The sequence below is a fragment of the Rhinolophus hipposideros genome (genome assembly GCF_964194185.1).
Source record: "Rhinolophus hipposideros genome assembly, chromosome: 7".
NCBI lineage: Eukaryota > Metazoa > Chordata > Mammalia > Chiroptera > Rhinolophidae > Rhinolophus > Rhinolophus hipposideros.
In genome coordinates this window covers 33,437,654-33,665,132 of record NC_138053.1, presented here as the reverse complement: position 1 = coordinate 33,665,132, position 227,479 = coordinate 33,437,654, and the positions used below count along the sequence as shown (strand labels likewise).

General features: G+C 34.4%; 1 protein-coding gene and 1 long non-coding RNA gene across 3 annotated transcripts; one reads left to right on the top strand and one right to left on the bottom strand.

Annotated features, from left to right (window-relative positions):
- Window positions 1-33,155: 33,155 nt before the first annotated feature.
- LOC308499803 lies at window positions 33,156-137,042 on the bottom strand. The gene is made up of 3 exons (XR_013993639.1): window positions 136,979-137,042; window positions 98,253-98,332; window positions 33,156-33,173 (listed from the first exon to the last, which is right to left on the bottom strand). It is a non-coding gene; the product is annotated as an uncharacterized lncRNA (long non-coding RNA).
- Window positions 137,043-137,148: 106 nt separating this feature from the next.
- On the top strand, window positions 137,149-169,209 carry FAM174A (family with sequence similarity 174 member A; the record flags this gene model as incomplete). Of its 2 annotated transcripts, XM_081054476.1 has the most annotated exons (3): window positions 137,149-137,835; window positions 152,536-152,670; window positions 167,157-169,209. In XM_081054476.1, exons 1-3 carry the CDS (start codon window positions 137,396-137,398, stop codon window positions 167,158-167,160), a joined length of 579 nt encoding a protein of 192 aa, XP_080910602.1. In that variant the 5' UTR covers window positions 137,149-137,395. The 2 variants fall into 2 exon arrangements, with proteins under 2 accessions (XP_080910602.1, XP_080910603.1); XM_081054477.1 differs by lacking the exon at window positions 167,157-169,209 and having other exon boundaries at window positions 137,250-137,835; window positions 152,536-152,674.
- Window positions 169,210-227,479: the final 58,270 nt, after the last annotated feature.

The window sequence follows — 227,479 nt, the reverse complement described above, 5'->3', positions numbered from 1 at the left end:
TAACAAATACCTGAGAGAAAAATACTTTGAAAAAATCTACATTCATGGGTGAGATAAAGGTCTTTCTCTAAGTTGTAGATTCCTGACTCAATTCTCCTTAAATTTTAAACTACTATAGAAAAGTATGTAATAACAATTGTATCTTATATATCTATGATATTTTGTACACTGAAAATTATGTGAACATGCATTGCCTAAATTAGTTTTGATAACAAGTATATGACAAATTAAAGTCTAACATAACTCTCCTTATTTTTATTTTTTATTTTGAGATAATTGTAGATGCACATGCAATTATAAGAAATAGCAGAGAGATAACATGTACCCTTGACCCAGCTCCCACCAATAGTAACATCTGGCAAAACTATAATATGCTATTACAACCAGGTACTATTTTTATTGCACAGTAGAAATATACTTAAAACTCTCTAATAATCATAATCAATAATCTTCAAATAGACACATAGTTAATTAGATAAATGCTAGAAACACTTTTTGCAATGGGAATAAAAAACTAGGCATGAACTTAAGAAATTAGTATATAAGGAAATGTTTACATAAAGAATACTATTACATAATGCTAAAAGACATAAATGGAGATTTCAACAAATTAAAACAAAAACATGCTATTTTCTTAATACAAAGATTCATCATCATAAGATGATTATTTATCAATTTAATATAATACCAACAAATGTAATGTCAGGTGTTTTGAAATTTCTTCATATAACTGGTTATCATTATATTTATATGAAAAATTGGTAGCAAGAATAGTCAACTCTTTAAAATAAATCAATGAGAAAGACTAGTCTTCCCTCTAACAAAGGAAATGTTAGTTGTTGGAATATGGATGGATAGCATGAAGCATAATATAAGCATCCAAAAGCAAATCTAAGGAAAGAAGGAAATTTAGAATATAGTAAAGATGACATTTCAAACCAATTAGACTTTTATGTGAATAATATTGCAACACTTTATATTTTCATGGAAACAGCTAAAATTAGATCCATTTCTTACAGCAAAAATCAGACAAACTAAAAATGTATTTTTAATTCAAAATAAACAGAGTAAAACCAGAAAAAAGACTGGAAAAAAATAACAGGTAATTCCTTTTAACCTAGAATTAGAGAAAAATCATCTTAACTTTGTCTCATAACTCAAAAGAAATAAAATGATTGGTGATAGGGCCAGAGAAATCAAAATGACTAAGAAAATAAAACTTAAGCTTGACAAGGCAGATGACAGAAAGAGAAAAAATATTCATAACTTATCTCAGAGACATAATGTCGGTGTCCCTAATACATAAAGAGGTCACAGAAACTGTTAAGTCGAAGACCAAAAACTTGATAAGAATATGGACAAAACATATGTACAAATAAATCACAGAACAACAAATGTAAATGAATTTTTAAATCATATATTTAAATGCTCAATCTTGCTCATAATAAGAAACAAATTAAAAAGAAAGAAAATAAAAGACACTCACCATATTTAGAAATATTTAAAATTTTGAAAATATGTTTTTTGGCAAAGCTACAGAGAAACAAGAATTATCATATTTTTCTGCTAGGGATTCAAAATGGCATGTCTCAGAAGAAGACTATACAGAGATGTCAGAGTAAGGAAACACTGTGCTACCTTCTCTGATGACAATATCAAAATTATAACTAAATCACAAAACAACCATCACTGAAAATCGCCTGACATCTTGATGAACTGAAGCCCCACAACAAAGGACATACAGTATGGGAGGAGGGACAGAGATGTGGAATGGGCTGGTCCCACACCTGCATTTAGGTTCCCCCCCAAAGCACCAAGGTATCCCACCCCCTCGTTAGTCCAGGGTTCCAGTGCAGGTGAGGGAAGTTCCCATCATTCCTGGTTGTGGAGATTGTGGCTGAGTGGGACAGAGAGTGGCTGTGTTCCCAGTCACTCCTATTAAAGGGACCATGCACAGACTTACTCACCAATGGAATTGTCTTAAAGTAAATAGCAGGCCCTTATATTAGAATGATAGTTCAATATATTTTAATCATACCAAATAAAACCTATATATGGCTAAAGCTCAAAGTTGGAGGAAATCTTGTTATTCCCATGTCTTTTAAAATTCACAACATATCATTTATTACTGGGTCATAGTTTTCCATCATTTGTTTTTTCATGCTTCAGCCACATTGCATCAAGACTTTGACATTATTAATGCATTTAAATCATCGATTCATCTTTTCATAGTATTATATCCCAAAATAGTTTTATCATTCCAATGCATTTTTCATTAGTCTAGCCTCCTTAAAACTGAAGTTGTTAAGTATACAGCTAGGTGATAGATGGGATGACCCTCATTTACTCACTTTATTATTTCCAAAATTATGTAACACTTACAAAAGTCACATAAGGCTCAATATAAATTCAATTATACTGTTAGGATAGAGGAATTGGGCAGAGAAATGTGTATTTTGGGGCTTGTTATAAATAATTGTTTCAATTTTTGATATCCTTTGTAGAATTTTTTGCGGTTATTTTTAAATGTTTAATATTTTCACAACATTATAACACAAAGACAATATTTACATATTATGCTGGATACAAAAGCCTTAATTTCATAACATAGATTGTAAACAACAGCAAAAGAGCTAAGGTCTAAATGCTAGAAAGAACCCTTAGAAATACCAGCATGGTAAATAATTCATATCATCGCACAATATATTAACAACATTCTTCTAAATTTAATTTTATTTTTTACTTGTTTTACAGTGAAAGTTTTTTTTATATTTAGAATTAGCCAGCTGGACTCAGTTTACATGATTCTAATTTTGTTGGCAACATCCAAAGCATCATAGTCAGGTGCCAGTCAAACATATGCCTTTTTCTCTACATCAGGTCTGATCAGAGTGTTGACCTTGGCCACGTCAATGTCACAGAGCTTGTTCACAGGCTATTTGATGTGGTGCTTGTTGACCTTGACAATGAACACAGTGTATGTTGCCTTCTATCTTCTTCATGGCTGACTTGGTAGTTAGGGGGACTTGACCATGGCACAGTGGTCAGGCTTGTTACTCCAGAGGGCGCTCTTCCGAGGGTGTTTGGCCCTTTGAAGCCCCAGTGAGTTGGGTGTTCCGAAAGTGGGTAACGTGCAGATCTTCTCTTTTTGTGGCTGTGGATGCCTTTCAGCACTGTTTTCTTTTGTGTTTTTGTAATATATATATATTTTTATTAGTTTCAAGTGCACAAGACAAAGTAATACTTAGAGGTTTATCATTTATATCCCTCACACTGTGTGAGCCCCCCTCCCCCATCCACTATCCCTCTGACATGGCACACAGCCATTACATTTCCACTATCTCTATTCTTAATGCTGTACTCCGCTTCTTGTAAGTATATACCTACATATATATACATATATATATACACACACACACACACACACACACACACACACACACACACACACATATATATATATATATATATAATTATAGTTGGTATTCATTATTGTTTAGCTTCAGGTGTACAGTGCAGTGATCAGGCATCTACATCATCCCTGAGGTGGTCTCCCAAACGGGACACGTGTCCATCAGATACCCTACAAAATCTTTACATTATTGATTACATTCCCCAAATTAATTTTCAAAACCCCATGGCCATCTTGTGGTTACTGACTATTTTCTAATCCCCTCACCTTCCCCCTTATCCCCACCCCCCTCCCATCTAGCAAACATCAGTTTTTCCTCTTTGTCTCCAAAACTGTTTCTGATTAGTTCATTCACTTATTCTTTTCTTTAGATTTCGCATATAAGTGAGATCATATGGTATTCGTCTTTCTCTGTCTGACTTATTTCACTTAACATAATGTTCCCTAGGGCATCCATGTTGTTGCAAATGGTAAGATTTCTTTCTTCTTTGTTGCTGCGTAATACTCCTTTGTATAAATATACCACAGTTTCTTAATCCAGTCATCTACCGATGGGCATTTCGGTTGTTACCATGTTTTGGCTATTGTGTATAGTGCTGCAATAAACATAGGAGTGCATAAAGATTTTTGAATTGGAGTTTTGGATTTCTCAGGATAGATACCTAGGAGTGGAATTGCTGGGTCATAAAGTAGTTCCATTTTCAGGTTTTTGAGATACTTTCATACTGTTTTCCATAGTGGCTGCATCAATCTGCAATCCCACCAACAGTGCACAAGCGTTCCCTTTTCTCCACATCCGCACCAGCACTTGTTGTTTGTTGATTTATTGATGATAGCCATTTTGACTGGGGTGAGGTGGTATCTCATTGTGGTTTTTATTTGCATTTCTCCGATGGTTAGTGAGGTTGAGCATTTCTTCATATGTCTGTTTGACATCTGTATGTCCTTTTTAGAAAAAAATGTCTCTTCATGTCTTCCCATTTTTAAATTGGGTTGTTTGTTTTTTTGAAGTTGAGTTGAGTGCGTTTTTCATAGATTTGTGATATTAACCCCTTATCAGATATATCATTGGCAAATATCTTTTCCCATTCAGTAGGGTCCATTTTTGTTTTATTGATGGTTTCCTTTGTTGTAAAAAAAACTTTTTAATTTGATGTAATCCCACATGTTTATTTTTTCTCTTACTTCCCTCGCGCAAGGGAATATATCAGTAAAAATCTTAATCTGGGTAATGTATGTGAAGTTTCTTCTTATATTTTCTTCTAGGTATTTTATGGTTTCAGATCTTACATTTAAGTCTTTAAGCCATTTTGAATTTATTTTTGTATATGGTGTAAGGAGGTGGTCCAGCTTCATTTTCTTGCATGTGTCTGTCCAGGTTTCCCAGCACCATTTATTGAATAGACTGTCTTTACCCCATCGTACATTCTTGCTTCCATTGCCGTAGATTAAATGGCCATATAAACATGGATTTATTTCTGGACTCTCTATTCTTTTCCACCGATCTATGTGTCTGTTTTTATGCCAGTACCATGCTGTTTTGATTTCTGTAGCCTTGTAGTATAATTTGAGTCAGGTATTGTTATACCTCCCACTTTGTTCTTATTTCTCAAGATTGCTGAGGCTATCCAGGGTCTTTTATGGTGTCATATAAATTTTAGGATTATATGTTCTATTTCTGTAAAAAAGCGTCATTGGTAGTTTGATAGAAATTGCGCTGAATATGTATATCACCTTAGGTAGTATGGACATTTTAACTACATTACTTCTTCCTATCCATGAACATGGTATGTGTTTCCATCTATCTTCTTTCTTCTTTCATTTCTTCTTCAATGTCTTATAATTTTCTGAGTACAGATCTTTTACTTCTTTGGTTAAATTTATTCCCAGGTATTTTACAGTCTTTGGAGCAATTGTAAATGGGATTGCTTTTTAAGTTTATCCTTCTGATGTTTTATTATTGGTATATACAAATGCAACTGATTTCTGAATATTAATTTTGTATCCTGCTACTTTACTAAATTCATCTATGAGCTCTAATAGTGTCTTGGTGGATTATTTAGGGTTCTCTATATATAGTATCATAACATCTGTCTATAACGACAATTTTACTTCCTCCTTACCAATTTGGATGCCTTTTATTTCTTTTTCTTGTCTGATTGCTGTGGCTAGAACTTCCAGCACTATGTTGAATAGAAGTGGAGAAAGTGGACAAACTTGCCTTGTTTCTGATCTTAGTTTTAGCTTTCCCCCATTGAGCATGATGTTAGCTGTGGGTTTATCATATATGGCCTTTATTATGTTGAGATATGATCCCTCTATTCCCACTTTCTTGAGGGTTTTTATCATAAAAGGTTGCTGTATTTTATCAAATGCTTTTTCTGCATCTATTGATATGATCATGTGATTTTTATTTTTCATTTTGTTAATGTGGTGCATCACATTAATTGACTTGTGGATGTTGAACCACCCTTGCATACCAGGGATGCAGGGATTTTGTGGGTAGATACCCAGAAGAGGGATTGATGGGTCGTATGGTAATTCTATTCCTAATTTTTTGAGGAACCTCTATACTGTTGTTCATAGTGGCTGTATCAATTTACATCCTGACCAGCAGTGTATGAGGGTTCCTTTTTCTCCACAGCCTCTCCAACATTGGTTATTATTTCTCTTGTTGATAATTGCCATTTTAACAGGTGTGAGGTGGTATCTCCTTGTGGTTTTGATTTATATTTTCCTAATAGCTAGTGAAGTTGACCATCTTTTCATCTATCTGTTGACTCTTTGTATGTCTTCCTAAGAGAAGTGACTGTTCAGGTTCTCTGCCCATGTTAAAATTGGATTGTTAGTTTTTTGTTAATGAGTTGTATGGGTTGTTTATATATTTGGATAGTAGCCCCTTATCAGTGGTGTTGTTTGCAAATAAATTCTCCCATTGGGGATGTTGCCTCATTGTTTTGTGGATGGTTTCTTTTGCTGTGCAGAGCTTTTTAGTTTGATACAGTCCCATTCTTTTATTTTTACTTCCCTTGACTTTAAGATAAAATTTATCTGAACCCAAGGTCCATAGTCTAGTACCTATGTTTTCTTCTATGCAATTTATTGTTTCAGGTCTCATGTTTAGGTCTTTGATCCACTTTGAGTTAATTTTGGTGTATGGTGCAGTCTAGTTTCATTCTTTTGCATGTAGCTTTCCAATTTACCCAGCACCATTTATTAAAGAGGCTTCTTTTTTCTCCATTGTATATTTTTGGCTCCTTTGTCAAAAATTATCTGCCCATATACCAGGGATGCCAAAAAATGTATACAAGTGGACACTTCTGTCAACGTTGCTACAGCAGTAGTTTGCCATGATCAGATGTGTCTGGACACTGATGGTAACCACTTTGAGTACCACCTGTAATTGCAGAAATAAAATGTGACTTGTATTCATCTTTTATTATTGGTATATATTAAGTATTACAATTTCATACAGCTTTCCTTTCTTAAAACATATATATATTTGGCACCCTCTGTATATGTGGGTTTGTTTCTGGGTTTTCAGTTCTATTCCATTGGTCTTTTTGTCTGTTTTATGCCAATACAATGCTGTTTTGATCATTGTCACTTTGTAGCATAAATTGAAGTCAGCCATGTTCTGTTTTCTTAGGAATGCTTTGGTCATTTGGGGTCTTTTGAGATTCCATTTAAATCTAATGATTTTTGTTACATTTCTTTAAAAAAATGCCACTGGGAATTCAATAGGGATCGTATTAAAACTGTATATTGCTTTGGATGCCAATCCATGAACACAGATTATCTTTTACTTTTTAACATTAAAATGTTCTTTTAATTAGCTTAAATTCCTACTGATTTTTACTAGAATATGTCCAAAGAAAAATGGTATAGATAAAATCACTTTCAAGAAGAAGAAAAACTGATATGATAACTGGTTTGCAACAATATAATAAGGTGCATATTTTGTATTGCATTTGACTTTTCCTTTTCACTACATGGCCTTAGAATCTGCTCTTCCTTCTGTCTGGAACAGTCAATCAGCTTTGACTATTTTTTTTACTCTCATCTTGTTTAACTCCTTCATATCTTTTTTATTTTTTCCAAATGTCAAATTTTATTTATTTTTTTCTATTAGTTTCAGATACACAAAACACCATAATGATTAGACATTTACACTCCTCACCAAGTGATAACCCCCGCAAGTCTACCGCCCTTCTGACGTTATATAAAGCTGTTATAATACCATTGACTATATTCCCTATGTTGTACTTTACATCCCGTGACTACACACACACACACACACACACACACACACACACACAGATATATACATCCATATACTTACACACATATGCTTTATTATCATTGACACTCAATGCTAATCTACTTCAGCTTCAGGTGCACAGCACAGTAGTCAGTCATCTACACAATCTATGAAATGATCTCCCTGATATGTCCATCATTCATCTAGCACCCTACATACTCTTTGCAACATTATTGATTACATTCCCCATACTATATTCCACATCCCGTGATTATTTTGTGATGACAAATTTATACTTTCAAATCCCTTCACCTTTCCCCCCATCCTCCCAACACCTCCCCATCTAGCAACAATCAGTTGTGACTCTGTATCTCTGAGTTTGTTTGTTTATTTATTCTGTTCTGTAGATTCCACATATGAGTGAGATAATATGGTATTTGACTTTCTCAGTCTGACTTATTTCACTTAGCATAATATTCTCTAGGTTCATCCATGTTGTTGCAAATGGTAAGATTTCATTTTTTTTATACCCCAGTAATACTCCATTGAATAAATGTACCGCAATTTCTTTATACAATCATCTATTGATGGACATTTCGGTTGTTTCCATATAGCACTGAAATAAATATAGGGGTGCATATATTTTTTCTACTTAGTATTTTGATTTCTTTGGATAAATACCCAGGAGTGGAATTGCTGGGTCATAAGGTCGTTCTGTTTTATTTTTTATTTTTTTTATTTTTTTGAGGAACCTCCATACTGTTTTCCATAGTGGCTGCACCAATTTGCAATCCCACCAACAATGCACAAGTGTTCCCTTTTCTCCACATCCTCTCCAACTCTTGTTGTTTGTTGATTTATTGATGATGGCCATTCTGACAGGAGTGAAGTGATATCTCATTGTGGTTTGTATTTGCATTTCTCTAATGATTAGTGACCTTGAGCATCTTTTCATATGTTTATTGGCCATCTGTATGTCCTCTTTAGAGAAATGTTTCTTCATGTCCTCTGTCCATTTTTTAGTGTTAAGTTGTATGAGTTTTTTAATATACATTTTGGATGTAACTCCTTTTCAGATGTACCGTTGGCAAATATCTTCTCCCATTCAGCAGGATGCCATTTGTTTTGTTGATAGTTTCCTTTGCTGTGAAAACAGTTTTTAGTTTGATGTAGTCCCATATGTTTGTTCATTATTTTGCTTCCCTTGCCCGAAAGGATATATCAGTAAAAATATTACTAAGGGTAATGTCTGTGAGTTTACTTCCTACATTTTCTTCTAGGAGTTTTATGGTTTCTTACATTTAAGTCTTTAATCCATTTAATCCATTTTGAATTTATTCTTGTATATGGAGTAAGAAAGTGGTCCAGTTTAATTTTTCTGCATGTATTTGTCCAGTTTATGGAATATTTTTCCATGTCTTTTTTTCAGTTTTTTTTAATAATGTCTTATAATTTTCAGTGTATAGGTCCTTCATGTCCTTTGTTACTTTATTTTTTTGTTGTTGCAATTACAAAACTGAATTGTTTCTTGTTGTTTTGTTTGTTTTGTTTTTTTTTTTCTTTTTTCATTTATTTTTCTGAAATGTCTTTGTCAGTATATAGGAACACATATTTTTTTGCACATTGATTTTGTATTTGTTTACTGTTTCTAACAGTTTTTTTTTTTGTGTGTGTGTGTGGGTTATTTAGGGTTTTCTATATAAAAAATCATGCCATCTGCAAAAAATGACAAACTTCTTCATTAACAATTTGGGTGACTTTTATTTCTTTCTCTTGCTTGATTGCTCTGGCGAGGACTTCCAATAGTATGTTGAATAACAGTGGTGAAAGGCCGCATCCCTGTCTTGTTCCTGATCATCTTTTTCTATATCTCAATTATAAGACAGAGGAAGGTATAGAAAAGGAAAACAAAACAAAACAAAACACCCTGGATGTCTGTATCTTTAATGTGAAAACCTGAAACTTTGGAAGATGATCTAGCTGCAGAGTTTCCCAATAGACACAAAGCTGCAGTGGACATTGCATAAGTATCTGAAAAGCAGAAGATTGGAATTAGGTGAATCATTGTGAATATATGGTGATCATAAATGATATTTCAAAATATCTGTCACAATTTTCTGATATAAAAGACACAAGTACTACTAACTTCACCATGGTTTATTGTCTAGATTTAGCAATAAATGAAATGCTAAATTTCAATTAGAAGTTAGCAAAAATAAAGACTTCTCATCCAAGTTTAACAACCTGTTCATTCTATCCATAACAACCATGTTAAGAAACCCTGGTGTGTTTAAGAGAATATCTGAAATAGTCCACTGATATGCATAATATAATTTATAGAAAAGATAATAAATATTGCAATATTTTCTAGTTTCTCTTTACTTATAACTTACTGATACAAAATGTGCTTAAAATGGGAAAAGATAATTTCTGCCTACAAAAGTTGAGAAAAGTAATACAACTCTATACAGCATTAATATATAATAGTTAACAAAAAGAAGATGGGCTGAACTACAAGATAACACAGATCTTAATGGTTTCTTGTAATAGTTGGGACTAGATTACTAAAAAGGCACTTTCTTAAGTCAAAATATTTTCACATTATTTGTTAGTTAAAGTAAAAGAATATAAAGAAGATCATCAAAAAGATTTCTTTAAATTTATGTTCAAGCCTCTTTAATATATTCTCAGTTTTGTTTCATCATATGAAAAACAATATGTTAAAATGAATTTGAGTTATTGGACATCTTATATTAAAATGTGATAGAAATTAATTGAAATACCAAAATAAGAATAACCAAACATACATAGACAACATCTCAAAATAAATTCAGAAAGTACATAGATATTTTAGAAAGGGTTAATTTAGATAAACTCAAGGGATACTTTTTACATAATAATTACACTGTTTAACCACAGGGTTTTAAAAAAGGATTATCATAACTGAGAAAAAACTAATCTGTTCTGTAACTTATTCTATTACATTTAAAAATTTTAAAGATGTCCTCAATACTCTAATCTGGGGCTTATTGGTAAAGATATTCTATAGTCTACAGTGTTTTTCTACTGTTTCAGGAAGATGATGAATTTTTTTCCTGTCATTAAAAGAAATGCTTCAGTTCAACTCAACTTTGCCCTCCTTTATTAGAAATTTACCCTATTTATACAATAAATTCAATTTTATTTTATTTTTAAATCAGTTGAAGATTTCATGCTAAGAAAACTGATAAAACAGTTTATTGATTAAATGATACTATCTACAGCCCATAATGCTAAAAGATAAAGTTCCTTAGAATGTTTTCACTAATAATTGAAATGTCTTTCATCTCTCACCCTCTCTTTGCCCACCTAAACTTGGGAAGGATCAGTAATGAGAAAACTTTTGGTTTTTCATCTACTTCCCACTCATCATATTCTCTCCACAGATTTTCATGTATCTGCACGTTTTTCTCATCAATTCTATTCACTTGCTTTCTGTCAATTCTCTGTATCTACAATTAAGTATATTTTTAATGCAAAAATTCCTGAGGGCCACTTAATTACATACTTTTTAAACAGAAAGCACTTAAAAACATCTGTTATTTTAATGTTTATCTGAATATTAATAAGATAATTAAACATTTACCCAGAATTATTTCTATCATTAAATCAAAATATTTAATTAAAGTATTGATTAAATATTCATGATGAAGAATTAGGTTACACAAATCATCCTTAACTATTATTACAAATTGTCTTTGTTACTAAAGCCAATTATGATAGCCTAATGAAACCTCAATAAAGAGCAATTTATTTAAATTCAATTACACACAACACTTAATGGTGTGTTTATTATGCTGAGTAATAAGCTATATCGTGTCTAGTGTAAAAGAATCACTATTATAAAAAGGCAGTCATTGTTTAGTCAGAAATTTCCAATGAGCCACAATATACTTGAATAAGCATGGCTACATATTGTTTGGGAATGATCAACTTATGCACCTGGATTAAAAAATTATAAATATATTTTTATAATATTTTTAAGTAGAGATATGGTTCTTCTCCCTTTTTAATTCTAAAATTGTGTGCTAGATATATGTTTTTAAAAATAACATAAATCTTTCTGTATTTATATTTCCATTATCTTATCAAAACCTGAATTATAATTTTAATATCTCCAATTAAATTTAACCAATTTAAAAACTACATTTTTTTGAAATCACTGTAGTAAAATACTAGCAAAATATTCCAAAGATCCAGTTAGTTTTATTTGTTTATCTGATAATTATGAATTCAGAAGGAGCTGCAAATTTACATAAATGCCATAGAACATTCTGATTGAGAAATTTATGAGTCAAACTGAGTGTTGGTATATTTCATGTTCTGTGGGTTATCAATCAAAAGTATTTTGTCCTCCAATTACAGAGATTATTATCATTTGGGGAACTTACTTATTTTATGCTTCAAATATATATATATATATATATATATATATAAATATATATATATATATATATATATACACATATATATGTGAAAATATTATATATAACTTCTTATAGTTTGAATTATTACAAATGAGTTACTTGTAGCAATACTATATTATTGAAGATAAATATCTCATATATTTATAATTTAAGTGAGCTAAAAATGTGAATACTTTTATATGCTTATTCCTGGAGATAAATAACCATTGTCACTGCAAATAAATACACTCTAAGTAATTCTATAATCAGTAGAGTTTATGAATATATGATATAGAGACATACTTATTATTTATAACATTTTTGGCCAAAACAGCTTAAGTAAGATTAACTATATGCATTTGTTTTTTAACACTCTGGTTACCAAGTGAAATTATCCAGTCTATATGAATTCTGTATATAAATGTAACTTATACTTCCATAACTAGTATAGTATAGTGAACTGATTATGAATTATCATTATTATATGACAAAATGTGGATATAATCCTAACGTCATAATTTAAAAGCTCTGTTGTTTTAGATTTATTTATCTGTCTATCTTAACATCAATTGACCGATCATTTAGTCAACAGTTTCATTGGGAAAATTAGGGAAAAGATATGTTTAAATTTCAGTGATGGATAGAAACTTGAAAGAAACTTAACTGACTTTCATGTTACTTTGTTTTGCTTTTCTATATAAAGCACATTCTTGTTTTCTTTCTTCACTTTGTCTATACAGATGCTATTATCCATCATTTTTAGAGCAAATCAAGTTCTCTTCTTTGCATAAATAATAAATTTTCATGATTAAAGCTTTCATAAAACAAAATTAAATTTTTCAGATTTATGTCGTTTAATTTTCATGTTTCCTAAACCTGAAAGAATGCAATTGTAGTATCATGATTAAAAGTAAGGACTCTAATGTCATCCTGCTTGGATTCAAATGCCATCTCTAACACAGTTTAGTTATGACCTTGAGCTTCATGCATTGTCTAAATTTCCCTCTACCTAAAATGGAGATGATAATATTAAGTGATTCATAGGGTTATTGCCAGAAATAAATGTGATAATCCACATAAAAAAATATTAGCACATTGCCTGCAAAATTATATTCAATTAGAATAAGACCAATTCTTATCATATTATGTACCAGTCTTCGTGCTACTACATTATCAAAATAAAGGCTCTGCCCTCAAGAAATCAGTATATTTTAAGGCATACAGATAAAGAAAGAAGCAAGTAAAACATTTTTTTTTTATGTTTACCATGATTGGGGTAAGTACAGGAACAATAGAAGAGACATGTATTCTAGTCTTGATGGTCAAGAGAGAGATAATATGTCTCAGCAAACATATGAAGAATGAAAAATAGTTTTCCTAACCTTTCACAGCTGAAGTATCCTTCACCAAAAATACCATTTACATGGGCATTTGTGACTCACATCTTAATCTGTGTGACCATGCATGTCGGATGGTCACATTCGGTGGCACCAAACCTAACCTGGGATGAGTTCCCTTCACACAAATTTTGCGATTTGCCATCGAAAAACAGTGAAAGGAACTATCTTTGTAGTAGTTGGAACTGGATGGGAATATAATATAATATGGCTGTTGGCCATATTTCCTGCCAAGTTAAGAAAGTCAGTCTGCATAACAGAGAACAGCAGCAGTAAAAAATGAAGCTAAATCTTGGCAGTGTCTGATTCCTAGCCTAAGACTTAACTGCTTTCATGCCTTCTTGGTGTCTTTGCTTTATAATTACTCCTTGAATTCCATTTTCCAATAACTTCACTATTTCCCCCTCAATTAAAAAAATACAAAAAAAAACCCACATTATTTTGTTTTATTAGCAACCAAAATTCAGAGGAGAAGATGGTTTAAAATAACTCTAATTGAAGACATAATTTCTGCCAAGAACTATTGATTGTCTCACAAAAGTCAAATTAGGGTAGCCTTGAATCCTAATTTAACATTTGAGGTCCGATTCAAACAACCAGTGAATACTTCTTTCTGTGAAGAAGGAGAATGTCTCCATTTTTAGCTAAAAGTTTGACTCTAGTTCCTCCCTGACAAATTTTTATTATTTGTGCTTTTCTTAGAAAACTTCATCCCTGCTTTGGTCAAAGTTTTTTGGTTAAATCTAATCTCACTATTTTCTTTCCCTCATTGCCCTGTTTACAATTCTAGGATAGCAGCACTATGTTTAATGTGAAATCCTTCCTGGTAATTGTCTCTGTGACAAAATGGACCTCACACATATCGGTTTCTGATCGACAAGTGTCTGCATAATTTTTCATCTGCCTTCCATGTTGTGATATTATACTTTCAGTATGCTACACTCTTCCCCAACACTCATACCCACACAATGATTTCTCCTAATACACTTAATATTCTGGATAAAGGTACTTTCACCAAATCTAATACATGTAAACAGGGCAAGTAAAAAAAATCATTATTTAAAAAAAAATCATATTAAAATACATGAAATGCACGTCTAAGATGGTGGCATTTTCAACTCAAAGTTCATCAGTGGATTTCTGTTACTCTTAAAATAGAGACCAAAATCCCTTATTTGCCCGAGAAGCTCGAGTAAGATGATATGGACCCTGCCTTGTTTCTAGCTTCATCTCTTGTTATCCCCACTATTTTTAAATACCATTCGTGTAGGCCTTTATTTAGTATCTAAAATTCATCAATTCTTCCTGTTCCCAAACCTTTGCAAGTGCTGTTTTCCCTAGTAAAAATACTCTTCTCCAGACCTTCTTTACTTAATAAACTTACCATTTAACTCTCAGCTCAAACTCTACTTTCACAGAGAAACCCTTAATGACATTAATTTTTAAGTCCTGTCTGTTCTGTTTTTATAGTCTTAGATACTCTATTTTTTTCCTTCAAAGCACAGTTAGTAATTATATGAATTCTGTGATTCTGCAGTATATAGGTGTGTGCATGTGTGTCTATGTATAAATACACACACACACACACACACACACACACAACCTCTCTTCCTGGACTAGTTCTATGAGGGCACAGATCATGTTTATTTGCCCAGCATTTTATCCTCAGAACCTAGACCTAGAACAATACCTGGCACAATGAAAAGCAGTAGTGCATAGCTGTTAAGACTATGAGTGAGTTTAGAAGCAAGACATGTAGGGTTCAAATATAAGCATTTACACAGACTTGGGTGATTTTAGGCAAGTTGCTTAATTTTTCTGTCTCAGTTTTATTATCTCTAAACTTGAGATTGATAGTAATACCTACCTTAAAAGTTGTTTTGACAATTAATTACATGAAAAGTGCTTAGAATGGCCCTGCTAGTCACTGCTCAGTTCATCAAAGGCAATGTTCCAGATCCATAGGGAAATATAAATCCTCAGAAGATGATCACCTTCATTTCTCTCAATTCAACTCAGCTTGAATCAGGTCTTAGACCACCTGATTGTCCCAAGAGAGTCTTCTTATAAGAAAAGAGTTGGCCCCAGGAGAAAGGAAGTCAGCTGCTGGGAGCACCTTACTGCAAAAGTTTGATCCCAGAATGGAATCACCAATAGCAATATGGGTCTCTCTCCATGAAGCTAGGACTTTCACTTACCTGGATTTTTTTCACTGTGGCTTTACGGGATAAGAAAAGTCTTTCAGTAAATAAGAGCATAGCGTTTAGAGTCAGATAGATCTGCCATGAGAGACTACCTTGTTCACAAATATTTTGTTCCCCTTACTGAAGGAGGTACACCCCTAACCCTACGCTAGTGAACTGAGATGTGGCCTTGGGATTTTCTTTAATCAATGAAATATGAGAGATAATAATGTGTGTTACTTCTGGAAGAAGCTTAAGAGACAACATTGTGTTCATCATATTCTTTTTTTTTTTTTCTATCACTGTGACCTAAATATTTCAGGCTATGGCCATTCCAGAATGAGGAAGACAATTTTCACTGTTAATATAAGCCTTTGAAATTTTGAAATGTTCATGTTGTTTTTTCCATAGCTTATACTAGCACATGCTGCCTAATATACCTGGATTTGAATCCTTGCTTCGCTGCATGCTAACTCTAGAATCCTGAGCAAGTTACCTAAACTATCTGAATCATCCTTTCCACATCTGGAGATGACAATAATAAAGTCTGTGATAAATACAGCTTATTGCACTCAGAATCTTTTCCTAACTACTTCCCTCATTCCTTCCTATACAAAAGAAGCCAAAAAGCTAAAAACAGTATTTCTTCATTGCAGCTGAAGTTCTGGATGAAAAAAAATACTATTAATTCAATATACTTCTCTGAAAGTTGGAAAGCATAAATGTAGCTGAGGCTATCTTCCAGCTGCTTTGGCTGTGTTCTGCTGGCAAGTAAAGATGTGGAAATGTCTGTGTTAAGTCGCCAGCTTTGAGGCTTTTGAAGGCAGAGTTCTAAGTGCTTTGGTGGTCAGATTCTGTTACAAGCTTGGCATCATTCCCCGAGGCCATCTGGAGTCCACATCACAACACTTACAATGTTTTGAATAAACTGATTCCTTATATTTAACACATTTTTTACTTCAAATATCTAGAATGGTTTCTGGTTTCTATCCAAAATCCTGGCTGATTCAATTGTCAGTTATTATAATCATCAAAGTATGCTGCATGGGAAACAGTCTTTTCCCAGTCCTCAGAACATAATTAGATCAATAGATTTTTAGATGTTATTATTTTTATTGACAACCCTCTATTTAGATGCTCAAACACAGAAAATGATATTGTCAGAGCTATTTCTGTGGTTCATTCATTCATTCATTCAACACACCTCTGCTATGTGTTTGACAGTATTCAAGGTTCTGAGGATCAGCAAGAAATAATGAAAGGCCAGATGGCTGCCCAAATTGTTTTGATACCTCATGGGGAAAAATAATTTCTCCAGGATCAGCTTCCAGTCAAATTCCTGATACTCATATTGTTCTAGATACTCAGATTAAGTATTCAGTATCTCCCTTTGGCATTCCATAACTTCAATTCAGTGGCTATGCTAACACACCCTCCTAGAAAACATTTGTGATCACTGCTAAATGTAATAAACTTATTTTATATGAGCCTAGTATCAGTTTCTCTAGCAATATTCATCACATGGATATTCCCAACTGCAACAAAGGTGAGGGATAAAAAGGAAAGGAGAACTGAGTCTGGGTGGTGAACACACAATGTGATACATAGATGATGTGTTACAGAATTGTACACCTGAAACCTATGTAATTTTACTAACCATTGTTGCCCGAATAAATTTTAATTAAAAAAAGAAAGGAAAAGGAATACCTTCATAATCAAATGATTTCTCACTAAACTATTAAGTCATTTAAATGGCCAACTTGGCACCATTAAAATTTACTCATGATGGCACTTCCCAATTAGAAAATGTGTTTACAGTTTGGTAAGAGACATACTTAGGATTTAATTGGAATTGATGATAGCACAGTAGTTGGTAAACTTAATGATGCCAACTGGTCATTTAGGTGATTCTGCCATCAGTTATGTAGGCTGATAAAATCCTTATTTAAAAGGAGTATATTGCATCATTAATTATGCAACAGAGCTGCTCATTGATATGGATAGTCATGAAACATAAGGAAGAAACTCAGGAATCCATTACACCAAATGTCAACTTGGAGTACATTGGTAGAGATGAAGATTTAAATGTGCTACCACATATATAAAATATATTAAAATAATAGTAGTTACTCCATAGATGGCCAGAGTGACTGTCTGATCATTTTAGTGAATGAAAAATAAATACACTGGAAAATATAAATAGTAGAAAGTTATATTCATAAATGATTAATGTAGGACATTTTGTATGATTACTGTATGACTTCTCAATTATCATGAGTATAACTCTCTTTACTATTACAGTTAATAACCCCAGAGGGGGGGATCTACTTAGAGCATAGTATAAATAACTAAATGTATATAATGTTGTACATTTCAGAAAGCACTTTCCTGTGTTTCATCTCATTCAACTGTTATAAAACTTCTGAAATTATACCAATAAGATTTCTCTAAATAATTTAAATGACTTGCCCAGACCAAAGATAATACATTACCAACTCTAAATATGAACAACATGAACTAACACTGTCTGATTTTGTATCCAGAGCTCTGAGTTAATTTTTGTAACAGTGCTGACACATGGTACTTATTATATGAGTAGTATCCATAGTAGTAGCTGTAGTTTTGGTGGTGTGGTAATGGTGGTGATAGTAGTATGGTGGTGGCGGTAGTTATAATAGTTTTAACAGTAGTAGTAGTAATAGTGATAGTAGTATACAATAGGTAGTCATGGTATTGTTTCAACTGTACCACTTTCTCCCATATGTATTATGAGTATATATCTGCAATAGAACTTCAATGTAAAAGCTCTTTTGGTGCACTAAATTTTATAGCCAGTAGAAATAGATAGCTATTTACTCCTTTCCAAATATATCTTTCTTAATAGATCTTTTAGCTACTAATTTCTAATAGACCTGTAGGTTCAGCATTATAAAAATTTTTGTATTTCACAAGAGAATGGGTAAATTACACATATGATAGAGTTGAATCAAAGGTGATATAATATTAAAGTTATGTGCTAGAAGAAGGATCCAAATTTCAAATATAATGATTTACCTGGTATCCATGAAAGCCGTCATCTTTTTGTATTATTAATTTCAGGTGTACAAAGCAACATAATAGACATTTACACCCTTCACAAAGTGATAACACCCCCCCAATCTACTAACTCTCTGACACTGTATATACTCGTAGTTGTTACAATACCATTGACTATATTCCCTATGGTGTACTTAAAAAAAAAAAATATATATATATATATAATATAACATAACATAACATAATATATAAATATATATATATATTTATATACATAAAGTTAAAGTTGACGTTCTATATATATATGTGTGTGTATATATATATATATATATATATATATATATATATATAGACTACTTCCTTACTCATAACAGATATGAGTTACACTTGCCATGTTTATAATGTGTGGTATATATATATATATATATATATATATATATATATATATATATATATAAAGTTATAGTTGACATTCAATATTATTCTACTTCAGCTTCAGGTGTGTAATGCATTCGTCATGCATCTACACAATCTATGAAGTGATCTCCCTGACTTGTCCAGTACCCATCTAGCACCCTACATAATCTTTACATTATTGATTATATTCCCCATACTGTATTTCATATCCCCGTGACTATATTGTGACTAATTTGTACTTTCTAATCCCTTCACCGTCTCCCCCATCTCCACCATGAAAGCCTTCTTATGGTAAATTAAAAAAAAAAAAACAACTAGCAACCATGATGAATATGTATCAACATAGAGAAAAATGAGTAGCCATACTAAATGAATTAATTTCTTATTAAAATGATCAGTAATTAGATATACAAGCAATAGCACATTAGACTGGGAATTTGGTTGTATACCAGCAAATTTCTACCACATGGTTGTAGAATATATTTTTTTAAATGCACAATAGTTTTCTTCCATTTTTCTAAAGGTAAGAAAGTACTCAAGTAATCGAACATACCTTACCTTGACCAAAGGAAATTAAGATACTCTGAAAAGGTAGTTCACCTTTCCTTTTCTTTACATGCTTGGTTTATTCATCTCCTTACATATTTGTGCTTTCTTCTTCTCCTTGTAGATGAAATCAGATACTGACTGTATTTCAGGTGAGTTGAAGTATTCTGAGCAAATGAACCGGAATCTCTCAATCCCAACTTCAAATTCCTAAGAGAGTATTAATAGCTGGATTTTAGTGTCTCTTCTTGATCCAACAAATTGTAGCTGAGAAAAGACCACACATTATAAACATGGCAAGTGTAACTCATATCTGTTATGAGTAAGGAAGTAGTTTTCAAATAAGCACGTATTTCAAGAGGGGACTAATATCAGGTGATTTTTAAATAAATTACTTAACCTCTCTGAATCTCAGCTTTTTCTTTTGTAAGATGATGATTGCAATTCATTGTTTAAAAGAGATATTTCAAGAAGGTAATTATGTGTAAAAATAGCATGCCTCATATAGTGTCTAGTATACAGAGGCGCTCAATAAATGCAACTGTTGTGGATGGTGGTGATGGTGATATCATTGGGAAGAAACCATATTGTGCTCACCTTTGTATTCCACCATTTCCCATCATATTTTCTATATAGTTTGTTCTTAATAATTTTTGACTAACCTATTCAAATTATGTGCTCTAGCAAGGAGGGATGACCAGGTAGTATCCTTTTATATACATTTATAAAGTCAGTATGTGATCCTGACTTCAACAAACTCATGATAACTTTTTATTCTGTCAGCAAAGAAAGAGTATCTGAGAATCAACTAACTTAATAGTTTAATTTGAAAAGGCTCAAGATTCTGACAAAGGACAACATTCCTGATGTCTGGCATGTCATTCATTCTGCATACACATTCTTTATCTGCAAGATGCAAACAGTACATCAGGGAAAATTGTTTTATTTTCATAGACTGAAATAGAAACAAAATTAATTTTTGAAAACTCAGATATATACAACAATTATTCCTATAATTATAAATATACCAACTGCCTCATTTTTTTCTTGTATTGTTTCAAAGACTACTTTTCAACTGTTCTCATAGAGCACTCTTTAAACTTTGTCATGTGTCCTAAAAATAGTTGTTATTTACATAAACAGACAGCATTCCTTATGATGTTTGGAAGTTTTTGGTTTTCTAAATCTCTTTTTCCCTTCTTTAAAAGGCAGTTAGGGGACTATACAAAAGTAGGAGACTGTGACTTTTTCTATGTTATGTATGTATATTTATATATTAGCATGCACATATACACGTTGTGAATAAATTAATGAATAAAACTATACATATTCATTCATTAAGAATCCACCTATTGCATATCAGTGTTTTGGTGTCAGAGATTCAGGAGTAAACAAAGAGATAAAAATGTCTATCTCATGAAGCTATATTCATAATGAGAAACTATATAATAAACATGATAAAAAGACAAAACATATAGTATTTTAGGTAGTACACGATGCTAAGGAGAAAAATACGAAGCAAGGAAGGAGGGATATATAAAGGGGGTTTGTAAATCTTAAAGAAGGTAAATTGGAAAGCTCGCTGAGAAGCAGTGAATTTTAGTATTTACAATTATACAGAGCTTTGTTGTGTTTTTTTTTTTTTTAAATGGGCTTTTCCTAATTTCAGAAGTAATTTAGGTTGATCCTCTAAAAAAAAAGATTCACACACCATGGATATGTGCAACATACAACATGAAAGTGTCCTTTAATTCAGATTATGTTTATATGTGCACCAACTCCCTCCACATAGGAGCACCCTGCATATTAAGGGTGCTCAGTAACCTTCTTTTTCCCTTCATCAAAACCATTTATGTTGATTCCCACCAATTTTATTTAACTGGTCAGGTGATTTTAGTGGAAACCAGGGTAAGCCTTGGCAGCAGAGCAGAGTTTGAGAATATAAAGTCACTTTGGTAGTACTAAACAGGAAGCACAAGCCCGCATATACATCTCTAAAAAAACATTGTTGATTATATTCCCCACACTATATTTAGTATCCCCATGACTATATTGTGTCTACTAATTTGATCCTTCTAATCCTTTTACCTGCTTGTTGATTATATTCCTCACACTATATTTCGTATCCCCATGACTATATTGTGTCTACTAATTTGATCCTTCTAATCCTTTTACCTGCTCCCTCATCCCATCTAGCAACCAGCAGCTTTTTTTTCTATATCTCTGAGTCTATTTTTGTTTTGTTGGCTCATTTATCCTGTTCTTTAGATTCCACATATAAGCGAGATCACATGGTATTTGTCTTTCTCAGTCTTACTTATTTCACTTAGCATAATATTTTTAAGGTCCATCCATGTTGTTGCAAACGATAAGATTTCATTCTTTTTTATGTTTGAGTGATAAATGTACCACAGTTTCTTTATGCAATCATCTATTGATGGGAATTTTGACTGTGCAGATGCATGACCAATGCACTGCACAACTGAAGCTGAAGTAGAATAATGTTGTATGTTAACTACAATTAATATGTATATATGAAGTCACAGGAGGGGGAGTATAGCATAAGAAGATAGTCAAGGGTATTGTAACAATTTATAAGAAGTCAGAGGGATAGTAGCTTGGAGGAGGGGGGTTATCACTTTCTGAGGGGTGCAAATGTCTAAGTACATTTATGTCTTATGTACACCTGAAACAATAAGAACAAACAAACAAACAAACAAACAAACAAATAAATAAATAAAATTAAATAAAAAATATTTTGAATTCTTGACAGATTAACACTTTAGTGTAACCCTTTCATTTATGAAACATGATTTTAGCTTGTTTGCCATCACAAAGTTGCTAAATAATGTAGTTTATTTGGGATAATGGATTATGGGAAGCTTGTTTATACATCTAAAGCCTGACATTTTAAATCACATGGTTTCATTTTAAGAAATGAAATAGGTTTGAAATCTTTCCGTGGTATGTAGCATAATGTTTTATTTTTTTAATATTTTTAGAATTTTTTTAATTACAGTTGACATAGAATATTTTATTAGCTTCAGATGTATGATATAGTGGTTAGATACTTATATAACTTACAGAGTGGTCACCCCAATAAATCTAATACCCATCTGACATTATATAATATTATTGACTATATTCTTCATGCTATACTTTACATCCTCACGATTATTTTGTAAGTACAAATTTGTATTTCCTAATGCCTTCCCCTTTTTCTTCCATCCTCCCAGCGCCCCTCACATTTGGCAATCATCAAAATGTTCTTTGTATCTATGAGGTTTTTTTTTTTTTTCTGTTGTTCATTTATCTTGTTATTTTAAAATTTTATTTTATTTTTTAATTTCATATATAAGTAAAATCATATGGTATTTGTCTTTCTCTATTTGACTTATTTCACTTAGCATAATACAGTCTGGGTCCATCCACGTTGTTGCAGACGGCAAAATTTCAATCTTTTCATGGCCAAGTATACACAATATTGCATTGTGTATATGTACCACTTTTTCTTTATCCATTCATCTACTGATAGACACTTGAGTCACTTCCATATCTTGGCTATTGTAAATAATACTGCAATGAACATATGGATACATATGTCTTTTTTAAATAGTGTTTTGGGTTTCCTTGGATAAATACCTAGAAAAGGGATTCCTGGGTCTTTATTTGTCTCTTGTTGTAGACGTTTTAAATTCTATTTTGTCTGTTATAAATATTGCTACCCAGCTTTGTTGTTGCTGTTGTTTGCATTTTCATGAAATATCTACTTCCACCCCTTTACTTTCAGTCTGCGTGTGTCTTTCGATCTGAAGTGAGTATCTTATAGGCAGCATATGTAAGAGTTTTGTTTTCTTATCCATTTAGACACTGTATCTTTTGATTGGAACATTTAATCCATTTACATTTAAAGTGATTGCTGATAAATATGTAGTTATTGCTATTTTATTTTTCATCTTTTTCATCTTTTTTCTTCTTCCTCTTAAAGAATTTCCTTTAACAATTCTTGTAATACTGGTTTGGTGATGATGAACTCCTTTAGCTTTTTCTTATCTGGGAAGCTCTTTATCTGTCCTTCGATTCTAAATAAAGCACTTTGTTGGGTAAAGTTCGTTGTAGGTCCTAGATTTTCATCATTGAATATTTCATGGCTATCACTTCAGGCCTGCAAAATTTCTGTTGAGAAATCAGGTGACAGTATTATGGGAGGTCCCTTTGTAGGTAAATAACTTTTTTTCTCTTGCTGCTTCTAAGATTCTCTCTTTGTCTTTAATCGTTGGCATTTTAAGTATGATGTGTCTTGGTCTCTTTGGGTTCAACTTGTTTGTGATTCTCCACACTTCCTGAGCTTGTATATCTACTTCCTTTGCCAGATTAGGGGAGTTTACAGTCACTATTTCTTCAAATAGGTTTTCAATTCCTTGCTTTTTCTCTTTTCCTTCTGGTACTCCTATGATGAGAATATTTGTATACTTGATATTGTCCCAGAGGTCTCCTAAACTGTCCTCATTTTTTTGGATTCCTTTTTCTTTTTACCTGCCTGATTGGATGTTTTCTTCTACCTTATCTCTCCAATTGCTAATTTGATCTACTGCTTCATCTAATCACCTGTTTATTCCCTCTAATGTATTCTTTATTTCTAACTGGCTATTTTTTTATCATAATTTTTATGTCTCCTATCTCTTTGTTGAAGTTCTCCTTGAGATTATTGAGCATCCTTATAACTAGCATTTGGAACTTTGCATCTGGTAGATTACTTGTCTCCATTTTGTTCCGTTCTTTTTCTGGATCTTTGTTCTTTTATTTGCGACATGTTTCTTTGTCTCCCTATGTTAACCTGCCTCCCTGTGTTTGTTTCTATGTATTAGGAAGGTCTGCTATCTCCCAGCCTCAGTTGAGTAGGCTTATGTAATAAATGTACTGTGGGGCTCCATGGTGCAGTCTTACTGGTCACCTGAACGATGTAATCCAGGTGTGGGTTGTGTGTGCCCTCCTGTTGTAGTTGAGTCTTGATTGCTGTTGGCACACGAATAGGTAAGATTGAACATCAGACTGATTGGTTGTATGGGCTGTTCCTGACTATAGTGGAGGACTGTTGTGCAGGGTTGACCCTATGGAGTAGGATTTGCATTAGTGTGATTCTGGTGCCTACAGAGTCTGCCCTTTGGTATGTCATTTGTAGAGGAGTTTGGCTAGTGCTCTGGTGTGGTCTGAAGCTGGCCACTGGGTGTGTTGGTCTCTTGGCAGGGGGCTGTGTTGCAGGCAAAGATTAGCTATTGCCTATGCCATGCTTGGGGCCACTTGGTATGAGGTACAAAGTGATCTGCAGATGGTTGCCACTTTTGTGGGGCTTGGAGGTGCCTGGGAGAGGGTAAGTTGTGAACTGTGGTTGGGTTCTGTTACTGCTGCACTTGGAGCTGCTTAGCAAGAGGTTTAGGGTATGCCAAGGCCACATACTGCTTGTTTGGGTTGTGAACCTTTGAGAGATTTTAGGAAAGTCTGCAGTATGAGCCAAGACAAGTCATTTGTAGGAAAAAGTCACTGGAAGAAGCTTAGTTGGGCCCTTAAGTTGGGTGAGGTGGGGTCTCAGGGAATCACCAGGCAGGTAAATGTTGTTAGCTAGCCTGATGGAGACTCATATATGGAGCCCACCTGTATGTGCAGGCTGGGCTGGGCGAAGTCTGAATAAAGAACAATGGCTCCTGCCAGCAGTTCTGTCTAAGACAAAGATGGCTCTCCAGCTCTTGCCCTGAAACCAGACAATTCAGTTCCTCCTCTATGTCCCTGGTGCCTTTTAAGCTGCTGTCCCTGTTGTGGAGCTCAGATGTAGTGATTCCATCAGCAAGTAATTCCATGTGAGGGCTTTTAAGAAAAATGCTTGGGACTCCAGCAGCCCTCCCTCTTACTCAACCAGAATCTCTGCTGGTTTTGACATCCAGATGTTATGGGTGGAACTTCTCTTCCTGGAATAGGGATCCCTTGCTCCTCAGGGAGGACCTCTGCAGCTGAGTATTCCTCTCTATTTTTAATGGCCACATGTGGGTGTAGGACCAGCCTATTGGTATTTCCACCCCTCCTGTCAGTCTCGATGTGGCTTCCCTTGTACATCCATAGTTATAGGACTTCTGTTCAGCTAGAATTCAGGCAATTCCTAATGTTTGTAGTTTAGTTGTAATTTTATATGGTTGTGGGAGGAGGCTAGTACAGAATTTACCTACACTGCCATCTTGGAAGCCTAATGTCTTGTTTTTAACACATGTTCTCATCCACATTTTAAATATAAGCCTAGATTTAAAACAAACAAAAAACAGCTATTGATGAATGTTATATCTTAAAGTTTAACTAGGAACTAATATTTTCAGTGAAAACAATGATCAACATTATCTACATAAATACTTTATGATTTTTATGATCAAGTCTAATGATTTGTTTGTTGAAATCAAATAAGTGTGCCTTCAATAGAGTCATCAATATCAATAAATAAATGGTCATTTGTTTCAGCACCACTAGGATTGTCTTCCTCGGTGACAATTCAGATATATTAACATGTTCATCTTAAAAGTGAGGTAAAAAAGGTATGCTGCCTCACTGTAGCTAACAAATTGTTCTTTACAACCGAGATAAGTACTATAGGACCACAAAAGTTACTTCCTCTTTTGTTCTTTTCTGCTGTTAAAACTATTCTGTTCCTTTATTCCAAGTAATTGGTTTGGCAACTCTATTTGACATCTTCTCATAATTGGACTCTTGAGTTGCATGAATCACAGCCTTTGTTGAGACCTGTCCTTCTGCTAAGAGTTATCTCCTTCACAATAGATGACGATGAGCTCAATGTAAGTTGTGAATCCATTTAGCGCTATTTAAATAATTGCAGCTGGCTTTCTAAAAGTACGTTTACTTATCAGAGTAAATAACCCATTGGAAAGTATTAAGGCTTTGAAAAATTTTTGATGAGTCATTAAAAAGCAACTAAAAAAAAAAGAATAGAGATTATTTTTATTCTCTTGTTTACACTCTGTCATATCAAACCAAAATAGATTTTGATTGAAATATTACAAATGTAACATTTTATTTAAGATTATAACAACAAATGCTTATTCATTTTTTTCTAGAATAAAGTGTAATGCACAAAATATAAACAAAATAAATGGCAAGGTTAACAGAAAGTAATTTAAGCTTAGAGTTGTAAAGCTGTTAAGTTACTTATTTTTTTTCATTGGTCTTACTGTCTTTTCTATAAATGATAGAACATTTTGATGTTGATAGAGCATTATTTAAATAATTATGAGAGGAAATATCTTTAGGAATAAGTTGTCTGAAATAGTTAAATGCTGTGAGTGGAAAAATTTCTCACTAGCTTTATACTGTCTATTCCTTCCCTTCAAAAGTTTTTGATTAAAAATAATTTATGATTTGAAACAATTGTAAGTCTCAGTATAATAATTATAATTTAAAAAAGGCTAACCTTTTTTTTAAAGCAACTAAAGTATTTTGGTTTTATGTTAAGTAATTATCATAGTTACTATTCAGTGATTTCTGCACAATTTCTATTTCAAAAAGTCATGGGTGACATTCTGTTTGGAAGTTGAAGGCTAAAGGATTTATCTATAATCTACTATTGTCTAGTAAACAACTGTTTCTACTCAGCTGATGTATTTATTGGGGGTGATTTCTTAGAGGAATTAATGGAGACAGAGTTGGATAAGGCCACTCACCCCAGCCACTTCTCACTCTATTATTTCTTAGATGCTCATTCTACCAATTACTGAGCACCCTAAGTGCTACCAATTACCTTTGGGTAATTACCTAGATGCTGAGTAGACATAAAATAAAAGAGAAAGAAAAATCCCCTTCATATACCATATTTACCTTGTGAGGGGTTGAATGAGAGTAAATGTATAAGCAAATATTTTCATTAAAATGCAACATGTGCTAAAACGAGGAGCACTAAACTCAACTTGGAGATTCAATGAAGGCTTTCTGAATGAGAATATGCTTTAATTGAATCCCAAAGTGTTAGTCAAAGAATCCTGGAAAGGATATCCCAAGTAGAAGAAAAAACACTGATACATGTATAGGTATGAATCAATAAGGCTTATAATTAGAAACAAAGTAATTCTATAAAATTTATGTTACTAGATTGCAGAAGAGAGAATGACTAAGGATATTGACAGAAGTAGGAACCAGATCACATAAGTCTTTATATGCGAAACTAAGTAACAACACATGTATCCTGGGAAGCAGGACATGCTAAAAGTTATAACCTGGAGTGTGACAGTCTGATTTCTAGTATACATGGGTGACTGTACTGATGGATGGCATTTACACATTCCATCAATGTAAGGTGAATGAGGAGAGTAATGGAGCCTTTGGGGGTACTGGAACTGTCAGGGATATAATTTGATTTGGGGAGATATTCCGGGTAAAGTGATGATGGAGGTGTTGATAGTATGGAGAAAAAAGTTTAGGAGTGAAGCTTAGTAGTGATGAGAAACTGAATTATGCAAATTCAGTGTGATGTTTCTGAGGGATCAATCAAGTGAATATATCCAGTGGGAAAGAAATTTCAAACTCAGTGAGACATCCAGCCTGGTGGCTTCACCTTGGAATTCATCAGGGAATACAGAGTAATAAAAAAATTTGTGAGTGAATCAAATCAGCCAGCACAAATGTGAAGAGAAAGAAAACAATGGACCAAGAATAGAAATTTAAGGAACAAACCTCTTATTTGGATTATAGGGAAAATCCTAAAAAATATGCTGAGAAGAAATACAACAGTCCTGAAGGGTAGGTAGGTGAAGATCTTTTTAGGTGAAGACTCTGAACCTCAGAAAAATGCAACTTGCCCAAAATATTATAGCTAGGAATTTTCTGAGCCAAGATTCAACCCTAGTATTTTTGACCCTAAAGGTATGCTCTTTTCAGTATATTGTGAAGTCCCCATGCCAAACTATAATATTCTTACAGGTAAAGATTATGTTTTCTACTTCCAAAAATACCCCCATAATGTGAATACATATATATGCTTTAAGGAATAGTTGATTTTGTTCCATAAAAGCCATAATGAATTAAGATAAATTGTCCTTTCCTATAATTTTAACCAGACATATTTTTCAGTTATGTTGTTTTTTTAAATAATTTTTTGTATTACCATTTTGATATTGATAGTGCAATTTAAAAATATATGTCTTATAGAAGCACATTTAACTAAATGATTAAATATAAATTTTGATACAGTGACTTTCATTCTTCCAAAACAAGGATTTTTGTTGCAAAAATTACAAAATTCTAATGTAAGAGAAATTTAACTACTCACTCATGAAATCAAACAAAGCACTCTTCTCTTTTTTAAACACAACAGGATATTTCAGTAATGGGTATTTCTTGCACTTGCTCAGATAGATAGATAGATAGATAGATAGATAGATAGATAGATAGATAGATAGATAGATTTTTTTTTTTAAGAAATTGTGTTGGGGAAATATGTGAGCCACTAGTCTTACCAGAAATTTTTCATAAGTTATCAAGGCATCATCATACCTACCTTTCCCTACAATTAAGAGATTTTACGATAGTAAGCTATACGTGCAACATTACATTAAAAATAAATTCAAATCTAATGCAGAAATTCATGTTTGCTGACAGCAATAGAAGATGCTGGAATTTTTGTATGTTTTTTTTTTGCTATATAATGCACCCCAAATTTAAGTATTCGAAAACAAGAAAACTTAACAAGAATTTAAAACAGAACCTTAAAATGATCTTATCACAACCTTTTCCATTTGTGGATTCATTTTAGACACTCCCTCACCCTAATTACTTAGAGATACAAATGATCTTAAGGCAAACAGCAGAGTTATCACTGAAGCATTATTAAATTTTAGAGAGATCTATTGTTTATCCAATTACAGTATAGAATCAAGAAAATTATAGAGTAACCTACATCTACATATACATTAAGCTATGTAATAAATCATGTCATTTTAAAACTTATTTTCTATTTGGACCAATATAACATAATTTTCTTAGAATTTTAATTTAAGTATTTCTCTGTAGCATGTACATTTTTCCTAACTTTCATTCACGTTTTAAATTTGTTCATTCTCTTCCATATTTCCTGAGAAGATACGATGTACCAAACATTGTGATAGTTTATGTAGATAAAATGGTAAAGAAGACACACTAGAGTTTTACAACTGCACATCCTCTACAAAAGGTAAAACGCTACTATGATATTGTTACAAATTGGGTGCACATGTCAAGATAGAATTTTGAGTAGAAGATGTTTATTAAGGATGAACATCTGTGAAATGAAGGGGCAGGGGTAATGGGATTTAGAAGTGGAGGAAGTTGAACTACCATACAGGACCCTCAAAGCCTGGGCCCACTCAGTAGAGAACTTTGGAGCGAGTACTGACCCTCAAAGTTTTCTGCTTGGTGGTGACATGTCCAGGCATTTACACTTCTTCCTCAGCCAGTCACCAGATGTAGGCTGAACGAGGAAGCATATACATTTGGCAAGGGTGCTCTCTGTAGTCAGGCACCTCCTGAGGATCTGACACATGGAAACTGTATCTGAAGGTCCTTCTGGTTTCTGGACAGCAAATCTTTGCTTAAATGGGAGTGTGGGTTGCAAATCTCCATACGTATCACACTCTATTATAAAAACACTCGGTGAATTACTGGGAATGAAGGTAAGGGCCAATTGCTATGTTCGTCTGTAGTTCCTAAAGTCATGTATTCTTCCTACTGCAAGAATTGAATTAAATTCAATGCATATACTGCACACTAAAATATGATACCTTGTCATTGAAGCTTATGGCCACCAGGCTGCTCCTCCAAGTGGGCCTTCATAAGCTTTGTCAAAGCTCTGTCGTTCTGCCAGTTTAGGTGGTATGAAAATGATGAGCCTGTTTTTGCACTTCTTTGCATAAAGTGGGTCACTCGATTGAAATAACATTACATGAGATTTGGTGCCACTCACTAAAACACTTTGTAAGTCCACAAATAATAGTGCTGGCCGAGAACTTGTGGACAAGAAAGGCAAGCCTGTACCCAGAATATATGTCTATTATTCTGATGACCCACTGGCCCTTCCAGGATGTAAGGGGAACAGGTAGTTAATTTGACACCAAGTGGCCAGTTTGTCTCCTCAAGAAATGGTCCCTGCCAAGGACTCAGCATTGGTATCTTATGCTGACGTCTGGTAGATCAAACTTAGTGGAGTCGATGCTGTTTGTTTTCTGCATGGCTTTTACTCACCACCATACCACTTCATGCGTGTGTTCATTGTGCTGGCCCTGGAAGATCAGATGATAGACACAAACTGAATTCATCTGACTTGTCCATTTTGCCCACTTGGATGTTTAGAGCTTCTTCTGTGGTGGATGTTTCTGGTGTTCATAAACATGTGGCACAAAGATTTCACATTGTGCCCACTCTCATATGTCCATTCATATGCACCTACTCCAGATCGTCTTGTCCTCAGGATCCTAATTTGATTGTCCAACTTTGTTGGTGCAAAGTTAACTGAATAAATGGTTGGGCCTATATAGTCATTCGTCAATCAATTCACCAGAGAAACTGCCCCTGGGAAACGTACAACCTCAGGCAAGGAACTGTCTGCAACTAAGTCACATCTTGAAGAGGCTCACAAATGGCGGCTGTGTGCTAAATACACCCCCTGAAGCCTGATGGCAAGTCCTACTGTAAAGGAGATGTGGTATATCTACCAAAACTATGATGTGACAACAGCTTTCCTAACAGGAAGCATGAACTGTTTGAGGAGATAAAAGGAAGATAGATATCCCATGATCAAATTGTTTGGCAGGCATCATAGATTATCTAAATACTATAATGATAGATTTTTTTATTTTATAATTTGATGAAAATTACTTTTCCTTTTTTCTCTACCCATTCCATGTTCATGAGGGGGCAATTCTAGTTATTTAGTTATAATACACAGGAGAGGGTGGGCAGAGAGTTCCTCACCAATGAAGAATAAAGGCTGAACAGATATTTGAAAAGAAAAAGAAACTAGGTATGTGCCTAGGCATGGATAGAGGACGTGGTGGGTGAGTTGTTAAGGTAATGGGAAAAGCATACATGTAAAGGCCTAAGAAGGAATGAGAGTGGTTATTTGGAGAACTGCTACTTGTTTACTATGAAATGAGCAGCATGGAGGCAAGGAGTAGTATGAGATACAGTTGGAAAATACCTAGAGAACACATTTGAAACTTGTAAACCATGCTGTGGAATTTGGACTTTAAGCAGGGGGTGCTAGGGATCTATGGAAGTTTGTAAGTGGAATAGTGATATGCTCACATTTTATTTGTGTTTCAGAAAGAATATTGAAACTACAGTTTTAAAATAGATTCAAAGAGGTACTTTGCTCTCATCAAATACTGACAACTTCATAGGATCCCTCTACAGTACAAAGGCCTACTATATTTCTAAAAGGCAACAGTTCACCACCCAACTGTCCAATTACCTGGGCTTCCAAATTTGCTGTAATAAAAACTGACCTTGAAAAATTTTTGATGATGCCATTATGCAGAAGAAATCTGTTATAGCCAAAGTTGTTTTATGGTAGAGTCATTCCATCTATGTTCAAAATAAGATTTGATAGCTAAAACCGATTCATATTTTATGACATCTATGATAAATGCAGAATTTGATTCTGTCTACCGCCATAAGTAGAAAGGAACCAAATCAGAATTCCAGATCGAATTCCAAAATTCTGGGCCTAACAATAGAATATATTATACAAGTAATCACACAAATTGCCTAAAACTAATGACCAAATTATATATCTTAATTATACTTAGACACATTTAAAAAGTTAACATATAGAATAAAGTTTTAACGTATAATAATCTTGCTGCAAAGAATGGGAAAAACAAAACAAAACAAACAAACAAACAAAAAAAAACTCTTGCTTTTATTCCCATTATGCATATTGTTTTACCCAAACAATAAGACTCAAATTTTGTGTTAGGTTAAGCTACAACGAATGCATTTATTTTTCCGACTGGAAGTTGTTGAGATTATTATTTCAGTACCCAAATACTCATATAAGATCAATTTAGCAAGGAAAAAGAAAATTTCAATATAGCTAAAGACCACTTTGTAGCTCACAGGGGGGAGTGGGGAAGAGCCTAAAGTTTACAGGGGTAGATATGAAGGAACAGTAAATAAGGAGGCAGGCAATGAAATGTGAAGTTAAAAGACAGTAAGTATTATGAATAATAAGGTAAAATAAAATTCTGATACATGAATTTCAGTGAAGTGTTAAGCAAAAATAATAAACTCTGTTTGCATAATTATTACAATTAGGGACAGTTGATTTGTATATATTTAACCAGGAGTATGCTCCCTTCAGTCTGTTTATAAAAGAATATCAGAGATGAGAAATTATGCAATATAGGAAGCAGTATATGGGAAAAATGAAAAACTTACCATGTCATATGTGGCAACCTATAATGAAAAAAAATATGACAAGTAAATCCTCACATATCTGAGACCATTTTGAGATATGGTCTTATATTTTATTCCACAATGAATTAAATTTGCCCATCCAATTAGGAATTTTCTTTTTCAGTCAATATTTAATTTTTGTTCTCTCATATTTTCCAAAGCAAAGGGGTTTTCTCTCCCCTTTTCATTTAGAATTCAGGTTCTGGGAAGCTTTGCCAGCTGACTAAGCAATGTGAATAAATCTGAACAGTCACTGAGCAGAAGCAAAGGTTCCACTGTGGACTATAAGCACATTCCTTCAACTATTTTATCATTACTGTCTTATTTATGTGGGTCACTAAAAAGGACAACTTATAAGATAATTTCTATAATTTTCCAAACAGCTAAAAATGAAAACATTAGAAAATTCTTTCACCTTCATTGCTGATTCTTACATGTTTAATATGCCTTAGATCTCTTTGTGTTTGAAAAGCACTTTTGTAACCCTGAGCACAGTTTTCATTATATCACTGTCTCTCTGATTACTTCTTTAAAGTATTCTATACTTTAAGCTAAGTCTTATAATAGATTTAAGTAAATATCAAGTCATCTTTTGGTGTGACTTAAATTCAGGTTCGGCATGATAATTTATACAGATCCACCCTCTTACACACTCCATTTTCCTTAGTAGCGGTCCTCAATTTGGGCCATTAAAGTGTTCAAGAGTTTATCTTAGTGGCTATTCCAATCAGACTGTCCAAATAATTTTTAGGACAAGTAGCTACATGTAGTCGTTAACCATTTATTATGAATTAAAATGCTTCTATGTAGTATAATCAGGTTTTAATTTATATTTCATGAACAGGTACCAATGAAATGACAAGAAAACTGAAGCATAATATATATGTATAATGTCTATGTATATTTTCGCAATTTCCTACATGTAGCCAAATGACTATAATACTGTTGAGTCAGAGACGTATTTCCTTCATTACATAAAAATTCTGAAAATTCTTGAGCAACGCTGTGCTGTAGAATTGGTTTGAAATAGGCATGTTCTATATCTATGCCTTCCAACGCAGTAGCCACTAGCCATACATGGCTATTGTCCACTGAAAATATAGCTAAATTCTATGTAAGCTTAAAATTTTATACTTACATTTAAAAAATAACCAGTTGTGGCTTATGACTATCATATTGGACAGTAGATCTATTACATTAAAAAAAATAGTTACTGTACTCACATTTTCACAATACTGTCAGAAAATAATGAAGTGTAAAATTTTTAAATACAGTGTGAAAAGTGTAATATTAGTGTAATATTATGCATAGGGTGGCTAAAGGAACATAGAAAATCTAACTCAGATGAGGAGAAATGGCAGATATCAAAGAAAGTGTCTAAAAGGAGAAAAAAGCAGTTGTCTTGAAGGATGAGGAGTTAGAGCCAAGCAGATCCTTAGCTGCACTTGAAAAGGAGATGTTATAATAATCATGGCCATACCTATTTTCAAAAATAGATTGTTGTATTCACCGTGACTGGCGCTTGTGTTTCTTGTTTCCAGTTTTATACTGGTGTGTGCAAGAAAATAATCATCAAGAGATTCCACAAGCAAAGATTAGAGAGGTTCCACCAGAATATCAAATCAGTTCTCCATTGGCTACCAAAAGGTATAGGTAAATATTTTGGAGTTTGGTAATCTACCTTTCGCACATGATATTTGAAGAAATGTTTTACTACAAGCAATACATAATTATCTATTTTTAATGTCCAGAAGAAAATCATTTATGATTTCTTTCTGCCCTATGTATTTTTAGAGCGGTCTAACTAACCATTCATAGTGGAACCAGAAGGCAATAGTAGAAAGCTGGTACCACAATTCTACTTATGACAATAAACAAGAGTTCCCTTCCTTCCTTCCTCCTCTTGTTCTCTTTTCCTGTTGTGTCCCAGTTAAATCTGACTTCCAACCTCCAATTTTTAGCTCACTTTGTGACCTACTCTTCACCCTTCATCCAATGGATTTTAAGCTGTCTCCTCTAATTTCAGCTCTCAGTTCAGCACTGAATCCTTATTCACTCTGTTGCTCCTCCTGCTCCTGCTTACTTGGAGTTAATACACTTGCCCTTCTCTTTTTGTGCTCTGGAAGCAAGACCTCTGTGCCCATTAGCTTGGATGACATTCAGATTGATTCATTATAGTCCTAAAGTGATTTTATAGCTTCCAGAGATATCTGTTTAGTATGTGCTCAAAGATATCACTTAGAGTACTCTGTACATTTTCTAAATTCTTAAAAGGATTTGATTTGAAATTAGATGCACACAGAGGACAGCTTGGGATATCGCCTAAATCTTCATCTATGCCCTGTGAAAGCACTTCATGTGCAAATTAAACGAAGCCGCAAATTCCTTGATTCCCCTCCCATCAAGTGGGTGGGCTCTGTGACTGCTTTGACTAACAGAATATATGGGAAGTTTCGCTGTGCCTGTTTCTGGCTCCAGGCCTTTAGAGACTGGCAGCTTCTACTTAATGTTTCTTGGAACTCACTCTTGGTAGTCAGCTATGCTGTCAGGAAGCCAAAGCTGCCTCACGGGGAGGACTAACCTGGCTGAGTTCCCAGCCAGCAGTCAGCATCAACTTGTTATTCCATGTGATGAGCCTCCTCAACACCTAAACCTTACTTAGGTGATGAAATCCTAGATCCTTATCTTGAAACTGATGTTGTATTGGGATGAAACTTTTGGGGTTTAAGGAGGGAGGGTGAATGTATTTTGCATGTGGGGATGACACATATAATTTTTGGACAGAAGGCTAACTGTAGCAGTTTAAAGATGGTTAGAAATTCTTTACACTTCTCTTACTAACAGCTATAGTCTGTATCCAATTTCCCTGCGTCTAAAGCCCTGTAACTCCTTTGAGTACAGCAGAAGTGACACATTAAAAGACTGGAACTTCCACTTCCTACCTCTTGGAAAACTCACTATTTTTTTTAATTTTTATTAAATTTATTGCAGTGAATTGCTTAGTACATTTATGTAGGTTTCAAGTGTATAATTCTGTAATACATCATCTGTATATTGCATTGTGTGTTCAACACCCAAAGTCAGTTCCCCTTCCATCACCATATATTTGGACCCCTTTACCATCTTCTACCACCCTACTCTTTTTCCTTAACCTCTGGTAAGCACTAAACTGTTGTCTGTGTCTATGAGATTTTGTTTGTTGCTTTCAGTTTATATCCTGTAAGACTCACTCTTAGGTACCAGTCATCATTCTGTGAGGAAGCTGAAGCCAGCCCTTAGAAAGGTCACATGAGGAAGAACTGAAGCCCCAAGCCAATAGCCCCAACTGGACTCCTAGCTTTCAGCCAGCACAGACTTATCAGATATGTGAGTACATTTTCTGGCCCTATTGACATAATAGGTCACAGATGATAGCACACAGAGTCAAGATATGCACACTACAGAGCCCATCTTATACTGGAACCCCAGAGCATTCTCATAGCATTTAGTACTCACTTAAATATAATATCATAAGAAATACATTCCCAGTATCAGTTATCCTTATGCTCTCAAAACCATTATTTTATCCTTTCACTTGTTATTTCTTTGTTTTTATCATTTGTATATATCTACTTACACACAAATTAGAATACAAGTTACATAAAATAAGATAATTTATTTGCCTTGTTCTTTGCCATATATCTTTCACCTAAAACAATACCTCAGTATATGTGTGCTTAATATGTATTTATTGAATAAATTAATTACTAGTTCTGTTCTACTAATTTCACTACCAAAAAAAATCTGATTACGCAGTAATAGATGTGAATGCTAGAAGCTTGAAAATTCATCTTCTGTCTTCCCAAATACTTTTCCCATTATTTCTCAGATACTGAACCACCAAATTAAGAAACTAGGTTCTAATAGTCATATTTCACTAACCAATCAATCACCATGATAGTTTACACTTATAAGTCAAATATCCATATAAGCTGTAAAGTTGGTTTAGTTCATAATAACAATTGCAATTTGCATTGGCCTGTTTAAACGTGTAGTAGTTAATGGAAACAACATCAAAATCCCTAATTCAATCAAAAGAAAGTGATATGTAACCACAGGTGTTTTGTTGTTGTTGTTGTTGTTGTTGTTGTTATTGTTGTTGTTTTTTGTGTGTGTAAGGTTCTTATAATTCTCCCAAGGAGATCAACTTTCAGAATTTAGGTAAGGTGACGGAACGGAACATGAGTTAACATCCCTATACCGCCCAAGTGATAGTAAGACCTGTTGAATTAACATGGATAATCCGTGACTCAGTTGAGTTTTTTTCCTAAAATATGTTAATGTTTTTTTCTTCCAAAATACATGTTTTTTTTTCCTCATAAAGGATGTGTGTGTGTGTGTATGTGTGTGTGTGTGTGTGTGTATTCCTCAAGAAATCTTTCACTAAAATTTGAGTTGCAAAATACTACTGAGTCAGATCTTATATCCTCCATTGCAGAAATAAAAGGAGGGAGACCTTTTATCATTGAAATAATAGAATACATTTCAAAACTGTTAATCGTGAAGAAATATGACACTAATAATTAGATCATGAGTGGCAGGATAGTCCCTGTGACTACTTGACATGCATTTTAAACTTCCCTGAGCACTGCTTTCCAAACACATGTGTTTTCTAGTATCTGTTAAAACACTTATTAGTAACTATTTATAATTTGCTTGTTTGGAATTTCCTCTATTATCTGTGAGTTCATTTCTTTCCCTTTGACATGAAAATGCCCTATGTAAAATGTCAAGGAACTGCATTATAATCTACCAGGGCCCTTGATAGAACCAAAGCAATCACACTAGTATTCCCTCAGCTTCTCGGAAACTTTTGAATCCTGACATGCAAATCAACATGGTGTTAATACATTCCCAATCATTGAGGACTCAGAGGAGCAAGATACATCAATGTGTTTATAGAATACATTTCATATAGACAGGCATGGAAGGAACAGTTTGCATAATCACCTGCCAATAAAGAATCCATCTGTCAGAAGAGTGCAAAATGGTATCAAAGAAGTTTACATTAAAAAACAAAATCTCAATTTCCATTCTGTGCATTCTGTGCTCATTTCCTTGAGCCTAATTATCAGTGTGCATATAAATGGCGGAAATACTTCTTCCTGGTTACAGTTCAAAATTCTGGTCTTGGCAAGAGATAACGATAGTTGCTCATTTCTTTTGGGGCGATACCATGCAGCTGAGAGCATCAGGGCTGGAAATGCCAGGTCAAATTCTGTTGTTGCCAATGTGAAGCTTTATTGCTTGTGGCAAATGTGGTATGTGTGAACAACAGAAATATTGTCTCATTTCCTACTGTTAACTAATGCTGGCTGGGCTCCAAAGAAGAAACACAGCCCAGCTTCTCCGAAAAGCATTCAATTTTGTACTTATTTTCAGATAAACTTCTTAAATTTCTGCCCAGTTAAGTATGACAGAAACATTAGTCTTCAGAGAGAAAAAGAAGATTGCGAAGACTCATTTAATGACTATAATAAAATCCAAATGTTAGACAAAAATGCAAAAAAGAGAACTGAATTATTTGTTTCACAAAATATTCTGTACTTAAAAATTACTTGTACATACTCTGCAAAAACTGAACTCTCAGTTTTTAATATTTTAATCACCTGCAGTTTTAAAAAAGTACGGACTTACTCAAAGAGGTTAATTTGTACTTTCTGAAATAGAAACTGAAAAATCATCATGCCAAAAAATATTTGAAAAATACAATATTTGAAAAATATTGAAGTGCTGCAGCATAAATCCCTATTAAGTTATCAAAGACATCCTAAAAATTATAAAGAGAATGTTGTTACTTGTAGATTAGAAATTATCCATTAATTCATTCATTTACAGATATCATTGAGTACCTGCTTTGTGCCAGGCAATGATCTAAGATTAGGGTTGTAGTAGTAAACAAAACTGAGAAAACCTGCTTTCATGGTGCTTCATTTAATAAAATAGATTTTTTAAAAATTAAATTTATTGGGGTGACATTGGTTAATAAAGTTATAGAGATTTCAAGCGTACAATTCCATAATATACTATCTGTATATTGTATTGTGTGTTCACCAGCCAGAGTCATTTCTCCTTCCATTACCATATATTTGACCCCCTTTACTCTCTTTTACCACCTCCCTAACCCCTTTTCCTCTGGTAACCATTAAACTGTTGTCTGTGTCTATGAGTTTTTGATGGTTTGTTTTTTAAATATGGCATTGGAAGTAGTTTGCTTTATAGAAAACATGGCATTTTTTGAAGAATTTTTACATCCTGTAAGACCTTGCATGTCCTTTACGTCCATAATGAATTTCTTCTTTATTAACAACATAAAAGACTTGAGTCTTCAGCAGACTCCTAAATATGTCTCTTGATTTCCAGGTAGAATCTGTTATTAAAGCAGGTAGTTGGAAAACCCATCTTATTTCATTTTTGCCACAACACAGTTACAATAAATGTCCTTGTAGCTATAAGAATGAGGCTTGCATTTCCATAGGATATATTCACAGAACAAATATTGAATATGTACATTTTTATTTTAATGAGTTTTGCCATAAATATTTTGAAGTACTGTAAAATTTATATTTCTACAAACAATATATTATAGCACTTTCCTTTTTTCTGTTGACAATAGGTGTTGCTAATGAGAGAAACACACTGAATGTACTTTCAATAAGCCAATTATTATGAATATTTACCTGTTGCCAGAATTTGAGACCACAATACATTATAAATGTTAACTCAGTTGCAAATATTAATCCTAATCAATATTTGGTATATTAACTTTGTTTATGGTGCATTTTTTGATGCACCATATATTTTTAAACTATATAGTCAAGTATGTCCATTTTTATTTTTTCATAGCTTCTAGTTTTTTTGACACGGTTAAAAGTCTTCCTGACCAATAAAATGTTCATATAATCTCTTGTAGTTTATTATAACATGCTTAATTTTAACATTTACATTATGTTTCGTTTAAAATTCATTTTTGTGAGTAGTATGAGATAATAATCTTTATTTTCTCCTATTTTGAATGTCAGTTGGGTTAACACATTTGTCAAATCAACTATTATATTCCCCCCAAATTAAAATACACCTGTGCTGAATATAACATTTAATTATGTATACATTAGAATCTATTTGTTCTTCACTTTGTCCCACTCTTTGATTTTCTATTCTTATATCAATGTCATCTTTTTTTTAATTCTGATGATTTTTATATTGTTTCATTATCTTATAAAGCTAGACTTCTATAACTACCTTTCTTTGTTATAATTGTGTTGGCTATTCTCAAGCATTTATTTTTCAAAGAAAATCTGAGATCATTTTATACAATTAAAAAAAATAACTCTATTGTGATTCCATCAAAAATTACATTAAATTTATAATTCAGACAGAATTGACAATTTCATGTATTAATCTCCCTAACAAAATTATGGGATGCTATTCTACTATTCGGATTTTATTTTACATTACTGAGTAAGATTGAGTAGTTTTCTGTATACAATGTAACACTTGCTATACTTGATTGTAGTTCTACTTCCTAATTCAATGTTTGCTTTTACGTCATTTTATTATCACAGTTTTCCACTTCTGTATTTTGGTGATTTATTCAAATGCCTGGAAATTGCTGTTTTATTTTCCCTTTGGGCACTTCCGCTTCCTGCTATGATAGATTAGCTTGTACTAGGCTAACTTGTCCTTTCAAGAATAAGTATAAAAGCTGTAAGAAATACCAAAAAGTGCTCTTTCAAGGTAATAGAGTACAATTAAGAAAGCCAGAATTTTATGGGACAGAAATCTCAGAGAGAACACAAAAATGTTGACAATATGCAGATATGTTTCTGTCACTTTTGTTTCCATGTATTTGTTGATTAATTAACAGTAGAAAAATTTAGCAAACAAGCATAAACAAGCTCAGAACTTATGATGGTCTCATGGGGTAAGGGAGGGCAATTCAAAGCTACAAATTATTCTAATTATGGAGGTAATCAAGACTGTAGAAAAGGGAACTGCAAAGAAAAAAATAAAAAATGAACCTGCCATCCTGTGCTCTTTTTCTCCTTGAAGCATATTAATATCTTAAAGTCATGAGACAAAGGCTAAGAAATTGAGGGAACATATATTTGCAGTCTAAACTAGGTATCAGCAATCTATGATCCACAGATTAAATTCAACCCAGCATTTGTTAATGTAAATAAAGTTTTAATCGAACACAGACACAGTCATTGATGTCCCTCTATGGATGTTTTTGTCTCTCAAAGGCAGAATTGAGTAGTTATTACAGAGACCGTATGACTGGAAAAGCCTAAAATATTTACTATTTGTTGTCCCTAGAAAAAGTTTGCTGACCCTGGTATCAACAATTTTAATTGTAAATGGGAGTTGCTTGATACTTATGCTAGGAAAAGAGGTGTAAATGAGGATTGTCCTAAACAAAAGCCAATAGGAAATTGTCTAACCTTCATAAAACTAAAATATCCCACCCTCATTTTGACCAAGAAAAGTTGCTACTACTTCTAGCTGCATACTAGAAGTAGACTTTAGGGGAAGATCGTATCTTGCATGGTCTCTACAATGCTGGCATTAAATAAATGGTTTCCAGGATTAACAGGAGATTGGATAGAAATAACAAATTCAAGAGAAAAAAATCAGACAAAAGAAACAAATCCAGAAATAATAGAGATATTAGAGTTTCAGACAAACATTTTGAAGTTACTGTGATTGGTATGCTCAAGAGAAGATGGGTAAAAATATAGAGATTTATATCAGAAAATTGGAATCCATAAAAATGGAAAATCTTGGGAAATTCTAAAATCTCTGAGAAATACAGTAACTGAAACTAAACATTTAATGAATTAGTTCAAAAGCAGAATAGTGAACAGAAGACCAGTGAAGTAAAAGACGGTATAGAAATAATTAGTCAGAAAAGAGAACAGGCGAGAACAAAAGAGCTAATGGTCTGTCATTCATAGAATTGGATTTACATTAGAGGAGGAGAGAAATAATAAGGCAGAATAATAATTGAAGAAATATTGTCCATGAACTTTTCAAATCTGATCAAAATCATCAAGTCACAGATTTCAAATGTTAGTTTAAATTAAAATTGTGTTCAGGTTAAATTAAAACTGTTGCTTTTGCTTAAAGTATATTTCTCCTAAGAGCAGTCTTATTTAATTAAACAACCTCTTTTTTTTCTATTCTCACTATCTGTCGGGGCCCCTTAGCAACAACATAATTGTATCTTGCCTGCTTATTAACACTCAATCCAAATACTGGAGTGAGGTAGCAGCAATCTGGAAAAAAGTGCAACGCACTGTATTCCTGGTCTAAAAAGAGGCAACAGTCAAGCTTTCAGCTCCATGTCCCTCCAATTTTCAGGGGCACAGAGAATTCAACATGCCAGGGTTGTGGTCCCACAGCTCCTCCAGCTGGTACTCCATGAAGCACTTGAGGAAGAAATGTGAAGCCTCTCCCCTTGTAGGAGATGAAATTCATGGATATCTGTAGGGCAGGTTTTCTCAGGTAGCCATCTAAACTTCCTCACCTTAAACTTCCCCCCATTTGGCCCAAAGTGATATCAACCCAGTAGGGAAAATACCCGTAGTAAATCTCTCCTCTAGGACTCCAATTAAGGCCGAGGCCTTGCGACCAGCCTCTAAGACTCATTTCAACGTGTGTGTGTGTGTGTGTGTGTGTGTGTGTGTGTGTGTGTGTCACACGAGGAACAAAGTTGTTGGGTGGCAATTAGTATAATGACAGCAGGGCAGTAAGTGTTCAAGTTGCCATCTTTTCCTATTTTCCTAATCGTGCCTGTTTCAAAACGTATTTCCTCAAAAAGGCTTATTATTTCAGAAACTTCTTTTAAACAAACATAACTCTGAAGGAAATTCATGCAACTGAAATAAAAGCTCGAAATAGATTCGTATTCTTATATGGCAGTAAAGCAAACTGATCATTAGTGGGAACACCAGTATAATAACTTTTCTTTCCACATACCAAATAGTTTTGTGCAGAACATAATTTTACTAATAGTATCTCCTTTTATATGTACTCTATAAAAATCTATTGTATAATCCATGCCTAAATAATTATGTGTTTATGCATTCTAAATTCAATAGAAAGTTATAAAAATAGATTTTTTTCTGTTCAGGCATATATTTGTTGATAGATTTTTCATATTTTAGAAACTTCACGTAAGAAAGTAAAACACATGGCTATGAATTTCTGAGCCAAATAATCTGGTCAAATAGGTATAACATTTAACATCATGGGGAAGATTTTACAGAGAAATGTTCAATATTCTGTAAGTAACAAAAAAAAATTCTTTTTCCCAATAATTATATCATAAATTTAAAAATTAAACCTTCTGGAATCTAGAATTCTCCAAATGCTAAATATATTGAATTACTAGGATACAATTACTTTTCTTGTTTTCTGGATTTCAAATGACACTGCACAGGCAACAAACAGAACTGAACCTAATTAACATTGAACAATGAAGAAAAATAAAGCTGGCATCTTAGCCCAAGGGATCTTGTGAAAGGATCACAGTTTCTTTCCCCATTTCTAAACTTATTCTATTTTCAGAGGATAAAATGGATCTCCTATTCTACACTAGTAAAAAGGAGATTGGATTCAGAAAAATTCAAATGCTGGTGAAGAGAAATGTTAATAATGATTATCCATATTTATATAATAAATGTCATAAGGAGGCCTCAGAGTACTATGATTAAAAGCTGTTATTCTTTTAATTTAGCAATACAAAATTTATATGCAAGGTGGCAGGTGATTATCTGAGACAAATACACATTTGTGGGCAGTATCGTTGGTGGAATTTCAGTACTGCTTATCGATGATTGCTCAGTCATGAGGAAGCACCTTAAAGACTTGCCAACACCTATTGCATTAATTATGATCAGTTTCAATGTTAAAAGGAGCTCCGAGAAATATTTTAATAACCTAATTATACAGATGAAGGAATGGAGGACCAAAGAGATGAAACTACTTCTTTCCAGTCACCACTGGGTAGTGTTGAAGGAGATCCCAGGCTTTCAGATTTCTACTGACACAAAGTCTTATGCCCATTCAGTGGCTGGTCATCAACTAGTTAATCTAATAGAAACTGCTGGAGTTTTCCCTTGTCTGATATGTATATATATATGTGTGTGTGTATGTGTGTATATATATATATATATATAAAATCTCATTCACGATTAAGATATTTAGAGAAGACAAATTAGACAAATTGATTAGCTAACACATTATCTGAAGGAGACGGGAAAGCTTCATTGAACTTTGGGATATTTGAGAAATAAGAAATTTTCTGGGTGAAAATAATGAATTCTGTCTTTGATATAATAAGTATTAGGTGTCAACAGGACAGCATTTACTTGAGTACACTGTGAGGAAGAAACACAAATAGATCTCAATGTATTAAAAAGGAATGGATTTAACATGCTCTGAGGTCTCTTGAATGAATTAACTCATTCCTTTGCACAAGACAAAATGAAAGCTGTAAATCTCTAACTAAACCTCAAAAATAGTGACAGTATTGTGACATTGAGAGATGAAATGCAAGGTAATTTTAGGTGAGCACAAGTTCCTATTCATTTTCCTATTCAGAAAAAAACATGTATTTAAAAAAATAGATTGAAGATTTGTTATAAATAATCAAAACAACAGTAATACAATTTGAATTCTATAAATTTCTAAGTGGGTTCAACTTTGTCAGGGAGTTTGACAAGTGCAGCAACAATACAGCAGGCAATTGTCAAAGAATTATAAGCTGTGCACTGAAATTTCCATAACTATTGTGAAACAGGAAACAATTTCCTATTAAATGATAGAGTATATAGAGCTTGGAAAAGTCTCTAAACAATTTATGATTTAAAAGCATTTGTCTTTCAGAAAACATGGTTAGGTAAGTTTCTCATTTTGGGGCAAAGAATGGTAAAATATGACTGACATAATAACTTCATCCTTGAGTCATACAGATTCTTTGCTTTAAAGTTTTATGTTTTGACTTCACATGATTTTATATGATTTGAAATAGATTTCAGTGACATTCAGAAATTTTCTTTATTTTTTCCAAAGTTAATTTACAAATCTATAAGTGATTATTTAAAAAATGTGATTCTATATTACTTCATAGGTTTTGTGAAAGGTAAAGAAAAGTATTTGACATTATCCTGTTCCTCGTAAAGTTTCCATTCTCATTGGAAAAGTGGGATTTACCAAATTAGTAGTATATATTTACTAAGTCATGAAAAGTGTTCCTACATGATGGACTAAATTGAAACAAAATAATCTCGAACCAGCTTATTTAAAAAATCACATAAACCAGACAACAATTTAAAGTTAATACAAAAGCAACATAAAGATATTATAACCAGAGGGTAAGGGGCGTTTGGGGTAGGAGATGAGGGGAAGGGGGATCAAATATATGGTGATGGTAGGAGAACTGACTCTGGGTGGTGAACACACAATGGGATTTATAGATGATGTAATACAGAATTGTACACTTGAAATCTATGTAATTTCACTAACAATTGTCACCCCAATAAATTAAAAAAAGACATTATAAACTTTTGAATATAGAATTGAAATATTTTTCTACTGTTATATATCAACATAAATTTATGTTGGAGAAGATTAAGCTAGTAGTAATATATAGAAAGAATTAAAGAAGGAAAAAAAATAGAGGTAAAGAGACTGTTAAGAACTGTTACTATAATCCAGGACTAAAACCAATTAATCCTTTAATTAATGTTCTGGTTGTGAGAGCTAAGAGATTTGTGTGTTAGTGATTTTTTGATGTTCCAATTTACCGAATTTCATACATGTGAGCTATAGAGTCACAATAATATGCAGTCCAAGATGACTTTAATTATTTTGCCTAGAATACTGAAAGGATGACAGTCACAAATAGACTTCGGAAAATTAAACTGAAACATCTATGTCATTGAAAGCAATTTTAGATTTAGATTATGAGGAAATGGCTAATACTAACCATTAAAGCATGAAGCAAAGATCACCTATTATGAAGCATTTGGATGAATAAATTAGCAACTTTAGACCCTTGTTTGCATCTTCCTGGAGAAATGACATCCTGCTGAGTCTCCATTTACCATCACAGCAAGAAAAGCAAGGACAGATCTTGAGATTATTATGCTACGAGAAATAAGTCAGACAGAAAAAGTTGAGAACTATATGATTTCACTAATATGTAGGATATAAAACTGAAGGCAACAAAGGAACAAGACAAAGACACATAAACTCATAGACACAGACAATGAGTTTAGTGGTGACCAGAGGGTAAGAGAAGAGGGGAGTGGTAGATGAGGGTAAATGGGATCAAATATAATATATGGTAATGGAAGGAGAACTGACCCTGGGTGGTGAAAACTCAATGTGATATGTAGATGATGTATTATGGAATTGTACACTTGAAACCTATATAACTTTACTAACCATTGTCACCCTAATAAAGTTTAATTAAAAAAAAAAATCAAGGACAGACTGTAAGTATAAGAATCATGTGTGCCTTGCATCTCACAAGGCACACCAGATAAGAAGTAAATGTGGAGCCACAATAAATGTTACAATAGAGTAGCATTTTCACTCCATCGCTGCATATTTTACAGGAACTCCAACCAGGCCTATCAAACCTCATCATTTTTCAAGTTCCTAGAAGTCCTTTTACTTGTGTTCTTAAATCTAGTGCTCTCAAGTGTAAGTCATATGACATCTATCATTTTCTCTAGTTATTTCCAGCTCTTAAAACTTTCAAGCTCTCTGAAGTGAATTATTGAAATTCTTGTCAGTGCCCACTAAAGGGGTAAGTTTTTGACAATAGGTTCTGACAGTATTAAGAGGACTGCTAATGCTGTAATGACCATGCCAAGTGATGCTAACAAGTGATGTCTGAAAACAGACACCATTATAGATGGCCCCGGCTCCTGCTGCATCTGAGGGAGTTGGCAATGACACCATTGATGCTTTGTCCTCTCTGTGTACCCTCCAGTTAGAATAACTTCCTTTCTTACTTTTAGTTTATTACTTTTTTTCTAGTATGTGAATAATAATCCTTAGAAACTAGACTGGGGAATTATCTTAGTGTTTTTGACTTGACACCTCTCTCATTCAGACACGATGTCCTTGGACCACATAAGTGGGCTTTAGCATTGTTTCTTCAAAGATTCACAAGTTACATTTGTGGTTGGAAGTAGATTATTCACGCAGAAATAATGAAGCATAAATAAGAGAGATCAGAACTAGACATGTGGATTTTGGAGTCAAATTCTGAGGGGTGAAAAGCAGATGCTCTTTCCAAAGGATTACATATGAAACTGGGGAGGAGAATGTTTCAAGAAATAAATGCGGGGGAACATGGTGTCAGCAGTGGATGCAATGAGGACCCAGTTGAGCTCCCGGGCATCTGGAAAATTGTCAGATGTATATAAAACTGTAAATTTTAAATGGTACCCAAATGCCAAATCCCAGAAAAAAAGAAAAACAAAAACAAAAAAGTTAACATTGTAGAGGAAGAAATCTATTGACAATTAAAAAAAAAAAAAAAAAAGCTCTTCTTCTAACCACATAATTTCGTGTCCAGCTACCAGTAATATCCTAAATGTCTAGTAAAAGTGGATCCTGGTAAGAAGGAGGAAGTATAGTATAGGATAAATGAGCCAGACAGAGGGATTGCTAAAACATTATAGAGAAAATATTTTTATGGTGAGAAAGAGCTTGTTGGTACATGACTGGTTTTAAGACAGTATGTCCAAGTAATTGTTTTAAAAGCAATCTGTTTAAACAAGACTAAAGAATGAACAATTTTAATGTATTGTGTTGAGCCTAATATATATTTTGAAATATAATTATGAATATTTATTAGATATGCAGTGTTCCAAAGAATTTCAAAAGAAGCTTAGTCTATGTTTTTCAGACTACAGTAAAGTCTTTGACTGCATGGAACATGGAAAACTATGGGTCGCTCTGAAAGAAAGGGGTGTGCCTCAGCATTTGATTGTACTGATGTGTATATTGTATTGTGGAGAGGGAGCTGCTGTCACGACAGCATACAGAGACACAGAATGGTTTTCTACAAGCACAGGTGTCAGACATGGTGCATTTTATCTCCCTATTTCTTTAATCTATGCAGAACATATTATGAAAAACTGGGCTAGGCTTATAGGAAGGATTGAAAATTTGTGGAAGAAATATCAATAACAAGATAGGCAAATGACACCATCTCACTGGCAGAAAATAGCAATGATTTGAAACAACTTCTGATGAAAGCAAAAGAAAAATGTGCTAAAGCAGGACTTCATTTGAACATCAAGAAGACAAAAATTAGGACTATGGAAGAAATAGATAACTATAACACAGACAAAGAAGATGTTGAAATGTTAAAGATTTTGCTTCCCTTGGTTCAGTTATCAATTCAAATAGCAAGTGCAGCCAAAAAGTCAAGAGAAGGTTGAGATTCAAAAAGGCAGCAATGGAAGAATCAGGAAAGATCACCAAGAGCAAAGATGTGTCACTAGATTCCAAGGCTAAGATCAACCACGCCCTTGTATTTCCAAGTACTACCATATGTACAGATGTGAAAGTTGGACAGTGAAGAAGGCTGATAGGAAAAAGCAAATGATTCACTTGAAATATGATGTTGGAGGAGAGCTCTATGGATACCCTGGACCACCAGAAAGACAAGCAAGTGGGTCCTACAGCAAATTAAGCCTGAAACATTGCTAGAGGCAAATATGACTAAACTGAATTTGTCCTGCTTCAGGCACATAGTGACAAGGCAGGGTTCTTTGGAAAATATAATAATGCTGAGAAATACAGAAGGCGGCAGAAAAAGAGGAAGACCAAATATGGGATGGGTTGATTCCATAAAAGAAGTCATAGGCATGAGTCTATAGGAGTTGAGCAGGGCTGTTGAAGATAGGACATTATGGGCATGACTCATTCATAGTATCACCGAGTGAGAGCTGACTCAGTGGAATGTAACACACACAGTATATTTCTCACTCAGTTTTTATTGTCAATACCCTAAGGCACATTCCAGAAGAAATGATATTCCAGTGGAAATCTTGGTCAATGATGAGCATAACGAATGCGGTTCATCTGCTCTTATGTGTTCATGTTTAATAGATATCCTTTATCTTTCAGCTAAAAAGCAGTAGAAAAACTTCTTCCTGCTTATAATAGTCTCTGATGATACCTACCCCATGTCATTATCAACTAACTGTAAACTAGTATAAATATGAGTTCAAAGAACCCCTCAAAGTGATATTTGTGAAAGGGAGATCTGTCAAGAAAACAAAGGAAAAGTTTAAAAATCCACAAGCCCAAAACAATATCAGATCAAAATTATTAGAATAATTAAGTTCTCAAAAATGTAGCCTTTGGTACAATGGTTGTACAATGGAGTATTACTCAGCTAAAAAGAAGAAGGAAATCGTACCGTTTGCAATGACATGGAAGGACCTAGAGAATATTATGCGAAGTAAAATAAGTCAGACGGAGAAAGACAAATACCATATGATTTTACTTATATGTGGAAGATAAAAAAACAGAATAAATACACAAGAAAAACGGAAATAGACTCAGAGATACAAGGAAAAAAAACTGCGGTGGTTTCTAGATGGGAGGGGGTAGGGATGGGGAGAAGGTAGAGGGATTAGAAAGTATAAATTAGTAGACACAATATTGTCACGAGGATGTGAAAGACATTTTGAGGAATATAATCAATAATGTTGTCAAGATTTTGTAGAGGGTCAGATGGGCACTTTTCTTATTAGGGAGACCCCTTCATGGACTGTGTAAATGCCTGACCACTGCACTCTTCACTAGCTAAAGCGGAATAATATTGAATGTCAACTGTAATTATATATATTACTGTAATTATAACTGTAATTATATATATATATATATATATATATATATATTCACAGGATGTAAAGTACCGCATAGGGGATATAGCTATGGTACTGTAATAGCTATATACAATGTCAGAGGGATAGCTGACAGGAAGGGGTTATCACTTTGTAAGGGTATAAATGTCTATTACATTGTTTGGTACACCTGAAACTGATAAGAAAAAATAAACAAAACCTTCATAATTTTAGCAAGTGTATGTATAATATACCTAAAAATATAAACTACTTCACTTTATGATCTTGTGATTTTCAACATTTACATGTACATAAACACTGTTTAAATTTAAAATTTCCCTGTTTTTAAGGAGCTATTGCAAAATTTGTGTTGGTGGACATAGAACCTGAACCCAATCTTCATTATGTACCCATTCTTTCTTCACTTCCCCAAGGACCATATTTCAGAAAGAAGAGAGACTTGTATGATGGATTTCTTCTGTATATTCCTGGGTCTTTCTTTAAGTCTTCAGTATCCCTAGAACTCATACCACTATAAATTTAAAGATTTAATAAAAACATATTGGACTTTAAAGGATCAGTTTTCATTCAAATAGTATGTATAAAATGCCTACTGTACTACAGGTAGTCGCTATAGCTAGGTGCTGTATTTTGCTTTTATTTTTGATCATTTGCATTCATCTGGTATTACCTTCTCTAAACAAGAAAGCTGACAGATTCCCATAAAAATAGTAAAATGTTACCTATGTTACTTGGTGAGGAAAGCTTTCCCTGAATCCAGTAAATAAACTCAGATTTATTTTCCGCCTTAAAGGCTTACGATCTTTTCCTTTATGAACCCATGAGATGCCTACATCCAGGTGCAGTAACTTAGCCTGCTGCTTAGCTCAGGAGCTGTGGTGATGCTAGGATTTTTACCTTTCATTGCACCTCTGGCGTTGGTTCATTGCTCATCTTCCTACATGCCTCTTAATGCTGATCTGAGTACAGAAAACCCTTTGAAGTCACTTGGAACTTTGTGCTCTGATGATGCCTGAAGGACATGCAAAGTAAGAAACATGGCCATGCTTGCAAAAAAGGTGAAAATTCATTCAGCTTTACTAATGTGTTTCTTATACCTTCAGGGATGTGTGTGTGTGTGTGTGTATGTGTGTGTGTGTGTAACAAAAACCAGAGCAAAACAAATTGTAATTTTGCAAAAACATAATGCCGATATGGATATGCCTACTACACTTAAGACAAATTATTTCACATATGGAAAAACAGATTAAGTAAATTAGTGAAAGAAATCCCTTCAGAAAGCATAGAAAGCATTTACTAGCACCACAACATCTAAGCCAATATTTAATATCTATATTCCTTTTTAAATAATACACTTTAAGACAGATTTTGAAGCAAAAAACATGGTTAATAGTTCTGATACTTTGATGTCCTCAATTACATAGGCCCAAATCTTAAAAATACGTAAAATATAATGCCCAGTTTTCAATGTAAGCATTCTTCAGTGGGCCAGTAAATGAGCAATATATGAGTGTGCAGTTTGAGGGTTGGGGTGCAAACCACATTTCTGCTTTGTGGGCTATCCTTGCCAGTTGGCCTCTGCCCATTGGGGAGCAAGGCTAGAGACTGTTTGCTTCATTTGAGCTTTCCACTTACTTCCTGTTCCTGTCAGCTTCATCCCAGGCTATTTCTTTTACATTTGGCACACAGTTTGTTCTAGTAGCTCCAGCAATTGAATCTACTTTGCATTTGTCTCACTATTTGAAGAATCAATCACATCACAGGCCCTCAGAAACAAGAGCATCTACTGGTCAGTGCCCCTCCTACGATGCATGATTTTCAACTTTATGGGGTCCCTTTCCCAAGCTACTAAAGTGATAATTTAAACTGCCTTCCTTTTGTTACCCAGCTCTAAGGATGGTAGTCGCTACCTGCAATTGCTACCTCTATGGAATCTTAATTAAAATAGTTTTGTACTAAATTATTTCATGTTAAGATTCCTGTTTTAGTTTTTGTCTTCTGACTTGATGCAGAATGGTACACATATTTAGTTTAATCCACAGTTATTTGGGATTTTATAAAGGTGACCACATATTTGGAGTTTAAAGAACATTTTTTGACTGCAAACATCTGTTCCAGACCATATGGTTATCCTAGATATGCCACTAAATGTGATCTTAATTGAAATTCTGTGTAGCAATGTTAACAGTTAGAACCAGAATTCTTGTAGTACTGACCTCACATACCTGGAAGCCAAGAATGACTGCTCTTCTCACCCCTCTCCCAATACCACCATTGCTGATCAAGTTACAATACAGGGAATTAAACTTTTATCATAGCTGTGAACAGAGGTACTAACGTTGCAAGAACTGACATGCTACTGACCTTTGTAAGTGCACATCTGATTATAGCTCCCCTCTGCTTAAAACCATTCAATGGTTGTCCAATTATGTCAAATGAATTATAGACTTAGAAATAGGTTTCTCTGAGAAACCCCAAAGAATGCAAAGATGCTTCTTGAATGAATACTTTTAGAACCTTTACTAACATACTGATATGATAATACTCAAAATAGCATATACTTGTACACTTGTATTGATTTTCTATTAGATTATAAATTCTATGAATGAGAGACTATTTTGAGTTCACCGTTGCTAGTGATGAATACATTGTCTAGCACACAGGATAATCTCAATAAATGTATACTTAATTACTACTATGTGTACACAAAAAGAAATGAGTGTAGCAGTACTAGAAAGAGTTCCCATTGTACTGATTCAGCAGATCAGTGTTTCGGATGGTTCACCCTGCATCTTAAAGTAAGAATTGGGAAAGGAGAAGGTATTATTTTATCATCAGGGAAAGCAAGTTTACTCTCACACAACCATCAGCGATAAGATAAGAGCAATGTGTGATTCCTGAATAAATAATTTAGAGCCATTGTCCCACAGGCATCTCCCTGTGGTACCCATAACACAGGTGGTAGTTTGACATGTTGGTAGGCTACTTTTGGAAAAGTTCAATTATAATAGTTTTTTAAATACTTATTAAAAAGACCTTTTATGTCATAATAAGGGAGTTATTTTTTTCTAGCCTAGAGTGTCTTGTTCGAAAATGTTTATAAACTATATAAAGTAGGGGTACTTTCTAAAATTGTCTCTAGTATCTGTTAGGTCAAAGATATTTAAAATATTTGGATCAGAATAGAATCAAAGGCATCTTAAATATGTGCCCCTCGATTAAACCAGATTTTGCTCATAAATTCAATGGCTTCATAAAATGTCATTCAATGTGGAGAAAACATTCGTTCAAAAACATAAAATAGACACTCCTCTATATTTATCTATAAAGTTTTCTTAAATTATAATGCTTTCTTTCCTTTGCAAGATTTTATATTCATTTATGTTTTTTAAGTTGATTGGTTAGTTTCAGGGGTACATAAAGCACTAATTAGAAAATCCTTTGAGAATCTGATGAAAATTAACTAGCTCTCTCCTGGAAATTTGCATACACATATACATCATTTGTTGTTTACCATTTCAAGTTGCTCAGGGATCACATAAAAACAATCCATGGGATCAAAGACTTTAGAGTTATATGTGACTGGCTGAATTTCTATATTTTTTCTCAAACTAATGCCTATGTAGATAACCTACAGCCATTTCATTCTGGCATGTCCAGAATGTAATTCTTTATCTTCTGTTTACACCTACATATACCAGTTAAATTCTAGTCTCAGTGAATTAACACTACTATGCACCTAGTTTTATAATCTAGAAACATGGGAATTATACTTTACTGGTTTTCTTTTAGTTCCCTCACCCAATCAATTAACAAGTCATGCTGATTCTATGCATTTAATTACTCTCAAATATGACTTGTTCTTTTATGCTCTCATCAACAGCATAAATACTCTTTTTCTGCTATTTGAACTCCTGACCTCCAGCCTTGTCCTCTCAAATCGACTCTTCATACAACAGTCAAACAGCATTCTAAAGTGCAAAGCTGATCATGATCACACAATTTTGAACTCATCCTAGGCTAATCGCTGCTTTTAGAATAAGACTAGACACTTTATTGTGGTTTAAAGACCTGTTATATTCTTGTTTCTTAAAAAATTTCCACATGTATTGTAAGTCTTGCCACAGTACTTTAATCTCAGATATCCCTCCAACCCTGTGGGCTCTTGTTTAGAATTATTTATGTGGAGCCAATTAGGAAATGCTCTTTACATAGGAAAAATATCTTGGGTTTAAGACAAAGGAACAGAACAACTATCAAGAGATCTGGGTTCTAATCTTAAATTTGACACTGGGGCAAGTTACATAACTTGTCTGGGTCTCAGTGTCCTCATTAGTACAAACAAGTGGGGTTGCTCCTTCATCTTTAGCTGTTTTTATTTTATATCACTATGAGTTTTTATTTATACCCTGCATATTTTTAGGTGGCACTTACATCTTTTCAATTCAATGCAACATAAAAATGGTAAATCTGAAGGAAAAAGAAACAATAAATTAAGAAGAATCTATGTCAGGGAAAAACTGAGATAACCTAATTATCATAGTTGGATTAAGAATTTTATCTATAAGTTTTTTACTAGCTAAGGCAAACAGGAAAATATTTTTAGACATGTCTTTGACATCAATTTTAGAGTTTGGATAGATTATTTTTCATTTGATGACCCCTGAATTCCATACACTGTGCCTCAATCTGTTCTTCACCCATTTTTCCCCGAACCAAAACAGAATTACGTGAAATATTAAACAATATGAGTATTTCAAAAGGACCAATTGAAACTAGAAATTTTTCATTACCAAAATTTAAAATAGCTAGAACCTGCTTAAAGAGAATAATATTCCCTGCAACCAAATCAGGACATAGGAGGAACAAAGAATTTAAATAGTAGGTGTTAATTATCCAATGAGTGTCAAATCTCTGGACCAGTGTCAGAGGTCAGAGTCTAACAGAGTGATCACAGGCAATCACATTGTTACATTTCCTAATCCATCCATGACCTCCCACTGTCACAGGATATTCTTAGCATGACTAATAATGCTTGTCACCATCTAACTTCTCTCTTGGATTGGTGTTACTTTCACTGGGAATCATTAGTTGACTATCAGTTACTTGAGAAATACATATATTCCTCAATGCAGTGAACTTATCTACTAAAATGAAAATAAAGCACCAGTAGACAAGCTTGTGAAAAGAAACAAAATAGTTGCGTTTTACAGTACTGCATTCAGTTACCAAAAACAAACTAAAAACATTTATAAAAAGATGAAGAACTGATGATAAATTGCATTATATCCATTCCATGCAAAATCAGCTGCCATTAACAAAACATTTTTAAGAATTACTGTAGTTTACTTGGAAGTATTTCACAAAGTATTCTTGCATAAACAAAAACAAGATTCAGAGAAATGTCCATTAACTCGTATTTGTAAAACAATGACCAAAACCAATGTGTGTGTGTAAAATAAATAAGTACGGATATCTATTAAAATTACATAACTTATGTTATTAGATAAACGTATATAGTATGTATGAATGTCGAGTGGAGGAATTGGTTGTCTTTATTAAATAGGAATAGTGAAAAATAGGAAGCACATTTTCTAGGTTGGCAACTTGAGTTAAATGGTTAAGTGAAACACATAGGTGAAGATAGAGATTGGAAGGAAAGGAGCCAAGCAATAAAAATAAACATAAACAGACTGTCCCCAAAGAGTATGTATAATATAATCATATTTAATCCTTATTCATAAATACTTTTTGTGCATTCTTATATGTATTTAAAAACAACAACACCTCTTTAAAAATAAATACACCAGACTTCTGTTAGCCATATGCACCGATATCTAAATACGTTACCATAGAGTTAGTAACATATTTGGTGCTGACTGATCCAAGTCCGTCTAAGCAATGACCACTGACTTTTGTCTTCCAAAATCCTCAGGGACAGGGGAAAAAAAAATCTCATTTCTACCTGTCTCCCTTAATAGTGTACAGTAAATTCAAACATTGCTGAGGATATACAGGGTGTGCAGATAACTGGATGACATTCATAGACTTGATTTTGAGACTGCATTGAAAAGGAAAAAAATGTGAGGAAGGAGACCTGGAGGGCTAAGTAAATGCATCTGTGTTGAGCACTAGACCTGGTGCCTAAGTAAACATGAAAAAGGTAGCTTTACAGAATTAGGGACTCTTAAAGATCAAATAAAAGCAGCAAAAGAATATTGGCATGGAACCTATTTTGTATTGTGGTTTTTTGCATTAAGCTGTTTGTTTAAATTTGTGATACTAATTTAGTACTCATATTCACTATATTGTTTGTAAAATTTCAACACAGAATCGTATAAAAGGTATATAATAAAGGAGGAATAAATTTGATTATTATCCATCTATTTTATTAGCGGGTTACTTTGAAATGTTACCAAGACATCCAGGTGTATGTGATTAATAAACAAATGGAAATACAGCCCTAGATATTATAGGCAAGAGGTATGAGCTAGAGAGATAGATTTGAAGTTATAAAGAATATAGGCGATGGTTTCGATTATGGAAGAGAAGAAGATCACCCATGGAGAACAGCTTAGTGTACATCAGTCTAGAAACAAAGTAATCTGAACTCCCTGACGGGACTCCTTAGAAATTTTCACTTTGTACTTCATCTGGGTTCTAATATGTTGTTTTATTTATTTTACTCTTAGAAAAGCAATACATTAGTATCACTGTAAAATTAATAGAGAGGAACTTCATTTAAAATGGAGTCAGGAGACTAGAAGAGAGAACTCTCACCCGTGTGCCACTCAGTGCAAACTACTGACCCCAGCAGGAAGAGAGGTACTTTGCATCTCAGACAGGAAGTGATACTACTTCAGCAGAAGGAAGTACCGGTTCCTCCTTGCCCAGTAACAGCTCAGCCAATAGGAGACTGCCATACCTTAGCCAATGAAAAGTCACTGTACTTCGAGCTTTCATTTTCCGCCAATGGACTCTTCCTTTACAACAACCCTTCCGAAGTCCATAAAAGAGCATTCTTCTCCTTTGTATCTCTGGATTTGACCATGGTTCCCTATTAGCCTATGTCCTGAACTGTAATTCTTTGTTGTTCCCAAATAAACCCATTTTGCTGAAGAAATATCTAGCTATTTGTTAAGGTTAAGTCTATCTATCTATCTATCTATCTATCTATCTATCTATCTATCTATCTATCTATCTATCTACCTATCTATCTATCATCATCTATCTTATGTCACTTAATATGCCAGTATATTTGGTAAAAAAAAAAAAAAGAAAAGAAAAAGAAAAGAAAAAAAAAAAAAAGCTAGTCTATTCATGATATAGAAAAAATAAGTTCCCTAATAGGCAACAATTATTACCCCTTGCTCTGCTATGTCCTTGCTGTTTTGTAATTTGATTACGTTTAACTAAATTTTAACTACAAATTTCCACAATTTACAACCCTACAAAAGTGCAGACTGAAATAAAAAGAATGAAGTATATGTTTCACTATCAAGCATATTGAGATATAGATTGTCATATAAGGTTATCCACATTTTTATAACCTTAAGATTGTATTATAAGACATTTTAAATTTCTTTTGAGGCATTTGCAAGATATAGTGCATAAAAATTTTTATAATCATTTAACCTACCTTCGGGAAAATGCCTCATTAAGAAGTTTTATAGATAGGGAATAAAGAATATAAGTCCTATGCTCTCACTATCATTTCAGCCTCCTGTAGGTTTTTGTTCTGATCAAGTACAAGGTGGGCAGTGAGGAGGAAATAGCCTGTACTCTAAAGAATTAATTTCAATATAGCTGACAAAAAAAGGAATCAGAAAAGATGTCATTACTCTTGGAGAATTGGCCCTTGGCCTAAATATAAAGAGGGATGATATATCAACCACTGGTTTAAATATCCTTGCTAGTTACCTCTCTTTTTACAGGCATTTCAAGAGGTTAATTAAATTGAATTCTACATATTCTTACATCTTATAGATTTCTTTTTTCTTTCTTTAAGAGTTATCCCATCTGTTAGGAGTTCAGCTGAGCTGAGAGAGAGAGAGAGAGAGAGAGAGAGAGAGAGAGAGAGAGAGAGAGAGAGAGAGAGAAAACTGAAATGCCAGGTGTCAGAGTAACCACCAATTAAATCAACAAGTCAAAAAAGTAAGGAGTTATGCCTTTAATCACTTATTGTGATAGTATAAGCCAGAGTCTAAAACCAGAGAAAACGTCGACTCCCTGGTCCCATTTCCCCCATGGAATAGTGCACCTGACAAGGGTGAGGTACAAGAGTATCAGACACGAGGGTTGTCTCACTGTTGAGGGAGGAGCCCTATCAAAAGACTCTGGTAGTTTTATGGACTGAGGGCGGATGACACGAGGAGAAAGGCTAGGAGTGGGAAAGTACTAGGTATTGAATAAGAGTGGGGGAAAGGGGAAAAGTGTCTTCAAGTTTCTCCCCATACCCTCCCCATAAGGAGTACTAGGCAGAGGCACCTGAAGAATACCCCTGCCAAGGGGCCTCAGAAAAAGAGAGGGGCTCTGCACCCGGGCTGCTATAGGGAGGGCAGCTTCCCAGTGAGCCCTGCCAGGTAGAGCCTTTGCAATGCCTATGATGAAAAATCACACGTAGGTTTCTAACCAGAAGGCAGACTCTTCACCATCTCTGTATTTTCTAGAAGAATAATAATAAATAAATAAATAAATGAATGAATGAATGAATGAATGAATGAATGAATAATTCTTTGATTTCTTTGGTGTGAAACCAAGAAACTATCATTAGGCCAGCCAGAGTTCTAATATGTAACTGAGTCTAACATGTTGATTATTAGGTTGCAACTTTCCTTGAACACTAAAGATTATACATTTTGTAAGTAGTTTATTAAAGTTTCAGGTATGGTATGCATATGCCAACGTCACTTTTTATATCAATCAATGAATGGTTAATCAATAAACAATTACAGATCAGCCACCTTATCCATATGCACCCGTTTTAAAAAGCATTTTATGTTTCCCATTTCTTTTCAAGGTAAAAGTCAAATTCAAACAGATCTTAAATACTCCTATTTTAGTGTCCACTTAAGGCATGAACTTTACATAGCATGATTAGTAGTCTACTATTCAATTAAAGAAGCCTGAGGCAAGACAAGAGAGATTGCAAAAAAACTTAGAATGCAGATGTGTGCTGGCACATTGCTATGTCTAATCTCTGTGATCTTTCCCATCACGGTATTTACAATATGGCTTCAAGTTTTAAGTAGGAGAACTGCACAAGAACATCACAAACTGTAGCAAATATAGTATACAAATTTCTGCATCCTTGTTGTTGGATGGTATTTTATTTTGTCCTGTTATAAGATAAACTGACTCATAATCCAAATCTTAAATGTCTATTTCAGCAAAAATCAACTTAAATTGGGCAGTGCCAAACTGGAAGTGGTTAGGAGCGCCCCACCAACAGGAGCTAGGGAAAACAAAACAAAATGAAACAAAACAAACAACAAAAAATTATAGAGAAGAGGCAGAAACAAAGCAAGGGAATTGTTTGATGAGCCACTGCTTAAGTGATCGCATTATTTGGGAAAGTCTAGTTGGCTGTTTGTCATTGGTTGTCCTTAGGTCTCCTTTCTTAACCTTGAGGTATTTACAAGGCTTAGGTTTTGATTTGCTAACCTAGGTTAAGCTATTACAACCCCCAGACTAATTAATTAACAGATACAATTAATGTTTTTAATTTTAAATTTTACTTAATTTTTAATTGATTCATGCTTTTTGTCAGTTTGCAATTACCTCAATCACCTTGATCTATCTCTTTATTTAGACCCTGTTACTAAGGTTTGGATGTTTCTACTGGAACCTCTGTAGCTGGATTTTTTGTAACTAGCACAATATTAAAGTCTGATTCTTTTAACAGAAGAATTAATACCTTTAAAAATATCATTAATTGATAATGTTGTTTTGCATACTTCTATATTATTATGCTTATCTACTTATTTTATTTTTTTGTCATCACATCTTTATATTTTTTAGGATTGTACCTGATTCTCTCCATTCCCTTTTCCTGCCTGACCCATTAATTTGGAAGTTTCACAATTCTTTTCAGTGTCACCAGTGTTTATGTTGTGATTTAATCTGAATGCTTTAGAAGGCAGCATTTAAGGCAAAGGTTCATATGCTAACACCACTGGTGAGTACAAACCCAGAGATAGAGGATTAAGAAAAAAGGAATGATACATGGAAGGAAAGAAGGTATGGCTGAGCTGGCCACAGCTTCTTGACAAGCGATGGAAGGGAGGATATGTATTCTCTCAAATTTTATTGTCAGAGTTTGCTCAGCAGTTCTGAGATGTCCATATTTGATGCTGCAAAAGACTCAAGATGGGGGCTAAAGCCAGGCAGCCTGGATGCAAGGCAAGACACTGTGATGAGATTTAGGAGTTATCCAGAGCTGCTAGTGCAGCGGCCCTTCTTCCCCTATCCCTATGCCCCAATTCTCCCTCCTACCCCATCAGAACGTGGCAGCAGCTGCAGCAAACTGGCTCTACCATCCTAAGCCATTGTCGAGGCTGGTTTGGCAGGAAAACAAGGCAGGTGCACCGACCTGGAGGGGTACTAAAACAAACTGTTACATCTTCCCATCCTAAACAGTCCTACCCCACCAATTTCATATTTAAATAATAACTGTGAACCTGACACCAAAATGTTTAACTTCCTCAATACCCTTTTCCATGTTATTAAAATCTCTAGAATGTTTTTATTTTTCTTTCCCCCTACACTCTCCCTCCAATTCGAGTAATTTTAGAGGAGCAAGACTTTCCCAATGTCTCTTTTGTTTGCCTAATCTCTGTATTACAAAGTTCAAGCACAGAATTATCCTAATATTAATGTATGCAATCCTAATATTAATCCTCACATTGATATTAATTAAAAATATAATTTCATTGTTGCCTTAATATTAATTTCTCAGTTTCCTTCCTACTTCTACGTCTACATTGTTCCGTTTCAGATTTCACTTGTTGGGAGCACAAAAAAACCCCACTTTACTCAAATCGGGTATATGAAAGTCAACTGTCTATGCCTGTGTTGTCTCCTTTATACTGTCTATATCTCTGAGATTTTTCAAACGAAGAGTCCATTTTGATGGATTTAAAAAAAAATTATTATTGACCCTCTATCTTTCTTACTCTCCTTTTAGAACTTCAACTATTATCACACAAGCTCTCTGGATCTAGAGCTCCCAACCTCTTTCATTTCTTTTTCATAGCCTCAGTAGCAAAAACAGTAGGCTGCTCATGATAGCAATCTGAACACCCTGGGCACCAGACGTCCTTCACAGCGGACCCAGTGCTTGTGGGAAATCAGTATTTCGGCATACGTGTACCCCATCAGCTGCTCGACAATCTGACAAAGCCCAACAATTGGGAAATTCTGCTCTAAAGTTCTTTACTAAGGATTTTCATAGTTCACATTGGTGACATTTCATTTCATCCTCAACAGCGATCACAGTCTGTTTTTGTTTGTATAGTGATTTCTTTTAATTTGGAAATCCTATTTTCTGATTTCTGAAGGATTTTGGAGGAGGCACTGGCTATATATGCCTCTTTTTGAATGTATTAATATTTTTCTGGGACTTACCCTCTACTTCCTTCACTTCTGCCTCAGCAGATTCCACTGGCATAGGTTTTGGGTTTGTTCTTCATCACTCAAGTTATTTTGATTATGACTGGTACTTTTTTTTTGAGTATTCACAATTGGTGTTCCCACAGCACTCATTCAAGACTGTTAGCTTCTCTGAATCAATGGCAAACCAAAAAGGGGAGGGAGCCACATGCTTTTTCTGTCGTTGGTCAAGCAAGCTCTGAGCTCTCTGCTAAAGCAGAGAGTAGACCCCTCCCACCTCACAGGCCTTGCCTTTGCAGTCAACACACAGACTGCTCTTTGCCAGTGGACTGGGCCAATCCACCCCAGACTATATTATCACTGCACATCTGCTAGGCCTAGACAGCTAGGCAGGCCTCTTTTATGATTCTGTTGAGCAAGGTCCATGCAAATATCTGCAGTCCCTTGAAAGAAGCCTAAAACACACATATTTTACCTCAACTTTTATCTCTGATTCCAGAGATCAGTTTAAGTTTTGCCATCTTACTAGTGTTTTATTTTAAGAAGTCTTGTCCTTAATAAACAATAGTTTCTTCCCCACATGAGGATGATTGACAGACTCTCTCCATAAATTCAAGATCTCAAAAGGGAGTCTACATGTAAATAAATGTTTGCATTATGTTGGGAAATGTGTGATAGAAACTTTCATAAGAAACAGAGAAGTAACTATTATTTTTCTGAGGATGGGCCAGATAAAACTCTATTAATATAATGGCATCTAAACTGGGTTCTAAAAAAAACTGGGATTTTTTTGGAATACAATTAAATGATATCAATATTATTAATATTAGTGGTAATATAAATTATGTATTTTAGATGATAGGAAACCATCAAAGATATAATTGATGTAGCAAATAATGTGGCAAATAATATTATCTGTCTCAGTTAAGGTGTTGTCTGTTAAAGTACTTCAAAAAGTTATTATGTTTCTATTCATCAACTAATATTCATCAACTAATATTCTACCATACATTGCCAATCACTATAAAGTTGACTTACTTTCTCTAGCTCTATGGAAACTTTTATAGTAGTCTGAAATACCCTAAATTGCCTCCCCTACATTTCTATATAATTCATACAATGATAATTATATGAATTATAATAATAAATGTACCGCTAGATATCCTTCCATTCCAATACCCTGACTGATAAGAATTATGGGTTGTTCCCATTTTTGAAAGGTTTTTGATAGTTCCTTCAATGTTTTACTATTTGTAATTGTTTGGCCTTGAGTACTACATTAACTTGGCAAACTTATTCTTACAGAGAATACATCAATGGATAAATTGTAGATTAAATTCACATAGCATATTTAATCAGTAGTTTTTCCTCTCATCATTTTGTGCTTGATACTTTGCTCCTTCCGGAAATGAGAAAGTACGCCTGCAAACTTAACAGCTGATCCTATTCACTCTTTAATGCAAGTTCTGGACAGAGGGACTACCCATAGTAAATATGAATGAGGAGTGACAATGATGGCATAAGGTGACCTGATTTTGTATATGTTTATGGACCTATACAGTCTAGGATGTAGTTTCCTGGCTATTTTCTTTATTACAGACTAGACAGGGAAGAAATGATCTTTACTGTGCTGTTTCAGAGCATGAATCATACTTTAAAGCCATTCTTGTCAGCCTATAATGTAAACTAATCTTCTAATAAGACCCCGTGTCCTTCTATATACTCCAGCGAGGTGCACAATGCTTTGAGCATTAATAGAAAATGATTATATTTTCCTGAGGTGACCTCTTAACACAAACAACAGCCCAAGTTCATCTGTATGTTTTAGTGGTATGTCTATTAACGTTGTTTTCAAGAAGCAGAGCATATTACACAAAGCATTTTTGAGCCAGATTTCCATTATAAAACAACAACAAACAATCTTCATGGTATAGTCTCTGACTGCCTAGGGAGCTAATGTGAATGATTGGGAGTGAGGAAGCATCTATCTAACCCAGAACACCTGCCTATGCTGCATAAATACAATAAATGAGACTGTATATTCCCCTTGGTTTCCTAGTTTTAAAAAGTGAACCCTTTGTGGTTTCTTGAAAATGACTACCCCTTCAACGTGTTTGGAAAGAGAAATAAACTGTACTAATATATTTTAATGTTGTCCTTTATGCTTTCATTAATCCAATTTGCTATAGGTCATAGAGCTTTTACTTACAGGAAATGTAGTTTGTGTCCACACACACACACACACACACACACACACACACACACACACACACCACTCAAATTCAGCTATATACAAAGACAGGAAACAGGATATCCAACTAGCACTTAGGAATCATAAAAATTAATTCCTAAAGAACACTGGAATTAAATGTAAATGAGTTTTCTAGTGTGCTTGATATAGTTTATTTTCTTCAATATTTTAACACATCCTTTAAGATTTTATGTGAACTATTACTGTTATTTAAAACCAATTTTCTTATGTACAGGAACTCGTGCCCAGACCCTTTCTGTTTTACTACAAATTCCTAAGTCAGAGTGCCTAAATGATCTTCACTGACTTCTTGTGGGCTGATATGTCACAGTATGAATTAGATGACTTCTTTATCTGTTTACATTTCAATTGCCACTATCAGGAACACAGAGAGCAGTGAGAGGGGAAGAAAATGGCAATAAAATGTTGTTAAATAACTACATAAAACACTCATAAAAAATTAATAGTGACCTAGTGATGGTTTACAGCTCTTTACATTTAGAGAGCTTTCCCCCGTAGGCTTTCGTATTTGATTAAAAAGAGTTCTCATTCTTGCCTATTGACCTCCTTCTGCATGCCTCACAGTAATGTGACTGGACTCCTGAATAAATTGCTGTTTGCCTAATAATGATAAACTGACTTCAACCCCACCTAATTGGCAGAGGTTTTAGTATATCTAACTGATTATAAATAATACATAAATTAGATCGTTTCACTAAAATAACACAGACATTTTTTTCTTATAAAAATGCTGATACATTCATACGTTATGAAATAACTTTGGCTGGTTTAGACCATTCAAACTGAAAATATTTGTTCATTTTAGGCAACACTGAGGCCCTATTATGGCTTCTCAATGTATGTCCCAAATCATGCTATAGTTGTTTGAGAAACTCATGCCAAAAGAAAAAATACACTCTCTGTACAATCTATGCCAATGAAGCTTTGATAATCAGGCCAATCACCTAATTACAAGTTTGTATTTCTATTCCCACTGAGATGTGCCAATTAAAAGGATTCAACTTTAATTCCAAACAACATATTAGTCCTAATTGCCTTATGCATGCACTGTCTGCTTTGAATTTTTTAACCATTTGTGTATTTCTCTCTCTCTCTCTCCCTCCACTCCATATATACCAGGGGTGCCAAAAAACGTGCACAAGTGGATACTTTGGTCAATGTTGCTCAAACAGTGGTTTGCCTTAATCAGAAGTGTCTGGACATTGATGGTAACCACTTTGAGCATCTCTTGTAATTGCAGAAGTGAAACATGACTTGCATTCATCTTTTGTTATCAGTTTATATTGAGTATTAACATTTTAATACAATTTTCCTATTTTTAAAAGTGTATACATTTTTTGGCACCATTTGTGTGTGTGTGTGTGTGTGTGTATGCCATGTTTTTTTTAAAAAAAGAAACTGGTTCTACCTTTTCAAAACAAGCTTGTGTCATTATCCAGATAAATTAAATTACAAAAATAATAACTATGGATCATCAATCTTGATAGAATTACTCATTCTCCGGTGTTAAAAAAAAAAAAAAAGAAAGAAAACTCTGTTTCAGTTCATGATTGACATCATTGCCTGAAGTAAATTAAGTCATTTGAAATACTAACAAGGTGACTCATGTGCATATTGACTACATTCAATTCTCAGCATATTGCAAATTAATTTAATCACTGCAGAAACAATTAGTGTGCTTTATTTGCACAGTAAGAACTCATTGGCAAGTCAAAGTCTAATGGACAACTATAAGAAATCTAAGTATTATATTGCTAAGGTACTGCTTAAAGCAGAACTCCTAGCTTTTCAATTCTCCATTGAATTCAGGTTTGGTGACTTTTCCCCTTGGTTTAGAGATCAAAAAATGACAATGTTGAAGAAGTGAAAGCAGAGGCCAAGTTTCAAGCAAATACATTAATGTCTCTTGGAACCTAGAGTCGAAGTGTAGAAAGACTTTGACTATGGGGCAGAGAAGAATAAAACCCCTAACGAAATGGAATAATGGCTTTGGGATGTGTAAGCTCATGAAAATTGTAGAAATCAGAGCTGATATTCAGAAGCTAGTTTAAAAGAAATAAAAGAAAAAAGAAAAACCACATCCCACTTTTTTTACAGCTTCAAACTTCAAAAAAGGAATTTTAAAATTGAAGAGACTGCCCTCAAATGTGTTTAATATCCAAGCATAATTAAATTTTACTCCTTTAAAACACCTGTCTTTCCTATTCTAAATCTAAACCTCCTCATTTTCCATACTGTATTACATAGAGTTGGGTATCATCTCATCAAATGGTTGAATCCAAGTTAAAATTTAAAATAAATATTGATAAATAACAGGAAAAGGGGAACTAGAAAAATGAATAAATATAAACACTGGTCATCAAATTAGAACCAAAAAGCATGAATAATACTTTGACACAAAAAAAAAATGCAACAGAGGGAACCGAATTCAGATAAAAACAAAATGAAATCTGCCTCTTACCACTGCAGATTCTCCTTCTAAGAGGTTTTGAAGAAATTCAAGTCCTTTTATGCTCTATAAAATAGTATAGCAGCTAAAACGGTAACCTTTCATTTCCCAATGTAGAGAGACTCAAGATCACGTTTGTTATACTTACTCATTTTTTACTTATTATTAAAGACTTGGTTTTAGACATCTCAGTACCAGAGCACTATAGATAAAAGACATATAAAGGAAGTTCAGAGAAGCGTAACAGAAATGATTAAGGGAAATAGGTCTTGACTTATAAAAGAAGATTAAAGAATCAAAGTCTCTATAACTGTGCAAAAGGATGACTAAAAGGTAAGATGATAAAAGCCTACAAATATTTGAAAGGTATAAGAACAGGGAGGACAAAGAATTATTGCACATTTCACTAAGGAGATTATTAAGGTACAGAATGAACAAATGGATTGAGTTAAAATGAGAAAATCTGGGCCACATAGCATAAGGAAATAACTCTTCAAATGGGTAATACTTCCTAGACTCCAGAAAGAATGAGTTTAGTATTTATTAGGTGTTATGCTGCTCACCTTTTCCCTGTTCTACATAGTATGAACACTAATATCAACACATACATCAACACATAAAAAGAAACAGAAGAAAGGCTTATTCACAATTGGAAAAAACAGCGCAAGATTTTTCATTTAAAACTTTTCATGTTGCTTTTACCGAATTTCACAGAGAGCTATATTTATCTCTTAACACCTAAGAACTATAATTATGTGTCAACTAAATTCTGTTTCAGCCTATGACTCTGGGCAAACAGCAGTACTAAGAAGCACACAGAATCATCGAATTTGGGAGCTTAAAGGAAAGGCACATCAATTGCTAAAGAATCAGCATCCTAACAAATAACTACCAAGCCTCTGAAAAAACCTTTTCCATAATCAGAAATTTTCAATCCCTGAGACTACCCATGTCATATACACAGGAGCATATGGGTATGCCCTGTTACACAGGTTCTTCATTTTATGGAGCTGTTGCTGTTTCCCTATACTTTTCTAATTCCACTAATTCTACTCTTAAAGTTGTACAAAAATGCAGTTGAAGGCAGCTACCGTAACACGCAGACACTCAGATAAAACGTTCCTATATTCTTCAATTATCTTTCACATCACATTACTTTGACTCCTACTTCTATCTCAGCATTATCACCTCCATGTATTTTTCTACTTATTAAGGTGTCTCCTTAAATTTAATACCTAGAGCTAACCAAAATATTGTGAACTTGTATACAAAAACAAGGATGAGGGTCTCCATAAGTTCATATAAATTGTTTCTGTTTACAGTAATAGAAGAAGATGGCAATATGAGGCTTAGGCTGGCCACTTTCAGTGAGATAATTAGTATAAATTACAAAGAGATGGAACAAAGTATGAGGTGCTCTTTGACTTTTAAATATAGTTATACAAAAGAACAGTGTTGTATTTTTCTTTTTTCTTTTTAATTAGAGTTTACTGGGGTGGAAATTGTAATAAAGTTACATAGGTTTCAGGTGCACAATTCTGTGATACACAATCTATATATCACGTTGTGTGTTCACCATCCAGAGTCAGTTCTCCTTCCATCACCATATATTTGAGCAGAATAGGAAGTTCAGCAATAATTTGACAGACATCCATGGACAAAATTGACATTCTTTTCACAGTAAAATCTATAAAGCAAGAAAGAAATAGGGTCATTATTATTTTCTAGGAAAAAACCTTAAGATTAAGGCCAGCCAAGTTGCTGAGTTACGAGGACAGCTATCCTGGAGGATAGACCAAGCCTACAGCTAAATTTTCATAATGGAGAAATAAACATTTATTGCATTAGTCATTGAGACTGAAAATGTTTGTTACCTCAGAGTATCCTATATTGCCCTGATTAAAATATTTAGCCTATCATATCACTACCAATGTGTTAACAAGTAAAATCATCTGTTTACCTGAGAGGTTTCACCATTTCGGCATAAGCCCTTCACAGTTGTCAGAGCTTGGTAAGAGAGACATGAAACTTATATAATGTTATTAACTAATGTCACCTTAATAAATTTAATATTTTTTAAAAAGAGTACACAGGGCCTTTTGACTGCTTCAGCCTCAAAATAAGTCTAATTGTATGAAGACGTGTAAGTGCGTGTGTGTGTGTGTGTGTGTGTGTGTGAGCGCGCGCATGTGTGTGTGTTTCGATTTGGCAAGCACTAGTAATGTCTGCCATATGAGGTGATAACTCCAAAGGCCATGTAACTGGAAAATGCCCAAGATCCTGCAGAACCCAGAGTTTGAATTCTACTTTTGGTATTCCCTCTATACTTCTCAGTGAGTTCCTGAAGTGAGTTATTGAGTATATTTTATACTCTGTCATTGGATGAATTTGCATTATACAAAATAATAAAATCAAATTTGTATTGATACCGAAAATAATAAGCAATTAAATAATGCTTTTGCACTTAGTTTGGTCTGTGCTATTTCCCCATGCTTCCTTATAGGGCATACATTATAATGGATGCACAGTGATACCCACTGCAAACTATCCCAACTCTTGAAAATGCAATGTTGCTATATGAAATTAACAAAATTTATCTATTCTTTAATTGTCCATTATTTTTTCTTACTTTTAACTGGCTCACTTATTCACTATGTATCTTTTTCTACTTCATAACTTCAAGCTTATGCATTTTACTTTCTTGTAATTTAGATCTACTATGACCCATTATTCCTGTTACTGTGCCTTGTAGTAACTCCATGAATCCTTTGATCTCTCACCCCTTCAAAGTGCCTTGTGTTCCTGTTTGCATATATGTGCATGTGCTTTCTCCCACAAGGACCTCCCAAAGCAAATATTCTGATTGGCTTCTTTTAGCTTTATAGGCTGGGCCACAATATAGGTCACAATTCAATCTAGAGATTGACAGCTCTGGTTTAGAAAAGGTGCCCATCCTAGGATCACATTAGTTGTAGCTAACAGTAGGGGATTTTGCATGGTAGAAAACATGATTAGCCATCATTGCCCATTAAGAAGCGCTTACAGGCAGAGTAATTTTTGTTTGTTTGTTTTAAAGTTTATTAGAGTGACAATTATTAGTAAAGTTACATAGATTTTAGGAGTACAATTCTGTAATACATCATCTATATATCACATTGTGTGTTCTTCACCCAGAATCAGTTCTCTTTCCATCACCATATATTTCATCCCCATTAACCTCATCTACCACATTCTCCTCCCTACCCTCTGGTAACCACTAAACTATTGTTTTTGTCTATGAGTTTTTGTGTCTTCATTTGTTTTTCTTGTCCTTTTTTGTTTTCAGTTTTATATACCACATATCAGTGAAATCATATGGTTCTTGACTTTTTCTGTCTGACTTATTTCGCTTAGCATTATAATCTCAAGATCGATCCATGTTGTCGCAAATGGTACTATTTCATCTTTTCTTACGGCAGAATAGTATTCCATTAAGTATATGTAGCACAACTTCTTTATCCATTCATCTATCGAAGGCCATTTTGGTTGTTTCCATGTCTTGGCCACGGAAAATACAGCTCCGATGAATACTGGAGCACATGTGTCTTTATAGATAAATGTTTTCAGATTTTTTGGGTAGATACCCAGGAGAGGGATTGCTGGGTCATATGGTAATTCTATTCTTAATTTTTTGAGGAACCTCCATACTGCCTTACATAGAGGCTGCACCAATCTGTATTCCTACCAATGGTTTATGAGGGTATCTTCTTCTCCACAGCCTCTCCAACACTTGTTACTATTTGTCTTGTTGATGATAGCCATTCTAACTTGTGTGAGGTGATATCTCATTGTGATTTTATTTGCATGATTAGTGAGCCGTTTTTTAATATGTCTATTGACCATTTGTATGTTCTCTTTGGAGAAATGTCTCTTCAGGTCCTCTGCCCATTTTTTAATTGGGATTGTTTGTTTTTTGTTGAGTTGTATGAGTTCCTTATATATTTTGGATATTAGCCCCTTATCTGAGGTGTTGTTTCAAAAATCTTCTCCCATTCGGTTGGTTGCCTCTTTATTTTGTTGATGGTTTCTTTTGCTGTGAAGAAGGTTTTTAGTTTGATATTGTCCCATTTTAGCTTTTATTTCCTTTGCCTTTCTACTCTATAAACCTCTGCAAATGATAGAGTATATTTACCTCTCAAATGGGAGAAGTTGCAATTGCAGACCATTTCTGTTTATTATCTCAGGAAGGCAGACAACTAGTGAGGGATTTGGGGAAGGATAGAGAAATGGTTTCTGAACTAATTGCTTTTTTCTATAATTCTTAAGATGGTGGGCTGGAAGAGGTACTCTCTCAATGTTTGGGAATGTACACATGAAACAGTTTAAAGAAATTGAGCTGAAAGCTAATAAAAAACAGTAAATGATATTGTATGTAATTTTTCTTAAATTTCAATAATTTTGTTGAAAATTTTTTATTGGTACATATTTCTGAGTATTCTGCAATATTAATTTACTGCTTTGTTAATTAATTGAGGACTTAGCAAAAACCTGAACCAGTAATTCACTGAAATTACCTCACATGTAGGTAATTAATGGATGACTAAAATATCTATATTTTTGCATAAATTCTGGCACTGATATTTGTTCAATATTTTCAATAAAAGTAGAAGGTCTTATTTCAGTTAAATTTTATTTGATCCAATTTAGATTATTCCTTCTCTGTACAGTATTTCAGGATTCTGTCTCTAATACCAACAAAACACTATCATCTTGAAATATATTCTAACAAAATTGAGTAAACATATTTTATAAATCCTCATTCAAATTATTGAGAAGAAAAATAATGAGTAAGGGAGTCATACATGAAGCTTTATACAATTAGAAACTTTTTTTCAGGTAAAATATTAGTTAAGAAAATTTGGATATCACTACCAGTAACTGATTATTATTAATCAGTTATTAATCCATCCAGTTGCCCTAATATATATCATATATGAGGATATCTACCTAATAATATATAGAATCTCATGAGATAACTTGTGAAATGAATAGAATAGCCATACAATGTCATTCATCTGTTAGACAGACATTTATATTTAAATATTAAAACTAGTAACCTTATGTAGTAAATTAAGAGATTTTATCAACTTAGAGGTACATAATTTATACAATGTATATAGGTCTGTATTTATAGTAAACATATACAGATCCATTGATAGAATAACTTCTAAAAGCTCACAAAATACTTCAACTCTATCCTGATATAAGTATTAAATGTACAGCCATAAAAATACTCAATTTTCACATGAGAGGATGCATTAAATAATTACCGCTGCACGGGATAGATAAACGGGATAGAGTACAGATTGGGTGTTTGCAGTTCTTGTTCTGATGGTCATAATTAGTTTAGAATGAGTCATTGATTATCTTTGGCCTCAGTTTGTTCATGTAAGAAAAGGTAGGATTTCTAAAGGTAGGATTTCACTTCTAAATTCTCTTCCTTTTCACATATTCTATTCAATCTAACGTTAATTAAATTATTAATATGTTAATTACCAGTCCTCTGTAAAAGATTGTTTTAAAAAACATTATTATAGCATCATTGATACTGAATACTTACTTTAATGTAAATACTTCCATTTTAAAATAAGTTATTGTTTGTTCTTTTCAAATACATTACCATTTGTTGTAATTTTTAATTCAATTTGATGCATTTTAAGTGGTACAATTCATTACCATTCCTTAACCTTGAATGCATTCTTTTTATAATCACCATGGTTTCCTTTCTTTTTTTTCCTTTATTTTCTTTGTTTTCTTTCTTTTCTTTCTTTCTTTCTTTCTTTCTTTCTTTCTTTCTTTCTTTCTTTCTTTCTTTCTTTCTTTCTTTCTTTCTTTCTTTCTTTCTTGTTTTTTCTTGCAATGGACTTTATAATACTCAAACTTTAAATCTCTTTGGCTTGAAAAAAAAATCAAGTATTGAATTGTGTTTTCTACCTATATACTATCTCAGTTGCAAAAATGTCACATCATTTTGGCATTCTAAATTAAATGAGATATATTTGCTTGAGCTGAAATCTCTCTTCAAGTAAATGACCTAGAAAAATGCATGAAAGTGGAATGGTATATGTAATGTAATCATGAATTCCCCTCTGTCTAATCAGCTCTGTAGGCTTTGGAGAAATGCAAACTGACACTTGCTGATTCTTACTCACCCCCAGAAAGATTCCTTCCTGCCACAATATTTTATTTTATTCATCACCATGGTGCTTTGTTTGTAAGCAGCTTAGTTTCTAAGTAACATCATAAAGTCCTTTGAAAACAATACCGTTTCAATCTAATCATTTTGCTTACATTCTCCTTGTTCTGCTCTACCTGAACAACATAACCTTTAAATAGTACCCTTAAACAATACTAAGGACACCACTGCAGTTGCCACTGACATTCGGAGCAACTATCATCCCTAACGAAAAACCAGTTTGTTGAGTGACAAGGAAAAAAGCAGAATAGGAAAACAGCAGAATAGGAAGTTCAGCAGTAATTTGACAGACATCCATGGACAAAAGTGACTTTGTGATACCTTTAGATCCCAATAGGAGATTGTGGAACTCTACTGGAGCTTAAGACAAAGGTCGGCCAATTTGAGAGGGCAGGCCCATGCTCAGGTGATAGCATCACTGACTGTGACCGCAGCTACAAACCCAGAAACAGCCTTGACCCCCTGTGGACTTAGCTATAGCCTGGTTTGGCCTTGATCCTGCCACCAGCACCATCTGCCAAGGGACTCAAAACGAGTCACGCCCACCACGCCCCAGGTAACAGACCCTAGGTCTCAACTGTACGTAGATCCTGAAGTAGACAGAGGCCTACTCCAGCCACTCTTTGATGCCAGTCATGCCGTCCTAGGGACCTGCTTGGAGACATGCCCATCCATACCCTGAAGCAGACCCTCTGACCACAATCCAACTGCAGATCCTGAAACAGCCCTGTACTTTGGCTCCAGCCCCTCTCATCCATGGGCCCAAAACACTCCCAGTCACCCAAGGCCCTTCCAGGAGACACAGCCACCTTAACCCTGGAGGTAGGCCCACCAGTCTCTCAAACTGCAGAACTTCAAGCAGCCCTGTAACCTGGCATTATGAAGATTACTCAAAAAAATTAAAAATAAAAGTACCACATGATCCAGTAATTCCACTCCTGAAAATTCCACTCCGGAAAAAAATGGAATCAATTTCTCAAAGAGATATCTGCACTCCCATGTTCGTTGCAGAATTATTCACAATAGCTAATATACGGCGACATCATTAAGTGTTCACTTACAGATGAACAGATAAATATAAAATATAATATATATATATATGTATATATATATATATATAATATAATGAAATAGTATATAGCATATAATGATATGTTACTCAGCCATGAATAAGAATAACATCATTCCATTTGTGACAACATGGTTGAAACTGGAGGACATAATGCTAAGTAAAGTAAGCCAGACAAAGAAAGACAAATACTGTATGATCTCACTTATGTGTGAAATATTAAAAAAATGAACTCTTAGAACCAGAGATTAGAGAGGTGAATCCTGGGCCTAGGGAGTGGAGAAATGGGAAGATGTTGGTCAAATATAAACTTTCAGTTATAAAATGAATAAATTTAGGTATATAATGTATAACATGGTGATTCTAGTTAATAATACTGTATTGCATCCTTGAAATTTGCAGAATAAGTATATCTGAAGTGCTCTCACCACTCAAAGTGATAACTATGTAAGGTGAGGGATACATTAATTAACTTGATGATCAATAATCACTTTATAATGTATACATATATATATATATATAATCATCACTTTGTACATCTTTAAAAGAAAAATATCACATTGTACAACCTAAAAAATAAATAAATAACTGCTGAATATAAATAAATAAATAGATAGATAGACAGAGAGGCAGACAGACAGAGAGGCAGACAGATAGATCGATGATAAGTAATTGCATGGTATTCTTATAGTTCTAAAGCTGTCATCACCTGCCCTTGTCTCTTACTGTTCATTCATTCATGTTTTATGTTTCCTCAGAATAACTCTGGAAGACACAGATTTTTTTGTTTGTTTGTTTTAAAAAGATATACCTTTGTTAAGCTCTGCATACCTCTCTTCTAGTCTACTTTGTAAGATTATATGACTTGATATTGAAATTTTCATTTCAAATACACATTAATTTGGGAAAGAATTAAAAAGAAGTTTTAAAAGGAAGAATAACTGAAAGGTACTTGCAATATCAAAAGTAATAATACTGTTGCCTTTTCCTTTGAAATTCCACGTGGGCTTCTAACTCATTACAATTACCACCATAGCACTATTTTTAGGAGTACAGAGTGCTTTAATGTCAAACTCACAGCCAAATGATCTCCACCAGCTTATATTCATTTCACACAACATAAAAATGAGCATAGTGCCAAGATTTATAGAAGAAGAAAATAAGTAAAATATGTTGAGAACAGCTTTCTGTTAAAATAATTTTGTACCAGGAAAAAAAAGAAAGAAAGAAAAGAAAAAGCTTGTTACATATAATCAACATATTTTTGAAAAGCTATAATGGTAAAATATTCTTCTATAAAGAACCTCAATATATGAGCATTTAGTATTAAAGGTTTATTTTTCTATGGCCCACAAACAGCAAAATTTGGCTCTAGTTCTTTGTTTCACTGAATTCATCCTTGGGTAGTTGAATAGAACACATATCCTTGACATAACACATGAAGAACTTTGCATATATTTAAAATGGTTTCAGGTTAAAGAAATAATTAATTTGCAAAGATTAGTCATTGTAAATTAACAGTACTTCATATGATGAAAATGAAGGTAATTATTTCCTACTATTTTGGGAGAAATAGGTTGTAACCATATATGTCATGTCAGGGTTAAATGCTGAACAGAAAGGAAATAATTTTCAATTTTTTAATTAACTCTTCTATTCTTAAAATTAATTAAACAGGACTTCTGCCCCCATCAGAACTATAATATATGAAAATACATTGACAGACTTTAGAGAAAGTGTAATCCAAGAAAACTATGTATTTCAATTTACTCACAGAACATATTGCTTTTTTTATAGACTTTGTATAAAAAATAGCCATAAACAAAACAATCAAGGCCAAATTTAAATATCTTTCAGTGTTTAAATTGAATATTTTTCAATTTAAATTGAAACTGAAGCGAATATTTGCTGGTATATTAGTTTTCTATCGATGCATAACAAATTACCAAAAACTTAGGGGTGTAAAACAACGTACTTTTATTATCTCACAGTTTCTTTGTCTAGGCACAGCTTAACCTGCTCTTCTGACAGGGTCTCATAAGGCTACATTCAAAGCGTGCACTAGGGCTTCATTTTCATCTGGAGACTTCAATGGGGGTGAATCAATTTCCAAGCTATAACTGATGGCCCTAGATTATCGCTGGTGGTCATCCATAGGCCACCCGCAGCTCTTAGAGGTCATCCACAGTTCGCTGCCACATTGGCCCTGTCCATGGGCAGTTTACAAATGGCAGTTTACTTATTCAAGGTTATCAATAAAGTGGGAGCAAGACTGCTAGCAAGACAATCTTATAAAATATAATGTAATCATGGGAATAACACCATTTTTCTCATAGTCTATATGCTAGAAGCATTGTATTACACAAGGTATAAATACTAGAAAGCAGGAATCTTTGGGGCGGGGGGGGTCACCTCAGGGTCTGTTTGCAACTGCACTTAGAAAAATCATATATACATTTCCATATTAAACACAATTGGGTAAATTAGTAATTAAGAAGAAAGCGTTCACAAAATACAAAATGCTAGCTAAAGATGCCATACAACATAATGCTCTTCTGTCCACATCATTTCTTCTAAATCATGCCATTATCTTTGGTGAAATGGCCAATTATCAGTCTGTGGCTGTATTGTTAAATGTAGGAACTAAGCTTAGTCATTTACTCTATTGATTTATAGATAGACAGACAGACAGATAGGTAGACAGACATATAGGCATATCGTCAGGATAATGTTTTAGTAAGCTAGTGCAATAATTACCACTAATTTGTTCATATCACCACGTCTCCCTGTGTCCTTACCCCTTGGAAAGCTTGATCCTACATTGACTTTCTACTTGGCCATGTGCCTTGCTTTGACCAATAAAACAGTAGCGACTGTGTCACAATCAGAGCCTTGAAATGTAATTAATTATTGGGTCTTTCTTTATTCCATTCTTAAAATATATCACCATCATGAAAATAAACTTGGACAAGCCCACTGGATGATGAGAGATTCATAACCTCCTTGCCCATTACTCCAACCAATACTCAATCAACACTTAAAAGCAGAGCTGCCCACCTGCTAAGTAGCTGACTGCAGATTCATGAACAGACCCAGGTTATGTCATCATGAGAACTTCCCTGTTGAGCCAGAGCCAAATCGATATTGCACAGAATTAGGAATTAAAAACATGCTATTTAAACCCACTAGGTTTTGTAGTTCTTGGTTAAGCAATAAAATATAGGCAATGAATATATTTATAAATTATATGCAATAATTATACATATGTATACATATATACACACACATACACACACACACATCAGTGTGTAAAATCCCACAACCATAGATATTATTTGATGTTATTTATATTTTAGAAGGAAGATAATTAAAGTGAATTATCTTCTTATAAATATTCCTTACAATAATAAACCATAATTTCCTTTGTTTTCCTTTGTTTAGCAACACAATGACAGGACTATGCCCAGCAAGGATCATTACTAAACAATAAAACATTTTGAAATGGGTTTTGATAAATTAAGATACTTCCTCTTTTTCTCAAAAAGGAATTGCTGCTGCCTGATTGCAGTGAGCAAGTCTGTAATCAAACGAGTTCTAACAGGAATTACACTACTTCAGCCATTTTTAGTAACCAGGATATTACAGCTGCATTTATAGTGTGTAAGAAAACAAAAATTTAATTACCTATATTGTGGAAGGGGACCCAGATGGAGATATTTAAAAAGATGCATACATCAAAGAAAGAAAAGTTGCTGTGGTTTTGTTTTTATGAGAAAACAGTCTAAAATATCTCTCTACTCTGCCAAAAATTGCTACACTATTCTTTTATATTGATTAAATAAAAGTAAGATGTTTGTGGGAATTTTTGAAATAAGTTCTTAAAATAGTGAGGAGAATTTAGAAAATTTTGCAAATCATAAGATCATTGTTCTATGCCATGTAACTGACTTTAGGATTTAAGTAAATCCACAGTGATTAATTTCTCTTTTCTTATTATTAAAAAAAAGCAAAAAACTTTTATATCACACTGAAATCTAAACTACTTCCCTTGGTCTATTCATCAATAAAATATTTGGGTGAAAAGTGAAAATTTTAATTAGCTATCTTGGTGTTTAAATGTAATAACTATAAATGTTATTACATTTATAAATTTAACATACAGCATGTAAACACTTAAAGGAATTTTTTGTCCTAATAATTCCTGTCATACTTATTTAAGGATCAATGACGCACAGTGCAATATATAGATTATGTATTATAGAAATGTACACTTGAAACCTATATAATTTTACTAAACAATGTCACCCCAATACATTTAGTAAAGATAAAAAAATAAAGAACTTAAAACATCAAGTGTTTAAAATATACCCTACTTTCCAATAATCACCAAATCCCAAAAATTCTGTTTCCTAAGTACCCCTTGAATCTATTTTTTTCCTTCCCAATTCTCTACCACTAACTTATATCTGGCCCTCTTCACTTTTTGCCCAGATTATTGCATTGGCTTCTTAAATCATCTCCTTTCCTCATTTCTTGCTGTTTTCTGATCTTTGCATCACATTCCAGCAATATAAAATTACAAGTAGTTAGCTGAATACACTATTTTGTCTCTTAACTTCATGTCTAATTATGTACAAAAATGTCTTATTATTATTCACTATATGAGTACCTATCCATCTTTAAAAACTTGGCCTAGGAATTTCCTCCAATCATATTAAATAGTCCCAATGATTTAATAAATTCTGTTAGGTTCTGCATTTATATAACCTTCTGTTTATATATTATACATATTTTTATTATAATTAGGAGATTACTTTATTGATGATGACAAAAATCTTTCAAAAATCACAGGCAAGCCTCAAGAGATTTTAGGAAATGGATAAAAATAAATTAATAAATTTATCTTTCCAATGATCTTCACATTTCCAGCATTCTGTCAATAAAATGAATTGTTGATAAAATCATATATTTGGCATTTCCAATGAATGAATGAATGACAGGAACAATTTTCCTCAGTATCTTCTCCATCTTACGTTATGTATTTTCATTCTTCTTGCTCTCTAACCTTAGTTATTCTAACATATTCTCCTTTAGAACCCCCCCCCCATTAAAAGCTAAAAACACCCAGTGAATTTCTCTTTTCCATGGCTTTTCTTTCATCATGACCATAAACACTAGACCTCTAGTGTTTAACCAAGTGACAGTATAGTTCTTTAGATTTTTAATTCAATAAATATTTCTAAAACACCAACAATGCATGCTAAGATAAGACCCTAAACTTTCTGTACCTTAAGAAGTTGCTTTTTAATTTCTTATTGAACAAATACTTGAAGAATGACTTTTTTTTTTACTTTGATACAAGGAGTTCATTGTCAAGATCAAAACGCATTAATAAGAATTTTAAAATTTCAATAATGTTCCAGGTGTTATACAGCTACTTTCTGCTCTGCACCCTAATTCATTTCTACCAGTTTTAATAGCTCTATCTGCTCTTCATTGCTGATCTCTCCGTAACACAAAGAATGAACCAATTGCTTTGGTACTTCACAATTCTTCTTTTAAGAAACAAAATTTGTGTTTTGATGGCCAAATAATATGTGGTACAAATAAGGAAGAAGAACACTATTTTTAGGAGCATGATGTGGATACTTAAAAATAGTCTATCTTTATCTTAGTTTAACTCCATGGAATAATAAGGATTTATAATTTAATTCCTCTCTCAATTATGATTACCAATTTGAAGTTAAGGTATGAGATATAAGTCAACAGAGAATCACAGAACCTTAAAGTTGAAAGAGATCTCTATGTCCAAATCCTTCATCTTATAGATAAAAATCTTAGGTCTAAAAAGAATAACTGATTATCCAAAAACCAAATATCCTTGGAAAGCCAGACTGTGGGCTCTTCTTACTTCAGATTCAATTTACTACATGACTTGCCTATTTATATATATATATATATATATATATATATATATATATATATATATGTACACACATATATGTATATATACACATATATATGTATATATACATATATATGCACACACATATGCATATATACACATATTTGCATTTTAATGTCATATATATCATATGACATTTCTTAATTACCTTGACTAGTGTTATTTAGAAGTAACTTTGCTTCCAATGAACTAAATAATGAAACCCAGCCATAGTGTTCAAACCTTGGGAGATCCTTCTCTGCTTTTAAAGCCTGTGTGCAAAATACTTACATCACTGGGGTTATCTCTTTGCTCTACTTTCTGCACATTGAGAGATCCTTCTCTTCTCCATCATTCTGTCACAGCCTTCAGAGAACAGTTGCATTACATTTCATGAACACTCACGGTGCTTTGCAGGGATTTTTCTCATCTCATACTTATTCTACAACATGAGGTTTCAATAATTAAAATTAAATAATTAAATTAAACAAAATTAAATAATTAAATTGAACAAGTTAAGTATTTTGGCAAGTAATTTTTTCTTCCTTATTTGATTTGTCAGATACATCAAAAGATGATTGACTATCATGCCAGCAATGAATGAATAAAATGCCACACCCAAAAGTCTGAGGCAGAACCTTCTTACCACATGAATATATTACTCAACAAATGCAAATGAATGGTTCCCTTCCTTCCTCACTCCCATCCTTCCTTTCTTCTTTCTCTTTCTTTCACCTTCATCTACTCACTCAGTATTCATGGTTTTAGTTTGTGGCTTTCAGAGTCACCTGGATGCATTTGTTTCACTTATTATATAACTTTCAGATTCTATCCTTATTTATATTAATGTGAATAAACTGACATTATAACTTAGAATTGAAATGGATAACTTGTCATAAAAGTTCTTTCAATCATCTTAAAACATTTTCCAGTAAAACATTCAGGGCAATATTTTCAGTAAACTGCTCATAGTTTACTTTCAGCTACATATTATGCTAAATAAAGGAAATGAAATCCTTGCAATAAATTTCAAGAAACTTATTGTACTATAATAGAGAAACAGAAAAATAAACAACAACTGTATATGCTTACAAACTTGGGAATTATTGTCTTAAAAGTCTTTTTTAACCAAAACAGAGACCTAGAGATATGAAATCATTCGACAAAAATCGCCTCACTAGTAAATTCTTCTCAACTTGTTGCTTTAAATTGATTATTTTATCTCCAAATCTTGCATTCTTTCTTCTAGAAAATTTAGTTGATGCCTAAGTTGAATAATGTTTAAATATGCCTTTCCACACAAAGGAGTAAACATTGCTAATATTTTTACTAATTTCAACTACTCTAGAAAATCTTACACAATATTGCATTCATCAAACCACGTAGTTGTAGATATGACACATGTAATTTTTTAATTAAATTATTAGGGTGACAATGGTTAGTAAAATTAAATAGGTTTCAAGTGTACGATTCTGTAACATCATCTATATATCACATTGTGTGCTCACCACCCAGAGTCATTTCTCCTTTCATCACCATATATTTGATCCCATTTACCCTCATCTACCACCCCACTCACTCCCCCTTTACCCTCTGGTAACCACTAAACTATTGTCTGTGTCTATGAATTTTTGTTCTCTATTTGCTTGTCCTGTTTCTTTGTTTTTTTCAGTTTTATATCCTACATATGAGTGAAGTCATATGGTTCTCAACTTTTTCTGACTTATTTCACTTAGCATAATAATCTCAAGATCCATCCATATTGTTGCAAATGACAGTATTTCATCTTTTCTTACGGCAGAGTAGTATTCCATTGCATATCTATAGTACCTCTTCTTTATCCAATCATCTATTGAAGGGCACTAGATGTTTCCATGTCTTGGCCACCATAAATAATGCTGCAATGAACACTGAAGTATGTGTATCTTCACATATAAATGTTTTCAGAATTTTGGGGTAGAAACCCAGGAGGAAGATTGCTGAGTCATATGGTAATTCTATTCTTAATTTTTTGAGGAACCTCCACACTGCTTTCCACACAGGCTGCACCAATCTACATTCCCACCAACAGTATATGAGGGTTTCTTTTTCTCAACAGCCTCACCAACACTTGTTATTATTTTTCTGTTGATGACAGCCATTCTAACAAGTTTGAGGTGATGTCTCATTGTGGTTTTGATTTGCATTTCCCTAATAGCTAGTGAAGAAATTGAGCATTTTTCATACATCTATTGGCCATTTGTATGTCTACTTGGGAGAAGTTTCTGTTCATGTCCTCTTTGGAAAGATTAATAAACTTGACAAACCCCTGGCTAGACTCACTACGATAAAAAGGGAAAAGACACAAGTAAATAAAATCAGAAACGAAAGAGGAGAAGTTACCATTGATACCACAGAAATACAAAGGCTCATACACGGATACTATGGGGGACTATATGCTACCAAAGAAACATGTAAATTTGAACACCAAAGAAGCCTGATTTGCTCAGTGAGTCACTTATATATTGCTGTGTAAGAAGATACCCTGTGCTGTTTTCACCTGTGCTGCTTCACCCAGCTAAGAATTTGGCTGGGGTTGGTTCAGCTGTAACATCTAGAATGTCTGGGCCTCTCTCCATGTATCTTTCACCTGCAAGGAGACTAGAACAGGCTGGGCTTCCTCACATGTGATACCTGCATTACAAGAGAGTGCAAGATCTTTGACTGGCTCAGTAGTTGCACAGCATTATTTCTGCCACATTCCATCCGTCAAAGCAAGACACAATAGTGGAAGAGAAATAAGAATCCACCTCTCAACTGGAAGACCTGCAATGTCACATTGCAGTAGGGCTTTCAAACCAGGCCGTAACTGGAACACCACATTTACTGTACAACATGAATGCAAATGTATTAATAAAACTCTGTATTTCAAATTGGTTTTTATATTTATTTCAATCATGAGATGCCTTCAAGACTTAAACTTAGCTCTTTGTATTATTCTTCCATTTTTACTTCTTTGCAACCCCTTTCCACATTTTATTTTCTTGGAAATCTATAATGATAACTTACAAATGCATTCTACAATGTAAGTTAATGTCACTACATCAGACTCTAGATGTCTAAAAATTAGACTTATCTTCACAGAATTCTGAACTGTCAATGCTACCTTTTCCATATTCCATTTCAATTAGTAACACAGAAAAGGGGTTTTAAATGTTGTTAGCAAATGACCACTTTTTCCAAATAAAATCTTACATAGACTGTCAGTAAGTAAAAATATAAACACAGTAATTAGTATAACTTTACTTTTATATATTTATAACATTTATTTATTATCATTTCAATCAATGAGAAGAAGATTGAAGGTGTTCAGATTTTAAAAGTTGAAAACAAAGATTATTAAATTATGATTGTTATTGTACCTTAGTCTATCATCTAATGTCTTTCTTTTTGTTTGTGTGTTTTGATTGCATAATATAAGCAAAATCTTGATTTACACAGATCAGCAGCTACTATAGCTAACTTAAAAATAATCTCAAGATGTTCTTTAACTAACCTGAAATAAATGCTCACAAAAGGTATAATAGAAAAATAAGTGCTTTGAAGTTGAATTATTATCAATATTAAAATTGCTGGCACTCCTTATAGTAAATTTGAAAGATGAGCCATACCCTAAAATTATAATAATAAAAAAATATCAATAAGACACTCTTTTCATGTCAGGCCTCGTATTCATTTCTTGTAGATAACGATTATTCCCTGACATAGATGATCCTGAGCCTTAACTAGATGTAATAATCATAAGATATAACTGAGAAAATAATCCTTTTTTTCTCTGTATTGTGCTCAGAGTGCATCTCATGACAAATTTATTTAGCTGTACAGTTCTTTCACTTTAATCATGTGGACACAGATGGGTCTATATGCACACACAGCAAGGACACTTTCCTACCTGCAGCAATTGCAACAGATCCTCAACTATCCACTAGAACATTTTTCGAACTTATCACATAACAAACTGGATAGAGCAAGGTATTTCCTACTATGGTTGGAGCCAATTCAAACCCAACAATCTGGTTTCAAATTCTGTATCAACTGGCTCAATTCTTTAACATCTTCTACTGTTTCAAACACACTATATTCCTGTATAACCAATCTTACAGAACAGGTCAATTTCCTTTCTATCCCCTATTCTGATGTTTCTCCTACCTACAATATTCTCATGTTCTCCTCTCAGCCCACAATATATATTTTATATGTATGTATTTATGCATGTATTTTATGTATGCATGTATTATTTATATGTATGTATGTATATATGCATGTGTTCTTTGTTTGTACTTATTATGTACTTATTTAACGTGAGGTTTGCACCTTATATGCAGGATAGCTTATAAATTCAAAATTGCCCTTTACAATTGCTTCTAAAACTTGAACTAATTTTTAATAGCTACTATAAAGCCATCTGCTAATTCAGACACCTCATTTTCATTATTGATTGCTATTTCTCCTGGTGATGGGTCACATTAATTGCTTTTTTTACATGTCTATTTTTTACTGTATATTGGACATTATGAATATTACATTATTGATATTTAGATATTATTGTTTCCCTTAAAAAGTGTTTATTTTATGGTTAATTTATCTACAGATGTCTTTCATCTTTCCAAGGCTTTAAAAACCTCTTTGTTATTTATAACAGACAGCAGCCTTTACTTGAGGGCTAGAATAGCCCTACTACTAAAGTGTGTCCTCTCTGCTACCTGTCATGTTAAATGAAGTCTCTCCACACCTGCTAATTGGAAACAGAACTCTATCCCATGCAAACAGCAGCTGTGTTCAGCTCCTGCTTCCTTAGTAGTGGTGTGTCTTTTGGTAGTCATTATATTTCCTCTTGGAGTGTCAACTTGTACACGTTTAGCTTGGCTCAGCCAAAGACCCAAGGCAAATCATATATAGGTTTCCGAAACTCCTTCTCTAGGTAGGGATCTTTTCTCTGGTACCCTGCCTTAAACATTCCAGCCACCTCAATAGCCTCAAGTTCTGCTCTTTGTCTCCTTAGCTTGGTGGAACGACTTTTGGGCTTCCTCTTCCTGAACTATAGTCAAGAACGTGCATTCAGGCAGCAAACCAGAGTGATCATGTGGCTAATTTCACTTGTTTCCTTTCTCTCAACGATTGCAGTCCCATGACACCTGTTTTCTTATGTCTGAAAATAGCTCATCTATTTGCTGCAGTTTTGCAGTTATTTATGGTGACAGAACAGATCGAGTTGCCATTACTTTGTGATGGTAGAAAGTAGAATCACACAACTCTACTATCTAGTAGTTGGAAACACTGTAGGGCAAATGTCTCTGTATGTGAGATGCATCACAATAGTGCAGAGCAGGGGGACACATCTTTAAACATTATCTTACAGAACCTTGCCAAAATGAAGCAAACTCCTTTCGTAAACATTAAATTAGTATTTCTAGTAAGTATGTGGTCACAGGCATCAAAGTATGTAAAAAATGAAGTAGCAATATCACTCTTGAATAATATTAATATCCTTTTGTCAATTGATGGCAATCAGAATGGGGTACAAAAATCTGGAATGGAGTAACCAGGTTCAAGTCCTCAAGCCTTGTAGTTACTACAGTCAAGCAGCAGGTCCAGTCAAGGAGGTCAGCAGGTAAGTGTATGCAAAAATAATCTCAATTGAGATTTTCCAAGGACAGGAAGGACCCACACAAGATGCACCATGTGATGCTGAACTCTCCGTGACCCTCTATTCCAGTTTTTGAAAATGGATCCATGATTTTTTGCCTCTAAATGATAGTCAGAGTGCTGCAGGGGAATATGTAAAGTGGGGGATTAAGTTTCTCTCCCTAATTGGTGCAAGCAAAAGAAACCACATAGTTATCATAGTAACAGGTAGAAAGGTTCACCTATGTCACTGCAGAGCAAAGTAGCATTTTACTATAAAAAGCCTGTGAGGCTGACTATCAAGAAGCTTTAAAAGGCAAATTAAATAAGGTCCTGTACCTTACTGTCAACATTCAGAGTAACTGACAATTAAGATTTGAATTGATATTTAAATAAAGAAGATTCATGAATGTCTAATAAACACATGAAAAGATGCTCATCCTCATTAGTCATTTAAGAAATGCAAATTTAAACCACAGTGAGTTGTCATTTCACACCTATTAGAATGGCTATAATCAAAAAGACATGGGTACAATAACATTGTTGGCAAGAATGTGCAAAACTAGAGACTTCATACATTCTTAGTGGTAACATAAAATGGTGGAGTTACTTTGGAAAACCTCTTGCCAGTTTCTTAAAAAGTTAAACATAAATTTATCATACAATCCAGCAGCTCCATTTCTAGATATCTGACCAAAAAAATTAAACTACATTGTCCACACAATGACTTGCATATTCATAGTAGCATTATTCATAGTAGCCAAAATGTGGAAATAATTCAAGTGCCCATCAACTGATGAATGTCTAAACAAATGTGGCATATCCATATGAAGGAATGCTATTCAACAATAAAAAAAGGAACAACTTGATATGTGCTGCAACATAGATGGACCTCCAAAACATTATGTTAAGCTAAACAGGTAAGATGCATTACTACACAGTATATTACTCCGTGCATATGAATGGTCCTGAAAGACAGATCTTTAGGGACAAAACGTAGATTAGGGGTTGCCTGGGGATGAGAGTGGGAATGAGGTTTGTCTAAAAATGGGAACAGGGAATTTTTTTGGGTTTATGAAAATGTTCTAAAACTGGATTATGATGATTGCTTTACAACTCTTTACCTTTACCAAAAATTATTGAGTAATACACTAAAAATGGGTGCATTTTATGATTTATAATATATATCTCTACATGAGGTTGTTTAAAAAAAATTAAACAATCTGACATCTAAAAAGAACCTTAATGTAAATTAGAACTGTATTATAGCAGTTAATCATGTGTTTACAGCATCATACATTTTAAGACTAACTTTTTAGTATCTGTTCTTTTTGTTGCTGTTGTTGTTTTTTCTTGATCATTGACATCTGATAAAATAAAAAATATGAAAATTCCCTGTACCATGGGTGGGAAGCAGGGGCACTTTTTATTCTAGTAAGTCAGTAAATGATCACATTTTTTTATGGAATATCTGTTCTAACTTATCTATATAGGCTGTAAGTCCATTCTGTACAATAGCAGCACTAATGACAAAAACATCTTGCAGAAGTAATAGATCATTACTCCTATCATAATATAAGAATCTGTTTTATCTTACATATTTTAGGGTTTTTCTTTTCTCAATATATCATATCCTGAAAGAATGAAGTAAGAATAAGGATGCTTTGTGAGTTTCACATTAAATATCATCAGTCCTCCAAAGAAGATGAAAACAGAAGGAAAAGGTTACATTTTGTGTGAGGTCAATCCCTTTCAGACACTCCCAGATTTACATATGAATTCTTTAAACACTTTTTTCATGTCTGAACGACAACCTACAAAAGACTTATACTCTTTGGAGGGATTCACCATTTTTTCTTCTGATACTTGTTTTTTTCCCCTCTCAGATTCCATACTTCATTTTCCAGTCACTACATTCTAGAAACCATGTACTGTGTAATGAGACTGACAGGGCAGAGGATACAGGAAAGGAAATACAAGAAAGGAAACACAGGAAAGGAGACTAAATACGATTTCGTGTGCTGCTTATGCTTGCCACATCGTGTCTTTTCTGAAGCTGAAATTTTTAAAAGTTAAAATTTAGTCTTACACAACGACAGTTTCAATTAAATCATGAAATCTTGTAAGTAGATATCTGAATCTCTAAAGAAATATTTATGTCTTAAAAACATTATTTATTGTTTCTTAGTACAAAATGCATCTGTTCTTTTCATACACTGCATTCACCATATTTTACTTAGGACCGATTGTCTAAATGTATTAGTACTCTCTACCAATTCTTACATGAAAGAAAAACCATTCTGTGACTGGTCGGTAGGAGGAGTTCACGTCCCATGGGTTAATTTTCCTGAGGATTCCTTGTAGTATTAGCTCATATTTTCATTGGGATAAATCAATTATCCCAAAATATCATTGCTTATTTCAATTTCGGGGGTCACATACTGTGAGAGACATGCATTAGACTCTTTGTGCCGTTTAAAATTACCATCAGAGGAAAAATTGGGATAAAATGAAAATTTGATCAGACTAGCATATAAGCAGTCACTGGTAGACCTCTATAATTACTTATTTATATAATACTATGTTTCAAAAATAACTTAAAATTGTTTATAGGGATCAGTAAAGTACAATCATAGCAACAAATAATGGTAGATGAGAAAAAACGTGAAAGATGGAAATATAAAAATACAATAAACACTAAAACCAGTGTAAAAATTAATACCTCATTATTATTAGGAGTATAAAGGTTGGATATATCAGTAAAGAATATCATGCTTTAGATAAAAAGGCATTCTCTAAACTCTAGAAAGTAAATCTTACATTTATTTGCCATACTATGCAGAGTTCTTAGAGGTTTGTGTAAGATTTTTTTTTTAACTTGGGATAAAAAAACAAAAACAAATGTCAATGGTTCATGAACTAAAAGTACTGTGATAAATACATAAAAGTAATAACTCTGTTCCAGTAAGTAACTGCTGACCACAAAACTGTTTTAGTTTTAGGTGTTACTGAACTTTACCTCAATAAGCAAGATAAAATAGTTGAGTCAACAAGAATTGTTCCCTGACTCTGTAAAGCAGATGTTAGAAGTAAATAATTAAAAAAATTAAGCCTACCTGCTTCTAATGTAACAGTCAGTCTTTGGGGAGAAGGAAAAATATGCAGCAGACCCCTATATTTGATGACAGAAAAGGAACATTGACGTAGAAGAAAAGAGGAACTCCTGGTAACAACATGAATCTGCTGCAGTAAACACTTGGCCTGGATGACTGGAAAAAAACCAACACTCCTTGGTTTCTCTCTTCAACTATAGCAGGAGACTCATATATCATGAATCAATAAAGATTTACAATCATCACACACATTCTAACTACATCTGTCCAAATGGAAGATGGCTAGATTACAATATCTACCACTGGGAACAAGAACTGGGGATTATTGGGGTGGATGGTCGATGAACCAAGATAAATAGCCCTCTCTTTTGATGGGTTTGATGTGAGGTCTTCATTCTACTAGCATATGTCAGTACGTTAGGGAAGTTTGCGATACACTGATACATTTCCCTCCTACCTACTTTTTCCCTAACTCAATTTTTCTCAAAGTATGGTCTGTGGAGCCAAAAAAACGAAACCAAACCAAACAAACAAAAAAAAAAAACACAAACAAACAAACAAAAAAAACACACCCAAAAACGAACAAACAAAAAAACAGCTTGTGAGATCTTTTCAGAGATCAATGAAGTCAAAACTATTTCATAATAATACTAAGACATAATTTGTCTTTTTTACTGGGTTTACATGTACATTGATGGTGCAAAAATAATGATGGTAAAACTACTGTCACTGTAACATGAATTAAGGTGGCAGCACTAAGTTATATCAGCAGTATACTTACTAGTCATTGTTCTTCACTGCCACAGACTCATCATTGTTTAGAATAGCAAAAAGTTGAATTTCACATAACAGTGTTCTTGATAAAGCAGTAAATTATTAATTTAATTAAACTCAACCTTAGCATAAATACCTTTTTAATAGTCTACATGAGAAAGTAGGAGATAGAGATATAACACTTTCTCTATATTCTGAAGTATGATGGCTATCTCCAGTATCTCCAGTAAAAGTACTTGTGCAATTTTTTAGATGCATGCTCAATTAACAGCATTTTTGGTGGGCAGTTACTGCCTTTTTACTTGAAAACAGAACTGACAGATATACTATAATTATTAAGACATGTTTTGACAGACATTTTATTTTATATTTTTAATTAATGAAATGAATCTGTCATTTCAAGGAAAACAACTGACAATATTTGTTCAATGATAAATTTCAAGCTTTCAGGGAAAACTTAGAATTTTGGAAAATGTAGGTCAGCCGCCATGAATCTGACAGTTTCTCAATACTTAAATAATATTCTGATGAGGATAGCAGTGATGTTAACAAATGTGATAATAAATTTGTCAATTTTTGGAAGATATACATATCTCAGTTAAGCAATATTTTCCAAAATACCTACTGCATGGTGATACAAAATTATGCATGGGTAAAAGATAATTAAGATGTAAGTTAGATCAAAGTATTTCATATTTGTTGGTATGAAATATTTTGTTGCTGTGGATTAAGATTCTACATTACAGTCAACTTTAAAGAAACTATCAATTGACAAGTTTTGGTGTAGTTACCCCCAAAAATAGTCACAATTACCTTAAAGATTGTTACAATACTTCTCCCTTTTCTAAATGCATATCTGTGTCAAACCAAAAATTCTTCACTATACTTCAGTGAAACATACTAGAACAATTTCAGTGCAGAATCAGATGTAAGAAGCCAGACGTTAAAGTGATTTGCAAAAAAATTAAACAATGGAATTTTTCTCATTATTTTGAAAAAATCAATTGTATATAAAATATGTTTTTAAATAAGGTATAGTAAAGTTAAAATGAAATAATCAATAAATATTTTTAAATTTCTCAGTTTTAAATTTAATACAGTAAATGTTGATATAGGCAACTCAGATAAACAAAGTTTTTGAAGTTCTAAATAATTGTTGAGTATAAAGGGCTCCCATTCAGAACAATTGCTCTAATTAAATTTTTACCCATTTTGTCTTTCACCCTAATGTTCCTGCCATTGACCAATATGTCCTGTCATTTCTGTCCCTGTGCTTCAACTACCCTCCTTCACAAACCCTCCCACAATTAGGTTTCTGACCTATGATGTAGACACTTACCCAACAGAACATCAGATCCTTGCATCCGGGATAGTCCCAATTAGCAGCAGTAGCAGTCCCATTTTTATTGTTAAAGCTTTCTCTTCTGGTTTCTATACTAGTTACTTTATCTCTCATTTCATCTTCATAATACTTTGAGGTAGATTTGTGTATTACTTATAATTATTTTAGATCTAAACACATGAAAACAAGAGTTTTTTTTGAATTGTAGGGAGCAGTTATTGTATATTTAACAACAACAAAAATATAGAAGAATGAGTTCAGGGTTGATTTGGCAGGTTAAAGAGGTCATCCACAACATTCTTTTGCTCATTCTTTTGACGTTTTTCTGCGCTGCCATCCTCAGTCTGTTGGTTTCCTTCTTCAAACTTCCTTTCACAGTCACAACATGTCTGCTGCATCTCTATGCATCATATCCTCATATGCCAACGTCCAAAATATAATATAATTGGGAGAGAAAAGGGATTCTCTTATTCTTAATATGGCACTTTTTCTCAGGAGGAAAATCTTTCAGAGAACTATCACCGACTTGGCTGATGTCTCCTTTACTCCGTTTGGCCATAGTTAACATATTTCCAAATTAACTGGATGAAAAGGGGACTGGTCTGTCTAACCCAATGCTAGCAATAGAAATATGCATCATCCTCTGGGCCTGAACACATTGCTGCTCAACAAATTCTAGGTTCTCTTAAGGTAGGAAATGGCGAAAAACTGTGATATATATGATATAATATACACGGTGCCAAAAATGTATATACATTTTAAGAGATCTTATCTTAAAATGTGTATACATTTTTTTGGCACCCCCGATATATATACTGTTTCCCCGAAAATAAGACCTAGACGGACAATCAGCTCTAATGCATATTTTGGAGCAAAAGTTAATATAAGACCCGGTATTATATCACATTATATCACATTATATCACATTATATCATAGTATAGTATAGTATAGTATAGTATAGTATAGTATAGTATAGTATAGTACAGTATAATATATTATGACCCAGCCTTATATTATAGTAAAATAAGACCAGGTCTTATATTAATTTTTGCTTCAAAAAATGCGTTAGAGTTGATGATCCGGCTAGATCTTATTTTCAGGGAAACACGGTATATATGTATACCAGGGGTGCCAAAAAATGTATACAAGTGGACACTTTGGTCATTGTCGCTCAAACAATAGTTTGCTGTAATCAGAAGGGTCTGGATGCTGATGGTAATTACTTTGAGCACCTCTTGTAATTGCAGAAATCAAATATGACTTGTATCCATCTTTTGTTATTGGTATGTATTATTACAATTTTAATACAGTGTTCCTTTCTTAAAATGTGTATATGTTTTGTTTTTGTTTTTTGGGGGGCACTCTGTGTGTGTATGTGTGTTTAATATCATATATGACTATATATTTATATTTATGCTCGGATAGGATAAATATGGTCACTAGATCAGAGAACATATCATTACTAAGCACAGAACATCTTAACGCAGGTTCCCCAGTTTCTAATCTCTGCTGGGCAACATGCTAACATGCCGATAGCCTGATATTACCTTGTGGTTACAGTGGGGTTGCATGACAGAAGACGAACCCCGAGTTTATGAGACTCAGAAGTTGTATAGGACAGTCGACACATCTGTCCCTCTTTCCTTTGGGGAGTGGGGGGAGAGAGAGAGAGACAGAGAGACAGAGAGAGAGAGAGAGAGAGAGAGAGGCAGAGAGAGAGAGAGAGAGAGAGAGAGAGAGAGAGACAGAGAGACAGAGAGACAGAGAGACAGAGAGATAGAGAGACAGAGAGACAGAGAGACAGAGACAGAGACAGAGACAGAGAGAAATCTTCTAGCTGGAAATGTAAACAAATCTTTTCCTTGAAAGGAGAGGGAAGTCCCCAGTCTCCCAAAGTTGGAAGGATAGCCAGTAGCGCCAGGGGAGATAAGCGTCTAAATACCTTTGGAACAATACATCATCCAAGATTTTAAAACATGTTTGCTATGAAGGATGATTAAATCCTTTAACAAAGTTTTCCACTGAGTTTTGTTCAGAAAGCCCAGACCACGCTCAAATGTGAAAAAAAAAAATACAAAATACTGTCTCTCAACAATGGCACAGCATCATTATCCCCGCTTTACAGAAAGGATAAATACAGCTCGGTGATAGCAAGAAACTTGCCAAAAATAAACCCAGCTCAAATCTAGATGTTTTGGATCCAAAACCCTTATTCTTTCATGGATGCTATGCTACTTTTTGTAACATGTGGTAAAAGAGAGGAAAGGAAATAGATAAATGGATTCTGGAATCCTAAATTATAATTCCAAAATATTTACCATTGAACATATATTTCAACTTATTATTTGATATCTTTAGTTCTGTTTTAGACTCTACTTGGAACCATATCATGATTCCTAATACTGAATACATGTAAAAATGTATTCCTGATAGCAAGAAACCAAACTGTAAGTGAAATTTGAAAAATATCCATTTTAAAGCTGAGTGTTGTAGCCAAAATATTGGCTTCCTTAAATATGACTGAGAGAAACATTTGATTGTGAAACAAATAGCTCCCATTTATAAAATATAAGTACAAAAGGAATTTTTGTTGAAAAAAATTGTCACAACATATCAAATACAGACATACAACATCATTTTTCTCCTTTTAAATATGGCTTCTATTGATAATTTAATACAGCAAGTCCTATAGATTTTGGTCATCATGAAATAACGGATTGCTATTCTTCTGTTTTTAAGTTTCAAAAGAAACTTTGAGCAATTCAAAGTAACATGATACCAAACAGAATGCCACAACTGAGATATTTTTTAATCTTTCATAGCTTCTGGGAAATTTTGCCCTTTGTAATTCAGTCTGCACTCCACTGACACTGTTTTTCTGTAAGAGAGGGTTGTTGTTCTCCAATTTAATGTCAAATGTTGTATGAAAGTAGTTCCCACAATTACTATGCTGAAAAGTTTATAAATAAAAGTTACTATGCTTTGCATTTAAGTTATATGTATGACAAAGTATGCAATAATAAAACTACAAATTTGGAAGAAGGAAAAAGAAAACTGCAAATGAAATGGCACAAAATTTTATACAAATTTCTCACCTGTTTGTTTGTCTTTTTTTAATATATCCAGAATGAATCAAACAAGCTCCACGTACAGTTGGTCAAAAGAAATTGTCTTGCTAATTCATATATTTTTCAGTAGTCCTCTTTTAGGAAATTGTTCTATGTAATTTTAATCCTCAGGTTTGGTGATAAATTGTGGCTGTCAATGGATGGATCTTTTGATCATTTACATAGAAGAAAATCTTCCCTGTTTATTATTTTTACATAACATTTTCCATCCATTGTGCCACACTGGTATGCAGAGTACATTTATTGTCGCTTACAAGTGTATGATATAAACCACAGAGTAAATTTATTCTGACTTACCTGAAAGCCTAGTTTATTTGAAGGATTTTATGGCCAGAAAACTTTTGCATAAATGCATATGGAAATTCTAAGACATATTGATAATTTTCTTTTTGATTTTTCCTGGTACTGTTTGTCTCAGTTGGTGAAGTAGCTGATTAAAACCTAATCAGTTCACATTATGTACACAATCCCTAACATATTGAAATTGCAATATAGCTTGCAGAACAAAGATTTCAAAATATAAATATTTTAGTGTAGAGAGAAAAATGAAACTTTAAAAAATAAGTAAGAAAACACAAATACAGCTCAACTTACTATGTGGTATTTTTAGTTCTATTTTAGACTATATTGGAAACCAAACTATGATTTCTAACATTGAATACATATCTCTGATAGCAACCAACCAAACGATTATATACCGTAAGTAAACTTTGAAAAATATCCGCTCTCTGTTGTCGATTTTGTTTATTAGAATATAGTTGACATACAACATTGTATTATTTTCAGGTATTTAAAACAGTGATTCAACATTTATATATCTTACAATGTGCTCACCCCACTAAAGTCCAGTGACCATCTGTCACTGTGTGGTTATCACACTGTTATTAACTATATTACCCTTCACCTTTTTAACCCATCCCTTCACCTTTTTCGCTCTAGCAACCATCGGTTTGTTCTTTGTTTCTGAGTCGGCTTAGTTGTTCATTTGTTTTGATATTTTTAAATTCCACATATAAGTGAAATCATGTGGTATTTGTCTTCTTTATTGCTGCCATATATATATATATATATATATATATATATATATATATATATATATATATGTATGTATATTTAAACAGAATGGGCAATGCATACATATATAATATATAAAATTGTATATGATATATAGCAGATTAAATTGTACTTGATTTTAAATTATAAAATCTCAGAGAGTCTAATTTAGGACCATTCTCAATTTTTAAGAAGGTACTTTCTACCTTGATAAGTTTAGAAATGATGTTTTATTAAAACCCAGAGTTTCATATGTCTTAGACTGCAAAGTACAAAAAATGGAAAATTTTTTCAACTGTGAGAACAAAAGAAGTGGGAAATTCAAAGTTTTATTTTGCCATCGCCATGTTTTCAAAGCTGTATGTGTTGTATTTCAGAGCTCTTAAGCTGTGTATTTTACTAAGACAATTCAAACATTGCCGGACGTGACCTTTAAATTTCAGTTTTTCCTAAAACTAAAGAATATGTTTTAAGTTTTCCATTTGTTTTTTGATCAGACTCAATTTAAGCATCTAATAGTCCTCTTATGACCACAATCTTCTTAGAATCTTGTCTTTTCCCTATACAGAAATAACATGAGATTCCTACAAAGCAAGATAGTTGCTTGATATGCTTGCCGATATTCTCGGGCAGGAAGTAAGTGGCAGGATATATAAATCACACATATATACATTCAAATTTAAATCTAGAAATACAGAATTCTTGACATTTCATTGAAGGAGTTGCTCATGGTTTCATAAAATTCACGATTTTATTATGGTATTCTCAGCTTTTCTAAAGTCTCGCTACTGAATTTAACTGTGGTGGTTCCTTATAGACTACTCGGTATAATATTCTGAGAGAAGATATTGTGATTTTAGTTTTTCATCCCGCTCAAACTTTCCTAACTCTCTACTTTCTTTACCAATGTTAGTTCACAAAGTTTCTCTAAGTTAAATACTTCAAAGCAATTTCATCAATATTTTTTTTTATCTTGAACTTTCTTACAAATTGTCTTTACTAAAGTATTACATACAACAGACCTACCTTCATTGAGAAGTATCAGCTATTTTGAATTCAACTGTTTAGTGATGCTTTGAAATTGGTATTTTCTTTTCCCCTATTTGGGTGGGACACAGCAAAAACATACAAATATTACTGAGTTTCTGTTTGGCAGCCCTACAAATGACTCCTATAATTTGCTATGCCTTTGGGGCTACAGCTAAAGGAGCTGGGCAGCCAGAGGCAAATCAACCTAACCTTAAAGGCTTAACTAATTTCAATTTACTGGCCTAAGTTTCTACTAGGATTTGCCCTGCATGAGCTGTTGTCTTACTCAGAGAACACATATTCAGCATATCCTACTGTAGGTCAGGTGGGAACTGTTCCTTGGGAAAAGATGTGAATAATTTGGATGAGAGATATGCTGGATTATATGGAATCGTGTTGGCCACTCTACCCCATTTTCCCCCTTCTACGTTCTCCTTTTATCATAGAAACTGGAATTCCTGCCAGTATGGACCTAGGTTAGATTCTGCCAAGGAAAAGAACTAGTGTATATTTGGAAGGCATAGGAAAAACAAACAATTATTATTCTCATGGCTGTGGCTGACAATTACCAATGCTTCAGCATCAAGTTTTTTCCAGCAGCTTCCTGGTGTCCTCTAAAGAATCACATGCTTTATATTGGTATAGCCACTGTGGAAATCAGTATGGAGGTATCTCAAAAAACTGGAAATGGAACTACCTATGACCCAGAAATTCGACTCTTAGGTATCTATCCAGAGAAATCCAAAACACTAATTGGGGAAAAATAATGCACCCCTATGTTTATTGCAGCACTATTTACAATAGCCAAGACATAGAAACAACTGAAATGCCCATTGATAGATGACTGGATTAAGAAACTGTGATACATTTATACAGCGGAGTACTACTCGACCATAAAAAAGAATGAAATCCTACCATTTGCAATGATATGGATGGATCTAGAGAACATTATGCTAAGTGAAATAAGTCACGCAAAAAAACAACAAATACCATATGAGCTCACTGTGTTTCCCCGAAAATAAGATCGAGCCAGACCATAAGCTCTAATGCGTCTTTTGGAACAAAAATTAATATAAGACCTGGTATTGTATTATATTTATTATTATACCATATTATACTATATCATATCATATCGTATCATATCATATTATACCGTTTTGTATTATAGTAAAATAAGACCAACCAAGTTTTATATTAATTTTTGCTCCAAAAGCCTCATTAGAGCTGATGGTCCAGCTAGGCCTTATTTTTGGGGAAACAGGGTACATGTGGAATCTAAAGAATAGAATAAATGAATAAACTATTCAGAAACAGCCTCAGAGATATAGAGAAGAACTGAGGGTTGCTAGATGGGTGGGGATGAGGGAGAATGTGAGGCGATTAGAAAGCACAATCGGTAACCACACAATTGCCATGGGGATACAAAAGACAGTTTGGGGAATATAATCAATAATGTTGTAAAGATTTTGTAGGGTATTTGATGGATACTTGTCTTATTTAGGAGACCACTTCATGAAGTGTGTAGATGCCTGACCACTGCAGTGTCACTTAAAGCTGAAGCTGAATAATACTGAATGTCAACTATAATTTAATATATATATAGTCACAGGATGTGGAGTACAGCATAAGGAATAGAGTCAGTGACATTGTAACAACTACATAGGATGCCAGAGCCGTAGTAGATTCGGGGAGGGGGGCTATCACTTTGCGAGTGGTATACATGTCTAACTATCACATTGTTTTGCACACCTGAAACTAATAATAAGAAAAGAAGGAAGATGAGGAGGAGGAGGAGGAGGAGGAAGAGGAGGGGGAAGAGGAGGAGGAGGAGGAGGAGGAGGAGGAGGAGGAGGAGGAAGAAGAAGAAGAAGAAGAAGAAGAAGAAGAAGAAGAAGAAGAAGAAGAAGAAGAAGAAGAAGAAGAAGAAGAAGAAGAACTGATCACCTGCTTTAATGCAGTGGGCAGTAAAAGTAATGGCAGTGATGTCCTGTAAATTGAGCATTTCCTGATTTCCTAAATGGTGGTGTGGCCTCCCTACTATTTTCTTTCCCAGGTTTTCAAATCCCCTCTAGTAAGCTCTCTGTTGTTTGAAATACCTGAAGTTATTTCCAGTTTCCTGACTGAATTTCAACTGATATAGAACATCTGGAGGAAAAGGGATCCAGACAGAATCCATCTCCTTTTTAAAGCCCTTTGGTGGTCCAAACTGAGGAAAGAAACCAAGGACCCCAAATAGAATGTTACCAAGAGGAAGACAAGAGAACGTGCTGTTTCTCTGTGATCAACTCTAGGGTTGTCCGTATGGGGAGAGTTTACTTGGCAATGTGTAAGGAAAGATGAAAAACCATTTGTCCTAGGCAACTGGGTACAATGAACTTACTTCAGAAATAGTAGCTGGGCATGCAAATGACAAGACAAAATGATAACTCTGAAAGCACGTAAGGCCCCACCTCTGCTTGTGCAGACATGCAATCGGCTCAGCAACAGCATTGCAGCGTTTAAGACAGATGCATCAATCTCATCTTCATGCCTTAGAAATAAAAAAAAGTCATCATCAGCCAAGATCCTCCCAACCTTCCAATAGATCTACAAATAGATTTTCATCCTTTCTCTATTATAATAGAGGAACTTGTGAACCAAAACAAGACCAGTACCTTCCCCTGCTTTCTCAGTCACCTCCAGCTTTTAATTTTGCTGTTGCTTCTTTTCTATCTCCAGCTTCTTTGCCACCAACAATGATATTAATAAGCATGCAAATGTGTTCCAGGAACTCACAACTACAGAAGGATCTCTTTTAACCAATATTAAAGTCTATCTTGCCTATTATTGGTCAAGCTTTTCAAAAAAGATATTAATATTTATATTGACTCTATATTTTTGTTACCCCCCCCACACACACACAGACACCTATCACCTCATTTCAGTTTAGTTTCTTTAAATCTTTACTGGTCCTCAAAAACATTCTCTGGCTATGGTCATTCATTCATTCATCTTTTTTTTTCCATTTTTTCCTTTAACAAATATTTATATAACACTATGAAATCACCTCTTTTCAACTAATTAGTTATTGTTAAATTTGATGTAGATTCTTCCACACATTTCTCTATACTCATATAATTAGTAATGTGTGCTCAATAAATTTGTAATACATGAAAATACTGATAATCTGTTTTTCACTTACAAAACAACAGTATCAAAAGATTCAACCTAATATATGTACATGTATAGAAATTTTTATTTACTTTTAAATCATTTCTGAGCAATGTTCAAACATTTTAAAAATATAAATGGTTTAATGAATCAATGATATCTATGTTCACCTTTGTTTAGGACGTATAACTAAAAACAAAATCCGCCAACGCAGAAAAACCTCTCCACAAAGGTAGGAAAAAAAAAACAGTTTTATTATTGCATAAGGATCCAACCGTTACATGATGAGCATTATAGGCAACCCACTAAGATATTGCAAAGGCATTCACCACCCAGAGTCAGTTCTCCTTCCATCACCATATATTTGATCCTCCTTACCCTCATCTCCCACCCCCACCCCCCTTACCCTCTGGTAACCACTAAACTATTGTCTGTGTCTCTGAGTTTTTCTTTCTCATTTGTTTGTCTTGTTCTTTTGTTGTTTTTGGTTTATATACCACATATCAGTGAAATCATATGGTTCTCTGCTTTTTCTGTCTGACTTATTTCGCTTAGCATTATACTCTCAAGATCCATCCATGTTGTCACAAACGGTCCTAAATCATCTTTTCTTACTGCTGAATAGTATTCCATGGTGTATATATAGCACAACTTCTTTATCCATTCATCTATTGAAGGACATTTTGGTTGTTTCCATGTCTTGGCCACTGTAAACAAAGCTGCAATGAACATTGGAGTACACATGTTTTTATACGTAAATGTTTTCGGATTTTTTGGGTAGATACCCAGGAGAGCGATTGCTGGGTCATACGGTAATTCTATTCGTAATTTTTTGAGGAACCTCCACACTGCCTTCCATAAGGGCTACACCAGTCTGCATTCCCACCAACAGTGTCTGAAGGTTCCTTTTTCTCCACAGCCTCTCCAACACTTGTTAATATTTGTCTTGTTGATGAAAGCCATTCTGACTGGGGTGAGGTGATATCTCATTGTGGTTTTCATTTGCATTTCTGATGATTATGTCAGAGAATATGTCTATTGCCATTTGTACATCTTTGGAGAAATGTCTCTTCAGGTTGACTCTGGGTGGTGAACACACAATGGGATTTATAGATGATGTAATACAGAATTGTACACCTGAAATCTATGTAAATTTACTAACAATTGTCACCCCAATAAATTGAATTTAAAAAAAAAGAAAAAAAATACGATATTGCAAAGACAAGAAGAAATTTCACTTTTTTATATATGGCCAAGCAGATACAACCAATTCTACCTATGCATGTTGTCAAGGTAAACGATAACTATTATTCAAGTAAGAGGACTTGACAGCACCATTTGTCACACACAGTGTATTCTAAAGTCACCTGGTAATTGAGGTGACCCATTGTCTTAGTTAATTGGATTTATCCTAAGGCAAATTAAATTCTTGCCTTTACATAGATAAGGTAAGAAATGACAGGAGATACTGGAGTTGGATTCCTACTTGAGTACAAAAACTGGGAGGTAAGGATGCTGCCTTTCTTGATGATTACATTTCAAAGAGATGGTTCTCAAGTCCTAGAGAAAAATATTTCTGGATTGTAAAACTTACAAGAGGCTTATTTAGCCTTTAAAATGATTTACATACATTTCAAAGAGACATAAATAAAATTTACAATTGCAAGGTTTCTAAAGTAAATATCTAAAAAAAGGAATGGTAGTCCATCTCTTCCCTTATTTTTTACAGGGAAAATTAAACCTCTTATTTCAGATTTTTATTTGCTCTTACATTTTACATATCAAGAATCAAAACATTTACTTAAAATTAGCTGCCTTTGTCTTCATCACAAAATGCAATCTCCCAATATTTGAATAGTTGGGTTCTCCAAGGTAGTAAGGAAGGCAGAAAGGAGACTATGGGAAGGTTAGAAAAATATATAAATTTATAGAATGAGAGATTTCCTTAGAAAGCAAGTTCCATAATCCAGATTACATGTAGATATTATTTTTAGACAACTGAGCCAGTAAAATTACGTACACACAAGTGAATTTCTGTCAATTTGTATTTTGGATAAACAATTATGATCAACAAATTCTACATATTATTTTTCTCAACAGTTTAACAGTAAGAGCATGATTGTTGCACTGAAAAATACATATACTAGATCTTGATGATAATTAAAATGTTTGTGCTTTCCTATTGTATAAATGTAATTATATGTTGAAAAACCACAACTAGTAAAACATGAAGGCAGAAATGAACTAAATCACAGTTATGCAGACAAGGAAAGAACACACATTTATCTCATCATTTCTTGTCTGAAAAACTATGTTTTACTTTTGCATTCAGGCTATCAAATGTACATTCTCAATTAGTGTGCTCATCTCACTAAATTATTCTTAATGTTGTATTGCTGGTGCTTGTGTATTTCGTGGCACAATGATGAAACCTAATAACTGTTTATTGGATTAAATTTTAGAATAACTTTAGCTTAAAATTATCCAAAATTAATGTCTACATTGTCTTTCTGTTTTTTTTTTGTTTGTTTGTTTGTTTGTTTTTAGAGCTACAGTGTTCAGGTCAGGCTGCTCCAGAATGTGCCACTGGCAAGTGAATTATCTTCCACTGAAAATAATCAAGGCAAAATAGACTCAAGAAGAGCTTTAACTGCCTTAACTGCCTAAAAGAGTTTAGATAGGGGGTCTACACCAGGAAGAACACTATTACCAGAGACAAAGTTTCACATCAGAAGACTTATCTGCATGGCAGTGCAAACATTTATTTACCAAACATTTGCTCTTCCTATTTTCCAGTGAATTGTCTTACTTCCCTTTGATGGTCTAGATTCCTACCCCCTTCTCCCTATGGCATATAAGCTCAAATTGTCTGATGTCTGAAAGCTTTCCCTGTCATTGTGGGGTTTCTGTACTACAAAATCAAATTTGTGTTTCTCCTGTTAATTTGTTTTATGCCTATTTAATTATCAGGCCAGCCAAAGATCTAGAAGAAAGGAAAATTTTTTTTTCTGCCCTATAGAGGAACACTACACTTTCAAACTAAGCCCCCACAAGGGTTACTTTAATTTGCTGAATATTTTTTACAGTATAAAAAGGAGCATGGTATATTATTTATACATTCACTTGAAATTTATTCATGTTTAATAGAATCTCTATATAGCTAACAGTTACTTTTATTGAGTACTCATTATACACTTGGTAAAACATTTTATGAAAGTTATACTTCTTAAGTTTTACAATTCTATCAGGTACTTTTTGCTAGTCTTACCCTTATAAATGGTGAAATTGAAGGAAATTAGAGAAAGTAACTTAGCCAAGGTGATACAGCTGGAAAACGAGAGATCCGAGTTTAAACCTAGGTCAGTCTTAGTACACAGTTTCTGCTCCACCGTCTCTGCTTTTTGCCAACACATAATTCTGCCTCTCTAACCAGGTAATGTGTGTGTTAGTATCTACTAAGGAAGTGGCAATTTCTGCCTTGTTCCCATCACCGCTAATAATATTCAAGATGGCTTAAACCCCTGGGTTAGGAACGAATCAGGTGATCCTGGTGATAAACATTCTCAGTCAAAAAGGTGATAATGCCATGCTTTTGGATGACCAGTTACTTATAACAAAACAAAAGAAATGGGTGTTACAGATGTGACCCTTGAGGGAAACTGTGTGAGCAGTTGACATACAGGAAACAAAATTCAGAACTTGTGGAAGGGCTTCCAGCATGTATGCAAAATAAGTGTATTGTGGTTCAGGAATATCTCTCCAGTATTCCCAGTAAGGCCTGGAGTGATAAATACAAACTGCATCCAAGGAGTTAGAGAAAATGTGAGACTTAATTATATTTCACTGAACACTATGCAACAGTTAACTCAGTAAGCTTCTGAGGATGAACATACTGCTACACCCTGCTGAGCCAGTGTGTGGGACTTGCATGGCATGTCTGGAGTAGTCTGTACAGAGCTAGGAAAGGCAGGCTATTCAGGGAGGGAGGGGTCCTTGGGGGAGGGTGCAATGGGAAGAGGAGAAGAGCCTTTGCAGGCTTCATAGATCTGCAGATTCTATGGTTTGGCTGAGGAGACCTGGTTCTCTTTTACTTTTTTCAAGCTGCAGAGAAAGGGAAGGCATGTCTGCAGGTACTATCTCATAGAAGTTTTAAACAAAACTTCTGCTAACGATTTAGCATATGCCTTGCTTTGCTTATTGCCCTGGTCCTCAAGTTCCATAGGTAATTTTGATACTACTGTACTTTTTTTTCATATTATTATTATTATTATTATTATTATTGCTTTTCTTAGTTAAAGCTTGTATTATTTAACTATTTATTTGTTAGTTGTTCCTATCATTTCTCCTCAACCCAGTGGCAAATACCTTGAGGGTAGGAATGTGTCCTAGAGATCAATTTTCTTATTTTAAGGCACAGCATTTGCCAATTTGATCTGGCAGAGAATTTGGACATATTGATCTTCTTTGTTCCAACAATAGACCATGGGAGACAGAGGGCTTTGAAGCAAAGAGTCTTCTTATTTAAGGATTACTTTCACAGCAAGTGAAAGAAACCCACATTAGTTCACCTTAATTGAGGAGAATTTTTTTGATTCATGGACACAAGTCACAGGGAAAGCTAGGATGATATTGCCTTACATATTTAGAACAAATAAGTGCAATATTACCACAACTCTTCCTATGTGGCAATAGGTAGAGCTGCAGAAAACTTCAGTTTTCACATTTATAAAACATTGGAACCAGAGGGAAAAGACTACCTCTCTTTCATTAATATTTTAGAAATCCCACGGAAAAATTTGCAAGCCCATTAAAGAACTGTCAATAAAGAGGCAAGATCCCAACAGTTCCTTTCAGACCACATAGTTAGAATGTGGGGAGAAGGTGCAATTCCTCAAAAGAATGGGGAGGCCAGTCGGTTAGTATTTGTGACCTAGAAAGCCATTATATTTTATATCTAATGTAGAATGTGATAAAAGGAGAGAAAGTGTATTTCAATATGTGTTGAGCAACTACCATATGCCCTATAAATTTTATATACATTATAAACTCATCCAAATATCCATAAAAGATAATAAACATGAAGATAAATGGAATGACACTAGGCATTATATTTGGCCTACAAGTTCAAAACAGAGTGAGACATTAGTTATTTAAAAATAATAATATATTTTAAACTATTAATAAAAAAAGTTTTTTTCTGTTGATTTTAGGATTACTTCTTTGCCCAAACAAAACTAGATAATTCAAAACTTCAGTCTGAAAGAAGATATCATTTGCAGAATATCACATGCATTTTACATGCACTATATCATTTAACTCTCATGAGAATACTAGAATGTAGGTATTTATATTTGTTAGAATATTGGCTGAGCCACTTTAGGAAAGAAATCCAAATATACATTGACTTAAAAAAATGACAGGTTTCTTTCTTTCTTAAAGAACACTTAGTTTATTTTGGGTGATCCAGAATGAGTTAACCCTAGAGGGTTCTGCCACACTCAAGGTAGAGCTTCCATATCAGAGTCCAAAATGGTGCCATTTCACAAGTCCCGCTATTTTCATTTCCCAGCCAGTGGAAAAATGGAAATGGAGGACAAGCAGAGTTTTTTAAGGATATGATCTGAAAATTGCATTTATAATTTGTGTTCTCCTGTTAGCCAGAACTGTGTCAGGTGGTCACACTTAGTAACAGGCAGGATAGAAATGTAGTCTCTAGCTGAAAGAGCAGAAGCCCTACTAAAATATGTGTGTATGGGGTGGAGTAGAGCGCAGTAACATTACTGGCATTTACTGTGAAGTTACTGTGAAATAACCTTTAGAGTCCCTCACTTTAACAGGCTCCTTTCAAGGTCTTGGGGGAGAGGCAGTCAGCAAATTATTTATTTATTGTATGTCTTTTTTTTCTTAACACTTCCAAACAATAGCTCTGCCCCAAACAGGTAGGTCCTATCTACTAAAATATACATATATATATACATATATATATATATATGTATATATATATATATATATGTATATATATGTGTGTGTGTGTATGTATATGTATATATACACACATACATACACACACACACACACACACACACACACACACACACATATATATAAACTACTTCTGGAGGAAAATTCACTGTCTCTACCCCAAAATAATTTCCTTTACTTTACCAATGAGGCCCAGAAGTTAAAGCATCTTACAAAAAGTCACATAGAGTTGGAGCCAAAATTAGAACCTGGGTCCCTATGGCTCAGACTTTTCACTTTTCTATTTCTAGTGCATGACATACTCACACCTTTTAGAACTTTATTTCCTCCTGACACTATCTCAGGAGAAAAGTTGGGTTATTTAGAAATTACAAGGTAATTGGCTACATTGCTTTGTCCCTATCTGTTCAGATGATCTTGGAGACAAAGTGAAAGTGAAAGAGAACATGTAAAGCCGAGCTGCCAGGCTGACATGACAGCCATTTAGTTGGGGTGATGCCACTTTCAGATCAACCCAAAGGTTAATAACACAGATGCAGTCAAAGATCTGATGGATAGAGGCTGTGAACTCCCTATCAATAACTTACAGTGAATGCGTGGAGGGGGCAGATGAAGGGGCCCATCATCAATTAAGCATGGCAGCCCATTTTTATAAAATTGTCAGAAGGGATTATTAAATTTCACATCTTAGTTTGCTTGGGGGGAAAAAAATCAAATAACACTAAAGGTTGCATTTTAAAAACAACATTTAGTGTAAACTATTGCTTCTGGCCTCAAGTCAAACTGTCAGAGAGGTGCTATCCAATTTGATCCATGCTTTTCTTTTTTTTTTTTTTTTCATTTATGTGCCGGGCAAGTATTTCTTCATACTTAGTATTAGTCTCACAAGTTTTCAAAAAATATCTGATTGATAATTTTTAGTTTAAGAATTTCATAAGTTAGGGAAATATTTAATTATCAAGGAAACCTCAAAGTCTGAATATTAATATGAGTGCAAGGGGAATAGTAACTCAGCATATCAGTTTGAAGTGCACATTCCTCAAAAGGAAGTACCAAAGTAAAATACAGAACAAGTTTTGCTTTTTACAAATCTCCTTATTTATAGTAAATTCAGAAAAACATGCTGCACTAAGTCGTAGAGAACTTGAAATGGTCTGTCTCTAGGTATGATTTTTTTTTTTTTTCATTTCAAGACTTGATTCAGAGGGTTTCATCGAAGTTGTATTTACTGTGGATCAGTTTGATTATTCAACCTTCTATAGTAAATCTTAACTTTCTTGTATTTGTAAAACCCCTATAAAAACCAGAATTATTTGGTAGCACACTGGAAAAAATTTAAAAACCCAATATGACACTTTTTAAAGGGCAATTATTATTATTATAATGCAATCACTATTGAAGTATAACAAATTGTCATAATATCCAGAAAACCATTCCGTTATCCCACCACTCATACTTTCACACTTAGCAACATCATGCTGTTTCAATAATTGTTTACTATTGTAATATCATTGGCCTAATACTTTCTTAAGAAAATTATATGTTTTTTAGTACTGGATTAATATTGTCCTATACTTCTTACTTTTTATTTGTAGCAAGTTGTACGCGATTCTATACCACAATCCCCTTAATGTAATGATTTATTTGGTGGACATCATTAAAACTGTAAACTTGATTGTAACAAAACAAAATGTTTACACAGTGATCAACCAGAGGTAGTTCACTGAAAAGTGCTCATAACACACCAGAAAGCTGTAGGAAATCATTGAGAATTATTATTCTATATATTAATAAAGATGGAGAAAAAAATCATAGAATCCTAGAATTATTAGGCATAGGAATTATTTAGGCCACATTTTAATTAAATAGGCCATGGACCAAAAACTAGATTTGATAAAAATATTAAAATATATTGGCAGCTGAACCAAGATTTGGACTTACTGTTGTGTATACCATAGCTTACTACTGCCTTCCCTAAAATCATGTAGTCCCCAAAATGGCATGGATATAATGACAAGATCAGTACTTGATTTTCCGTACCTGAATCAAGCAAATTATGGATCAGCATTTTCTCTCCAAATTAAAATTTCCCAGTGATTTTTTTGTCTCTCCCCACCGTCCCCATATATCACCCTACATGGATGACTGAATCATGTGGTTGTAGCGCTGAGAAAGTTTGCACTCTCCTCTAAGTTCCAAAATGTTCCACCTTGTAGCAACTAAATGGAAAGAAATTGGTTGACTGGCTGGCTGATTGATTGACTTCCAGACTAAATGTTGACTGTCTAACAAATTACAGCTTCACAGGGAGGGCCAAGGTCACCATTCTCTGCAGGCTCCTCAAGTAAACTTCCAATGTCCAACAATTGACAAACCTGGTATCTGGAATACCAAGTTAAGAAAAATTCTAATTGTAACTGAAATCTCTTCAAATCTTTCATAAATACCCCCCCATATTTTTTTTCTGTTTTATACAAAAATACTACTTAAAAATTTAAACTATGTTGAAAATTTCTAGAATGAAAATATATAGTAATTCACCATCAACACCTGGTGTTGTGTGATAGACCTAACAGACTTAATATTGTGACATGATAATTACAAAAATAATAAAGCATTTATAGTTCAAGATTTGTACATAACTCAATGCTGTTCAAAAGGCAACTTTTCAATACAAATTTAAAATTAATATTATTATCAACTTTTTCTATGTAATACTTAACTGTAGCAAGTTGATATACTCTATTCTGTCATTCATGTTTGGGGAAAATGATTTTTGCAAATTTCATAGAAAAACATTTTGGCAAATCAAAAATCATTGCAGCAATATACATAGGTCTCATATTTCTTTGAGTTTCCCCTTGTTTTTTAATTCCCACATATTTTATATTATGAGAAGAAACTACCAAAGAAAAGATAATGAATTACTACAAAAGACAACATTTGTTCTTAAGGAAAAAAATAGTGAGTATTTTATGTGATCAAAAGAATCTGTTCTTTCAATTTCCTTGTTAATGTGAACTGAACCTAGAAATGTGAACATGTAGACATATATATTGCTTGATTCCTGTTTCACCTGTAAGACCAGGTAACCTGTGTCTTGTCAATTCCTTTCTTAGAGGATAATTCTTATGTTTATTTCTTTTCCTCATTTTCCCATTAAACTTCTAATTATTTTGGAGTTAATATTACAGGAAGGCATTATATACATACAAAAACTGTTAAGTTCCTCATACAGTAAAGCATTATGTAAACATAAAAAACTAAAAAACAAACAAACAAAAAACTTGTGTAATGGTCTGTCCTTCATATTAGCTTTAGAATCTCAAGCTGTATAAATAAACATGAATGCTAAGACTGAGATGCCTAGGCATTGTCCTACTATTATATGAGAGAGTACTAACAGTATCAGATTCTAACTTAAACAAAGCTGAACCAAAATGGAAAGCATCATGGTCATCAGCCATTGCCTGCTTCATTCTAAACTGGCTATTTTTAAAGAGTCAACCTCCAGCCTTCCTCTCCAGAGGAAGAATGAAACCAGCATTACTACTGTGCACATCAAAGCTGCACTGCTCAGCCAGCTGTGTTAGCTGGCACTAGACTCCTGACCAGCACAGTATAATAACACAGGTCTTTGGGATGACTGTGAGTGGAAGGGCTTCATGTGATCGGGGATTCATCCTGTCAACGTGGCCTTTGTAGAAATTGCTACAAAATGCCATACTAATTCTGAAGGAGCAGGGATGGGAAGAGTCATCTTTTTTCATGTGACCAGTGAATCTTCTTTTAATGTTACCAGTGCTGCACACAGATCTTAAAAATGCGAGAGAAAGATTCTGTTTCACTGTATTGAGTATCCTCTTGGAAAACCATTTCTAGTCTGGAAAAACCTCTCAATAAGAGTGCTGCTTCTTGCGTATAGCTGTGATTTAATTTCAGTTGATGATTTAGTAGCTTTAAAAAAATCTTTTGGAGAATTTTTTAATGGTCTGTAGAAAGTTGAAAAGTGTGGGGTGAGAGGGTGGGAGAAAGGTGATAAATTCCTATTATTGAAAAACTTCAAGCTAACCATGGACTTTAAGTTTCATATTCAATTCTTCGACAAATGGCACCCAGCTACTCCTGCAGGCTATGGGCATCATCGATTTGGTAGTGGGAAAAGACAGACGTGGGTGTCCATTTGGCCTCATGGGTTGCAGTTTGTCCTCATAGGCTCCAATTTATCTCTATTCTTCGCTACTACATATCCAGCTTTTTTACAGACTACTCAACTAGTTGATCTTTTGAGACTTGAGGCCTACCACAATTGCACAGCAACAGCCTTATACAGACTCTGCACCAGCTCCTACAGTTGTGTGAGGTGACAGTCTTTAGAATAAATCTTTAGTCTACATCGCTTATAGTGATTGTATTTCTCAGGCCAAATCCTGACAGGTAAAGTAGTAATGCAGAGACACGAAGAAATTAACCAAAGGGATTAATGCCCAAACACTCTGAAAGGGAGTCAAAGAACCAAAAGCATGTCTTTTTCTTCTTTGATTTGATTCCATATCCCTGAATGCATACATCTAACATCTTTATGTGATTTAGGAGACTATTTTATACTGTAACACTGAGTTTCTCCAAACATGGAGAGAATAGAGCTCCTAATAACTGCTTCTTCATACATTCACCCTCAAGCCCACTAGAATCTTCAGTGTAAAGAGTTCCACTTTCCCCTGCCTTCTTGCTGACTACACTTGGAACATTTGTACTTCTGGCTATGTTAAGCAGCCCTTAGGAAAACTACCACAGGCTCTTTTCTTCATGTATTAAGAGTAAAGTCTTTATAGTTTAGCAATTCCCTACAAACGTGCAAAGGAAATGATGCTCACATTTTCTTTTTCTTCTATAAGGATCAGGCTACCTCTGATACTCCTAGCAGAAGATGAGTAGAGCAATGAACAAACACACCATCTAGCAAGCATTAAATCACCCATAATGTGAAAGAGAGAAGAGCATATCAGCTCTCTGACTAGGAGCTACCAGGTAGCCATTTCCTTTTATTCCAGTTTTCCTGACAGCTGTTTTGGAGTCACAGGTCCACTGTGCAGGACCTTTCTTTTTTTAACAGTGTTATCAAATATTCTACAAGTATTTACTGAGTACTTACCATGTACCAGGCACAGAATTGAGCCTAGGCCTCTGCTGGGATGACATATGTGATGAGGGAAGAATCTTCAGTTTGTCTGAGGACACAGCATATTCTTGGGTATACAGGCTACCCAAAGAAGAGAGTTGTAGTAACTTTTGTTGAGGTTAAAAATATGTATATATAATGCTGCTTTTTAAAATTTTACCTAATCTGTTGATAAGAGTTTACCATAATGTGAATAGAACTCTCCTTTTTTTCTCTTGGTTAACCCTCAATGTTTTTATTTCAGCACCATTAGTATGTTGCTAGGAAGGGAATGGTTTAGAGCAGATCTCTAGGATTTGCTTACAAGATATTGTATGCCCAAGGCTTAGGCTTTCATCTTACCCATTAAATGTATGTTCAAGTGATTATTTCATAGATGACATTGTAGATTAGGGAGGCCTACATAAGGTGTGAAAAGAAAATTCCATTCTGCTTTTAACTTCTTTTTCTATTTATCAGTACATAATTTCCCAATACAGTAAGATACTGTATCCCAATACAGTAAGATAATATTCAGCAACCCATTTATACCAACCAGCAACAAAACAAGCAATATCTATTGTTAACTTTTTACAAATGTCAGTGGTTAAAACTAAAAAGAATCAAAATAGGGACTATATAAATGATGGAAATTTTACTAAAAAAGACAAAGCTTAGATACACACACACACGAGTACACACAAGCACGTCTGTGCACACACGTGTGTAAAAGTACACTGGGTGCAATAAATACATCCTAAGGCAGAAACTCATAATTATGGTTATAAGCAGAAGATAGGGTAAATGTATTCTGAGTAGTATATTCAATTTTGTTAGAGTTTTTGAACAAGAAACTGTAAAGTATTACATTTACCAAAAGCAGTGATGCCTAAAATATGTTTTTAAAATTAAGGGAAGAGGAGAAATTCCCTGCGTCACCATCCAGGTTAAAATACTTTGAATTCAGTTTTCGATGTTGGACCCTGTTCTCTTACTACTACTCTCATACTACTTTTTTATGTTTATGTATAATAATATAATATATACATACATTTATAAAGTTATATAATTAATAATTACAATAAAAAACTGCAAACATGTTATTTAAAAAACATTTCTGAAAACACTTTAAAACTGTGAACAATGTGAAAAATGTACAAAATAAACAAAGACTTATATGCTGCCTCAGTCACTACTATTATTTACTTAATCGTTTATATCTGTGTGCTCGGTAAATTTGGAAATAATTAAGGGCAACTTATCAATACACATAGTACAACAAAACACATACCAAAAATATGTGAAGAACTTGTGGCAAAGGTAAATAAGGGTAGAGATAATAGAATAAATTGAAAAGTTATACAAAATGCATTCCCTGGAGTACAACAGCTAACATCAAGCCTCTAATATAGTAGTGCACTGTCTATAACCGTAAAGCCAGAGGAGAAAACAACCAGTTACTTGAGCCTCAGCTTCCAAAATATGAAGATAGACCAGTTCTCAAAGAAGCATATTTATTGCTCAGATGGACACCAAAGATACATATCTTCACTAGACAAAGTGGTATGTTTTGTTTCTGCTAAAGTAGGACATAGACAAATTAAGGCAGGGAGGCCATAGGGTCTCCACGGGGCTATTGAAAAATCAGACCATCAATCACATGAATGCATAGATAGTGAAAGTTTTAAACGTCTGTAGCAAAAAATGATGGCAACGAGAATATTAGTCTAAAAAATATGTGCAGCCCATTTTAATTATACTTCTTGTTGTTTTTTCTTAAAGTGTGTATTTGTGTGTGAATGTGTGTATTCTCCAGTAAAGCACCCACAAACATTTAATAATAAAAGATCACAGCACATATTCTATTATACATGTCAACTGCTGGAGTCAAAGTCGTTAACTATTGGAAGACCTGTACCAAAAGGCAAAATATGCCTTTGTTTTAGGAGTAGCTGATCTGAAGTCATTCTTTCTGACATTAATTACATAATTAATTCAGTTAGCTCAAAGCTTAAGAAAATACATTCCTGTCAATTACATAAAAGAGGATGTTTATCTTTCTATTCTTTCTATAAAGGACAGGTTTCCAGTTCAAGCAAAAGTGGTAGCAAGTCAAGATTTTCCTACTAAAGTTGAATTTTTAAAGAAGTATAAAAACATGAGTATTGTATAAAAATCAATAATGTATCTATGTTGATTCCAAATAGCTCTCTTTTCAGATAATGTAAAGTATGAGATAAATTTAGAGAGTATTCTGAAAACATTTTTAATTACCTAGAAACATCCAGTCAAGAATAATTTCTAAAAATAGACTTTTGTTTTATATGGGTCAATAAGTTCCTTTTTTAAAATTAAACTATTCTGAATTTTGGTTACTTTTAACCAAATAGTACAGCTATATGCAGCCATAATTGAGTTCAGGTCACTGAATAAAGCACAAAATCAACAAAAGTTCCACATTATCTAAAATGATTCTTAAAAGATATTTCCACAAAATGATGAATATTATGAGATCAGTAATAAAATCATCATACTGTAAGCTAGCTTACTCTTCAAATAGAAAAGTTGACAGCAAAAGCCAAGATTACTAATTGTCAAGAACAGAGTTTACTCAGCATTTTAGATGGGATATCTATTAATAGGACTATAATTTTGTTTAAAAAATGAACAAAATAGCTAATTCTTTCAGCCCAACTCTTACTCCATTCTCCTTTGTTATTTCTAATCTTTCAGGTCTATGCTTAAATGTCACTTTTTCAGAAAACTTTCTTTAAATTAACTAACTAAACTAGAGTTCCTGATATAATTTATAGTTATATCTTTTACTATTATATAGCTTTTTATCAGGAATTACATCCTTATACTGTTGTATAATTATGTAATAGCAGTAGCCCTATCTCTATAAACTGTCATTCTTGTGAGAAGGGCACTTCTGTCCCCATCTCTCTCCCTCCCTCCCTCTTTTCCTCGCTCTCCCTCTGGCTTTCTGTTGTATCCTCACCACCCAGTATAGTATCTGGCACTAGGAGGAACTAAATTAGTATTTGTTAAATTAATTAATGAATGGATAAATAACTGGATGAAAGAATGGGTGACTGGTTTAACATGTATGCACTAAAGAAGTGCTTACAAATAATCACTTTCTTTTCCCAGTTCCAGGGCCCTGCATTATCAAAATCAAAAGAAAGCAATAGTCAGACTGTATCATTGAATCTTACTATAACATGAATTCAGATGCATTGAACAAATCAACTTCTACAGATCACATTAATTTTTTGTAGACTATAATTTTCCTGGGGTTTGTTCCTAGGCAGATCTCTAAATTTCAGTAACAGAGAATGAGGTCTGAAGTCACTGAGAGTAAATTAGTTGAAGTATGTCATTTCTTGAACATAAAATAGAAAAGGGAAATTGCATACAATTATTTAAGACCGATGTTGGAGAGATAGGAACAACATTGAGAGTGTGCTATGTGCTGGCTATATTCTATATAGTTTCACAATAAATTAAGAAGTGGGAATTATTATACCCATTTAGTGGCTTGAGAAAGTGAAATTTAAATAACTCAATTAACAAAATAACTAATCAGTAGTTAACATGTGGAATTACAGAATACAGGGAAATATCCACATGTGACTCTTACAATGCAAACATGAGCTTTCCACTACAACAAATGGCCTCCTTAAGAAAAATTACAATTTCAAGTCTATTTTATTATTCTAACCAATTCCAGTTTTAATAAATATATGCATACTGTTTGATAGTAAAAATTAAAAATGATTGAATAGAAGTTATTTTGACTAGAAAAATGGAAGAAATGTAAAAGCATCTGAGGGGCTTGTACTTTTAAAGGGAAGGCAATAAAAGTGTGTATTATGCAAAGAAAACAAAAGATGAATAAATATTTATAGAGCTATATAGAAATGCAAACATTTTTTATGAGTCTATTTAGTAAATATTATCTAAACAATGCAGCAGCCAATGCAACCAAAAAAAGACAAATACAGCTACAATGACAGACATATACATAAAGTATACATATACATAAATATAAACACTGGGTTATAAAAGTGCCTGTATTATTAGCTGCATTATATGATTATAGAGATAAGAATAGTGATAGGGAAATACCATATTTAATCAATTCAAAACTGCTGATTTTGCTTGTCCTTTCCCTATTGGCTCTAAGATTCATTCCCCACCCATCCCTTGTTCTGGTGACCCTGCAAACTCTATAGCCCAGTTTTAATAAATAGCCCAGGCTTCTTGCCAACTGGCTTCCTACCTATCTTTTCTACTTCTATTTGCCTTTTTAGCTTTCTAACATTTTTCTAAGCAGTTCTCTATTAATTTAGTTTTGTTGAATTTCCTGAGAGTTCTGTTTCCTGAATGGACATTAACTGATGCTCACATAGTATTGATGTTCTAACATCTCTGAAATTGGAATGGATTTATCATTTTTGTTGATGAGACAGCAAAACTGATTTCTTTGCAATTGCCTGTGTATGTGCACCAAAACTTGCAGAATGTGGGCCAGCAGCTTAAAAGATCTCAGTGAAAATAATAGAACACTCATTTACGAAGCAATGCAGCATCTATGCTCTTGTAGTTAGAGCAGATTTTATTGGCCGCTGTGAGACAAAAGTAAATCAATAGGGCTGGCATTGCATGTAAAGATAATTTAGAAGTATCTTAACCAGTTTGTTTTGCTAATTTTTTTTTCCTATATGTCCAAGTGTGATATATGATTAAAGTATTTGCTAAATGTCTAAAAAACCCCTTTCAATGCATAAAAAGAAAACTATGCCATAGGCAAGCATTTTGTCATAGCTTTAATTGGCAGCATATTTCTTTTTTCTTTCTTAACAGTTCATGACATAATAGGGTATCTTACAATGGATGGTATCTTAGATTGGATGAAATACATCATATATATAGGCTAATCACTAGAAAGATTATTTCCAAGATCAGTATAGGGATTTCTATAACTTTTTAGTGGCTTTGTAATTTTACTTCCTTCTTTCTGATTAAATTATTATAATGTCAAAGTATCGTTATTTTTTTACAATAAGAAAAATCTATTTTTAAAGATGGTATATATATGTGTATATATATATATCTATATATATACACATATATATAGATATATATATATATATCTATATATATAATCAAAATCTATATTGGAGGTATAATCTGGAATTCTTGCTTACACGGCAGAGTATGCATTCGAACCTAGTTTGCTAACGTTTCTTCTCTATTACTCTCTTGGGTTAATCGACACTATAGCCCTTAAATCAAGTAGTATTTCCTTTTCTCATTAAAGGACCAACAATTACTGACATTTCCTTTGTATGTCAAATGCTTTGAAATGATCTCTTGGCTAATAAGTAGGCTATATTTAAAATTGAATATTATCCAATAAATTAATCCTGGCAAAGGGATGGACCCCAAATCTGGGGTGTTCAGCAGAATATCTTAGGAAATAAGATCATGGTAAGAATATAGGAGGGTACATTCTGGGCCATAAACTAGATTCGAGGAGAGGATAAAAATGATAGGTTGAGATCTCCTTAATAATATCCCTATTTTTCAGGATGATGACAGAGATATAATTCAGGAAGTGGCATATATATAGTAATTACAAAATTTCAGGCACTGTTTGAAGTACTTTACATGTATTTCCTCATTTTAACTCTCTAAAAACCCAGTACTAGTAGTGTTCCACATATATAGACTAGTGCAAGAAACCAGAATTACTTGGAGAAAGGACAGTAAATACACATAATTACATGATGTAAACCTATTCAGTTTTCATAGAGATTGGCCCTAACCTTAGTGCCTGCCATGTATTTTAGACACCATGAATTATATCAGATCACTCATATTCTGAGAACCGAAATAGAATCGTTTCCCTTTAAATCTCCTGGATGCAAAGGATCATGGTTACTGAAAGGATGTGATATGCTCATAAAATTAATTTTTGACAGAGAGCAAGTTGGAAGCTATAATCTCTTAAAAACTAAGCTCAGAAGTGATATGTCATCCCTTCTGCCATATTTGATTCATTATATAAACGAACTAGTTCAAATCACAACAAGGTGTAGATAGTGGGAAGCATTAGGGGCCATCCTTCAGGTTGGTTACCACATAGTTCTTGACTTGGAATCTAAAGATTTGGGTTAATATAGTTATTCGGGTAGTTGGGGAAGATAAAATCCCATTCTTTTCTTACCCTCCCCCCAAAGCTCCATGAGTAGAAAAGATGACACTTGCCCTTCCATTTTAGAGGTACTGTATACCCTCCTGATTTTGTTTCATCATTGGGAGACATACAGCAATAGAGTATTTAAACAGTGAAATGATACACTGAATATACCCTTAAAATCTTGAATTGCACTGCTTTTGTGTGTTCTCCGGTTAAAGCAATCAATTCAGCAGAAAAACCTATTGTTAATCAGAACTTGAGTTAGTTTTCTTAACAAGAGAAGTTGGAGAGAGTAGCAGAGCAATTGTACCTATACCTCTGAGATGCCATATTCTCCATTCTTGTCAAAATTTCCATTTATCCTCTTGGGGTCCATGAAATAGTTGAGCTCTTCAAGAACTTACAGATTCCTCTTTGATGTTTTCCTGAGAAGTTTTCTATATGCTTCAAGACAGAACTTTAAATTGAGTTAGCCCCAAGGCCCTCCTGCACACTAGGCTGATAATTTACATGCTGTTCTTTATTCAATCTGAATTAGGTTAGTCGGAAGTGCTGTAGTCCAGAATGACAATTAGGCATGTAACTTACTATTTGTAGAGAGTTTTGTATAGCATAGACCTTACTTTAAGTTTTCCTCTTTAAACACAACTTTTTAATAAGACACACATACATTTTTCAATCTATTACCAAGTACAATCAATGTATGTGGTTTTAGAATAAGTTCACCATTGGGGAGAATGAGAGCAAGCAAGGAGTATTTTTGTGCTAAGCTTTAATGCTCAGAGTGACTACTTACATTGAGCAAATGTAGTTCAAACATCAGCCAGTCTATTCTTCATTCATTTTAAGAAAATGGCTCTTTTTTACCTTATTGATTTTACTCAGCTCATTAGGGATCACTTTACCTCCCTTTGATTTGTTTCTCTTACCGACTTGACACTTCTTGTAGGTGCTTCACTTCTCACTAATGGCAATTGCTGGCTATTGACCAAATATAATATGACTACTGAATCGAAACGTTTTACATCATCTTCGCTCCATATTGGTAAATGCAGTTTTATACACTCCAAATGAACTCTGTCAATAACATTAAGAAATGTAGGGACCCAGTTAGGACAACATCATAATAAAAATGTCCAAAATTACAATCAGTTTAGATCTCTCCTAATACTATATGATAATTTTGTTTATCTAGAATTAAGGATATGTTTCCACAAACATTCATGTATTTAATATCTGTGTTCTTTTACTGGGGTTTTTATTCTACTTTGTAATAGAACTGTAGTCTAGAATGACAATTAGGCGTGTAACTAAAAAAATAAAAATCAATCCTATATGGCAACTATTTGGTCATTGACTAGGGAAACCAAAAAACAAAACAAAAAAAAACCCAACAAAACAAAACAAAAAAAAAAACAGTGATTTTTGTTTATTTTTTCTTAGATGCTGCATTTCACAAGCCCAGCTTTCTGAAGGACAGTAATTGCTATTTAGCCCACTTGTCAGTAATGAGTGACAGAACACTGTGTATTACATCCACTGTTTTCTAACCTGTTTCTATGACCTACGAGTTACTGACTTTTCATTTTCCCCCCAAAGATTGCATTTGTAATATAACATATTCTACAGACTATGTGACTGAAGCAGAAAATGGAAATACATCCCTTTGTGAAATGTACATGTTTTGGAAACATGGAATGTCAGATACAGGATGGATGAGGCCTAAGAAATGATAAGAGGGAAGTTTAAAAAAATAAAAAATCTACAAATAAAAAGGTATCCTATGGTTTTTGTCGTATTTCTCAGAGTCCCAGAAATGATAAATACATCTTACGACAGGACCCACTAGCAGGAACTAGAGGAAATATAAGATGCAGTACTGTATGTGGAGACTCTATTCATATTCTTATTTTGATACAGACACAGACCTTTTTCTTTCTCTGCTTGAGCATAATACTAAATGATCATTTATACGAATGAGATAAGTCAACACTTTCTTATTGATTTCCTTTCCCATTCTCCTCAGTCATTTTACTGCACCTTTACTACTCTCCTTGGCTTCCTAGCCTTCCTCTTAACTAATACCCTCACCTTGGCCTTCAAACATGGTCAGTCCTTTCCACTTAGAAACTGGACAAAATTATCAATGTATTTCAGCTTCTACTTGTTTATCTTCTTTTGGCATAGACTCTTGAGAGTAATCTACAACAACTTTTTTCACTTTTATGCCTCTCAGTGAGTCTTAAATCCATTGCATTGTATAATATTTTTCCTGTACTACTCCAGTGAAACCCTGAAATTGACCTCTGGATTGTGAAATTGACTTTTCATTTTCCACCTGCTTTGATTTCTTTGTGATAGCTGTCTTCTTGGACACTTACTCCTTTTAGTTTAACTAGTAGTACTATTTTGATTTTCATTCTTGTCACACACCGTTATTTATCTGGCTGGTTTAGCATTAGTTTTCATCTGTTCTCTGGTCAACAGAACTACATCTTTCTTTCTGTTATAGTCTTTCTACAATTCCTTCCATGATGTCAACTATACAAAATTGTTCCTCCAGTACTAAACTTTCCCCTGAATGCAAAGCTTATTTTAATTCACATCCCAAACTCTGAACATCTATACAGTTCTCCAATAGAAATCTCAAGTACATTAGGGACAGAAATAGTAATAATAATAATAGAAGTAATAATATTATGATAGAAATAGTACATGTCATATACAGTACATGTCACATACATTATCTGTTTTAACCTCCATAATAACCCCTTGAGAGTAATTATTCTATGTATTTTACCATGAACAAGGCTAAGAATCGGAATGATTAAGCAACATGCACAATGCCAAAAAAATAGTAAGGGCAAGTACAGGGATTTGAATTGATTGCTAAATTCTACTGCTTCCAAAACAAAATTTACATACAATAAAACCCGCTTTTCCACCTTGTTTAAAGCTCACTTAATGACTTCAGCATCACCCATCACTCGCACTTCAAATCCAAGAGACAGCTCTGACCATTCCATCTCCAATAAACTCACATCCAGCTTGTTTGAGTTTTGATAAATGGATTCCAAATGTTTTTAAATTCCTTGCTTCCATTTTCTCTACTGTAACTCGTATTCACAGATTTCCTATCTCAATTTCTACTTAGTACCTGAATTATCATTCTTAAACTTAAGCCTTTTCATATCATTCCCTTGAACAAACTCAATTATTTTAATTGCACACAGAATAAAGTCCATACTCTCAATTCTCTCACTCACATATCCATTTTTATTTCTAGTTGTATCCCTTGTCACTAAGCCTCATGCCGTTCTGGCTGTAGAGTCACCCATCATTGTTTGGTGTGTGAACATGCCAGCCACTTTCACAACTTCCCTTATTCTTTGGCTCATGCTTTGCCTTCTGTTCTTATTCTTCATCCCTGACTAGAAATCCAGTTCCTCTCTATTTGTCACTGATATATTTGGATTTGAATAGGTCAGTCGTATGTCTATCTCCCAAAATAAACTGACAGGTTTTCACGGCAAGAGTTAGGCATTTATTTTCACAACTCTTCTCTTTTTTCCCTAGGGGCCCCATCGTCTAAAGCTTCTTGCACATGAAAGTTCAGACTGAAATTGTTGTTTTGCAGTTATGGTGGGATAAATAGAGTAAGTTTCAAAATTCATATATGTAGTTTTGAGATCCTGGGAAAAATATAAAAATAAGAATAATCACAATAACCATCTTTCTTACAAATTACAGTGTGACAGTGACATATGCAAAATGCCACCATAGTATTACACAGTAATATTTCAGAAAACTTATAACATGAAATAGATCTTTAAAAAAATTTAGAAATAAAACATTACATACATAGGATAGGAGATCAGATAAGTATAACACGTCTCAAAATACATAGCAATAAATATTTTCTAAAAAATAAGGACAACGTAAGGAACATACAAATTTGACACAAAAACATTCAAATAATAAAAGGGAAAATAAAACTGCAATGAATAAAAGTTTTATTTTAGCAAAATTCATAAAATATAAGAAAAGAATGCATGACAAAGCCTAACAAACATGAAATGTAACATCAACTAGGATAAATAAGGCAAACAAAAGTTTATTACAATACGTGTAAATTAAGGTTTAAAAACTTACAGATATTATTAAAGAAAAAAGGAAAGTAAATCCAGTTATATGTAGTTTATACTATTAAAACCTAAAAATTAGCAAGTAATACATAAGTAAAAATATAACAGATAAAGGCAAACAAATATAACGTAAGATTGTAATTTTATATTAGATGACACAGTACTCAAGAAAAAAGTCTTATTTGCATTAATGGGAAAATATAAATCTTTCATAATGGAAAAAGCTGTCACACCATTAGCATTTATAAACACATGTTCCTTTAATGTAGCAGCAAAATAAATAAAACAAGAGTATTAGAAACAAAAATTGTCACCCTCCCTCCCTTCAAAAACAGATTCATATTAGAAGGCAATAATTTATTTACTTTAGAATTTAACAGGCAAAGGAGACAAAGAAATGATACAAGGGATTTGAATATTCTAATATTCCTATAATTTTATATTATACCTTAAATATATATTATTTTTAAATTTAGAAAAGATTATTTATAAAATCAGTTGTCTTTTGCCACAAAAATAATCTCAATAAAATTTCCAAATAGCAATGATAAAAAGCAACATTCTCTAATTTCAATGCAACAAAACATATTTTAAAAATTAATGCAAAACAAAATTTAAAAGATCAATCCTTTATTGTTTTCTAAAATAAAAAAATAGATTAGTTAAAATCAATAGATGAAATACTACTGTATGCAGTAAACAATGTATACCTTAATTCCTTTAATTAGAAATATAAAATATAGAGAATACATTATGCATTTACCTTACAAAGGTAAGCAAAAAGCAATAAAACATATCAAATGAATTTAGGTGGATGCTAGTAAACTGGATTTTAAAAGAAAAATACCCTCAAAAAAGTTACATGTAGTCCCACTTGTTTATTTTCATTTTTGTTGCCTCCTCTTTTGATGTCATATCCATGAAATCATTGCCAAGACCAATGTCCTGAAGCTTTTCCCCTATATTTTCTTTGAGGAATTTTACAGCTTCACGTTCTATACTTAAGTATTTAATCCATTTTGAGATGACTTTCGTATATCATACAAGGGTTCGATTTTATTCTCTTACAGGTAAATATCCATGTTTCCCAATATCATTTATTGAAGAGACCACTTTTCTCCTTGGGTGTTCTCGTCGCCCTTGTCAATGATTGAGTGAACATGTATGTGTGGATTTATTTCCAGACTCTATTCTGTTCCATTGGTCTATATGTCTGTCTTTATGCCAAACCATACTGTTTAGATTACTGTAGCTTGATGATATATTTTAAAATCAGAAAGTACGATGCCTCTAGCTTTGTTCTTTCTTAGAATAAATTTGGCTAGCTAATCATGGTCTTTTGTGATTCCATATCAATTGCAGAATTTATTTCTCTTTTTCCTAAGTTTGCAAAAAAAATTGATTTGGGGACTTTGATTACATAAAACTTAAAAACTGCAAAGGAAACAATAGAGTGAAAGGCACTGATAGAGTGGGAGAAAATATTTGCAAATCATACAATGAGTTTATTTCCAAAATATATAAGTCCTATAACTTAATAACTAAAACAAAACAAACAAAAACTAATAACCTGACTTAAAAATGGGCTAAAGACTTGAATAGACATTTCTCCAAAGAAAATATACAAATAGCCAACAGGTATCTGAAAAAAGTGCTCATCGTCAGTAATCATCAGGGAAATGAAAATCAAAATCACAATGGGATACCATCTGACATCTGTCAGAATGGTTATTAAAAAAAGAAAAGACAAGTGTTGGATAGAATATGGAGAAATTAGAACCCTTGTACACTATTGGTGGTAATGCAAAATGGTGCAACCACTATGAAAAACTGTAGGAGGTTATTTATAAAATTTTAAATGAACTACAATGTGATCTAACAACTCCACTTCTGGGTATATATCTAAACGAAATCAGGATCTGAAGGAGATATTAGTACTCCCATGTTCACTGCAACACTGTTCACAATAGCTAAAATGTAGAAACAACTGAAATACTCATGGACGGAGATGAATGGATAAAGAAAATGTGGTATATCCATGCAATGGAATACTACTGAGTCTTTAAAAAGAAATTTCTGCAATATGCGACGATATAGACGGACCTTGAGAACATTATACTAAATGAAATAAGCCAGATACAGAAAGATAAATATTGCATGATTCTACTTATACAAGTTATCAAAAATAGTCAAATTAATAAAATCAAAGACTGGCATGATGGTTATCAAACACTGAGAGGAGTAGGAAACAAGGAGTGATTAACTGACAGTTATAAATTTTCAGTTAAGTAAAATGAATATATGTTCCAGACATCTGTTGTATAATAGTGTACCTATAATCAGTAAAAATGCATTGTACATTTAAATTTTAAGATAATAAATCTCATGTTAAGTGTTCTTGCTACATTAAAAAAAGTTAGCATGACTAATAAGACTAAGAGCTGGAATTTTGAAATGACCAACAAACTAGACGAACTTCTAGTAAGCCTGATAAGGAAAAATAATAACAGATATAAAAAATAACATTGTAAATATGAATATAATGGCGGATAACAATAAGATTAAAATTATAAAGGAACAAAATTTTATTACATTAAATTTAGAAATATATATAGAAGAAATATATGGTAGCATAAACTACCAGAGATGATTAAAAAAGGTAAAATAGATAGATAGATAGATAGATAGATAGATAGATAGATAGATGATAAATAGATAGTTATAAACCAAATTATAAAAAATAAAAGAAAAAGTTAATGATCTATTTTGTTTCTTATTCCATGTTATTTAAAATATTTAAGAGTACAAATTTTTTTGAAATGCCTTGCAATTTATTTTAGAAATGTAACTGAACCCTGATAGCTAACACTGACAAAAATAGCACAAAAATAGAAAATCATAGACTCCTATCATTTATATAGGTGCAGTGAATTTGCATTTTACAAGAGGATTAGGTTCTGAACTCAGTCTCTAAGGGGAAAATCTGTTTAATATTTGCAATTACTCCTGAAAACCCCTTAAAATGCTCATAACAACATAATATTTTGTTTTGTGTTTGTAAAGCAAGTCAATATTATATTACTTGGTATGTACACCATATTACAACAGATTAAATATTTGCTTTGCATTTAGGGGCCGTGCTGGTTAAAAAACACATACATTTAAACATTAGAAAAAAGAGTCATCTTAGAAAAGCTTTCCACAATGAGAGGTGAACAGAAACGAGTTCAGTTGAATGGAGAGATTCCTATCTTCCTACACCATGCTGATTTCAGAGCATAAAATTCTTAATGCAATTCATTCTTATTTTTTTTTAATTAAAAATCTGTCCTTTATATTCAATTAAATATTTTCCTGAAATACGTCTCTGGAGTTCAAAGGTAGTTGCTCTTAAATAATTGTTTTTGCCCAGTATAAAATACTATTTAGAAATAGATTAGATTGGAGGTGTTATACAACTATGTAATTAGAGTGTTCAAGTTTTCCCCACCTTTCCCTCACCACAAAAAGTTAACAAGATTCCCTATTTGGAAAAAAAAAAAAAAAGTTTTATTTATCCTAATGGGAAACTTTCACCAAATCTATGCTTTTCTGTCGAGCCATCTCAATGATAGATATTTCAATAGTGCATTTGACTTTATAGATTGCATAATGATTTTTAGAAGTGTGGATGACCAAAGTACATTACATATGGCACAGATAGTGTATGCTCATATCTGCACATTTGCAGAGTTAAATTGATAAAAGTTGAACAGAAGACATAAATTGACTACACTAATTATGGAAGATATGCTAGAGGAAGAATCTTTTAAATTTGATTCTAAGAGAGGAAGAGGCAGTCAACGGGAAGAGCAGTCAAAGGGAAGACTACATCAGGATTGACCCAATGAATACTGAGGTGAGAGGAGGATCTAGATATAAAACTTGTAATTCATTCAGATTGGACACTAAAAATTTAACTCCTTAGTGTCTCCTCCTAGCTTTCAATGATGTTACTTCTATTAATAAAACCAAATTGTATCTTTACATGAACATAGTGGGGGATGAAGATGAGAGAATGGCAGTTCCCAAGTACAAAAGACTCACGATATAAAATGGGGAAATGGGAGTGGCTTGGGGTTCACTGGTTGTTACCACACTTTTGAACCCCAAAGATCATTGTCCCCATGTCTGCTCTAGATTAGTATAAAAAATGATTTATTTGGCTCATCAGAGAAATAGAAAACCAGCACAAACTATGTATATTTCTCAACTAATATATCTGCTTTGCCCTTTAATAACTCAGTTTTTAAATGAACATTTACAAGTTGAAAGCAGTTATATTTTCACCATTTCTTGTATCCTTTTCTGATGAACAATTCCCTTCATAGGCATTTTGATTTCATTACAGAGTGATCTAAAATCTAATTCTAAATTTCTCCTAATTCATCCATTAGAGATACACCTTTATCTTTAACAAAAGACTACATTCTAGTGATGTCAGATGAATGTTTAATCTTGCTTTAATTTGAATATTGCAAGAATCTGCAGTTTGCAGATACTCAAGATCTGTTACTCCAAAGCATAACTCTGCTAAATCTGCAAGATTCTTTTCCAGAATGAGTTAAATTTCCCATGAGTTAAATTTCTCTAAATGTTTCTTCCCTCACTACCACTTTTTCTATAATATACTACTATTACTGGGAAAAACTTCTCATCATTATGTTGTACAAAGACTTTTTTCAACCCATTCAGCTTCACACACACACACACACACACACACAAGAGAGAAAGATCTTAGTTTTCTCAGATTCAAATATTTTGAAACCCTAACCCTGAAGATGCATTACTCTCACATACATTCTTGAATGAATATAATTTGAACAATTTACTTTCAATTTAAAACTCTTAAAGAGGTGAGTTTAGAAATATTAAAATCTCACTCAAGTAACACTGTCCCATTTTGTTAGATAATGATATAAGACTATTCTGACTTGTCAATATATAATACAGAAATGTTCCACACAATTAGGCATTCTTGTTGTACCTGTTTGGGGGAATTGTTTTAAAGAGAATCTATACTAGACTATACTATAAGGGATTTAGATTTAACAAAATGAAAGTAAGATCGTGTATTCCCACAGTAACTTATTTATTATTTTTATTTTTATTGCAGTTTGGTGATTTTCTACCTGTATCATATGTAAGCCCATACATTGTTATCATTTACTGTTTTTCTTTACAAAGACTGGCAGAGAAGTTAGGTGTGATGATTTCAGTCCAATATAATTCAGTAATGTTATTGAAATTAGCTAGTGTAGATTACATTACATGGAATAATTGTATGTGTTATTTGGTCATATGAATAACAAGATTTTAAAAATGCATTTACTGAAAGGTAATTACTTTAACTTAGTATTTGCAAACTTTAAACCCAATGTTGCACAACAGCATAGCTCTATCTGTATTCTTATAGAATCCCCTATTTTCTAGAAATTCATTACAATTTTAATTTTACTGAATATGTTATTACAGTAGCTCCTTCATCTGACTGTGAGTGCATAAAAGTTGGAACTATATCTCATTTAAAATATCAATGTCTAACACAATAGCTTGTCTTCAGAACTAATATTAATTGGGATTGTTTTAGAAGCAAGTAAAGGATAGCAAATCAATACAAGAAAACTAAAGGGAAAAAACAAGAGCACAATATCAAAAAACATAATGGTATGAAAGTAGCCAGACTTTCATAAATTCCAGAATTGGAAACTAGAATGCTGTTTGTTGTCAAAAACAATACAACAAAATGAGCAAAAGCAAACAAATCTAGAGTCACTATCCACTCCTCATTTTTGTTTCTCTATCATTTTTTTAATTCAATATCCATATAAGCTTTGCCTACATCGTAGCCCACGTGGCAGAAAACATGGCTGAGTTTTTACATGTTTAACCATTCAATAAACATTCCCAGGTATGAGTCGAATCTTAGTTTCAGTTCTAACTTCATTGTAATGGGTTCTGAGTGGTTCACTTTGGGTCACATGTCCCCATTAGTTGTCAGGTGTGGCCAGAAAGTGGTGTCAGACTACTCAATGGCCATGGGAAAAAGAGTGTGAAGCAGTTCCCAAATGGGGATGCTGGAGATGTCTAGGCAGCACTCATATAGGTTTGATAAAAAGATGAATGAATCACACTACAGCATAAAATCCATTTTTTAACAGTTCTCATCAACAAGCTTTGATTGATACATTCTTGGAATGGAAAGTATTTTTCCCTTAGTGACAAGCAAAATAATAATTAAAGCAATTTCTTATGATTGACATCATTTTTGGATACTTATTTTCCTTCCTTGTCTCTCTACTGTATTTGTCTTGACTTCAGATTAGTTAGGAAGCTTTTAAAGTACAGAATTGGTGTTTCATCTTTTTTCCTTCTGTTGTGAGGGAATACGTAGTTTCCACAGGATGTTCAGTGTTATGTTTTTAGAACTGCTTTAATTATTCGTATCCTCCAGTGATTCATGTTGAACAAAGACCTTTTTAGCAAAACATAAAAACAGTGCAGATAACAAATACTTGAATTTCCAGTTTCTACTTCCCTTAACTCCCTTTACCTAATTTAGTGATGCTTTCTCACAGATTCAATAAGATATATTAAAGTTTTAATTAATAGTTCTAATTTTTAGCGCCTTTTCTTGAGGTTGAAGTGTGGTAGGCCAAGATGCAGGCCAACTGTAGGGTAAGTGTCTTCAATAATATAAGTAAAACAAAACCAAGAAACATGCCAGGAAGTGAGTGATTGAGCAAGAGGCAGATTCCATAAGCAGGAGAGTGACGCTGGGTAAATATCTGAACTTTATCATGAACTTGTGGCTTGCATGTATTTCTCTGATGTGCCAAAGTGTGTGAATGGATCACCTGGCTCCATTTAAAATTTTAGGTATATGATAATTTCCTCTCTATCTCACCTTTAGGGCTCACCCAGCAGATTTGTACACATTCTTGAACATTCCTGAGGTTACAGGTTAGTTGGCATAATAATTTTATTTTACTGTACCCTTTCTACAAAATCAAAATTAGGAGCTTGCAATAGTGTTTGTGGGAGGAAACTACTTCTTTGAAAACCTACCTAGATTCCCCTTCTTGGCCTGTCAGTGCTGATTGTTGTGGATGATAATGAGCTCAGGAGTCTGAATCTCATTAGAATTTCAGAAGAAATTTTATATAGCAAATATATTTGATGCTGAACTTTCAAAGACAAATTCTAATTTTTTTTAAATGCAAATTTATGTATTTGTCCTATAATCCTTGCCATTCTTTGATATACTTTCTCATCCTTTGAGATGAACCTTTTGCATATGCTACATAATTTTCAACTTAAAAATGGGTTTACTTGATAAAACAGGAAGTATCTTTCAATGCCCCTAATTAACCTTGCCAAAAGTGGTTTTCATATCCCAGTTACAAATTTCATTATGGTTTAAATGATCTCAAATAGTATCATATTCATAAAATCAAACTTGGTTGAATATATTGAATAGTTACATGATCTCCTTTTAAAATATAAAGTTCATTTAATTTTTATAGTTTTCTTCTCATTGAAAGAAGTTTCAATTAAAAAGAAAATCTAAACCCCTTATGGATGTGAGGGAGTAAATCCTTACTATCCAATTATTTGCTGAGGTATAGTACTACTGACAGCTTAGAATATACTGTGTAAGGAAACAAGGCCCAATTTTAAAACTCAGATTTAAAGCTTTTCAGTAGCTTTTTGTCCACTAGAAAAAATTTTACAATCTCTCTAGACATTCCTTTTCTCTTCTACAAAATTGAGGGGATTACATTTATTTCTATGGTCCATTATAGTTCTAAGATTCTATAAACATATGGAACTCTATGTAGTGTTAATGTTTTCTTTCAAATAATAGAAGTTCATTAACCTAATTTGCAGAATGTCTTTCCATCTTTTTTTATTTTTCAGAGTTGTGATACATGAATAAAAGAAACATTATGAATATTATTCAAACTTAGAAATTTTACTTTCTTCATTCTGTAAACTAATCAATATTTATTGAACACCAACCATGTGCAGGTATTCCTGTTAAATACCAACGCAATTACAAATTCCTGCCTTTATAGACCTTACACAGAAGTTTTGTATTGCCTATCAATGAGTTCTACAGCTTATAGGTATGTTTGATTTGGTCTGCAGTGCTGATTGCATGGTGTTTGTTATTTTTAAATATTTATTTTTTATTTGCTAATTGAAAGTGACTTAACATAAATATATGCATTTTTGGTTTATTTTGAAAAAAATCAACTTACATGTTTTATTCTTATATGATGAAAACTGACTAAAAGTACAACTTCTACTTTTAGTTAGGACTATCATTCCACACTTAATTATATATTCATTTACATACCCATCTTGGCCTCATTTAGTTTTCATCCCTGGTCTACAAACATAAAAGTAGTTGGGAAAATGTGTCACTGAGAGAAAACATACTGAGCTAAGTCTGCTGTGAGAATTGGCTAAGATAGCCACCATATCTACCTAAGAGATAATTTTGTCAAGAGTTAGGCCTAAAGAACAGGATAAAGACATAATACATTTGATGAGCTTTATGAGAATCTAGGATATAAGACAACTTAATAATTTGGTTTATAAGCCATTTCACATCATGTGGATTCATTTTTGTGTTAGGTTATTTATCTATGTATTGAGCCTAAGGAAATTCTATGCAGCTACTTTTCAAATAGTAAAAATATTGGCATAAATTCTGGCCATTCCTTCATCTTTGAATTCTACCAAAGTGTATATATAAGCCTTTAGAACAAGCTTAAAGAACAAATAGGAAAGAAGGAAGAAGTGTACAGAGAATAGTAATATTTACCTGAGCAAAAGGAGAAGGAAAACAGAGGAAGAAAAAGGTATATGTACAGAAAGAAAAAAAAAAAATCATGATAGAGAGATTAACAAGGGCTACTTTACCTGCCCAGGTAACACTTGGTAGCTATTTTGTTTATGACCAGATTTAAAATTGCAGAAAAATAAAACAATTTTAGTTTAGAAAGAGGTACTATTCTAAATGAGTATGCAAACATTAATTATGTTTGGTTGGATGTTTTTGTTTAACTTATGCTTTGCAAATTTCACTTACCATTAGAAAACATCAAGAAGTTTGTAAACAGCCTTAACATCCATCATTGGGGAGTTGATTAAAATATTATGGAAAACTTTGTAGTAATAAAACCAGAGCTGAAATCTGTTTCAATTAGTCAAACTAAGCATAGTGCCTAAGTCCTAGAATATTTTTATGGACCCATGAAAATGCGTTAATTTTAATTTATTTTAAAGTTAGAGGAAACAAATATAATAATAAATAACAATGATTCTAGCCTGCATTTATTCATCTTTATACAAACATAGTCATAAATTATAACTTTTTGTTTTTTAATGGAGAAAGAGGCCAAAGAATGCAAAAGTGCCCAGGGCTAGCAAAAATCATAAATCAGCCCTGAATAAAACAGTATGGCAAATATCATGACATAATGTGAAATGATCTCTAAAGTATTTTTAAAATAACAAAAAAAGAAAAAGCATAAATAAATGAAAGTTTTATGTTACTTGTATATGTATATGAATATCTCTGGAAGATGCACAAGAAACTGAAAACATTATTAATCTTTGAGAAAGGAACTGTATGTTGGTGAATAGGTACGGCAGAGAGTTTTCCAGTAAATATCCTTTAGCACATTTTGAAGTTTGAACTGTGTGAATTTAATATCTATTTGAAAAATAAAGCAGATTTTCATAATATGGAGGCAATTTCTCTTTAGTAAGCATTTCTCTCTCTTGCATGATATCAAGTATATCCATTCAATTTAATGAACCATTTTTAACTGTAATGATTACTATCCAGATATAATTTGCTCTTTTTGGAATTAAAACACAAGTATGGTATCTCCAACAAATCCCAACTTTGGCCTCAGCTCAATTAAAAAAAAAAAAGGCAAGATTTATTCACAAAAACTTACATATTCAATTTCCTTGCTGAATTTGGTTTTCTTTTCTGAGGTGTCTTTCTTGTTTCTCAGCTTTATAATTTGAATTTAAAACTTCACTCCCTCCCATGCCTCTTTCTAATATCAACCACCAAACCCACACTGCACTGAAGTGGCCCTATAGACATCAGCTGCCGACATATCTGTTACAGATGATAAACCCCATGGCCCTTTGATCCCAATAACTCTTCAGTGCCTCAGTAAATGCCCATTGCCCAGTAAGTGCTATTTTATACCCACCTGGTGACACTCATGCTAAGGAAAACTGGGCAGTGCTCATATAAAGCCAGTTACAACTGCCTTGTCTGAAAAATATTGATCTCTTTCCATTTTCCCTTCAAACCTGATACTGACTTCTTTTAGGTTTATTGCCAATACACTATCCTTCATCTTATGAACACTAAACTACGGCAAAGGATGAAGTGTTCATTAATATAATCCTCTTCTATGAGGCCTAACCTTCTCTCAAGTGTTGATGGAAGTGAGTCAGAATAAAAGGTGATATCACTCTACTCCATACCTGGCTCTGCTTTCAAACACTGCCCTCCTGGGTTCTCGCCTGTCTTGGGCTTACTTCCCACAGTTATTTTTTGCTGGGCTGGACTCAGCTGCAGCCAGTGAGTGTTGTTTAATACTTGCCTCAGCTCTATCCACTTCTGCTTTTCCACCAACTGACACGAGCATTTTTTTTTTTTTAATCTTCAATGCAAGGAGACTTCTATACATAATACCCTAAATAAAGGCACTACCATACATTCCCTTAAGAAATAATTCACTGGAAGAGATGAGGAAAATATTTACATAAAATAATACCATAGGAATAATGTTCTAGTTAAAGGGTAATTTTCCAATTTAGTAAATACATGATAAATCATTAAAATTCATGTTCATAAAGAGATTAAGACAGATAAAATAAGTTATAATATAAATACTAAAAAAATAAATCATATATACTCCACTGTTCTAAATATATAAGCAAAATTATTTATGTGTATGCCCACAGATACATATATAATATTGGAATATTAAAAGGAAATTCTCAGGGTGGTAGAATTATTGCTTCTTCACAATGTAAATTTCCAAACTTTGATAATATAAATATATCACTTTTATTACTAGAAAAATTCCATTTTCATGACCCACTGTAAGAAATACCTGACAAGGATGATTTTTATTTATAGTTATTTATCTTTTCTTAGATATGCTTCTTTTCATTATTTTTACTGGGCATTGTAAGTCTAACAATGCTCCTTATTCCTCATTATTATTTTAACTAGGTCTATTTAGCATCAATATTGTGTCACTTCAATCTTCACTCCTAATTTTTTGAGCTTCCTACTGCATAAATCCCACTTCACACCTGACATTTCCCACCTCACATTTCACAAATGTAATAGCCTTACAACAGCATAATTGCATTTATAAATATCCAACTTCTCACTTCCCACTGACATTTCAAACTTCACATTTCACATATTATATTTTGCAAATGGGAAAGATTATATTTCCATTTACCACAACTCCCTTGTCCTTTACCTTTATGCTCTGTTGCCATATTTTTATTGGCACACACATAAGAGTGTCCTTCTTATTTTAGAAGGCATTAAATTCCTTTTAATAAAAGTAGAAGTTGAAAAAAAAGGTTTTTGTATTTACACACTGATTTTCCATTTCTACTTGCTAATTTCTCCTTCCCGTAAATTGTAATTTCCATCTTGTATCACCTCCATTCAGCCTGAAAATATATCCTTTAGTATTTCTTGTAGTGCAGTCTGCTTGAATGAGTTTCCTCAGCTTTCATTTGCTGAAAATATCATATTTTGCCATATTTTTAAAAATATAACTTTATAGAATACAGATTTCAAGAATGATAGCTTTATTTTAAGCACCTTAAAAATGGTACTGTGTTGTCTCTCGTCTCCATTGTTTCTGATGAGAAGTATGTCTCCATTGTTTCTGATGAGAATTATGTCTTCATTTGTATTGTTTTTCTGTATGTAATGCATCTTTTTTTCTAAGGCTGTTTTCAAGAGTTTCTGTTTTAGACTCTGATATTTGTGACTCTCCTGTGATTCTAACATGCTCAAATAAGGTTTTCTTTGTATTTATCTTGCTTATTGCTTTCTGATCTTCCTGGAACTGTAAGTCAAAATTTGTCAGCTATCATTTTTCAAAAATATTTCATTGCCTCATTATACTGATTTTTCTTTTGGAGCTCCAATCCACATATATTGACTTGTATAATACTGTCTTGTACGTTTCTGGTCATTTTCCTTGAATCTTTTTATATTTCTGTTCTCCAGACTGTAGAATTTCTCTGTATCTGTTTCCCAAGCCCCTCTAAATTGGCAAGATTCAATCTCCAAAGTCTGTCTCCTGTAACAATCAATCTTGTTAAGGGGTTTTAAGCTTTGTTAAAGTGTGTCTAGAGTGGGTCTCTCTTTGGGTGTGCCCTTTATCATAAAGCAGTGATTCATCCTGATTCCCCTGTTTTCAGGAAGTGTTAAGGAACCCTAACCAGTGTGTCTGTGCCATAATTCTAAAGTCCCCAGCTCTGCTAATTGTGTGCTACCTCGGTCCTGCTCTCCCCTCTGCAGCAGCCACTATGCCTTGGGTGGCCATGCCTGTGGTTGTACTGTCCAGCGCTCAGGCAAAAACTTGTGGGAAACCCCCCTCCCCACATGAATTTTATGACCTCCACAGATTCCTTCTTTTTAATGCCCTGCTTCATATATTCCCATCACTTCAAAAGCCTAGAACTCTGATCTCTGCCTTTCTGATAGAGAGACTTTCATATTCTGATTGAACTGCAGGTCACTGCACTGCAGCCAGGAAATTTCCCCGAGGCAGAGAACCAGAAAAACTGGGACGCACCTTGTTTCTTTTCTCTCAGGAACTATAGCCCATTTGTATAGTCATTTCCTTTTAGATATTTAATGCTAGTATTTATTCGTGCTCCTACTTGACTATGCGGTGCCTACCCCAACAGCACTGCTCCCTTCTAAGTTGTCTCTATGACGTTCCAAGTCTGCCTTCACATTCTAGCTTTTAGCATACATTCTTTTGGCTGTCTGGTTTGGTGATCAGTTCATACTCTCTTTTCTGGATTATTTAACTCTGTTTCCTTTTGGACTTTAGAGTATAGATAGTCCCCTGATGTGATGCCATTCAATGTGTAGGAGATTCCTTCTGTCAAATGTGACCACTACAATTGAGCCAACCTCCTGCCTTCCCTCCTCATTACTGGACAAGGAAGGGGATTTAGACAACACAGCATACTTATTGAGCCTTGGTCTCTATTATTTAGATTGAACTGAAAATGAAATGCCTATCAATATAACTTTTTTTTCTTTTTACTTGCTAACATAAACACAATTTGGCTAGAGATAGAATATGTCCATCTAAATATTAAAATTTCCAGATTCCTAAGCTAGAAATGACCATGCCATACCTCTCTCCAATGAGCTGCATGTCAATAGCAAAAGATGGGGCTTTGGGTAACCAATTGTTTTCATTGTTTAAAAAAACAACAAAAAAAGACACACATGGCTCATTTCTCTTTATGCTTATTCACCATTCCCCTTCCACTCACTCACTCTGCCTCAGGAAGTTCTGACCTTAGATTTAACATAAACGTGACCTAGACATGATCCCAGAAGAACGAGGTGCCTGGAGTAAAACTGAACTAAACCTGTGGCCTGGAACCAAGCCTACACAAGGTCAGCTTAAATCAATCTCAGCTTGACCTAAAACATGTGAGAAATAAATACTTATGACACTGGGATCTTTTTGGTTATTGTTTACACAACATTATTCTAGCAATAGCTGATTGAGACAATAAGCTAGACATAAATCATGAAAACTCTTAATTAGGAGAAGAAAATGCTGCTAGACTGCCTAGATTCACTGCCCCGCTCTGTTGTTTTTCACTCATATGGATTTTTGCCAAATTTATTACCCCATGTCTCAGTTTCCTTGACGTAAAATAGGAATGATAATGTGTTTTTTTTAATGAGGATTAAACAAAGATAATAATTTAACATTTGATAACATGATATCTGGTACACGATGCTTAATCAATTTTCAAAATTATTATTCAATACCACTGTGGGGTTTGGATTTTACTCAGGAGGCCAGTAGTTTTTAACTATATGTCCAAGAAAGACTGGTGTCTGTCATCTGAGGGGGTTCCCTGATAAATTAGAATTTATCAGGGTCTTTTCCCAGTATGCAGATTAATTTAAGTAAATTAATATAAATTCCACATTCTAAGAATTTTTCTCCCCTATGTTTTTAAATCTCTAGTGATTGGCACAACTTTTAAGTAGGCTAACTGAAAACTAGCAAATGCACAAGTAGTAGTATTATTAATTGAACAAATTCAGAAAAATCAACTATACTTTGTTTGACAACTTGTCTTTTAAATAGACATGCATGCTCAAAATTTTCATTTTATATTACAGAGGCAAAATATTTTCTCCCAGGAAACTTGCTCCCACTTCCTGTGATGGAACTGAAAATATTGTTTCATAATGCTTTACAGATAATATGGTATTCTGCAAAGAACACATTAATTTGCAGGTGCTGTGCCTGCTTAAGATCACTGTTGTTGACGACTGAGAGTCTTTTGGAAGGAAATCTATTTGTCATTTGTTATTTTAAGAGAGATCTGAGCTTGAAAGTTTACCCTGGCTGTAATCAAAGGTAGAAAAGGCTGGGAGCAAAGAAGACTAGTGTATAGCCCTAGAAATAGAAAAACAATTCCTTGTCAGAAGCAGGGAACAAAAAATAGTTGATTAATGAAAAAGATGTTAGGGAAGTGAAGAAAATTTGACATTTGGATGAAGGTGATAAGGGAAAGGAAAGAAATTCTTAAACATTAGTGTAAATGAAAATTACCCCAAGAGCTTAAGAAAAATGCATACATAGTCCATATCCCCACTCCCAAAAATTGCGCTCAGAATTTCTGGAATAATGGCCTAGAACCTGCATTTTTAACAAATCCCACTTCTGATACTGATTCAGGTGGCAGAGAGTCACATTTGGAGAAACGCTAGAACATGATATGCTCTCATCATTTGCAATCATTAATTTGACTCTGCTATTTCAGAATTACTTAGCACTTTGCATGTTCCAGTTACTGGCAAGGATTGCTGCAGATGGGAAGCCAAGGATAAAGGATGATGCCAAGATTTTATGCCTAATCACCCTGGTGAAGAATAATGCTAGTAATCAAGATGAGACACACAACAGTAAAATGTGATATTGTAAGGAAGGAAAGATGGCACTTTTTTTTTTTTTATGTGTTGAATATTGGACTTTCTTAAAGGGCGGAAGTGAGTGGCATTAAATACCAACCGTCTTCCACGTATGGCTCTGAATAAGGTTGTGAATAAGGGAGACAGGATATCCAAAGAACCATCTTATTACTGATAAATGCCAGGCTGGAAGCTGAAGTTAGGGCATGTCACCAATGGTCTTCCTCACACTGGGACCCAGCATTAATTAAGATGCCTAGGCTGTACAATTCTACCAGAGTAACTGCATTACTCTATTACCCCTAAAGACACTATCCTGTCCACCCTCCCTACACTAGTCCTTTACAATTTTTTTTTGTTTTACTGTAGATCCTGTACTTGTCATTGACAACATACTTCAGAATTCAGAATGAGCCCTATTGTTTATCTCCATCTGAGCCTAAGGACTATGACAGCAAAGATCACCTCTGATTTGTCTACTAGCCCATATTCATAATTTCACACAGTGCTAAGCAAGTAGACACTCAAAACAAATTTTTTCAGTGAATAAGTTTTTTAAACAGAACAAATACTAACTTTGGCTTCTGGTCAGGTTTTTCATTTGTGGTTGTGGTTGTTGCTGTTGTTACTGTTTGTTAGTATCTGCTAAGACCGAAGTTCCACGTAAGATGTCAAAGAAGGTAAAGAAGGCATTATTCAAGGTTATCATAACAGACCACAAAAGCCAGAACTCTGAGCTCAACTACCCAAACACAAAGAGATGGAAGCGACTGTCAGAGGTGACGGAGGGAACATCGCAGGCCACCTGTGTTTACTAACTGGCCTTATCCAAAAGAAAAGTTAACTTTTTCTCTTAGCTTTGTGACAGGAGGTAGTTCTACAAGTTGGAACAAGGTGCCCGCCTAAGTTGGGCTCCTACCTCTCCGCAAAGACTGGAAAGACAGGGCTGCTTTTTTCTGCCTTGATTACATTTCCAAAGAATGTCTCCCGGTCCTTAATACAGTCCTGGGTTGTAAAACTGGCAAGAGCTGTTCAAAGGATTTAGTATATATCTCAAAAGGGCAATGGATGAATTTACAATTACAAATGTTCTATAGTAAATACTCTCAGGAAAGGAAGCTCAGGGACCTGGGGACGGGGAGACATTTGTCTAACATTTGTACCTGAGCTGAGAGAAGCGTCCAGCCCGTCTTACTCGTGTTTCTGCAGTTCTACACCGAGGAACTCACCTGCGAGCTCCCGCTCTCTCGAGGTTTCCTTATGCAAAGAGTTTATGGACATTTTACACTACCCGTTTTTGTTTACTTTCCTAATCAGGACCCACCCGCGGAGCCCGACTCCGCTCCGACTGGCCGAGCGCGTGCGCACTAGGAACTCCGCGCCGCACGTCACTGAGCGCGCCGGCCGCCGCATGGTAGCAACCGCAAGCGTCCATAGCAGCAGTGGCGGCTGAAATGTACGAACTTCCGGTTTTCCCGGCAGCTGCTGTCGTTGCAGCAGCTGTCGCTGCTGTCACCTGCCGCGGCCGGGTCTCAGCCCGGGATTTGGTCACCTCTTCTTCGTTCTCCATTGCGCCCATGGTTCCTCCTGGAGCCAGGGCGGCGGGCCCGGCGGCTCCGGCGTGGTGAGAGGCCGGACCGGGGACGATGAAGGCCCTGCATTGCAGCTGCTGCCTCAGCCGCTTTCTGGCGTCGGCCCTCCTGCTGCTGCTCCTCCTGCCAGGGTTAAGAGGGCCCATGGCGGTACTGTTGCAAGCGGCCGAAGCCGCTCGGGACTCCGGACCTTTGGAGCGTGGCCCGCGGACCCTGCCCCCACTTCCGCCTGGCCCCACCGCCGCCCGGTCCCCCGGCCGCGCTCAGGCCGAAGCCGCGAGGCCGCGGGGCGCGGAGGGTGGCAATGGCAGCAGCCCCGGTGCGGGGCTGGAGGCGGAGGACCCAGCCGGGAAGGCGGGGGAAGAAGGTTCCGTGGGTGGCGTTCTCGCTGTGAGCCCCGATCCCGGCGAGAAGCCCATGACCCAGCGGGCCCTGACCGTGTTGATGGTGGTGAGCGGCGCGGTGCTGGTGTACTTCGTCGTCAGGACTGTCAGGTGAGGCTCAGCCTCCATCAGCCTCCCCCCGGGGCCCGCTGACCTTCCAGCAAGGCACATTTCTGGAACCTCGCGTTGCCCACCTTCCTCCCCCAGTATCAGGGGTGCCTGTTTGAGTGAGATTGTGAAGATGACTGTCAAAAGACAGTGGTACTTCTGGGAGAATTGAAACCACCGAGTAGTTGCTCCCTTCCATTTATCAATTATGCATAGTATCCGCCTCCAAATCCCTTTATCTTGCCTAAAAAGGCATACTTTCCCTGAAAGGAAGTAATCTTGTATTGGACCACAATGTGTTGTAATACTTCGCTTTCTATTCTGTACTGTGCACTTTTGTCAATTTGCCTATTAGAATGCAAACTTCTTCAGGGCAGGGTTCCTATTAGGTAGCGTTTGTAAGCCCTAGAGTTCCTTGTACGATACCGCCACTTGATAGGAAATCTATTTATTTAAGTGGGTTAATAGTAGTGCAGAAGGACCTTATTATGGTTATTTTATAAAATATGAAAGAAAAAAAGTTCTTCCTTACCAGAGATTTTTTAGTATTGGCTTTTTAATCTGCCCCGTAAGCAATTCGATTGTACCATATGAAGTTTCCAGCATTCCACCATTTTTTACCTGGAAAAGTGACAATTTTGTATTGTCACTTTCAATGTGTGTCGTATTCCCCATTAATCAGAAATATTTAGCATTCATTTTACATGGCACAGTTATTTCAATGCAGAGTGTTACCAGTTGCATGATAAAATGGAAAACTGATAACTATTAAGCAAAGGAAAATGTTATAAATATGATCCAATTTTAATATTATAGCAAATATTTAGTATCCTAATAAAACTGTCACTATATTGACTTTAAATTTACAAATATTTGAATTCATATATAGATAAATTTGATATTTCACACACACGTGCAAACTTTCTAAAATGAATTCACCTATAAATAACAATTCTAAGTCATTCAAAAGTTTAAATTTACAAAATACATAGTTTTTAAAGACTAGTCCAACTACAGAATGCTACATTGCTGAGTTATTTAAATTTTAGATTTCGAACAGATATGATCACTTAAATGACACCTTTCACTTTACCTGTGAGGAAATTGACCCAGAGGGTAAAATGATGTCTCTGATATTCCATGGAGCCTAATAATAATCTATGATTGTACAATCCACTGTTTGCTTTGTTTGAATATTTTCCAATTAACAAAATGTCTATCTATGTCCTGACCTATGATCAACATTTTTATTAAGTAAACTAGGTCATGATGTTGGACATACTATGAGTAAAAATAGACAATTGCCACTTATTTTTCTAATACCCTAATGCCTTATCAAGTAGAAAAGGAATTATATAATCCAATTAGAGATATTTTTTTATCAGTAACCTCCATTTGATGCATTCCTTTATCACTGAAGTAAAATTGGCTTATGACATCAATCATATTAAAATATTCCAGCCATGTAATAAGACTGATTTGGAAAATCTATAATAAAGCCTCTTTTAGTGGGTTAGCTGTGGACCACCTTCTGAAGAGCTGGATTAGAGAGCCAAAACGTCAATATTAGGAGCAGTCAGCCAAGAAAAGAGCTGAGGGAGCACTGTCTCAATAGTTTCTTCCTTAATAAAACAGAGGCTAGGTTTTCAGGAATGCACTGGTTTATTGTTTTCCAAACTGTCACATTTTTTTTCCTTAACTACCTACCCTATATTATTTCATACATTTCTTTAAATATATTTATTTAAACTAAAAGTTACATTTTAAATAAATCTATTTATTATTCCATGAATAGGAAACCAACATCCCTTGTCTTAAATAGCTATTAAAAAACAACAACAATAACAACAGTGTAAAGCCACTTGTAGCAGACATTTGGTCCAGCGAACCTTGGGAGGTGGGAAGGTGGGGTCTTTGAGACCTCTTCAAGGAATCTGCAAAATCAAAGCAATTTTCAAATAATACATTATCTTGTAAGTTTATAGGGTATAAGAAGTTCATTGATACCATTTCAAATTCTACATCACAGCTAATTTTTAAGAAACTACCTCTTGTTGAGTTTTGGTGTAGTAGCAAAAAAGAATAAATACTAGCATCTGAAAAGATTGAAATGCTCCTCACTTTTCCAAGTTCATATCTATGTGAAGCTAGATTTTCTTCATATCCTTCAACCAAACATTGCAAATGATTAAATGCAGAAGCAAATATAAATATTTACCTATTTTCTATTTTCTATCTCTTTCTATTTTCTATTTAGTTCTGTTTAAGCCAGACAGTAAAGGGATTTGAAAAAAAAATCTAAGTCAGTGCCCTTCTGTCACCTTTTTGTTTGTTTTCTTTTTGACAATATATTTTTTTTATGAAAAAGTTATGTTAACATGCAATGGATTTATTATTTTAAACCGAATGATAGATTTTTCGTTTAATTAACATACTAAGTATTATATTAATATGTATATATAATCCACATAAATATAAGCTATTTGTAGTCATGAATAATTTTTAAAACCATAGTTTTTTTAAGTGTTATTGACTATATTTCCCATACTGTATTTCTCATCCCCATGACTATTTTCTAACTACCAATTTGTACTCCCTAATCCCTTCACCTTTCTCACCCATCTTCTAAGCCATCCCTCTCTTCTAGCAACCATCAGTTATTCTCTCTATTCATGAGCCTCTTTCTGTTGTGTTTGTTTATTTATGTCTTTTGATTGGAGCATTTAATTCATTTACATTTAAGGTGATTATTGATAGGACATAGTCATTGCCATCTTATAATTGGTATTTTTGTTCTCCATTTATTTTGTTCTTTAGATTCCACATGTAAGTGAGATCACATGGTATTTGTTTTCTCAGTCTGAAACAAAGCTTGTTTCACTTAGCATATTACCCTTTAGGTCCATCCATATGGTTGCAAATGGTAAAATTTCATTCTTTTTATGGCAGAGTAATACTCCATTGTACATACGTAACATAATTTCTTTATCCAATCGTCTGTTGTTGGGCATCGATCCTAACAATGATAGAACTCATATACTTTTTGCTTCCAGATTGTGGGATGAAAATCATTCATTTTGGTGAATGCCCATTTTGGCCCCCCACTTCCAAAGTATGTGGGACAGCACAACAGCATTAGTTATTTGTGCCAAGGGGGAGGAATGGGCCAATAATCATTTCCTTAACTGATGATATGACACTGAGAGTATTTTACTTCTAAAATACTTGAACTCCATTAAACTTCCAAATTGTTTTGTTTTAGTCTAATTCGGCTATAATGGATATGTGACTAGAAATAATATCCACTTTGAGTTTGGAAATATTCCAAAGAACGATTAGATTCCCTCAGTAGAAACTGAAAAATACATACAAAGAACAGTAGGAACAGAATAGAATTCCTAAGATTAATATGTAATCTCTATGAAAAGAGGCTCATTGCCTTATCACTACTATATCCCCAGTCCTGAACATTATATACAACATATGGTAGGCACTGAATAAGCGGTTGCCTAATGAATGCATGTTCTTCGTTAATTCTTTATGTTGCTGTATAAGTAGGTAGTAAAGATTTGGAAATTTAAGGGTTATTGGTACTTACTGATAGAACAAAGAAATATGAAGATCTCAACTAATATTTAGATTTACTTTCTCTCTGTCAGAGGTTCTTTTCACAGTAAAATCTATGAAGCAAAAAAGAAATAAGGTCGTGACTATTTTCTAGGAAAAAACCTTAAGATTAAGGCCAGCCAAGTTGCTGAGTTACCACATGAGGACAGCTATCCTGGAGGATAGTCCAAGCCTGCAGCTGAATTTTCATAATGGAGAAATACACATTTATTGCATTAAGTCATTGAGATTGAAAATGTTTTTGTTACCTTAGCATAACTTGTATTTCCCTGATTAAAATATTTAGCCTATCATATCAGTGTCAATGTGTTAACAAGTAAAATCATTTGTTCACCTCAGAGGTTTCGCCATTCCGGCATAAGCCCTTCACAGTTGGTAAGAGAGACATGAAACTTCTATAATGTTATTAACTAATGTCACCTTAATAAATTTAATATTTTTTAAAAGAGTACACAGGGCCTTTTGACTGCTTCAGCCTTGAAATGAGTCTAATTGTATGAAGACCTGTACATGAGTGTGTGGTTCGATTTGGCAAGCACTAGTAATGTCTGCCATATGTGGTGATAACTCCAAAGGCCATGTAACTGGAAAATGCCCAAGATCCTGCAGAACCCAGAGTTTGAATTCTATTTTTGGTATTCCTTGTATACTTCTCAGGGAGTTTCTGAAGTGAATTATTGATTATATTTTTACTCTTTCATTGGATGAATTTGTGTTATACAGAATAATAAAAACAAATTCTTACTGATACCGAAAATAATAAGGAATTAAATAACGCTTTTGCACTTAGTTTGGTCTGTGCTATTTCCCCATGCTTCCTTATAGAGCGTACTTTATAATGGATGCCCAGTGATACCCACTGCAAACTATCCCAACTCTTGAAAATGCAATATTACTATATGAAATTAACAAAATTTATCTATTCTTTAATTGTCCATTATTTTTTCTTACTTTTAACTGGCTTGTTCACTATGTGCATCTTTTTCTACTTCATAACTTCAAGCTTATGCATTTTACTTTCTTGTAATTTAGATCTACTATGACCCATTATTCCTGTTACTGTGCCTTGCAGTAGCTGCATGAATCCTTTGATCTCTCACCCCTTCAAAGTGCCTTGTGTTCCTGTTTGCATATATGTGCATGTGCTGTCTCCCACATGGACCTCCCAAAGCAGATATTCTGATTGGCTTCTTTTAGCTTTGTAGGCTGGGCTACAAAATAGGTCACAATTCAATCTAGAGACTGACAGCTCTGGTTTAGAAAAGGTGCCCATCCTAGGATCACATTAGTTGTAGCTAACAGTAGGGGATTTTGCATGGTAGAAAACGTGATTAGCCATCATTGCCCATTCAGAAGAGCTTATAGGCAGAGTAATTTATTTTTGTTTTAATTAAAGTTTATTAGAGTGACAATTGTTAGTAAAGTTACATAGATTTCAGGTGTACAATTCTATAATACATCATCTATATATCACATCGTGTGTTCACCACCCAGAATCAGTTCTCTTTCCATCATCATATATTTGATCCCCATTACCCTCATCTACCACCCTCTCTCCCCTACCCTCTGGTAACCACTAAATTATTGTCTTTGTCTATGAGTTTTTGTGTCTTCATTTGTTTGTCTTGTCCTTTTTTTTGTTTTCAGTTTTATATAACACATATCAGTGAAATCATATGGTTCTTGACTTTGTGTGACTTATTTTGCTTAGCTTTATAATCTCAGGATCCATCCATGTTGTCACAAATGGTACTATTTTATCTTTTCTGTGGCAGAATAGTATTCCATTAAGTATATGTAGCACAACTTCTTTATCCATTCATCTATCGAAGGACACTTTGGTTGTTTCCAAGTCTTGGCCAGTGTAAGTAAAGCTGCAATGAATTGGATCACATGTGTCTTTACGGATAAATGTTTTCAGATTTTTTGAGTAGATACCCAGGAGAGGGATTGCTGGGTCATATGATAATTCTATCCTTAATTTTTTGAGGAACCTCCACACTGCCTTCCATAGAGGCTGCACCAGTTTGCATTCCCACCAACAGTGTATGAGGGTTTCTTTTTCTCCACAGCCTTTCCAACACTTGTTATTATTTGTCTTGTTGATGATAGCCATTCTGACTGGGGTGAGGTGATATCTCATTGTGGTTTTTATTTGCATTTCTCTGATGATTAGTGATGTTGAGCATGTTCTCATGTCTATTGGCCATTTGTATGTCCTCTTTGGAGAAATGTCTCTTCAGGTCCTCTGCCCATTTTTCAATTGGGTTGTTTGTATTTTTGTTGTTGAGTTTCATGAGTTCCTTGTATATTTTGGATATTAGCCCCTTAGCAGAAGTTTTGTTTGCAAAAATCTTCTCCCATTCAGTTGGTTGCCTCTTTATTTTGTCAATGGTTTCTTTTGCTGTGCAGAAGCTTTTTAGTTTGGTATAGTCCCATTCATTTATTTTTGCTTTTATTTCCCTTGCCTTTGGAGTCAAATTCATATAATGCTCTTTGAATTCAAGGTCTATAACTTTAGTACCTATGTTGTCTTCTATTCAGTTTATTGCTTCAGTTCTTATATTTAGGTCTTTGATCCAAGATAAGCCAAAAACATACAATGGAGGAAAGACAGCCTCTTCAATAAATGGTGCTGGCAGAATTGGAAAGCCATGTGTAAAAGAATGAAACTAGACTGCTGTCTCTCACCGTGTACCAAAATTAACTCAAGATGGATCAAAGACCTAAACATAAGACTTGAAACAGTAAATTGTATAGAGTAATTTTTTTATAGGGAGATCTTGGGACAGTGGACATTGACAGGTCCCTTGATAGCTTGCCTTGTGCGTTATTCTATTTTCTATCTTTTTAGTGATAGGGCCCCCATATGTAAACTGGCTAAAAAGAACACTACACTGATTGGCAGCACTTCCACTGAAGTTTAGAACTCTGAGGTGTCTGAGGTGTCTGCTTTAAAATCAGTTCTGTTCATGAATTTGGGCTCTTGAATCTCTGAGGAGAGAAAAGGAAGAAAAGGATATGATGAGCTAGATAGAGATGGGACCACTGATCGAAGCTGAAAAAACAAGTATAGGATGGAACTATGGAGAGTTATTAGGTTCTTTAGTGGCACTTTGGTTTTTGATTGAAAACCTCCGAGAAAAAAATGTGGTTAATTTATTCAAGGTGGAGTCATTGCTAATAGAACCTTCCTGAACGATTCTTAAAAAGAAGAGAATCAGAAGGAAATACACATGGGCAGTGAAAGGTTGGCACCAAGGCGCCAAGGGTGGCACCTAAGGCACCAAGATGCTAAGTCGCCTATAACTAATAGAGTTCCATTAAAAGTGACTTTAACATAAGGACATTATTTTGTTATTTACCATGAATATGAGCAGGCTCAGGCTTTGTTCAATAATTTTGTGAAATTATCAAGAATTCTGACTTTTTCCATCCTTGTTTCTCCATAGGGTAGCGACCTCAGATTTAGCATTATGTCCTCACATAATAGTGTCTGAACGAGAAAAGAGAGAAGGGGCCCTGAACAGAGGCTTTCTCTTCCTATGTTCTTTTTTTATCAGGGAGAAAAATCTTTCCTGGAAACCCCACTTCAGGCATCCCCTTCTATTCCATTTGTCTGAACAGTTTCATCTACTCAACCCTAGACACTGACTGGGAAAAGGAAAATTACATTTTTTATGATTGGTTTACACCAATTATTATGATCATTTTGTATTTCTTAGGGCTGGACTCAGTTGCTCTCTAAACAAAATTATGGTCCAGTTTGTGGGGAATAAGAGGGTTTTCTTTTGGCTAAACAAAGCAGATTCTGGTGCAGTGATTAAAACTAAGAGATGGCCTAACCAGAAGAACATAAATGCCCTTATTAATGCAAGTAGCTACTAAGTTATTACTTTTACCACAGAAGGTTTAACCAGAAAATACAGTTCACCAGAACAATATGTCTGGTCTGGTATAATGTATGATGGTTGTATTGAGGATGAGGAGACTGCTTGGGTAAACTACTTTTGTGACCTTGGTTAAAATGACTTTGATTCATTAGGAAGACAATAATGGCTTAATGTTTAAGAAGCTAGGCTTGGGTGTCAAATTGCTTGTATTTGAATCCTAGCTCTACTATTTACTGTCCCAAATTTCATTTTTTCCAAACTTTGCCTTTTTATGTATAAAAATGAGGGTACTTATAGGTTGTTGTGAGGATGATATCAGGTAATGCTTGTAAGCTCCTTAGCTGAATGTTTGACATATTTACATTCAGTAACTATTTTTAGTGATTAAAAAAAATCTAGAGTTGGAATGGGAATATATTTGGGGGTTTTACTATATTTTCTAATAACCTCCCCCATATCATATTCCGTGTGGTATCTGACCTCTGAAACTATTATATAATCAGAAAGAGGGTAGGTCTAACAAGTCTAGATATAGATTGGAAGGTGAAAAAAGGAGATTATGAGATAAATATGCTGGAGGGGTTGGTCATATAGTTAAAGGCAAGCTGGGATGAATCGTGGAGGTTCTGAGTTGTAAATAAGACTTTAAAGTTGGCTGGGAAATAAACCCGTTCTGAACTCTTAAAAATGGAGGTCAGAAGAATTACCAAGCCACTCATCCCAAGCTTTGGGGACTGAAAGAGAATACTAGGAAACCCATGTAAAGACAAAAAGGAGAGATGACAAGGGAGCTATGTGCCATGTATTCACTTTTATATAGTACACTTTGTAGCCAAGCTCTGTGACATTTACTTAGGATTTACTTCACCTGGGCATAGGCACCACAATACCATGAAATGGGAGCCAAATTTAAGCACAAGAACTGGTTGTGTGCACTAACCTATAAGGAACTGGGTGAATAAAGGCTGTCAGAGAAAGCAAGATTGAAATATTCTAAACATAGATGAGCATGCATTTGACCTTTTTAACTTTGGGTGTTAGCAGTGATGTTTTACTGTGGATGAGCAATGGCAGAATACCTTGTTGGGGGAATCTTCTGTTTAGTGCTGCACTTGATCAAGATTGAGATAGTGACAGAGCTTGGTAACTGATAGGCCTGTAGAGAGGACCCCAAGAATAATTATGAAAAAGGCCAATGGAATTCAAAAGCACAGTAGTTTGAAAACTGCACTTGGGGTCAATAGTTCCTGAGAGCATCATTGCTTTACATCACAGTAGAATAATCAAAAAGAGTTGAATTAACTCATTTTATCTTGTATAGTAAGACAGAAATATCACTAGCATTGGATAGGGTTCCATGTAGACTGCTAAGAATTTAAAAGAGAAAAGCAAAAAGTCAGTTGGCTTTTGAAAGTACAAACTTATTTAGTGAGTAAATGAAAGATAACTACATATTACCATATGGTAAATTTTCATACCCAAAAGATGAAAATGAAACTCCATAGCACAGGATATAAGTTGAATATTGGTGTTTCTAACTTGGGTAGACTGTAAGAATCATCTGGGTACTACCTAAAACATCCTAAATGAGAATTCCAGAGTCCTAGAGTGAATGCATATTTAATATGTTTAATTATTCTAGTAAGTTTTTTTTTGGTCCTGAGTCAGAAGGCTTTTATTCATATTATAATTTAAAAATTCCCTAGCTCCCCTAAGGTTTTCTGTGGTGTTTCTAGACATGTTTTTTTCAGGCTTCTGTTATTCTAGAGATGGTGATTTGCATATAAATTATAGGTATATTTGTTCAACATAGAAAATGCAAGATGTATTGTGGATCCATATATTTCTGTTAAATAATTTGTTTAACAGATACTTATTAGGGAGCTGCTTTCTGCCGATCCCTGTGTGCTGTATAGCAGTGAGCAAGAACAGATCTATTCCCTGCTTCCATGAAACTAATGGTCTAGTAGGAAAGACAAATAGTTCCACAAATAAGTATACAAGACACCTTTGGTAGTACTTTAAAGGAGATGTACATGGTGCTATGGAAACTAGTAATAGGTGTTTGTGACTGAGCTGGGTTGATCAGGGAAGGCTTCCCTAAGGAAGTGAAACTTGAGCTGGAGCTGAAAAATGAATAGACATTAACACAACAATATTGTGGTGGGTGGGGAAGAGTGTGAGGCCAGTGACGGAGAAAGCATAGCCATTATAAGGGAATGAGAAGGCTTTGAGGCTGGAGTGCTGAAAGTGAAGTAGAATGTAGAGTGAAGAGCAGGGTGAGGCTAGAGAGATAAGGATGAGCCATCCTGTGTTAACTTTGTAGGCCATATTACAGAGTCATTACCTTATGATTCCTGCTGAGCTGTAGGAATCCGTTGGAGATTTTAGAGAATGGAGGGGGAGTTCGTGGGTGACCAGAATAGACAGAGGAAGACAGGTATGAAGTTATTTTAATAGTCAAGGCAATTGATAGCACGGTAAGTGAACTTCAGTGATTCTCAGGAAGTATAATCAATAGGATTTTGTGATTGTAACTTCATTTTAACTCCACTGACTCTGTGAAGAACCAATCTTCAAATAAGGTTACATGCTGATGAGCTAGGAGTTACATATTAAGATTTCAATATGTGAATTTGGGAGGGGAAACAATTCAACTAGTAACATATCCTTATCTCTTACCAGTTTCTTGAAGAACTTGAAATGACAAGCGATGGATTATATTTTGGGAATGGGAGATGAAGATGAGAGAAATGATTTTTATTATATGTTATATGTCCAATTGGGTTGGATTTTGTGATGAAAGTCATAGACAACTAAACTTGTGGTTCACTAATTTTTATTTCCTTATGTCACAATGGCAAAAAGAAAAAAAAAATCACTCTTGGTTACTAATTCACTTTTTTGCCAAAAATAGTCAAGGCAAAAAAAGTCTGTATCAACAGTTGAACCTTTATTTCTTAAGATTTACTCTCTTTTATCATTATGTCTCATCACATGGTGGAGTGTTTACTGTAAAATATACAGTAAACCAATGCATTCCTTAGTCTAGTTTTGAATGTGCTATAGGAGAAATTAAAGAATAATATTACTTATGTCATTCAATACTTAATAATACCCCACAGACATATAGAAAGAAAAAGAATAAAATCAGACTGGTGTACAGCAAGTTATAGCAAGTTACCTTAGTCAGTTTTCTCCCTTTCATTGAGTAATAAAATGAAATGAAGTTTTATTCTGTTGTGGTTATTTTATGTGGCATCATACCTTTTCACATAAAATTTTATCAAGCTTACTTTAGTACTTTAGTTTTTTCTGCTGTAGCTTTTGCATGTTATTTAAATAGAAATAATGTTTACCAACCTGAGTGTAATGGAACACTGAGGAATCTGCATCTGTATAAGATAGCTATTTGAACAATAGTGTGAATACCTAGAAGAAAGCTGATCTTTTGCCTGTGTATGCCATGTGGTCAGTGAATACAATTCAATACAGTAAATGATACAGCTGTCTTGTTTTGCCCTCTTAGGCTTCTATATTTTCCTCTCTATGCACTAATAAAGTCCCTGTTATTTTATTAACTAAGAGCAAAGAAAATTTGTTTCCAGATTGCTATGTGCACTTACTATGTCTAGCAGAAAAGTGTGTGTCTATAATTATATGTATGTAATTATCGACACACATAGACAGTTTGGGTATCTTGAACTTAATGAAAACATTTATTTGTAAGAAAAAGGAAAAAAAATGAAAAAATTGCATGAATTTTAAAGCCTCCTTTACTCTTATTTAAAAATAATATACACTGCATATTACAAGATAAAAGTAGCCTTTTTACTTAAAATTTCAATACATTTTTATGTGTATTGTATGTTACACATAATGTTTGCTAGTATTTTAAGTAGATGGTTCATTGAATGAGCCCAATAATTTGAAAAGTTTACAAGTGTTTTTGACCTTCCCTGAGAAAAACCAATGCACATGGATGCATGTGTGTTTTAACACATTCAGTGTTGTCATGGCCACGTAGCTGTCACTGCCTCGATCTTTGGATTTAGGAAAGACATTTTTTAAGGAAGTTCATTTCAGGTTTATATTTTATTTAACACTGTACAGTTATTTTATTTGACTTCTTATATAAATTAGTAATATTTAGTAAAATACTGAGTTAATTTAAATTGAACTGATATCCCCCATTTCTTTGGTGCAGAACAATGCATTATCTCTGTTTATGAATAAATTCTTATCTTTGAAGAGCTTGGATTTATGTTTGGAAGACAGATATAGATGGATGGATGGATGGATGGATGGATAGATAGATAGATATCTCTCTATGTATATCTATATATCTGTATCTATATACATATATATAATTAAATGGCATAATTATATATATTAAATATATATAATTATTTATATATACATATATATTTATATTTATTTATATATATATATCCTTTAATTACAATTAATTACAATTAAAGACAATACAAACCTGCATGAATAACCAAATTCTCACCAAGTCCAATCAAATGTTTATACTATACGCAGATGAGAGAAAATCGTGTTATTTGCTTAGCCACTCATTAAAGATTGGGTATCCATTTGTATGATGAAGACCTCGAGAGTGGAGAAGAGAGGCAGCTAAGTTTTACAAATCCTTAAGTTCTGTGTTCCTATTCCTATTTTTAAGACTTTCCAAGTCATCCTATGCCCCGCAATGACCAGGTTACATATAACCTGGAAGAATCTGGCTTATTTCCAAAAATAATTTTCCGTGATATTACTTTCTTCTTTGTTGACTGAAAAATGAATGTTTGGAAAGCCATATGATTTCAAAAATTGAGCAGCAGACTGACAAAAAGCAAGAGGAGAAATTATAACTGAATATCCTTAACTTATACTGCCACGTTGCTTCTTTCCCTCTTGTGTGTGAACTTTTTTAAATCAAAAGAATACATGCAAATGTTATTAAATCGTGTGATTCATTCAAAAGGACCAATAGTGAACTGTAATACCCCTGCATGTTTTTTATTTTTATTTTTATTTCCAGAGTCAGTACTTTTATCATTTCCGTTATTAATTTTTCTGTAAATTACTTGTATAAGTCTTAAGTCAAATGTTCGCTAACAATGATATATAGGGCAAATCCAGTCCGCTGACTGGCTTTTTAAGGCCAGTGAGTCAAGAATTTTTTAAAGGGCTGTTAAAAATCAAAACAAAAAATAAATTAAGATGAATATGTGCAGAAACCATATATGATCTACTGAATCTAAACTGTTTACTATCTGGTCTTTTATGAAAATGTTTAGACCTTGGTCCGGAGAAAGAGAGAGAAAGAGAGAGAGAGACAATATGCATACCCATATATACAAACATGCACACATATATACATACTTGTTAATTTAACAACCTAAACATATTTAATTTCTCACTATATGAAAAACAAACAAACAAAAACTAGCCTATACTACCACCAGTCTTCCTCATACTATTAGTTCTTACGTTATTATTTACTCTTTCTTTGGTTACATTTGTAGCTTTAAATACTGTATTATTCTTAAACCTCTGCTTTCTGTTCTAGCACCCTTTGGGGGGTCATATAGATAGATCTAGAGGCAGTGATTTGTGGAAATTATCTTGGTTTTTGTCCAGGCTTAGTCATAGTTTTAAAATTTTGATCATTGAGACCAGGTACTTTACACACAGAAGCTAGCACAACGCCTGATGCTCAGTAAGACTCTAATTGTTATTGAGTGTATGTTCATATGTATGTATGTGTAGCGCATTTTGTGTCTCAGGGGTCCCCACTGTCATTTGCAGAAGCTTTTATTGCTCTTTGCAGTTGGTGGTATAGTCACAGTGTTCAGACTTATCTTACTACATCAAAGTGAAATCAGAGCTTTAATAAACTTACTTGTCATTACTGGCTGAGATATCTTCTGTTTTATTATTAAACTGCTCTAGATACTTCTGTGAAACATTTTCCTGTATGTGGAGTCAAGGTTGTTGCATTGGAGATGACTTAGGCCTTGATTACAGGGTCAGATTTGGATCACTGAGCTAGAATCTGATATCACTCAGATACTCTGCAAACACTTAAGGGGCATCTTAGTGGACCAGACACTGTGCTGGTTCATTAAGTAGTAATGCAGTGGTGAACACGGTAATCACGGTTGCTGCCCTCATGGAAGTTAGTGGGAAAGACTGGCAAATAAACAATCATACTCAGTCACATGCATAAGCACATTTAAATGCAAAATTAAATAAATAATTTGAAGGAAAAGAACAAGTTATTTTAGAAAGAAGCAGAGAGTAGGGTTCTGAATCCTTCCATACACACACTTGCACATAATTAATATTTAGCATCCTAAAATATTTTCATTCTTCCAGGGCAGTAGTTCCCAAACCTCTGCATGTGTCAAACTCACACGGGGTGTTTGTTAAAATGTGGGGTTTTAGGCCCCACCTTCAAAGTTTCTTATTCACTAGGTCCTGATGGGCATGAAGATTTGCATTTCTAGTAAGTTCTACATATTTGTGATTTTGCTGATCCTGGGAACTACACTTTGAGAACCACGGATCTAGGATAGTAGTTTTCAGTACTTTGGAATCACTTGTAGTACTTTAACAAAATATTGATGCCTAGTTTCTGTATCTGGAAATTCTGATTTAATTGTGTAGAGATATGGCCTGGGTATACAGCTTTTTAAAATGCCCCAGGTGACTCTGATGTGTAGCTGGGGTTGTAAGCTACCCAGTCTAGAATTTCAATATGTATATACATACCGTGTTTCTTAGTAGGGCAGAAAGTATGTAATCCTGCACACACTGTGTTAAGAATGCATGAAAGGGGTGGAGAAAGGCTGGAATAGAAGGCTTCAGTAAAAATGCAGTACCTGAACTAGACTTAAAGGCGTATCTCTAAACACCATAACTTGACAGAGACAGAAGACGGCATGTCAGACAGAAGAAATGGTGATGGCACACAAACATGTAGGGAGTAGGTGCTGTGTCACAGATAACATAGGCTGCATTTCTGAAATGTAACCATTCTGATATTGAGAGTCTCCTATGTCTGAAACAGAGGAGATAATTTATTTTTAGGTTACAAGTAAATGTAAAATAAAGATCATCTGTACTATATTCAAGTATGTTTTATTTATCAATATGTTCTGTTTAATAGGATGCGAAGAAGAAACCGAAAGACGAGGAGATACGGAGTTTTGGACACTAACATAGAAAACATGGAATTGACACCTTTAGAACAGGATGATGAGGATGATGATAACACATTGTTTGATGCCAATCATCCTCGAAGGTAAGTGTTGATCAATTTAATTCCATGATTAGGAGGCAAGTCCTAGACAAGTAAATTCAAAAAAAATAAAGTATAATTTCATTTAACAGTTTTTAACCCTAGCAGATTTTCTTCGGTTCTGTTTAATCAAGTTCTTTATACTGTCCAACCAATAGCTCATATTCATATTACTTTGCTAAAATAAACAGTAGCATACAATGCCAAAAAGAAATCTTTATTGTAGGTCATCTTGCAAAGATTTGTCCTTTTTATTTTCTTTTTCTTTTGCAGAAATTAAGGGTTTGGTGTTTTTATTTTTCACTGCACAAGAAATATACATATTTTTTCTTGTTGTTAACCCCTTAAACACTACAGAAATCTATAAATTAAAAGTTTCCCCTCACATCCCATTTCTTTTTTCTTTATTTTTTGTTCAATTTATTGGGGTGTTTTTGGTGAGTAAAATTACATAGGTTTCAACTGTACAATTCTATAATACATCATCTATATATCACTCTGTGTTTTCACCACCCAGAGTCATTCTCCTTTCGTCACTATATGTTTGACCCCCTTTTCCCTCTTCTATCACCCTGCCTTACTCCCTAGTAATCACTAAACTGCTGTCTGTGTCTATGAGGTTTTGTTTCTTTGTTTGTTTGTCTTGTTATCTGTTGCTTTCAGTTTTATATCCTACATATGACTAGAGTCGTATGGTTCTCGACTTTTTCTGTCCGATTTATTTTGTTTAGCATGATCATCTCAAGGTCCATTTGTGCCATGTTGTCACAAATGACAGTATTTCATCTTTTCTTATGGCCGAGTAACATTCCATTGTATATACGAATATGTACCATACCTTCTTTAATCATCTGTCAAAGGACACTGATTTATTCCATATCTTGGCCACTGTGAATAATGCTGCAGTGAACATAGGGGTACATAGATCTGCAGATAAATGTTTTCAGATTTTGGGGGGAGATACCCAGAAGAGGGATTGCTGGGTCATATGGTAATTCTATTCTTAATTTTTTGAGGAACCTCCACACTGCTTTCCAGAGTGGCTCCACCAATCTACATTCCCACCAAGTGTGTGAGGGTCCCTTTTTCTCCACAGCCTCTCCAACAATGGTTATCACTTGTCTTGTTGATAATAGCCGTTCTAACGTGTGAGGTGGTATCACTGTGGTTTTGATTTGCAGTTCCCTAATAGCTACTGAAGTTGAGCATTTTTTTTAAATATATCTGGGCATTTGTGTGTCGTCTTGGGAGAAGTGTCTTTTCAGATCCTCTGCCCATTTTTTAATTGAATTGTTATTTTTTTTGTTTTTGTTGTTGAGGTGTCTGAGTTCTTTATGCATTTTGGGTGGTTGTCCCTTATTGGAGGTGTTATTTGCAAATATCTCCTCCCATTCAGTTGGTTGCCTCTTTATTTTGTCAATGGTTTCTTTTGTTGTGCAGAAGCTTTTTAGTTTGATACAGTCTCATTCATTTTTTTTTAGTTTTACTTCCTTTGTCTTTGGGGTCAAATTCATAAAAATCCTATCTGAACCCAAGGTCCGTAAGTGTAACACCTATGCTTTTTTCTATGCAATTTATTGTTTCAGGTCTTATATTTAGGTCTTTGATCCATTTTGAGTTAATTTTGAGTTTATATGGTGTCAGCAGTCTAGTTTCATTCTTTTGCACGTGGTCTTCCAATTTTCCCAGCACCATTTTTTGAAGAGGCTTTCTTTTCTCCATTGTGTGTTTTTGGCACCTTTTTCGAAAATTATCTGTCCATATATATGTGGGTTTATTTCTGGGTTGTCAGTTCTCATGTATTGATTTGTGTGTCTATTTTTCTGCCCATACCATGCCATTTTTATTATTGTTGCTTTGTGGTACAAATTAAAATCAGGGAGTGTGATACCTCCAGCATTGTTTTTTCTTAGAATTGCTTTGGCTATTTGGGGTCTTTGTGATTATTCCATACAAATCTGATGATTTTTTTCTTCTATTTCTCTGAAAAAAATGCCATTGGTATTTTGATGGGTATTGTATTACATCTGTATATTGCTTTAGGTAATATGGCCATTTGAACTATCTTGATTCTTCCAGTCCATGAACATGGGAGAGTTGTTCTTTAAACGGTTGCATACCAGTAATACGTATTTTGTGTGTGTGTGTGTGTGTGTGTGTGTGTGTGTGTGTGTGAGAGAGAGAGAGAGAGAGAGAGAGAGAGAGAGAGAGAGAGAGACAGAGAGACACAGAGAGACAGAGAGACAGAGAGAGAGAGAAAGATTAGTAAAATTGATTTTCTTTTTGCATTCTGAAGATATTTTGGTTTTAGTCTGGGTTACTCTGCTTGTAAATAGTACTTCCTGGCAAAATTATGGGATGAATAGTCTATGGTGTAGCTATAATGTCAGTTCTCAATCTAGTCTCACTGAGTTTTAAAACCTTCCCTAAGAGGTTTGGATAAGTGACATTACATGCATGTAGAAGTACTTTCAGTGCATATGAATGGGCAAAGAAGGCAGTATGATTCCACTGAATAGGGAAGGACATATTGGATAATTATTTGGGTGAAGGAAAACTAAATTTCAGACAGAATCAGGTACAAATGCAAAGAATACAGAAATCTGGGATTTTAAAAAAGAACTCAACAAAAAAACGTGTTTGTTAAGTCTTAGCTATATGAGCTTTGAGTTACTGGTAATTCATCCAATTAATAAAAATGCATTCATGAAATGCCTGTTGTATAGTTAGAATAGTGTAGAGACTGGATATAAAAACATGACCAAAACAACTGTATCTGTTCATTAGCAACTCAGTCGTCTCTTAGAGAAAACAAATGTGAATTACAAAATGCATTACAAAAAAATTTTAGAATCTTCAAATATACCTTCTGAAAAACCCTTAAATTGCCTATCAAATATTGTGCGATTCCCGTTAAGTCTAATATTGCCAGTGGTTGACTGTTTCTTTATTGTGAACCAGATAAAGTTGCTGGCATGCATTTAGGAGCCATTGTGTGTAATGGAGACTTATCCATATATTAGAACCATAGTCAGAACAATGTGAAATACAGTAGGAAACTGAGACTGACGAGAGGACTGGCACATCATTTCTCTCATCTTGGGCTCACCTTCTAGAAGGTGGTCATTGAGTAGGATGAAGGTGGAGTCTCACTTATATAATTCTTATTTTCTGCAAAGCTTTCATAATATTTAAAAAGTATAGTATTTGTAGTATTAAAATAAAAAAAAACAAACAAAAAATGCACATGAGGTACCTCTTCTGTACATACACAGAATGGGAAGACAAAAAGGAAGTTGCTAACTTAGGAAGTCACGGTTCTCAAAGAGGAACTAAATTTGAAACACAGTTATTCTGTTTCAAGTGTGCTTACTGGAAAGATTGTTGTAGGCAGAAGCGACTACCAAAGTTCAGTAGTTGTGAAAGAGGTAGTGTGTCAGTTAATGCAACAGGACATGTGTAGAATGCAGCCTGTTTTGTGTGCACATGTATTTATGCAAGGTTGGGAAGAGTAGCTGCTGTGAAGGACACAAATGCAAGATTTTTACAGGGAAAGGTGCAGAGTTTTGTAATCTGCTACGGAGTTTGCTATTACCCTTTTATTGGAGCACTATTGATACTGTTTGTCGGGAGTATATACAATCACATAATCAGATTTCTTAATAGAATAATACCTCTTGTAGTAGCAGGGGGGTGGCTTAGCAGAAAAGAAAAAGGACAGAACTAGGGAAGATACGAAGGGCATAAAGAAGGGACAGTTTCCATGAGATAAAATTACCTGTTGCCATCTTTTATTCTGTATCCTGCCTCATCACAGACCTTTCTCTAATAGTTATCTTTAATTATGCCCCACTTTTCATTAATCTTGCCTTCCATTCGGGAGCTAGACATTAATAAGAGTTACATAAATGGAGAAAGAATAAGTTCAGGTGGTGTAAGAACTTACAGCAAGGCATGGGACACTTAACCAAAAAGTAATGGTCCAGAAAAGCCTCTTGGAAGTGATATGTAAGTGGGGCCTGAAAACTTAGTAGAACTTAGCAAAATAAAAGGTGAATATAAGGGTGAAGGTTGAAAAGAGAACAGCAGGCACAAAGTATCAGAGGCAAGAGGGACTAGAGTATTTAAGGAACAAAAAGAAGTTAAATAGATGCTACATTACCATGTGGGAGAATAAATGAAGGAATGAATGAACGGTTTTTGATCTTTGAATCCAAAAGGAAGCATGATGGGTAAGACAGCACAAAGAATCAGAAGGCAGATCATGATCCATGTTAACTAGTTAAAAATTATTCTACAAGTTACGAAAAGCCACTGGAAAATTTTAGGATGGGAAACAAAGATTACTCTGCAGTGGATTGAAGAGTAAGATAGGAGTTAGGTAACCAAAAAGATAGTACAAGTACATGGGGTGGCTGGCACTAGAGTGACAGCAAGAGAAATAGGAGTAAATTATCCAAGAGGCTTTGAAAGGTATTATCAACCAGATTTAGGTAATGTGTTTGGAGTGTGTGGAGGGGAAAAACGGTAATAATGAAGAAGCAAGTTTCAGAGGTAATGATTATGATAATTATCAATGATAATTCCCATTAAGTCTTGAATCAACTATTTTTAGTGTTTTTTTTTAAATTTTAGAGAAAAGCATTAATATACATATGTCTACATAAAGTAAAAACAGCAAAATATTAACTGTGCTTTCCTATTCATTCATGCATTCATCCATCCAATAAATGAGTGATGTAGCAGCTATTCATATAGCAATTGTTTAATTCCAGGCACTGGTAATGTGCTTGGGACACATTAGAGCAACAAAACAGAAAAGAAAAAAGAAAAAAAAAAAAGCAAAACAAAATCCTGACTTTGCTAAGTTTAGCTTCTAGTGGGAAAAAGGTGACAATGGGAGGTTGACAGTTCATTTTCATTTTTCCTGTTGTTTCTGTATCCTTCTATGTTGTTTGATTTTTGTTTCTTTGAAGAGCATATATTTATGTGTTACTTTAAAAACAACTTTTTGTTTGGGAATAATTTCAAATCTTCAGAAAAGTTATAAGAATAAAAATAGTACAAAGAATATCATGTGATTTTTTTTTTTCCTTTTACATAGATTCACCTATTAACATTTTACTTCATTTGTTCTCTTGTGTGGTCTTTCTCTCATAATATACAGAAGGATGTATTTCTCTCATTTTATATTTACCGGATGTTCTGGTGTTTTCTCATAATTGGATTCAGGTTATACATTTTTAGTTGAAATATTGCATAGACCATCCTTTTTCCTTCTCAGCGTTTCATATCTGGAGACACGATTCCCATCTATCCATCATTAGCACTTGTAATTGTGGTGCACCTTTCAAGGTTTTGTCCAATTTCTCCAGTATGTTACTGCTTTTTTCCCCTTTGCAACTAACAAGGAGACATTTTAAATCATAAAAAGATTCTACTTCTCATTAAAACTTCCCCCTAGGTTTAGCACTCATTTGTCATGATTCATGCCTGATCTAATCTTCACTATGATAGTTGCAAAATAATGATTTTTTCCAACTTCAGCATTTCCTCCGTATTTCCCAGGCAGCATTTACATTACCTTGTGTTGCTTGGAGATTATTTTCTGTGATGAGATATGCAGTCCAAACTTCATTACTTCATTTGAAGCTGATTCTATGAGCAGGACTTTCTCTGATTTTCTGATGCTGGTATTAGAGATTAAACATACATTATGCCATCAGTTTATTCAACAGTTCAAATTTATCTTGTGGGAAAGATGCATATCGATCTTATCATGATTCATTTTATAACAGATGATAATGATGGTTAATGACATTTGTTTCTTCCAATAAAGGTGAAAAATCAATACTTAGAAGTGGAGAATCTATCAGAAGGTCTTGATTCTGAAAAAGGACTTTTACCAAGGACTTCTTAGAATGGCCATATTAATGGTAGAAAAAAACAATGGGTGATAGTGGTAAATATCATTAGAAGGATAACATCAGGGGTCCTGTTACTGAGCCCAACGTGAGCCTGGACAGCGTGGGGTAACAGAACTACAAAAGGAGTGATTGCAATGGTCACTGGTTAGTAAATACCTACTTTGCGTAGTGCTGGATGTACCTGTTAGGTTTTTTGCATGGACTATGAAATCAAAACAAGTTTTGCAAAGTGCTTCCTGTTGCTGTCATTTTAAGGATAGGAAAACTGAGGCTCATAAGTTATTTAGGCATCTCTTCCTGCCTCAGTCTCATTTCATTTTTAAAATATTTATTTGATTTATATCTATGAAGAGAATAATTTTAAATTTTATTCATTTTGTCACGTATACCAGCATTCACTATCACTCCTTTTCAAATGAGGACCCTAAAAACGAGGAATACACATATGTTGATCTGCCTACCTTGTCAGCTACAATGCAGAATCATATTAGTCTACAGTATAACTGCTGGCAATTCTTGTCGGATTGTCTCTTACTGATGCTGCCTTCATTAAGTGCTTTTAAAATTAGTTCCTCTTCATTTTCCGAATTCTATCCACAAAATAGCAGGAAGCAAGTCATTTCCAGAGAGGTAAATGGATTTCCTTGCTTACAATTTTAACAGAGCCTGAAATTATCCTTTTGTAATTAACTCTTTCTGAGAGGGATGTTTTTAATGTGGCTTTTAATACATCACATTTTTAATAATGATTATAGTTGGTAGTTAGGATTTGGGGTAATTATTTTCACTGTTTTTTTCTATTAGATTGAACCATATGAACTGCTAATATATGGTTCAATCTAAATTTCCTAAAGGAAATTTATTATTTTATATAAAAGGGTGTCAGAGATAGGGCTGACTCCAGGTAGGTATATCAGGGCTCTGGCTTCTATTCTCTGTGATGCCCATGGTTCTGCCCATCCTCATGTGTCATCTTCATTTTTAGGCTGATAATACAACGATACCAGCAGGTGCTATAATCACACCCAGAATGGTATCTGTGGGTGGAAGTTACACACTAGCTCTTTTGTGTCTCTTCTTTAAAAATGAGAAAAATTTCCCCAGAAACTCTTAACAGAGTTGTTTTCTGGAAATGACTTGCTTACTGTTACTTGTTTTTGTTTTCCATCTCATTAGTCGTGTGATCATTGTTAAACTAAATCCTGGGAAGAAAAATGGAAGTACCATGATTAGTTCAGAATTATCTTTTGGGGTTTGATAGATATTGAGTAGTTAACCACCATTACCACTATAGTAATTTAAGCATTGAGGTTAATATAGTTAGATTGGGAAAAATGTGTAAGTATGTGGAAAAAATAACTTAAGCAGCTTGGTTAATATAACTTCTCTTGAATTTACTGTCGATACCCTAATTTTTTATATTAGAGGTATCTCTTTGTTTAATTACTGAGACATTTTGCCCAAAAGAATTATAAAACAAAAACAAATATCAATTCTTTAACTATTGTGTAGGATGTTTCAGCCCTTTTGGTTAAAATGAGAAATCTGAGAACATATACTGATTAAAAATTATCTTCATTTTTCTCAAATCAAATACTGAGAATATATTTTAATATATTTTATATATTGAATATAATTAAAAAATATTTGAAGCAAATATTTATAACCCATCTCAAAAACACAGTTTAAAACAGTGCTTTATAACATAAAACAACAAATAACATAAAACAACAAATAGTAACAATACCTTCTTGCTATTCTGTTTGATTTCTACTGAAGAGTAAAATTATTATTATTTTGTAATGGTAAAGGGCATTTTGACAATCTTTGTAGCAGCTTCTAAAAGCTAGTAATTCTATCACTTCAAGGCTATTCTAATAATTTTTGCCAAGTATGTAATTTAAAATACACTAAATTTGCTTTTTAGCTGCCACTGTTCTGCCTCATTAATTTTAATATTGTATGTGTTCATTACATTTGTACTCAATGTTACTTGGCCAGTAAATATTTTCTGGTTATTAACATCAGCATATCAAAATCAGAAAGCAGATTTGATATTTGTTTAACCAGAAACTCTCATTAAGAAGATCTTATTTAAACAGTTATCAATTTGAAAATAGTTCCAATTTTTCAAACACTACTTTCAACGTAGAGCATAATGTATTATCACAATAAACACTAAGGTTATTCAAATGTTTATTTTTAGATAGAAACTGGTATTTTAGCATACCCAGTGGTGTGTTACTAGTGAGATAGCCTGTATTTTATCCACTTAAAGGGAACTATGCTGTCTTTTTCATTACTTAAATAGGTAATAAAGAGAACCTGTCATGTAGGAGTTTTTTTTTATTTGTTTTACTTTATTCAATGTGGACATTGGGCCTTATAAGAAAATAACCTTGCTCCATTAATCATAATTAGACATCACAATGTACTTATTGGTTAACATGAATCGTGTGTATATTATTTTAACAAATTATATAATATATCAGATTCTGATTGGCATGCTATTTTCTCATTCCAGTGTATGGTCTACAGTTGTCCTATCGAATCTGATAGCCACTAGTAGTATGTGGCTCTTGAACATTTGAACTGTGACTAGTGTGACTAAGGAACTGAATTCTTAATTTTATTGAATTTTAACGAATTGAAATTTTAATTTAAATTGCTAGATTTGGCTAGTGGCTATTGTGTTGGACAGCACAGACTTAGAGTAAACATATTTGATCTAGTTTAAACTGATTCTCTTAAATGAAAACTCTTATACAACATTGAATTACAAGTTTCTGTTCATATAGCAATTGATTCCTTTAGTAATCCTTTAGTAAACCTACTGCTTTCGTTCAGGATTTATATTCTGTTGTGCTTGTTTGGATTGCAGACTCTCTAAGGAATATGGTAGGATAGATGGACATGGGTGGCAGAGCATAACCACCCATAAGGTTGGTTTATGTGAATGGGGTTAGGATAATACAGGAACGAGGACCTCAAGTTTATAGACAGGAAAAGTCCTAAACACAATTATGAAGCACCTTTCCCAGTGCTTCTCTCCAATAGAATTTATTCTCTAAAATCCATAGATATTATATCTTCTTAAAAACAAATAAAAAGAAAAGAAAAAGAACTGGGAGAAAGAAGAAAAAACAAAAAACAGAATCTAGTATTTGCAAATTTATTCAAATGAACAAAAAGTAACAATTCCCTTGCCTGCACTAGAACAGTTTTTCCTCAGACTTGATTTGGATTTATAGCCATTTTAATAGTTTCAGATTTTCCGAGTTTGCTTTTAAATTGTCCTTGAAAATAATGTCTTTTTAAAATTATTGTATCATTGTGTAATATGTAGAGACAGTGCATTCTTGAAGCTTGAAAAAATGGAAATTTCAATAAAATTTATTAATACGACACATAGAAAATCATGGCGATTTTTTTTTTTTTTGGATGGGGTATTTAACATGAGATCTAGTGTCTTAAATTTTCAGGTGCACAATACAGTATTGTTAACTCCAGACACAGTCACTAATACTTAGTCATCTTGCATAACTGAAAGTTTTATACCAATTGAATAACAACTCCCCATTGCTCTCTCCCCTCAGCTGCTGGCAATCCCCCTTCTACTCCCTGCTTCTATAAGTCTGACTACTGTTTACTACCAGTAATAGAGAACCTAGAATTACAAAGACTCAGAAGTTTTTCTTACATCATAATTCTGTAATAGTTGGCTCCTGGCATCAATTCAATAGCTGTTTGATGACAGAGTCTACATCTATGCAATTTTCTCAAACCTTTTCTCATGCTTGTCTTATCCTGGTTGTATGGCCGCTGTATTTTCATCCATCACATCTATGTTCCAGGCAACAAGGGAGTGGCAGGCAAGAACCCATGCTATGCCTATGTCTTTAGCAGAAATTCAAAATTTCTCAGAATTGTCCTCTACCTACCAAAAGACTTTGACCCACTCCCCACCCTTAGCTCTCAAAAAACAAACAAACCAACAAACAAACAAACAAATAAAGAGTGCGGGAGGGTCGGGGAAGGGAGGAGAAAGGAAAGGAAGGGAAGACAAAAATTGATATTTTTATTAGCAAACCGAAAGGAGAGATAATAAATGTTGAGTAGACAGTTTATAATATGTCACCCTGGCTATTTAAAGTATTTTCTAAGGTTAAACTTGGCAACTGGCAGAAGAGGAATGTTTGGGTTTGGGTGGGGTCACCGAATGAAGGCATGAATTCTGAGGAATTGTTCATGAGTAGCAGTTTTGCAGAGAAACAGGAAGTATTCAGGACAATAGGATTATAGGATAGAACATAGCATGCCAATAGAGTGTTGTGATTGTTTTTAGGAGTAGGAATCTATTGTCATACCAGAGTAGCTTTTTTTGTTTGTTTGTTTAGTGCAGTGGGAATTCTGTAAGTGGTCTAATAGTAGAACATTTGACATCTGATCTAATCTTTAGATTTCAGTGACTAAACCTTCATGATTCAGAAGTCTTGGTAAAATAAGGAGCACCAGAATATGATTATGTAGACTCCAGTGCTTCTTGAGCTTTCGTCCCTGGTAACTGAATAACTTTATTCTAGTCCCTTGAATATTCACTCTTCCTCCTTACCAAGTCACCGGTCAAATGTGATTGGATTGCATCTCTAAACTGTTTCCCAGCTTTGGGGCCCTTTAATGGTTGTCTGTTTTCATCTTCCATAAAAAGACATCCTTAATATTCTTTTGGAAACTGTTTCATTCGCCTTTTAAGAAAATGGACTTGAGAGCATCCAGTGAATAACTGACTAAGATAGTTCTAGAATTCAGACTTCCTTTCAAAGGCCACAGTTTTTTGTCCTTTGAGTGATTTCTAGGTTTTAGTTGTGGTTCTGTACTGAGAGAGCGGGGAATTATGTTTATTGTTTTTCTTCTTTATTTCTTTTTTGTCATCACTATCCTTGCCAGTATCAAGCGATATTTCTGGCTGATAATTAAAGTTCAATATATGTTAGTGATTAAATGAATGAATATCATTTAAAAAATATATTTAACTATTAAACTCAGTAGCACACATAACCCAATGTGTTGCATATCCTATTTTAAATACACTGGAAGCCATCAAGGCATTAAATGTTGAGGTTACCTATGTCTGTTTTCTCATGTGACTATGTATTTGAAATAGATCTGTTGTACTGGTCCTGTATGTCACTATCGTAGAATGTGATTACGCAAGGATGTAACATTCTTAATTTCTTTACATCTTGAATTCTAATGATGAAGAACCTGAACTTGTCAATTTCAGTAGTTATCTCCAGTATAAACATTGTCAATTCAAGATTTAAACATCATAATTAAAGTTTCTCCATATTCCTTTTTCCCCCTCCCTTCACTCCAAGTTGACCTAAGTTCTATGGAGATTTGCACCATTATTCATTTAATCCATGACACTATTAAGCTGTAAAACTAAGAAAAAAAATGCTGTCAATTTAATTATGAAATAATATAGTTTACCTTACGTAGGAATCATACACACCAGCCTCTCAGTACTTCTATATTTTTTTATCCCTTCTAAAAAAAAAAAAGGCAATTTCTTCCACCATCAAATGCATTTTTTGGTGTGTAATAGTTTCTCAGAACAGAAATTAGCAGAGTTTTGTCTACCTGGAATGTCTTCCCATTTTTAAAAGATGTTGTTTCTTAGCAAAAATATAGAATTCACCCCACTATACCAGTGACAAACATTTGCTTACTGATATAAATTAAAGCCTACTATTCTTTTTCATCCCTTTCTACATGTACAATAACTTTTGCTTCAGCGCTGCTTCATGAGATTACTTTTTGAAGGCATTTTAAACATCATTAGCCCATTCTTTATGTTACTAACACTGCATGTAACTCAGTTGAAGTGACAACAATACAAAGAGCTTTGTCAATTTTGTGCACACATAGGCAATGGCAATTGTGTAAGAAATACCACCTGACAACAGCTCCACGATGTCTTCATTGGAAGATGCATCAAAGATGTTAATATATGAAATGTGTGTTTTGGAAGCTATGAAATAAAGTTTTTTTTCCCCCCGGAGACGGTGTACTTGCGGTCCTACTTGATTTGGGGGCTTAGCCTCTATCCCTGCCACTTCTGCCCAAAGAGCCTCTTGTTAATAGTCCATACAGATTATCCTATGTACTCCTGGTTCTGTCTCCAAGCTTCCCTGAATCTGCCAGTCCACCTTTTACAATTTCTGTATTCCCTCTCCAGAAAGCAGGAATCCTTGGGTATTTTCACCATGCCATGCTCATGCTCCACATTTGTCAAACTGCCAGTGGGATCTCTGAGCAACTGAGTTGGGGATAGCAATATAGGAGATTTCACTGAGCAGGTGATATTAAGTTGTAGTTATTTTAAAAATATATGTGACATATTGAAATAAGAGACATATGAAAGGGGAGAAAGCTGCATTTCAAGCAAAGTTGAAAGCATGAGCCAAGGGATGCCCTGTAAAGAGTGTGTGTGTGTGTTGGTGAGTCTCTGTAGAACGCAGGATATGTAGGATCATAGAAAATCAGTCAAATTTCGGACCAAATCAAGAAGAGAGTGTTAAAAAACAACGTATTAAGGATTTGGATTTTACTATTTGCGAAAATGGTCATAAATCATCAGCTGCTTTGGAGCGAAGGAGTAAATACCATAAAATTCATGTTCTAGGAAAGTGATTTTGGTAACTTGGTAAAAGATGAATTAGAGTTGGGAAGAACTAAGGTTCAGTATTTTGAAGTTGTTTCAGTTGTTCAGTTGAGAGGCGTCAAAGCAGAAGTAAAGGCTAACTTAGGAGAGGCAGGAAATGAGAACATTTGACAAGATAATAGTACTCCTGCAGAATGTAGGGCCTAAGAAGTCCAAGAGAACCTAAGGGCTCCCACTGGCGACGATGACTAGGTAGGTACGTGACATTTCATTATTTGAATTAAGAAGATACAGTGGAGACCAGGTTTAAGGCTGGAGGCTGGTGGGTTTGATTCTTAATAGGCTAAAAATATTTCTTATCGGGCTTCAGAGAAAGAATGTTTTCTTCAGTATTGTTTGGTCTATAGTTTGGTCATGCCAGGGAAGGACGAGAGAATGGGTGTTCCACATAGCACATAATAAGTGTTAGGGTGAAAACATCTGGGATACATTGAGGAAATCCCAACTCAAGTAATGTAATACTCTAGTAGGTTGTACAGTCCGAAACATATAAATAGGTTTAAGAAAATGTTGGATAATATAATATATCATAGTAGACAGTTATGCATATGCACATGTTTTGAGCTTCACTATGAATTTCAAAATGCATTTCTGAAACCACATTAAGAGATTCTTCATGTACTAGATACTTCTCGACCACAAAACATCTTACAGTTCCATTGCTAAACATTTCTTAGGTTCTCATAAGTACTCCAAGTCCAAAAAGCTATATAATGATAGAGTTGGATTCAGTGCCTGTGAGTTTATGTTCTTATTCTGCTAAATGAAACTGCAATTTTGATTTCACTGATTTATTTTTTCATAGTCAATTCATTATCAAGATGATTAAGTGTTTTATTCATGGAAAGGACAAGGGTTGTGTAAAATGAGGACTAAGTGTTATTGTTTTTTAACAACTTTCAATATGCTTTTTAAAAAGCTTAAATTTACCCTCAAATTAAAATATATTAAAAGTCATTAGCTTATACAAATCTAATGATCATTTAGAGATCTATTATAGATTGCTTGCAAAAGGTTTAGATAACACAAGCTGATAGAAAATATTGCTCATTCTCGTACATATCTTTCATGAAATTCTAAATGTTGATTACAAAGGAAGATGTATTAAGTTAGTAAAATTTGCATACCTTTGGCTATTCTTTTAGTTTCACTGAATGCTTTCTGTTTTAATGGCTCTTAACAGAAGTTTCTTGGAAGCTATGGTTTGGATAGTAGTCTGGTGTATAATTAGGATTAAGGTCTATAAAAATGTGTGTGATGAAACTATAACTTCATATTATCATAAACTAGTCAATAAAGTAAGAAAATGGGCAAACTTACCCCATTGTATATGTTTGTGGAAAACCTTATATTCTGTATGGATAAATTCTGTTATTGTATTATAAATATTAGAAGTATTTTTTATTTGTCTGTTTCATAGAGCATACTTCTAGGCCTACAACTTCAATCAATTAATTAGACATAGGATCATTTAAGATTTACATTTACAGAAACTAGGGAAACAAATAACTATATTGTATACTTGTTAATGGAAGTCATCTATGAATATTATGTGAGGGTATCACTTTAGTATGACTTTGAAATAGTCTTTAATTACCCACACTAGTTACATAGAAAATCCCTTTGAAAAAGTTAGAATTATAATTTAAAAAATGGTATCTGATATAATGAATAAAGACAAAGTAATCATGCGTTTTATCTGTGCCATTCACTGTTAATTCCCTTAGACTAAATACTTTCATTATCTTCTTGCCACTCCAAATCTTAAGGAATCTTTTTAAATGTGTTTAAATTTGTTGCAGGGTGAACATTTATAATATCTTTTTTTCTTGCAGATAAGAATGTGCCTTTTGATGAGAGCATTTCATCTTTCTACATTGAAGAGCAGAATTTCTATGTTTAAGGAATAAGAAGCCACTTTATCAATGGGGGGGGGTATTTAAGTTACATATATTATGACAACCTTTAATTTGTTGTTTCAGTAAATACTGTTATCATTTGCTATATCTCTGTATGTATAGAAGTGTACTTAATGGGCTTAGAGTTGTTGGCAGTAAACTGTACTATAATAGAAATCTGTTTGGAAATTAAAGCAGTGTTTACTGATCAGTTTTATTTTTTGCTTACCATATTATTGTAAACTGTTCTATATACTAGTCAGATGATGTTTTGTTGTTTTCTTTTTTCTGGTTAATTATATTTTCCCCCGGAACTATAAATTCCAGCAACTAACTGGTGTGTAAAATAATTTTAAAATTTCTTTACCAAAATATACTTCCCATTTTTGTGGGGAAAATAAGTCAAATTTATCACTTTGCTTTTTGTGGTTTTTTTTTTTTAATACTAATAAATGTCTGAGTTGTATGCAAAACAATAACTATGATTTAAAATTATTTTAAAGTGTTACAGACAGAATGTGTTTACAAAACAAACTCAAACACTATATAGAATTATATATTAACTTACATATTTTGTATGATTTCTAGAAAAATCTGTCAAAAAGGGTTATCGTATTTTAGCAAATTCCTTGTTAAGATACCTACTTTGATTAGATATTTGAGAAGCTATTGAATTTTACAGCCATTTTATTTATTTACTTACAGTATTGTGAAAGAAAAATAATGGCAAAAACATTCCAGTCATATTATGGTGTAGGAGAACAAGAAATTAAAGTACATGCATAGACTTTGGAATCAGACAGACCTGGATACAGAGACTGGCTTCATTATTTCTGAACAAATAATTTAACCTTATTGAGCTTCAGTTTTTCACATTCTAAAAATTTACTTATAGGAAAACCATGGGTCACAAATTCAGTTGCTTATAGGAGCTAGGGAGGTCATTTAAATGTGTGTGTATCAGTCAGGATAGGCTAGGTCATATAGTAGTTACAGATGGTAGCCTAATCACGGTGGGTTACAACAAAAACTTATTTCTCACCCATGCTGCCCATTTATTATAGACTGTGATTCTGCTCTCCCTTGTTTCTGCCAAGGCTGGTGGAGAAACCTCTGCCTGGAATATTGCCTCATAGCTGAATGTCCAGACATGGTAAACTGCATGCTAGTTCATAAGTTTCTGCCCTAAAGTGATACATGCCCTATCACTTTAGGGCATGTATCATTTGCTTCTACATTTTATTGGTCAAAACAAACCCTAAGGCCACTTCAGAGTTCCACAAGGCAAAGATAGGTAATCCTCTCGCAATGAGGTAAGTTGGAGTATTTGGCCACCCAGGATGCCGACTTAGTCTTACCTTTGTACTGACAGGCTTTCCTCCAGGAGTCAAGTCCCCTGATGTCAGTGTATTTGTGTATATTGTGTAAGCAGGGACTAAGTGAAATGCATCTCCTCTTCTAAAGGGATCACCGCTGTTCAGCTCCCAGTAATTGCTGCTACAAGGAAATACTTGCCCAGTATTGCTAAATATTTTAGTTTTTATTTTCAAGAGATGCCAAGACTAGATTTCTTATATGAAGTTCCCTCATTTTAAAATGTTATTAAAAAGAACACATTTTTTTGATGAAATTTAGCCCCAAACCTACCATCTTGTGATATTTGTAAATCTTATACTATAGTATCTTAGATATAGTGATCATTCTTTTAATAACTGCTGTTATTTAAACTGACTTTTGTGTTAACATTAAACGGAAATAAGAATCAAATATGCTGAAGAATAAGAATTTTAATAAGATAACTTAAAGTAATGGTAATTTTCATAAGTTATCTTCCAATTGATTTTAAAGGAGATGTAACCAAAATGTTTTAAGCAGTGGTGGCAACTTTATTAGAAATATACAGTTTCTCTAGATGACTACTATAAAAGTAATGTTTTTCAACTGAATATCGAAATTCTGGCATGCTGATTAAAAATGCTTTTATTTCATTAGTTTCACATAGTCATTCTTGAACTGCAAATCTACTGTTGTAATCATCATAAGCCATACCTTGATTTAAGTTCCAGATAGTATGTCAAATTTTAGCTGCATTAGGTATCTAACAAACATTCTGAAGAAATGGTTAGGATTTTTGCCTACAAAGCTATGTGGACATTATAAAATGGCTGGTGATAACTTAGATGTTGTGAAAACATGTTGCTATTCTCCTTTCCCATTTTGTACTTCCTTTTGGCTGTGTTTTTTGGTAAGAGCCTAACCTAGGAATTAGAGATCAGTGGGCAATAGTGTAATTGCGTTCTAGTTCAGGAGAAGAGTAAATGGAGAGAAAGGAAAGGTTTGAAGTAATTCATAGATGTTCTACATGTGAAATGGAAGCTGTGACCAACCATACATGGAGCTAGAAAATCAACTTGTTCTTTCTGCCTGATTTCTCAGGTTTATTAGGTAGGTAACCTTGGGCGGGGTGAGTACTCAGCCTGCACCTTGTCAGCTTCTAGCTGGTTTGAGGGTTTAGTTGCCTTACCAAGGATATAATCTATTACCTTATCACCTGCCCTCTCTCTCCCCCTTCTCTCTCGCTCTTTTTTTATGTTCTTTGTTTTGCTACTTTAGTTCTAATTTTATTGATTTTTTCCTTATTCAGTATAATTTTACCTAATTTACCTTTCTAAATGAAGCAAGAAAGGAAAGATAGTCTGTTTCTCACATGTTGGGAGGTAAAAAAGAAAAAAATGATTGAAGGGATGAATGTAGTGCAATGATCCATTCCATAAATATGGGTGATCAGTATACCTATTTCCCTAAATACTCCTCTGGCTACCCCACCGCTTTCAAGGATGGCTTTCATAAACAGTTTTAACTTCAGTGACTTATAAGAATCAAGCAGAAATTATTCTCAATACAGATGCTATGCTTGATTTACTAAGATGTTTAATGTTTCCTTTCATTTCACGGTATCATCCCCTACGTCAGAAGTTGAATGTTTTAAAGCCACAGTTTTCAATATGTTTTATCTGCCCATGCCAGTAACACGTTACAAGGTAAGAGGAAATGTAGAAGGAGAGAAATTAAATTTCCATAGACTAGGAACCATTACATTTCCTGCAGAATGTAGTGCAATAATCCAATGGCGTGGCTGGCAATGTGTATTTTACCACAGAGAGTCGGGAAATATTGTCAAATAAAAATTAACATATCTTGAAAATAGAAATGGAAATCTATTAGAAAGGACAAGACAAATAATTGGGATGATTACTTTCGGACCCTAGCTTGCCATATTCTAAGAAAAAATTACCTGCAGCAATGTCCAGAATTTGTCTTTTCGGAAAGATTGTACCTGTTGATTTTACTTCAGATACTAGGATTTCTTAAATCCATAGTTCCATGATGTATCACAAATATGAGTAAGCCAAAGGCAACTAATCAAAGATCTCATGTCTGTTGTTTGGAAATCTGTAGGCTTCCTAGTCCTCCCTGACTAAATTAGTAATAGTCTACTTAAAATTTAACTGCTTCATTCAGGAGAAGCTATTAGTCCGTGAGAAACTTACTAGGTAAAATATAGTTGAAAAATTGGACTGAGGGTCCAGTTAGGAGAAGGTTCAAAGAGGTATTTTTTTGATGTGTATCAAAAAAATGTTTTGATTTGTATCAAAAACAATTACATATGGGGATCTGAAACCTGAAACTATTAGCAGGACCGAAGAGACTCTTCATAGACATACTGAGGAGCAAAATATTTCTTTTCTTCAGGAAATGTGATGGTTCCTAGTCTATGGAAATTAAAAAAAAAAAAAAAGTATATACATGTGCTGTTCCGACACTCACGTTATATTGACATAGGGAATGGCCTAATTATCTATATCGTTAGACAAGCTCCACCAGTGACCCAGTTGTAACCTCAGAATGAGATCGTCTGCCAGTCTGAGGATTAACCACATCATGATTAAGAGCAGAGCTTCAGAGGCTAACCTTATGCTGTTTTCTGGTTCCATCATTTTCCTCAACTTAGTTATCTTCAGTATTTCTTTTTTCACATGTTCTCCACATGTAACTAATAATTCAGGCTAACTGAACACTGATGTACTAAATGCTTTAGATGCGTTAATTCATTCAGTCCTCACATTGACTCTTTGAGGGAAAGATGATTATCCTCATTTTTCAGATAAGGATACTGAGGCTGAGAAAGATTAAAGGAGTTGCCCCAAATCCAACAACTAGTAGTAGCAGAATGGCCTATTGAATATAAGTTCAGGAAATTTAATTTTACTAATGTAAATTTTGTTTTCCAAAGGATAAGGTTGTTTATAAATGTACATACAATGAACAGATAGAATCATCTTGAAGAGGTGAGGAAATTGAGGCACAGGGATATAAAAGGGAAATAAAGTCATACTATGATTTTATTGTCTCACATCTATGCTATGAAATTTCATACTCTTGCTCTAACTGTGCCATAAGTGTCACTCAAGAGAGAGGCAGTTATTCATTTATTACTAGTGCAGAGACCAGAGGGAAATTTCTTTTACTAGGTTTTCAAGGAGTAATGTAATGGAGGTCCTCTGGTATACAGTAGTGAACACTTTTCTCAACATCTTTACAGTGAACCCACAAAGTATATCATGCACATCTTTCTTATACGGTCTTTTAATGTAAACTCCTGACATCACACTCCATTATAATTCAGTAAAACTAATTTCACAGGAAAGCAAAATAATCCTGTTTATACACAACCATCTACTGATTTATATTAACTGATGGATGAATTTTAATAGCCTCTAAGGAAACCTTTCCCAAAACAGTCTATAAAAAGAATCACTCTCCTTGGCTTCTCTGATATCTTCTTGTTTGCTTTTCCTCTTCTATTTGTAGCTCTCTCTACTTTTCGGTTTCTCCTCTTTACACTCTGATCTCTCCCTAGGAATAATTACTCATGACTTCAGTTATTATATATAGACAGTGTCAAAGCAAAAATTGTACCAGGCAAAATTAAACTGGCAATTAAGAGTTTATTCAAGGCTATTACAATAGTGGAGAGAGGCCAGAACTGAATTTAACCTCAATTCCACTGTAACAAAGAGCAGAAGAGTTTTTAAGTACTGGGGTGAACTAGTTAGAAAGAAGATGTTAGGGCCATCTATGTTTTCTAGTTGTCCTGATCCAAAGGAAAAATAAACTTTTCATATCTTTATGATAAGAGAGAGTTTTGCAATTTGGTTCTGTCAAAGTTAGGCTCTTACTCTCCCATAACAACTGAGAGATAAGGGTACTAGCTCCCTTGAAATTCATTTATGCTTCCAAAAGATGGTTCCAGGTCGCTAAGAAAGACATTCCTGGATTGTAAAACTGTGAAGATGTTTTTAAAAATATTTACAAAATAAAGAGGTAACCAACCAAATGGGAGAAGATTTTTGCAAACAACACCTCCAATAAGGGGCTATATCTGAAATACATAAGGAACTCATACAACTCAACAACAACAACAACAACAAGAAAAACAAACCAATTAAAAAATGGGCAGAGGACCTGCAGAGAGATTTCTCCAAAGAGGACATACAAATGGCCAATAGACATATGAAAAGATGCTTAACATCGCTAATCATCAGAGAAATGCAAGTAAAAATCACAATGAGATATCACCTCACACCAGTTAGGATGGCTATCATCAACAAGACAAATAGTAACAAGTGTTGGAGAGGCTGTGGAGAAAAAGGAACCCTCATACACTGTTCGTGGGAATGCAGACTGGTGCAGCCACTATGGAAGACAGTGTGGAGGCTCCTCAAAAAATTAAGAATAGAATTAACATATAACCCAGCAATCCCTCTCCTGGGTATCTACCCAAAAAATCTGAAAATATTTTTCCATAAAGTTATATGTACTCCATTGTTCATTGCAGCTTTATTTACGGTGGCCAAGACATGGAAACAACTAAAGTATCCTTCAATAGATGATTGGATAAAGAAGACATGGTGTATATATACACAATGGAATACTATTTTGTCATAAGAAAAGATGAAATAGTGCCATTTGCGACAACATGGACGGATCTTGAGATTATTATGCTAAGTGAAATAAGTCAGACAGAAAAAGTCGGGAACCATATGACTTCACTGATACATAGTATATAAAACTGAAAACAACAAACAAGACAAACAGATGAAGAAATAAAAACTCATAGACACAGGCAATAGTTTAGTGGTTAGCAAAGGATAAGGAGATAAAGGAATGGTAGATGAGGGTAAAGGGGGTCAAATATATGGTGATGGAAGGAAAACTGACTCTGGGTGGTGAACACACCATGTGATATATAGATGATGTATTACAGAATGGTACACCTGAAAGCAATGTAACTTTACTAACAATTGTCACTCCAATAAACTATAGTTAAAAAAAAAAAAGATTTACATCTCAAAGGGGCAGAGAGAATTTACATTTACATGTTTTCTAAAGCAAATGATTAAAAAAAAAGAAAAAAAGGTAAAGTACGTTGCAGTAGGAAGAAGCCTGTCAATTTAGTCAGGCTGAGGGGAATGGAATGGTAAAGCCATTCCAATCAGCAGAACACTCACAAATATGTTGGCTTCAATTTTCTCTGACACTTAAGACCTGTATATCCAAACCTCTGTATATACTTCCCACCCACACATGAGTGGTCCATATATCCCTCAAATTAATGATCATCCTCACCAAAATAGGCCTTATTCCCAGACTAGTGATGGGCATCAACTGTCATTCAAGTATACAAGCCAGAAATCATGAATCTTCTTTAGCATCTCCCTTACCTCTTATATCCAAATCAACACTGTGTTCACACACACACACACACACACACACACACAATCAAAGAGGGCACTTTGGCAGTACCCAGTTTTTTTCCAGGTTAAAATTATTGGTCACATAACTCTATGCCCATTTTTGTTGTGAAATGAACAGAAATGTTCTATAAGAAAATCAGGTGTTACTGGCTACTATCTCAGCCAGTCTCCGGATTGAATTAGCCTTTCATCCAGGCACATATGCTATTTAGGCTCTTCAGTTTCCGTAAGAGGATGCTAACTCCATCTCCATATCAGCATTTGAGTCCATCTTTAATTATATACAATATTTACACTGCTGGGTTTATCAGATATATCAAAAGCTTACCAGCAAAAATATTTTTATAAACATTGGTAATAGCATTCACTGGCCACCAATTCTTCTATATTCTGAATTTTATTCTTTGATTAATTCAGACTACCAACAGCTGTAAAACTTCACTACTTTTCATTTTGTAGAATTGCTTTAGACTGTCTGGCATGCTGCTTTCACTGAAGAGAGATGTTATAAAATATATAGCTGTGAAGTATAACGTTATATTTAACTTGTTAGCGGTGGGTAAGTTGCATACTACAGCACACAGTTTTTTTTTGTTTTTTTTTAAGGATCTCTGAGTAATGTTTACTTCAATTTAGTATCCGAAATGTTTGGGTTCCCACTGAGCAGCAAGTAGATTGTTACTTTTATATTCTGTCAATTTTATAATTATTTGACTGATTCTTTTTGCTCACCCCCAACCCCCCCCAAAAAAAAAGTCAAAGCTGAACAGCAGCCTCCGTTTAGCAAAGAACAATACTTTATGGTATCATTTTTTGTATTCACCTCATCTCTGGAGTATAAGTTTGATTATATGGTTGTGTGTGACCAAAAGCCCTAATAGGAGATTATTTCTTCTAATGTCTTGAAGTTAAGAAGTTTGTGGTTGCTAGTGCTTCTTTTATAGTTTAAAGCCTTCAAGGTGAAAGTCCCTTAAAATGTCTTGATATTTCTTCATGGTCTTAAGATGATTGTTCTAGATGCAAGCATCATGCCTTTTTGAGAAGGGAAGAAGGAAAAGACCAGAAGAAAACTAGTCCTGATAACAGGTGTTCCTGCCATCTACCATTTTATATCAAACTTCCTCAAAACTTAGTAGGTTAAAACAATTCATTGTCATCATATGTGGTTGTATATTGACTAGGCTGACTGTGTGTTCTTGGGATCACTCCTGTAATCGCAGTAAGATTGTATCTGGGGCTGCAGGCACCTGCAGGTTTATCAGGGCTGAAAGTCGCGTGGTTGGGTTGATCCTGGCTGTTGGCTAGGGCCTCAGTTGAATTGCCTACACGTGACAGGCTTCCCACAGCATGGCACTGGGGAACTTCATGGGAGTGAGTGTTGAAAATAAAAATGGCAAGGCTTTTTATGACCTGCTCTTAGATGTTTGAGAATATTGCTTCTGTCACATTCTATTTGTCAAGAAAATAACTAAAGTGTATTCAGATTCAAGGGAAGGACCCTACCTTGTCATGTGAGAAAGCAGCATGTGTACATGGAGGCAAGGAATCAGTGGTGGTCATTTCTGGAGCCTGTCTACCTACCACAGGCTGCACCCTGGCTACCAGTATGCACTCCCCTTCTACATGCAAAATAGACTAATCCCTTTCCACTCTCCCCCAAATTGTATTCCATTATGGCTTTTGTTTAAAAGCTAGGATTCGTCATGTAAATCAGGTTCCAGGGAAGGTGAAGATCCAATTTTTCAAATGTAGTTGCTCAAGCATGATTTCTCTCTAATGGGAGATTTTTGAACTAAAGAGATAATCTATCAGCTCTATTAGCTCAATAAGGTATCTGATCAACACATTCAATATTATAATGGTGATCCAAAGAGTATGAAATTTGAAAAAAAAAAAAAAACACCTCCAATTTTAAAAAGGAGCGGGATCGGACAGGAGGCTCATAATGTTCACTCATCCACAGGAAGTCTGAAGTCTAGCTGAGCACAAATCAGCAGTTTCCTTGATTAGAGTCGAGTTGTACTCCCTATGAATGAGTCTCTGTGTCATTTGCCTCTGCCCTCTAGGATTCTGACCCCACGGTCTAACTCTTATATTCTTTTCATTTAGAAATGGGCTGTGTTTGCTGCTGAGTAGCTTTCTTCACCTACTTTCTGCCTTCAAAAATGTTGAAGCCCCTGGGGGCTCTTTTTTATTTTTATTTTTATTTTATTTTTATTTTAAACCCCCTCTATCCCTTTCAGTTCAGTCTTATTGGGGTTTACTTCATTAGACAAAAGCCACCCACAATGTTTTTTTTGTTTTGTTTTGTTTTGTTTTTTTCCCTCCAGAGAGGCTCCTTTCTTCTTTGCGCTGAGAGTCTTCACGATGTAGGCTCAAATCCTTAAGATTCTTAGGAGCCCTATTTTCTAGTTAAGAAAGTCTGTAAGATACTCAAGATATTCATAGAAGCCATTTTGTCTGGTTGAGGCCCTGCCATAAATGTTCTTAGGTGTCAGTAAAGGGTGTTCCACATGCACTATTAAACTGAACTTTACCCTCCTGTTATGTGTTACTGGAAATACTCTGGGTTTCAGTTTTGCCCTAAGGCCATTTCTTATTTTGAGAAACTGAAGATGATAAATAGTTCTACTTCTGAGCCCAATAAGCCATAACTCTTTTTCCTTTTCCTCTAAATTCTATAAAACACTGAATATTTTGTTTTGTTTTGTTGTCTTGTTTTGTTTTTTAAGCTCATTCTTTATCTGTATCTTATCCTATGCATCTAACAGAAAACAGTGGACACTTTCAAAATTCTGCCGGGAAATCTCCTTACCCTGATATATCAGTTCATTAGGACTATTTTCTATTTTCTACTGCAGCTTGTTGTCACTAAACTTTTTGCCACTACAAGGTTTCATATGACCTGGTTTCAAAAGTTACTGAATATAACTTCTGCTATGTCGTATCAGTCAAGTCATTCACTAAGGTATTTCCAGATTCATGAAAAGAATTGGACTCTACTTTTTGATATGTTAAGGAACATGCATGTAAAGAAAAGGAAGGAATTTGTGGTGGCCATCTTTGGAGATTATTTACCACACCAGGAAAGTAAAATTTTCCAGAAATCCTGAGCACACTTCAACTTTTCTCATTAGTCAGAGTTCTTTCAGAGTTTGTTAAGGGAACAGTACAGAGACTAGGAAGTTTTGTTTCTGTGTGTGTGTTTTTTTTTTTTTTTTTTTTTTTTTTGTGGGTTCATTGCCAATCCACAAAAAAATAGGAGTTCCCTTAATGAGAAAGAAGGGAATGGGTATCTGGTAGGAGACTAACATTTGCTGCTTCCATACTTTGGCTATTTAACATTCTTTATATACCATTCTTCCAAACAGTAGAATATAACCACTGTTTTTCCCCCCAATGGAGACATCTCAAATTCTCTTCAAGTTACTGCATACATCTCAAAGTTCAAGGGGTATAATCTTGATGATGGGTAATCTCACCAGTAGGACCATTTGTAGTTCCTGGTTCTCTGGAAGTTTAAAGACAAATTATCTGTGTCCAAAACAAGCACAGTGTTGGAAAAGATAAACTATAATGAAAAGTTCCATTTGAGAAAAGAGAGGATTAAGAAAATAAAGAGAAATGGCATTCATAGCAATTTTCAAATCCTGCTGATCAGGAACAGCAAGGACTCCCAAAACTAGGAGCAGAGTAAGCTCTGGGTCAGCCATTCGTCCATGGCTCTGCCTTCTGAGATGCTGCACAGAGATGATACTTCAGGCTCTCATACAGTTCAAAAACAATTGCTTGCGATTGTTGGGGAACCTGAGAACTGCTTTGTAACATTTTTTAGTGGAGCAATGACAGTCACAAGATTTTGCAATCCAGACTGGGTGTTTGGTCACGATATACTTCTGTCAGAATGTTGGTAGGTTACTCGTGTCTAGCCAGTATCCTGTAGGTGTCACTGTATCCCGTAGCTAAAGATTTTATCTAGTCAAGGTTTTGAACCTCGAATATTCTTTTTTCCTTCATGGGTAATTTTCATTTTATTTTACATTTTTACTTTCCTTGTAGATATTGCAGAATATATTGAATTAAGAGAATCTATAGGGTGGTAAACTGTTTACACCTTTAGTGGCACAACGAAACTAGGGACAGGTAGGCATGTAACACTTGCAATTGAAGGCAAAACCCCTTATGGAGTGAACAGAAGTCCTTGGTTGTGGACAGAATGCCCTCTGATTTTCAAAGCGTAAGTCTTTGTCAGTATACAAAAAAACAGTTGTACAAAATTCCTGTCAGGAGAAGCAGTAGCAACAGGATAGATTAAGTTATTGGCATATGCCAGTCTAGGTGGTGGGGGCTAGCCAGTCTGAAGGGAGAAAAGCTGGTGGGAGGCTGGAAAGTTCAGGATCTAGGGTAGAACAGTGGCCTGGGAAAGTCAAACGGTTAGCGTGCTCCTCAAAAATCCTCGTTTACCAAACCAGTCCCTAGGATGGTTTTCGCAAACGGAAATATTCCCATTATTGACAGGCCTTTACATTCTTCCTACTCTCCCTCCCTTAACTTAATGATTGTTACCTTGCAGTAATTAAAGTAATATATTTGGGGGAAGGCCAAACCCTTAATCTCATTTTTGCCTTCAGAGAGGCCGCATTTGCCTACCAGTTTATCTCTTCCTGCGGTTGCTGGTTTTGCTGCCCTTGCAGTGGCTTCAATTTAGGGTCTGAAATGTATTTTTATTTTTTAACCTTCTAAGGCTCCAAAGTAGAGGATTCTCTAGTACTATTGATGTCAGACTGTAGGGAGAGAGTACTTCTCTTATCAAAGTGGCATTTCCTCCCATCTGTGTTTGCAAGCTTTCTACCTCTTACCTGAGTTCACTAGCTCTTGTAGATTTTCCTAAAGGTGACAACAGAGCCAGCGCTAGCCAACATTCTGATCAGTCCTCACTTTTTCCGACAGTACAGCTTTTGTCAGTGTTCATCAGGCAACGATTTGACCAAATATTTTTCATTGTACAACAGTGTGACCAGTTTTCCAGTATCAAGCATCTCAGACCTGAGTTTTTATCTTGCCACTTTCTCCATTAAGCCCATTCCAAATTTCAGTTTCTTTTATGTAGAGCACCTATGTTTAGTAACAATTAGTGAATCAATCACTAATATACAGGTAAGTGCAAGAACAATGCATTTTCACTAATTTAAGTGGCAACAATTTATAACAATCTCCAGAAGGCCCAGAGAAAAAAACTGTCGAAAGGGAAACATTACTGTTAGTGTGCTTGTCACCTAACACTTATGACACTAGGAACTGGATAACAGAAACTACTATAACTGACCCAGAAAAACAGACCTCTGCAATTAGAAATGCCAGAAGATCAGATCTCCCTGCCAAAGGCTGACTCATGTTGCTCTGTTCTTTTGCCGAACTTCTGTTTGGTATTGCAAAGCAGTGTGGATATTGCAGTTTTTAACTTTACAGTCTCTATTTTACAGAAAGACAAGCTAAAAAGAATGTAAGAATGGATGTTGAATGAGTAGATATCTAGAATCTGTGACACCTAATTTTTATTCTATTTCTCTTCCCTTGAGAAATAACATAGCATAATGGCAACTACAACATAGTAAGTAGGCTCAGCACTCAGACTTCAGTGACATCCATGCTACACTACCCAGCTGTGCAGCTTTGGGTATTCATTTTTCTAAATATCAGTATCCCTATTTAGAGAAATTGGGATAATCCCATAACATAAGTTTAGCATGTTAACTATATGGAGTAGTGCAAATAATTATTATAATAGTATCTTCATGAAGCCAATTCTTACTAAGTAATATAATAGTTATGGCTATTATGTATTATCTCCACTTTGAAACAATCTCCTAAATTAGCTTTTTCTCAATTTAAAATGTATACTATATTTATTTTGAAAAGGTATTTAAGGGTTTTGAAATTTCTTTTTAGAATGAGACATGGCTTAAATAAATATAAATAACTCTGAGTATTAAAATATTTTAAAAGTTTGTATGATAATTTAAGTCACTGAAATTAGAAAATGTCTCAGGATTTTTAGGAAGAGTTGTAAAAGCCTTCTGTAAAAGTATATCACCTCACATTTATCTTTGGATCATAGATAATGTTGCTGAGTCTTAATATTTAGTCACTAATGCTACAAAATTTAGTTAAGTACCTTCTGTGTGTGAATTTCTGCACATAAAGGTGAAAAGTCTTGACAAGACCTCCACCACCATAGAGTATATTGCAATAAGAGAGACAGGCAATAAACCAGTACACATATATAGGTAAAATGATTAATGATAAGTACTCTGAAGGAAATATCTAGTTGCTATATTAGAAAAGTATTGGTAGGGGCAAGATAAACTACTTAATATAGAATTCAAGAAAGCTTCCCCAAAAAGGTAGATTTTAAATGAGACCTGGGAGAATGAAAAGAGACAGATGTGTGAAAAAACAGTACGAAAACATTCTAGGAAATTAGAATCTCAAAGTTCCCTAAATGGAAACTAATTTGAACAGTTATAGAAACTGGGAGAACACCAGGGTGCCTGGGGTTTAGTGAGCTAGTGGGAAAGACTAGTGCAGAGTTAGAAAGCCAATATGGGCCAGATTATGCAGAGCTATAAAGGCTTGGCAAGAAGTTTGGGTTTTATTATAACCAAAATACAAATGGGAAGCTATGGAAAGGTTTAAAGTAGGGAAGTAGCCTAATTTGAGTTTTGAAAGATCCCTCTGGCTGCTATCCAATGAATAGACTGGAGTGAGTTAAGATAAAAATTAGAGCAATTAGTTAGGAGGATATTGAAATAAATAAGTGGTATATGAGAGTGAAGTGGTAGATGCAAATGGATTTAAATGGATGGTAGCTGATACAATTTACACACACAAACAATCAAGAGGACCTACTGATTGACAGATTGGATGGGGGAGACAGAGAAAAGGAAGGAGTCAAAATTACTCAGCTATCTAGTTTCACTAATTGGGTCAGATGTAGTATTCTGAGATAGGGAAGATTAACTGAAGATTAGGTTTGAGGTATTTTCTGGGGATGATCAACAAGTCAAGATTTTCATTTTGCTCATGTTTAAGATTTCAGTGAGATAGGCAAGTAGACAGTTGGGTATGGGTCAGGAGCACAAGGGAAGTGAGATAATGCATTTGAGTATTACCAAAGTGCAGTGCTATCTAAATTCATGACTCACATCCGGAGATTTAAAAAAGTGAAAAAAAAAAAAACAACAACGGTGCATTATCAACATGAAAACAGTATTTATCATGGTATAAAAGATGAAATTACTTAAGAAGATTGTATAGATTTAGAGAAGTCATAAGATCACTGTCCGAGGAACCTCAATAAACAGAGTTTGTGAGGAATTCTCAATTATGAGTATTCGTGGCTTATATTACAGATCACAGAAAACGTATGTATGTATATGTGTCTGTGTAAGATTTGATTTTGAAAAAAAAGTCATGGAATGGATGAGGTCACTGGTCACCTAGAGGGAATATGTAGATTTAGAAGGCCCCAGACTAAGCTCTGAGAAACTTCTATTTTAAAGACTTAGTGGAGAAGGATACATAAAAGAATTAAACATAAATAAATAAATAAATAAATAAATAAATAAATAAATAAATAAATAAATGGAAGGAGAGAAGAGAGGGAGGGAGAGAAGGAGGAGAGACACTAAAATAGGACAAAAACTATGAATAGTTACACTGTGCTAAGAAAGGAAAATATTTTAGGATAGACGGAGTGGTCAGCTGTATCAGAAACTGTTGAAAGTTTTAATAACATGCATAGAAGTATATATTGAGTTTAGAAACATGAAATTTATTGGTGGCCTTGTGATGGAGACTTAAGCCAGAAAAAGTAAGTTGAAGACTGAATTTAAGACGAAGTAGGAGCAATATAGAAAACATTTTTTTTTTTTATTTCTATAAACATGAATGAACATGATGGGACTCAAGAAGAAATTAAAATTCTTTAGAAAGTGAGGGTGATAGGGATCTAGAATTCAGGGACAGGATTTGGTATTTTATAGGAGGACAAAGTTTTCTTCAGATATAAGGAGAAGTTGGAAAGCAGAAGTTGGATTCAGACACTGATGGTATTGAAAAATTAGTAATGAAAAAATGAGGGAGTTTATATCTAATTTGATAAAGTTATCAGTAAGAGTGGAGTTAGAAAATGATAAGGAAATCTTTAAAAAAAAACAGATGATATAGCTATCATTTAGTTGGGTAGAAATAGGTTTAACTTGTTTGTACCAAATGAGTCAAAAATGTAGAAGGCAAGGCATTTATGAGTATTTGCAGGTGAAAATTTAAATGATTACATTAATAAAATCCTCTCTGAACCCAAGATTCATAAGCTTAGTACTTGTGCTTTCTTAGTAAAAGCAAAAATAAATAAATGGGACTATATCAAATTAAAAAGCTTCTGTAAAAGAAAAAAAAAACATCAACAAAACAAAGAGTCAATCAACTGAATAGGAGAAGATATTTGCAAACAATGTCTCTGATAAGGGGCTAATATCTAAAATATATAAAGAATTTATACAACTCAACAACAACAACAACAAAAAATCCAGTTAAAAAATGGGCAGAGGACCTGAAAAGACACTTCTCCTAAGAAGACATACAAACAGCCAACAGAAATATGAAAAAATGCTCAACTTCAGTAGCTATTAGGGAAATGCAAATCAAAACCACAATGAAATAGCACACCACAGCTGTTATAATGAATATTATCAACAAGACAACTAATAAGTGTTGGGGAGCCTGTGGAGATAAAAGAACCCTTATGCACTATTGGTCAGAATGTAAATGGGTACGGTCACTCTGGAAAATACTGTGGAGGTTTCTCAAAAAGTTAAGAATAGAATTACCATACAACCCAGCAATCCCTCTTTTGGATGCTACCTCTAAAAACTGGAAACATTTATTCATAGATATATATACCCCTATGTTTATTGCAGCATTATTCATGGTGGCCAAGACATGGAAACAACCAAAGTGTCCTTCAATAGATGAATGGATAAAGAAGGTATTATGATATATCTGTATATCTATATCTATATATCAATACCTATGCCTATACCTATACCTATATCTACATCTATATCTATAATATATGTATATGTATTATACATGTAATATATATGTTTTATATATTTATATACCTATATATTATATATCTATATATAATATAGATATAGATATAGATATGTAGATATAGATATAGATATTAGAGTATCACTCGACCATAAGAAGATTAAATACTGCCATTTGCAACAACATGAATGGATCTTGAGATGATCATGTTAAGTGAAATAAATCAGACAGGAAAAGTCCAGAACTGTATGGCTTCGCTCATATGTGGGATATAAAACTGAAAGCAACAAAAGAACAAGACAAACAAAGATACAAAAACCAATAGACACAGACAACAGTTTAGTCGTTACCAGAGGTAAGGGGGAGTAGGGGGTGATAGAAGAGGATAAAGGGGGTCAAATATAGTAACAGAAGAACTAACTCTAGCTGGTGAACATGCAATGCAATATATAGATGAGGTATTATAGCAATGTACATCTGAAACCTATATAATTTTACTAATCAATGTCACCCCAATACATTTAATAAAGATAAATAAAAAAGTTAAAATGATTAACAATGGAATCTAAGCTAGAATATGAGAAAAATGAAAACATGATAGTCATGGTTCATTGTGAGAAAGTGAAAAGATCAATGGGTTGGTGATCTTGAATAAATCAAAGTATTGCAGAACTTTTGAAAATAGTATTTAAGCTTTCCAGATGCTTTGGGTTGTGAGATATTTGAAATTGTGACTGTGAGGATAGTAGACTATGTTATTAATTCTGGTTGGTCTTTTAATATTTATCTCATTATGATAGAATGTGGTTTTTAAAAATTGACCATAGGGCCCAAAACTATTTTTCCTATAGGTTACAAATTTGGACTTGAAGGCAGCTTTCAACTCTTAAAGAGTTGAGTTCTACTGAAATGCAGTTTGCTAAGATTTTGAGGTACCTTAGTGATTAATGATAGAGAATAAATACATATTTCATGAGATATACTCAAAAGGATATAAAGTATGTACTATATAGGCTATATGAACAATGTTTACCTTATGCAGCTGTAAAAAATGTAAAGAAATCATTTTGGACTTAATTTACCTGTTTTGTAGTTTGTCACCAATACATTGCCTTTAAAAAAATGAATGTTATTGTCCAAAAATTTTAATTGATTAAAGAGAATTAGAAATAGTAAGGGATGATGTTTGATGTGACAGATATCAGGAAGACACTTTAAGAAATTGTTTTCCTTAGTGGATATCAACATTTTGTTTTTGTTTGTTTCTTTTTCTTTCTTTTTTATTTTTTAAATTTTATTATTATTAGTTTCAGGGTAAAAAACAATGTAATAGTTAGACATTTATACCCCTCACAAAGTGATAACCCCCTCCCCCAATCTACTACTCCTCTGACATTGTATATAGCTGTTGCAGTTCTGCTTCCTCTATTCCTTATGCTGTACACCATATATCGTGACTATATATGTTATATAGTATTATATTTGATGGATATATATATATATATATGTATATATATATATATATATATGATTAGTTGATTGTTCATTATTCGTTGTTGTTCAGTTTCAGCTTCAGGTGTACAATGCAGTGGTCAGGCATCTATACAGTCCATGAAGTGGTCTCCCTAATAAGACAACTGTCCATCAAATACCCTACAAAATCTTTACAACATTATTGATTATATTCCCCAAACTGTCTTTCATATCCCCATGGCAATTTTGTGATTACAAATTCTGCTTTCTAATCCTCTCACCTTCTCCCTCATCCCCACCCTCGCTCCCATCTAGCAACCCTCAGTTTTTTCTCTATATCTCTGAGACTGTTTCTGATTAGTTTGTTCATTCATTCTATTCTTTAGATTCCACATATAAGTGAAATCATATGGTATTTGTCTTTCTCCCTCTGACTTATTTCACTTAGCATAATGTTCTCTACATCCATCCATATCATTGCAAATGGTAAGATTTCTTTCTTCTTTATGGCTGAGTAATGCTCCATTGTATAAATGTGCCAAAGTTTCTTAATCCAGTCATCTACCCACTGGAATTGTGGTTGTTTCTTGGCTATTGTGTATAGTGCTGCAATAAACATAGGAGTGCATACAATTTTTTTTTTCGAATTAGCATTTTGGATTTCTCTGGATAGACACCTAAGAGTGGAATTGCTGAGTCACAAGGTAATTCCATTTCCAACTTTTTGTTTGAGATACCTCCATACTGATTTCCATAGTGGCTGCACCAATCTGCAATACCACCAGCAGTGCACAACGGTTCCCTTTTCTCCACATCCCCGCCAGCACTTGTTATTTGTTGATTTATTGATGATAGCCATTCTGACTGGGGTGAGATGGTATCTCATTGTGGTTTTCATTTACGTATCTCGAATGATTACTGAGTTTGAGCATTTTTTTCATGTCTGTTTGCCATCTGTATGTCCTCTTTCTTTTGTCTTTGTACCCTAGCAGCTTGCTTTCGGTCCTTAGCATATCCCCTTGCAGAGTGAATACCTATGTATATTAGTTAAAGCAACATGAAACCCTGCCAAGATTATTGTTAGAGTCAGACTCTACATTACAGCTGTGTTTAACCATCAGAGTTGGCTGACTAATATGCTTTTCAGTTTATGTTTCCATGGTTAGCAGGCCTTGTTTTATGCAAAAATATCTGTTGGCTGAGCATCAGAGTTCATAAACATAGCTGCCCCCAACTAGGAGGTTCACTTTTTTTTCTTTTTTCTCTTCTTCTAAAAAGCTTAAAAAGCTGTTATTGCCTTTAAAGCTTAGGGACAAGTCAGCCTCATGGAGTAGGCCATCTCTTGTGTACACCAGTTAAATTTTATGCCAAGATGCATTAATTATTTATGAACTTTGGGTTTTTAAAATGCTTTGCTTTGAACAAAAATATCCATTTCTACTCCCACTATCCTTAGACTTAAAAAGGGAAAGAGTAAGTAAATGGCACAGAAAAAAATTAAAGCAAGGATAAATCTCCTAAAATCCAAGAATTTTTAAAGGGTAGTTCAATATGGAAATGTTAAGTAAAGAACAAAATATCAAATAAAGGATAGGTTTCCTGAATTCAACCTTGTCATTTTTCACATTTTTAATAATTTTTTTTACCACTTTCTACTTTTGGAAACTTTATTCATTTCTACTCAATTTGTCAGTGAGTTAGTAATCACTTATTACATGAAGAGCACTAGGCTGATGCATGGGAAAGTAAAAAAAGGATAGTTATTTTTCCTGCCCTCAAGGAACTTAGATTACATATAGTGCTTTAAAAGGAATTGGGTCTAGTAATTTTTTAATTGCATGAGCCCCCTAGATTTTGTTTCAAATGCATGTTTTTAAGACATAGTTCAACACAGAAATTTCTATATTAATTTTTGTTTTCTAAACATGTACACAATCAAAAAGACATCTTCAAAGATTCAGACTCATTCTTTCTTGGTACTTCTCTCCACTGCTCCTATTTACCTCATTATTTCCCCTGGGGTTTTACAGGGAGTGTGTGTTGGCAAATTTTCTATTTACTGATGCTTTCTTATCAATTTGTTTCTTCCCTTTGTATTCACTGACTTTTTTCACATCACCACTAACTTTGTATACTTTACACATTTCATGAATGTGCTGATCTATCAGGTCATTAATGGAACCATGAAGAAGTTAACAACTTACTGTTTTGCTTGAAAGAGCCCAAGTTTTCTGGCTTTTGGGGCATGATAGAAAATCCATCTGTTTGTCAAACATATTCCAGATGAAACAGCAGGCTCAAGACCATGGATTCCAGTCCTAGAGTATTATAAATAAACGAAGGTATTTTTGCATAAGAAACAATAGAAGGAACAGATCAGAAGCTACATGATATCTTAATTATGTTTTTAGGTACACTGACAGTTAACAGCAACTCTGTTTTCACAGCAAAAGTCTAGTATTACCTTTAGAATTTCAACTTTTTATCCTGTCTTCTGAAATAAGAAAATGTTCATCATAAACATTTTGGAGGATGCAAATTCTAAGCCCACAAATTTAAAATAACCTGATGTCCTGTCACTGTAACATGTTGTATAGGTACATACACACACTCAAACATGCAAATGTGTAACTATACATATATGAAATGTAGTATAAACAGCTATTTTTACATTTTTATTTAATATATGTTTAGTTTTGTCATTACTTTCACATAATGCTTACTGATTACACATACTCTATTCTGTGGAATAGTGTAATTTATTTAATCAAACCCAATTGTCAGCCATACATTTCTGGTTTTCTATAAAGAATGCTAAAATACATCTCCATGTATGTATACATAGATTTCATCTTTTAGGATATTATAGAAGTTATGCTGTTAGATTAAGTACACAGGGATTACTGGTTCACGTCTAGACATAATAGAAATAGTTTGTGAAATAATAAAACAATGTCACAGTGCTAAAAAATAATATATGAGCAAGAAATATTTTGGCAATCGCACAGGAAAATGAAGCCCTGTGGCCCAACAGATTGCTGGACTCAGAAGCAGGAGTTGCGTCTAGAATTTCAGCACTTACATTTGAACACAGAAAACACTTGGGTCACAAAGCCAGGCTAGGTGAAGTTGATAAAATTTTGCCTACTTGTGGGAGAAATAAACTGCTTATATGTAGTAGAGGGAGTTAAAAGAGACAGCAGTGCAACTTGAATTCTGGCCAAGCCATATGCTTGTTTTAAGACAAGGATACTGTCATCTAATGTTCTGAACACTTTCTAATGACCTATTTCTGAGCTGTGCATCCCTGGGGCTATGCTGAGATGACCTCAGAAAATACCGCACAGAGAGGGTTGATCTGGTGGGAAAGAGAAAATTGAAGAACAGTTTTCAGGCTGTGATTTACTGACATAAAGTACAAGAACTTTATTTCCTTCTCAGGGTACAAATTTTAGTTTGATGCTGTCTTTGACGCATGCAGTTGTTCAGTGACCTGGAAATGGACATAGTTCTTCCATCTTTAATACTTGGCTTCAAAAATTGCTCTTATCAACATTTTGAAGGCCACAGGAAAGTGGAAAGAGCATGGGAAAACATGGGTGGGAGGTTTATGAGCCACGTATGGGAGTGGCCCATTTTGCTTTTACCCGAAGTCTGCTAATCGTTATCTAGGAATCTCAGACTCAAATGAATTATTGAATAAAAACATGCAGCTGTTAATCAATAATAGGCTAATATAAAATTAACCAATTAAAATATAATGGTTGATATAGTAAATTTCAATAGATAAGCTCTACAGTAAACTGGGCACATCCAAACATAATTAGTATACTAAAATGTAAAACTGAGAGAAATGCTCAGAATTTTAGAACAGAGAGATAAAAGCAAACAAGTATATAATTAAATTTTTAGGGGTAGCACAGAGAGGCAATTGGGGAGAGATAAAATTCAAAGTTATAATGGCTAAAACTTTTGAGAATTGAAGAGAGCTTAGAGTACTAAACAAATAATAAAGCATGCAGAATAAAACACATAATGTACACTTCACACATTCTAATGAAGCTACTTATTATCAAGGACAAATAGAAAAAATTCATAACTACCAAAGAAAACACCATGGTTATTAACAAAAAGAATATTGAATTATAGCAGACTTCATATATAATAAAAGATGTTTGAAGACAATAGAATTATATTTTAAAACTGCTAAGGGGAAATTGTTACAAACCTCAAATTCTCTATCCAGCTATTCTTTTACTCTAAAACAAAATATAAGCAAAATATGATTAGGAATTTAATAACTGTGGGAAGTCTAGGGGGAAAACTATTAAAATGTGCTGTGCACTTCAGGAAGAAATAAAATGAACCCAAAAGAGAAGAGTGAAAAGCAAGGAGAAATGGTGAAAAAATTAACTGGTAAAGCAAGTTGTTAAAAACAGCAAGTGCCCGTGTAGAAGAAGAAGACGAAAGGAGGAGGAGTATGGGGAGAAGGTGAAATATGTTTATGTGCTCGCTTTGAACATTGTGAGAAAACATAAAGTTAATAAGTTTGTTTAATATTTAAGGCTAATCAATGCAGTGAGAAATGGAATTTATAACTTAATAGTGAGTGATGGGGGAAAGGAAGAACTTAAGAATTCAAGAAAGGTAAAAGGAAAACAAAGTAAAGGTAGCATGATATATATAAAAGATTGAAAATGTAAGACTAAGTACACATTAGTATTAATAAAAATGGATGAAATAAAATTATTGCTTATGACACACAAATATTGGAATTTTGTAACTATCTGCTCATTAAAAGAGGGATATTCATATTAAAATAATACAAAGAGGGTAAAAATAAAAAGGTGTAGAGGATTCACCAGGCAAAAATTAAGAAAAGTAGCATTATATGAAAAAAGTGTTTAAAACATTAAATAGGCTATAAATATAGGAGGTTACTTATGTTACAAGGGAGGTATCAATCATAAAATTGTATGTACCTAAAGGATAGCCTAGAAATATACAAAGTAAAACCTGACAATTAAAGTAGGAAAAAAAACAAAACCACATCAGGTTTTCTATATTTATTTCTAAAAAAATAAAGGTAAGAAATATGATTTTTTTTCTTATTTGGCCAGTATTATTCTGGGGGGGGGTGCCAAAAAATGTATGCAAGTGGACGCTTTGCTCAAACGTTGCTCAAGCAGTATTTCGCTGTAATCAGAATGTCTGGACGCTGACGGTAACCACTTTGAGCACCTCTTGTAATTGCAGAAGTCAAACATGACTTGTATTCATTGTTTGCTATCGGTATATATTATTACAATTTTAATACAGTTTTCCTTTCTAAAAATGTGTATACATTTTTTGGCGCCCTCTGTAGTAGATTGGTGGTATGAAAGACCCTCTAACTTCAAAACAACTAGATAATAGATATGACACGCTCTGAGGCATTGCTGCAGGTCTCATATGAGGTAGTCATTATTCCAAGTCAGCATCTCCAAAGATAACCCCTCCCAAACAAATAAGAAAACAGGACAGGTGTATTGCTGTTGGAGATGCAGGCAGCAAGTAGAGGCATGATGGATAGCAGTAGCATAAAAATTGTCTGAATACTGGAGCTTTGGGCCAGAATCGAGGTGGAAGAACTGAGGCTGGGACTTAGTGAAATTGCTCACCTGAAAATGGTTAGAGGCCACCCATCTGGGTGGTGCTTTCCAGCTACCCAAAGAAGCAGAATCAGACCTTAAGGGAAGCTTTCCCAACTTTGGCCTGCAGGACTCCCATTGATTAAAACAAAGCAATGAACTCACAATCAAAGATAAAATATAAGAATTGTTAAGGCAACGTGCAACAGTCAACATAAGTAAAGTATCATTTAGATGACTGAGAGCTGACCAAAAAGTAATTTACAGGACTTTGGAGGCTTTGTATAAAATAATAAAAAGAAAAGAAAAAGACAATCACAAACGTAAGCAAGAAATAAATGATTAATAAAATTGCACGGGCAAGTTTGAAAGAAAATGGAACTGATAGGAATGAAAAAAAATACAATTTTAGAACTAGAAAATCATCAATATGTGAAGCAGCATAATACATATAGCTAAAACTGGAAAATACATCTGAAGAAATTACCCGGTTATGAAGTTCTGAACACTTTTTTAAACTATAGCTAACAAGATTTTCTCAGCGGAGACAGTTTATAAAAGAAAGGGAGGAATCAAGAATAACTCCAATTTTTTTTTCTTTTTCCTTTTCCTTTAGCAAGTGGAAGAATTGAATTGCATTTAACTAAGATAAAGTGGTTTTGAAGGAGGACTAACAATATTTCAATTCAAACTCTAAGTTTGACACATCTGTGAGACATCACTGTTACTAAGTGCACGATCAGGAATATAAGTCTGAAAATCAGAAAAAGGTCCAGACGGCCGAGATACATTCAGAAGTCATCATCCTGAAGTTGGTGCTTAAAACATGAGGTGAAACATGATGGCCAAGGACATAAGTATAGCATATGCGGAGAAGAGAGAAGTTTCAAAGACCAAGTCTTGGAGCATCCCGACACTAAGAGGTGAAGAGAACAGAGAAAGGACAAAGAATGTGAAATTTTTGAATAGGATGCAAGTATGTATATAGAAACATTTTCTGCTGAGAAAAGTAATCTAGTGAGAAAGTCTGAGTTTGAGTTTAGGCTTTATTCTAACAGAGTGGTTGGCCTTTGGCAAGTTAGTCACTCTGAGGAACTTACCACTGGTTCTTCACGTAACTAGTCAGGTCCAGCCATGATTTAGGTTCAATTTAAATGTCACTTCCCCAAAGAAGTCTCTCTGTGCATTTTTACCCATCACTTAACCCAGTAGTAACTCCCTATTACCATGTCTTATTTATTTCCTTTGCTTAATCCCAGTCTAAAATTAGTTTGTGTATTTATTTATTTATATTAATTGCATATCTCCTTCTCACCACTAATACAGAAATATATACAGCAGGTAGTTTTTTTGCCTGTTGATTGCTTTGCCCTCCACTCCTAGCAGTGTCTGGCACATATAACAGGTTCCATAAATAGTCATGAGACAACATGGATGGATCTTGAGATTATCATGCTAAGCAAAATAAGTCAGACAGAAAAAGTCGAGAACCATATGACTTCACTCATATTTGGCATATAAAACTGAAAGCAACAAAGGAACAAGACAAACAAGCAAAATCTCATATACACAGACAAGTTTAGTGTTACCAGAAGGTGAGGAGGGAAGAGAGATGGCAGAAGAGAGAAAAGGGGGTCAAACATATGTAATGAAAGGAGCACTCACTCTGGATGGTAAACACACAATGCAATGTATATTAACAGATGATGTATTATAGAAATGTACACTTGAAACCTATATAGTTTTACTAACCAATGTCACCCAACAAATTTAATTTTAAAAAAGGAAAATCGTAAGATTATCTCAATAAATACAGAAAAGCATTTTGTAAAATAAAAAAAAAAAGAAAACTATTCAAAAATAAATAGCCATGGAATGAATGAATTTCCCAAGAATTAGAAATACTGAACTAAAAACTCACTTGTATCCTAATGGAGACTCCATTTGCTTAAAGTGCTCCTCAATTTTCTAAAAAAGAATAAAAATAAAAAACGCGTTTATATTTTTGGAAGTGTATTTTTTGTTATTTTTGTATTCCTTATCCTTTCTAGCCATATCTACTTATAAATATCAGTTCAGGCATTTTAAAACATTGAGCAAAAACTTGCATACCACCTATACACCACCTATACAGGACAAACAGCATTCTAGAGGGCTATTGGAGGAATTCTTCCCTTCCCCAATACAGCACATATGTTTGCATTCACACATGCACACACATAACATGCACACACTTCATGCTTTACCTTTTACATTCTGAAACATGCTATAGATGGATAGGTTTGGACGATTTTTCTAATTATGAGTTATTTCCACATACTTTTTGAATTGAAATGTAATTACATGCACCACCACGTCTAAATTCCTAAAAAACAGTTCTTTGAATTATCCCTATCCCATGTTCCCTTTTGCCACATCTATTCGGAATTACTGAGAATTTATGTTCATTTGGAATCTGTCATCTCTTCTGTGTTTCCTAATCAGCCTCTATAAATACATGGGAAAGGAACAGTAATAACTTCTGAAAAAGGAGATTTCATGAAATTGCAGATGTACATATGTGCATTCTATTTTTATAAGGAGAAACAAGAGTATTGTCAAGCTATCATAATCAGAAAGCACTGTTATAAAAAAATAAATAAATAAAGAGACAGAGAGAGAGAGAGAGAGAGAGAGAGAGAGAGAGAGAGAGAGAGAGAGAGGGAATTCTCACAGAAAATAAAAACATTCTCATGGAGAAACCATGCAGTTTCTTAGCAAAGATTGTAAATGACATATTTGCAGCTTCCTAAGCGACCACCCAGTTACATAAGCTATTTAAAGACCAGCATCTTGACTTTAACAGCTAAATAAACTGTGACCACTTATGCTCTCTTTCACATCAGTGCCTTGGATTTATGTTCTCTTCATCCCAGAATAAAAGAACTTTTAAAAATTTGCCAGAGATTTTAAGGTGCTCTGGTTATATTGTTTATTATAAATAAATTCAGTAAGAAGGAAGAAACTGAACGTTTCCTTCTGGAATTTCCCTTGAACAGATATATGGTACATTCATTTCATTGATCTTTTTCTTATTTTTTACATTAATTTATTTGTTAAAGTTGTAATTATAAAAGGGACTTGATTAGGATATAATTTTATTAGTTTATAATTGTTATTGAAAATATTTCACCAAGTCATATGCACTTAATTCATCTTTTATAGGTTTTTTTTTTCTTTTTTCTTTTTTAATGAGCCAGTGTCTGTACCAGTGGGAAATATATAAATAACTTGGAATGTCTCCTATAAAGACATGTTAAACATTATATAATTTAGGTAGCAAAGTCTATAACCTTTCATTTTGGCAAAGTAAAAAGTATGACAAGTAAGTAAAACCCCTCACATTTCTCAGAAAACGTGTACATTTTAGAAATGACTTTTTTCCTGAATATAGTCAATATAATGATTATACATTTATTTATTCAACATTTGTATAGTAATGTAATTATTTTGTCACATATTCTATTACCTAAATATAAATTTTTCTTGTCTTTCCTCTTTTTTTAGCGTCACAATGAATTCATGGATTTTTGTTTATTCAATGTTTTATCTTCAAGTTCAGTCACTGGAATACTTTAATTGGTCAGTGGGAGCCCTTTCAAGCTGACTTTTATGTATTTTTGACAACCTTTCCTTTTAGGCTTTCTTATTTTCTTGCATAATAAAAGTCTCAGGATCCTGTTGTGTTTTCTCTGTTCTAATCCTGGAATGTGTCCAAGAGCCTTGGTTTATTTTAGCAGGGTGTATGGAAACCAAGATCTGGGTTTTAAGGATACTCACTGCAGCTAGAGTCTCTGAACCATTCAGTGACTTAAAAATCATAAGTTCATATTGACACGTCTAACTTAAATTTATCATTACAGGATTTTTCTTAGCGTTTTTTGATTTTATAATTTCACCTCTTATTACATGAAAAGTCTCAGGTCACTAATATCAATAACGCACTTACTTATTTGCTCTAGCCTGCAATTTGAATATAACTGTTGCAAAATTACAATACCTTTATATGTTTTTTACTAACCAATAATTTTACTAATGATAAAGCTACTGAGAGAAGCTTAAGATTTCTTTGCAATTCTTGTTATCCTTAAGAAATATTTCACTAATGATATATAGTCTGAGTTTTGCTCAAAAGCTACATTAATTTTTCCCCCCTTGTGGTTATGGTACAGTTAAATTACATTCAAGTCATTCTTACTCCACTCTCCCTACTTCCCCACATTTGTGTCCGTTCTCCAGTCTCACCTTACCAATGTCTAGTTTAGGTCATCTTTATTATTTGTTTCTCCTACGACACTGCTGAGTGTTATTGAAGAGCTAATGTAACCTTGCTAAGTTCAATATATACAGAGGGTGCCAGAAAAATGTATACACATTTTAAGAAAGGGAAATTGTATTACAATTGTTATACTCAATATATACTGATAATAAAAGATAAATACAAGTCATGTTTAACTTCTGCAATTACAAGAGGTCTCAAAGTGGTTATCATCAGCGTCCAAACACTTTTGAATATGGCGAATGACTGCTTAAACAATGTTGCCAGAGTGTCTACTGGTATACATTTTTTTGGCACCCCTGGGATATATTGATGTTTTTGACCGGAACTGACCCCTACATTTTGTAATTATTTTTATTGCTCTGTAGTTGACTTCCTATCATTCCTAATATCCCCTCCTAAATGTTCCCCTTTGTGGCTCCAGTGCACTTATTCTGTACAACAATCACCTTGTTTTGTTTTATCAATATAAAGCCAGGGGAGTCTTGAGAGAATCATTAGCATCTGCATTTGTCATGACATCGCAGAGCTTCCCTCCGCTTATTAGCGAGGCAAAGTGAGGCTACTGCCCTCTAGAAAGGCTGTAGCTATATTTGCATTCTCAGAGGGTTGCAGGTAACAGAAGTTTCAATGTTGGAATCAATTTCCAAACACTTCCTTCGCAAGTCTCAGGTCTCCGGATTCCATGTTAGGGGTCTGACTTTAGCATGGGAGACTTACTGAGGCCGTGGATTAAGACTCCCTTGTCATTCTGTTCCTGCAACAATTGATTTTGGGGATTGATTTTCTGCCTAATCTACCCTCCTGCTGCAGACTATGAAAATGTCTGTAGGCCTACTTTCTGGCTTTTCCACCAGGGCCAAAGTTGACTATTGGCTGGGTTGAGCCTGCCACTGGATTCCTTCAGTAATCGTTTAATTCTGCGATCTTTGAAATTATATTACTACCATCATTTCTCCCAAATATGAGAGATAGTGAATAAAGCAGTGCTTCACCTTTTAACCGTATCACATCCAATTTACCACAGTAACAATGACACTGCAGCACGCTAGTGCTATCATCACCCAGTTTACAATCAACTATGGAGTTCTTGTCCCCATCTGACTGGTATATAGTCCAGTTTCATAATTCCATCCTGAGGATCTGATTTTTAAGACAATTTCAGGCACAAAGTATCTTAGAATGGGTTTCCCCAGAAGCTAATTATAACACAAGAATTTGAGTCTAATAGCTTATTCGGGAAGTTCAGAAACCACTGGTATGGATTGAGGAAGGGATCCAAAGAAAGAAAAGCAGCTAAAGTGCATTTCAAGGTGAGCCTACTTAAACTTAATCCCATAGTGAAATTTGGGGAGAAAAACACAAGATGAGTAGCTGACAGGCTCTCTTACAAATAGAATTATAGTATCATCACCAATTTCCCAGAAATACTCAGATACAACCTGGATGTAAGACAGGACACTTAAATATTAATTAGTATGTTTCCATGAATATGTTTTGAAGTTTGTTAAACTTAGATTGTTATCTAAGAAGAGCTGTAATTTCTTCATCATACTATAAAGACATTTATCAATACATATTTTAATAGATACAGTATTCCAAACTTCTTCCCTTATAATTATTTATTTGTTTTATGTTAAAATTCTTTTTTTTCCATTTATTTTTAATTTATTTGTTTCAGGTGTACAAGACAAGGTAACACTTAGACGTTCATCATTTATATCCCTCACACTGTGAACTCCCCTCCCCCCATCCACTATCCCTCCGACCTCACACCGAGCCATCACATTATATATATAAAATTATAGTTGGCATTCATTAATGTTTAGCTTCTGGTGTACAATGCCATGATCAGGCATCCACAGTATCCCTGAGGTGGTCTCCCAAATAGGATGCATGTCCATCGGATATCCAACAAAATCTTTACAACATTATTGAATACATTCCCCAAATTAATTTTCAAAAACCCTGAGGCCATCTTGTGGTTACCAGCTGCTTCCCAATCCCTTCACCTTTCCCCTTATCCCCACCCACCCGCCCATCTAACAACTCTCGGTTTTTTCTTTGTGTCCCCAAAACTGTTTCTGATTAGTTCATTCACATATTCTTTTCTTTTAGATTACGCATATAAGTGAGATCATATGGTACTTGTCTTTCTCTTTCTGACTTATTTCACTTAACATAATGTTCTCTAGATCCATCCATGTTGTTGCAAATGATAAGATTTCTTTCTTCTTTATGGATGCGTAATACTCCATTGTATAAATGTACCACAGCTTCTTAATCCAGTCGTCTACTGATGGGCATTTCAGTTGTTTCCATATCTTGGCTAATGTGTAAAGTGCTGCAATAAACATAGGAGTGCATACTGATTTGTGAATTGGAGTTTTGGATTTCTCCGGGTAGATGCCTAGGAGTGGAAATACTGGATCATAGGGTAGTTCCATTTTCAGATTCCTGAGATACCTCCATACTGTTTTCCATAGTGGCTGCACTAATCTGCAATCCCACAAACAGTGCACTAGCATTTCCTTTTCTCCACATCCGCGCCAGCATTTGTTGTTTGTTGATTTATTGATGATAGCCATTTTGACTGGAGTGAGGTGGTATCTCATTGTGGTTTTTTATTTGCATTTCTCTGATGATTAGTGAGGTTGAGCATTTCTTCATATGTCTTCTTGCCTTCTGTATGTCCTTTTTAGAAAAATGTCTCCTCAAGTCCTCTGCCCAGTTTTTAATTGGGTTGTTTGTTTTTTTGGAGTTGAGTTGAGTAAGTTTTTTATAGATTTGTGATATCAATCCCTTATCAGATATATCATTGGCAAATATCTTTTCCCATTCATTAGGATCCCTTTTCGTTTTATTGATGGTTTCCTTTGCTGTGAAAAAACTTTTTAGTTTGATGTAATCCCACATGTTTATTTTTTCTCTTACTTCCCTCGCGCGAGGGGATATATCAGTGAAAATCTTAGTCTGGGTAATGTCCATGAAGTTTCTTCCTATATTTTCTTCTAGATATTTTATGGTTTCAGATCTTACATTTAAGTCTATAAGCCATTTTGAATTTATTTTTGTATATGGTGTAAGGAGGTGGTCCAGCTTCATTTTCTTGCATGTGTCTCTCCAGGTTTCTCAACAGCACTTATTGAACAGACTGTCTTTATCCCATCGTACATTCTTGCTTCCATTGTCGTAGATCAGATGGGCATATAGGCATGGATTTACTTCTGGACTCTCTATTCTGTTCCATTGATCTATGTGTCTATTTTTATGCCAGTACCATGCTGTTTTGATTACTGTAGCCTTGTAGTATAGTTTGAAATCAGGTATCGTTACACCTCCCACTTTGTTCTTATTTCTCAAGATTGCTGAAGCTATCCAGGGTCTTCTATGGTCCTATATAAATTTTAGGATTATATGTTCTATTTCTGTGAAAAACGTCGTTGGTAGTTTGATAGGAATTGCGTTGAATATGTATATTGCCTTAGGCAGTATGGACATTTTAACTATTAATTCTTCCTATTCATGAACATGGAATGTGTTTCCATCTATTTATGTCTTCTTTCATTTCTTTCTTCAGTGTCGTATAATTTTCTGAGTACAGATCTTTTACATCTTTGGTTAGATTTATTCCCAGATATTTTATAGTCTTTGGAGCAATTGCAAATGGAATTATTTTTTTAAATTCTCCTTCTGATATTTTATCATTGGTATATACAAATGCAACTGATTTCCGAATATTAATTTTATATCCTGCTACTTTACTAAATTCATCTATCAGTTCTAATAGTTTCTTGGTGGAGTCTTTAGGGTTCTCTATATATAGTGTCATATCATCTGCATATAATGATAATTTTACTTCCTCCTTACCAATTTGGATGCCTTTTATTTCTTTCTCTTGTCTGATTACTGTGGCTAGAACTTCCAGCACTATGTTGAATAGAAGTGGAGAATGTGGACAACCTTGTCTTGTTCCTGATCTTAGGCGGGGTGGTTTTAGATTTTCCCCATTGAGTATGATGTTAGCTGTGGGTTTGTCATATATGGCCTTTATTATGTTAAGATATGATCCCTCTATTCCCACTTTCTTAAGGGTTTTTATCATAAAAGGTTGCTGTATTTTATCAAATGCTTTTTCTGCATCTATTGATATGATCATATGATTTTTATTTTTCATTTTGTTAATGTGGTTTATCACATTAATTGATTTGCGGATGTTGAACCACCCCTGCATACCAGGGATGAATCCCACTTGATCATGGTGTATGATCTTTTTAATGTATTGCTGAATTCTGTTTGCTAATATTTTGTTGAGAATTTTTGCATCTATGTTCATTAGAGATATCGGCCTGTAGTTTTATTTTTTTGTGGTGTCTTTGTCTGCTTTTTGGATCAGGGTGATAGTGGCTTCGTAAAAAGTGTTTGGGAGTCTTCCTTCCTTCTGGATTTTTTGGAAGAGCTAGAGGAGAATAGGTGATAATTCTTTTTGAACGTTTTGAAAAATTCACCTGTAAAGCCATCTAGTCCAGGGCTTTTGTTTGTTGGGAGATTATTGATTACTGATTCAATTTCCCTGGTGGTAATCAGACTGTTCATGCTTTCTGTTTCTTTTTGAGTTAGCCTTGGAAGGTTGTGCGCTTCTAGAAAATTGTCCATTTCTTCCAGATTGTCAAATTTGTTGGCATGTAGTTGCTCATAGTAATTTCTTAAAATTTTTTGTATTTCTGTGGTGTCTGTTGTCACTTCTCCTCTTTCATTTCTCATTTTATTAATTTGGATCCTCTCTCTCCTTTTTTTAATGAGTCTGGCTAAAGGTTTGTCAATTTTGTTTATCTTCTCTAAGAACCAACTCTTGGATTCATTGATCTTTTGTATTGTTTTTCTGGTTTCTATTTCATTTATTTCTGCTCTGATCCTTATTATCTACTTCCTTGTGCTCTCTATGGGCTTATTTTGCTGTTCTTTTCCCAGATCCCTTAAGTGTGAAGATAAACTGTCAATTAGTGATGTTTCTTGTTTCTTTAGATAGGCTTGCAGTGCTATGAACTTCCCTCTTAGGACTGCTTTCTCAGCATCCCATAGATTTTGGGTCATCGTGTTCTCATTCTCATTTGTCTCGAGATATCTTTTGATTTCTTCTTTGATCTGCTGCTTGACCCATTCATTATTTAGTAACATGTTATTCAGCCTCCATGAATTGGTGTGCCTTCCTGTTTTTTTTTTTTTTTCCTGTAGTTCATTTCTAATTTCATAGCACTGTGGTCAGAGAAGACAATTGGTTTGATTTCAATTTTCTTAAATTTATCAAGGCTTGTTTTGTGTCCTAACATATGATCTATCTTGGAAAATGTTCCATGTGCACTTGAGAAGAATGTGTATTCTGCAGCATTGGGCTGAAATGCTCTGAAAATATCAATTAAATCCAACTGCTCCAAAGTATCATTTAAGTCTGTTGTTTCCATATTGATTTTCTGTCTGGAGGACCTGTCCCTTGTTGTTAGAGGTATGTTGAAGTCCCCTACTATGATAGTGTTGCTGTTGATCTCTATCTTTATGTCCATCAGTACCTGTTTTATATATTTAGGTGCTCCTATGTTAGGTGCATAGATGTTTACTAGGGTTATGTCCTCTTGTCAGATTGATCCCTTTATTATTATATAGGTACTATATAATATAAATAAAAGAACGTCTTTTAATACATTCTTCATTTTAAAGTCTATTTTGTCAGATATAAGTATTGCAACTCCAGCTTTTTTTTCGCTTCCATTTGCATGAAATATGTTACTGTAACCCTTCACTTTCAGCCTGTGTGTGTCTTTTGATCTGAAATGAGTCTCTTGTATACAGCATATACAAGGGTCTTGCTTCCTTATCCACTCAGCCACCTTATGTCTCTTGATTGGAGCATTTAATCTGTTTACATTTAAAGTGATTATTGATAGGTACATAGTTATTGCCATTTTTAAATTTGTAGTAAATTGTTCTCATCTTTCTTCTATTTACAGAAGTCCTTTTAGTATTTCTTGCAATGCTGGCTTGGTTGTAATAAATTCTTTCAGTTTGTTCTTTTCTGGGAAGCTCTTTATCTCTCCATCAACTTTAAATGATAGCCTTGCTGGATAAAGCAATCTAGCTTGTAGGCTTTTGTGTTCCATCACTTTGAGTATCTCTTGCCACTCCCTCCTGGCCTTCAATGTTTCTGTAGAAAAGTCATTTGATAGTCTTATGGGAATTCCCTTGTATGTAACCTTCTGCCTTTCGCTTGCTGCTTTTAAGATTCTCTCTTTGTCTTTAAGCTTTGCCATTTTAACTATAATGTGTCTTGGTGTGGGCCTGTTTGGGTTTATCCTGGTTGGAACTCTCTGCACTTCTTGGGCTTGTATGTTGGTTTCCTTGATCAGGTTAGGGAAGTTTTCGGACATTATTATCTCAAATATGTCTCAATCCCTTGCTTCCTCTCTTCGCCTTCTGGTATTCCTATGATGCGCATGTTGTTGTGCTTGATGTTATCCCAGAGGTCTCTTAACCCATCTTCATTGTTTTTTATTCTTTTTTCTTTCTGTTGTTCAGGTTGAGTGATCTCTGCTAACTTGTCTTCTAAGTCGCTGATTCGATCCTCTGCTTCATCTAACCTGCTGGTCATTCCTTCAAGTGAGTTCTTAATTTTGGTAATTGTGTTCTTTAGTTCTAGCTGGTTGGTCGTTAAGATTTCTACATCCTTTTTTAGTTCTAACTGGTTGTTCTTTATGATTTCTATATCCTTCTTTATGTCTTCTCTTAGCTCCTTAAACATTCTTATCATCAGTGTTCTGAACTCTATCTCTGACAGGTTGGTTACCTCTGCTTCATTTGGTTCCAGTTGTGGAGGTTTCTTTTGTTCTTTTATTTGGGACATGTTTCTTTGTCTCCCCATTCTGACTGACTCTCTGTGTTTGCTTTGATGTATTAGGAAGATCCCCTAGAGCTCTTAGTTCTTGCTGGGTTATCTTATGTAGTATGTGTCCTTTATATTTGACTCGGACTACTTCGTTCTTCTCCTCTGCATGTGCTCCACAGGTGGCTCGTGTGTTTAGTATATTGTCCTGTTCAAGAAGAACTTTAATTGCTTTTTGCTTGTGAGTAGGTGGGTTTAACTCCTAGGCTGTCTAGTTGTGAAACTTGGCTCTGCCCACCGCAGGGTGTTCTGCTGGGTGAGGGTTGGCCACTTAAATGAGGTTTGGCCTCTATGGGCTCTTGTGCCTTCAGAGAATTCCCTCTGGGTGTGTGACTTGTAGGTCAAACCCGGTAGTACTCTGGTTTGGTCCACAGTTGGCTTCTGGATATGTCGAATCTTGTGCCTCTTATGCTGGGCCCTGTTAGGGCAGTTTCAGCACAAATCAAGTTACCAAGTACAACAACAACAACAACAAAGAAAACAAATCAAGTACATTCACATGTAAAATACAACCGACAATCCCCACTCAACATAGGCAAAGATATCAAAGAAATAAAGACAGAACAAAGCAAATCACAACAAGCAGGAAAAAAAAAAAAAGAACACCAAGCAAAGCAAAACAGAAAGCAACACCAGTCTTGGCTTAAGCCCACCAAGTAATCTCCAGGTTGTCCTCCGCTGTGCCAGAGTTCCCTGCCTATTGCGCAGGCAGCGCTGGTCACCTGGTGCCCAGAGTGAATTTGGGAGTGTAGATTGAAATGCGAGGGGCTGAGGGGTTTGGATGACAGTTTTCAGAGAGACCGTGCAGTGTCTGTCCTTTCCTGCACAAATGCACGCTGAGAGTTGCTCCACCAGCCCTGTGCTCAGTACTCCTGAGTCTTAGGGCCCACCTTCCGTGGGTGTGTGGGAGGGGGCGGGTAGGAGATCTCTAAGCTGCTGAAAGCCGGGAGCTGTGTCTGCCGCTTACTGCTAAACTCAGGGAGTGCTTCCGCGGTTGCCCTTGCCCCGCCCCAGGCCAGCCAGAGAGGGTGGGGGCTGGGGATGGAGGGGTCTTCTCTCTCCCAGGCCAGCCCCGTCACACTCCTCCCGCAGGCCCGAAAAGGTGGTGGCTGGGGTTGTGGGAGTCTCCTCTCTCCTCGTCCAGCGAAAATCCCCTTCTCCCAGCCTCTTCCAAAGGTCAGAGCTGGCTGCCAATCTTCCCGGCGCCTGAGCACAGACGCCCCTCTGTAATCTGACACTACTCCTCAGTTCAGAGGTCAGTTTAAGTCTCTGGAAGGGCGGGGGGAGGATTGGAAGAGTAGGGTGAGGGGCCCAGATGTGGCGTCTGAGTTCTTTGTCTGCCCTAGGGCCCATGAGCTGCCCGCCCCGGCAGGAGCGATCAGCTGTGGGACGCAGGGAAAGAGCCAACCTCCTGGACCCTGCGCTCTCCGCTGCACCCTGGGCTCCCGTGGGACTCTAGAGCCCCGGGTGCTGCCTACCGCTGCTGCTGTGGGCCCGCTGCAGGGCCGCGGCTCTACCGTGGGGGGTGTGGAGAGCGCTGCGTGTTTCCTCTTGCCCTCCTCGCTTCTCCCCCACTCGCCCAACTAGCGCACCCCAAAGCAAACCTTCCACGAGTCTCTGCTTCGTTCTGGGAGCCGTGCAGCGCAGCGGTTGCTGTCCGGCCTGGGCTTCGCCGTGGGGGGGGGTTGCGTTTCCACTTCGCGCCCCTCTCGCCTCCCCCCGCTCGCCCAACTAGTGCACCCCAAAGCAAACCTTCCACGAGTCTGCGCTAATTCCTGGGCGTGTGGCGGTTGACTTCCGGCCTCGGCTCCCCCGTGGGGGGGGTGGCGCTCTTCCACTTCGCTGTCCTGCCGCCTCCTCTGCTCGCAAGCAGCGCGCACCTTCAGGTAGTTCCTCCACGAGTCTCCCCTCTGTTCAGAACTTGGTGTTCACAGCCGCCGCTGCTCTCTAATACCAGTGCCACCTCCAGTTTGCGAAGCTCCAGCTGAAGAAGAAGGGGTATAAGTAAGGCGGTTGCTGTACAATGGCTCCACAAAGCTCTATGTTAAAATTCTTGCTAAATTTACTTTCAAATGTTTCATTTTGTGTTGACAAAGTACTCATGACCAATAATTATAATATCTGTTATATGAATTTAATCATTGATTTGCAGTCATTTACAAATACTTTCTGTTTGCATACTCAACAGTGTGTGGGTTTGTAGTCAGTTAATGTGTAGTCACCTATCTGTGTTAAAACAAAAGTCAGAAAATGTGTGCGTATGTGGTTATGTGTACTTTATCTAAAAAATAAGATGACTTGATTCATAATATATTGTTTTCAATTAATTCTCTCACTATCCATAAAAACTGACAGGCCAACAAAATCGGAGTATATGATATAAAAGGCTCAAAGGATAACAAAGGATAACATTGACTAAATTTGCAGCAATCTCACCATATTTAACAGTATGGTTTAAGGAAATAACTTTTTTAATCCACTTAGATATTGTTTAAACCCCAGTGACATTATTCTGAGCCTCCATTTATTAAAGTGCAAAATTGAAAATCTTTTGTCTACACTTCTAGGTTGTTTAGGATGAAACGAGATTATATGTAATTTTACATTTAACTAAATCTTTACTTACCTTCACTTCCTTTCAACATGTACTCTTGAGACTTTTCCTTTCCTTTACTGAGCAAGCAAATTCGAAGGAAGGAGGAAGGAAGAAAGGAAGGAAGGAACGAAGGAAGGAACGAAGGAGGGAGGGAGGGAGGGAGGGAAGGAAGGATGAAAGGAAAGAAGGAAGGAAGGAAGCAAGGGAAGAACAAACGAACAAACAAAGGAACTATAAATCATTTAACAGGAAAACTCAGATAATATCAAAAGACATTACATAAATGGGGAAATATTGCAATACATGAGACACTACAAGAATTACTTTCATTAGTATTCAAATTTTTTGTACAAATTGAAAACATACAAATAAACGTATCTTTAGGAAAATAAGCAAAGGATATAAAAAGGTAACCAAAGAGGAGAAAAATGCATAGTCAATAAACATGGAAATATATTGAATATCTCTAAAGGGAAATTTAAATAAAAACTCTAATTGTTCACCAGTTACTATTGATTATCCTTCCTTAACATCTCTCAAATTGGTCCTGTTTGTTGTACTCTCACTATTTATAACTTCAGTCCACCTTCATCTCTCCTGAGTTAATGTAAAACCTCCTGATAGTGTTTCTTTTTCTATTCTTCTGATTTGCAACCTAGGCTAATTTCCTATAAAATTTTATCATATCACTAACCTACTTTAAACTCATTAATGGGAGCTTAGTACAATTAATATAAAATTATTTCTCTGTCATTATTCTTACCACATACTTTTACCACTATTTCCTATACTGATGGTTTTTTTAAGTTACTCAAACATACCAAACATTCCAGTGCTTCACATGTACTGTACTGCACTCCACTCCAGGAATAATCTCTGTATCTTTGCCTAGCTAAGTCAAAATTCTCATGTCACTTTTAGCAGCTATAAAGGCAGTGACCTCCAACCCTGGGTTATGTGTTTCCCTTATGTGCCGCCATAACACCTATCAAAACAGCCATTTATGGTAGATACTTGATTGCTTGTCACTTGCTTCACTAAAGTATGAATTTTTCAAAAATGGGGATTGTGAAAGCAGTGCCTGAATCATTTTTACTGCTCCACTGTGTTACATTTCCAATATTGAATGGCATAATAAATATTTAATTCTAATCATTGAATGGATAGCAAATCAATAAATAGAATATGTAAGATATCTCAAGAGTAATTAAACATCATTTTAACCAAAATATATAAAATACCTTTTTTGGTGCCTGAGGAATATTTGCATAAGTCAGTTATACATCATGTCAAATAGGGAAACTTAATAAATTCTCAGAAAATCTATGGGCTTCATTTCATGACCAAAATACCATAAAACTGTGAACAAAAATAATGAACAGAAATAAACCCACATATATATGGGCAAATAAACTAACCATCTAAAAATTTAAAATACAATATGTAAAAAAAAAAAAAATCTCAGGTTAAAAGGGAAATGAAAATGTAAACAGATTCTTTGATAATTTTACATTTCTAAAAGTATGGGCTCTGGCCAAAGCTGTACTCAAAATAAATTTATATCTCTTTTTTTTTCCTTTTAATAACTAGAGGAGAAAGGGGCACAACTCAAAAAAAGTATTAAATTCCAAAAGTTTTAAAAAGAACCCACAGAAAAACAAACAAAAGCACTAAAATAAATTTACAAAGGAAGTGAGAATTAGAAAAAAATAAAATAACTTGATGGATTGGAAAATATAATTTATTAATAATGTTGCTATCTAAAAATAAAATTAGAGAACATTTTGACAATATAAATGAAACAAATACTTAAGCATGGGAGAATATAATTACAGGTTGTGTAGAGATTAGAATAAGGAAAATGCTGCATTCAATTTCATGAATGCTGTGTTTAATTCTATATTAATAATTGTGAGAGTTTTGATTAAAACATATTATTTCATTTGAAACTTTTTATTATAGAAACTAGTAGAGCTTTTAAAGGGGAGCTGTGAGATCCAAGATACTGGAAAGAAACGGGAATCAGTTAAATATTGTTCAAGCAGTATATGGCTTTACATTACCCTCCTTCTATGTTGGGTATGGCATGGGGAAAAAACAAAATGGTTCTAAATAATCAAATTAACAGAAACTGTAGCTTGGAGGAGATGTTCAAATTGTCCCTTTTTATACGCAACAATTAGACCCCTACATCTATACACTTAAAAAGGTTTGGTGTATGTTGGACAATCTCATATTTTCAATATAGGGTATATGTGGTCTTATGACTAGAACCTTTACATATCTGGTGCATTATTGCTAGAAGTAAACAATTAAGGGAATATATCCTGTGCCATCAGAAGATAAAATACTTAAAGCACTAGATACTGCATGGTTTCCGATAAAATATGACAGTTGATGTAAAGAGAAGTTACAAGTTCTGGCTTCCATAAAGACACATATGTATAAAATTTTCTCCTAATTGGAAAGCAGAATTAACAAGTGAATAAAATTTGGAGTGTGGCTGCCCTGCTAGTATTTGTGTTGTTTTTATGATTATTGAATTTAGAGATATGACAGGTGAAGAGAGAGAGCTAAAGGGGTGCATTTGTACTTATCTTTCCGTGATTACTCTTCTCTGAAAGACAGAACAGAAATAGCTTGCTAGGGTCATTAACTCACAGATTTAAAAAGAGAGTGATGGGCAGACTTGCCCTTCATATTTGCAAGGCTCAGGGCAAGAACCAAAATGAAAGATTCTGGCCCCTCACCATTGTTTTCCCACTCCTGGCTCTCACATTACTCACTGGCGCCAGTGAAGTTTCTGTAAGTAGGATCAGGGCTGTTGAGGCAGGGAACATCTGGACTCGGATATTCAAAATGTGGTCTGGAAGGGATGCAGGGGTAAGGGCTCATTGGCCCCATAGATTTCTTATCCCAAGGACAGTTATTGAGCTTTGGGCTAAACGTAGTCTCTAAAACAATAAAAGAAAAATTCAGGGTACTATGAGAGATAATAACAGGAACGTATCAATTATTAAATAGAAATGTTGGCCGGTGTGTTTGAGTGGGCCCTCCACGGAAGTGATTATTACTCGAAAACTGAAGCAATATAGACAACAGGCATACCAAGGGGGATTAAAGAGAATTCTAGGAAGATGAAATTATATGAGGAGTATTCTTTACACCCCAATGAAATTGTTTTAAAAATAAATAAATATTTTATGCTGGATTAGTGTAAAGGATGAGGTAAAGGAAGTTTGCAAATAATAAGGCCCTGATCACTTACTAGATGAACCTGAAGGAATTCAAATGCTGTCAAATAAGATGATGACATGTGAAAAAGTGCATTTTGGATGGGGAGAAATCATAAGTTTAAAGATATTATGTTTCATGTTCCTGTGAGATATAGAGGTGCATAGAGCTCAGGGAAGATGTCAAGTTTGAAGGTATAGACTTGAAAGAGACCAGAATGCAGATGGAATACAAAGCCATGAGACTGGAGAACATCTAAGGAGAGATTAGAAAATAATAAAAGCAACCAAAAAGAGACCCTACAACTGAACCTTGAGTAATTCTAACATTTAGAAGACAGAGAAGAAACTCCCAAAGGAGACTAGAACAAAGGGGAAAAAACAAGTAACAATAATAGCACTAGAGTTTGGAGTCTTGGATGTCAAAAGGAAAAAGAGGAAGGAAGGAGTGGGAAACTTGAATGTTTGGGCACAAACCACAAGGGCAGAACATTGTTCATTAGATACGCCAACCTTGAGAGGACCTGAGCTGGCACAGTTTTACTGAAGAGGTAGGGGAAGAAAGTTCTCAAGTGAATAATACATTAGTGGACAAAGGTGGTACCATTTAAGGACTTGGATTTGTGTTTGAGATAACCAGCATTATTGGCAAAATATTCAGGCTTTTCCCTACCAAAACCCTCTGTAGTGGGCCTGGCCCATAGACATCAGTCAGGCATGGGATTTGTTTTGTCCTATGAAGTGTGAGTGTATGTGACGCATGTTATATTCAAGCAGCATCCTTAAGTCATTAGATGGTTCTATTATGACTCTTGCCCTGGCACTAACTTTACATATATAGATGTCTGCTTCATCAGCCTGGAGCTTAGATAGAAAGACAACTCAAGATGCATGTATAACATGAGCCTTCAGAATAAACTAGTGAAATATATTTAAAGGAAATAGTGCTGATTTCGCCATCTTGATTTAAACTCGATGATGTATAATCATAGTGTAGCCATTTCCTAAAGAAAATAGTAAATGCGTAACAAGAGGTGTAAATGCAATCTGTGAATATATAGTTATATTTCTAATGTAAAACAGGCTTACAAGGTAATAAATATGTGTTAAAGCAAAACTATATAAAATAGATAAATAGATCTCCAACATATTTTAAATTATTCTTAAATGATTCTATGAAAATCACGCAATGGTTCACCTATTTTTCTAACCTACTCTGCCTGTATCTAGTTATTCTATTACTACTTAGTCTCCAGGAACTAATAATGAGGCTGTTAAAAGACTCAGAGTATTACCAAATTTTGCTTATTACATTACTTGATTATATGTAAATTCAAGTATGTGCCAATTAGTCTAAATAGCAACTTTTTTTTTAAGAGAAGCATAGATTTTCTCATTTATCTAGTTCACATTCCCATGTGACATATTGTTGCTTATCACTAAAACCTTATTATTAATGAAGCCTGATTGCATTTTACAGCAAGGAAATTGATTATGGAGATTTGTACTTCTTGATAACTTGTTTCTTTAAAAAAAAATATCAAATATTTTCCATTGGAAGTCTGTTTAAGGAAACCCTGCATTTAAAAGTGCTGTATAGTAACTTCCTAAAACAAAAACAAAAACAAAAACAAAACAAAACAAAAAAACGTTTCTGTGTAACTTGTTTCCTCTGACTTAAACTACAGTATTTCCAGATATGTGACTCTATAAAGCTGACACACCTTAGTGCTCCAGTTTTCTTCCCCATCAGTGACTTTCCTATCATACTCACTCAGTTACCACGTTCTTTTATTTTAATAATGTGGTCAGTAGTGCAAGCTTAACCATCTATTAGAAAACTAAGTTATGTTCTTTTCACTTCATACATCATCACCAGCAATAAAAATCCTGAGATTTTTGGCAGCATTTTGACATTGCATTAGGTGCAAAAAAAGTCTAACTTGCTCTTTAGAAGTTCACGACTCAGCATTGATGATAATGGTGCACTTGTTTTTTCTTCTGTGAAATACGCAGACCTGACTTTTATTGCTTACCAGGTTGAATGTATGTGCAGCAGAAAAGTGCTGTTTGATGTGTGACAAGACGCTTTTCTTATCACAGTTCTGCTTTTCAAGTAATGTACTTTATTCATGATGATAGAACATGAAATGCTGTTAGTGATCACAAAGGATTTTGGTTTATAAAAATTGATCAGTTTAGTGCGGCTGGTTAGCTCAGTTGGTTCGAGAGCGATGCTGGTAGCACCAAGGTTGCCGGTTCAATTTTCACATGGGCCAATGTGAGCTGCACCCTCCACAACTAAATTGAAACAACTACTTGGCTTGGAGCTGATGGGCACTGGAAAAACACTTAAAATCAATAAAAGTTAAAAAAAAAAACACTTTTAAAACATTCGATTAGTTTATACAGGCTACATATAAGCATTTTAAGTTTCAATTCTTCCATTTAATTTGATAAGTAAGACGCGTTTTCTAAACCCCTCACCCACTGTTTCCTTCTCTTCTCATCCGTGGTTGAAAAAGCTGTTTTGTTGTTGTTGTTTAGAATAATCATATGCAAATATGTTCATGTGAGCAAGAAAATATTTTGAAAGATTGTTACAAGAGGGTCTTCATGCTTTACTCTTCCCACATTTTCCCAAGGATAGCATCAGGGCATGGGTTAAGGGATGAAAGTGAGTAGGGGAGAAGGATAGAAAATAATAGGAGAATACGAAGGAGGAAACCAGGCAGAAATTTAAGAGATACTTGAAACATGGCCTTGAATCTATACAGATTGAAAGGTAACCCAAGAGGAAATGAATGTTTTGCCTAAATCTATGGAATTAGTATATGCTGATCATCAACAAATAATAAAGCAGTTTGCTAAATAGTTTGATTTAGGTAATGGACAATATTTGTATGTAAATATGATGGAATGATTTCATAGTCAAGAAAGTCAGATACGCGATGCTGGATTAAGAAGAAAATTATATATTACAGATCATATATATAAACAATATATATAGCATATGTAATATTTAATATATAATATAGGAAATGTGATATATATCTCCAGTTCTTCTACTTTGGGCATTCACAATTTGGGACAGTCTCCCTGACACAGATACACAGATATGCAGGAATAGAGTGCAATAGCAGTATATATTCATGCCTCAAAAATCAATTTAGAAATTGAATCAAAATATAGGTCATAATTACACATGAGTATTACAATTAAGTTTGCAAATTCATCCTAGGAAAGTACCTCATTCCTGAATATCACTATGGTCACCTTCGAAGTATTCCCTTTAAGGAGCTTTATGCACCGATGCCAGTGCCTACGTCACCCTTTAAAGCAATTTTGGAACTTTTTTTCTGGAATGGCCATCAGAGCTGTCGTCATACTACCCTTGATGTCCTGAATGTCATCAAAATGTCTTCCTTTCAATATTTCCTTAACCTTTGGGTAAAGAAAGAAGTCATTGGGGGCCAGATCAGGTGAGTAGGGAGGGTGTTCCAATACAGTTATTTGTTTACTGGCTAAAAACTCCCTCATAGACAATACCTTATATTGTCCTGACGTGAGAGCCATGGATTGTTGGTGAAAAGTTCAGGTCGACTAACTTTGTCATGTAGCCTTTTCAGCACTTCCAAGTAGGAAACTTGGTTAACTGTTTGTCCAGCTGGTACAAATTTATAGTGAAAAATCCATCAGATATCCAAAAAGGTTAGCAACATTGTTGCAACAAGTTCCTGAACCTAATTGTCAGAACTTGTATGCAGATCACTAGAGATTTCTGTGTACCACTAAATATCTTTGTGGAGAAGAGTTATTACCTTGAAAAAGAAAATAATATGTACAATTTCTTTTATCAATCCAGGAAAGCTTACCATCTTCAGAGGATTTTTTTGAGAAAGAAATGATACATACATGTCTAGTGTCTATTGGAATACCTCGTACAGAGAAAGTCCTTTAAAAGGGAGCTTTTTAAAAATTATTATTTCTTTATAAAACAGGACATGCAGAATGTTGAGATTTTTAACATGCATGAATGTGTTCTGATTCTACGAATGGTGTTTGATGATCTACACATATTTATAAATGAATAGGGTTAATAAGACTGAGTTTGGGAAATTATGTTTTCTTGGGAATATTCTATGGCATCCTTAGAGAACAGTCATATATAGTGATGCAGATTGTACACTGTGCAAAGATACCTACCTGAAGAGAGTGAGAAAGAGTTGAAGTATAGCATCTGTGCTGTGGCATAGCTGAGTTTTTCCAAAAGGAATGCATTTTTAAATATTTATAAAATTGCCTTGAAGGTCAATAGTGGTCATATTTTTGACAATAACTTTTTTTTTTAATTTAGTTGTCTGGACTTTTAAAGTTAAGGAAAAATCCTTTCCTAGCATGAATCAAAATCAGGAGAATCCTAGATTAATGTCTAGATGGATACATTTTTAAATGTAAGACGTTTAGGTCTTTCTTTTGCACAATTATTTTTTCTAGATACTCATACTTATAATGAAATATGTTTTATTTGCCATCTATATAATGTAAGAGAATCAAAACATGGGCAACTGGTTTTAATTTTTACATGAGGACATTTGATAGCCTTTTTGAAGTATTCTAGAATATGAAGATCTTAATGGGTTGGTCAGCTAATATTTTTTTGCACTGACTTCGCTTTTTAAGTTACTCTTAATGAGCAATAATTGTGTTCAGAAAACAATTTCAATGTCATTATTAATATGAGACAACAGAAATGCCTGATTGATGTACATCTAGTTTAGGAAAGTCCTTCAGATTATGATCATTTCATACTTTCATACAAAGGACTAATTTTTACCCTTGCTATGTCTCCTCTTTCAAATTGAAAGTCTGGCTCAATTGTGTGACTCTTAGTGGCTAATGTGGCAGATTTTCCAGCTTACTATTTACTGATATATCACATATTTCAGTTCTTAGGTCAAGTGAATTGCATTTTAAAAGATTTCAAACAGGTGTTCATTTTAGTCTCCTTCTGCCCATCATTGCTTCCTTCCTGTACTCAGCTTATTTTTTTGCTGGACATGGAAAATCCTTTCTCTTCTCTCCACAACAGTCATTAATATGTTCCTCAACCTTCTCTAAACAAGCTTTCCAACAAACATTGTGAAATGCCATTAGGAAATATGTTGTGGATTAGTTTAACTTCATCCTAATTCCTAATCTTAAAACAGTGTTATTTTCCATAATGAGCTAAGCAGGTTTTTATGACTTAGCTTTGTAACTTATAAATGTTTGTGTTTGTTTTTTTTTTTTTTTATCAGCATATGTATATGGATTGTAAACTACATGTAGAGATGTTGGATTCAAAAACTTTTGTCAAACTCTTTGATAAAGAAATCCTAAATGAAACTCCTGAATATAAAAGTTCTCCTCTACTTTATTTATATGGAAAGGTCGTGGGAAAAAAAAATGCTCTGAAACGAAACCCATCAACTATGCACATTCCTGTTACTGGTCTATGTATTTTATATTCTGGAAGTGAAAAAGCCTAAATATAATAATGAAGTCCCGAGAGTAGACATACACTTTAGTAACAGAGTCAGATCTCAAATGGGTCAGGACCTCAGGGAGTCTCCATTACAGGAAACCTTGGCATTTTTGTGGTTTCACATCTGTGATGGTTAATTTTTTATGTGTGAACTCACTGGGCTAAGGGGTTCCCAGATTAAACATTATTTCTGGGTGCATCTGTGAGGGTGCTCCGAGATGAAACTAGCATTTGAATTAGTGAACTCAGTAAAGCCAGTTGCCCTCCCCGATGTGAGTGGGCATCATCCAATCCCACTGAGGGCACGGAGAGAACAAAAAGATGGAAGAAGTAAGAACTCACCCCTTTTACTTCCTACCTGCCTGCTTGAGCTGGGATATCAGTTGTTTCCTGTCCTTGAACTGGGGTTTACACCATCAGCTCTTTTGGTTCTGAGGCTTTCCGCCTCGATCTAGATTATACTATTGACTTTCCTGTGTTTCCACCTTGCACATGGCAGACCATGGGACTTTTCAGCCTCCATAATTATGTGAGCCAATTCCTCATAATAAATGTCCTTATGTGTGTAAATAATATCCTATCGGTTCTGTTTCTCATTAGCTACATGACTAATTCAATATCCTAACTCCTTTCTCACTTAGGTCTCCCTTTAAGTTAAAAGGAGACACCAATTTTCTCTCCCAATTACCTGGCAGGAAAATTGTTACCCGGGTCCAGCCCACTAGACAATAATTTTTGAACTTTGGATTTTGAGGGAATAATTCAAAGGAACAAGCAAGTTTCTGATTGCTGAGCAGAGGTTATGGTGGAGATGAGGGTATTCAGGTGCAGCTGCAGGTTCCAGAGCCGATGGCACGAGGGGCAGCAGCCTGCACAGAGCCTTTGTGTACAAGGATCCTGTTTGTTCTCATCTCTGTCAGCTCCTGGTGAGTCTCTGAGCTTCCCAATATTCTTCTTGAGCTTCTGAAGCTACCCAACTATTTTCCAGTAAATAACCCCATCAGAAATTCCTTGTGCTTGAATTAGTCTTATTTCCTTTATCACGATTCAAACCTTGACTGAAAGGTCATTCGAAAGTGGATGGACGATGCTGAAGGACTTATTTTAATGATGGCCACAGAAGTCCCGGATTTATGATTGAAATTTTTGTTCTTGACCTCAGAATCTAATAGCCACTCTCCCATTCCAGGGAGAAGACGTGTAATTTTGAAATACTAATCAGTATCGTAGCAATATAATGGAGTTTTAGTAAGACCATAAAGAAACAGATGTTAATGGATAACACTCAATTTAGTCTGCTTCAAACAACTTTTCATGAATGCTAACTCAAGTTCAGCATTGGGCTTAATGATGAATAAAGTGTTACTCTTTTCTTAACAAAGCTTAGAGTCCAGAATAGAGACATATACTATAATACTCATAATAAAATGTAAACAGAGTTGTGTATAGCTATTGTTGAGGATGTGAAGTTCAGGGATAATTTAAAATTAAGAACAGAAATATTTCTTCTGTCCAAATTAGAGACAGCTAAGGAGGCTGAAAGAGGTGATAATAGCTTCAACACAGAAAGCCTAAAGGCAGAAGTAGTAAGATTGTGGAGCAGAAAAAAAAGGATACAAATTTAAGAGAGCCTACGATTGTATTTTTATAGCTTCTGCCTGTTAGTATGATAAAACCAGCTTGTTCAGTATCTATCAGAGCTACTTACAGCAGACCCAGCTGCCTGCAATTGCTGGATAGGATTGAGTATGCAAACAGCAGGCATAAGGAGACACACAGAAGGGCCGCCAGTACCACACTGAAAGGTTTCTCAAGTTTTGTCAGATTTAGCGATCATTTTTCTAATTCACCCTGAGCATCATTTTTTTTAATGCTGTACTCTTGATTATTGCTATTAGCTAGCACACAGAGAAGCTGCTGGGTGCAGCTCAGGGGTGACATCCAGGCTTCCTGCTTGTCACAAGGGCTGAAGAGAACCTTTTCTGTTTGTTTGTTTCTTGGTTTGTTTCTTGGTTTAGTAGAGACACTACTGAATCCCAAATATACTTTACACATCAAAGTTGAAGCTGAAGGATGTCAGATCATGAATCTACGCAAGTAGATTGTCAGATTTCTTTAAGCTGTAATCACATTCATGATATTGAGATCTCACCTCTTTTTTCACATCAAATAGCATTTGCTTTTTAAATAGTTTCTTCATCAGGTTTCAACATCCTAGGCAATATTTCTAAAGTTCTTTGAAGCCACGGGAATGAATATTTACAAAAGTATTATTATTTTTTGTACTGGTGTGATAAAGTCATCTAGCTTGAGACTCCACTAATAGATTTTTCAGTAGACTAGCCTGAAGTTTATCTGAGTTAACCTCATTTTATTAGGCAGCAAAAGTTAATGAATAAGACTAGAGAATGAATTCTTAAAGGACATTATAAATGAACTATTTGAAAATTTCTAGTAACATCTAATTACATAGGGATAATAGTAAGTTTATTAAAAAGTCATGATATGATCTTCCTTATACATTTATTGAAGTATGTGGCTTAAAGATTCCTACAAGGTAATATATTGTTAGTTGGTTTGAATTCTGGCATCTGCTCTAGATGAGCAAATTTATACTTATTTTAAATTGGTATAGATTTCTTCTTTTTTTTTTTTTTTTTCTAACACAACTTTGGGCAACTTCCTTCTAGATGGCATGAAACAATGGTATTTTATTATAACTTCTATATTTATTTATTTTATTTTATGTTCTTTAAACATTTTCTAGGACATATTCAGGCAATTTATGAGCCTCAAATCATGAGATTTCTATTATTGTTTCAGTGAAATTAGACTACCTGTGGAAGAGGCAAGCAAAATCTTTTTAGCTGCATGTGTCAACCAAACTACCAGGGCACATCTGATTTCCCAAATTTTCAGAGATTATTATCAGTTATACTAGATGTGAAACAAAAATAACAGCTTTTCAGGGTGAAGATTGAACTTCAACAGTGTTAGAAAAAAAAATCTTATTTTGACTTGTACAGTGAGCATATTTGCTATGTAAGACATAGATGGAGAGAAAAGAAGAAATAGCTGAATGTCATCTTGAAAAATCCTCTTTTGACCAAGATCATATAGCAAAACCCTTTGAGCATGACTAAAATCTTTTTAAAAAATGATTCTTGTCAGGAAGGAAAATTGCAATTTAATTAGTCTCACGGATTTCCTTTCTTTGTGTTGGATTTGTTTTGTTGTTACGCAGATGAACTGATTCAAGAGCAACCTGGATTTGAAGTTCCTGTCTGGGGACTACTAATTACATTGGTGGATGCAGTGAGTACCTCCCGCCTCAAACTAAATCATGTACAAGGAACCACTCTAACACTAGATATAACCTGGATATTTCCTTTTTTTCTACACATCCAAAGCAGTTTAACTCATCCCTAAATTTAGTTGTAAAGGCTTGATTTATGGAGATGTATGTATTAGATGCCTATTGTTGCTGTAACAAATTACCACATATATTCAGTGACTTAAAACAAACATATTATCTTACTGTTCCAGAAGTCAGAAGTCCAAAATGAATTTTACAGGGCTAAAATCAAGGTATCAGGCAAGTTTCATGTTTTCTCAAGGCTTAGAGGAGAATCTGTTTCCTTGTCTTTTCCAGCTTCTAAAGGCTGCCTGCTTTCCTTGGTTCCTGGCCTTTCTCCATCTTCAATCTCTCTTTCTCCCTCCGCTTCCCTCTCCCCATTCCCCCTCTCTCCCTTTCCCAATACATCTCCTTTAACTCTGACTCACCTGTCTCCCTTTCTCAGGGCCCTGGTGATTACATTGAATCTACAGAGATAATCCACAAAAATGTCCCCATCTATAAATCCTTAACTTAATCCTACCTGCGGAGCCCCTTTTTCCACGTAAGAACATATTCACAGGCTCTGGAGATTAGAATGTCATCATATTGTGGGGGTGCGGGCATCATTCTCTCTACAACAATCTCCTTCTAGCAGGTGTAAAGAATAAATGGAATTTATTTTATGGATGACTTGCCAACACAAAGTAGTAGTTAATTCCAACTTTCTTTTTTAGAATATATGAACCATCACATTGGAGGCCTTTTCTTTTATAGACATGAGGACAGAGGTATATTGAAGTATGTGTAATTTGGCTTCCATATTTATTCAATTGCCATAAATTACCATATTTAATCTATAATTATGTCTTGATATCGGATATTGCTATTTACCATAGGCATCTTCTATTGGCTCTCTAAAAGATGTCTCTGGTTTCAAGGTTTGTCATTTTACCTTCAGTTTTCAATATGAGGCTTTTATACCTGAGGAAGACTTGTATTTGCCTTAAATGACATAGACACCAGGTTATTTACAAAATAAGTCAATTCATAAAACTCTAGTCCAGAAGACGGGGCAGTCTTGATTCTTTTGCTAATCTCCCAGTGTTCCTCAACCCATCAGAATTTTGCATAGTTATCTCTAGGTGTGTGGCTGTATTTTGGAAATTTAAAGTTGTGAGAAATGTATACACCTTATAATGCAATTTATTATAAACTGTATGTTTAAATTATTTTCTAGTTATATCAGGCAAACTCTTGTACTTCAATCTATAGTTTTGTATTTGATAAAAAATAAATAATTAGATAAGCTATGTTTGTTGATCACAATATTTATTAATGAAAAGGTAAGAGAGGCATACCTGTTTTTTTTGAAAGAGTCATTACATGACTCTTTCTCTCTTTCTCTCATAAGAATACTTAACATAAGATCTATCTTCTTAACAAAGGTTTATGTATGCAATACAATATTTTTAACCATAGGCACAATGTTGTACAACAAATCCCTAGAAATTATTCATCTCACAGAAATAGAAATTATTCATCTTGCATAACTGAAATTTTAAACCCAACGAATAGCAAATGCGCATTTCCTCCTCCCCCAGTTCCTGGTTATCCCTATTCTACCCCAGTCTATGTATTTCATTTTTATATGAATTCTAAGATATAAACAATAAAATTTTTGCATAAATCTGGCCTTTTTGATGGTTTTGAAAAATTTGATCTATTTTGATAAGTTCTTTGATATGTTTTTAATTGGCTAGCCAGATTGAATTGCTTCAAACACAATTGCAATACAGTCTTCTTAGGTGACACTTACCTAGCGTAAGATTTGTATCATAAGATTTACCACCATTGTTATATATTACCATTCAATAACTAGACTGTACCATAAAAATATTATCAGTGTGCTTATTATATTTTTAACTGAGGGCATGAAAAGTATCAACACATATTCATCTATTATCTATATATTTATTATCTATCTATCTATCTATCTATCTATCTATCTATCTATCTATCTATCTATCTATCTATCTATCTATCTTCATACTGGTCTTGTTTTCCTGCTAACATTTCTGCTAAGACTGTTTCTGATTAATTCAGAAAGCAACTAACTGCAGCAACTTCTGACCCAGGAGCTCTAAAGAAATCCCCAGAGTTTAAGCAAATCCTTTTTCTGACTTGAGATACTGAGCGGGTTAAACTGTGCTTTTCAGTGGGCCAGATTCCTAAAGGACTATGCCTGCTGCATTAATAGCATAGGTTGTCTCTGAATAGAGTTGGCTTTGAAAGCATTAGTGCTGTTCCAAAGACTCCACCTCCTGATTCATTGCTTTAATGCAGAGCAGTACAAACAACCTACAAAATGAATTAATTAAATGTATTTTTATTTTAGGAAAGGATCTTCATTCAGGTCTATTATAATCTCAGAGTATCAGGGAAGACCATATAATGCAGGGTCTCTGTGAATCAGGTACATTAAAGTTTTCTCTGTCAGTTACCCTGGCAAGGCCATTTATAGAGAGCTTGCTTGTGTGGAGGCTAAAAAATTCCATCTGTACTCTTACCATAAGGGGGTCCATTTTATATTTTCATTCTTAATATTCTGAGATGTTTAGAATAAGTTTCCAAAGGGGAAAAAGTGAGTTTTGTTCATACATGTCCACATTTTCATTTCCAACAATTATAGTTTTAGTTTATCTTTATTTTCTACCTAATTATCAATACTTGAAAAACGTGTCAATATTTGTTGAATTTTACAAAACAATTTCCTTTGAAATGGCATAATACACCATTATATATGGCGTATATATGGCGTAATACACCATATTATGGTGTATTATTATACACCATAATATTCAGCTCAATATTATAAATGAGTAATGGAAGGCTCCGAGAGGTTAATTGTTTGATTCAAGTTCACATAAACAATCTTAATTCAGAAAATAAAACCATCATTCCTGTTGAGTTTTCAGAAGTCCCATAATAATTTTACTTTAAACTTTTACATATTTTCCTTTTTTTGAAAACTAGCAAAAAGTGTCTTATATCTAGCTTTCCAAATAATTTTTGATCCCCTATGAATTTTTTTTTTCTAAGTAGACATCTCTCTACTGTTTGTATACTTAAAAAATTTATGTGCCAAGCATAAGAAAATATTTTTAGAGATTAGATTATAGAGAAAATTGTTTAAAATGTTTATACTTGATCATGGGACTTCAACATTGTGATCAGAAATGCAGTATAAAAAGTTACAAACATAAAAGAAACATATATGCAAACAAGTAATTAAGAATAGATTTTTAAAATGTTTCATCTGACTCATAGGAGCTAAGTGAACCATGAAATGTGAAAATCTGAAAGAGATGAAACTGAGAAGTAAATTTGAACATGCCCAGGGCGACAAATAAGGATTTTATGGTGTTCGTTTGATGTATTTTTTTCTAGCTGTCTAGATGGTGTCCTCAGTGGCAAATGATATGACAGAATAATCCTCACTGATCTCAACACTTCGAATCTTGAATAAATTAGACATGTGGATACTTAATTCCATGTGATGTGTCACTGCCTTGCTGTTGTTCTTTGGCCATTTTCTCTGCTTTTGTTGTCTGACAATGTTCAAATAAAACTCTAGTGCCCATTAGATGCAACATTTTTGAGGGTAGGTACTATGTCTTAATCCATCTTTTCATCTCCAGTTTCTAGTACAGGGTTTAGCTCAAAATAAATAGGAACTTGTTGAATGATTAAGTGACTTGGGAAAACAATATCATATGAAGATTTGAATATTAACAAATTTTTAAGAAACATTATCTAATTTAAAAACTTTTCCCAAGAATCTTCTCCATCTTCCTTTCACTACTGCCCTTATCGTAATGGAAAGAAAGTTAAAAAAGAGGTTATGCATTTTGGCTTTAAAATTAAAGGAATCAAAAAATAAGAGTATCTTTATGAAGTAGAAGTGACACTTTGTTTTTATTTTATTTTTATACACTTTATTTATTTATTTATTTTGACATTCAACATTATTTTATATTACTTTCAGGTGTACAGCATAGTGGTTAGATATTTGTGTAATTTAGTAAGTGATTCCCTGACTAGTCTAGTGCCCACCTGGCACTATACATAGTTGTTACCATATCAGTGACTGTATTCCCTAGGCTTTACTTTACATCCTTGTGACTATTTTGTAACTACCAATTTCTACTTCTTAATCTCTTCGTCTTTTTCACCCTGCCCTCCAAACCTCTCCCATCTATCACCCTACAAATCTAGTTGCTGTGTGACGCCATATATAGTCACTACAATATTACTGACTATATTCCTTATGCGATACCGTACATCACCATGACTACTGTATAACAGCCAATTTGTAAGAAGTGATATTTTGAACGGAGCTTAAAAGAAGAATAGAGTTTTGAAAGCAGAGATTAGAACACTTAAAATGGAAACAAAAAAACAACAAGCAGAAACTTAATAGCATAACATTGAATGCGTGAATCAACATCAGTGGATGGATTTAATTGGAGCTTAGGGTCGGCATATGGGAAGACCTGTGCAAATGTACATAACAGCCTTGAATGCCAGGCAGATGAGTTTACCTTAATTTGTTAGGAAAAATTCAGGAAGTTTCTAAATGCCATCTTTTATGTATATAATTTCTCTTTATTTGGTTTGATTGGGTGTTTTGCCTGTATGTGAATATTATTCTGAATACAGAATTTTTTCTTTTACTGTTGACCTCACAGTACATGATCTTAAGTTTCCAGTATGGACTAACTTATCTGCCCTTGGAATTTTTTTGTTTGTTTACAAAAACAGTATTTATGAATATATTTTTAAAGGAGAAGTCATTACCTGTACTCTTATTGGCCTCTGATTCAACTATTTGCATCTTCTCCAGGTGAATGAATGTGCCTTTGTGTTTACTGCCTGACTCCTTAAATGTCAGAGCCATTTTTATATCTTAAACCCTGACTTAATGAAATATAGATGATACCAAATTAAATGGTTTTCTTCACATGTTGGTGAATTTCACCCCAAAATATTAATTTCGATCCAGTATTTTGAACCAGTTTCAGATATTTGAAGACCAAGTATACTGAGGTATGGAGTGCTTCCAGTAGTTCTGTAGATTCTTAGAATAATTTTTAATGTGTAATTTTTAATTTTGTATCCTCAGGAAAGCCAAAATCCACCCCCATTAGAATTTGCAATAGTCCCTTGGGTCACATTTCAAACACTTTCTTATACCTCTCCTCAAGATCACTATATGAGGAATAAAACGATTAGCTCAATTCCAAACTACTCTACAATGGAATTGAACTGAGGCTTATTCTTCAAACAAAGGTAAGCCAGAGTAAGATCATTCTTGAAACATCAGCGTTAGGTACCATCACTCTCAGCATTATTTTACAAACCATTAAAAAAAAAGAAAAATTACTGATAGGAAGGTTAAAATGAAAGAAATAAAGAAAGGTACTTTTCCAGTCTCATGATCATATTATTCTCATCACTGATGTCTTTGTAACAGAAACTGAAGTTCTAACAGAACGAACTGTCTGCAAACAATCTAAGAAAATGGTACAATAACAGGAAAAACTATTTCAAATTTACCCTCTTGGAGTTTTAGCCATTTTACTTTTCTTTTCCCCTCCCTTTTCCTGGTTTGGATATTCTCTGCATTTAGCTACTTGGTGCTGGTCCTCTAGCCAGGTCAGCTGCTGACCCAGGCGGTGTAAGCTACACTTTGGCCATCGGCCCTTCGCTCCTTTGACACTTCAGCTTTCATCTGCCCTGCAGCCAGCATTTACCAGGCACCAAAAAATAGTTCTCTCCTCAAATACAACAGGAAGTAAAGCTGGCACTTACACTGAATCACTTTGTGTTCTTAGAAAAAAGCAAGGAGAATTCAGAGGGAAAATCCTTATGGCTTTGCTGCGGACTTAGATGACTGTTTATCTTTTGTCTTCACAGCTGTTGTTTTTTTCTCAAATAAATAGGTTTAAGAAAAATCATGTGAACTAGATCCCCAAGGTTAAAATATTTTTCCTCAGTGTATTCTGTTTTCTTATCCTTATCTATTAAGTATAAAATAAATTTACTGTGAAATAAAATGAACTTCTGACAGCACCCTGAAGTTTGAACTTTTTATCATTGTTTTATTTCCTTCTCCATTGGGGCTGGCTCCTATATAACTATGCCTGCAGGGAAAGAGCTACTGCTCAAGCAGGCATTGTTATTATTTGGAGTTATAATATATCCCTTTTGTGGGTTATTTTGCATTTCTCTCCCAGAGATAATAGCAATATAATTTTGAAATATTCTTTAGAAGATGCTCCTATTTGTTATACATGGTGAAAGGAAGAATTCTCCTTGCACTGGTCACTCTTACCTATTATATCTGTGCTTACATTTATGTAGCAAGTGTTTATCGGAAGGTTGGCTTAGTTTACTGATATTTTCTCTTAACAATTTTAGATGAGAATAATGTCATCATTAAATACAGAAGGAAAGGTGGTTTGGGATTACCCAGAGCATGAAATTTTGTTGCATTTCTCTCTGACATTTCCTTGTGTCCTTTACAGCAGAGGAGAAAGTGTTACAGACTGAAAGGTGCAACAGGTCTATAAATCAACAGACAATTTTGACTCTTAGTTCTCCCACTACCACGCCCATGAGCAAGACATTTCTTCTTCACACTTCAGACTCTGTCTATAATGCAACTGAGAAGCTTGGCTACCTCCAAAGGCTTTCTAATAGTGTCAAACATTTAAATTGTGACAGATCCTAGGTCAAGAACGTGAATAGGTGATTAACAGGTATGGGTTAAATAACTTGAGGTATGATTTCCCATGTCTTTATAAACAGTATGTTCTCTGAAAAAATAAGCTGAATCTGATGAAAATATGTGAATCATAGTTCTTGCCATCAGTACTAGTTTTGCATGAGATGGTTGGTTCAATTGAGTTGCCACCACCCAGAGGAATCAAGTCACCTATCATATAAAGTTTGGTCATGAGAGTAAATGTAGTATGCTAGCTAAAAATAAAGGGAATATTTTGAAAAATAAATATTTGAATGACAAAGGGATGAGAGATGGTTTTATGTGTCAACTTGACTGGTCCATGGAATACCCAGATATTTGGATAGACATTATTCTGGTATTCCTGTCAGGATGTTTTTAGATGAGGTTAACATTTAAATTGGTAAAGTGAATAAAGTACACCACATAATGTGAGTGAGCCACATCTAACCTAGTATTAGAATAGAACAAAAAGGTTGACCCTTCCCCATGTAAGAGAAAATTCTTTCTATCTGACTGCCTTCAAACGGGGACATTGGCTTTTTTCCTACCTTCAGACTCAAATGGAAACATTGCTTCTTTCAAGGTCTTGAGGCTGCTCTTCATTCTGGAACTACACCATCAATTCTTCTGTTTCTCAGGCCTTTAGACTCAGGCTGAAGCTGCATCTTTGGCTCCCTGACTCTCCAGCTCGCTGACTCATCCTGCTGACAATGGGACTTGCCAGTCTCTACAATCATGTGAGTCAGTTCCTTATAATTAATCTCTTTCTATCTAATCTAATATAGTCCATATTTTAAATGTATTATGCATATTGTATGTGTATTTGTGTGTGTGTGTGTGTGTGTGTATATACAGAATATATATATATATATATATATTCTGTTTCTATGGAGAATTCTGACTAATATAATGGTTGAAGAGAATATATATTCAGATCAAGAAAAAGACATTTATATACATTTTTTAGAACTCCTCTAGGGTTTACAAATTGATATTAAGCACAGAAAGCACTGAGGTGATACAATTGACAATGGTTTTCCCTTGATTCCTTAAAGAAACTTTTAGCCTTGCATTATTTCTTCATAACCCAGGAAAGAATATCTAAGAAAAACAGCAAATTAGTCTTTTCATACAGAAAGTGTTGAGGCATTGTGTGGTCACTTCTCAACTTAGCTATTGTGTTATGACAAAAGGACAATGCTGATTGATTATGCCATTATCATACCCTCATTGTGTGCCTCAAGGCTGGATGGCCAATTTGGTCTAACTGTTCAGCTTGTCTTTAGAGTTTAATATGTTTTGCATGGCTTTACTGGGAAACACAACTGTGCAGATGAATGAAAGTGAGTCAGAGGATGTGAGTGGGAATATGTTAATTATTTCACTTTTAGAAATCCTGGTATTCTAAGTATATTAACTGCTCTCTGCCTTTTTCTGACAGATATGAAAAAAAAATCAGACAGGAAGATTAAGGGATAAGGAAGGAGTAGCTGGGGGAAGAAGAGATAGTTTGCTACATCTGCTACAAAAAATTATAGAGTACATTTTCAATAGTTGAATAAAAAGCAACCTTAGACCATTCTCCATTGCTCCCATGCGGATGCTAGTAGAGCTACAGGGTGAAAGGAAATATTTCATAGTATGCTAATTCCCCACATTGATAACAAAATTTTTCTAAAATTGCTATCAATGGACTCTTTAAATTTTTTGAAGAAGAAAGAGCTCTTTTCTCATGTTAAATGGGTCACTTTAGAGTATAGCACCTCAGATCAACTAAGGGCTCAATGGTTCATATCAAGAGTGAAATGAAAAATATATGTAATATTATGCTGTGACAACATTGACACAGAGCAGTAGAAAATGAGCTTTTGGCTTGAAATATAGTCCAGAAATAATTCTTTTGGAAAAGGATCGTGAACTACTGATGGATAGAGATAAGAATCAACCCGTGTAAAATAAAATGTAGAGACATATGTTTACTATAATTTCAGGACCATTGTGTACCAAGGACTGAAAAACAACTGTAGCAGCAGCAGCAGCAGCAGAGGCAGCAGAATGAGAAAGGACAGTGGAGGATAGGTCCCCAGCACAAATGATAGTCCCCCTGGGGTGAAGCAGGAACATCTAAGATAGCTGCTGCCACTTGGCAGAGAGACAATGGTTAAAAATCCACATCCAAGAGAGTCAAACTTCTCCAATTCCAAAGTAAATCAATCAATCAATCAATCTTTTCTTCACTAGAGCGACTGTCAAATCAGGCAAGTGGGATGTGATGCATCATTTAGGCAAATGTGACCTCAGCTGTCATGACAGTAGTTGGGCAGCTGGTGCACTTTTGAAACACACTGGGACACTGTCACTAGGAGTTCAGTAAGTGCAGAAGCATTTCCTGGAAAATGTGGATGCGCACAATTAAGTGGAAAGGAGCAGATTCAGCCCAAGAGCAGAGCACAAACCTGGAACTAATGACCATCGAGGTTAAAACAGTGGGTATAATGGCCAGTGTTGGATGGAGCACATGATCCCGCTCATCAGCCATGGGGAACCCTTGCACAGAAACTTGTACATTCTGTCAGTAAATCCCAGTGTTGCCAAGACAGGAGCCACCTGAGCTCTGCCCGTTTTATGACAGGGCACCATGTATGGTCTCACTTTGTAATCTGGGTTTCTTAGAATCATACTCTATCCTGTTTAACTTACTTAATAAGTAGTTAAGCATTTAATGAGAACTTCTGAGCACAAAAATCAGTGGAAGGATATTTATGTGGTTTTCAAGGTGTCACTGCAAAGATCACTTCTCCATCACAAAGGAGGAAACACAGGTAACTCTCAGGCAGGTAACAGTGGTCCAGTTTCACATTGTCTCACTAATTATAAAACAACGATATTGGCAGACTGACTTTATGTTTGCAATGTTGGGGTTTAATGGGAAATTCTGGTAAGTCATCTATGTTGTGTTTTCACCAAAAGGTTGAAAATTGACCAGATCATCTAGGCTTTTTGGAGTTTATAACATTTAGAGAGCTCTTTAAGAACAAGGATATGGAGTCATGACTACAAAATTAGGTAAAACATTTAATATTTATTGATAATGAGAAAAACAATTTTTAAAATGATAAGCTAAAATGATGTCTGCCATTGTCTTAAATGAAATTACCTTGAAATGGATTGTGTCGGAACATTTTTTGGAAGTGAGCTAAGGAACAACCCCCCTGAGGGAATGAGAGAGGGCAGCAGATTAAGTAAGAAAGAGAGAGAGTCTGAACTGCAGAGCAGCCGCAACAGAAGCCATGGCACACTTCACAAGGAGCTCGGGAACTGGAATGGCCCTTCAGCATTGTCCCCACATCAAGCAAGGGGCAAAGGAGACAGGCCTTTGTACCCTACTAGTGACCTGATTTGGGACGTGAGCTGCCCTCAGAAGGGGTATAATCTTGGGCAGGGCAGCTCCTTCCAGGCAGGACAATTTCTAGGAGGCGCTGCAGCTCTGAGCAAACAGTAGCCACTACTCCCAGCAGCTGGAAATATAAGGGGATTGTATATCCACATATACTCCAAACCCAAACAGCACAAAATGCAGAGGGGGAGCCCATAGATGTTTTTATTAATTAACTGTCTGACTTTTAGAATACAATTGCTTTCCTTTGTCTTTTGGTTGCATGCTTTTTTATTATCTCTTTGTTGGCCAACAATGTGTAATATTATTTTCCTTATAGACTAGAGAAAGATAATTTGGTCTTACCTTTAGAAGGGCTGTTCAACATTATAGCTTCATTACCTAGAATTATTTTTTTTATTTGAAAACTCATTTTGAAATTTAGACAAATCTCTATCAAGTTTCCTTCATATGTAAACTCTAAGATTTCAGGTATTAGAAGGTGTCTTGGGCAGTGGCTAAGATAAAATGCTACTTGTAATGATGATGCTCATTCATCAATTAGTATTTAAATATTGTAATACTTGTAGTGAGAATTATGAGTTTTATGTCGGGTCTTGCACCTTCATTTTGGGACATGAAGGAATTGGCAGAGTGGTGGCAGGGATATTATGAAAGCCATTTTGACATTGAGATGGACGATAACTATAAATGGAAATGACTGCAAAGTATAGTTATATACATAAAGGTATATAAACACTATGGGAATAGAGCCAGGAGAGCAGTTTCCAGGCTCTCAACGTCATGTGGGAAGGTGCTGGCTCAGGTAGTAGATGGCCATCAGCTGTCAATAGTTGGCCATCAGCTGTTAGCCATTAGCCACTAATATAACTGCTGTGGCTACACTAGGGGGTTGTCGGTTGGTTGGCAGAGAAGTGGATGGCAGATTGCAGTTAGCAAGAGGTAGGTTGGTTGGAAGAGAAGCGGGCAGCAGGTTGTGGATCATGTGGCTCCTGCTTACTGTGTCTCCAACCCAACCACCAGCGAGAATATAGTGGTATGAACCCACTATGTATGGCTCCGTGGGTATTCC